This window comes from Mastigoproctus giganteus, chromosome 10, assembly GCF_048544385.1.
Source record: "Mastigoproctus giganteus isolate SK-2022 chromosome 10, ASM4854438v1, whole genome shotgun sequence".
Classification (NCBI taxonomy): domain Eukaryota; kingdom Metazoa; phylum Arthropoda; class Arachnida; order Uropygi; family Thelyphonidae; genus Mastigoproctus; species Mastigoproctus giganteus.
In genome coordinates, this window is record NC_143584.1 from 213702876 (window position 1) to 213946668 (window position 243793).

General features: G+C 37.0%; 2 protein-coding genes and 1 long non-coding RNA gene across 3 annotated transcripts; 2 read left to right on the forward strand and 1 right to left on the reverse strand.

The window, feature by feature from the left end:
* The first annotated feature begins 4909 nt into the window (after positions 1 to 4909).
* On the forward strand, positions 4910 to 13934 carry LOC150079878 (uncharacterized). The gene is made up of 4 exons (XR_016547583.1): positions 4910 to 4975; positions 8625 to 8703; positions 11068 to 11193; positions 13829 to 13934. It is a non-coding gene; the product is annotated as an uncharacterized LOC150079878 (long non-coding RNA).
* Positions 13935 to 19863: 5929 nt separating this feature from the next.
* On the reverse strand, positions 19864 to 102170 carry Fkbp59 (FK506-binding protein 59kD). Its single transcript, XM_090382365.1, has 7 exons — positions 101576 to 102170; positions 68912 to 69175; positions 59132 to 59379; positions 46949 to 47032; positions 43155 to 43391; positions 40426 to 40614; positions 19864 to 20184 (listed from the first exon to the last, which is right to left on the reverse strand). Exons 1-7 carry the CDS (start codon positions 101865 to 101867, stop codon positions 20035 to 20037), a joined length of 1464 nt encoding a protein of 487 aa, XP_090238491.1. The 5' UTR covers positions 101868 to 102170; the 3' UTR covers positions 19864 to 20034.
* Positions 102171 to 129252: 27082 nt separating this feature from the next.
* On the forward strand, positions 129253 to 243464 carry LOC150079880 (SCY1-like protein 2). The gene is made up of 18 exons (XM_090383269.1): positions 129253 to 129311; positions 136622 to 136787; positions 145337 to 145491; positions 148297 to 148454; positions 158584 to 158728; positions 161369 to 161518; positions 166772 to 166987; positions 175104 to 175220; positions 175754 to 175879; positions 180416 to 180592; positions 184095 to 184217; positions 189899 to 190012; positions 213321 to 213453; positions 218211 to 218329; positions 229516 to 229616; positions 233704 to 233794; positions 240502 to 240627; positions 242835 to 243464. The coding sequence occupies exons 3-18, from the start codon at positions 145339 to 145341 to the stop codon at positions 243462 to 243464; spliced, it is 2679 nt and encodes an 892-aa protein (XP_090239395.1). The 5' UTR covers positions 129253 to 129311; positions 136622 to 136787; positions 145337 to 145338.
* Positions 243465 to 243793: the final 329 nt, after the last annotated feature.

Sequence of the window (243793 nt, forward strand, 5' to 3'; positions counted from 1 at the left end):
GAAATTACTTGTACTGCATTAGTAGACACAGTTCGACACACTCGGGTCACACCCAGAAGAGCAAACCTTTGTGCTGCTAATAATTGTCTCTTCACTGCAGAATTCACAGCTCTACTGCACCAAGCTCCGGCTGCATATGTAAGTATTGGGGTAAATACACATTCATAAAGCATATTCAATGCCCGTCCTTTAATCCCCCATTTAACTCTAACGACTCGACGGAGCTTCGCATACAGGAGCTTTATTTTCTGCTTCAGATACCTAGCATGTTCCGTGAAGAACAATCGCTCCTCCAAGCATAACCCAAGGTATCTCACATTAGGTACATATCTGATAGAGACATCACCACTTCTAACTAATGGAGGCCTTGTAGAACTCAGTCTGCCTTTCAAAAGCATAGATACAGTCTTTGTCGGAGATATACTAAGTTTATGGAGATAACTCCACTCCAGCAAGTCTTTAAGAAGACCACTTGCTTTTTCTTCTAATTCTTTCCTAGAATTTCCTTTCACGACAAAGACCAAATCATCCGCATACGCTATGGCGTCAGAATCTCCCATGTCACGCTCCAAAAACTCATCTAAAACCATGTTCCAAACGTAGGGCCCCAGAATGGATCCCTGCGGACATCCACGCTCAACCTTATATTCATATTCTTCAAAGCTTGTTCTTACCACAATACTACGATCCGAAAAGTAACTCCGAAAGATGTTATAGAGATTTCCAGGACAGAGTGCAATTCTAACCCTGCGGAGGATACTACCCCACCACAGGGCATGAATGCACCTCTAAAGTCCACAAACAAACCCAGCACATACCGTGTCCCCGCACACTCTACTAGTTCTATTAACGTTCTTATGGCATCCTCTGTAGAGGAGCCCTTCTTGAATCCGAACTGTTTCTTAGAGCTCAGACTTAGAGCCTCATACCTGGGTAACAGTCTATAAGTGAGTAAACGCTCATAAACCTTCCCCAGGATGGGTAGAAGTGCGATAGGTCGATACGATGCCGGCTCATTCATGGGCTTCTCCGTACTCTTCAGAATCACCTTCAGGACCACAGTTCTCCAAGACTTTGGAAATGTTCCTTCTGCCAGGCATGCATTATACATGTCCAGCAGAATATCTTTATGCTTGGAGAAGAACTGCTTTATTACATGGGTCTCCAGAAAATCCAACCCCGGAGCCCTTCCATCTTTCACCTGATTAATCGCCAGAACCAATTCATCATTTGTAAAAGGACCTTCAACAAATTCATTTTTATACAGTTCATTTTCAAGCAACACATTTTTAAAATCATTATCTAAAATGTTTTCATCCCTAGGATAAAGGTACTTTAAAATCTGGTCCAGAGTCTGACCCCATGTCAAGGTCTCTTGCTGATCCTCTCCAATGATGCTATGAGTTATATCAGCAAGATATACTTTTTCTGTGATTATTTTATATATAGGGTTCCACGGATCTGCGTTACCCTCTTTACTCACAAAATCTTGCCATGCTAACAACTTAAATTTTTTAATTTTATTAGAATATTCTCGCCGTACTTGAAGATAATAATCCTTAAGTTCTTCATTTTGGCCACCAAGGTTTCTGCGCACACGTTGAAAATGTTTCCTCGCAGTCCTCACAACTCTTCGTAAATAATCTAATTCTTGGTTCCACCACGGCACTTTCCTTAAACACTTTTCTTCTCTTCATACTAATTTTACAAGCACTTTGAAGAATCTCCTTAACAGTTTCAACTTTATGTTCTGCACTTTTTCCTTCCCAATCAATTGTATCAATCCTATTTCTAACAAAGCTATTAAAATCGTTCCACTTGGCAGTTTTAACAGAGTATCTATTAGTCTCCATCCAAAGGCGAGGCACATCATTAACTGCATACTCATATGATATGCATCTATGGTCACTAGTTGTTATTTCAGCATGTACTTTCCAATTCCTTACTCTTGCTAATGAAGTATTGGAGCAGATTGTGATATCTATACACGACTCCCCAGCTACCGAGGAAAATGTTGGCAACTGCATTGGGTCATTAACTACATCCCACTCCTTAGAGGCAAGGAATTCTTCAAGATCAATACCTCTATCATCAGACATTCCTGCACCCCAAAGAGTAGAACCCGCATTAGAGTCTGCAGCTATAATAATGGGCTTTGCCCTCAACCTACTCTCAACCCTATCCAGATAATCTAAATAGGGCTGCAATATATCATTATACTTACAGTAAAGGGAGACTAAATACAGAGCTCCGAACGGGCCAACGATTTCACAACATATGCCATACTCGTTGCATAGCGATGTAATCATTGTTACTCCCAAATTGGGATTGACAACCACTATAGCCGCATATGGTTTGTTTCCACATTCAAGAACTCTATACATTTGTGGATATCCCCGCACTTTACCCAAGTAAGAGTAGGGTTCCTGCAAAAGCACCACATCATATGCCTTATCTTCCACCTCCCTCACCAGCTGGGAAGGAACTACCTTAGACCTTTGAGCATTAAGTTGTACTATTTTTAATAAGGATAGATTATCACGGTCCATAATCAATTTTCTTTTTATTCTGCTCCATAGCTTTTTTATACTCCGGACACTCTCTGTCTATAGCTGAGTGGGAATTGGAAACATGTTGTCTCCAACAATTTATACATTTAGCGGCCTCTTGGACTGAGTGACAATTCTTATAAGAATGTCCTTTCTCGGAACAGTGACCACAGAACACATCATATTTACAGTATTTTGCTATATGTCCAAAAGTCAAACATTTGTAGCATTGAGTAACAGTGACGATATCACGCACTCTGCATGCAGACCAATTCACATATACTCTGCCAAGGTCTAACAATTTTCTATGAATATTACCTGGAACTTGAAGGATCCAGTTATTCACATCTTTATTCTTAGCTTCATTAATTGATACAATATTTACATTGTCTTGAAAAACCTTATATTCTATACCATGTTCTTTAAGATTTTTCAACCAGAGTTCTTCTAACATTAACTTCTTGTCTATATCTTTATCCACATCGAAGATCAGCAACTTTGGATTTTGCTTCTGTAGGCGGTTCATAACCATCCCCAGTTCTTGAAATTTCACACTTTTAATTATGTCTTCCATATCTTTATCTGAGTTGGCCTCTATTATTACCCTTTTATCACTTATTGCTCGAAGACTTTTCACTTTAACATTACTCAAAGTCGATCTAACTTTATTCAGAAGATCCATTTTCATTTCATCACTTGTCTTATAATTTGCACTCTTAGTTGATATCACAGCCACTCTTGGTTTAATCACGGTCGACGGCACAGCTGTCACTGTAGCATACTGCACCTTCTCCAACTTCGCTTCTTTCTCTTTCAGAATACGATTTTCAATTTGGAGATCTAGGACTGCCTTTTCAAGCTCATCCCAAATCTCCAAAATTTTTACACAAGCGCCGCCAGATATCTTATTTTCGTCAGCAAATAAGGTCTTTCTCAACCTTATTCTAGCCTTCTTTAAAATATTCAGTTCTGAAAAATTATCTTCTTCATCCGAACTTTGAGAGTCTTTGCTTTGAGAGACCAACATCACTTCTTCAACTTTCTTCAATTTCGCCTGGGAAGAAGTCCCCTCCCCAGGGTCAATTGGAGTAGTTTTTGCCTTCACCCTACTTGATACTTCAGACTTTTTATACTTTTTCTTTTTCTTGGATTTATCCTTCTTATCACTGATCTTCTTTTTCCCAATTCCTAACTTTGTGGAATTTTCATCTTGCACTACTTGTCCAGCTAATGTTAATAAACCCTGATACATCTCAGCAACTTCATTTTCTGAGAACTCACTAAAGGATTCTTTCCTATTATCTTTTGTTATGGATTCTTCACTTTTCTCTTCTTCACTCCGCACGTCAGGGAGAGAAACAGCAAAAGATTTTTTCAATTTTGGTGCCATAATTATGGACAATAAAACTTTTATATACAATTAAAAAACGCTCACAAAAGTTGAGCGTTCTATTTACAATGTTAGTAATTTCAAGATCAAACTCCAGACCAGAAAGCTTAATCACTAACACAAATATTAATTTGAATAACTAACTCAAATTAATTTAAAAACAAAATCCCCTGTCCAAATTAAACAGACAGGGGTCCCAGGAACTTAAGAACTTTCTGAAAGCGCACGGAAATACTTTAGCAAATTAACACAAAAAATGTTATTAACACGAACCCTCTGTACCTCACTACTCCAAAACCCGTTTAGCCAGCTAGGGGAATCTCCCCTAGCTGCCCGCCCCAGACGTCGAGAACGTAGGGTGACTAAACCGGGTTTCTGTAGCTCGTACAAAAAATAACACAAAAGCAACACACAAGAATCAAAGAAATTTAATTCAAATCTCACAAGTGATCACTAATGCGCACAATTGTTCCCCAAGATTACAGACAAGTATAGAAATGCAGTTTCTGATACATGGTCAGTGTAGTTCCCTGATAAAATTACCTGATCATGTATCAATGTTTTCTTCAGCTGACATCAGATTCTGCACATTTGCCTTACCTATATTCAACCATTATCCAAATGTGTTTCCCCTCCCCCACATCTGATGACAGCTATACCTATTTTTGTTTTATTTGTATATTTTACTGTACTAATTTTACTTTACAGTTCAACCACCTTCTATTGGCTATGTAATTCGGCCCATAATTTTCTTAATTCATCATAACTTTTAGGATATTAACATTCTTTCACATATCTACTACACTTCCTTTTCTGATATCCTCACCCTTCTAGTTTCTGGCATTGTGTAATTTTCACATCCATTTATGCATATTTTATTTAATATATTAATACAAACTTATTTTATTTTTTATTTATTTATTTTTTTGGCTTATTTTCTATTTCCACTGGTTTTTAAAGATGTTTCACAGGTAGATATAATTCAAAGAATTATTAAAGAGAGTATCTCAGAAGATGACATTGTATATTGTACAAGGTATGTATGGATGGATTTATGTTTAAGAAAAAAAATATTAATTTTTAAATATGTAGCTAAGATATTTTTAAACAAAAATGGATGCTGATATTCAAATAATTTGCAGAAGTTATATAAGCTGTGGTTGTTGGCTTGTATCTTAGTTTGTTGCATATTATTATTATTATCATCTGTTTATTTAAACACAAGGTTTTGTCTGCACAGCCTGAAAGCAATGAAGGCATAATAATAATTAACAAAAAAAAAAAAAAAAAAACTGTTTATGCTCTGTCACAACCACCAGGTCAGAGGAGTTTATGCTAAATCACGAATACAATCATTAATTTTATTTAGCAGTCACAGGCTTGAAGCACGGTCCACTCAAACAGTGTGTGCTACATCATTCTTGCCCCTGACCACTTGGCTGTCAGGCCTACAAGTTACAATGCATCCATCTATGTGTGTGTAAATTATATATTCAGGTAAATAGCAGTTATAGGTCTAATGAAACACATTTGAAAGTTTTGCAGTTTAATCTGACTAGCACCAGGATAACGTACTTATTTACAGTTACAAATTCAGGCTAGCTAGGATTACATACATTTTTACAGAATGTCTGTATGGCATTTTCACTGACACCTCTTTGAAAGTACAGTGAATGCTTCATCATGAAATTTTCACTAACACCTGAAAGTGCAGTGAATACTTCGTCAAGCCTTTACCACTGGTAGTCTAGTAGTATTCTAAGTTTTAATGAAAAGTTGGCCATCACAATTAAGTGGAACCTGTCCATGTTAGAGATAGGTACTATGCTGTATGTCAGTGAACTCGTAGATATTCCTGCAGCTGTTGTCATCACAAAATTTGTAGGGATCTATGGCAAAAGCATTATAGAGACCAGTTGCGTTAAATGGGAATGTGTTCTTGAGACACACTAAATTGTTAATGGTAGCATTCACTGAAAATCCCACATAACTTCGTTCATGCCCCCCCCCCCCAACCAAGTTTGGGAAGTTAATATCATTAACTGCCCAAATAGATTCACAAATATATCAGTTTACTTAAATTTATTTCTATTTTTTACCTTAAAAATACTTCCCATTTGCGAAGAGTTGCTTCTTTAAATAGGCTATTTTATTGATGTAAGCATTTTTTCATAATAAATTCCATAAACCTTTTGATGCATTTTAATATCAGCCATTGCCATATCCACTTATCACTGCACACAACAGTACTGTTCTAACTCTTGTGGTCAATGGTTTTTTGTAGTTGTGAGAGCCACACTGATAAATAAATTAGGAATCCTTTGTACATCCAAAAGCCTTTATCTTTTGTTCCAAGATGGGTTTATTGAGCTGGTCACCTGGCTTGTATACAGTAATTAGCAAGAGCAATTCGTGCTTAGTTACAAAGTTTAAATTACTGAAATACCATTACTGAAAGTGATGCCATTCCCTGTTTTATTTTTATGAATTACAAGTATTAAACATCAAGTAATACATGGATATACTCTCTATTCCCCCCATGTATGTTTAATTATGCATAATAAACAACATAATGCTTATTTTAATATAGTAACATACATCTTGTGTACATTGAACTGTGAGATGTTTCTGCCTCCATTAGTGTACTGATTGCAGCAAAAATGAAACGGCATTCTTATCACATGCAAGAAATTTGTCGAATTTCTCCAGCACAAGTGTTGGAAGTGTTGGAATGTCGAATTTCTCCAGCACATCTTTCTCGTAATAACTGAATTAATACGTTAGCCATCTCTTCATGAACGTCTACCACAACAAACTTAAAACATTATTAATACTACAGGATTTCTGAGGTATTTCAACATAGTTCAGTTTGATCATGGAGAGACTTTCTGCTCCCAATGAAGACAAACACCAAGTATTTGGCACTAAAGCGTGGTCTTGTGTTCGACAGAGACAAATACCATTATCCACAAATTTCTGCCTAAGTTGCTATTATCTTTTTAAATTATCATCACTTGGAATAGGCAAATTCACTATACACTTAAAAATCTGGGACATCACAGAACAGCTGCTTTGAAGCAATAGTAGTAGCAGTAGTAATCGAAGCATGTGATATAAGAAAGCAAGTTTATGTAGCATCAGCCAAAAAAAATTTCACACCATCCATTCCCTCTAAACATTTGTCCAGTTCCTTCTCGAATTATCTCGAAGCTATCAACTTCCACAATCGCAGATGGAAGTTTGCAATCAACTACCTGCTGGCTAAATGCAAATTTCCGCACATCTATTCTACAACTGTATTTCCGCAATTTGAATTTATGCCTCCTCAGGTTTGCAATCTGAGCAAGAGGAAGAATCCCATCAGCATTGAGACTGCTCAACCCATTCAAGGCACTGATGTGTTCTCATCCTCTATTGATACTCAGTTTAAATCCAAATGAATATATTTTGATTCCTTTAAAGCTTGAATTAACCAGGTTTTTTTACTGTAATTATTTCGGATTACATCATAAGAGAATATACCAAATACTCCAGTTAGGTTTTTAATTTTGTTTAGGCATTTCATCGCTCATGCAAACTGGCTCCTTTGCATAAATTTGCCTTCTGATACTTTTGATATTAATATTAATACTGCCATAAATACAGTGAGCTTCCAATTTACAAACTGGATCTTAAAACAAAAATTTTTGCCAACAGAACATTCAGTTTACAAATTCATATCCCGGTTGTACAAACTTTTTTACAACTTATAAAACCATTACCTCTTGAAACTAGCAAGAATGAAATATTTCAGCTTTGTTGTATTTAACATTGTGTACCGTACATGTAGTTACTGTACATAGCACGAAGTATATTTTTCATGAAATATACTATTAGGCACACTGATAAAAATGCAAATTGCCAGTAACATTTCCTATTGGATAAAAGTGTGATTTCTGTTTAGAATATTTTTAAATTATTGCCTGGGAAACTTATTCTTTCAAAATCATTTCATATTTCCAGTGAGTAAATAAATGCTACTTTTTGATCATTTTATTGGAGCTGTATGGGGTGCAAAGAGTTTCTATTACAGTAATCACACTGCAATATGACTTTAAGAAGGGGATTAGAGGGCCTAACCAATTGTAAACGTGATTTAGAAAAGTTTTTATTTCTGTTTAAATTATAGAGCTATAACCATTCTCTATATGTAACTCCAAAGTCGTGCTAAACTGCATCACTGTAGTTGTGGGTGTTTTTTTTTCGCTAAGCAAAATTGTATAGCGTCACCAGGATAAGCAACTCTGCTACACATTTAAAAATTATTTTGTATTATAAGCACCAAATTAACAAATATATTTTGATATATTCATTAATTCAGTATTCTGAGAGCCATATCTTTTGTTATGGCTCCTCAAATGCAATCTACCTCTACTGGAAATTGCACCAAAGATGTTTTAAAATCTTTTTGTTAAAAAAAAAAAAAGAAATTTTTGTTATTAGGACATGAAGCTTATGACTTATCCCAGTTGCTATGTGTTTTTTTGAGTGAATATTTTATTATTTGGAATGTCTTGTTATATTATATCTATGGAAAAATCATTTCCTATTTATGGACTGCTTGTACTTTTCTGGTATATGAAACACATCTAATGAAAGGTATGAATTTTCACTGTTTTTACTCAATTTTTTTCTCCCCTCTCCAGGAAAATATTATTTGCCTGCTCAGAATCTGATTCTGATAGCCATATCATTCCCCTTTTGGAAGTCCTGATTGAAAAAAAGGTAATTTTATCATGTTACATATATACTTATGACCAAGATTTAATTCTATGAATACAGGCAGTCCTCATTTTGCACGTAGTGTAGGACCATAAAAATTACCATGCAAAGCAATCTTAATAATCAATGGGAAGAATTACGATTGTTCCGTGACCTTTAAAAAAACTTTGTTAAAACATTAAAAGTTCTTACTGTCAGTTATAATTGTATGAAAAAAGGAGTAAAATTAATATTTATTTATTACGCTGTAGATTTAAAACATTAGAAAAATTCAGAATTAGTGTTTTATTTCTTTGTAAAAAATTTATCAAGAGTAGTTGGAGCAGTGCTTGCCTTCTCGTCGTATAACTTACAATACGGAGCGAGTATTGTAAGCCGAATTGTCATACTCTTTTCTAAGTTTGGATCAGCTTCCAACATTTTATCCTTTGCATTTTCAATATTGTGAAATATCTCCGAGAGTTCCTTTAATGTGAAGTTTTTTTTCTGGCCTCACTTCCTCTGGGATATCTTCATCCTTTTTTGTCACAACCACTTTCCTCATTTATGTCAATAAGTCTGCCTTCACCAAGTTCCTCTGACTGCATATCTACAGTCTCTCTTGAACGGCAGCAGTGTCAACATTCCCATGGTCAGCTATTTCTTCTATAATTTCATTTACGTTCGATTCGAATCCTGCAAAGTTATTTGCACAGTGTGGTAAAAGTTTCTGCCATACTGCACGCATATTACTTGTTGTTACTTCCTACCATGATGCTTAAATATTTTCAACTGCATGCTTTGTCATATTTCTTCCAAAACTCAGCTAAAGAAATTGCATGATCTCCAGTTGTAGCATCAATAGCCTGTCTGAAAGCATCTAAGATAATATACTTTAAAAGTTGAAATAACTCCTTGGTCCTTTGGCTGGATTAATGAAGTTGTTTGGTGGTAAAAAGCAAATTTTCACATTATCATTCAAGTCCCCAAGAGAACTAGGATGACCTGGAGCATTATCCAACAGTAGTAGTGCTTTAAAAGTTAAATTATTTTGCCTACAGTATCTCTCTACTGCTGGACAAAAATACAATTGAAACCAGTCTTGAAACAATGTTACTGTAACCCGTGACCTTTTATTTGCATGCAAAATGACTGGTAGAGATGCTTTGTTATGATTTTTTAATGCTCTGGGATTCTCAGACCGATAGATAAGCATAAGTTTTAATTTAAAGTCGCCCTCTGTTTGCCTCCTAATAAAAGAGTTGATCTATTTTTAATTCCTTTATGGCCACTTTGCAATTCTGTCTTTCATCGCATAAGTTCTTGATGGGGGGTTGCCTTTCAAAAAAGACTTGTCTCATCAACATTAAATATTTGATGATCATGATAACCACCTGCCTTAACTAATTCTTGGAATCTGGGTGCAAATTTCACAGCAGCATCCTTATCTGTGCTAGCAGCTTCACCAGATAGCTTAAAATTAATCAGTTCATGCCGACTTCTGAAACGATGAAACCAGCCTTTACTGGCAGTAAAAGGTTCTTTAGTCTCCATGTAATTACCGTTTTCTTTCAGTGCTTTGGCCTGAATGGGATTTTTTTTTTTTTTTTTTTTATTAGTCTTCAATCCAAAGTAGAAGTAAACGCTCCATTTCAACCTTAAGCGGCTTTCTGTTCCTAGTGCAATTTAAACTAAAAGATGTTGAAGATACTTTACATTGTTTTTTAATATTCGTCGGACTTTTTCAACGTGGTTTGTACCGTAGCTTTGTACCTATCTTCACTTTGCTGTAGCCACTTTCAAATCGTCTAATCGCATTCAATTTCACTTCCAACATTATCACTTTTCGGTTCTTTGCAGCATTTTCAATTTTGTTGGCCATTTCACTCTTCTGATTATTCATTTTTGTAAAATGTCATGTGGGTTTATCACTGAGAGACAAGGAGGCAATACACATGCTTTGATATATGTGCTTGAACTGAATAACAGATGCGCAGTGACCAATCACCGATGACGAACCAGACTTTGAAAGAAGTGACGTGATTGGTCACTGATCATAATGTGCATCTATTATTTAGTAATTTGTGGACTGAAGAGCTAGCAGCGAAGTTTTTACTTTATGCAATTACTCAGAGTTAATATACCGTGGTAACTGAAATTTGAACAGTGTTGTTGGACTAGTGCTATTTAACTAAACTGTGGTAACTGAAATTCGTACATATCAGAACTGTGCAAAGCGAGGACTGCCTGTACATTAAATAATAAAATAGAATAATTGTAAACCATAAACAGTTTATGAATTTATTTATTTTTATTATTATTTTTTTGTGACTGCACAATTTTGGCATTCATCTTTTAGTATTCATGTTATTAATTATGTTTGCATAGGTGGCACTTGGTGAAGACTGTTTAGAATTACTGACTAGGAAATTACAAAACTGGGCTGAGGAGCATAACAAGAATCTTAAATATTCCAAGTTACTTCTTAAAGTTATATCTACATATGGAAAAGAGGTAAGAACTTTGATTTTTTATATCATCTTGACTCTAGAGGCAAGCCAAATCATGTTAGGAACTAATTCATATAAAAAATTGCCTTTATGTGAATTAGTTCTTAGCTGCCTGCTTTTTTTTTTTTTTTTTGCTTGTTTTAATAAAATGTTATCACTTAATCCAGTAAAGGCATAAAAAGAATGCTAAAAGAAATTAGTGCTTAGCAACATGGAAATACACAGACATTAACTAAAATACCCTGGAATCCCAATTTAAGGTATTCCTATCTTAAAGGAATATTTTTTTTGTGGTATCATCTAAGTACCATATTTTCCAGACCATAAGAATGCACTTTTTCTGGAAAACATTGCTTAAAATTCCCCTGCATCTTTTGCTTTAAAGGTATACTACATGAAGTCTTTAGCCGTGGCTAGAGTCAAAGTGTCCAGATGGTCTTCTAAAAAAGCTTGCCCTTTTATTGTGTGACTACTTCAGGTCATACATACTTAACTGAGGCAGTAAAAAAAGTATGGTTGCTAAATTAAATATGGAGTTAGCTAAATAATTCCAGGAGGCCTTAGCCAAATGCAGCCATTAGACACCTCCACGGGTGCTTCAAAGTATTCATGTGAGAAGTGGACTAAATGGATGGAGGCACCAAATCAGGATTTGACATCAACAGGACAAATGAAATGATCAGCCATTTCCCAAGGTATGCAAATGGTTGCAAATTTAGTGGGAGTTGGTGAAACATGAGACATTTGCCACATATTTCAAGAAATATGGAATCAGCAATGCCCTGAAGATGACATGCTTTTAAGAAAAGTTGAAGTTCAGGCCATAACATCAGTAATTACAAGTGTGACAATAGCAACAATTTGCTATTGGCATTATACAATGAATACATGCTTTGTTTTATGCTAACATTTTGTTTAATAAGCACTTGTGAGTTTATCTTTCAAATATATGTAATAAAATGTCTTATCACCCAGAAAATATGATAATACATTATTTTTCTTGATTTAATGCAAGTTTTACTTGCATTTTTAGGTATTTTTTTTTAACCAAAACAATGCAGATGAGAATTATTATACACAGAAAAGAAAGGTTCTAGATTTCTTTTAAGAAAAGTATTGCTTTTATTTTATTTTTTTTTTTGTCAGTTGGTATTCTGAGCATCCACCAAAAAGAATTTCTAAGAGAAATAACAAGTTATTCTTTCTCCCTGTTTGCTGCATTTTGAAACCGAAGCTTCTAGACCTGGGCATCGTCCATGCCTGGAAGACCATAACTGTTTTGAAATCAAATTATGTGTGATGATTGTATCATGGAATACAGAGACTTGTGAAACTTTTTTTTTTTTTTTTTGATTTGGTAGTTTTTGGCGCATCGGCTTCTGTGGCCATATTGCACCTCCCAAGGTTTTTGCAGTACTTTGATCCAAGCCCGAGGCGGGAATCGAACCCGCGACCTTTGGGTTGCCGGGCAGGTACTTTACCCACTCGGCTAGCCCGGTCGGCACTTGTGAAACAATTATGAATTGTTAATCTGTGAAGTTCACACCATAGATGAAGAGGAAGGATTACAAGAATAAGAGGGATGGAATATGGAGGCAGATGTAGGAAAATACAGCTTCAGTGACTAAAATTTAGTCAACAGTGTCCTAATACATCTTTGCTAAGTGTTAAAGAAATATACGATACAGTACAGATGAAGCAATTGTCAGTGGTAGAGAAAGAAAGAGACAGTTGCTAGGTTGAAATTGTCCATAGATATTTGAAATTATTCGATTGCCAACGCCAACATGATAAATGAAACTTGCGCAGTGAGACTTGTTTGTGGTGTGAGACAATATTGTCTTCCCTTTCAATTATTTCAGAAAGTAACAGATGTGTGTGACCAACCCCCTCCCCATTTATTTGTTACTGCACTGGTGAGTTTATTATATAGTTGTCAAATGTGGAGCTTCACATTTATTATATAATGTTTTATCTTTCCACATTTTGCCTCATAAATTTATATTTTTTGCAAGACTAATATTACAAGATACAACATATGATGTATGTAACTTAAGGTGTAAAACAGACTGGTCTAGCCAAGTGGTCAGCGTGATTGTGTAGAAGCACATGCATTTTTAGCAGGTGCCTCCGTAGCCAGGTGGGAAGGAGCAACAGTGCATAACACACGCTTCTTGATTAGACCGGGGTTCGAGCCAGTCACCACCAAATACGGAGGATGCGGAAAGGTCAGGGAATGACCACTGTATATTCCCGGAGCAATATGGTTGCTAATGCTCCTAAAAACCAAATAACAACATTTTTAGCTGGTTATGGTTCAAGCCCATTTGGTTGCTAAATACAGTTGATTGCATTCATTGTCAAAATGACTAGTTGTAAATTACTCTGGCTATGTGGTTCATGACAGAGTATAAACAAGTGTGTATGCAGGGGGCATTGTCGATACCATGTTATGTCCAAAGTGAATACCAGAGTGGAGGGATATTAAAATTCACATCAATGTAATTAATTCTAATAAATATTTAAATGTTTTTCATTGTAAAAAAAAAAAGCCCAGCAGAGAATATTAATGTATTAGTCATTTCCAACTATTGGGTTAATATTCTGTGCAGTAATTATAACTTTTTTCTTCCCCATAGGTCAACAGCTCACAGCTTTCCAGCTTAATCATAGCTGTAGGAAAAAATAAAACTTTTCTGAAAAAGGCTGCGGAAAATCAGCTCAAAAACTTACAATGAAGCCAACAGGAACACTAGTGATTCTGTACAAGAAAACAGACTCCTATGTGACATCAAGGTTATTAGTTGTGTTATACAGAACTTGTAAATTTGTATTTTTTTAATTCTACAAACTGTAGTTTATCAGCAAGAATTATTATTTATACCATTAAAAGAATCTAATATGATACACGTATAGCCACTTTATTGGGACCATGAATTAATAGTATGTTGTACACTGTCGTTGACCCGAATTGTTGCTCTGTTGTGACATTGAACCAAGGTATCAAAAAGTGACAAGGACTATTATGCCATCCATGTAACCAAACTGTACTTAATTCCTAGAGTGACTTGGGCAGAGGATTTTGATGGTAAACACAGTCCTTTCCAGTTCATCTCACAGATACCCAGGGTATGGCTGACCAGGGTAGATGCTTAAGGTCTTCCTTGTGGGGGAAAAAACCACTAATTAAACTTGTAAATCAGAACAGCCTATCTAGAGAGGAGAGATCAGCAATCAAACACCTTAAGGAAGATTAAATCCACCACTATACTTAAAGCTGGTAAGGGCAATGCAACCATAATAATCAACACCTCTGAGCTTGTTGCCAAAATCAAGATTAGAAAACACTTCAGTTTATGCCTCAGTTCCCCAAGATCCAACTTCAGTAAACAGATGAACTGCACAAAAAAAACTCAGTCCTAACAATTCTGAACCACATCAAAATGCAAGGGATTTCCAGCCAGATCAATCATTGATGGTTGATTCTACCCAGATCAAAAGTTCAGCTATCTCAAAGGGCCATTTTTTCCATAAGTTAAAACCATAGAAGAAACAACTAAAACAAATATGAAACCTACATCACTGATGATATTTTAAGTTCTTATGTGCTGTGATGTAATGACTAGATCATGGATATAGCTTAGCTTAATTTTTCAGCACTCACCTCACAGTAATCCACTTAGTTGGTTGAAAGTTTTGCCATGTGCATAGTGGTTAAGTTATGGGCGTTAAAAATTTTCCTAAGAAAGGAAAGTGCACCTTCCATTCTATGGTTGTCTAATTAAAATAAATTAAATGAAGTGAGATAAAAGCTAATAGCCGCGCACGAGTGACTTTCGAAATCAACTTCAGTTAGCTATAGTGGGGAGGGGAGCGCGTGCGAGAGTGTTATATACAGGTTGGGTTCCCGAAATGCATTTCAGTGCATGCGGAAATTTAATACGTGCTAAATTCCAAATAGGGAAGAAGTTGGCGGGAATCTTTTTGTTTAATATGTTAAGTGATGTGTGGTGCTTAAACCACTCAATGACGAGGACTTCGTTTTGAAGGATTTTATAACTGGAATTTAGTTTAACTATTGCAATCGCTGAATGGGTTTTGATTATAAGATTGAACATGTGTTAGTTCTGTACTTGCTAAATTAGATTTGAAGCTATTAAAGTGGTAGTATGCACGAGTGTTAGAAATTTGATGTCCCAAATTTTGCTGTTGTACTGCCTATGTAACATGCTTGACAATCTGATTGGCATCTAATTAAATATATAATGTTATTATGATCTTGTGTCCCATACTCGTATGTTGCCTTGTATGAATTGAATTTAGAACTTAATTTGTTATGAGATGTAAATATTAATTTGATCTGTATTTTTAAAAATCTGTTGAAGTCGTCTAGCATATTGTTGATGGTATGGGAGGGCGATAAGGGGTTTGTGTATCTTATTCACGTGGTTATTAAATTTTTCTTGGGTTATTAGTATTATTATGGACTTTGGTGATGGTTTTTTATTAGTTGTAATGGGTATTTCCTGTCGATGAATTTTTTGGTGAGGTATTGCAATTCTACGGATAGGTCTGTTTGTGTGTGATTATATTTGATAGCGTTGTATATCTGATTGCATAGAACTGTTTTTTTGATGTATAGAGGATGGTGTGAGTGGTAATGTAAGAATTTACCTGTATGTGTGTTCTTTCTGTATATTTTTGTGCCTAAATATGTACTTATTTTGTATATAGTGAGGTTTAGAAAATTAATTTTATTATCAGTTTATTTTGAGGGTAAATTTGAGTCTCTCATGTGTTGTATTAAATGTGTTCAGTAAAGTATCGATAGTTGTTTTGTTGCCTATTAAAAGGACATGTCTGCGAATCTCATATATAGTTTAATCCCTAGGGGAAAGGGTTGGAATATTTTTTCTTCAATAGAAGCGAGGTAGATTTTGGATAAAGGGACAGAGATACCAAGGCCCATGGGGAGGCCAAAAATTTGTTCGTAGATGTTGTTTTGAAATTTAAATTGTTTGGCATCAAGTAACAGTGACGTGAGTTCTAAAATGTCAATGTTTAAGTCAGTATGTTTTGTCAAAGTGTCGGCTGTAATTAATAGTTCTTTAAGAGCCAGTAGCATGGTTTCGATGCGTTCGTTTGTATATAGGAAGACGACGTCGAAGGACGCGATAATATCGTTTTCAGATATGGTCATGGAAGTTATACGGTCATGTGCCTGTTTAGTATTGTAGACTCTGAACCGAGAAAATTTCATTAAAGGTGAAATAATTTTGACGAGGAATATAGGAAACAATGGGTCTTAAAAGGATAATCTTGTTTATGGAGTTTGACTATTCCAAAAATGTTTGGGAGAATATTACTGCATATGCCTATTTGCTGGAGGGTGTGTAAATTAATTTGTTTGTTGGCTCTGAGTCTTCTTAGGATTCCATCAAGTTTATTTTTAAGTTTGTTAATGTTAAACATGTTGCAAACTTTGTATGTCATTGAATCTGACAAGATGTGTAACATTTTCTTTATATGTATTTTTGTCCATGATTGCGATGGTGTTGCCTTTGTCTGCCTTTTGTATTACAATGTTCGGAATTTTCATGAAGTCTTGTATGTGGGTTAATTGTTGTTGGTGAATATTAGGTTTACTAGTTAATTGGGAGTTAAAAACAGCATTGGTTTCATGTATAATATAATATTTATCTGGGTGGTTGTCAAGTTTAGTTTGTATTTCAATCATGGCATCTTTTACTGGTTGCTGTTAATGGTGAAATTGAATCCATATTCTAGACTAGAAAGTTCATTAGGGGAAAATGTTTGTGTAGAGATGTTAACAACCAAGTTGTTGGGGATTTTTTTGTCTTCTGGTGAGTGTATCCCATTTCTTGGTGTGCTTTTGTGTAATCTGATTTAATTCCCTGAATTCGTGTGTTGTTCTGTTGTACGTAATTGTACCAAGTTGTGGGGGTTTAGTTCTCTTTTAAGCTTGAATTTGAGGGTATGTATTTGGTCTAAAAGGAGATATTTTTCTTTGTATCTTTTCCGTAATTCGGCTTTAATTATGGCAATAGTTATGCCATAATTAATAAATTATGGTGTATAATAAAAGGGTATTTTTTAACAGTATTTTTGGTGCAGATACAAGCGAAATTGAGGATTATCTCATATGCGAGACATTTCTTTAAGAATGTAATGTGGAGTTTGTCGGAAAAGTATTTGACTAATAGTTTTGCGAAATGAAGTTTCCTATCGTGCAGATCTGAATGCATTGGGGAAAACGTGGAAATGACAGACTGCAGAAGAGGTGTAATAAATAGTTAAAAGGATTTGTGTTAAATTGACTGATATTTTAAGGAGTACTTATGTGCTGTGATGTAATGACTAGATTGTGGATATATAGCTTAGCTTAATTTTTCAGCACTCACCTCATAGTAATCTGCTTAGTTGGTTGAAAGTTTTGCCACGTGCATAGTGGTTAAGAGATTCTAATAACTTACAGGGATTATAAATTTAAAAATTAAGTTATGGGTTTTAAAAATTTTTCTAAGAAAAGAAACTTTGTATTTTGTATTAATTTTCATCAAGTAGATCGGGGTCTACAGCCCTTTCTTCTTCCAATCACATAGTTCCTTGAGGAGCTGTTGTGGCCACAAACAAATTTCTCTAACTGCATCGATCATGTGATATACAAGCGGCACAGCAAAATGTCACGCCCAAAAGTTCATTGATCCCATCCTTCCACCTTAGTTGAAGGGCTTCCTTTAACAGCAGTTTTTGGAGTTGGTTTTGTTTTGGTCTCTGTGGCATCTGATAATGTGGTAGTATGCCATTGCCTACCACATGGCCAATTTTGAAAGGGACCGGTTTTAATCATAGGAAGAGTCATCGTGCATCCCACAAGATGTTCTTGAAGAGTAAAGGTGACTACAGCAGAGCCCCACTTACAACTTTTGCCTGGTTTCCAGAGGTAGTCTATGTATATAAATGGATATATATTATTCATTAGATTTGCACAAGTAGTCATATCTTCAGTCAATGAATTTATTCAAAAGGTGATGCTATTATCCCTCTTCTATCATGTTGAATATATTTTAAAATAATTTTCTCCCAAACCATTAACATGCAATGTTTCCTGCTGATTTGCAGTCTTACCCCTTTATGAAAACATTAAGTTTTAAAATAATTGTTCCTGTATTTCAAATTCACTCCTTTTATATGGCATTAACTGCTGCACAATCTTCTGTATTCTTCGAACATGCTAACCGTTAAAACTGTTATTTTAATCCTAGAGCATAAATATTTACCACAGATATAATATATGCATCTAATGAATCCTCTGTACAGTAATGTATTTTCAGTTTTTTATGCTTAAACCACCAAATTTTAATATAATTGAGAGCACATTAACACAGCCACTACTGAATGTAACAGCCCCTGTTACATTCAGTAAATTTATCTGGTATAATTAACAGTTAACATTCACATCAGGGGTTAGAGTATTTAATGATAAATCTTCTACCTGCACCCTTTGGTATTGCATTACCACTGCTTCCATCCATTAATTTCACTTATTTTTTTCTTAAAACATGATTATAATTTCCTTTATTTCTTACCCAACTCACAGCTTCAATGATTTAAGATAGGCTTGACTCTAGATCATCTTTGTAAACTACTATTGAAAGGGTGATATCAGCATGAAATGATTGTTTTTACATTCCCCACCTTAAACTTGTCAGTAATTTACATTCCTTTGCTAAACAGTCTCTTAAAAAAAAAAAATTATAAAGTAATTCTCACTGCAAATTTGAATGAAGTTTCCACATACTTGTCAAATAACAACATGTTTTTTCTTAAATGTTTCTATAACTTGACTCATAGAAACATCCTTGGGCACCCACCTCTTTCCCAAGGTTACATGCAATAGTACTTCCATAAATCTGCCACACTACAGTATTTCTGTAGTTAGTGTGGCAGAATACTGTTTTTCTTATAAAATGCTTTAAAATAATCTATGTACAAGTGTATTTACTTAGTATGTATATTTTCCATTTGTTTAATATTGGTTTAAGTGGAATTTGCTATTTCTATATATTAGAAAAGTGCAACAGAACCTATACAGTGAAATTTCAGTACATGGTGATTCTTGTACTCCTCAGAAGTTTAACAGATTTTACTGTGCATGTTACTGCAGAAATGCACACTTACACCACATTGCAAAAATTAGATCTCACCATTGCTATTGGACCTGTGCATCTTCAACTGGAACATCAAAATTAATGTAACAGCATGTCTGTGTGGTTCTAATTGCATATAAGCCATGCTGTGACAGTGTAGAAATCAAATGCTGATTGCAAAAACTAAAATAAACTGATTTTGTTATTGTGAGGTCTAAAAGATATAGCCATTTTTGATTAAATGTGTTAGGAGGGAACTGCCAAAGCAGCTGTCACAATTTCTTAAATTATTGCGCAGTAATTCCTTCAACATTGCTCTAGTTTTAACTCTTAGAACTTTATTAAACTTCCATAAACTACATTTAATCTTCTAGTTGACAAGCAAGAATGGATTAAGCAGTTGAACATGGTAAACAGAATTTTCTAAATCACAAATGAAATCACATTTTTGCATATATACATTTTATTGGTGAAACAATAACAGGCTATGAAAAAAAAAAAAATAAAATAACGGAATGATGTGAACTACTCTTCTCTTTAATACCAGTTCAACCAAAAGATCACAATTTTGCCAGCAAACATTTTGAATTAACAGATTAAAGTTTTAAATGCATGCACATCCAAATAGAGAATTTTGTTTTCTTCCTGAAAGTGGTTATTCAGATATTACCACATCATACTGAAGTAGCATCTGAAATATTCTTGGTATCACTGAGTTCAGAACTGATTTCCATAGGTTCTTCAGCATTGATATTTTCTTTTCCACCTTTTTCGGGACATTCATAAATTCCACTTTCAAAGTTGCTCTCTTTATTTTCTTTGCGCTATATAAAGAAAATAAGTCCCTTAACTGTTATTTATCAAACAATACAATTTATGGAATATTATATTTGTACAAGAACACTAACAATTTTCATATTTGGTTATGCCAATATACACAGGAAGTAATAAATCTCTCTGCATAATGACATTGATATCCAAAAATTAAGTTACTACCATAAAGCAAAAATAATGTGTATTTAATGGAATATTCTATCAAATCATTCATAAATGACTATTATTAAAACTTAATACAGTTTGAAAAGAAATTTGCCTCTTTCTTGAATTAGAATTACCACAACTAAGGCAGTCCTGCAAAAAATTAAAACTGAAAAATTTTAAAGGAGCTACAATCATCCCCAACAACTCAAAATTAGTTTACAATGTAGTAGTGGCATGTGATGCAAGAAAGCTTATGCAGCATCAGCCAAAAAAAAAAAAAAAAATGCCATTCCCTCCAAATGCCTGTCCAGATCCTCAAATTTATTTAACCTATCAACTTCCACAACAGATGGAAGTTTGTTCCAGCAATTAACCACCTGCTGGCACATTAATTCTATATCTGTCTTTTCTTAATTTGAATTTATGCCCCCTTAGGTTTGTAATCTGAACAAGTGGAAGGATCCCATCAGAATTCAGTGTGCTCAACCCATTCAAGGTCTTATACACCTCAATCAGATCCCTTCATTACCCTCACCAATCTTGTTGTCCTTCTCTCTACACGTTCAAGCAAATCTACATCCTAAAATGAGGCCTCCAGATACAGAGGGACAATCACCACCTTCTCCCTGGTAGAAAAATTCCTATATATCATTGACAAAACCCCATGACCTGCCCTGGCAGCCTGTCTGCATTGCTCAGAAAACTTCATATCTGACTGCACAATCACCCAGGTCTTTCATTTTCTACCACCTTAAGTGTAGTACCACACAGTTGGTACGTTTCTCTGGGGTTACTTCTATCCATATGCAGTACTTTGCATTTGTCAAGGTTAAACTTCAGTTGCCACTTCTTAGCCAATCTGTCCAAATTATCTAGATCCGGCTGCAGTAGCACACTGCCATTACTGTCATTAACAACCCTGCCAACCTTTGTATCATCTGCAAACTTTAACACTAAGCCTGATATACTTTCATCAATATCATTGATAAATATACAAAACAACAGTGGACCCAAAACCGAACCCTGTGGGACTCCACGAAGAGCAGCACCCATTAATTACCACCCTCTATCTTCTCCCACTCAACCATCCTTTTATCCATTGTAGCAACTTACCCTTAATACCATTCTGCTCCAAATTGTACAATAGTCTTCCATGCGCAACAGTGTCAAGTTTTCCTGAAATCCAAATATATATCATCAAAATTATTTTTTTGCATCCAGTTCCTTTGTAACATCATAATATCCTATCAAATTTGTCAGACAAGACTTTCCCTTAACAAACCCATGTTGTGTCCAAGCTATAACTGAAGTCTTGTCTAGATGATTCTGCAATGCATCTTTAACCAGTCACTCCATTATTTTACCCGGAACAGAAGTTAAACTGGTCTGTAATTACTCTTGTCACCCTTCGATCTCCCTTTGTGAATTGTAGATACATTTGCACATCTCCAGTCTGTGGGGACCTCCCCTGAGTCCAAAGATGCTCTCATAATTATGGCTAGGGGTTTGCTTAGTTGCTTTGCCACCTCCATTAATATAACTGGATAGATCCCATCCACCCCAGGTGCCTTTCTTATGTTTAACTTCAACAATTTCTCCTCCACTTTGCTCTCAGTTATTACAAAATCATTAAGCACCCTGCTACAATTTGATAACCTTCTGCCATTTTAAAACCTCAATAACTCCTCATGTGTGAATGTAGATGCAAAATACTCATTCAGTTTGTTTGCTATCTGAGCAGGATCATCAACAGTCGAACCATCGATAGCTAGTGGACCAATCAGATTCATCCCCTTCCTTTTAGAGTTTATATAAGTAAAGAAATCCTTGCTGTGTTTCTTAGCATCTTTTGCCAAAGATTTCTTGTAATCTGCCTTTGCATGCCTAACCTCCTTTGTGACCTGATTACAGACTAGCTTATATCTGCCATAGGCTTCTGAGTCACTTGATAATTTATATGCATCCCATGCATTTTTCTTCTCTGTCACGAGTCTCATTAGTTCATTTGATAACCATTTAGGCCTAAACCTTGAACAATATTTCTTAATAGGTATGAAACTTTTAGTAGCATCCACGATTAATTCTTTGAATGCTTTCCACTTAGAATTTACTGTTGGTAACATCGTCAGTTGATCCCACTCTACAGAATTTAAAAACTGTCTGAGACCACTGTACTCACCTTTACGGAAACAAAAACCCTTTCCTTTACCCCTGATGGTAATTATATCTTTAAGTAAATCCCACATCAGTACACGAATGATCACTGCCACCCAGTGGTTCCTTTATCTGCAAATTCTTAATACACGAATGATTACTGCTGATAACCAGATTAAGAGTATTACCCACTCTGGTTGCCTCTCGAACATGCTGCTGCAGAAAACAATCATCCAATAAATCCGCAAAAGTCTTACTAGTGTGTGAGTGACCAACTCATAAGTTCCAGTCAATATCTGGGAGTTAAAATCCCCCATTATAAGACATTCTGATTTATTAGCCCGCTCTATTTCTCTGTACAATTGTTCATTGTACTCATTTGAGTCATTAGGCCTATAACACACTCCTACTCTTATTTTTGCTGTTGCAGTGCTTATGTCACACCAAACTGACTCAACAGTGCACTGTTCATCTATATCAACTGGATGCACATCTTTTGATTTTATGTTTTTCTTAATTAACAGCATAACACCTCCTCCCTTCCTGTCTGTACACATTGTACTCCCCAAATTCCAGTTCTGCATTCCTTATATCTGTGTGACACCACATCTCTGCTATCCCAACGATATCCTTCAAATTCATTTACTATACATGTTCTTATTATTAGTTACCCTAACACATCCCATATACCCCCCCTGTTTCACGATGATTGCCATCAGTCTGGGAAAAACCCCTCGCTCCAGGTCACTCCTTATTCTAATAGAAGTTGTGCAAGAATCACCTTCACCTCTGCCTGCGGCTACTTTTAACCTTTTAGTCCGTGAATCCCCCGAAGTTGGCAGTTTTCCGACCCAACACTGCCTCGATACATCGGCAAATATTCTTGCACCCTTTATATTTAAGTGTATCCCATCGCTGTAGAAGCAGTCTCTCCTGTTAACAAGCACAGACCAGTCTGAAAAAAATTTTACCCCTTGAGCCTTGCACATTTCCTCCAGGGCCAAATAGATTGACAAAGCGCTCATCATGTAATCCCTCCTATCGTGTCTGGGCAGAATTGCAGACACTTTCAACTTTAACCCTAATTCTCAACTTTTTTTGCAACACTGACCTGTACTTGTACTCTTAATGTCATTTGTGCCAACGTGTACAACAATATCACCTTTTGTGCCCTTAAAAGATGACATGCTTTACGACATCAACTTTTACCCCTGGTCTATGCCCTAATTCAATTTCCAAAACAATTTTAACAAGCTCCAACTCTAGAAATTTGGCTTGCTACTCCACCTAAAACTTATCATTGGTTTGAAATTGACTTACCAATTGGAAAAGCAATTTTATTCAAGGGTTTTCTGAGAAGCTTCACATGGGACTTACAAGAAGTGAAGGTTCCTTCAAAGATATGGAAATGAGTGTAGCCATTCGAGCCTTCCCAAACCAATGCCAACAGATCAGTGCATGTTTCCTCCTTACGTAGATCAATTTCTAGACTGAACCTCAACTAAACTAGAGATTAGCCTGGGATCAGAAACCACATTACCTGTACCAAGTCAAACTCCTGTGGAAGGGACAAACCCATCTTGAATCCTTTCCTAAGACTTCTTTATATTTTACCTATAAACTGTCATTGTTGGACCACTAAGAACACAATGCTCCGTGTGGCATCCTGGGATGTAACTGTTGACTGATTTTGAACCTGCCTCAAGTCACCTTTTGTCTCACAATATTATCACCTTCAGCATTCTACCATCAGTAACTCCGTTGTATTTCCACACATGCACCTCATCAGAGTTTCTATAGAAAACTAAATCAGATTTGGTTTGGTTTGGTTTGGTTTTGGTTTTATTGGCGCAAAAACAACTAAGGTTATATTGCACCAGGAAACAATTAAAATATCAACAAAGAAATTCTGGTAACCTTTAAAAACATTACCTTGTCAAATTGTTATTTATATATATATAACGCAGTATACGTTTAAAAGTAAATTATCCACTTTATATATGTGTGTATATATTGATAGCTTGTAAAAATTTAAAAACTGCCGACACGTGGTTGTTGTCTGATAAAATCTGACTGAGTGTATAAGGCTCAGTTGGATGAGTAAAAGCGGTAAAATATATATTGCGAACATGGGTAAAATTAACACAATCTATTAAAATATGCTTTAAAGTTAAAACGGTGTCGCAAGACTCGCACATAGGACGGTCATCCGCCCTCAGCAGAAAAGAATGTGTCAAATGACCGTGTCCTATGCGGAGTCGAGCAAGAACAACTTCCTCGCTCCGATTCCTGCGCAGACTAGACTGCCATGTTTCTATTACAGGCTTTATTTGTTCTCTGTCTGTGCCATAGTTCTTGCCATTGGGAATATATCTTGTTGCGTATTATTTGCCTGTAGTCTGTATAGGGGACTGACAGGCAACGATTATCAGTGGGTGTTGCTGATTTGGCTGCAGCATCAGCCAAATCATTTCCCTTTATCCCAATGTGGCTAGGAATCCAGCAGAAGCGGATATCAAACTTGCATTCATGAAGAGAATGTATCTTCTGCTGAACCCAACAAAGAACTGGATGAGAATTGTGTCTCATAGATAATAAAGCCTGTAATACACTCAAAGAGTCGGAATATATTATTGACCTTTGGAATTGACAAGTTCGAATGTGATCCAAGGCTAGCTCTATAGCATACAGCTCTGCAGTGTATATGCTGGATTTGGGAGGAATCTGCTGAGATATTATAGTTATTATAGTGTCCGGAAAGACAGCAGCAGATCCTACGCACGATTCAGACTTCAAGCCGTCTGTGTAAACGGGCAGGAAGTCTGAGTGCTCAGCTTGGTGTGCAGAGTAGAGCTGCTGGTAGACAGATGATGAGGTCTCAGACTTTACCCATTTCTTAAGGGAAAAGTCGCACGGTGGGGGAATTTCTTTTCCTGTTTGTGCAACCTTGTCTACCATGATGTTAAACTCTGAGTAGCTTTTGGACACAAATGCCAAAAGGTCGGTTGGCAGTCTTATGGGTATTGTACAAGTTTTCCCAACGTGGCTCAAAAACGGATGTCCACGTAGGATGGTCTGGCAGGGATTTCAACTTTAAAGCATAGTTTAAAGACAACTGCTTACGTCGAAGGGATAATGATGGTTCGTTTGCTTCGACGTATAAGCTCTGGACAGGAGATGTGCGATATGCTCCAGTAGCGATACGGATGGCCTGATGATGGACAGGGTGAAGCCATCGAAGGGCACTGTCTCTGGCTGAGGAGTATACCTGGGCCCCGTAGTCTAATTTGGGTCGTACAAGTGCACGGTAAAGCCGTAGTAGGGTGCATCGATCTGCTCCCCAACGCGTGGAGGAGAGAGAGCGGAGAATATTTAGTCTCCTTGTGCATTTTGTACGAAGTTGACGAATATGTTCGAGAAAGGTCAACTTTTTATCAAACAAGTCCCAAGAATTTTGTGTCTGACACTACTGGAATAACATTTTGTCCGAGCCTCAATTCAGGTTCAGGATGAAGATTACGCTTGCGACAAAAGTGTATGCAAACGGTCTTCTCCGGCGAGAACCTGAAGCCATTAGCAAGTGCCCAGGAATTAAGGCAATCAATGGCTTTCTGCAGTTGTCTTTCAATAACCCTCATGTTGCATGACTGACAAAATATGCTAAAGTCATCAACATAGAGGGCACAATTTACAGTTGGAGGAAGTTGTTCTGTGATGGAATTGACTTTGATGGCAAAAAGCGTGACACTTAATACTGATCCTTGTGGTACTCCCCCTCCTCTTGGCTGAAGGAACGAGAGAGTGAGGATCCCACACGAACTTGGAAAGATCGATTGGCTAAAAATTTGGACGATAATTGGTGGTGACTTTTGGATCCTTTCCTGGCTTAGGAAAGGCAAGAACGATTGCCTTTCGCCAGGAGTCCGGAAACTGCCCTTCAGTAAAGATTCTGTTATACAGAAGGAGCAGACAATCCATAGATTTTGGTGAAAGATGTTTAATCATTTCATAATGGATGCCATCTGGTCCAACAGCACTTGCTTTCGAAAGAGCGAGGGCTCTTTTCAGTTCCTCTATAGTGAATGCCCCGTTATAGGGATAGAGGCCCTGGGACTTAAAATTAAGTGCCCGTTTTTCGATTTTATATTTCAGGACCAGGAACTCTGGGGAATACGAAGATGTTGCAGAGATGTTAGAGAATGTTTCCCCCAAGAGAATTGGCTATTGCAATAGCGCATCCATTATAATCTAGGATTGAAGAAGGGTGGGGTGTATATTTTCCCTTCATTTTCCGGATTTTATCCCAGACTACCTTAGAGTTGTTGGTAGACTGGTTAATAGATGTAAAACGGATCCACGATTCCTTTTGACTTTGATGACGGATGTAGCGTGCTTTGGCTCGTGCACGTTTGAAGGCTATAAGGTTGTTCGTGGTAGGATATCGGCGAAATATCCCCCACGCTTTGTTTTGAGCCTTTTTTGCTGCTGTGCATTGTGAATTCCACCAAGGTTTGGGAAATGGTGGAAACCGGGCAGATGTTTTTGGAACAGCGTTCGCAGCTGCTTGGACGATGATTTCTGTGATGTACTTTACTGCATCATTGATCGGCTCCCGACTGACTGTACTGAGGTCAAAATTTGCCTGATGTTGGAAGGCATTCCAGTCACCCTGATAACCTAAGAGGAAGACATGGTCTCCCACTGTGTAACAAGATTATCATGGGGAAGTGATCACTTCTGTATGGATTCTCCTCCACTTCCCAAGTGAGTGAAGGGAGTAGAGAAGGGGAGCAGATAGAGAGATCATTGGCAGAAAAAGTACGGGTAGGCATGCGGAAGAAGGTGTTTGTTCCAGTATTTAGAAGGGAAAGGTCATTGAGCATACGCTCTATGACTCGTCCCCTTCCATTGATGTTAGCACTACCCCACAGGGTGTTATGTCCATTCATATCCCCGAGAAGTAAGTAAGGGGGGGACAACTGCGTTACAAGATCATCAAGGTCTTCCTGGGGGATGTCATTCCCAGGTGGCAAATAAAGAGAGCAAACTGTTAATATAAATCCCACCGAAAGGCGAATTGCAACAGCTTCCATGCTAGTTGTAATTAGCAAGGGCTGAACTGGGGTCTGGTTACCCACAAGGATAGCCACTCCCCATGTACAGGGCCATCCACAATTCTATCCTTTCGAAAAAATGTGATGTGCATGGTGGGATCATCATTTGCCTTTAGATATGTCTCCTGCAAGCAAAAGCAAACTGGCTCGTGCTTTTGCAGGAGGGCCTTGATGTCATCAATATTTCGGCTTGGTGGGTCCATCAGGCGGCTTCCGAGGTGCTGAGGGCTTACTTTTATCAGTCTCGGATTTATCTTTTTTGGGGAAGAATGGACGCTGTCCCGTGTCCATTTCTTCCTCCGCAAAGAGTTCCAAGACTGAATCTTCGGGTACCTCCTTCTGCTCGACATCCATCTTTTCTTGGGTACTAGGGGAGACTTCCCCTTTCTTATTCTTTTCTTTCATAATTACCTTTGTTACTTGTGGAGGATTAGGAGGTACCGATATAGGAGTGGCAGCTGATTGGTCCTTCTATGCAGGTTTTTGAGAACTTAAGAGATAACGCGTGATGGGAGTGAAAGACTCCTTTAGAGGAATGGTCATAGCAGGGAGATGTCCGTACTTCTGGCATTTAAAACACCGTAAAGGGTTCGGAACGTATGGACGCACTGAACAGTTGATGTATCCAGCTTTAATCTCATCAGGAGGTTTAGGAGAGTTAAAAGTCAGGATAACGCTCCTGGTTTTAAGAATTTTTTCATCCCTTCGCGCAGTGATTCTCTTGACGGCACTGACTCCCTGTGGTTTTAATTCGGAGCAGATTTCCTTGTCGGTTACGTCGAGAAGGTCCCACTCCGAAATGACACCTCTCGATGAATTGAGTGTTCTGTGTGGTGTCACTGTTACGGGTATTGCTCCGATTGATGTTACTCGGAGTAGATGTTCTGATTGCCTGTCATTTTTTGTTTCAATTAAAAGGTCTCCAGAACGAAGCCTCTTAACTGATTTGGGTGAACCTGCTAACCCATCTAACCCTTTCTGAATAAAAAAGGGCGACATTTTACCAATCGGTGTTTCATTGGTAGAATGCATGATTAAGAACCTTGGGACTGACCCTGATGGTAATTTGGTTCGCTGCCTCTTTGTAGCAATAATGCTATCTGTCTCTCTGTCTCTGTTTTCAGATAGGGACCGGGTTGGGGCCCCTGAAGGAATATATTTATCAGGATTCATGAAGTTTTGAAGTGGTTCAGTGCCCGGGCTCCCCACCCACCACGGAGCCCAAAGGGACGCCCACTACCTGGCATACAATAAATGCGCTCGCGAGTGGGACGCCAGGGCTACCCAGACACTATACCCGCACCGCCACCAGCCTGAATCCTGTCCCTCGGACCATGAGGGTAGGGGCGTGGCATTGACACGGCGGTTGACCCTCGCAGGCGAGCCTACTAGCCGATTGATCCTAGCCGGGCCTTCCAGGACCACCCATCTTGTCGAAGCAGGGGCCAAAGTGGTGTATCGAAGCTGGGCCCCTCAACCACCAGGTTCCCCCTTTCCGAATTTCCACGGGTCGCAGCGCACGGCAAACACGCCGGATTCCATTGATGTAAGCCTGGAACCTGGGCTGTGGATCCCAGTGATGCTAAGTCCAGCAGCGTCGCTGGGAGGTCCCCTCACCACGTACAGGTGCCCACGTCGAGGGGACTAAATCAGATGTATTTTGTATGCCCTTAGAATCAAAATGAGCATGCATTCTTACTGACCACCTGTTTTGATGCCTAAAATCTTATAACATCCTATTAAATTACTGAGCCGACCGGGCTAGCCGAGTGGGTAAAGTACCTACCCGGCAACCCAAAGGTCGCGGGTTCGATTCCCGCCTCGGGCTTGGATCAAAGTACTGCAAAAACCTTGGGAGGTGCAATATGGCCACAGAAGCCGATGCGCCAACAACTACCAAATCAAAAAAAAAAAAAAAAAATTAAATTACTCTAGTGCGAGGATCAGCAACCTGTGGCTCGCAAGATGCATGCGGCTCTTTGAACACGTAACTGCAGCATCTTTTAGCCTGCACGTACAACCAACATATATTTGCAAGCAAATATTTTCGAACATGAACTTTAATTAAAAATACACTGGTGTGCAAAACTCAAGGACCAACACTATTTCTAAAGGTTACAACTACACAATCTTTACTTAAGGTACTCTTTACTGATGCGAGTAGATTCAGTCTCAGCAGTGATTCTGGACGTCAGCTAATCTGGCAAGAGATTGGTATACAGTATCACCCCCACAAACATCACCACTGAAAGGGCTCGATATGTTCTCGTCTGGGGAGGCATTACCTTGGATGGACGTACACAACTTCAGATACTGGAAGGCAGTACCTATAACCGGTGCACACTACAGTACTGAGGTAATCCTTCCCCATGTGTGTCTGTTCCGGGGTGCCATTGGCCCAGAGTTCGTGTTTAGCAATGATAATGACACACCCCATCGCACTGCAGCTGTTGATATACTTTTGGAAAGTGAGGACATTGTTCATATGGATTGGCTTGCCCATTCTGCCAATCTAAATCCCATCGAACACATATGGGACGCTCTTGGAAGATGCCTAGCGGCACATCCACACTCACCAGCTGAAGATAGCGCTGACAGAGGAATGGACGATGTTACTGCAAGAACTTATCAACAACATTGTTCTAAGTATAGACAGGTGGCGCAAAACCTGCATCGACATTAGGGGTGGCCATATCTCCTACCTAGGACCACCTCTTCCCTTTGTTCCATCTTTGGCAGTGATGCATCTGTATCATCATTTCTGTACCTCACGAGGTTCCTTTGGTATGCTTTTCCCATATCCTGGCCACTCCTATGAGAAGCCACAGGTGAAACCTGACCGGTCCTTAAATTTTGCACAATACAGTAAATCAAGAAACTGTCTGAACAATGCAAATCTCAGCATGTTTAAAGATGAAAATTACAGCATACTTGCCTGATGTTGAGCAACTTGCTCAAGAAGTCCAGCAGCAAAAGTCACTAATTCAATGTACATTTTTTCAGTATTAATAAAAAAAACTCCCCCTCCCCATCCCAGCTTAAGCTAACATACAGCTCTTGGGATATATATATATATATATATATATTTTTTTTAATTAGATTTAAAAAAAATAGCTCTTCACTTGAAAAAGGCTGCCGACCCCTGCTCTAGTGTATCAGTATTTTACAGCTAAACTTCTCCAGTTACAAAATGGAGTCAAAATTAACATAACGGTGAAGAATCCATGGTGCCATAATTTTATAGATATTAAAAAGTAATTAAAACATAACTCCACATTTTGAAAGCAACAAATCTGTTTATTGACTGTAATGTTAAGAAAACTTGTATCTGGAACATGCAATACACTAAACTAATTGCTTATTTACAGATATTTCTAAATTCACTTTAGAATTCTGTTAAAAGTTGAGGCAAAATGGATGGGACTGTCCATTTTTGATTTGGCTTGATAAAAGAAACTCAGATTGAATTCAGAAACCTCTATAGGGTTAAAAGTAATTCAGAAAAGAGAAAGCCTGGTTTTTTCACCCTACACAGATAAAGCAACATTTTAATAAATTGCAACAATGCCAAGGAAATTAAGAATTTCCGTGTAATTGCTGATAACTAGCTCTTGTGGGCTGGTTGCACAGGAGATGTTATTGCTGGTAACTCTATTGGCAAGAAGACAGGGAATACATTAGGCAAAAAAGGATAGGTGGAGCAGGACCAGGGTATGTCTGACAGGGGCAAAAGTTGATGATGTAGAGCAGATATCTTTTGGTCCTTGAGGTTGTCACAGACATTCTCTCAGATATGCCAGACAAGCTGTACTTGCTACCTGGGAGTCTAAAACGCTGATGGAACTGATATTCGGGTGACACTCAAGTCAAGTGGACCCAATTTCGGCGAAGTCCGGACTGTCTGTAACAGCCAAATCCTCTGCTTGCACCTTCACGATTGTGGGACTGTTAGTAATCCTGGGTATAACCTCCATGCACAAGCAGATGGTGGGTGACCACCCAGGTGTGAACCAACGTAAGCAGGGGTCGAGGTGTGGCGCCCACACCACATGGAGGAACGCCGCCCCTCTATGTTACCAGGCAGTACTAGGTGGTAGATGACTCTCATCAACTGGTGAAATACCACCCCTTTGCTTATTGGAGGCTTGAAGTGGTGGAACCCATGTTTAGTCTCTAGAGCTAAGTTCCAGTCAACCCTTCCCTATCTCTTCCATCATGCAGTATGATTGATGACTTTTGAGGTTATGATGAACGTCGTGGCGAGATCCAATATTCCTTACATTTCGAGGGTACAGCTCTAAAACGGTTTTCGCAGGCCGGCCGCTAGTTAGTACACTGGACCGAACCTATTGGTAACTCTCTAGGAGGCTTCCGGATCAGCTAGTGTATAATCTTGCTACCTCTACTCTGCCAGATAGTGACTGGAGGGAGTCCGAGGTAGTGTGTATGCGGGGAGAATTGTCGAGGCCACGTTATGTCAAGGATCTGGGTATATTCTTACCACATGTACGCCATATCCAAAAATTTCATTACTTCATACAGCATGTCCCACCCACTTTTTCTTACTATTGAATACACCATGAATTGTCAAACTAATAGAACAAGCTTATCTGCGAAAAGATCTAAACCTCCCAAGGACTTCCTAATTCATTTCACAAATATACGTGGTCTCAATTCTAATCTCAACGACGTCCATTTCCACTTGCAGTCTGCCAAACCACATGTACTTTTTCTGACAGAATCTCAGTTATCGGTTGATTCAACTACTGCTCATCTCAGATGCCCAAATTATTCGCTGTATGATTCCTTTCGCCTCAAAGGTGGTACTTGTGCATATGTCCGTTCTGATATTCCCTGTCAGAGACTTGGCAATTTGGAATCTCCTCTCTTCGATCTTCTCTGGCTTAAAATCTCTCTACCTCTTTGTGTCAAATTCATCTGTCTCTACCGTTCTCCCAACTCCACTAATCACTTGGAACTCTTTGACTTCCTCTCGTTGCAACTTGACTTTCTCCAGTCCAACTTTCCTAACAGTGAGGTAATTTTCCTTGGTGATTTTAATGTTCACAACTCCAGCTGGCTTCCGTTTTCTAGTCACACTGACCCAGCAGGTCGAGATGCTGAGGCTTTTGCAATTACTAATGACCTAGCACAGATTGTTCATTTACCTACAAGAATACCGGACAATCCGAATCATACAGCCAATACGCTTGATGTTTTTCTCACAAACAACCCTTCTAAGTACACGGTCGAAGTGAGAGGTCCTTTAGGCACTTCAGATCACAACTTGGTGATTGTCTCTTCTCCAATGGAACCTTTATCTCATGGCTATTCCCAACCTCGTGTTGTTTGGCATTACAAGAATGCAAAATGAGATGATCTGCGTGACTTCTTTTCTTCTTTTCCTTGGTCTGATTACTGTTTCAAAACTTCTGATGTCAACGTTTGCTCAGATCGTGTCAGTGAAATTATTCTTGCAGGAATGGAATCCTTTATCCCACACTCCACTTTAAAATCTCATCCTTTATCTAAACCTTGGTTTTCCAATAAATGTGCTAAGGCTGTTCAAGAGAAGAATGTTGCATATCGTAATTGGCTTGTTTCTAATTCTTCAGTTTCATTTTCTGCCTACACCAAAGCTCGCAACAATTGTAAAGCAGTTATTAATCAGTCCAAACTAGAGTTTGAACAGGCTAAGAGTAGAAAACTTGCTTCTTGCCCTAATGGTAGCCGAGCATTCTGGTCTCTTGCCAAAGCTATTGGCCGCAACTTTTGCCCATCTCTGCTTCCACCTCTGTCCAAACCAGATGGTTCTGTTGTCACTTCAGCCAAGGATAAAGCTGACCTGCTAGCATCCCATTTTTCTTTGAGCTCATGTATTAATGATCTTGGTAAAACACCTCCCACCATTCCTAACACGCTCCATTCAATGCCTCCTGTGGTCTTCCGTCAAAAGGATATCAGAAGGATTTTGATGAATCTTGATGCTAAGAAAGCTCCAGGTCCTGATGGTATTTCTCCACTTGTTCTCAAAACCTGTGCTCCTGAACTTACTCCTATTCTTTGCCGCCTTTTTTCACTTTCTTATTCCAAAGGTGTTTTTCCTTCTGCTTGGAAATTTGCTCATATCCAGCCAGTTCCTAAAAAGGGTGACAAATCACTCCCATCCAATTATCGTCCCATTGCAATTACTTCTACTCTTTCTAAAGTAATGGAGAAATCAATTAACCGCCAACTCTTAAACTACCTAGAAACCTTCCGTCTGATCAACGATCACCAGTATGGATTCCGCCAGTGTCGATCCACTGGTGATATCCTGGCTTATGTTACCCATTTATGGACTACTTCAATGGAAAGGTTCGGTGAAACACAAGTAGTTGCTCTTGACATCTCAAAGGCTTTTGATCGTGTTTGGCATAAAGGTCTTCTAAACAAGCTTCCATCTTATGGTTTGCCAACTGTTTTTAGTAATTGGTTATCCAGTTTTCTCTCTGATCGCTCACTGAGGGTGATGGTAGATGGCTCTCTGTCTTCTAACTTCTCCACTAATGCCGGTGTCCCCCAAGGTTCAGTTCTTTCCCCCACTCTTTTCTTCTTGTATATCAATGACCTTCTTCCATTGACTGGAAATCCTATCCATAGTTTTGCCGATGATAGCACATTGCATTCAACTTTCCGTTTTGAGAAATCCTGTCCTGCTCAATCAGCTTCAACTTCTCGAAAATCTGCTACCAATTCCTTAAATGCCGATCTTCAGGTAATTCTCCAGTGGGGCAAAGACAACTTCGTTGATTTCAACCCTTCTAAAACTCAGTCTTGTCTTATATCTCGCAAAAAGGATTCGTCTGCTCCTATGCTTATCTTTAGTGACACTCCAATTTCTAGGCAAAAGGATATACCTCTTTTGGGGATTACCCTGACTTCTAATCTCTCTTGGCACAAGCACATTACAAATATTGTTTCCTCTGCATCTAAAAAACTTGGTTTTCTCTTTCGCTCTCGGCCTTACTTTTCTTCCAAACAGCTGCTCACTCTGTATAAATCGCAAATCTGCCCTGCCATGGAATATTGTTCCCACATTTGGGGTGGTGTGCCCCCAAAACCTCTCTCAGGCTTCTTGATTCCATTCAGAAGAGGGCAGTTAGGTTAATTAATGACTCATCTCTAACAGAGTCTCTCCACTCGCTTTCTCATAGATGCACTGTTTCTGCTGCTTGCCTCTTTTACAGATACTTCCGTGGGCACTGTTCTTCTGGATTGGCTTCTATAATTCCCGCTCTCTCTTTCAAAACAGTCCGAACACGTGCCACCACCAGCCAACATCTATTTACTGTCCAACTTCAAACCCACAGAACCAACTTTTCATCTTCCTCATTTATTCATTCAACTGCCGTTTTCTGGAACAACCGTCCTTCATACGTATTTCCTGAAAATTACAATCTACAGAAGTTCAAGTCCAATGTCAACAAATATCTTCTTTCGTCTTCTCAACCTCCAACCCAAGCACGGTACTAAGTACTATAGGTTCTAATACCTCTCGTGTTTGGGGTTCACATTAAAAAAAAAAAAAAAAAAAAAAATAGATATCTTTTAAGGGTACAAAAGGTGATATTGTACCTAATGACCCAAGGGAAAGAGATCTGCATATTTACTTAACAAGCAGGTCAATGTTGAAAAAAAAGTTGAGTTAGGGTTAAATTTGAAAGGGTCTGCAATTCTACCCACACACAATAGTAAAGAGTATATGATGAGAGCCCTGTCAATCACTTTGGCCCTGGGGAGATTGTGCAAAGGTCATGGGGTAGAATTTTTTTTTTGGCATGGTCTGTGCTTGCTAACAAGAGAGGCTGCTTCTACAGAGATGGGATACACTTAAATAGAAAGGGTGCAAGAATATTTGCTAATGCTATCGAGGCAGTGTTAGGTGGATTGGAAAACTGCTACCTTGGGGCAGTAAATCAGAATGTCATGTAATGGGGGATTTTAATTTTCCAGATATTGACTGGAACTTGTGGGTTGGTCACTTGCCCGCTAGCAAGACTTTTGTGGATTTATTAGAGAATTGTTTTCTACAGAAACATGTTTGAGAGGCAACCAGAGGGAGTAATACTCTAGATCTGATTATCATCAGTGATTATTCATGAATTAAGAATTTGCATATAAAGGAACCACAAGGTGACAATGATCACATTGTACTTATTGCCTATTTACTTACTTAAAGGGTTTTTGCTCTAGTAAAGGTGGCCACTGTGGTCTCTGACGGTTTTTAAATTCTGTACAGTGGGATCAACGGATGAGGATAAAAACAGCAAATTCTATCCTTCAAGGAAATACTCTTGGAAGCTACTAGGCTTTTCACACCAACTAAGCAATACTGTTCAAGATTTAGACCTATATGGATGTCACATGAACTAATGAGGCTCGTAGCAGAGAAGAAGAATGCATGGGATGCGTATAAATTATCAGGTGACACAGAAGCCTACGGCAAATATAACCTAGTCTGTAATCAGCGAAAGTAATCTGTAATTTCGTGTGATTACAGCTAGTCTGTAATCACGCGAAAGCTGATTACGAGAAATCCTTCGCAAAGGATGCAAAGAAAAACAACAAAAACTTCTTTGCTTATGTAAACTCTAGAAGGAAGAGTATAAATCAGATTGGTCCACTTGATATTGGTGGTTGAACTGTTGATGATCCTGCTCAGATAGCTGACAAACTAAATCAGTATTTTGCATCTACATTCACACATGAGGAATTCTGTAAGGAAGAGGAAGACAGAAGTTTACTAAACTCTAATAAGGAGCTAAATGATTTTGTAATAATGGAGAATAAAGTAGAGCAGAAATTGAAGTTAAATATAAAAAGGCAACTGGGGTGGATGGAATATATCCAGTTATATTGGAGGCCAAAAAAAAAAAAAAAAAAAAAAATTTTTCCTCACCTGTACACTCCTAATAATTTACAACCTTCATCTTTTACAATTTTTCTGTGAGGGAACCCTTAAAGATAATTAATAAAAGCATCCTTTGATTCAGGAGAGGTCCCCATGGACTAGAGATGTGCAAATGTATCTCCACTACAAACAAAGGGGATCCTTTGATTCAGGAGAGGTCCCCATGGACTAGAGATGTGCAAATGTATCTCCACTACAAACAAAGGGGGGTTCAAAGGGTAACAAAATAATTATAGACCTGTTAGTTTAACTTCTCTTCTGGGGAAAATAATGGAGTCACTGGTTAAAGAAGTGTTCCAGGATTTCCTAGACAAGACTGCAGTAATAGTTCAGACAAAGCATGGGTCTGTTAATGGGAGGTCTTGTCTGACCACTTTGAATGGATACTACGATGTAGTCACAAAGGAACTAGATGCAAAAAATAATTTTGTATCATATATTTGAATTTTGAAAAAGCTTTGGCTACTGTTGCACATAGAAGACTGCTGTACGAATTGCAGTGGTATGGCATTAAGGGCAAGTTGCTACAATGGATAAAGGGATCATTGAATGGAAGACGTCAGAGAGTGGTAATAAATGCACACTGCGCTCCGTGGACTAAATGTTATTAGTGGAGTCTCCCAGGGTTCAGTGCTGGGCATATTTTTTGTATTTATCGATGAAAGTATATCAGGCTTTATGTCCAAGTTTTCAGATGTTACAAAGGTTGGCAGAGTTTTTAATGACAGTAAAGACTGTATGCTACTACAACAGGATCTAGAAAAGTTAGGTAGATGTGTGGAGAAGTGGCAACTGAAGTTTAACATTGACAAATGCAAAGTACTACAATTAGGGAAGTTGAGAATGAAAAAGACCCGGGTTAATTGTGCAGTCAGTTATGAAGTTCTCTGAGCAATGCAGATGGGCTGCTAGAGCAGGTTATGGAGTTTTGTCAATGATATATAGGAATTTTGCTAGCAGAGACAAGGTGATTTTTGGCACCTCCATAGCCAGGTGGAAAGGAGCAGCAGTGCATAGCACACGCTTCTTGATTAAACCGGGGTTCAAGCCAGTCACCACCAAATACGGAGGATGCGGAAAGGTCAGGGAATGACCACCGCATATCTCGGAGCAATATGGCCTTAGTTGCTAATGCTCCTTAAAAAAAAAAAAAAAAAACCAAACAAGGTGATTTTACCTTTGTATGAGGCAATGGTCAGGCCACACGTTGAATACTATGTACAGGTTTGAGGGCCTCATTTTAGGAAGGACATAGTTGATAAAACAAGCACAGAGAAAGGCAATAAGATTGGTGAGAGGAACAAAGGGGGTGCTCTTACCAAGAGTGGCTTAAATTCTGCAAGTTGCAGTAGCTGGAGACTAGGCACCTGCGGGGTGATCTAATTGAGGTGTATAAGGCTTTGAGCAGGCTCAATGCTGATGGGATTCTTCCACTTGCTCAGATTCCCCGACTTATGCGAATTCGGAGTTATGCGGTTCTTGATTTTTTTGTTTGGCAACTCTGCCGCCCACTGTGTTCAAGGTCGTTTTTCCTATGCTATCCATATACGGTGCGACGGTGGAGAGTGAGAGCGAAAGATGAACAAAATTCAACTTTGCTGCCCCATGAGCTGCACACATATACAAGAATTTGCATTCCAACTGTCATATTTATATGTGTGCGTTCAAATTTGCTCAACTTTTGTCGGAAATTACATCGTTTTCATGAATAAAAAAAAAAAAAAAAAAACTTTCCAGGCTTTAAGGTTTCCAAAGACCATGATGGTCGGCGGGAATGCAGCTGGTGACTGCACGTTAAAACCTCTATTAATTTATTGCTCCAAAAACCCCAAGAGTTTTAAAAAATATATCTAAAATTAGCTTACCAGTGATTTGGAAGTCAAAGCATAAAGCTTGGGTGACAGCTTCCGTTTTTGAGGGCTGGTTTGGTCACCACTTCATACCCGAAGTTGAACGTTATTGCAAGTCTAAACAGATTCCATTTAAATTGTTCCTTCTTACTAACAGTGCACCCAGTCACCCTCCTGCCACCGTAATTAATTTCGACCGACGTGTGAAAGTTGTGTTTTTGCCTCCAAACACAACCAGCTTGCTTCAACCGATGGACCAGGAATCATCAAAACATTCAAGGCCTACTACACGAGGCGTTCGTTTGCACGTCTGAATGAAGCTATGAGACAAAATAGTGATATCTGTTAAAGACTCTTGGAAACAATTCAATGTTTTAGATGCCATAAAAATCATTTAAGAATATTGGGATGAAATTCACCAAAAAACATTGGTGTCTGGAAGAAACTTTGTCCATTTTTTTTTTTTTTTCAAAAACGAGATGAAAAAAAAAAACAACAACGCCAGAAACTGATCATGTCACTCATATGATAGAAGTTGTTAATCTTGCCAGGCAATTAGATTTGGAAGTCAATGGTGATGATGTCAACGAGCTGTTGGATTCACATAGTGAGGAGCTGACAATGAATGAGCTCATAGAGATGCGTGAGCAAAACGTCACTGAAGTATCCGACACTTCAGACCCAGTTCCACCAGAAAAGCACATGACAATTGCAAGCTTGACAGGTCTCAGCTCAATTGAAAAGGCCTTAAAATTTTTAGAAAACAGACTCCAACGAAGAATGCGTTATAGCTACAGAGCAAGGAATAAAAAAATTATTAGCTTGCTATGAAGAAATTTTGCGTGAAAAAAAGAAGGCGCTGTGTCGTCAGACGAATTTGTTAGATTTTATGAAGCCATCGACGTCGAAATAACTTTTTTACGTAACTCATTTATTTTTTTAATACATAATTTGTATTAATATGTATAAATAACTGCAATTTTATTAAATATTTTTCTTTTAAACTAGTGTTTTTGTTAGTCCTTGGTCCCAATTAAACAAAATTTATATGTATTTATATGCACAGTTGTACCCAGACTTCAGCGATTTTCGTCGGACCCACCTATCGCGTAACTTCGGGGTATTACTGTATATATTTTTGAATTAATGGAAATTTAGAAAATACTCTGCACATTGCTTGACAAATATCAACTCTCTGATAAAAATAAAATATTACTATTTTTGTTACTGGAATTTATTTGTATTTTCTTAATTTTATCTTGAATTTATGTTTTAACTATTTAAAACATAAATCCACTGTATTTATGACATGTTTTTCGATATACACCATTTTAAATAATCCTAAAAATCATGAATAGCTTTAAAAAATTGGCCAGTGTGTACCTCACAGACATTTGGCCTGCCATTTACAATGGTTGCAGATGTGCCACCCATACAGATAATACCACTTTGCAGGGGTGCTAATGCACAATAGTGTCTAGAGGGCACCATGAATGATTGAACAACCATAAAACATCCAGCCCATGCCAGTCCTATGGCTGGAGACAGACTGCCAGTATGAAAAGCCTAGAATCATGTGGTCTAAGAGATGGAGCAAGGTCAATCAAATGACAACACAGTAAAAAGTATTGTGCAACGGGATGTATCAGGCATCTGTTTCTGTAACCACTGGTCACAGAGGCATAAGCCTCACTTGGTTTCACTCCTCTTGTCAGCTAAAAAGAAGCAACTTATGGGTACAGTGGGCACAGGAATGCCAACAACACACATTTCAGGTTAAAAACTTCTAGTTTTTAATTCCTATATCTATATGAAAAAAAAAAAAAAATAAAAAAATACTATAACACATTAACTATTTATCTTTTCTAAAATATGGTCTGCTTTAATATTCAATTGGGCACACTAATTAAATGATACTATATTTAAATTATCAACCTGCAAGCATTTAAGCCATGTAATCTTGTTTTATTAGTAAAAACAAAGCACCAGTAAAGGATTAAAAACACTAATTACCTCTGCATCCTGTTTTGCAAATTTCTCAAACATATTTCTATATGTTTTGCGCTCCTTTTCCAACTGCTGCTTCAGTTTATTTCTGCACATTACAATTTGGTTTTGGGCTGCTTTATTTGAGGGGTCAACTTTCAATACAGCTTGGAAATCTTGCATAGCCAAATCATATTCATTTATAGAAAGGTGTGCCTAGGATTATAGAAGATAGAAGTATACACTCTGTAGTTACTAGATTTAAGTTATTCTGTTATTAGTCTTAATAAATAGGTATTCTACCATTAAATAACTTCTGGTTTATGTATCACATAGAAATTTCAAAAGCTTGCACTGGACATGTAACTGATTTCATGACAGTTATTCTCTGCTACTCTTGACAATAGTGAAATACAAATAAAAATACTACCTGATGAAATAGATTAGGTAATACAATCCTATCAGAAACTGCACTGCACAAAACAATTAGGACATATCACAATACTGATTATTCCTTATTTTTATACAAGATTACCATAATGATAAAATACATTTAAAAAAATCTATATTTTATATTAAAAAAAAAATACATATAAGAGATTACACACTGGCTCCAGGTTACAAGTTAGTTATTTGGTTTTTAGGAGCATTAGCATCTGGGATATGTGGTGGTCATTCCCTGACCTTTCCACTTCCTCCGTATTTGGTGGTCACCACCAAAAAACTTCTATTGCTGTTTAAAATCTGGATCGAGCCCGTGACGGGCTCGATCCAGGTTACAAACAGCAATAGAAGTTTACCAAACTAACTGGTAAATTTCTAGTACTATCTGCAATCCGGAACTTGTATTTCCAGATTGCAGACTGTGAAATGAATAATGGCGCATCCAGCAGAACAATGCTGTGTTTCATGTATACCTTACAACCTTTAGTAATCAAAAATCAGACTTTCTGAAAAGAATTTACAGACTTTTCTTCCAAATTAATGTATGCATATCATACACTGTATCAGATAAATTATGCACATTGCCACAAATAAGAACATGATCTTGTTTTGTCATCAGCAGATGCTTATAAGATTAAATTCTTACCCAAACTCTCCTTTCTGATTTGGAAAAAAATCTGAATACTGCTTTGTTTCATTCTACTAAACATAAGGTGACAAACTTCAATGAATGTAAGAAAAATAATTGAAGTCACTTGCTACTGATGTATTTGGGTGAAATATTTAATTTATTATTACAATTACAATTATTAAAATTACAATTACTGTATTGTTTGAAAGAATTAATCAGTATTAACTTCCTACTATATTGAAATATTAATCCCAAAAAATAAAATAAGTCAACGTAATATCAAGTCTGCATCTTGGAAGCCCAAAACTTGTATAGGACTAATGAAGATTAGTAAGGATTTATCAACCTTGCAATAGTTTTTCTTTTGCTTCTGGGAAGTGAACTTCCCTCAAATTCTATTAATCATTCATTTCGTATCCATTTCCATTTTCTTCAGAAATTATTACTTATGTCAAGGAGGTTTTTATTTTTTTTTTTTTTGTATATATATTTCAATTGTATTTTTTTTAGAATCTTATCATATAGGATCTTTCATTATTAATTTTTTAAATTCAGGTTACAGTGTTTTGAGTACCTATTAAAGTTTATTTATGTTATTTAACAATATTTCGTTCCTTTGCATGAAGTACAAGCTTATTTAGATTTTTTTTTCGATCCAAATATGACATTAAAATGATCTTAATGTCTCCGGTTAAGGGTCACTTTTTAGCTTTAACTAGTTACATGTAGTCTAAAAGACTGCTAAACCCTTTCTTCTCTTACCCGCCCTCCTACATTCAAATTCATTGGTCTTCTGTTTGCTTCCAAGTTGGGATATAGAGAGCTTGAGGATTTGTTCGGGTATGTTTCATTTGCTGGAATTCTTTCCAACAGTGAGAATTCCACCTTAATTCATTTTACTAATCCCTCAGAGACTTATAAACCTCAATCAGGTCACCTCTGAGATGCCTGACTGTCAAGCTCTGTAATCCATATAACTGGAGTCTTTCTTCATACAACATCCTTCTGCCAATCTCACCATTCAAGTTGGACCCTTTGGACTTTGGACCTTTGGACCCTTTCAAGAAACTCAGTGTCTTTTTTTAGAAGTCTCCATACTTGAACACAGTATTCCAAATATGGCCTTACAATTGCTTTATACAGTGGAATGACTTCCCTATCTCTACAGGATAACATTTGATAAATCATCGACAGGACACCATGGGCTTTCCTGGCTGCCTGTTTACACTGCTCAGAAAACTTCATATTTGCCTGTATTGTAACTCCCAGATCCCTTTCCTCCTTCATTGTTTTTAATTCAACCCCACCAAGTGTATAATTTATTTGTGGGTTGCTATTCCCAAGTGTAAGGCCTTGCAATGAGCAGCATTAAAACATTGCCAATTTCTCTGACCATCTTTGAAGTCTGTTCATGTCATCCTGAAGGAGCACTGATCATTAATGACAATTAACCTCAACGGTTCAATACACCCCCTCAAAACTACAAGGTATATGCCATCAACTTGTCTTTATGTTCAAAAGTGTCCACAGTTCAAGTTACCTTCTTGACAAAGAATCCTTGTTCCCCACATTTCAATATATTAAGGAGAGAAAACTCAACCCAGCTTACAATATATTTATAATCAACAATGGTGTTAACATTTTGTTTTTATTACATATGATCCTGAAAATGTTTTCTTACCTGTCCTCTCCTGAACAACCCCTTTGCATTTCCAGCATCAAGTTTGAGGGCCTTGTCACAAGTCTCAAGTGCTTCAACAAATTCTTGTAATTTCAAATAGCACATAGCCAGATTTAACTGACCAGCTAGAAGTAGAGCGTCTTTCCTCTTCTTCTCTTCCTCACCATCATACATTTCATATTCCAGGTAGCTAATTATTTTCTTGTATTGTTTTATTGCCAACTGATACTTCCCAGCCTAGAAGAAAAAATAGAAATACCTTACAAAGTTCTAATTATTATTAGAGAATATATTATCTTAAAAAATAAGGCCTAAAATGTTCACCCTTCGTTTGCTAGCTTACTGTTTTTCATTGTTCCTGAGTAACTTTTCAGCTGATAAATTAAATTTACAAAAGTAATAATTCTTTCTCCCCTCCAGACCAGTGTGGTCTGTTAAATCTATCTTTAGAACCATGATGAGCTATGACTGAGGGACAGAGAGAGAGAGAGAGAGAGAGAGAGAGAGAGAGAGAGAGAGATCTTATAAAACCCTTGCATAACAATTAAAAATGTACCTTACTTAAAACTTTAACTCCAAATGGTAAATAGAACACTAACTCTTAAGTTTTCTCAAAATTAATTCTTTTGATTGTTAAAAAAAATCCAGCATACAACAGAAGTTCAGAAAAATTAAGTTTGTTTTGTTTGTTATTTGTTTTTTAGGAGCATTAGCAACTAAGGCCATATTGCTCCGGGGATATGCGGTTGCTATTTCCTGACCTTTCCGCGTCCTCCGTATTTGGTGGTCACGGGCTCGAACCCCAGTCTAATCAAGAAGCGTGTGCTACGCACTGCTGCTCCTGCCCACCTGACTACGGAGGTGCCGAAAAATTAAATAATGCAGAATTCAGCATTACCTAATTTGTTTTAGTGTTAAAGATACCTTCCATAAGATCAATGAAGATAGTTGTTTCACTGTGACAGACTACTTAATGGAAGAAATTTTAAACAAAAATTCAATTGCATCATAGCTAATCAAGGCTTGCACTAATTTAAGGCATGTTGTCACTTGATCTAAAAATAAAAATACACACACCCCCGCAGTAATAATCATTGTTTTGTTTAAACTGTCATTACAACTTGAACGGCAGATATTCAATCATTGGCATCCAACACTTCTGTTACTAATCTCACAATGATTGCAAGAAACAAGTTTCAGCCTGAATGCTATTTGCCTTCAGAGATCAGCTTTATTTTTGTGATCATTTAAAATTACTTGAACTTTACAACTATTACCATGGCCTCCAAAAGAAGTGTATTATTATTGATGCTAGTGATTTAGCAAAAGGACCTAGGAAAATAATTACTTTGGAGGTAAAATAAGTGATTAAATAGGTTGAAGGTTGCAAACATCTACTGATACTGGAAGACAGTTTTGTGAATTCCACCAACAATGGTGGAGACAATCTGTCATAAAGATCAAAAATATATAAGTTTAGAAAATAAAATTCTGAGAATAATAAAATTTTGTTGATGATTTAGTTGGGGTGGGGGGGTCATTCAATGCTGAATGACCCCCCCAACTAAATCCCAATTATTAATTCAGGGAGCTAATAATAGAGATGAACCACAACCAAAACAAATTAGAACAGTATTAAATGAGAAACCAAAACAGATAATTTCCTTAGATTGAGTGCATTGTGTGTATAGCAGGTAGCTTTTATTAATAAAACTATTTTTATTATTAAAAATTTTAATAAAAATAGATTGAAGGAAGAACTTTACAAATTTTCTGAAGTGAATGGATAGGTGAAATGGGAAGTTTTTTGGATGATGCTGTATAAGCTTGCTTTCTTCCATCATATGCCACTACAAAGGGTACTAGGAAAGTTTTGCAATACAGCTTTGTTTATTTAATTTTTTCAAAGTAATTTCCTCTACATTCAATACACCTCTCCATCCTCCGAAACCAATCTTTAAACCAGTTCTGCCAAGTTTCACTAGGGAGTAAAGCACACTCGTTGTCCCAAGCCAGTAGAAGGTCCTCATCACTGGAAAACCGCCTCCCTTTTAGCTTCATTTTCACATGCGGGAACAGTGCAAAGTCGCAGGGAGCAAGGTTTGTACTGTAGGGAGGGTGCTCGAGAAGTTTCAGTCCTGTCGTGGTCAAATATTCGGTGCAGGCTTTGGCGCGGTAAGCTGGAGCATTATCATGATGGAGGTACCAGGTGTCCATTCTTGATTTTGGCCGCAGGTTCTTCATAGATCCAATGACTTTACGCAGGCATTGTTCAGTATACCACTTAGCTGTGACTGTCTTCTGCTTGTCCAAAACGACACGTTCCACAATTCCACTCGATTTGAAAAATACAGCTATCATTTTCTTCTTTACAGATCGGGATTTTCTGACAATTACGGGTGTGTCGTCATAATCAAAGACCCAAACTTTGTTTTGAGCCTTGGTCGGCAGATCGTAATAGTACAGCCAAGTCTCGTCACCTGTCACGATGTTGTTCACATACCGAGATTGTCCCTTATCAAACTTTTTTAACATCTCCCGGCACCAAGTCACACGTCGTGTCATCTGCTCTTCAGTCAGTTGATGCGGCACCCAGAGAGAACAAAGTTTCTTCACGTGCAAATGATCTTGCAGAATCGAACGAATTGCTGGTGCATTTAGGCCCAAAGTATCCTCTATCTGTTGGTAGGTCGCTCGCCTGTTTTCGTCAAGCACTTTCCTCACAGCAGTAACGTTTTCCTCCGTAACTGACGTTCGTGGCCTTCCCAGCCTCTCAGAATCCTCCAGAGTGAAATTTCCCCTTTGGAATTCTCTATACCACCTGAATATCGTTGTACGATGTGGACAATCATCATCTAGTGCAAGAGTCATTTCTTCTAAGCACTGGTCTATGGTTAAACCACGCACGAAATTATAGCGCAAAACTGTCCTTATCTCATTTCGTGACCACGATGCCATCACAAGCACTTTACACTCTCACTACTAATGAATAACTGAGCCCATCGACTTGGCGCGGCGGCTACTATGCACGTATGAACATGTCTCAACATGCAGCAACAAGCAGCTTCCTGTGATTCATTGTTGCGTCATATTGCAAAACTTTCCTAGTACCCTTTGTACTAATGCTAATGCTTAAAAAAAAGAAAAGAAAAAAAGAGCCTCATAAAATATTACCCAGAATATGCCAACTGGTCACTGTGTAATGGGCAAGAGCAATAAAATCGGACGGAGGCCAAAGTGAACTCAACTAGGAGAAGAAAACTTTTAAAAAATATATTTATAGTTATTTTTTTTAAAAACAGTTGATTTACATCCTACTCATTTAAGTGTATATGTGCTCTCAAAAGGAAATCTAGGTAAGCTTAACCCATGTTTAAATGTTAGAATGAGTAGAAAGTATGAGCAGAATGTGTATGATACAAATTCAAACCACCAACTTTATTAATTCCAAGGCAACTTTGCTTCCAATGAAAATTTTAGTTGTAAGCAGAATAACTCAGAGAAACTGGGGTAGAGTATGGTTCCTATCTTACCCAACCGAACCACACACACATATCCCCAGACAAGACTAGTCAAATGTTAAGTAACTGAAGCCTAAGATTGGTCTGCATGGGATCAAGCTATATGTCTTTATTACAAAACCATGCCTTGTTATGCCAAAACGATGCCTTATGTGTGTTTATTCATCTGAATGGACAGAGTAGAGTTTGGAGAAGTCTAATAACTTCCTATTTCACTCCATAATGGAGATGTAAATATGCACAACAATCTTTTTCTCAAATTATTAAACTTACCTTGAAATAATCTGTTCCCTTATTTTTTACAATATCGGCTTGATCTAACTTTTCCTCTTTATCCATTTCCCAACCTTCCTTTGCCTAAAAAGAGAGAAATACATCAAATGCTTAAAACTAATGTAAGTTCCTATTGTTTTGAGTTTTGCTCAAACTAATTAGCAAATCCAATTAAATCACTTTTAATTAGTAAAAAGTCAAATAAAATTTATTTTCTGATATCCTTGCTCTCAGATGATAGCATGGATATCAGAAAATTAATTTTTATTTGACTTTTTTACTTTTCGATTTCAAGTGGCAGGAAATGCAATATACTCAGACATCTGCAAAAAAAAAAAAAAAAAAAAAAAAAAGGATGTGTTGTTCAGAAACATGCTTTTTTTTTTTTTTGTTCAGAAATAAGTTTCCCAGCAGTCAAATAGCAAAGATATATATGGTTCTGAAAGAACAAAACAGCATGCAATGTTTGGAGGGGATGGACAGGGTGGTGGTGGTCAAATTTTTTTTTTTTTTTTTTTTTTTTGGCTGATGCTATATAAGATTGCTTTCTTGCATCATATGCCTCTACTCCAGTTTCGGCTTGCAGCCTGCCATATCAGTTTTCTTGGATCGCAGGCAAATGTGTTTTGAACAGCCGCAGCATTTTCTTCTGTCCACAGTACTGAAAGCCTACCATTTTCTTCCAATATTTCAATGAACCCATCATCACTTTGCTGGTTTTTTTTTTTTTTTTTTTTTTTTTTAACTGTTTCTGGGTTTTCCACATCAAACTTGTCACCATTTTTGGTTTTCACTGATAATTTGCCATACAACAGTAGACTTTCAGAATAACAGCACCTTGGGGGATTCAAGGTGCCATTATTTCGATTTTTCCTTTATCTAGAAAGTTTTATTTTTAATATATTTAATGCAAAAATAATGAGGCTAAATAAGAAATAGAGAGATTAAGAATGCAATTTTACTAACTGCACAAAAAAAAAAAACAAAAACCAAACACGTTGACAATCCAATGTTATATTCTGCCAGTAGTACACACCTGCTTATACCCTGTTCTATTTTCTTTATTATATCAAGTTTAGTCTGCACGGTAGCACAGTGGTATCATCACTGTCCTCCCAACACCAGGTAGCAAAGGCCCGACTTCCAATCCCACCAATGATGCAAAGAACGTTTATGGCCTTTTTTTCACTCCGTAGCTGAGTTAGTCGGTCTCGGGTCGTGTCAGGGTGGTGAGTTACGTGCAGTTGACGTCACGAAGAAAGAGTGCTATTTGTTGCTTTACACGAGGAAGGATGTTTTCCCGTCATATTGCTTATAGTGTCTTGTAATCAGTCGACAGTGAGTAGATTTCTTTCCGAACTATGCCAAAACAGGACTGAAAAGAGAATGGGAAGAACATACAGGAGTGGTAGCAAGTGCAGTAACAGTTTGTTTGTTTGTTTTGTTTTTAGGAGCATTAGCAACTAAGGCCATATTGCTCCGGGATATGCGGTGGTCATTCCCTGACCTTTCCGCATCCTCCGTATTATTAGTGGTGACGGGCTCGAACCCCGGTCTAATCAAGAAGCGTGTGCTACGCACTGCTGCTCCTTCCCACCTGGCTACTGAGGCGCCGCAGTAACAGTCAGAAGGCACCTCTTCAAAAATGGACTTGTAGCCCGTTGTCCTAAGAAGCCATTCCTCACACAAAAATTGAAAAAAGGTCCGATTAATTTGGCGCAAGGATCAAGTCAAATGAACCCCTGAGCAGTGGAAGTCAGTTATTTTCTCAGATGAGAAGAAATTCAACCTGCATGGCTGTGATGGGAGACAAACGATTCACTGTAGATGTGGTAAAGAATACCATCCAGACTATGGTGTCTACAGTGAAATTACCTACCAGTCAAATGATATGGGGGTGCATTTCGTATCACAGAGTCTGTCACCTGCAGTTTATAAAAAGGTTCTGTAAATGCCAATGGATATATTCGCTATATTGGAAGGCAAATTGCTGCCAACCATTAGAGACCATTTCAACCTGTTAAGTAACTGGATCTTTCAGGACGACTCTGCTCCTTGTCATCAGGGGCAAAAAGTGTAAGTAGGCCCTTCTGTAGTTATTTTAGCTTCATTTGTGCGTTAGAGGTTCCGCAGTAATGTGTTTACGTTTATTACAGGTGAAAAAAAAATGGTCAGAAGAATGGTCCATTACAACTGTAGCTGGCCAGGAAACAGCCCAGACCTGAATCCTCCTATAGAGAATTGTTGGCATCGTGTGGAATCTGCAGTTTCCAGAAAGAAACCAAAGACCCTTCATGAACTTCAAGAAGCCATAATTCGTGTTTGGAACTACGAACTATCAGTTGATTATCTTCAGAAATTGATCTTGTCAACGCCTCAACAGTGTGCTGTTGCCATCAGGGCCAGAGGCGGTTCAACTAAATATTAGTTTGCACCTGGTGAACTTTTCATTTTGTTTTCCATTTAAAATGATAAAACTGAAGCAAATTGAGGGCTTCTGATAACATTTCAGCCATAATTGTTGTGTTTACCAAAACTTGTATAAAGGTTGCAAATGCTCATTTTGGTATATTTTGAGAGCACCTGTCAAATATTACTCAGCTTTGCCTTAACTATTAATAAATATCTTTTGTTTATATTTCTATTTGTAATGCTGGTCATTAATGTAACATACCATCGCAAAAAAGGTTAGAAATGTGAAATTTCTAGGTAATACACTTTCTTTGAACACCAGTGTATATAAGAAATTACCGGGTGACCCTACTAATAGTTTGGATTATATCAAGTTTGTCACTAAGCTTTAATGTTGGTCTTCTTTTCTTCTCTGTATGAGGTTTATTAACTTTAGGAGCCATAGTGAAAGGTTTTTAATTTGAAATAAAAATAAAACAGCAGCATAATCCATGATATTAGTACAGAATTCACTTTGAAAATGGTGAATGTAAACAAATACAGTAATCACATGACTTGCCATTTTCTTTTTCCGGAACTGCAAGACATCTGCATTGTATGTAAACATCCGATCTCAATATACTGTTAGCTCGAATGTTCTGTTATTTGGAGTGCCATTATTTTGACAGTCTACTGTATATCTTACAGTTATCAATGTATATACCGCTGAAAAATCTTATTTACCAGAAAAACACAATGATTGCAAAGTAGAAAATAATGCTAAATAAATGACATGAATTGTTATAAAGCGAATTTCAGTAGCTAGTATAAGTGACTACAGTTTCCATCAGGCCCGATCAAGAAAGAATGAATGATGGAATGCAATGGGGATAAAATGCAATTAGTAAGCTTCACAGCAAAACTCTTGTTTTGGAAGTTTTATCAGAACAGAAATAATAATGCCTGAACATCCAAGCATTACATATTTGTGAATGTTTATATATTTAGGTACTATAAGGCCATAAAAAAAAAGACATTTAGGAAAAATTTCTGGTTTTAATAATATTAAAACCATAAACATCAATCTTAAAACTGGAAAGCTTTTGTCATAATAATTTTTCTTATATCAAATTTTCGAAAAAAAAAAAAAAAACCCCACCTGAAAATCTGCCTTTTATCAGAGAAAAGGAATTTCATAAGAAATTATTCTACTTCAACCGGCACATAAAACACGATACTTTGTAACGTTTATGGGACTCACTTCAATTTCAAGAAAAACATTAGCAATGTTCTTCATTTTCTTCAAGTTTTGGTTAGCAGAAAAGTTTTTTTTTTGGATAGAGAAAAACTCTAATGGCTGGGACACATCTAATTTCAATCATACCACTTACTTTAGCAGCAACAGTAATTTCATGATCTCTATTATATATCCAACTGGTAAGAATAATTTACAACTTTAATTTTTTGGCATAATAAAGTTTGGCAGAAATCCACAACTGCCACCTAGTCAATGCAAGTCTAGATGCAATTCCTTTGAATACCTGATAAGCCTTCACAAAAATTTTCTTGCTACTAGACACCTATTGGTGTCCAATTAGAAAATATTACAATTTTTTTTTTAAACTCTGTAAAGTTGCATATGCGAAAAAAGATGTGAAACAACAGAGGGAAGAGCTCTGCCATTTTCTTTGTATAAGGAAGGAATCAAGCTTCACAACATCCTGCAAGCAGCAGGACATTGTCAAGCTTATTTCTATCCAGCCAAAGCAGAGAGAGAGAGAGCATTTGTAAGAAGTTGAATGACAGTTGAACAATTTGCTTTTTCATGTACTTCTGATATAAATGATTGAATAGATTGAAATCATTGACTGCTTATGGTTTCCCTGGCTCTAATGATTCCATAAGCAATACGGCAATCCTGCAAGGGATATGTTCCTGAGAAGTATTGTAAGTGGCAAGAGTGAGGTCCCACAGAAAATGGCAGAGGGAGTTCAGAGGAAAAGCAATAAATATGCCATTAAAATATATGAAAAAAGCACAGTAAACTTCAATTTCAATTTATGCAACATAAAACCAATAGTCTATCATGTACTTATATATTATGTTCCAGTCTTATTTCTCCAACACATTCATTTTCAGCACTTATTGAACATTGAGGCCGCAATAAAGTGTAAAATAAATGATATTTTACAACAAACATTGTAATCATCAAAGTATTGATGAAAATTAGTCCAGAATACATTGGGAAAAAAAAAAAAAAACACACAAAAATCTACAGAGGGATGGTGATATGTTCACGCAACACTATAGAGCATTAACAATGCTCTTGCACTTGCCTTAAGTGTGTAATCACTGTCTCAGATTATGTACTTGAGGGAACAAATTCAAATTGAGGAAAGACAATAGAATTGACGTGTGGAAATTTGCCTTTAGCTGGTGGGTGTTCATTGCTGGAACAAACTTCCACCTGTCATTGTGCAAATAAATTCAAGGAAGAGCTGCACAAATTTTTGGTGCAAGTGGATGAGTGAAATGGGAAGTTTTTTTTGGCTGATGCTATGTAAGCTTGCCTTCTCGGATCATATGCCTCTACTAATGCTAATGCTAACAAATTCCATCCCACTGCAATACCACAATCTCCCACCCCTACGATCCACAGTAATAATTGTCATTTTCTCTTGTTTAAAGAGATGGAACCAAATCACATACATAAAACAAAGCACAGATTGTAAAATTTTAGTACGTCGAGATAACTGATACTACGAGAAAATATACAAGAATCCCTCACATTTGGTGAGGAATTTCTGTATATCTTCTCATAACATCAGCTGTCCCATCAATTGAAATCCAAATATTTTGTTCACAATTTCATTCCTAGTTATCTGCAAAACAGGGGTGTAGAAAGTATCTAGATAATTTTTTCTTAATGTACATTCATTCAGAACATGCTCTTTTCCTTTGTGTATTCTTCTAGACATTTTCAAAAAATGTTTACCAATTTTGACAATGGAATACTCGCATAAATAAATGCTTCACATAAATTTAAAAAAAAAAAAGTAACTTGCTGAAAGTCATATAATACACAGCAAGTAAACATGTCTTCTTTGTAACCAGCCTTCAAGTTGAACTGCTTTTCTGTTGGTAAATTATAAATGGGAAAATAAAATGCTTCTTACTAAAAATTCACTGCTTTGTGTGCATACTTCAAAAAAGTATACTGTACTATCAGTAAATAACACATCGCTACCAAACTGACCAAATTATTTAACTCTAGCCCACTTTTGGAATTGTTATTAATTAGAAAACATAAAATGAATGAATAAGTAAAGACTAACAAATAGCCAAGTCAGCCTGACACTGCTCACATGGTTCACTATGTGCTATGAAATACCTAAATAATGAATAACTGTAAGAAATGCAAAGTTTATATGGTATTTTTCACACTTTTCAATATTAGCTACAATAAATGTGCGGGAAATAAAAAAGCCCCACATAGCTACCATTCAACAACAGACTATATTTTATCCACCACAGAAGTCAAAGTCACTGGTCTATAGTTGGCCAACACTCATTTTGTACCTCATTATAGACTGGGGAGGCATTAGAGCTTGTACAGTGCAAAAGGATCATCCCAGAGATAAATAATGACTATGGGAAGTAGAGAAGTTAACGGTATTAAACACTTTTCTTTTCAAGAAGTTGAAGGAACTGAGAAATACACTACAAATTTGTCAATAGAGCAAAGCACATGATATCTTAAAATATCAATTTAATCAGATAACAAAACAATGGCCTGTGTGTTTGCGTATTTATACATAAAATTTAAAAAAATTTATTCATTTTATGTGTAAATTTTCTATTTCAATTACTGCTTTAAGATTTCAATGGAAAATTCATGCTATACTTCAGGTATATGAGGGGGAGAAAAATAAACAAAATTTTAAGGCTTTGTAAAATTCACTCTATCCCTCCATTTTACAAAATTTTAGACATTATCTTGTAAAATATAACAGAATTATGTACCAAAAGTTGTGTATAGTTTAATATTCCTTTAACCCAGCATGTCACTATTTGTTACTAACACAGTTACAGAACATAAGCTTAACCATTTTTTTTTTTAAATGAACTATAGTACTTATTGTATGTAATTCATTTAATTTTTAATAAAAAAATTTAAATATCTAAAAATGCTTTGTTTTTTTACATTATATTTAAAAAAGACAAAAAATGAGTACTGCCTGAAAATGAATACAAAATTACTATCTAAAACATGAAGCTAACAGTCATTTCCATTTTCAAGACCAGAGAACCATTAAGAGCACAATTTAAAACTTACATTTGTGCACACATTATTATTATTACAATCGAAACACACACACACACACACACACACACACACACACACACACACACACACACACACACACACACACACACACACACACACACACACACCAATTAAACATAAAACAAACTACTTTCTGTAGCAGACCTCAGCATACCTGTACCACACATCAGCCACTGCACCAATTTCAAACTACATGTGTACAGTACCATGTAAAATATACATGTACAAGCAAAACTAGCAATGAGGGTAAATAATTGTGCAGACCCTAATAAGGTACTTTCCATTTTTATTTCAAATTAACTTTTTTACTTCCAAAATACCTTGAATAAAAGTAGGACTACATGTAGGAAGGTAGAAAAAAACATTTAGATTTTTAACCATTAATTAATGTTTAATATGCAGAAGATATTTTTTGGATGGCACCTGTCAGGTCCTGCATAACTGGTGAAAACTAAATGTAATATCAACTGGAGAGAGAGAGAGAGAGACCACAGACAAAATTGTACAAGTACGGCATAGCCTCTACATACAGCACTGAACAAACTAACTGCACTAATCTTGTATTGTCAAGGAACTTCATGAATTGCCTTGATATTGCATTACACACTTTAAATAAAAAGCACCTGGCCCCGGGTGCCAAGCGTTATAGTGATCAAGCGAATTTCAGAGTGATTCCTAGAGCGTTTTCTCAGAGCCAAAGTTCTTATTTAGTTTAAAAAGTTTTTTGAATTGTCTTTAATTAATAACTTAGTCTTACAAATTGTAAGCAAGTTTTAAGAAAGGAAATCCACCTTTCTTTTTTCTTTTTAAACTAATGTATTAACCCTTATACCGCTTGGTATAAGGGTTAATACGTTCAAACACAAGTAAACTTGTCTCCATTGCAGCGATCCAGGTGGAAATTCTATAGGGCAAACTGGCATAAATTTTCCTCCCTAATCCAGTTTGATGATGAGTTAGTCCAGTCTTAGCCCATAGATAGTGTCAATGAACATATAACAAATCAAATATTACAAGCTGCAAATTCTGCAATACCAAAATCTTTACCTGGGAAATGCAGACAGAGTCATTACTGGTGGAATCAGGAATGCACGCATGCTAAACAGACAAAAAAAAATCGAGCTTGGAATCTGTTTAGAAAATTTCCTACAACTGCTAATTTTATTAACTTTAAAAAACTCAAGGCCAATTTCCACCAAAAAAGAAGAAAAGCAAAGAAAGATGCCTGGATAGGTTTTGCTTCCACCATAAACAAGGATACGAACAGCAGACTCATCTGGAAGAAAATTCAAGCACTTAACAGTAAATTTGTGCAGTCTCCAGCCTCAATCCTGAACTGGAAAGGGCAAGAATTGTCTGATCCAAAAGAAATAGCAAATGCATTAGCTGAGTCTTTCGCCAGTATATCAGCAGTATCCACATACAGTCAAACCTTCCAAAAAATTAAGGCATCTGCAGAACAACATAAAATAAATTTTTATACTAAGGCATCTCAACCGTACAATCAGCCATTCACGTAAAGGAACTTTTTGAGTCTCTAAACAAAACATCAAGTACTGCTGCCGGCCCAGACGGAGTATGCTATATAATGTTAAAAAAGTTAAATAATAAAGCAAAAAGTTCCCTATTGAGATTCTACAATCGAATTTATTTAGAAAATAAATATCCACACTCATGGCGTCACTCAATTGTACTGGCCTTTCCGAAGCCAGGTAAGGTTCATACCATACCGAATAATTACAGGCCAATATCGCTGACTAGCTGTTTAGGCAAAGTCTTAGAAAAAATGGTGCACAGGCGGTTAATTAACGTGGCTTCTGGAAACAAACAATCTGCTAAACTGAAATCAGTATGGTTTTCGGAAAAACCACTCAACCTTAGATGCGATGATTAAAGCAGAAACAAATATCCGCAATGCTTTCATCAAGAGACAACATCTGGTTATGGTCAATCTCGATATTGAGAAAGCATTTGATACCACTTGGCGATATGGTATCCTTCAGGATCTTCGTTCATTCGGTCTGAGGGGGCGGTTACCCAAATTTATACAAAATTTCCTACACTACAGAACTTTTCAGGTCAGATATAGGAATGCTATATATATCCAAATCATTTGAACAAGAGGAGGGTGTACTGCAGGGTTCCATCCTGAGTGCAACACTATTCACAATAATAATTACAAATATAACACAAGACATACCAAAAACAGTTGAATCATACATGTTTGCCGATGACCTGATTATCTCTTGCCAGTCACAAACCATGATTTCCATTGAAAGGCAACTTCAAATGTCCATAGCCAGAATAGAATTGTGGGCCCAACGGAATGGCTATTCATTAGCAGAAAATAAATTGACTGCAATTCATTTCTGTAAAATACGAAAATTACATCCAGATCCTGAAATATATTTAAAGAACAATCTGATTCCTCTTACCAACAATTTTCGTTTATTGGGTTTATATCTAGACAGTAAACTTAATTTTTCCAATCACGTAGCCTATCTTAGAACGGCCTGTCAAAAGAAATTAAACATCTTAAGAGCTGTGTCATCTAACTCCTGGGGTGCTGATAGACACTCCCTCACACATCTTTATAAAAGTTTTATCCGGTCCCGCTTAGATTACGGGTCACCTGTCTATGACTCTGCAAGAAACAATTCCTTGTTACGTCTAAATACTGTTCAACATAGTGCCCTAAGGATAGCCACAGGTGCCTTTAGGACGTCTCCAGTCCATAGCCTGTATATTGACGCAAATGAACTGCCATTACACCTTAGACGAAAATACTTACTATGTAGCTATGCTGCAAAAATAAAAAGTATTCCATCTCATCCTTGCTGGGAATACCTGTTTAACCCTCAGTATGAAATGCTATATTGTAATAAACCTAATGAAAACCGCCCTGCGGGTATTAGATTGCAAGAACTGATGCTCAGTTGGAATATTAACTTTCGGCATATCCTTGAAGACGTAGCTCCTCCTGAACATCCCTGGTCTCATTACTCACATCTCTGTGATAATTTCTTTCTGAGATGGAGAAAAGGCTCCCTGCCAAACAACAACTTCCAGCAGCTGCATAAAGCCCACGCCTTAGAAAACGCAGAGGAATTTCACTTATATATACAGACGGCTCCAAAACAGATGAAGCTGTAGGTGCTGCAGCAATTTCTTCTGCTTTTTCAATAGCTGTGTCTCTTCCTATAGAATGCAGAGCTGTATGCAATAAAACTAGTTCTAGATAATATAACCAAACAGCAAATCAAAAACGCTCTTATATACACCGACTCCTTAAGTGCCGTCACTGCCATTCAATCTACTACTTCTTCCCAACATCCCATTCTGAAACAGATATGGTCTCAATTATACCAATATCAAACATCCAAACAGTTGGTTACCTTCTGCTGGATCCCTGGGCATGTCGGCATCCCAGGTAATGAAAGTGCAGATCGTGCTGCTAAACATCCTACGAATAGATCGCTCTGTCATCTGAAAGTCCCACACATTGATTATAAATCCACTATTAAAACAGCATGTAGGCTTCAATGGACTAATCTGTGGCAAACACAAGTGAATAATAAACTGTTTCAGATTAAAAAAGAACCTCAGTTGTGGACCTCTAGTTTCAGGAAAAGCAGACGTGAAGAAGTGATTTTGGAAAGACTCTGTATTGGACACACATATACAACTCATTTGTTCTTGCTTAATGGAGAAAACCCACCTCAATGTTCATTCTGTCAGACTCAGCTAACAATCAAACATTTTAATAGAATGCCCTAATTATTCAAGTAACCGAAAATCCACTTTTTATTCAGCATCCAATCTGCTGGAACCTTTAAATTTACTACACATACTTGGAAATAATGCAAATTTTGAAGCACTGTTTAGATACTTGAAGAGCATAAATGTATATAATGGCCTCTGACAACAATTATATTAATAACTCAGTCATAAGTTAATAATGAAAAGGCACAATATGGCCCAGGAGGCCCTTGTACCAAAAAACCCAAAACAACAACAACAACAACATAAAAAGCACCGTGCCAGCTATTTAATTAGCCTTTGCCCTAAATTTGTTATCTTGGGGGGGGAAAATTAAATATTTACACTATACTGATTTTCTATGCTATAATTAAAATAGGATGATAACAGTGTGACTGATTACAGAAACCTGGAATTGGGGGAGGGGGAAATACATCCTCTGCTCAAAATCAACTAACCAGGGCACCAATTAATGACCACTTTGAAAATAATTCCTGGCAGGATTAAAACCTGGACCTCTCCAAATAAGTGAAACCACTATGCTGTCACAAAGGGCAACAAAATGAGACAACAGTTTCTAGTACGATCCTGAAACCAGCAATTTTCGGAAGGTGAATCACTGACATTGAGGAAAATTGTAGTATAAATTATTCCATCATGATAATGGGAACTTTTTAAAATTAATGGAAACTATGGGGAAAATTTGACAGTGTGATGTCAGAACATTTACTGAAAATAAAAAGACAATACCACACATACTCATTATCTTAGTAAAGACATACAAAATGAACTATTTAATTTATTGGCTAAAATCAATACAGACTAAAATCTTAAAAATGGTATTAGAAGACAAATATTACTCAATTATTTTAAATTGTACACCCAATAAAAGTCATACTGAACTGATTATTATTATTATTATTATTAGATTTATTATTTTAAATAAAGAAAGCAATAAATTTGAAATTAGGGAGCATTTTTTGATTTTTATACCAGTATCTGATACCACTGGTTTGGGACCAGTGGGAGCAATGTTAAAACAATTAGAACATTTTGTTTTACCTTTGAGTGATCTATGCAGGCAAGGATATGATAATGGGGCAAACATTAAACATGAAAAGGTAAAAATTTAGGGTACAGTGGCAAATATTAAATTTAAATCCACGTGGCTTTGGTCTTAATATTCAGAGCAATTTCCAGATACACAACCCCATGAATACAGTGGGTTCACTTTACGTTTTTATTAAAACGTTATTTCTATCCTACTGCAATAAGAAGTAGGACACAACCAACATCCTGTACCATATGATTTCTCACTGTTAACCCATCTGAAAGAAAGGCATCCAAGGCAGGAAAAATGAGCTACATAAAGAATCCAAGAAACGGAAGAATGTCAGAATACGGTGGAAAACTGAGGACACACTGAATATAAATTTCTATTACTGAAGAAGTACATTCTTCATAGTAAATTTGCCCTCAGTTCCCCTAAAACAGCCATATTTGTATATAAATAATAATTCCCAAGATATAGTTTTGTCAAAACGACCTGATTCTAATTTTTAATTTATCAATACAGAGTAAACACTATTTCAGTATGATACAAATTTTTTTTTATTTCATTTTATTCCCTCTGATCTTATCTAAATCCAAACAAAATGATCTAAAAAAATAGATAGGAAGCTTACCTTTTCAAAACCTTTTAAAGTGACTTCATATTCAAGAACTGCATTTGGAGGAATATTGAACTCTGAATTTCCTTCAGTGCCATAAGCATATTTTGGCTGTATTATCAGAAGAGATTTTTCATTCTTTTTAAAACGGCTGAGTGCAATTTCAACTCCTTCCACAATACCATATTCACTGCCTTCTCCAAGTGGAAAGGTAACACTTCTGTCTTCAAAAACAGAGTTTTGGAAGTGTCCAGTGATGTGAACTGTAAAAATGCATAATTTTACAGTTAAATAATATAGTAAAGCATTTAATTCAACAGAGTTTTAATTGTAACGCAATTTACTAGCAATCCCTAAAAGTCACTGTAAATAGAATCACAATATGCATGATGTAAATAGCATAAATGAGAAAATATTTAAAAGCCCATTTTTATCATCTACAAATTGAAATAGTGCCAGCCAATTCTAAAGTTTTCTTTTTTTTTTTGGTAGTTGTTGGCGAATCAGCTTCTGTGGCCATAATGCACCTCACAAGGTTTTTGCAGTACTTTGATCCAAGCCCGAGGCGGGATTCGAACCTGTGACCTTTGGGTTGCCAGGCAGGCGCTTTACCCACCTGGCTAGCCCGGTCGGCCCAATTCTAAAGTGAAATAATGTTCTATATAACATAGTATAAGGTAACACTGAAATGTAAGACAACATGCAATAAGGAAACCTGTGTACTATATGACAATATTAATAAACTATTGATAATTACTGCTTTATACACTGATAGGCACTTTGTCTGGGCAAACACCTACCAATACATAAAGTAATTAGAATATTACTATTAATAGTAGCGGCATGTGATGCAAGAAAGCAAGTGTATGAGCTTATGCAGCATCAGCCAAAAAAAAAAAAAAAACACACACACACACACACACACCATTCCCTCCAAATACCTGTCCAGTTCCTCCTTAAATTTATTCAACCTATCAACTTCCACAACGACAGATGGAAGTTTGTTCCACCAATTAACCACCCACTGGCTAAAGGCAAATTTCCGCACATCTATTCTACATCTGTCCTTTATGCCCCCTTAGGTTTGTAATCTGAACATGTGCAAGAGGTTGGTGAACATTATGGAGGCAGTTGTCTTTCAATGGAAAACAACAATGTAATTATTTACCTATGAATTTGTAGTGACGTAATTGCCCTGGCCTCTTCTCCCATTGATTCAAATAAATATCACTGGGAGGAAAACTTTTTTAATGTATAGAGAGATAATTCTGAAAGTTGCTTAACTGGACATACCTCCCCCAAAGATGAAGTGACATCTGAGACTGTTCAGGCAAAAACTTAAAAATGACATAAAAAAAAGTCCTGTACAGATAATCAAAATGCATGGGTTGAACAAAGTGCAGCTAATCAAGGTCCCACTGTACTAGGTATATAAAATAATCTCTAGAAACTAGCAAAAGTATCTCTCTCTCTCTCTTGTCCTTCTGCAAAGGAAACAAGTATTGTATTTGTTTATATGTTGTGATAAATTCAGTAAATTTTTATATGCAGGGCTTATCCAAGAATAATTACCAGCAAATACAAAATTTTTCCCCTTATCTAGACTCAACTAGAGATACAATAAAAAATTATATCAGTGAAATGCTAATTCTGCATGATGCCATTTGCAAAAGCAAACATCTATCTATGAGAAGGGAATCAACTATTAGCATTAGTAGGAGGCATATGATGTAAGAAAGCAAGCTTTAACATTAGTAGAGGCATTTGATGCAAGAAAGCAAGCTTATGCAGCATCAGCCAAAAAAAAAAAAAAAAAAAAAAAAACCCACTTCTACTTCACCCCTCTGTTCGTTCGAAATACCTGTCCAGCTGAACCTTAAACTTATTTAGGCTATCAACTTCCAAGACAAGGGATGGAAGTCTGTTCCACCAACTAACCACCCGCCGGCTAAAGGCAAATTTCCGAACGTCTGTCCTACATGTCTTTCCTCAATTTGAATTTATGCCCTCTCGGGTGATTATTCTGAGCAAGAGGAAGAATCCCATCAGCATTGAGCATGCTCAAACCATTCAAGGCTTTATACACCTCTATCAGATCACCTCGCTGGTGCCTAGTCTCCAGACACTGTAATTTGCAAAAACTTAAGCCCTTCTTCGTAAGAGCACCCCCTTTGTTCCATTCACTAATCTTGTTGACCCTTCTCTGTATTCGTTCCAGCAGCTCTACATCCTTCTTGAAATGAGGCTTCCAGACCTGTATACAGTACTCTAGGTGTGGCCTGACCATTGCTTTATACAAGGGAATAATCACCTCCTTATCCCTGCTAGAAAAATTCCTATATATCATTGACAATACACCATGAGCTACTCTTACAGCTCTTCTGCACTGCTCAGAGAACTTCATATCTGCCTGCACAACCACCCCCAAGTCCTTTTCATTCTCAACCACTGTCAGTATAGTACCACAGAGTTGATACGTTGCTCTGGGGTTGCTGTTTCCCATGTGTAGTACTTTACATTTGTCAATGTTAAACTTCATTTGCCACCTCTCAGCCCATCTGCTCAACCTTTCCAGATCCTGTTGCAGCAGCATAGTGTCAGTAGTGTCCTTGACAACCCTGCCAACCTTTGTATCGTCTGCAAACTTGGACATTAAGCCCGATATACCATCATCAATATCATTTATAAATACAGAAAACAATAATGGACCCAACACTGAACCCTGAAGGACTCCACTAATAACATTAGTCCACGATAAGCAGTGTCCATTGATTACCACTCTCTGTCTTCTCCCCCTCAACCACCCCTTTATCCATAGCAGCAATTTGCCTCCAATGCCACACTGCCCCAATTTGTGCAGCAGTCTTCCATGTGCAACAGTATCAAAAGCCTTTCTAAGATCCAAGTAAGTTAAGGGGAAGTCTTGCATCTTTCTAAGATGCAAGACTTCCCCTTAACAAAACCATGCTGTGTCCGAGCTATAACTGAAGTCTTGTCTAGATGATCCTGCAGTGCTTCTTTAACCAGTGCCTCCATTAATTTTCCTGGAACAGAAGTTAAACTTGCATGTCTATAATTACTTGTGTCAGCCTTTGATCCTCCTTTGTGAATTGGGGTTACATTTGCACATCTCCAGTCTGTGGGTACCTCCCCTGAGTCCAAGGAAGCTCTCATAATTATGGCTAAGGGTTTGCTTACTTCCTTTGCTGCCTCCTTTAATATAACTGGATAGATCCCATCCACCCCGGGTGCCTTTCTTGTGTTTATCTTCAACAATTTCTCCTCCACTTTACTCTCAGTTATTACAAGATTCTCTAGCTTACTGCCAGAGTTGAATACACCTCTGGCATTCCCCTGGCTGAATAACTCCTCATGTGTGAATGTAGATACAAAATATTCATTTTGTTTGTTAGCTACCTGAGCAGGATTATCAACAGTTGACCCATCGATATCAAGTGGACCAATCTGATTCATCCCCTTCCTTCTAGAGTTTACATAAGTAAAGAACTCTTTGCTGTTTTTCTTTGCATCCCTTGCTAAGGATTTCTCGTAATCTGCCTTCGCCTGCCTAACCTCCTTTGTAACTCGGTTACAGATCAACTTGTATCTATCATAGGCTTCTGTGTCACGTGTTAATTTGTATGTATCCCATGCATTTTTCTTCTCTGCCATATGTCTCATCAGTTCATCTGACATCCATTTAGGCCTAAACCTTGAACAATATTTCTTAGCTTGTATGTAAAGACTAGTAGCTTCCAAGATAAGTTCTTTGAATGCTTCCCATTTTGAATTTGCTGTTGGTAACATCATCAGTTCGTCCCACTGTATAGAATTTAAATACTGTCTCAGTCCATCGTAGTTGCCTTTACGAAAGCAATAACCCTTCCCTTTACCCCTAATGGTAGTTGCCTCTTTGAGTAAATCCCACTTCAGAACACTGTAATCACTGCCACCTAGTGGTTCCTTTATCTGCAGATTCTTAATGCATGAAGAATCACTACTGATAATCAAATCAAGAGTATTACTCCCTCTAGTCGCCTCCCGAACATGCTGATGTAGAAAAGAATCATACAATAAATCCTCAAAAGCCTTGCTAGTGTGTGAGTGACCAGCCCCCGAATTCCAGTCAATATCTGGAAAATTAAAATCCCCCATTATAAGACTCTCTGATTTACTGGCTCACTATTTCCCTGTACAGTTCCTTATTATACTCAGAGTCATTAAGCCTATAACACACTCCTACTCTCAATTTTGATCTCCCAATGCTTATGTCACACCAAACTGACTCGACACTGCATTGTCCAGCGATGTCGACTGGCTTCACTTCCTTGGATTTTATGTGTTTCTTAACTAATAACATAACCCCTCCTCCCTTCCTATCCTGTCTTCTGTAATAATTTCTGTAGATGTTGTACTCCCCAAATACGAGTTCTGCATTCCTTTATCTGTGTGACACCACGTCTCTGATATCCCAACAATATCCGCCTTTGATGCTTTGGGCAATACCCCAAATTCATCAAATTTATTTACCAAACTCCTAGCATTGGTGTACATGCAAGTATACATGCACCTGTTCTTTTTCTTAGCAACCCTAACACAATCCATGTGTTTACTTGTACCGCAATGACTCCCAGCAGTCTCTGAAATATCCTGCATCTTGTTTTTCAGGCTTCTGCTCATTCCAATAGAATAGTGCAGTGCAAGAATCACTTTCACCTCTGCCAGTGGCTACTGTTAATCTATTAGTCTTTGTATCACCCCCCCCCTAAGCTAGCAGTTTTCTGACCCACCTAACACTGCCTCGATAGCATCAGCAAATATTCTTGCACCCTTTCTATTTAAGTGTATCCCCTCCCTGTAGAAGCAGTCTCTCCTGTTAACAAGTACAGTCCAGGCTGAAAAAAATTCTACCCATTGAGCCTTGCACAATCTTTCCAGGGCCGAATTGATCAACAAGGCTCTCATCATATACTCCCTCCTATCGTGTCTGGGCATAATTGCAGACACTTTCAAATTCAACCCTAATTCAGGGCTTTTTTTCAAAAGTGACCTGTACTTGTTAAGCAATTCTGCCAGTCTCCTACTCTTGATATCATTAGTGCCAATGTGTACAACTATATCATATCAGAAACACAGATACACTATATTGTATCTGTGTTTCTTATACTATATTACTTAGGCCCAATGATGAAAGCTTCAATTAACAGCTATTAATAATTCAATAGAAGGTATGGAAAAATAACACTAATATGAAATAATTCTGCAATCAAGTCATATCGTTAAGGTTGTAATAATTTTGACATAGATTAGTATAAAGGGACTGTTGATCCCTTGGACAGAAAAATAATTTAAACAAAGAATATCATAAATATGTGCCCACCAACTTACATTGTACCAAGTGGCATGCAAGTTTCAGGCTGCCAACTACGTGCATCCATCCACATACTCTATATATTTTGACAACAGTAACTATCTGAAATATTATTTTAATTTAACTTCAAATTTTATTTTAAAATAAAAAAATTAACATTAATATAAACTAGATCCATATTAATAATTTTTATGTGAATTATTTACCACTAATTAGTAATTAGCATAGTGGCTGTAATACAGGATGGGTTGTATGTAAGAGATACAATTTACTGAGAAGTAAATTACCAAATACAATCCAAACAATTCATTTAAATGACATTGTGTAAATATAACATTAATAAAGTAATATGGTAATGAAATTGACATATGGTCCACATCAGATTTATAATTAAGGAATAATAAGAATCAGAGGATAAGTAAAAAATAATAATAGGCTAAAAATGGATAGGCATGATCACGACAATATGGGTAATGTTTCTATAGCTGTAAGACATAACAACCAGTGGCTATGTACTTTTATGTATATACAACATTGTACTGTATATGGATTATACAGGGTGTTTCAGTTAAACGTTTCAGAACTTCTAAGAGGGGTAGGGTACATCTTGACAACTCGAAATCATATAGCAATGTGGGGTCGGAAATGCTTTCCTGAAGCGGTGTTGTACACAGAAGCACCATAAAGAAAAGAGACCGTAAGTGAAAAATCGTTTTAATAATACATGAAAAGAAGCAAAAGGTACATGGATTAAAGTAAGTGTTCGAAGTTTCTTCCACGGGCTACAGTGCACGCCTCACATCTCCGACGCATGGACATCCGAACATTCTGGAATACTCCAGGCGAATTTCGAATTTCTTCGGCAGCTACTGCGATTCTTGCAACCAGCTCCTCAGCATTGTCAACAGGGGTGTCATAAACTAGCGATTTCATATGACCCCAGAAATAAAAATCAAGACATGATAGGTCGGGTGACCGAGCAGGCCAACGCACGGGACCACCACGTCCGATCCACTGTTGACCAAATGTGACATCCAGATAGTTACGAACATCTCCGCTATAATGGGCAGGGGCTCCATCGTGTTGGAACCACATTGTCTGTTGCGTCGATGCAGAAATCTGTTCATCTCTCAAAAGTTGTGGCAATACTTGCTGCAGAAAGATCAAGTAGATAGGTCCGGTTAGACGACACGGTAACAGGTAAGGTCCGATGAGGTTATCTCCCATAATACCGGCCCATACATTGACCGAATCTGTGCTGCACGACGTCGTATTGCATGCGGGTTCTCGACCGCCCAGATATGGTCGTTATGCGTGTTGAAAATTCCTTCCCTTGTGAAGAATGCCTCATCGGAAAACAACACTTCAGCAGGAAAAAGGGGATTTGTAGCACATTTTCCAAGGTACCACTGTGCGAAAGCAATACGAGGTTGAAGAAACTTCGAACACTTACTTTAATCCATGTACCTTTTGCTTCTTTTCATGTATTATTAAAACGATTTCTCACTTACGGTCTCTTTTCTTTATGGTGCTTCTGTGTACAACACCGCTTCAGGAAAGCATTTCCGACCCCACATTGCTATATGATTTCGAGTTGTCAGGATGTACCCTACCCCTCTTAGAAGTTCTGAAACGTTTAACTGAAACACCCTGTATATCAATGTCTAAATTACTAGATATGTTTTATACACATCCAGTATAAGAGAGTACAGTGCCCAACATGCACAGTGTGCAGCAAAGATTGATCATGATGTATGCATATTAAATATTTTATAAAAATTATCTAAAAATTTTGGTTATGAGGTCAAAGATAAATGTCTAGTATTCATGCTGAATGAAGGTGAAACTGGTAATGATTTAGGATAGAAATAGACAACTTCTGCTCTTGAATAACCTAATATCCCAGAGTGTTGAAATACACAGTTGCAGAAAGTTAAAAGTATGTGAATGAAAACTATAAAGCTTATGCTCCAGTTTTCTGAGGGTGTAACTTTCCATCAGTGTTAGTGGCATCCTTGGAGATTATAATTATGTTGCTAAAGAAAATGGCAAGCATGCATTTCAAAAAATATTATAAACAACAAATTTTAATAATTTGTGAATCTTTAAGGCTAACTACTAAGCAAGAAATAGTGATGCAAGCTGATGCAAAGTAAGGTGAAAATGACAGTGGTAGAACCATTCCTGTTTAAGAATATCCCAAAATGTTAGAAAAACTGAAAATAAGGTGGTAGCAAGTAAACATAACTATGATTTTCAGGGCTGTCACTGGTGCAGACGGGACGTTATGCCACCAAAAACCAGACTACAAGCTTCATGGTCTTCACTTGCATACATCTGACTTTCTGTGATTATTTATTTCAACACTCTGGGCTACTAGGTAAAGATTTGGAATCGAAACAGACAACTCCAACCTGAGAGTTGTCTGTTTTTATCTTAAATCTCTACTTAATTTTGCTTTCATTCTGAATAAATACTAGACATTTAACAATGACCTCAAGGCCAAAATTTCCAGGAAGTGCAGGGTACAGACACATTGAAATGCCTTTATTGGTAAAGGCATTTGGTTGTTTCCAAATATTGAAATATAAAATATTTATATTAATTTATTTTAATTATGTTGGCATTTTTATAGCCACATTAGACTTTGCTATTTTACTAAATATTTATCCTTCAGTTTTTTCTATTTGCTTTTGCCATATCTGTTCCTGCTACTGTGAATTCCCACACTACATATAGTTTTACCATTGGATGCTGTGATAGTTCACACCCAGATTTATAGCCAGTCTCTTCAGTAACTTCTAAAATTTTTCCTTTTAGGTTTTCTTATTTTAGCAGTTTGCGGTAAAATATTAAAAATTTGTTTCACAGTTACCACACTTCTATTTTTTATTATCTCCACTATTGCAGTTATTGGTAATATTCTTTCCTAATATATGTTAAGAATGCACTGTGAAATTTACTTACGGGTACACCCTCCAAGACTGCCCAGTCTTAGGGTGTTTATTCCCACTTCCCGCTGTTTTAACCCGATAGGAAAAACGACTTCTACTGCAACTACCGATAACACACAATCCATAGAAGTCATTTTCATATCAGGTTAAAACAGTGGGAAGGGGGATAAAACCAAAAGACTGAGGCAGTCTGGAGGGTGTACCCATATGTAAATTTCAGCCCACTCATGAACTCCAATAATCTGCTTTTAATAATAAGAAAAAACTAATCAATACATCGTTATCAACTTCTACTGCCACTACCAATAACATGCACCACCTGTTTACTGAGAATGCAGGGAGAAGCTGCAGTACCAGGAAACATGTTTGACTGCTAAAGTTTCCTGTGGTTCTCGTGTTGGCTTTCTTTACCTTCACCTATTTTGTTTTCAAGCAGCTCTCACAGCAGTCATGTCACAGACTTTAATATGGAAATTACACGATAATCTTGGTGATGAAAATTTGCACTGCTTCTGTCAGGTGACACTGAATCCATTTTCCCCCCTTGTTTATTCTACCATCACATAATTATATCTTTGGATATCTTAATTTCAAAGGTTTGCATCTTCTTTCACTATTAAGACCCACCAGCCAGGTCTTTGAATGGTAGCTATGACAGGCTTTGATCATTGTCTACAATTTAATTTTTGTATTTCTAGATATCGGTTTGAATTTGAGAAGTGTTCAATGAGTATACAGATCTACTGTCCTGTGGTAATTTGATTCAAATCTGTTTGAATCCTATTGCTGTTATTTATGTTGCTGCCAAGGTATCTGAAACCTTCCACAGTTTAAGTTCCCATTATGGACATAAAGGGAAAGAGAATTACCTTATTAGTAGTCCCCCCCCCCCAGATGTTTGTGAATGTTCTCCACTGGTTCCTTCTTTGCTATTAAAAACTCTTATCAGAGCTATTTGTTAATGAAAAACTTACTCCATTTCACTCCATTTTAAAAATAGACTTCTTGTATTATCTGTCAGAATGCTTTATAATTGTGCAGTATAAAAACGAAAAAGATGAATCCATTGCAAACAAGCTGACAGTTTTTTAAAATAATTTTACTCCGACAAAAAAAAAAAAAAAAAAAAATGGTAGGACAAAGCTTTCGGTAATATTTATACGTTGACTCCAGGAGAGGCCTGTTTTAATTTAAGTCAACATATTTTCCCCACTCCTCCAACTGTAAAGATTGTGACTTTCTTATTTTTTCCATCTCTCATAATAAATACTTTATGGTTCAAACTTTATTAACTTTATCAAACTTTATGGTTCAAATATTTTCTTACATGGCAAAAGAAAATAAAAGAAGTTAGTAACAGGAAAAAAAAAAATAATAATAAATTTTTTTTGCCACATTAATGCCCAATTGTTAAGCTACAAAATATAAGAATAACCTGCAAAATGTGTGATTTTAGAATTATGTTCTTACCATTAACTGATGCTCCATCATTAGGGGTACCATAACTCTCTCCAGCTGCAATAACATTTCTTAAAATGCTTTCGTCGGAATTTGGGCTTAAATCCTCCATACTCCAGTCAAACAGTTCAACTTCAAATAAAAGTGTTGCATCGGGTGGGATTTTTGGTGGGCTGCCATTTTTGCCATATGCATAATCTGGATGACATGCAAGTAAAGACAACTCACCCTTTTTCATTGTTGCCACACCAAGGTCCCATCCTTTAATAACCTCACCTATATAAAATAAAATTCAGATTAATTACTATTACAATTAATTAAATTGCAAGTTTAGGTCTAGACATTTAGGCTGCCACATTTCAATCAATCACATTATTAATTTATAAAATACAGTAGAACCCTGAGAAGTTTTCCAGAGGACTGGAGGCTTAGAACTTCTTATGTGGGAAAACTTCTTAGAAGGGAAAGTGATCAAGGGGTATGAAATATTAACTACACAAATAAAAATGAAAAGATACACATATATAAGTTAAAGATGATTTTTAAGTACTATTTTAGAATTTATAAATATTTTACTCTGCTTATGGGAAACATTTTTAAACTGAAGATTTCTAATTGCTTAACATTCTGCTTTTGGTAACCTCATTACCAAGTTGGAAGAATGAGCTCCTTTTGAGTTTCCACACACCTTAAAAGGTTTCAATTACAGTAAGACAGCAACAATCCACTAAGTAATTCAAAGTATTTCCTAGGAAAAGAACATAACTGAGTAACCAATGAACCAACAACCACTGATAAAGCCAATTGTTTTCTAAATCGGTGCCTTAAATCCAATTAACTGCCTGGCTACTACTGGGGAAAAAAAAAAAAAAAAAAAAAAAAAAAATCCAGTATGGCAACTGGTATTTTACATGTCTCTCTAGCAACTGTGAGGCTGAACTGCAAGTTCTTTTCTTTTTCAATTTCTGTGGGCTGTATCTTACCAAAGATTGTTAGGACTTTTGACAAACATATGGTAAGATGGACATTAAACTAATGACGGCATTTATCCATTTATATTTTATCAAGAAAAAATATAAATGGATATAAATGCAAACTTCCACCTGTCGTTGTAGAAGTTGATAGCTTAAATAGATTCAAAAAAAAAAGGCAGAACTTGACAAACATTTGGAGCGAGTGGATGGGTGAAATAAGGGATTTTTTTTTTTTTTTTTTGGCTGATGCTATATAAGCTTGCTTTCTTCCATCATGTGCCTTTTGCTAATGCTAATATAACCGATACTGCAGAAGCTAAGAGCCACAATAAAAACTTTAGGGCACAATGTGGCCTGGCCCTGGGAACTTGCTCTATCCTGGAGCTAGCATTTTGCATTTAATGATGATCCAAACAAAGATAGACCTGTTATAGTTACTGTCATTTAATAATCTTATTAAATGACAGTTTCTACAGTTATATTAATTTATTAGCAAATATCAGATATAGTTTCCCCTCTTAACAGAATTATGTGATTTCTCTATTGGGTCAGATAGAGTGCCCTAATGGTAGCCGAGCATTCTGGTCTCTTGCCAAAGCTATTGGCTGCAATTTTTGCTCATCTCTGCTCCCACCTCTGTCCAAACCAGATGGTTCTGTTGTCACTTCAGCCAAGGATAAGGCTGACCTGCTAGCATCCCATTTTTCTTCCAACTCATGTATTAATGATCTTGGTAAAACACCTCCCACCATTCCCAACATGCTCCATTTAATGCTGTTGTTGTTATTTAAAAGCTATTGGCGCAAGAGCAGCCATTTAATGCCTCCTGTGGTCTTCTGTCAAAAGGATATCAGAAGGATTTTGACGAATCTTGATGCTAAGAAAGCTCCAGGTCTCTATGGTATTTCTTCACTTGTTCTCAAAACCTGTGCTCCTGAACTTACTCCTATTCTTTGTCGCCTTTTTTCACTTTCTTATTCCAAAGGTGTTTTTCCTTCTGCTTGGAAATTTGCTGATATACAGCCAGTTCCTAAAAAAGGGTGACAAATCCCTCCCATCCAATTACTTCTACTCTTTCTAAAGTAATGGAGAAATCAATTAACCACCAGCTCTTAAACTACCTAGAAACCTTCCATCTGATCAATGATCGCCAGTATGGATTCCGTCAGTGTCACTCCACTGGTGATATTCTGGCGTATGTTACCCATTTATGGACTAATTCAATGGAAAAGTTCGGTAAAACACAAGCAGTTGCTCTTGACATCTCTCAAAGGCTTTCGATTGTGTTTGGCATAAAGGTCTTCTAAACAAGCTTCCATCTTATGGCTGCCAACTGTTTTTTGTAATTGGTTATCCAGTTTTCTCTCTGATCGCTCACTGAGGGTGATGGTAGATGGCTCTCTGTCTTCTAACTTCTCCACTAATGCCTGTGTCCCCCAAGGTTCAGTTCTTTCCCCCACTCTTTTCCTCTTGTATATTAATGACCTTCTTCCATTGAATGAAAATCCTATCCATAGTTTTGCCGATGATAGCACATTGCATTCAACTTTCCGTTTTGAGAAACCTTGCCCTGCTCAATCAGCTTCAACTTCTCGAAATTCTCTACCAATTCCTTAAATGTCGATGCAAAATATTCATTTAGTTTGTTAGCTACCTTAGCAGGATCATCAACAGTTGAACCATTAATATCAAGTGGACCAATCTGATTCATCCCCTTCCTTCTAGAGTTTACATAAGTAAAGAACTCTTTGCTGTTTTTCTTTGTATCCTTTGCCAAAGATTTTTCATAATCTGCCTTTGCCTGCCTAACCTCCTTTGTAACTTGGTTACAGACCAGCTTATATCTATCACAAGCTTCTGTGTCACATGTTAATTTATATGTATCCCATGCATTTTTCTTCTCTGTCACATGTCTAATTAGTTCGTCTGACATCCATTTAGGCCTAAATCTTGAACAATATTTCTTTGTTGGTATGAAAAGCCTAGTGGCTTTCAAGATTCTTTGAATGCTTTCCATTTTGAATTTGCTGTTGGTAACATCATCAGTTGGTTCCACCATATAGAATTTAAATACTGTCTCAGACCACCATAGTCACCTTTACGAAAGCAAAAACCCTTCCCTTTACCCTTGATGGTAGTTACCTCTGAGTAAATCACACTTTAGCACACTGTGATCACTGCCACATAGTAGTTTTTTTATCTGCAGGTTCTTGATGCATGAAGAATCACTGCTGATAATCAGATCAAGAGTATTACTCCCTCTAGTTGCCTTCCGAACATGCTGCTGTTGAAAACAATCCAATAAATCCACAAAAGTCTTGCTAGTGTGAGTGACCAACCCACAAATTCCAGTCAATATCCGGGAAATTAAAATCCCCCATTATAAGACACTCTAATTTACTGGCCCACTATTTCTCTGCCAAATTGCTCATTATACTCATCAGATTCAGACACACACCTACTCTCATTTTTCCTTTCCCAGTGCTTATGTCACTCCAAACAGACTCAACATTGCATGTCCACCAACATCAATTTGATGCACTTCCTTAGATTTTATGTGTTTCTTAATTAACAGCATAACCCCTCCTCCTTTCCTGTTCTGTGTATCCTTTCTGTACACATTGTACTCCCCAAATTCCAGTTCTGCACTGCTTATGTTTGTGTGACACCATTTCCTCTGATATCCCAACAATATCTGCCTTTGATGTCTTGACTAGCACTTCAAGCTCATCGAATTTATTAACTATACTCCTAGCATTGGTGTACATGCAAGTATACATGCACCTGTTTCTACTCTTAGTTACCCTAACACAGCCCATGTATTTACTTGTTCCACTACGACTCCCAGCAACCCTGGAAATTCCTACTGCCTTGCTTTCCAGGCTGCTGCTCAATTACATTTCAATAGAAGTAGTGCAAGAATCACTTTTACCTCTGCCAGCGGCTACTGTTAATCTATTAGTCAGTGTATCCCTCCAAGCTAGCAGTTTTCCAACCGACCTAACTCTGCCTTGATAGCATCAGCAAATATTCTTGCACCCTTTCTATTTAAGTGTATCCCATCCCCGTAGAAGCAGTCTCTCATGTTAACAAGCACAGACCAGGCTGAGAAAAATTCTACCCCTTGAGCCTTGCACAATCTCTCCAGGGCCAAATTGATCGACAAGGCTCTCATCATATACTCCCTCCTATAGTGTCTGGGCAGAATTGCAGACACTTTCTAATTCAATCCTAACTCATGGCTTTTTTTTCAGCATTGTCTTGTACTTGTTAAGTAATTCTGCCGGTCTCCTACTCTTAATATCATTAGTGCCAACATGTACAGCAATATCACCCTTTGTGCCCTTAAAGGATAACATCTGCCCTACAATGTCATCAATCTTTGCCCCTGGCAGACATACCCTGGTCCTGTTCCATCTATCCTTTTTGCACAATATGTTCCCCGTTTCCTGACAATAGAGTCACCTTCAACAACTAGTTACTTTGGGACCAGTGCATTCTGCCTTGGGGGTTGCCGCTGTGTTGTGTGGTGTTCAAGTGCAAGCTCTGGCATTGGTGTGGGCAGCTGAGAGCTTGATGGGCCCTCAATTTAAATCCTTCGAGGACATCTACCCTGTCCTTCAAGCTCTCATATAAGCCCATAACAATGCCGAGTTGGCGGCATATATGAAACATTTTGAAAATTTTACTTTGTAGTTCTGATTACAAATGTCTAACAACAGTTAACATCAGACCAATATTCTGTAGATCATTACAGTTTATCTGCAGTACAGTACTACATAATCTATACTTCAAAAATCAGTTATGAAATCAAAGCCTCTCACGCGCACACAGCACCAACATGAGCAATTTCACAGCAACACGTATGCTATATGTTTTTGTGACCTTCTACATCACATATGGGCAACCTTAGGCCCGTGGGCCAGATGTGGCTCACAATCAATACAGATAATATATTTAATATACTGTAAAGTGTAAATTCTGCAATGAAAGATAATTTTATAAGAGTATAAGTGTTTGGTTAAATGAAATAAATAATATAATAATGTTAATTCATATATATGCCTAAAATGAAATAAAATTAAGCTAGCTATTTAAGCAAAATTGACTCTTGTCTACTTGATGCAATTTTAACATGTACAAGTCCAAATCGTTGTTTTAGATAAGTTTACCCTCATATTCTTTCCCTCAGCCATTTTCTCTCATTTCCATTAAACAGCTGACTTGTTTTCTACTTTTCTCCCGATAATTCATTCAGTTGGACCGGAAAAATCTTATTTTGTTCATATTTTTGCCTTTTTTTTTTAACCTAAAATTTTTGAGGTACACAAAGGTCTTTGATCTGAACTATTTTTAAGTAATTAACTTAATTAACTAGCACTACAGGAATATATTTTACTTTTGCAGATGGTAGTTTGTGGCATTTTGTGTTTTCTTGCCACAAATGTATCACAAATGAAAATAATATTTTCATTTGTGGTACATAGTTCTTACTTTGTTTGTGCGTTTACTTCATAAGTTTGATCAATGATTTTTGATGAACCCTTACAATGTCTTTGTCAAACAAAAGAAAGCTTTTGTTTTACGAGAGAGTGTTTCAAGAACGGTGGACAAATAATTATTTTTTTATTGAATTAAAAACAAACCCGTGTGCTTAACTGTCCTGAAACTGTTTCTGTCTTCAAGGAATACAATATTAAGCATCATTACAATACAAAACACAGTGAATATCAAACTTCAAGGAGAAATTAGAAAGATGAAACTAGAAAAACTGATGAAACAGACTAAGAGCCTGACTACATTCTTTTTGAAAAAGCTGAAATTTTCTGACATTTTGCTTGCAAGTTATATTGTATCAGAGAAAATTGCCAAGCACTCAAAAAGTTACTCTGATGGTGAATTTGTCAAGGAGTGCTTAACCTCTGTTGTTAATATTTTGTAATCAGAGAAGAATGAAGAGTTCGATGTCATTAGCTTGTACCAAAGAACGGTTACGAAACGCATTGAGGAAATTTCTGCAGATATAGAAAAAAGCTTAGCAATGCTGGCTTCTAAATTTGAGTCTTTTTCGTGGGGCTCTCGATGAAAGCACCAATATATCGGATATGGCCCAGCTGGCAATTTTTATTCGTGGGATTGATAGTGCTTTTTCTATTACTGAAGAAATGCTTTGCCTTTGGAGTATGGATGATGGTACCACAGGTGATGATATTTTCAACAAACTAAAAGCATCCATGAAGAAATTTAACCTTTCTTTTGATAGGCTCGAAAGTGTGACAACAGATGGGACTCCAGCAATGGTCGGAAATAAGGTGGGTCTAATTTCCAAAATAAAATCAGAAATACATTTCCTCAAACTTGGAAGAAAAAGATTTTACTTCTCTTCAGATTTAGCGCAGAATTTCTCCTGGTTTGATACACCAGGAGAACTTGTATGCTAAATCTTTTAAATTGGCAAATGAGATGAAAGTTGTGGTATGAACCATTAATTTTAGAAAATCAAAGGAGCTCAACCATTGCCAGGTTCAAGCTATTCCTTGAAGAACTTGAGAATGAATACAGAACATTGGTCTATTACTGTGAAGTTTGTTGGCTAAGCAAAGGAAAAATGCTTCAGCACATTTATAATCTTAAGAGGAAAAAGTCTGCATCTTTATGGAGATGAAAGGCAAATCTGTTCCAGAACTAGAAAGTACTATATGGACACGTAATCTTGCATTTCTTATTGATATCACGTCTCATTTAAACGAGCTAAATCAGAAAATACAAGTACAAAATGAGTTAGTTCATGAACTTTATGCATATAAAAGCTTTCCAAATCAAACTTCAACTTTGGGAAAAACAACTTAGGGATGGTTACACTTACTTACCACTTTCACACTTTAGCCAATCGCAATAGTTCTGAGTATATTTCATATGCTGAAGAGTTAATAGCCATTAACATAGAATTCTGTGTTAGGTTTCAAATCAAAAGACGCATATTTCACACTATTTTCAAATCCTTTTAATGCAGATATTTATCAAGCGAGAAAATAGCTACAACTGGAACTAAGTGAACATCAACAGAAATTTCAAGATGTTTCTCTATTGGAATTCTATCCCTCTCTTCCGTTAGCTTGCTTTCCACTAATAAAACATTCCTCAATTTTTGGCAGTACTTATAAATGTGAACAGCTTTCAAGAGTGAAATTCACCAGGTCTAAAACAAGATCAAGATTGACAAACAGTGTTGAGATGGAAAAAAACGATTTGGCATTTAGCATTCATTGAGGCATATGATACAAAAAAGCAAGCTTACACAGCATTAGCAAAAAAAAAACAAAAAAACAAACACTTCCCATTTCACCCATTCATTCTCTCCAAAAGTTTATCCAGTTCTTCCTTGAATTTATTTAAGCTATCAACTTCCACAATGACAGATGGAACTTTGTTCCAGCAATCAACTGCACACTGGCTAAAGGCAAATTTCACATATCCATTTTACAAATGTCTTTCCTCAATTTCGCTTTATGGCTCCTTAGTTTGTAATCCGAGAAAGAGGAAGAATACCATCAGCATTGAGCCTGCTCAAACCATTCAAGGCCTTATACACCTCAACACACCACAACACAGGCACCTAGTCTCCAGATACAATTTGCAGAATTCAAGCCTTTCTTGGTAAGAGCAGCCCTTTGTTCCCCTAACCAATCCTGTTGCCCTTCTCTGTACTTATTCTAGGAACTCTACCTCCTTCCTAAAATGAGGCCACAGACCTATATGCAGTACTCAAGGTATGGCCTGACCACTGCCTTATACAACGGGATATTCAGCTAGAAAAATTTCTGTATATCATTGACAAGAAAGTTGCAGTAGCATACTGTCTTTAACAACCGTGCCAAAATTTTTTGTATCATCTGCAAACTTCAACATTAAGCCTGATACACTTTCACCAATATCACTGATAAATATACAAAACAACAATGGGCCCAACACCAACCTGAGGGACTCCACTAATAACATTAATTCATGAAGAGCAGTGTGATTACACTCGGTCTTCTCCCACTAAACCACCCTTTTATCCATTGTAGCAACTTGCCCTTAATGCCATACTGCTCCAATTTGTACAGTGGTTTCCCATGTATAACAGTATCAAAAGCTTTCCTGAAATCAAAGTACATGTATATGACATCAAAATTACTTTTTGCATCCAGTTCCTTCGTGACCACACCATAGTATCCAATTAAACTGGTCAGACAACACTTCTCCTAATGTACTGATCCTGTGTTTAAAATATAACTGGAGTCTTGTCTAGATGATCCTGCAACACTTCTTTAACCAGTGACTCCAGTATTTTCCCCAAAACAGAAGTTAAACTAACAGCTCTGTAATTATTTGTGTCACCTTTGTGAATTGGGGATACATTTGCACATCTCCAGTCTGTGGGGGAACTCCAAGTCAAAAGATGCTCATAATTATGGCTAAGGGTTTGCTTACTTCTTTTGCCGCCACCTTTAATAATATAACTGAATAGATCCCATCCACCTCTGGTGCCTTTCTTGTGTTTAACTTCAACAATTTCTCCTGATTTTGAACCATCGAACCTTCTAGAGTTTATATAAGTAAAGAAGTCTTTGCTGTTTTTCTTTGCATCCTTTGCCAAATATTTCGTTTTTTTTTTTTTTTTTTTTTTTTGATTTGGTAGTTGTTGGCGCATCGGCTTCTGTGGCCATATTGCACCTCCCAAGGTTTTTGCAGTACTTTGATCCAAGCCCGAGGCGGGAATCGAACCCGCGACCTTTGGGTTGCCGGGCAGGTACTTTACCCACGCGGCTAGCCCGGTCGGCAATATTTCTTGTAATCTGCTTTTGCCTGCCTAACCTCCTTTGTACCTTGATTACAGACTAGCTTATATCTACCATAAGCTTGTGTCACCTGATAATTTATATGCATCCCATGCATTTTATTTCTCTGCCATGAGTCTCATTAGTTCATCTGACATCCATTTAGGCCTAAACCTTGAACAGCATTTCTTAGTTGGTATGAAAAGCTTACTAGCTTCTAAGATTAATTCCTTGAATTTCCCATTTAGAATTTGATTGGTAACATCAGTTGGTCCCAGTGTATAGAATTTAAAAACTGTCTGAGACCACTGTAGTCACCTCTACGAAATGGTGGTACATCTTTAAGTAAATCCCACATCAGTACACTTTGATCACTGCCACTTACTTAGTGGTTCCTTTATATGCAAATTCCTAATGCACGAATAATCCAGTGATAATTCATGCATTAAGAATTTGTAGATAAAGAAACCACTAGGTGACAGTGTACTGATGTGGGATTTACTTAAAAGATGTAACTACCACCAAGGGTAAAGAGAAGGGTTTTTGCTTTTGTAAAAGTGACTACAGTGGTCTCAACTGATTAGTATTAGTAGAGGCATTTGATGCAAGAAAGCAAGCTTATGCAGCATCAGCCAAAAAAAAAAAAAAAAAAAAAAACCCACTTCCACTTCACCCCCCCCAAAAAAAAAAGGGCTTCAGCAATGGGTTTTCATCCTTGCACTCGCTCGACTTTACCCAGTATCGAGTGTGCAATAAGAAATCGCTTTGCATCATGAGCACGCATCTTCTCCACTACACCACAAAATGGGCTTAAAAAACTCATCCTTGGTGATGATGTTACCCAGAGGCTCACATTATGGGCTTGGCACACCCAGGGTCCTGAGCTGGATATGATCATTCTTCTTTTCCTTGGCGATTCCCTTCTCTTCTACTTCTGACCCTTCCTCTCTCACAGGGTAATTCAGAAAATTTTTTCGGTTAGTGCAGCATAAGTCTCAGGTTTCCGTGCAGCATAAGTCTCAGGTTTCCTTGCACCATATGGCTAATAATAATATCAATAATAATCACTGCTGATAATCAGATCAAGAGTATTACTCCCCGTGATTCCTCTCGAATATGCTGCTGTAGAAAACAATCATCCAACAAATCCACAAAAAGTCTTGCTAGTGTACGAGTGAACAACCCACAAGTACCAGTCAATATCTCAGAAGTTAAAATCCCTATTATAAGATATTCTGATTTACTGGCCCAATTTATTTCTCTGTATAGTTTTTCATTGTATTCATCAGTCATTAGGCCTATAACATAATCTTACTCATTTTTGCTTTCTCAGTGCTTATGTCACACCAAACTGACTGAACATTACACTGTCCACCAATGTCAACTGGATGCACTGCATTAGATTGTGTGTTTCTTAACTAACATAATCCCTCCTCCCTTTCCATCTTGTCTGTCCTTTCTGTACACATTGTACTCCCCCCAAATTCCAATTCTGGATTCCTTATATCTGTATGACAGCATGTCTCTGATATCTCAACAATATCAGCCTTTGATGTCTTGACCAGCACTTTAAATTCATCAAATTTATTTACTATACTTCTAGCAGTGGTATACATGCATCTGTTTTTACTATTAGTTACCCTAATACAGCCCATGTGTTAGCCCATTTTAGTTATATATATATGTAAAACTCTAAAGCACTTCATGCTACAAAGGAGAAAGGTTGTCTCAGCAAGTTATGTACACCATTATGAGTCCAAAAAATCATTTTTTTCTATATCAGTGCAGAGTGTTATACATGCAAACCATAAACTGGAAGACAAAAAAAGAAAACATTTGGACAATGACAAGGAAATGATTTTATTATTGAAAACAACAAAACTCCAGTGTCTAGTGTGTTTACAAGGCCAGTCTGTCTGCAAGGAATTCACAATTTAAAGACATTACTTGCATTTCTGTGACAATGAGTTGAAAAAATACAAAGGCTCATCAAGAACTGCATTGCAGGATAAGAAGAAAGTTAAACTTAGATATTTACCTAAATAACAAAGATTCTGAATTTGACCGATTCTTATTCAATGGCATTAGAACTTGCCAAGTCTAAAAAATAAGATCATAAATCAACACTTATGAAGTTGTGCAAAAAAGTGTGACAAAATTTGGAGGTTTGACAAGTGCTTGTGTACTGTTAAAAATAGAGCCAAGGCTCAATGCTGAATGGAATCAGTGAGCAAATGGATTGACATGACTTTTAAAACAAGATTAGGTGAATTTTGGATTCACTTGATCATTCATCAAGAAGAACTAATGAATGATACAATCATAGGTAAAATCACTGAAACAAAGTAATGTAATAAAAACTACAGTAAAGGAGGAGATTTAATTTGAGGTGGGAACAAAGTCACTTTTACATCACAAGTTCCATACATTTTGAGAAGAAATTAACATTATGTATGGAAGCCTTAATTCACCATTACAAAGGTGGCTGAGTGCAGGGAAATACCTTGAACATTTTTCTTCCTAAGTGAAATACACATTATTTTTGAGAGAATGTTAAATTAGACAACAAAACTGGAAGAGCAGCTACAATGAGCTGGCTTCTTGACTTGAGCTGGAGAGCTGGCTTCTTCATCAGAGGAAATTTAAACAACCTTAATTCACAACTTCAAGTTCCAGTTTGTTTGCACACAGATTATCCTTGGTTAAAAAAAAAAAAAAAAAAGTGCTGATCCACATCCATGCATGTAATGAACTGGGAAGTTGTGATGGCTCATATTTTTCAGTGTTTGCATACATAATAAAAATTTCACAACAAAATTCAATACAATTATATAGTTTATAGCTAAAACTGAGGGTACTGTCTGTATACTCATTTCGGTTCGGTGTTGGGCCCATTGTTGTTTTGTATATTTGTCAATGATATTGATGAAGGTATATCAGGTTTAACGTTGGCAAGGTTGTTTAAAGGTTGGCAGGGTTGTTAATGACAATAAAGACAGTCATCATCAGCCATTTTTAATCCACTGCATGATGAAGGCCTCTCCAGCAACTTTCCAGTTCCTTCTGTTTTGAGCACTGGCCATCCATTTACTACCCAAAAACTCATGAATTTCATCTATCCATCTCCGCCACTGTCTTCCAGGTTTTCTTCTAGCTCCTCTTGGGTACCATTCTGTTATTTTCTTAGTCCATCTGTCATCATGTCTTTGAGCTATGTGTCCTGCCCAAGACCATTTTAGTTTTGATAAGAATATCCTTTACTCGAGTTTGCTGCCTAATCCATGTGTTTCTCTTCTTATCTAACAGTCTGATTCCCAATATAATTCATTCCATTCTTCGCTGTGTAGTTTTCATCTTCTCTTCCATTCTTTTGGTGAGTGCCCAAGTTTCACTTCCATAAGTCATGGTGGGGAGTTCATTATTTTACATTTCAGACAAACTGGGATATTGCTCTTCAGTATGTGACTATATTTCCTGAATGCTATCCATCCAAAATTTATTTTTCTCTTGACTTCCAGCCATTTATCATTATTACGGCTAATAACTTGTCCCAGATAATTATATGACTCCACCTTTTCAATTACTGCTCATTCAATCATAATGTCCCTTTCTGTGGCATACTTGTTCATCATTACTTTTGTTTTAGCCATATTCATCTTTAGTCCAAAATCTTTACTAACTGGGCATAACTGATTAAGATTTCCCTCTAATTCTTTGGGATCGTGGCTTATGACCACAATGTCATCTGCAAATCGTAAATGGTTTAGGTACTCTCCATTCACATTGGTCGCAGCAAGGAGCCAGTCTATTCTTCTGAAAGCTTCCTCAAGGGCAGCAGTAAACAGCTTTGGAGATATTGTGTCTCCTTGTCGAACTCCTTTCTCAATTTTAAATTTCCCACTGCCTTTGTCTAGTCTAATAAAGGAGGTAGCACTCTCATATATTTTCTTCAAAATTATAATATATGGGGTATCTATGCCTTGTCTTTCCAGTGCCCGAAACATTGCCTTATGCTGTATGGAGTCAAATGCCTTTTCATAATCCACAAATGCCAGGCATAATGGTGTTTTATATTCATTTGCTTTCTCCATTAGCTGTGATATTACATGAAGATGATCCATAGTTGAGAATCCTGTCCTAAAGCCAGCTTGCTCTTTCAGTTGATTCTCATCAAGCATTCTTTCTAATTTGTTAGTAATGATCCTTGTGAACAACTTGTAGATGTGGGATAACAAGCTAATTGGTTTATAATTTCCAATTTATCTCCTTTTTTATGCAGCAAAACTATGATTGCATTATTCCACTGCTTAGGCGTCACACCTTTTGTAATGCACTTTGTGAAGAGCCTTGCCAGTTTTTGTGTTATGTTTCTTCCTCACAATTTTAACAACTCTACAGTAACATCATCTTCCCCCAGGGCTTTCTGATTCTTCATTTTCTTCAATGCATGTTCTACCTCATCAGGAAAAATATCGGGTATGTCGTATGTGTTGCTAATTTGCGATCCATCTTCCCCACTGCTGGCATCATTCCCTCGCTCCTTGTATGACTCTTTATAGTAGTCTTCTGCTATTTGAATTATGCCTTCTCTGCTACAAGTACACCATCTCTATTCTTCAGTTTCAGTATCATTTGTCTTTCTGTATTACTGCTGATTTAAATCCTTTGTTTTCCCTTAATGCCTGTTCTACTTTTCTTGTCTTAAATCTTCTTATGTCCTCTCTGAGTCTCTTTCTAATGGCTTTGCATAACTCAGTATACTCAATTTTCTCCTTGTCAGTGTTTATCTTGCTCTTCATTTGTCGCCTTCGGTTCATCATAACAAGTGTTTCTTGACTAATTTTTTTCTTCTTTGGATTTCTTTTTCCCTATAGGCTTCTTGGGTTTTATCACTTTCAGAAAGTTGTAATATTCCTCTTCGATATCTTGGTCCTGAGCAGTCTGCAGAAGCTCAAACTTGTTCTTAAGTTCCAGTTCACACTGCTTTTTCTCCTCTTCTGTTATCTCAAAGACCTTTGCATTATTTACTCAAGTCAGTTTTTTCCTTTCCTTTATCTATATCAAGTGTACACCTTACCATTCTGTGATCACTTCCAACATTTACCTTATTCAGGACGGTAACATCATTCGCAATGTATCTTCTGTTAGTGAGGATGAAGTTGATTTCATTAGTTGTTAATCCATTTGGACTCTTCCATGTCCACTTTCGGTTCACCCTTTTCTTGAAAAAAAGGGTTCATTACTGACAATCCTTGAGAATCTGCAAATTCCACAAGTCTTTCACCTCTTTCACCAACCTTAGCATTGAAGTCCCCCATAATAATAGTGTAGTGGGTTTTCTGCTCATCTAGAAGACTCAATTTCGGTGTACATTTCTTCAATGTCTTCATCATCATGGCTCGATGTTAGTGCATAAATCATTATAACCTTTAGCTTGTACCTCTTAGAAATCTTGAGTATTATTCTTGACACCCTTGGTGATGTACTTTTGAATTCCAAAATGTTTTTTAAATCTTTATGGACCAGAAACCCAACTCCACCTTCACTCCTTTCACTGTTTCCATTGGTGTACAGCAGATTTCCACTTGATAAACTTATAAGTAATCCATTTCTTCTTCTTGTTTCAGCCAAACTGATGATATTCCAATTCACATTTTCTAATTCCTTTTCCATCTCTAATATCCTGTCTTCACCGATGAGCAATCTTATGTTGTAAAGACAGTATGTTACTCCAAATGGATCTAGATAAGTTGGCTGAGAAGTGGCAACTGAAGTTCAACATTGACATATGCAAAGTACTGCATATGGGTAGCAATAACTGAAGAGAAATGTACCAACTGAGTGGTACTACACTCAGGGAAGTGGAAAGTGAAAAAGACCTGGGGGTAATTGGCAGTCAAATATGAAGTTCGCTGAGCAGGGCAGGAGTCTTGTCAATGATATATAGGAATTTTGCTAGCGGGGACAGGGGGGTGATTATCCCGTTATACAAGGCAATGGTCAGGCCACACCTAGGGTACTGTGTACTGGTCTGGAGGCCCCACTTTAGGAAGGATGTAAGTTGCTAGAATGAGTACAAAGAAGGGCAACAAGATTGGTGAGGAGTACAAAGAGGTGCTCTTACCAAGAAAGGCTTAAGTTCGCAAATTGCAGCACCTGCGAGGTGATCTGATCGAGGTGTATAAGGCCTTGAATGGGTTGAGCAAGCTGAATGCAGATGGGATTCTTCCTCTTGCTCAGACTAAGAACCTGAGGGGCACAGTTTCAAATTGAGGAAAGACAGTTGTAGAATAGATGTATAAAAATTTGCCTTTAGCCAGTGGGTAGGTGATTGGTGGAACAGGCTTCCATTTTTCGTTGTGGAAGCTAATAGCCTAAATAAATTTAACTCTGAGCTGGACAGGCATTTGGAAAGAATGGAGGGATTTATGGGGTTTTTTTTTTTTTTTTTTTTTTTTTTTTGTTTTTTTTGGCTGATGCTGCATAAACTCGCTTTCTTGCATCGTATGCCTCTACTAATGCTAATAGTTATTTTTTTTATTTTTACTTTTCATTTTTATTTCCTATGGAATAATTTTTTTCCATAGGAAATGATAATTTTTTAAAATGGATTTTAAGAAGAGAGCACTGAGAAATAAGCTTTTGTTAAAATTTAATGATAAAATTCAATAACATCTTTCACTGATTTTGATACCAAAATTGAAGTCCCCCTTCAATTTGATGTCCCAAGTAACAGAACTGTTGATAAGAAGGGGGTGAAAACTGTAACTGTGAAGACAAGTGGACATGAAAAGAGCCATTATACAGTTGTTCTAGCTTGTTGTGCTGATGGAACCAAGCTGCCTCCTATGCTGATTTTCAAATGCAAAACAATGTCAAAAGAAGACATTCTTCAAGGAGTGTTTGTCCACATTCATGACAAGAGTTGGATGGAGCAGGATGGGATGAAGATCTGGTTTGAGAAAGTTTGGAGCAGGAGACCAGGTGGGCTCTTATGCAAACCTGCCATATTGCTGCTTGATCAGTTCAGGGCACACATAACAAAAAACACAAAGAAGATTGCTGCAGAGCAAAAAACAAAACTTGCCGTCATACCTGGAGGCTTGACATCCCAGCTCCAAACACTTGATGTCAGCATTAACAAACCATTCAAAGCTGCCATGAGAGACGAATGGAACCAATGGATGAAGTCTTCTGGGGACAATTTGACCCCAGCAGGAAGAGTGAAGAAACCAACTATAGGAGAAGTTTGTACCTGGGTGAAAAGATCCTGGGATGATATCAAGATTGAGATCGTTGTCAAGTCATTTAAGAAGTGTGGCATTTCAAATGCCATCGATGGAACTGAGGACGAGGCAATATATGAAGACAGTGATTCGTCGTCAGACACAGATGAGGACAAGCTAATGGATGGGAGTTTTGACAATAATGAAGAGTTGTATGAATTTTATGATGAATAAAACTTGAGTTCAATAACTTCATGTAATACATTTTTTTTCAAATTTCAGGCCCCAAAATTAAGGTGCGTCTTATACATGGGGAAATACGGTAGTTCATTATATTTATCAGATAATACAATAGCTCTGATCCTATAATTTCCACAAAATGACAGTCATCAGCATTAAGACAAAATGTTAACCATATTGTTAGGTTAGTACACTGGGTAACATACAAAGGGTACTAGGAAAGTTTTGCAATACAGCTTTGTTTATTTAATTTTTTCAAAGTAATTTCCTGTACATTCAATACACCTCTCCATCCTCCGAAACCAATCTTTAAACCAGTTCTGCCAAGTTTCACTAGGGAGTAAAGCACACTCGTTGTCCCAAGCCCGTAGAAGGTCCTCATCACTGGAAAACCGCCTCCCTTTTAGCTTCATTTTCACATGCGGGAACAGTGCAAAGTCGCAGGGAGCAAGGTCTGTACTGTAGGGAGGGTGCTCGAGAAGTTTCAGTCCTGTCGTGGTCAAATATTCGGTGCAGGCTTTGGCGCGGTGAGCTAGAGCATTTTCGCGATGGAGGTACCAGGTGTCCATTCTTGACTTTGGCCGCAGGTTCTTCATAGATCCAATGACTTTAGGCAGGCATTGTTCAGTATACCACTTAGCTGTGACTGTCTTCTGCGTGTCCAAAACGACACGTTCCACAATTCCACTCGATTTGAAAAATACAGCTATCATTTTCTTCTTTACAGATCGGGATTTTCTGACAATTACGGATGTGTCGTCATTATCAAAGACCCAAACTTTGTTTTGAGCCTTGTTCGGCAGATCGTAATAGTACAGCCAAGTCTCGTCACCTGTCACGATGTTGTTCACGTACCGAGATTGTCCCTTATCAAACTTTTTTAACATCTCCCGGCACCAAGTCACACGTCGTGTCATCTGCTCTTCAGTCAGTTGATGCGGCACCCAGAGAGAACAAAGTTTCTTCACGTGCAAATGACCTTGCAGAATCGAACGAATTGCTGGTGCATTTAGGCCCAAAGTATCCTCTATCTGTTGGTAGATCACTCGCCTGTTTTCGTCAAGCATTTTCCTCACAGCAGTAACGTTTTCCTCCGTAACTGACGTTCGTGGCCCTCCCGGCCTCTCAGAATCCTCCAGAGTGAAATTTCCCCTTTGGAATTCTCTATACCACCTGAATATCGTTGTATGATGTGGACAATCATCATCTAGTGCGAGAGTCATTTCTTCTAAGCACTGGTCTATGGTTAAATCACGCACGAAATTATACCGCAAAACTGTCCTTATCTCATTTCGTGATCACGATGCCATCACAAGCACTTTACACTCTCACTACTAATGAATAACTGAGCCCATCGACTTGGCGCGGCGGCTACTATGCACGTATGAACATGTCTCAACATGCAGCAACAAGCAGCTTCCTGTGATTTATTGTTGCGTCATATTGCAAAACTTTCCTATGCTACCCTTTGTATTTGCAGAAAAAAAAAATAAATGTTGCAGGTTTGAATGCTGTCTTCAGTAAGAGTATTGCAACTGTCCAATATTTTTTAATTGGAGGCATAAATCATGGCAAAATGATTTCAGCAATCAAATTGTCTAACACTGGATGCTTAATACTGTACTATATTGTAAACTAGCAGCTAATAAATATGCAAAACAGAAAGAAACTGGTATTTAGAAATTATTAATGGAACACATAATGCAGTACATCTGCTTTTTTTCTTTTCTTTTATGTACAACCAGCCTATTTTACCGTCTGTCCTTGTACAGCTGATTACCCTCAGAAATATTCAAAAAGCTCCAGATTTTTGAAAATTTTAGATTTGAGGTTCTACTGAACATCAAGTATTGCTATCGAAGCCCCACGTTATGCAAGATGAACTGCTACTCTTTAAATCAGCTATAATATGCATTCATGAGGATATCAAGGTGCTACTGCTGACTTGCACTTTGTTTCCTCCATCATCACTGGTCACACATCATAGGTGTAGCATTATTACTCAGAAACAATGGCACAGTCCTCTCAATGGAGGGCTTAGTCTACCCATGAAGAAAAGCTATTCAAACCCTTTATGCACCACAATAATTTCAATAAATGAGCATCACATTACAAACCCTTTATCAGTTCATTGTCCATACACATAATGAGACAGAACAAGGATTACAAATTAGCCATTTTCTAACTGTTGACATTGCGTATGAAGTATCTCCAATTCAATGCTAAATATTCTCACAGTCCCTCATTCCCCAACCATGCTAGATGGCAATGCACAAAAAAGAAATACCACTGTTCTACATTGAAAGTTTAATATTTTGTCAGTTTGTCCACAGCATTTATTTTATGAAAACCAGTGAGATGGAAGGTGATTTTTTTTTTTTTTTTTTTTTTTGGCTGATGTTGTTATAAGATTTACTTTCTTGCATCATTTCCACTACTAATGCTAAAATAAGACTTTTGAATATTGCACTGCATAAAAAGTTAGATTCTCTTCTCAGAAACGAACACACTTTCTTTCCTTGCAATGTGCATAATTCATTCAAATATCAGGATCTTGTGATTTTTGATGGAACTGAAACAGATAGCATGCTGATATTGATCACTGCTCAGTGGAAAATGAAGCATGTTCATTTGTCACCAAGAAAAATTATTCTAGTCTACATATTAGCTTGAGATTATTTTTAAGGTTGATACCATTTACTAGTGAATGTGATCTGCAAGATATTCTGTATATGTTCTACTAAGAATGAGTAATAAAAGCATGTGGCTATGATTGGTCATGATTAGTAGTGGCAAATGATGCAAGACAAGCTTATAAAGCATCAGTCAAAAAAAAAAAAAAAAAAACACAAAAATTTGAACACCACCTGTCTATCGCCTCCAATAACTTATTTAGCTTAGCTTTTCTTTGAATTATTCAAACTATAGATGAAATGGGAGATTATTATTATTATTTTTTTATTTTTTGCTGATGCTGTATAAGCTTGCTTTTTTACATCATTTGCCACTACTGATGCTAAGCAAACTTAATACTAACTGGTAAATTAAGCATACCCATTTTCCACACTCAATTTTAAGAGGTTTACACTGCATAAATGAGAGTTGTTCAATAAAGAATGGTCACAGTTGTTCATGAAAAACTGCTTGCTATTTCTAGCTGAACTGCAGAATTTAAGACCAAAACAAAGCTGCATTGCATAGCATGTGCACAGTGTACAGCCCTGGCAGTGGGTCCAAGTTTATGTCTAGTTTTGCCAACGTAACAATGGATGTGGCAGTGAGCAAAAAAGCAAGCTTATATAGCATCATCCAAAAAAAAAAAAAAAAAAAAAAAAAGAAAGAAAGAAAGAAAGAAAGAAAAGAAACCACTTCACCCATCCATAACATTCAAGAATTTGTCTAAAGGCAAATTTCTGCACATCTATCCTGCAACCATACTTCTTAATTTATGTCCCCTCATGTGCGTAGTCTCAGCAAGAGGAAGTATGCCGCTCACATTCCTAGAATGTGAGCGGCATTCTTCACTGCAGAACTGAAGTGTTTCCAGGTAAGGGGACACCCTTTTGTTTTTTGTTCCTTTCTCTGCACCCATTCCAGCAGATCTATATCCTTGCTAAATTAAAGTGAGGCCTCCAGACCTATATACATTACTCAAGATGCACCCTAACCATGGCCTTATACAAAGCAATAATCAGCTTATTTCCACTAGCAAAGTTTCTGGATATCATTGGCAAAATCCCATGAGCTGTCCTGGCAGCACATCTGCACTGCTCAGAGAATTTCATATCTAACACTGCACACAATTACACCAAGGTATTTTTCACTTTCTACTTCTGTAAGTGTAGTTCCACACAGTTGATAAGTTACTCTGAGATTACTGCTACCTATATGCAATACCTTCTATTTGGCAATGTTAGTAATGACAGTAGCAGCAGCATGCCATCATTGCTGTCATTAACCAACCTGCAATATATCTTCATCAATATTATTAATAAATATTGAACACAACAATGGGGACAGCACTGAACCCTGGGAGAATCCACTAATAACATTAGGCCACAAATAGCAGTGCCCATTGATAATCATTCTGTTTTTTTTTTTTTTTTTCACTTAACCATCTCTTTATTCATAGCAGCAACTTGACTTTAATTCTACATTACTCCAGTATGTACAGCAGTCAAAAAAAAAAAAAAAAAAAACTTCCCCCATTTCACCCATCCATTCACTCCAAAAGTTTGTCTAGTTCAACCTTGAATTCATTTAAGCTGTCAACTTCCACGACAGATAGAAACTTGTTCCAGCAATCAACCACCCGCTGGCTAAAGGCAAATTTCCGCACACCTATTCTACAACTGTCTTTCTCAATTTGAATTTATGCCCCTCAGGTGCAGAATCTGAGCAAGAGGAAGAATTCCATCAGCATAGAGCTTGCTCAAACCATTCAAGGCCTTATAAATCTCAATCAGATCACACAGGTGCCTAGTCTGCAGACCACACAATTTGCAGAACTTAAGCCTTTCTTGATAACAGCAACCTTTGTTCCCCTCACTAATCTCGCTGCCTTTCTCTGTACTCGTTCCAGCAGATCTACATCTTTTCTAAAATGAGGCCTGACCACTGCCTCATGCAAAGGGATAATCATCTCCTTATCCCTGCTAGCAAAATTCCTATATATCATTGACAAGACCCCACTCTTGCAGCCTTTTTGCAGTGCTCAGAAAACTTCATATCTGACTGCACAATTACCCCCAAGTCTTTTTTATTCTCCACTACACTGAGTGTAGTACCACAGTTCTTAAGTTACTCTGGGATTACTGCTACCCATATGCAGCAATGTGCATTTGTTAATGTTAAACTTCAGTTGCCACCTCTCAGCCCATCTACTCAACTTTTCCAGATCCTATTGCAGTAGCATACTGTCCTTACTGCAAATTAGGTGGCAGGGCCTGCCAGAGTAATTACTTCTAATGCGATCCCTCTATACCTGACCTACCTCCTCGGGGTTAAGTGTGGGCAACGGGGGGTCCCACTAGGGGCCCAACGGCTAAAAGGTCAGAGGAACAACACAACATGACACTACACAACATAAACATGTACCTTACACTTTTTAAAATCTCTGGCCTTCACAGTGGTCTGTGTTTCACAAACAGCGTACACAACACTGAGATGGGGGAAACCCCTTGGGCCGTTAGACAATGAACACTTTACACTTTGTCCTTACTGCCATTAACAACCCTACAAATCTTCATATCATCTGCAAACTTGTACATTAAGCCTGATATACCTTTATCAATATTACTGATAAATACAGAAAATAGCAATGGCCCAACACACACCCCTGGGGGACACCACTAATAACATTAGTCCATGAAGAGCAGTGGCCATCAATTATCACTCTCTGTCTTCTCCCACTTAACCATCCCTTTATCCATAGCAGCAACTTGCCCTTAATGCCATACTGCTCCAACTTGTACAATAGTCTTCCATGTGCAGCAGTATTAAAAGCTTTCCTAAAATCCAAGTACAGTATATGATATCAAAATTTTTTGCATCCAGTTCCTTTGTTACCGCATCATAGTACCCAATCAAATTGGTCAGACAAGACTTCCCCTTAACAAACTCATGCTGCATCTGAACTATAACTGCAGTCTTGTCTACATGATCCTGCAATGCTTCTTTAACCAGTGACTCCATTATTTTCCCAGGAACACAAGTTAACCTAACAGGCCTGTAATTACTTGTGTTACCTTTTGATCCCCCTTTGTGAATTGGGGATACATTTGCACATCTCCAGTCCATGGGGACCTCTCCTGAATCCAAGGATGCCCTCATAATCATGACTAAGGGCCTGCTTACTTCCTTTGCTGCCTCCCTTATGTTTAACTTCAACAATTTCTCCTCCATTTTGCTCAGTTATTACAAAATTCTTTAGCTCCCCATTACAGTTTGATAAACGTCTGGCATTCTCCTCCCTTAATAACTCCTCATGTGTTCATGTAGATGCAAAATACTCATTCAGTTTGTCTGCTACCTCAGCAGAATCATCAAAAATTGAACCATTGATATAAAGTGGACCAATCTGATTCATCTCCGTCCTTCTAGAGCTACATAAGTAAAGAAGTCGTTACTGTTTTTCTTTGTATCCTTTGCCAAAGATTTCTCATAATCTGGCTTTACTTGCCTAACCTCCTTTGTGACTTGATTAGATACTATCTTATATCTACCATAGGCATCTGTGTCTCCTGATATGCATCCCATGCATTTTCTTCTCTGCCACGTGTCTCAGTGACGTCATGCATGTTTTCAGCTCCTGATAAACATGAAGTTTGCATGTTTATCAGGAGTTGCAACTGATGGCTATTGAAGAAAGTGAGGTTCTGCACAATATGATAATGGTGGTGAATGAGACATGGCTTCATCATTTCAACCCAGAGAGTAAGCAAAAGTCTGTCATTGCCAACACCAAAAAAAAGCAAAAGTTGTGGCTTCTGCACAAAAGATTATGGTCATCTCATTTTTTTGACATTCAAGGAATGGTTTACGAGTATGTTATGCCACATCATACAACTGTTACAGGACCATACTACAGAACTGTACTGCACGCTTTGTGGGATCACAAATGATCACAACTGCATGCAGGTGGGAGGATGCTACATCACAACAATATGAGACCTCACATTGCTTATACTGTCATTGAGTACTCAGCATTAACGTCAAATGTGTTCCTCATCCACCCTAAAGCCCTGACCTTGCAACTCTGCATTTTTTTTTATTTACAAAGTTAAAGAAGGAGCTGCAAAGAACGTTGTTCCAGTGCATTCCGGCCCGAATAGACCACTGCTGGTAACATTTAGAGTCGCTGGTTAAAGATGCATTGCAGGATCATCTAGACAGGACTGCAGCAATAATTCAGACACAGCATGGGTTTGTTAAGGGAAAGTCTTGTCTGACAAATTTGATAGGATATTATGATTGTGGTTACAAAGGAACTGGATGCAAAAAATAATTTTGATATCATATATTTGGATTTCAGGAAAGCTTTTGACACTGTTGTGCATGGAAGACTATTGTACAAATTGGAGCAGAATGGTATTAAGGGTAAGTTGCTACAATGGATAAAAGGATGGTTAAGTGCGAGAAGACAGAGGGTGGTAATCAATGGGTGCTGCTCTTCTTGGACTAATGTTATTAGTGGAGTCCTACTAATAGTCCTACCAACAGTGGACCTAGTCCTACTAGTCCACTGTTGTTTTGTATATTTATCAATGATATTGATGAAGGTATATCAGGCTTAATGTCGAAGTTTGCAGATGATACAAAGGTTGGCAGGGTTGTTAATGACAGTAATGGCAGTGTGCTACTGCAACAGGATCTAGATAATTTCGGCAGATGGGCTAAGAAGTGGCAACTGAAGTTTAACCTTGACAAATGCAAAGTACTGCATATGGGTAGAAGTAACCCCAGAGAAACGTTAAGTGTAGTACCAACTGTGTGGTACTACACTTAAGGTGGTAGAAAATGAAAAAGACCTGGGAGTAATTGTGCAGGCAGATATGAAGTTTTCTGAGCAATGCAGACAGGCTGCCAGGGCAGTTCATGGGGTTTTGTCAATGATATATAGGAATTTTGCTAGCAGGGAAAAGGAGGTGATTGTCCCTCTGTATAAGGCAATGGTCAGGCCACGCCTTGAGTACTGCATACAGGTCTGGAGGCCTCATTTTAGGAAGGATGTAGATTTACTTGAGCGTGTACAGAGAAGGGCAACAAGATTAGTGAGGGGAATGAAGGGATCCTCTTATCAAGAGAGGCTTAAGTTCTGCAAATTGCAGTGGCTGGAGACTAGGCACCTGCGCAGTGATTTGATTGAGGTGTATAAGGCCTTGAATGGGTTCAACACGCTGAATTCTGATAGGATCCTTCCACTTGTTCATATTACGAACCTAAGGGGGCATAAATTCAAATTACGAAAGGACAGATGTAGAACAGATGTGCGGAAATTTGCCTTTAGCCAGCGGGTGGTTAATTGCTGGAACAAACTTCCATCTGTCGTTGTGGAAGTTGATAGGTTGAATAAATTTAAGGAGGAACTGGACAGGCATTTGGAGGGAATGGTGTGATTTTTTTTTTTTTTTTTTTTTTTTGGCTGATGCTGCATAAGCTCATACATTTGCTTTCTTGCATCACATGCCACTACTACTACTACATTCCAAAAGACGGGTTAGGGCAAAAACTCCATTCAAGTACAACAAATATGGACAGAACTAGTCTCTCTCTCAGTAAGAATACCCTTTTGCACCCTCAGCTAATCTCTGTATTCCTTATCCAACAGCTTTATGTTCTTTCAGCCTGAAATACCTACATCATTATCATTAATAAATATTAAAAACTCTAAGGGAACCAACACTATATCCTGTGGTACCCCACACATATCAGTCCATGAAGAGCAGTGATCAATTATAACCATCTCCTCCCATTTAACCATCCCTTCATCCATAGTAATAATTTATTCCCAAAGTGTCAACAGTCAAAGTGACTGAAGAGATTTTTTTTCACTGAGTAATGAATCATCACATTTTCGAGAAAAGTGTACTCTAAGCTACATCAAAATGAACAGTATGGTTTCTGGGTTTTTCAGCTTGCAAAATATGCAAATGTTTTGCTTTTTTTAAGGAGTTGTGTGCTGGCCATTTTTTAAAATTGTTTTAGGAAAACAGTAAGAAGGGCAAACAAATTAATGTATACAATGCTTTAAATACATGATTTATTTAAAAAAAAAAAAAACACAACTTTTAAGCTAAAATGCAGTTAATATGGGTGATGGAGGACTAAATGTGAAACTATGTGGTTTGCAGTTTGTGTTGTCAAGGAGAGGGAGCTTAGTTTTGATTGGTAGGTCATTAACATCACTGTACATATAATTTCTTGTGTTTCTTTATGTGTTTGAATAAGTGAAGGCAATGCAAAATTATCGTACTGTTGTTCAGTTGTCGTGTTTCTCTCGGTTATTGTTATTTCTTGTTCATGGTTTGCAAAATGTAAGACTAATTGAATAGTGTATCAGTGTGAATTTGATAGCTTCGGAATAAGTGTTTTTAGAGTGGATGTTTGACGAAGTGTACCAGCTGGCATGCGAGGACTGATGAGGCAAGTTTTTTTTTTGTTTCCAAGTTGTTTCTTGATGATTTCATTTTTTTGTGGTAATTTTAAGTTATCAGCTTCTCTTTGTAGTAGTAGGGATTTGAGGTTGGCAGCCCCCCAAAAAAGCATTTCTGTTGACATGCATGAGCAGTTCTCATTGTTAATGATCATGAAATCATCTGGTACAGCCACAGAAGCGGGGGTTTTGGGGGCAGCAGCCCCCCCAAGCATTTCTATGACTTGCATGAGCAATTCTCTTTGTTAATGCATGTGAAATCGTCTAGTAATGTACAGGTGAGAAGAATCAGTGGTTGTATGTGGCATTAATTTTTCTTGTTTAAAAAAAAAAAAAATTGCCGTTTTACCATTTCTTCTTGTGTTCATTACTGTTCATCGATCTTAGTGGGGTATTTTCCATCTTTATGGATTGCTTCTAGCTGTAGAAGTGGCGTGTGGGTTGTGGCTTGTTTCTGCCAATCACTCTTGGCATCTCCCTATGCCAAAGGTAGGTCATACAGTTTCACATTTAGTCATTCCATCATAGGCTTAACTACATTTTTTACCCAACTTTTATGCATGAACAGAAGACAATTTGTCCCTGGGCTTCCACCATATCGTGCATTCATTTCTCCAATCAAAACACAGCAACAAACTTAATATCATAGTCCATCCATAATACGGTTTAGGGATAACCTACATACAAAAAACAAAAGAGAAAAGAATATATTGCCAGATTTCCATTGGTCCAATTTTAATGAAATTGGGGAGACAAACAGATCTTTCTAAAAGAGAAACAAAATTTCATAAAAATCCATCCACTGCAACAGTGTAGCTACAGTCTTTTGCACCAAGGGCAGATCCTTCTGGTGTCACCCCCCTAAATAATGTTATCAACTTGGAAAAAAAAAAAAAGTCTTAAAACTTAATTGATTTTAAGGAATCACAGAAAACCAAGTAACATTTTGTAAGGAACATTAAAAATTCACTGAATAAAGTATAGGACATTTACATAGTATTTAATATAATAACAAAAAGAGAAAAAGATACAAAATGTGAAAATCAATAACAGAAGAGATTTATAGTTTCCATTTTTGTGTCTTCATTTTGGCAAATTTATCAATAATCTCATCAAAATTTTTACTGGCATATTCATTTTCTACAGATAATATAGCTACATTTGATAATCTAGTCTGACCCATTGATGAGCATTAGTAATTTTTTATTTAATTTTAATTTGGAAAAGCTTCTTTCGCAAGAAGCTAAAGAGAAAAATACTGTTTAAAAGAAAACCTTAAACATAATAATAAATTTGGTAGAGATTCTGAAAAATCGCACTTTTTAATAATCTACAAACTGAAAAAGCTGTTCACTGCTTTGCTTCCTCAAAGGTTATTTTTTTGCAGCTTGCAAGTGAAGAATTTCACTTTTGTCACGAAGAAATTCTTCATGATGAAATTCGTCGAAAATTTTGGTCAGCTTTGAAATATGCATTTCATATTCTTCACAACCAAAATATATAGTTGAATAATAGCAAACATTGAAAGAATTTCACCATCGCTGCTGAATACACCAATTCTCTAATCCTACATTGCTCTTTTTAATTCTTCTTGGAGTGACAGTCCAGCATCCTACGTCGCTTCTCCTGGCATTTGTTTTTTTATCCTTATTCTTCCTCTTCTTCCTATTGAAATGCCCATTTCCTCACAAGATGTATTTGCAAATTGAAGAACCCTTTCTATAATTTTATTTCTTCCTTCATTAATAAATAATTTTAAGGTGTGTAACTTTACAACACAATTTTCCTGGCTTATTCCGACTAAATATTTTTGTGTGAGGTTAACTTCCTGTAGAATTTCATGCCAGAAACAAAGATAACTTAGAAAAGAAAAATCAAAATCACATTTGGATTATAAAAAAATTTCAGTGGTCCCTCTGGTGTCGACATTCTCCTGAGGTTTGCACAATGCTTGTAGAGCAGAAGTTATTTTTTCAAAATTCATTTTAACCATATTTATAGGTTCGTAACATGCACTCCACCTGGTCTGGGAAAGTCTCTTGACTGTCATTCCTATATATTTTTTCATTATCTCCCAACGGTGTGGAGAGACTGAAAAGAAAGAATAAAGGTTTTCCAAAGTGCCAAAGAAGGTTATGAATGACGAAATGCTTGCAAATGAATGCATTCCGCATAAATTTAACAAGTGGTTTTCACAGGGCATAAACAATGCTTTGTGATTAATTTCCTAGAATTTAGCCTGGACCCCACCATGAATTCCTGCCATGGTTGCCGCATTGTCATAGCCTTGACCACAGCACAGGTGCCGACCGGGCTAGCCGAGTGGGTAAAGTACCTGCCCGGCAACCCAACGGTCGCGGGTTCAATTCCCGCCTCGGGCTTGGATCAAAGTACTGCGAAAACCTTGGGAGGTGCAATATAGCCACAGAAGCCGATGCGCCAACAACTACCAAATCAAAAAAAAAAAAAAAAAAACAGCACAGGTTTATATCCAGTCCCTCCTTTTCTAAGTTATTCAAAATTTCTTTTGTGAGTTTGGCAGCAGTCTTTCCAACAATGGGGAAGAAGCCAAAAAATGACTCTTTCACTTCAACCTTATCACCTACAATGTGAACATATCTACTTCACACATTTAGTCAGTGTAGGATACATCTGGTATACTGTCAAATAGAATTCCAAAATATTTAGCTTGTTTTATATTATCAGCTACTATTTTTTCTCTCACATAATTTCCTAAAATGTTAATAAACTCATTTTTAACCTCTGGCAATAAATATGAAGGTCTTTCCTATCAGATGAAAGTTCAATTGCTAAAATATGTTCTTTCAAAACAGGGTCATAATTTGATAGCAACTCTAGCATTTCTCTAAAATTTCCTTTATTTTTAGTAGAAAATATGGATTCATCATGTCCATGGAAAGGAAGATTCTGATGAGCCAGAAATAAGATTACATCTGAAAGCCAATGTAAAACATCTCTCCATTTCTTTCTTTCTTTCTTTATCCAGTACTGTCTGATGAATGTGGTCAATTTGGTGAAACTTCAACCCTTCACTTAAGGTTTTCCACTTCTCCAAGCACGAGAGATGCTATTCACTATTTTCATGGTCTTAATTTCCTTTGGATTTAATTTCCACCAAGTTTTAAATCCATGATAAAGTTGGATGTTTCAATTTCTTTATTCTCCAAGGAAAATAGTTTTCAGCAAAAACAAAATCAATTTCCTGACGGTGAATAAACTATCCATGTTCTTCAAATTTTTTCTCCGTTTGGCAGAGTCATTTCACTTTAATTTTTTCTTCTGCTCTTTTAACAGTGTCAAAAGGTCAGTCTTTATTTTGAAAATATTCGCTGCCTTTCTTAATAAAATAAATTCTCACGTTATCTGGTACCAGGATTGGCCAAAAAGCGACGTCAGAATACTTTAAAAATATGTTTATTTTGGATGAATAAGCATCATCTAAATACTTCTCCACTAAAAAAAAAAAAAAAAAAAGGTAAGCAGCAGCCATTATCAATCCACTGCAGGATGGAAACCTCATCAACGATTTATGTTGAGGTAAAAGGACCATAATCTGTCATACTAGTCCAGTGCAGATTAGCTGTATTTAGCAGTCAGGGACTTGAACCCCAGTCTACTCAAAGAGCGTGTGCTGCTACACTCCTACTACTGACTACTCGGCTACGGAGTAGATGAATAAGCATATTTTAGATTCTTCTCCACTAGTGAATGAATAACTTTCTCTGTTAGATCCTCTTGAGAAGATGACTCCTGTATCTGCTCTTCTGATTTATCATGCTGAATATCTATTGCACTAGATGTTGAAGATATAACATACTTCAACAATGATCCAAACAATGCTTGAATAACTTCTCTTGCTTTCTTTGCATTTTTCTTGTCAAACTCCGCTGGGTTGATTTTACTTAATTTTTACTTATACGTACCTATATAAAGAGGGTCATTAAAAAAAATCAGAAAATGTGTAAAATGTAAGTAGAAATCAAAATGAAAAATGAGTTTTCAGGAAATATACTCGCCGTATACTTTGTATAAATCTGCACACCACAAATGTGGGGCTAACTTAATAATTTGTAAGACGAACTTTGCAAAAAAAAAAAAAAAAAAAGTGTGGTTAAACTAAATGCATTTGCAAAGGCTGAATATTGTTCTGATCCCCAGTTTTAGGTAGGCACATAAGCCTTAAAAATATACCAAAAATTTAAACTCAAGTATTACGGTTGCAGTCAGCTAATATAAAAATCAAAGTATCTTGTTGTTAAATAGAGTCAAATAGAAATTTCAACTAAAAGGTAAAGTGCAGCCATTATCAACCCACTGCAGGATGGAAGCCTCCTCTACAATTCATGCTGAGGGAAATGGACCATAATCTGCCATGCTGGTCCAGTGCGTGTTGGCAGATCGACCGTATTCAGCAGTTTTTCTTTTTCATGTATCACTGCTTAGGTTACATTAAAAAAAAAAGAAGAAGAAAAAGAAGGGCTTGAACCCCAGTCTACTCAAAGACCATGTGCTACTGCACTCCCAACCACTCGGCTACGGAGGCTGACTCAACTAAAAACTATAAATTTAAGTGGAGAAAAATAAATTAAAAAAAAAAAAAAATTAAAATTATTTTGTTAAAGTTAATACTTTCCTTCTCATATTTTCAAGTGATGGCACCCCTTTCTGGTTGGAACCGGAGTGAACCGTACCACTGCCCTCCCCCTTTGCTATGCCACTGATCCACTAAGAGTCAAGTTTTTACATAAGGACAGATGGACCCACAAAGAAATAATTGCCCAATTTATGCAATCCGATTTTAATTAAAGTTGGGATGGCTTGACAAATTTTTCTAGGAGCTAAATATAAGATTTTATGAAAACACAAGTAATAGCATTTTTTTAAATTGCATTATAATTACAAATATGGCAATTCATTTTTAAAGTATTCATAACATCAGTGATCAAGAAAATATATATATTCACGTGAGCTGCCATTATAAACTTGTACCCTAAAAATTGGCATGTATCACTGCTTAGGCTACATTAAAAAAAAAAAAAGAAAAAAAAAAGAAGAAACCTCTATTATGATTACAATATCATAATTTTCAGGAAATTATTTTATGCATCTAGGTTCTCCTAATAGTTTCTAGTTAGTACACACCCAGTAACATTTCAGTATGGTCATCACTTTTTTTGAGTTACACTGTTTTTGATGGATGCATCTCAAATATAAGTTAAGTCTTAGACTGCTCAAAATGCTAGACCTATGTTGTTGTTATTTGGTTTTTAGGAGCATTAGCAGCTAAGGCCATATTGCTCCGGGGATATGCGGTGGTCATTCTATGACCTTTCCGCATCCTCTGTATTCGGTGGTGACGGGCTCGAACCCCGGTCTAATCAAGAAGCATGTGCTACGCACTGCTGCTCCTTCCCACCTGGCTGCGGAGGCGCCTCTAGACCTATTAAAACCTGGATTCATCACAATGAGCTCAAACAGAAGTACAATGAATTTTGCATTAAAAAATATCCACGTAAAAAAATTTAAAGACCAAACAATGGCCAGGAAGCTGTTGTTAAATTGTTTTAGAAATACATGTTATACACAGTGAATTTTTGTAAAAAAGGGAAAAATCAATTCAGCCTAACAGAATGTTACTTCAATACTTATGTAACCAAAGTTAAATTTGCAGTGGGTTCAACAAGTAATGCCTGCTTTTTATTATAAAATAACCAGGACCATGCAATGCTATCGGGGGGAGGGGCACACTTTTGTTGCTATAGCTATGCTATGACCATTTACGAAACATTTTCCTGTGTCATAGAGACTCGGGTGCATCACATCTGGCAAATCCTGAAATAGAAGTGATACAACATTATTACTGTTGTTCATCATCCTTTGAAATGAATAGGCACATTTGTTGAAGATTATAAAGGTTGGCAAGACATTTGTTATTCACCAAAACAAAAACATTTGGATTCTTTGTGCCTGGACAAAATTTATGCACATCTCATCTGGTCATCCCAACTCAATCTCAAAGGAAACCCTAAAATTCGCTCACGTTTCTGCTGCCCATCACTAGAGACATGAAAGTTCAACTTCACCTTGTCTTAGAAAATGAAAGAAAAAAAAATATTTTTTAAATTTTACATTTGCATTTCAATAACCCAGGCGCCCCCGTAGCCAGGTGGGCAGGAGCAGCAGTGCATAGCACACACTTCTTGATTAGACCGGGGTTTGAGCCCATGATCACCAAATATGGAGGATGCAGAAAGGTTAGGGAATGACCACTGCATATCCCCAGAGCAATATGGCCTTAGTTGCTAATGCTCCTAAAAAAAAAAAAATAATAACAAATCAATAACCCAACAATCTGTGCCAATATTGACAGCGATACAAATTCGAGAAGTCATTTTCATGTCTGGAACATGGAGACAGTTTTTGTTCTGATCATTGAATAGCATTTTTCTTTTCATAACTGTTGTTTACTGTGCAAGACAAACAAAACCATCTCCATATTTCAGACTAAGTTTGTTTGTTTGCTTGCTTAAGAGTTTTATGGTACATCGGCAGCATTGGCTATAATGTGCCATTCAGACTAAACCATCCTCTGAATAGAATCTGAAGTGTCCACATAATTGTCACATTTTGAATTATTGGAATGTAAAATCAAAAACCTTTTCTTTCCTCACTCATCTGCCGAACTACAGTTTTATAACAAAACCACCATCAGCAATATATATAAATATATATATATATTTTTTTTTTCATATTTGCAATAGGTACTAGGAGGCTAAAATTTCGCATATAGTAGGCATGACAATTTTAATGGTTCCCTTAGTTCTTTTGTCTTACAAGTCTAAATTTTACTCTAATGGCCACGAACTCATTTTCATTCACTTTTCCACTAGCCATTTTCAAGTGCTCGAGAAAAACAAGTTACCTTAGAATCAAAACAAAAACAAACAACTCAAAACAAAACATTTAAAAGAGATCGAATAAGCCGAAAACAAGGATTATTATTATAATTAGCCATATGGTGCAAGGAAGCCTGAGGCTTTTGCTGCACCGGGCAAAAAAAAAAAAAAAATTCTGAGTTACCCTGAAAGAGAGAGAAAACAAGTCAGAAGTAGAAGGGAATCACAAAGAAAGAGAAGAATAGTAATGGCGATACCAACTTTTGATATACTGCTTAAAATTGATGGCTTTAATTTACCGAATAAGTGATATCCTAAAAAGGTATTGAAGAGTAAAAGACTTACCTTTCCCTAAATTGAATGAAAATCTTTCTCCTCTTTCTCGACTGGAATCAAAAACGGTACCGTCCAGTAACTTTCCCACATAATGCACTTCCACTTTGTTACCACTACCTGGGGTAACATAGCCAGTGCCCTCCTTAATTATTTCTTTGAAAATTCCTCCGTTTTTCTCTGGAGTAATATCAACGGCGTTTGGACCCGGTGTATACACATTGGCTTCTTTTTGCTCTTTGATTCCACTATTCTCCAACTGCTCTTCTGCAGCAACATCACCATCAGCCATCTTAGACTTCATTTGTCTTGTCTTTTGGAATCAAAATTTTCAAAAACAAATACCTACTTAATTAACGCTTATATAAAATTTACAAAAATTCCTTTTATTATTCCTACTTTTTGAAAAATTCAGACGATACGAGAACCAAACTAAAAACGATAATACAGAAAAATGCGCAGTAATGCGACAAATTCGCGATTTGGAATTGTAATAATAAATGTTTTTATTTCAGAATAATCGATCTATAAGCAAAATAATAATAACACGTTTAACAATAGTTAGCGTGCAGAGAACAAAAAAACAATTCCCAGATAAAACGAACTCCTTGCGTTACCGGCTAACAAACAGAGATCTAGAAAATTCTAAGAGACTGAGCTTGAATTGTATCAAAGAGCGCCACCTTTCGATTTTCCTCAAAGTTGAAACAATTTTATTTAAAAAAAGTACAGTATTTCTCATTTTTAGGTTAAATTACCAGACTATGTATAAGTATAGTGCGAAAGCATCAATAATACATAGCCAAATCTGAATGAACAGAATATTAGCAAAGAGGCATCATTTTAAGTTATATCTCACATTGTGAACCTTCAGAACGAGTTGCCATGATATTGCACTACTTAGAATAAATAACGCTTCACCTGAGGAGAAGACTAATGTTACTTATTCTCAGATGGATACCACCACCCAGACGGCACAGTTTTGAAATATGGTATGGGATAAAGTTCTCGGTTATCCTCATACTATCTCTATTAGACTTAGAAAAGAGATAAAGATGTAGGAAGGTGATAGTAGGAGAGGTAGAGGAAGGAAATGCCGTAGAAGGAAGAAAGGGACAGTTGCTCCTTCGACTCACACTCAAAGCTCATATATTCCTCGAATAGGCAACGCTTCCCAAGTAGAGCAGACTGTTGTTACCTATTCGAGGAAACTCCGGACATCATCAGACTCTCCCTGATGCCGTTTTAAAATATGGTATGAGATAAAGATATCAGCTATCCTCAATATCCCTATAAGACTGAGCAAATAAAAAAAGAGGTAGAAAAGTGATAGTAAGAGAGGGAGAGGAAAAGATGCCGTAGAAGAATGAAAGGGATAATTAGTTATTATTCGTACGAACTCAGAGCTCCATGCCCCGGCTGGGCAATGCGTTTCCCTGACGGGGACTGTTGTTACCCAGTCAAAGTCCTGCAAAGATGATTAAGATCCTCCTCTGATGCCGTTTCTGGCTCTTTAGCCTTCATCAGTGGGTAGATAGGTGTACTGGTTAGACCAGACGTGCTTTCCGGTTTCCGGATATTTCTATGGAATTAACCCTTCAGGGACCCTTTATTGGTCCTGCTTTGGGACTATCTAGTGGACTGTATCTCTATATGACTCAACCCAATTGGGCTTCTCACTCGTCCACTGACACAACTCCGAGGAAGGCCCAGTCCATGTGACCGCCTGGAGTTGGCTTGCCCTACACGGGTTCTAGGGTCATCCCCCTCTTACACACTCCTTTTACCACCTGCAGCTTTCAAAGCTTAGCCACCGTACATACAGGAGAGAGACCAAATGCCTGCAGCTGACTTGGTCCCTATCCACTAATAACTAAGCTAATCTGGTTGGTATGTAACACCCCTAGCCTAGACTGATCATTACCATCTAAGCTGCACATATATGTTATTATCTATTAGTCGACATAGAGGTGTGGGGAAGCACCATAACTGTAAAAATCTTTTCCTTCCGAGTTGCAGTAACTCTAGTACCAAGAATCTTCTTATTGCAGCATGCATCATTCGAAGGGCGCATTTTGACACCTCCGCTGCAGACCCTTCTTCTTTTCTTTTCCTGATTTTCCAAGCTACATATTTACCTTCATTTAGGAGGTATATCAGGATGCTCGTTGCTCTGGAAATCGGGGCTGGAAACTGTAGAAATAGTACTTGTTCCCTAGTCAAGCGCGGTATTCTCATGTTTTATGCACACTAATCCAGATGCGCTGAGTAACCGGACAAGAGAAAAATGCGTGTTTCACACGCCTTACAATATAGACACTCAACATTCATATGACACCGGAATTTGGCTTTATTTTTCTCCACTGGCAGGTGTCCGTGTATTATTCTACATGCCAAGTCTCTTCGTGACTCGTAACCTATGTGGTGATGTAGGTTACTCAACATCTGAGTGGTGTCCAGTCTCAGCCAGCTTCGTGGCACCGGTACTGCCGGTAAATTCATATCGGATAACTTCCAATAAATTTCTGGAATCTTGAGCTTGTTTCCCATGTATAAGTCCCCTACAGATAATTCTTGTAAATGCTTGAATACTAATTTCTAAAAAGGTGTTATTATCTCTGTTGGACCAGTATGTTCCTTTCCTAGAAATTTAGTGAACCTCCCCATATTATACTTTACTAAGGCAGCCGCTACATGGGCTCCCCATAGGGCACTCTGAGTGTGTTTTAGCACATATGCCCACCTCAACCACTTTAACCGTGGTACTGCGTAGCCCCCCCCCCACACACACTTCCTGCTGTGCAGCCGCTGGCAATTAGCATTAGCAATTGTACTGGAGCCTCAATTACCCGCTGTTGGCATTTGGTCTTGCTCTTGTATAGACACAGACCACTTGATAGGCTAAAATGACTGAAAGTATCCAGCGCTCTTTGTAAGTAACTGTTATCCGCTAGGGTTAGGTCACGTCATCCGCATGTGCTACGTATTTGCAATCAGAGTGCGGGCCAGGAAGATGAACCACCCCCCCCCCCCTGATGTTTTTAGAAATGGTTAATTACTCAATATGGGTTCCAGTGCCAATGGAAATAGTGCAGGGCTTAGTGGGCACTCTTGTCTAACCCCCCGTTCCTGTTTTATTTTCTCTGAGCTATAGCCGTTAATCAAGAGATTAGTTTGTGCCCCTTTGTACAGACTTATGATAGATGTTCTAAGCAAAGATCCCATTTGGGCTGTATACATCAAATTCCTTAGGTACTCATGGGAGAGTTTATCGAAGGCCTTTGCCAAATCAAGTACCGCCACCACTATGCTGTATTGTTTCTGCTTGCAAATCTTTTAGAAATGATAGATTTGCCATCATAGATCTTGTTGGGATTGCATATGTTTGATTGGGACCTATAATGTGCCCCAAGTGCTTTTTGAGTCGGGCGTTTAGTACTTTGGCATACAGCTTATAATCTGTATTAAGCAGTGATACTGGTCTCCACTCTCACTTCTTTCCCCGTTCTACCCTGTTTTTTAAGAAATATGGTTTGGGCTTCTATAAATTCTTCCGGTACTACCCCTTCCGAGAAAAATCTGGAGAAGATGGCGGCCAAAACTGGCCCAATTTCCTTCCAGTACTTTTCATAAAACTCCACTGTTAGCCCATCTGGACCTGGCATTTTACCTCCTTTCATTTCTAAGGATAGTTCGCTTAACAGGATAGGTTGATCCTATCTTTGTTTATGAATTGCCAAAAACCCCGGTATTTTCCAGCTTTCTAGTAAAGCTGGTCCTCTAAATGCTGTGAACTTTTGCTTATACACATTTGCAAAACACTTAACAATGTCACTGGTGTTCTGATTATTGGTGTGGGCCTTTCTGTATTTGATGGATTAAACTGCTGTCTCTGTGTGATCTGTTAAATTGCTTGTAGAAGAAGGCAGATGACTTATCTGCTTTTCTATAACATATGCGCATCTGGATGGCTTCGTTTTCTGCCTGCCTCTCTAATAGCGACAGGATTTCTTTTTGTATTTCTCTTTCTCCCACATCATCCTGCTCTCCAGGTACTCTTCCCTTGTTAATTTTTGAAAAGCTGTTTTTATTGCATTTTTGTAGTGCGCCCAGCTCCCTTCTATCCAGTGATTGGTATTTCTCAAAGGCTGTGTTAGACTTAATATCCTGCAGGTCACCTTGTAAGAGCACCGGTTTTAACCTCCAGGTGCCCTTCCCCAGCTCTACAGTTAGGCTTAATGGAAAGTCCATTATAACTAATTTGTGATCTGTTATTGCGCGAGGTCCCGAAATGTTAATATGCCTTACCCCTCTTGTTGGATCCCCCGTACCTGGGTTGTTTCTTACTGGGTCTAACACGCAATTCCAGTCTCCTCCTAGTATGATCAATCGGGCCCCCAACATAAAAAGATGTAGGCTACTGAATATCCACTTCCTTTCTGGAGCGGTGTTTGGTGCATATACATTCACTAGTCTTATTGTGTGCAACCCTAGTTTCCAGTCAATGCAAATTATTCTACCTTTATGTCCCTTTGGAGATAGCAGAATTTTCCTATAATTGGTGGTAGCGCTATGATGCCTAGCCCCTTGGCATTCCTTGAGCCAAAAACTCCAGAAACTTAAACAGTTGTATCTGTTCTGTAAATTTCGCACTTGCACGCTATTAAAAAAGTGGCTTTCTTGAATGAATAAAATCTTTACACCTAGTAATAGCATGCTTCTCCATGTATGATGTTGAGCCTGCCCTTGAGCAAAGCCCCGTATATTCCAAGTACCGATGATTACCATGTATATACAATTCGCTTTACGTTAGAAGTTTTATCTATTGTGTCAGAGATATGCTTAAAGCCTTGTATGCCTTGTATACAAGGTCCTGCCTAACTCTTGTTCATGTCCTAGTAACCATGAAATTCGGGAATTGTTTAGCTGCTGAACTATTCCCAGTAGCGTCTGTCCCACCAAATTTCCAAAAAATATGTCTCTCCACACGAACTGAATGTTACCTACTTTGCCTTCCTGATCGTGCTCTAACACTATTCTAGGCTTCCCTAGCTGCTGCTCCCATTCTGCTAATTTTAGCATTAGCATTAGTAGAGGCATATGATGCAAGAAAGCAAGCTTATTCAGCATCAGCCAAAAAAAAAAAAACCACACACCACTCCCATTTCACCCCTCTGTTCGTTCGAAATACCTGTCCAGTTGAGCTTTAAATTTGTTTAGGCTATCAACTTCAACAACAAGTGATGGAAGTCGGTTCCACCAACCAACCACCTGGCCAAAGGCAAATTTCCGCACATCTATCCGACATCCGTCCTTCCTCAATTTGAATTTATGCCCTCTGAGGTGATTATTCTGAGCAAGATGAAGAATCCCATTGGCATTGAGCATGCTCAAACCATTCAAAGCCTTATACACCTCTATCAGATCACCTCGCTGGTGCCTAGTCTCCAGACTCTGTAATTTGCAAAACTTAAGCCTTTCTTCATAAGAGTAACTCTTTGTTCCATACACTAATCTTGTTGCCCTTCTCTGTACCCGTTCCAGCAGCTCTACATCCTTCTTGAAATGAGGCCTCCAGACCTGTATACAGTACTCAAGATGTGGCCTAACCATTGCCTTATACAAGGGAATAATCACCTCCTTATCCCTGCTAGAAAAATTCCTGTATATCATTGACAAGACACCATGAGCTACTCTTGCAGCTCGTCTGCACTGCTCAGAGAACTTCATATCTGCCTGCAAAATTACCCCCAGGTCCTTTTCATTCTCCACCACTGTCAGTGTAGTACCACAGAGTTGATACGTTGCTCTGGAGTTACTGTTTCCCATATGTAGTACTTTACATTTGTCAATGTTAAACTTCATTTTCCACCTCTCAGCCCATCTGTTCAACCTTTCCAGATCCTGTTGCAGCAGAATAGCATCAGTAGTGTCCTTAACAACCCTACCAACCTTTGTATCATCTGCAAACTTGGACATTAAACTTGATATCCCATCATCAATATCATTCATAAACACCGAAAACAACAACGGACCCAACACTGAACCCTGAGGAACTCCACTAATAACATTAGTCCACGTTGAGCAGTGTCCATTGATTACCACTCTCTGTCTTCTGCCACTCAACCATCTCCTTATCCATAGCAGCAATTTGCCTCCAATGCCACACTGCTCCAATTTGTGCAGCAGTCTTCCATGTGCAACAGTATCAAAAGCCTTTCTAAGATCCAAATATATAATATCAAAGTTATTCCCTGCATCCAGTTCTTTTGTGACTACAACATAGTATCCAATCAAATTTGTCAGGCAAGACCTGCCCTTAACAAAACCATGCTGCGTCTGAGCTATAACTGAATTCTTGTCTAGATGATCCTGCAGTGCTTCTTTAACCAGTGCCTCCATTAATTTACCTGGAACAGAAGTTAAACTAACAGGTCTATAATTACTTGTGTCAGCCTTTGATCCACCTTTGTGAATTGGGGTTACATTTGCACATCTCCAGTCTATGGGTACCTCCCCTGAGTCCAAAGAAGCTCTCATAATTATGGCTAGGGGTTTGCTTACTTCCTTTGCTGCCTCCTTTAATATAACTGAATAGATCCCATCCACCCCAGGTGCCTTTTTTATGTTTATCCTCAACAATCTCTCCTCCACTTTCCCCTCAGTTATTAAAAAATCATCCAGCTCACTGCCAATGTTTACTTTACCTACATCATTCTCCTTCCTGAATAACTCCTCATGCGTGAATGTAGATGCAAAATACTCGTTTAGATTGTTAGCCACCTGAGCAGGATCCTCAACTGTTGAACCATCAATATCCAGTGGAACAATTTGATTCATCCCTTTCCTTCTCGAGTTCAAATATGTAAAGAACTCTTTTCTGTTTTTCTTTGCATCCTTTGCCAAGGATTTTTCGTAGTCTGCCTTTGCCTGCCTAATCTCCTTTGTGACTTGGTTACAGACCAACTTATATCTATCATAGGCTTCCATGTCACCCATTAATTTGCATGTATCCCATGCATTTTTCTTCTCTGCCACATGTCTCATTAGTTCATCTGACAACCATTTAGGCCTAAGCCTTGAACAATATTTCTTAGTTGGTATGTAAAGCCTGGTAGCCTCCAAGATTAGTTCTTTGAATGCTTCCCATTTTGAGTTTGCCGTTGGTAACATCATCAGTTGGTCCCACTATATAGAATTTAAATACTGTCTCAGACCATCATAGTCGCCTTTACGAAAACAAAAACCCTTCCCTTTATCTCTGATGGTAGTTACCTCCTTGAGTAAATCCCACTTCAACACACTGTGATCACTGCCACCTAGTGGTTCATTTATCTGCAGATTCTTAATGCATGAAGAATCACTACTGATAATCAGATCAAGAGTATTGCTCCCTCTTGTTGCCTCACGAACATGCTGATGTAGAAAACAATCATCCAATAAATCCACAAAAGCCTTGCTAGTGTGCGAGTGACCACCCCACAAATTCCAGTCAATATCTGGGAAATTAAAACCCCCCATTATAAGACTCTCTGATTTACTGGCCCACTCAATTTCCCTGTACAATATCTTATTATACTCATCAGAGTCATTAGGCCTATAGCACACTCCTACTCTCAATTTTGATTTCCCTATGCTTATGTCACACCAAACTGACTCGACACTGCCCTGTCCATCGATATCGACTGGCTTCACTTCCTTGGACTTTATGTGTTTCTTAACTAATAGCATAACCCCTCCTCCCCTCCTGTCCTGTCTATCCTTTCTATACACATTGTATTCCCCAAATTCCAGTTCCCCATTACTTATATCTGTGTGACACCACGTCTCTGATATCCCAACAATATCTGCCTTTGATGTTTTGAGCAATACCTCAAATTCATCAAATTTATTTACCAAACTCCTAGCATTGGTGTACACGCAGGTATACATGCACCTGTTTCTATTCTTAGCTACCCTAACACAACCCATGTGTTTACTTGAACCGCAATGACTCCCAGCAGTCTCTGAAATATCCTGCATCTTGTTTTTCAGGCTTCTGCTCATTTCAATAGAAGCAGTGCAAGAATCACTTCCACCTCTGCCAGTGGCTACTGTTAATCTATTAGTCCTTGTATCCCCCCCCAACTAGCAGTTTTCCAACCCACCTAACACTGCCTCGACAGCATCAGCAAAAATTCTTGCACCCTTTCTATTTAAGTGTATCCCATCCCTGTAGAAGCAATCTCTCCTGTTAACAAGTACAGTCCAGGCTGAAAAAAATTCTACCCCCTTGAGCCTTGCACAATTCCTCCAGGGCCGAATTGATCGACAAGGCTCTCATCATATACTCCCTCCTATCGTGTCTGGGCAGAATTGCAGACACTTTCAAATTCAACCCTAATTCATGGCTTTTTTTCAACAGTGACCTGTACTTGCTAAGTAATTCCGCCGGTCTCCTACTCTTAATATCATTAGTGCCAACGTGTACAACTATATCACCTTTTGTGCCCTTAAAAGATGATATCCGCTCTACAACGTCATCAACCTTTGCCCCTGGCAGACATACCCTGGTCCTATTCCACCTATCCTTTTTACAAAGCATGTTCCCCGTTTCCCTGACAATAGAGTCACCAACAACTACTAGTTCCTGTGGGACCAGCGCATTCTGCCTAGGGGGCTGCCTCTGTGTTGCCTGATGACCAAGTGCAAGCTCTGGCGTTGATGTGGGCAGCTGAGAGCTTGATGGGCCCCTCAATTTATTTCCTTCGAGGGCATCCACCCTGTCCTTCAAGCTCTCATAAAGGCCCATAACAACGCTGAGTTGTCGCCTGATTTCCTTGCACTCCTTACATCGTGCACACACAAAGACATCCCCCTTGGCAGTATCATGTCCCGTACCATACTGTCCGCAAACATCAAGCAAACAGTGCATTTTAAAAGACTGTGATTCAGAGGGCAACTGCTCCCCTCAGTTCTCCCCTGAACCACAGCACTCCCATTAGCGTAAGCCCACTATTTACCGGTGGAAGGTGAAAGATGTTGTTACCAATTCTGGCTCATTTGAACTTGTTCCTCATCATCCTTTTCTTTTACTTATCAAACCAATTCTCTTTCCAGATGTCACTAGAATTGTCACCCATGTTTTCTCGTTCCATTTCTTTGTTCAATTTTCTATTATGCTGTTGCTCGATAGGTTACACAGTAGGTATATAAGTTACAACAACTGAACTCTCGGACATTGGCTGATGAAGCAAAATACCAAGCAGCCTCTTGACTAGTAATTTTGACAGAGCTGAGCATGTCGATGCTTAATTTTCTTGTAATTTCAGTGATGCTAAATTCAGGATACTGGTTCATAATTTTAATTGTAAATTGCTAATCCTGCAATTGGTCTTATTTATGTACTCGATGACATAAGCAGCACAAGAATATTCTTTCGTGATGAAGTGAATGTCCATGTTAGACTTTAAAATGCTGAACACAAAAGGATTGAAGAGGATATGCCATTTTTGATGAGTTTCTTGTTTCAGAAAAAAACTTTTGGCCGAGTAATACCAGCTTGAAGTAAATCGATATAATATGATTCCGAATGAATGCGATGTTCTTTAAAGAAGTGATTGATGCTAGTATATTCGTTGTCCTCTAGATTCTTCCACGATTTCTTGTATTCAGCATTATATTTGACCTCTCGAGTTTCTGCTTTTGGCATGGGAATTAAAATCATTAGCATTAGCATTAGCAGAGGCATATGATGCAAGAAAGCAAGCTTATTCAGCATCAGCCAAAAAAAACAAAAAAAAAAAAAAAAAAAACCCACTCCCATTTCACCCCTCCGTTCGTTCGAAATACCTGTCCAGTTGAGCTTTAAATTTGTTTAGGCTATCAACTTCAACAACCAGTGATGGAAGCCGGTTCCACCAACCAACCACCCGCTGGCCAAAGGCAAATTTCCGCACATCTATCCGACATCCGTCCTTCCTCAATTTGAATTTATGCCCTCTGAGGTGATTATTCTGAGAAAGATGAAGAATCCCATTGGCACTGAGCATGCTCAAACCATTCAAAGCCTTATACACCTCTATCAGATCACCTCGCCGGTGCCTAGTCTCCAGACTCTGTAATTTGCAAAACCTAAGCCTTTCTTCGTAAGAGCAACCCTTTGTTCCATTTACTAATCTTGTTGCCCTTCTCTGTACCCGTTCCAGCAGCTCTACATCCTTCTTGAAATGAGGCCTCCAGACCTGTATACAGTACTCAAGATGTGGCCTTACCATTGCCTTATACAAGGGAATAATCACCTCCTTATCCCTGCTAGAAAAATTCCTGTATATCATTGACAAGACACCATGAGCTACTCTTGCAGCTCGTCTGCACTGCTCAGAGAACTTCATATCTGCCTGCACAATTACCCCCAGGTCCTTTTCATTCTCCACCACTGTCAGTATAGTACCGCAGAGTTGATACGTTGCTCTGGGGTTACTGTTTCCCATATGCAGCACTTTACATTTGTCGATGTTAAACCTCATTTGCCACCTCTCAGCCCATCTGTTCAACCTGTCCAGATCCTGTTGCAGCAGCATAGCGTCAGTATTGTCCTTAACGACCCTGCCAACCTTTGTATCATCTGCAAACTTGGACATTAAACTTGATATCCCATCATCAATATCATTCATAAACACCGAAAACAACAACGGACCCAACACTGAACCTTGAGGAACTCCACTAATAACATTAGTCCACGTTGAGCAGTGTCCATTGATTACCACTCTCTGTCTTCTGCCACTCAACCATCCCCTTATCGATAGCAGCAATTTGCCTCCAATGCCACACTGCTCCAATTTGTGCAGCAGTCTTCCATGTGCAACAGTATCAAAAGCCTTTCTAAGATCCAAATATATAATATCAAAGTTATTCCCTGCATCCAGTTCTTTTGTGACTACATCATAGTATCCAATCAAATTGGTCAGGCAAGACCTGCCCTTAACAAAACCATGCTGCGTCTGAGCTATAACTGAATTCTTGTCTAGATGATCCTGCAGTGCTTCTTTAACCAGTGCCTCCATTAATTTACCTGGAACATAAGTTAAACTAACAGGTCTATAATTACTTGTGTCAGCCTTTGATCCTCCTTTGTGAATTGGGGTCACATTTGCACATCTCCAGTCCATAGGTACCTCGCCTGAGTCCAAGGAAGCTCTCATAATTATGGCTAAGGGTTTGCTTACTTCCTTTGCTGCCTCCTTTAATATAACTGGATAGATCCCATCCACCCCAGGTGCCTTTTTTATGTTTATCCTCAACAATCTCTCCTCCACTTTCCTCTCAGTTATTACAAAATCATCCAGCTCACTGCCAATGTTTACTTTACCTACATCATTCTCCTTCCTGAATAACTCCTCATGCGTGAATGTAGATGCAAAATACTCGTTTAGATTGTTAGCCACCTGAGCAGGATCCTCAACTGTTGAACCATCAATATCCAGTGGACCAATCTGATTCATCCCTTTCCTTTTCGAGTTCAAGTATGTAAAGAACTCTTTTCTGTTTTTCTTTGCATCCTTTGCCAAGGATTTTTCATAGTCTGCCTTTGCCTGCCTAATCTCCTTTGTGACTTGGTTACAGACCAACTTATATCTATCATAGGCTTCCATGTCACCCATTTGACAGTTAATGTTTCCGCTCCTGCTGGCACATGTTTCTTTAAATGCTCCACCCGCAGTAGTTTGTCACTTCCCACGCCTAATGCCTCTTCTGTTTCAGAATCGTCTGAACTTAACTCATTCAAGTCTTGTATTATGTCCTTTCCCTTTTCTACAATGTCTCTTTCTTTTTCCTTCCTCCCCCTAGACTTTCTTCGTTTTTGTTTTTCCCCCTTCTGACCTCTTGTCATTTCCTCTGGTTCCATTAATATGGGGGTATCATGTCTTATATGTGTAATCCCCTTCCCCTCCTCTGTTCCTGTGATTAAATTCGCAGGTTCTGCTGATGATAATTTTTTTTGGCTCCCTGTGGCCTTAAAATGACCACATTTCCTTTATTCAAATTCTCTTCACCGCCTTTTTCTTCCCCTCCCCTGTTGGCCTCTGCATATGATCTAACGGGGCAGCTGCCCGCTTTGTGGCTCGTCGCCCGACATTTATTGCATGCTTTGGGGCAGTCACTGATAATGTGCCCCATTTCTATGCAATTATAGCAACGCCCTTTGGTGCAATTCGCGCCTAAATGATCCAAGCTACCGCATTTCAAGCATTTCTTTTCTACCCCTTTATAGTTCAGAAGCAGTCGATTCCCCATAACATAGATAATGTTTGGAACCGGCTTTCTCATTTCCATTTGCACCGTAACTTTCCCCGTATACAACTCTGGAAAGCCTTCCCACGCATGCATTTTTATTTTCGAGACTTTGCAATTGGCTTATAATGAGGTTTTTAAATATATGTTCGGCATTTCGACTGGATACCGCTCTATTGTGATATATTTCCTAATGCTACCCACCAAGTGAAGGTGTATCACTTGGTTTTCAAATGGGAAGCCCCTCAGCAATGTATCTCTTGTCGCACAGTCTTTACAGACTACTGTGAAAAATATTTTCACTTTTCAGCCCTTTCGCTTACTTTCAAGAAGTAATTTTGCCTAATAGTGCCTGATATTTTTTTTTTACGGTCTGTACAACGAACATAGCGTCACTTGACAGAGCTAAGCTTTTACTTTCGATTTCAAACACCCCAGGGGTGCGCTCGCCGTAATGCTACACTCAGTGATGTCACCTGTTCTCCGGTGTAACTCAGTGCATGGTACAGTATCCATTTAATTCTTCCCCCCCACATAGTTGACTCGTGAGAATAAGACAATTCTTAGGGAGCGCAGTTGAGGGGAAGCAGAGAGGTATATATTTGAAAGGGGAAAAATAGGACGGACACACAGTTATCTTTGAGCAAGACATGACTGAAGAAGGAGTAGTGATAGTTTTGGCCGATTTTTGTCATTGTGTAAAGAAGAGGTAAATTAATAATTACGAGGGAAAAGATGAGAAAAGAACTATATTGATGTCTGGAACAGATTCCCCCCCCCCCACCGAGGCGGTGCAGAATATTTTCGGGTAAGCCAATCCTTATTGTTTAATAACAAACTGTATTAAATTAACCAAAAGCCGAACCTATTACCTGCATACGTTTTAATGCATTTATAAGACATCTTTCCTCATATATACTTGTATATATAAATATACCCTGACAATTGTATCATTTTTCTTAGAACTCAGTTTAATTGATAATGCAACTTACTAATTTAATTGTCAAATATTAATTACATTATTAAGTTAATATAATTCCCTGTTCTAGTATTTGAACAAGGTTATGTTATGACAAACACAAAGAATTTTGTACTTGATAGAGAATTAGTGTAAAATTCACATGAAGAACATTACAAAATTATAATATTGCTAAAGCAAGATACTGCTTGTATCCAGTTAGTTTACTTAACAATTACATACCAATTAATCTAACTTATGTATCAATTATATTGTACTCATTTGTATACATATATGTTAAATAAACCTTTTTTGTTTGTAATATTTATGTCGTGATCATTCTTTTTAAATACATGCAAATCACTAACAACCATTTTTTTTAAAGAATCATTAATTGCGGTCATTTTGGGGGCCCTTTATCTAAGAGGGACCTCTGGATGAAAATCACAGCGCGTCTAGATGTTGCAATTGCTCTTTACTTCTCAGAGTAAATTCAGAACACTAGATTAACTTGTCCTAACTAAATCGCTAGTCGATCAGATCGAAGCTCAGGCCTCCTGGAATGCTAATGTTAGTGATGAGTTCGTCAGGAAAACCATTTTATATACACTTGAATGTTGAGTAATTGTAATAGTTGATTGTCTTAATCGCTAGGTGATAAAGGTTTTCCGGCGAACGCACTATAACAGGAGAGCTTGTTAACACTACCTGGTATTTCCTCAAGGGCAGGAGGGTAAACCCCTGCAATCTGGATAAGTTTACGCATTTCGCGAAACCCTCAATCACTTGTCTTGGTTCGTACTCTGCATCTAGAGTGAATTCCAAGATCCCCTCACGTATGTAAAAACTCATTTAAAAAAAAAAAAAAAAAAACAGTTGTGCCCGCTGGCACTAATCTCACCCTGGAAACTTTCCCAGGGTCAGCAAAGAAAACTTAATATTAGAACTTACGATATCTAGAAAGACCTTGAAACGGTGCCACCTTGTCGGACAACTTTCTGGAAGGGGAACGTTTAATCTGGCCTTTCTTCGGTGGGTGGGTAGGTTCCCTAGTGATGCAATGATGGCAAAACAGTTATGAAGTATAACTCCACAATATGAGCGATGCCTGAGGGTGTATGATGTATTTAGACTATAAAGCGTTTAGAGCGTAAGCCTCAAGCTATGGAAAAGTCTAGACTATGTATAAGTATAGTGCGAAAGCATCAATAATACATAGCCAAATCTGAATGAACAGAATATTAGCAAAGCGGCTCGTTTTAAGTTATATCTCATATTGTGAATACCTTCACAACGAGTTGCCATGATATTGCACTATTTCGAATAAGTAACGCTTCACCTGAGGAGAAGACTGATGTTACTTATTCTCAATATCATGGCAACTCGTTGTGAAGGTATTCACAACATGAGATATAACTTAAAACGATGCCGCTTTGCTAATATTCTGTTCATTCAGATTTGGCTATGTATTATTGATGCTTTTGCACTATACTTATACATAGTCTAGACCAACGGTGGGCAAATGCGGCTCTCAGAGCCGCATGCGGCTCTTCGTTGAGTTAAGTGCGGCTCCCATTGAAAATTTAAATCTGTTTTTTTTTTTATTATTATTTCAGAACTTTTTTCAATGAATCTTGTTAAATTAACTAAGTAACTAATATTTTGTTATACGGATTTTATGTTATGTTTATTTTTTTTTATGTCTAGATATTTTGCTATTTTTATTTTGATTATAAATAAATCTGCGCTCATTTACACTGCTGGCACCATCAGCGGACTTGCGCAACACTACACCGGGAGTGGGTAGAAAATGTGACCAAACCTCCCATAAGAGTTTCAATTTCAAACTTTGGAATTAAATTTATTTAAATTTTTTGATAACATGACCTCAGAAAATATCAAAAAACGAAAATACGAACAAGAAAATAGAAACTTTCAAGAAGAATGGGTAGAAAATTTTGCTTTTATTGACAATAATGGAAAGTCATTGTGTCTTATTTGTAAAGTTACAATTGCAAACTACAAAGTAAGTAATTTACTTCGACATTACGAAGGAAGTCATCCCCACTTTTCAACTCAATATCCACTCAATTCAAAATTGCGAACAGAGAAACTTAAGTCCTTGCAATCTGGTCTTCATAAGCAACAAGGACTCTTGTCTTATTTTAGTCACGAAGATGACAGAGCAAACGAAGCTAGTTTTTTGATAGCTTGGAATATTGCTCGCGCCAAACGTCCATATGGAGAAGGAGAATTTATTGAAAGAAACTTGGAAGAAGTGGTTAAAGTTTTGGATCCAGATAATACAAAACTGCATAAATTGATCGCACAGGTTCCTATGTAACGCCGTACAACTGAGTGCAATTAGTAAAAATGTTGAAAATAGTTTGATGTGTGATTTGAAAAATTGTACAGCATTTAGTTTAGCTCTCGACGAGTCTACAGACATTCAGGACGTTCCACAATTGGCCGTTTTTGTCCGCTATGTATCTGCAGACGTAAATGTTAGACCTAGTAGCTCTTATCGAAACAACTCGTGGTATAGATGTTAGAAATGCGCTTGATGAAGTGATGAACAGGTTTGAATTGCCTCGTGATAAACTTGTAAGTGTTGCGACTGATGGAGCGCCTGCAATGATAGGGTAAAACCAAGGTCTCATTGGTCTTTTAAACAACGATCCTAAAATTCCATGTTTCTTACCTCTTCACTGCATAATTCACCGCGAGCATCTCATAGCGAAGTACTTCAAATACGGAATTGTGTGGAATATTGTTTTGCAAATTGTGAATTTAGTTTGAAAAAATGCCAAAACACATTGTCAATTTAAGAACTTTTTAGAAGAGTTGCGAGTGAATGACGAAACAGATGAATTGCCCAATGATTTATCCCTATGGTGTGTTGTAAGGCTGTCAACTTACAATGTTTTGGGCGGTTTTGTGGAACTCCTAAATCCCATCATAACATTTACAAAAAAAAAAAAAAAAAAATACCCAGAATTAGAAAATGAAACTTGGCTTTCTGACTTAATGTTCCTTACAGACATTATAGAACATTTGCAAACACTTAATTTGGCTTTACAAGGAAAGGAAAAAATTATTATTGATTTGTCACAAACTGTATTTAGTTTTGAAGCTAAACTTCGGCTTTTTGTGTACGATCTTAAGAACAAAATATTTAATCATTTTCCACGAGTAAAAGCAAATATAATTAATATCAAAGAAGAAAAGTTAGACGAATACAAAGAAAAATTGGAAGAATTGCAAGCAGATTTCAAACATAGGTTTGAAGATTTGAAATCACATTTGCATATTTTGTGAACCCATTTATTTGTGATATTATTGAAGATGGATTTCCAATTTCTGAAATAATACTTGTTGAAAAAGTGGCTGGGGAATTGGAGTTATTAGAGATGAAAGAGGATCAGGCATTGCAAATGCAGCACAAATCTACTTCTATAATTGAATTTTGGAAACTCTTGCCAGAATCAAAATATCCACATTTAAAGAAAACTGCAGCGGTCTAATTTCAATTTTTGGTACAACATATTGCTGTGAATCTGTATTCCACAATGAAGTTCGTGAAGTCGAAATATCGTTCACAGTTGACCAATCATCATCTCACTGAATTGTTGCGAACAGCTTTAACAAATTTTAGGCCAAATGTCGGCGCCTCCATAGCCAGGTGGGCAGGAGCAGCAGTGCGTAGTACACGCTTCTTGATTAGACCGGGGTTCGAGCCCGTCACCACCAAATACTGAGGATGCGGAAAGTTCAGTGAATAACCACAGCCTATCTCCGGAGCAATATGGCCTTAGTTGCTAGTTCTCCTAAATAATAACAACAACGCCAAATTGCAAAAATTTGACCAAAGGTCTTCGTTAAATGTTATATACTTTTAATTAATGCATTTTTATTATTAAAATTTTGAAATAATTATTTTGTATTTTCTTTCTCTTAATTATATTTTCTTATATATGTATACACTTAAGACGTGTAGAATATGTAATCATATTAATTAAATTAAATTTGAATTTGTGTTTTAATACTATGTAACTATGGTGTGGCTCTTTATAATATATGAAAAACCGGAATGCGGCTCTCATTGACCTCATGCGTGCCCACCCCTGGTCTAGACTTTTCCATAGTTTGAGGCTTACGCCCTAAACGCTTTATAGTTAAATTACTAGATAACATCAAGAATTTGGTTGGTTAAGCTAATAAGATCGCTGTACATACATTAACTAAGAAGCAACCGTCAGAACAAGATTTGGAGATAACAGAGTGATTTGAAATCGGAAAATGTGTGCGGCAGGGTTGAATTTTATCCCCGTTTTTTCTGTTTAATGCCTTGCAATCATGTTTCGTTCGCAGTGAACTGTCAAAGTTGATAATTGGCATCGTGTTAATAGTTTCTACTATATTCAATAGTTTATACATCGTTTTAATAGTTTCTACTATATTCAATAGTTTATACATCGTTTTAATAGTTTATACTATTACACACCATCAGGAATCTCTCGTATTGTGACCTTATACTTCATAACTGGGTTTTCACTATTGTACCTGCCGACCCACCGATGAGAAGACAATCAGCTTCGAGCCGGGGCCGTCTGGGTGGTGATATCTGCTGAGAATAAATAACATTAGTCTTACACTGGTGAGGTATTACTTATTTGAAGCAATGCAATACCCTGACCACTCATTGTGAAGGTATTCACAATGTAATGTGGAGGTAATGCCCACACGTCATTTATACTACGAAGGTTGTTTTAATGAATCATTTTAATTATATCTCATATTGTGAATACCTTCACAATGAGTTACCATGGTATTGCACTACCTCGAATAAGTAACACTTCACCCATGGAGAAGACTAATGTTACTTATTTTCGGCGGATACCATCCCAGACTGCACCGTTCGAACCTTATTGGCTTCTAATCGGTGGGTGGGTGGGCAGGTGTCCAATAGTGACAACCCCGTTATGAAGTATAACTCCACAATATGAGAGATGCCTAATATTAAAACTACCTTAGTAGTAGAAATGAGGTGTGCGTATTACCCATGCATAATTAAACTCCTTCCTACTTTTAGGCATTTAGCCAAGAAATATCTTTTAGAATACGATATACAATTAAAACGATACCAATTGTCGATTTTGACAGTTAACTACAAACAAATCATGGTGCAAAGGCACTAAGCCGTTCAATAGGGAATCTTAAGTGTAGTCCCATGCTTCATTCAAAATAATCACCTTAGTTTATACTATCACATACTATCAGTCATCTCTCATATTGTGGACTTATACTTCATAACTGGGTTGTCATTATCACAACACCAGTGCATCTGCCAACCAACCAGTGAGAAGCCAATCAGCTTTAAAATGGGACGGGCTGGATGGGGGGTTTGCTGAGAATAAGTACGATTTTAAGGGGAGCTGGAAGTAATCATGGAACAAGTAAATACATGGGTTGTGTTAGTGTAACTAAGAATAAGAATAGGCGTATGTATACTTGCATGAACACCAATGCTAGGAGTATAGTAAATAAATTTGATGTGCTGGTCAAGACATCAAAAGCGAATATTGTTGGGATATCAGAGATGTGGTGCCACAAAGATACAAGCAGTGCAGATTTGGAATATGGGAGTACAATGTGTACAGAAAGGATAGACAGAGCAAAAGGGGTAATTCTGTTAATTAAGAAACATAAAATCTGAGTAAGTGCAACCAATTGACATTGGTGGACAATGCGATATTGAATAATTATAGACCTGTTAGTCTAACTTCTGTTCCAGGGAAAATAATGGAGTCACTGGTTAAGGATGCAGGATCATCTAGACACGACAGCAGTTACAGTTCAGACACAGCATGGGTTTGTTAAGGGAAAATTTGTCTAACAAATTTGATTAGATACTATTATGTGGTCACAAAGGAATTGGATGAAAAGAATAATTTTGATATCATATACTGGGATTTTAGGAAAGCTTTTGATACAGTGGTCATATATATGCAGTACTGTACTCACGAGACTCGTGAGTACAGTACTGCATATATATGACCATAACCAAGACATAAAACGCAGCGTGTAACTATTGTAAAAGGTCTAAAATTGTGAAAACTCCAGGTCATATATAATCGTTCAAGAGATGAAATACGTTTATAAATTTTTGGGGTGAAACCTAATGAACATTAACTGATACTCTAGCTATAGTAGAAAACCGAAAAGAGGTCCCTTCCTTTATTTCCTCTAAAGTAATTCTACAATCAACCAAATTCTTCATATATAAATTCTCGATTATTTCATCTTTCCCGGGATCCTTCGGAATGTCATACACTAAAATTGAAGGGTTACCCTTACGTGGAACTCCAGATGATAACCCTGCAGAACTTAGACTTTGAATCTGAAAGAGACTGAGCATCAAATAAAAAAACTGGCTCAATCAACACCCCACGATTATTGACTAATCTAAGTGATTTAACTTTTACACTTATAAAATCTGATTGCAGGGTTTTGGTCACTATTTTTTTTACTTCAACACTAGACTTACAATCACAAACTAAGTATTATTATATTATTTCCTGTTTACTTAAAATTGTTTTTTTTAACCACATCGGCGAAAGATCTCTGCTGAGTTGTTAACAATTTATCTATCTTTAGGTAACTCATCTGATATGCAATCTTGCCCACTAAATTTCAAATTATATTCGATTTGTCCCTGTGCTGATAAAAAGGGAGAAATCGATGAAATTTTTTCCAACAATTGGGCACGCTTATTTACCTCCTCATTAATTCATCTAAGCCTCTCTCTTCTCTCTATTAGTAACGCAGTAGCCACCGTTTCCTAATTTGTCCATAATAATATCTCCGGCCCTTTTGTAACTTTATTCGTTTCTCCTAATAAGAAATTCATTATATCTTTCCGCATTTTAGATATTTCTCCGTAATTGAACGATGCATCCTGAACATCCCCCACTACTTCTGTCATGGTACCAACCTCGTTAGTAAAAACTGTTCCGCAGGCTTTCCCATTATAGTGTGCTTGCCGGATAACCTTTATCACCTAACGATTAAAACAGTCAACTCATACTCAACATTCAATTTTTAGGACTTAGGTTTATTTGGGTTTAATTTTTAGGACTACAATCTCGTGTCCTCAAATCTTATCCTGAAACATGGAGGATAGATCCGCAACAACAAGAAGGCGCTGTGATTTCCACTCTGGCCCCCTTTCAGATGATTAAACTCCAAAGCAGCCGCAAATGGTGGTTCTTTTCCATTAAAAACTTATTCTGTAAACTATGCGTAACTAGAGAATGGTCAAGAGGCAGGAGTAAACAAACAAAACATTATTTATTAGATATAAACATATATGGTACAAATGAATCAAAGCAGTGGCTGGTTGCATTTCAGTATTAAAGAGTATGACTCTGTACCTTATTCGCGATATATTGAAAATTGCACAATATACTAAAAGTTGAGACATAATTGGCACATGTATATTAGTTGGTTTGTGTTCTTCGTGAAGCCTTTATTAGATATTCATTGCTCGTTCTCAAATGCGTCAATAGGCATCTCGCTGTCCGAATATTTAGTAACTGTGTAGAGTTGACTTGTATGTTTACCAATAATTGATAGTATTCCATTCAATAGTATTAACAATAGGTAAAATGTTGACATGTAAATCTGACTGATAATACTACATTTAATAGTGAGTAGTATTAATAACACAAGCTAGGACTAATGTTGACATGTAAATCTAAGAGGAGGAATGTAAGTAATCGTCGACAGTGTAAACGGAGGGGTAGGTTTATTGTTTGGTCGTTCCGTTTAATTTGCTATTAAAGTACAAGAAAACTTACCAGAAAACTTCTGTGTTCCTCCAGAGTTTGAAGGCTCTAGACAGCATTCCATGATGTATAACTCTTTTCTCAAAACACTACTTCAACGACAATTCTTCTACTGAATCTCTCTGCTTCTCTTCGCCACTCCACAACAGTCAGTCACGACTTCAACAACCAAAACGACGAACAAACTACTCCCTAACCAACGAACCTTTCTTTCTGCCCTCTCCAAATATATACGTCCCTCCCCCCTCTAGGTTTGAATCATCGTATTGGTCAAGAGACTAATTTTGTGGGGGAAAGGAAAACGATTGTCCTGGAAACCTGACCCAATTAAAAATAGAATCTTATGAGCAGAAAAAGGAACTTAGCATCTGCATGAGGTGGCATATCCAGATTGTTCAGCATTAGTCGCTAATTCTATAGTCTCTTTTTCGTACCAATCTCCAGATAACAATCACTTCGTAGTTAGGAAGTTCAGGTTTCACCTCAAAGGTATGGTCCTTACTTAGCAATTCTCTAATTTCTTCGCCGAGAATTAGACTTTCTCATTGTTTTAATGAAATTTAAATCCGCGACATTTGTCCGAGCCAATCTAGTAACGATCTCTTGCTGTGATTTAGCCGGACTCACAATAGCATCTCGATTGCTGCCTCCCAAGTTCGAAGTCTAGGTGTGTATATTAGAACAGACAAAAATAGCTTACTGCATGAAATGGTTATTATTCTCTGAGTATAGTAGTGGCAAAAAAATATTGGGTGACTTGCTGATAATGGCAAACAGAAGTAAAAATGAGGACATTTTTACAAAACATTTCCATCTCCACACGAAAATTCTACTTGTTGCTCCCATTCCAATTCTTTAACAGGTGCTTTGTGTGCCAAAATACTGCTGGGAGGACGAATCAGCTCATATTTATGTCCCTTTGAATACACAAATCCTCTAGTTTACTAAATTCCGTCATAGATGGGATATCTTGGGAGGAAGTAATGGGGAACTGTCTTCCCCCCCCCCCCCCCGAGATCCTGCTGAAGATTTATCATCCCTTGTATTATTTCCTTCCATTAGATCAAACTAAGCAATCCTCGTACCTCACTGTTAATTCCAATAATAGTATTCTTATTAGTAACCTCAACAAATACAACTTATATACAACTTTGTAATTTGCAATTTCAATACCAATGACCGTCAACTCAAAAACAGCTAATACGTTAGTATGAACCAATTAATTCTTCTGTATGAACAGGTTAGAATTACCAATTTAGGATCGAACCAACCAATCGTAAATTCACAGTCCACAGGTTTATCTTCAACCCTTATATTTCTCTTAAAATTCTGGGAAAAGCGTACCAGTCTTAGAAAAATCAGTTCTTCAAAATAACGTATTTACAAACCTTTTAAAGGCTACAACGCTATAATGGCCGCCATATTAGCGCTAACGCTACGTTCTAAATAAATATTCATATGAAATACATTACAAATTAATATTTCTTCTTGAAAACTTTCCATGATAAATCATAGGATAATCAGTATCCTGCACCTAAAAATACGACTCACACAAAACCACAAAAATCAATAATCCATAACTAAATTCAAGAGCACTGTAACGCACACATTATGCTGGCAGCCATCTTGTCAACGTCATTCGCCCACCATATGTCCTTTTAATAGACTGTACTATTATGAAGAGTCGAATCTGTACGGGACTTCATTTTTATTGGATCGAAGATCGACCGAGGCAGAGAACCTGGCCCTGAAATTAAAAGAAGAATATCACTTGGTCGCAGCGCAATGATGTTGCTGTAATGTTTATTATTATTATTATTAATGGTGCAAGGAAGCCTGAGACTTATGCTGCACCAGCCAAAAAAAATTTCCAAGTTACCCTGAGAGAGAGAGATAGAAGGGAATCACCAAGAAAGAGAAGAATGATGATATCCAGCTCAGGACCCTGGGTGTGCCAAGCCCATACCCACCAGATGTGAGCCCCTGGGGTTATTTTGCATTAGAACTTATACAAGTATGAATCACCATCCATGAAAAAAGTGCGTGAGTACCAGTATGCACGAAAGGTGTTTTTGTGAAAACATATTTGACGAAAATCAGAACCGTTATAAAATCGGACAGAAGTTATGAACGATGTAATATTTTATGCTCACGACCGCTACTTACTCTATCGAATCAACGTTAGTGACAAGATAGGTCACTAACGTTGATTTGATCCATTTAAGAAGTGACGTAATATTTGCGTCATTTCCGCTTCACATTTTCGCCAACGGGTCAAACACTGAGTGTCTGATCGAAATTTAATAGGTACTGCCGAAGATGTTTTCACATCAAGAATCAATGTTAGTGACTTCATTAACGTCATTTTCTAAGCCACGTAATTTGGGACCTTTCGGCGTCGCATTTTCGTGTTTTACTTCAGTCCAAACTTTATTAAGTGCCGCCAAAGATGTTTTCACAAAAAAATTGGTTGGACCATAAGCCTGAAAAAATTTCTGAAAAAAAACCAGTGTTCATCATTTTATAAGACTGGTGAGAAAATAATAGAACACAAAAAATAAAAATCGTAAAAATAAAGAGAAAAATCGCAAAAGTCGCTTCATCAGACCTAGCTACCCAGGATCAACGTGATAGCTGAGATAGATAGTCGCGCCATCTGGTGTCGATCCGAAGACCTAAGGTCCATCACTGGATGCAAGCCAAAGCTGAACACGTTCTCCTTCATAGACAGATGTAATAAACATACTGCGGTGAGTGTGGTGCAGAATAAAGTCACATGCTTTTGGTCCTTAGATAGAGGAGTCAGTTCCGGTCTCTTGGAGAAAAGAGTGGAGAAAGTAGCACTGTCTCTGATATGGCTACCACAAGGAAAAGATAAAACCATGTAGCCATGCCAACTGGAAGTGCTTCGAGCGCAACGGCGATAGTGATCATCCAGGACAGGAACAAACGCTTAACCCCAGGGGCTCACATCTGGCGAGTATGGGCTTGGCACACCCAGGGTCCTGAGCTGGATATCATCATTCTTCTTTTTCTTGGTGATTCCATTCTCTCTCTCTCTCTCTCTCTCTCTCTCAGGGTAATTCAGAATTTTTTTTTTTTTTTGGCTGGTGCAGCATAAGCCTTAGGCTTCCTTGTACCATATGGCTAATAATAATAATAATAACATGAAATGCAGCATCATCGAAGAATTGAAGAAAGCAGTCAAGAATTCAAGAACACGTTCACTGCGACGAATCGCGAAATGTTCATCACGCAAATATACTATGAAATAGCCAAGCTATAGACCAATATGACAATGTACAGGACGAGACGAGACCAATATGACAATGTGGTTGGAACGATTCCTGACTGTAATGGTCACCGAACACTAACTATTATTTTTAGGCCACCCGAATAATTAAATTCATCTGCCGTGCTGTGTGTCTTGTGTCTGTTAATTGCGTGTGTTCTATGGTCGATTTGTCTGTTTTGCTGGACGAAAAAACCCAGGTTTTTGGGGGAAAACCTTGCTATCTACGCCTGAGACCGACTAACTCCGACACGGAGCGAAAAAAAGCCCATTGAAGTTCCTCACGGCGCCTCCGTAGCCAGGTGGGAAGAAGCTGCAGTGCATAGCACACGCTTCTTGATTAGACCGGGGTTCGAGCCCGTCACCACCAAATACGGAGGATGCGGAAAGGTCAGGGAATGACCACCATATATCCTGGAGCAATATGGCCTTAGTTGCTAATGCTACTAAAAACCAAACAAAAAAGTTCCTCGCGTCATGGACGGGATTCGAACCCGGGCCTTTTCCACCCAGTGTGGGGAGGACGGTGACGATACCACTGTGCTACCACGCAGACTGGTCACCGAACAGGGAATAGTCGACCAGAAACGTGCCATCGTCATAAAACGAACCTGATATCTGCTGCAATCTTGGAAAAAATCACGCAAAATATGCACGACCAACTACAAAGAATATAGTCAACAAAGAACCAGAGGAGAAAGAGCAAGAAGCAACACACTCAGAGCGCAGCCGAAGTGCAAACAGTCGAGTTCATGATATCTAGAGTGGAAGAAGGCCCAAACAGAATTCGAAGGAATGAACCAAAGCCACTTCATACCGAAATAGAGACTCAATTGATTCCTTTATCAAGTCACTGACCACTTCAGTTAGCAAACAATACGAAATTAATCTAAACAACAACCAAGCAACGTTGAAAGCCATCAACACAGCCGTGTACTGTGCTGAAGTAGTAGCCACCAGGATCAATGGAAGAAAAACAAGAGACCAGCAGCAGAAGAAACGAAAAAGCAAGGAATAGGCAACATAGGAAAGAAGGCTTCAAAAGAAGAAAAAAGACCTTAGAGTCAATTTAGACCAATTCTTACAGTACTAATGGGGTTATAGGAGTAAGAAAATGATTGCAAAAGTGAAGAGAATCTTCAAGAAAGACAATAATCACAGCAAACACGACACAAAAAATCAGAAAATAGGAGAATACTTAGACATTCTCAGAACTTTCTCTCACTCAGCAAGATACTTCACGGCTACAAAGAGATGATCGAGAGGAAAATAAACAACCGGATCTTCGGGAAAACCATGTAAAATTCTATAGAAGTATCAGACAAGAGGAGAAAGTAGCACCATTAACGGACCACCAGTGCCAAACACAACAGAGTAGTTCTGAAGCACTCTCAGAAGCAGTGAAGTTAGACATAAAGCCCCGAACCTCTGGATAGAACTTGAACAGAAGAAAGCCAACTACATATAAGAGATGACAGCATCAGGAGTTCATGAGGAAGGACAACGGGAGATCAAGAAATCCCACAACGGGCGAATAGGGGGAAAAGAAAACATCTACAAGAATTTCACCTGCAGACACAGGCAATTAGCAAAGGAGCTCACCTGGATAATAAGTAACCCAGAGACAATTCCATCCGTAAGAAGTTCTGGGATCAGGACCAAGATACAAGAAACTTGGAAAAATACAGCCGGTTATCTATTTTCTAACAATGTACAAGATCAGCTGCATAACGAAGAAGATTTCTGACTGCTTGGAGTGCCAAAACATCATGATCAAGCAGCAGAATGCTGCTCGATCATAATGTTTAAGCAGCAGGATGTAAACAGACGATCAAAGGATACAAAGAGCAATTGATCAGTGATTAGCATTAGCATTAGCAGTGGCATTTGATGCACTCCTCCTGATGTACATGAATGCATCCAGTACATCAGGAGGCATTACATCCTGCAAACTGTAATTATTTATTTATTTATTTATTATTATTATTATTATTTTTTTGTATTGTCCCTTGCAACGTAAATTATCTTTCCATTATGCACAGAAAAAATAAAGCATCCCTTCTGATGTATATGGATGACATTCATCAAGCTCTACATAGCAACCGAGAAGCATCTTCAACAGCCATTCTGGATCACCGAATTGTTCGGTACTGACATCAGGATGGAATTCGGACTAGACAAATGCAAGACCCACAGAACGTATTAGGTAAAACCAGTCGGCCATGGAGATACTAGCCATGGCCCAGAAAGAAAGAGGAATGGGCTTGGCAATCTCATTGAACAACAGAAGAAAGAGTTTTCTTCGGAACAGCTACGCCGATCCGAAGGTTGGTTTTATCAAGAACTACACACAGTGGCGCGTTATCCTATAGGCAAAAAAAAGGCATTTACCTAGGGCACCAATCATTGTCACTGTCTCAAAAACTCAAAACTAATTGCTGTTTTTTATTAATATTTTTAACTGATTTTTATTGGAAACTGAACTTTCTACCTGCCCAGGTCAATGAAGCTTAATTTCAAAATTTCAAAGGTACTTGAAGCTTAATTTTAAAATTACGTTTCTTTTAAAAAAATGTTTTACCGATTTTGATGGTTTTATATTTAGTTCTTCCTTAAATAGTTGAATTAATTTAAAAAATAAAGATGGCTTGGAATTTGGAATTGAAATGGAACTTGGGGTCTCCATCTAAAGATGGGAACCCCAAATTCCATTTTGCTTTGGACCCCATGAAAGTATAACGCGCCACTGCATACCTGCGAGGTGATCTGATTAAGGCGTTTAACGCCTTGAATTGAGTAAGCTCAATGCTGATTCCATTCTTTCTCTTGTGCAGGCTACACATATGAGAGAACATAAATTGAAATCGAGGAAGGATCGTTGCAGAATAGTTGTGCAGAACTTTTCCTTCAGCCAGTGGGTGGTCGATTGTTTGGAACATCTATTGCATCTATTGTTGTGGAAGTGGGTAGTTTGAATAAATTCAAGGAAGAGCCAAACAAAGTGATGTGGGAAGGTTTTTTTTTTTTTTTTTTTTTTGCTGATGCTTTTTAAGCTTGCTCTCTTGCATCATTTGCTACTACTAATATTAATATTAAAAGTCTGGGTTTTTTCTCTGAAATACGGGGGGAGGGATTGTCAGTAGAACAGACCATGAAATACTGGCAATTTATTGTCATGGTAAACTTTCGCCTGATAACCTTAGTTACCTTGGTGCAAATTTGAAAACAACCTAAACCAAACAATAATAAATTAATGTCCATAATTGCATCGCCCTTCTTTCAGCGTGTGGCACTGTAGTCAGTTAAAAGGTAGCCGATGAAGTAATGAAGTGGTTTGTTGGTTGTTATTTGTGATTTTTGCAGATGATGTATCTTTGGGTATGTTTTTGTTGTAGAGTATGACTTAGTACAATGCCTTTTTTTTTCTTTTTAATTTTATATGTGTGATATAAAGCAAAATTTACATAAACTACGACCTTTTTAACTTCATTCATATGACGTTTCTGAGTAAATAGGTTGATTAATACGTGGTTCTGTAGTTCGAAAAATGCATTTGCCCAAACAACTTAAAGGAATCTTAGTGCACGATTTTTATGTTATATTAATACATCTCTTTATGGTTTGAGAGATGATCCTGCATTGTTTTTTTTAAAATGCAGGATCATTTCTTAATTGAATGAATCAATAATAAAAATAATAAGATGGATTAAACTGTTTTTTTGTTTTTTTTTTCGCTTTGTGTTGCAATCATGAATGATGTCAGTAATCCGATTTGAACTTGAAGAAAATGAAATTATGATTAATTATACGACTAAGTAGGAACTGAAGCCCTACTTGTTTAGCATGATTAAGGAGAAAGATGATAATAGATAAGATCTGTGCAAGAGGAAGGAGTAGAATGGTGTAGGTGTTTAGCAATTAAAAAGAAGAAACATTAATACAGAATAATAAACTATGGTGAATCAGTTGACTAGTAATTAGACCATGTCAACATTAGGGATTCTGTTTGCAGTTAAAGTTCCACCAGCCCATTTCTGAAATTCACTTAAATTAACTTCAAGCCTGGACAGATTGCTGAAATTTGATCAGTGCTCACCAGACTATGAAATAAGGAAATTGATAACCTCGATCTTGATGTAGGTAAATGGTCCTAAAAAAAAAGTACTTAGCATTAGCATTAGTAGAGGCATTTAATGCAAGAAAGCAAGCTTATGCAGCATCAGCCAAAAAAAAAAAAAAAACCACTTCCACTTCACCCCTCTGTTCATTCAAAATAGCTGTCCAGCTGAGCCTTAAACTTATTTAGGCTATCAACTTCCACGACAAGGGATGGAAGTCTGTTCCACCAACCAACCACTCGCTGGCTAAAGGCAAATTTCCGCACGTCTATCCTATATCTGTCTTTCCTCAATTTGAATTTATGCCCTCTCAGGTGATTATTCTGAGCGAGAGGAAGAATCCCATCAGCATTGAGCATGCTCAAACCATTCAATGCTTTATACACCTCTATCAGATCACCTCGCTGGTGCCTAGTCTCCAGACACTGTAATTTCAAAACTTAAGCCTTTCTTCGTAAGAGCACCCCTTTGTTCCATTCACTAATCTTGTTGCCCTTCTCTGTACTCGTTCCAGCAGCTCTACATCCTTCTTGAAATGAGGCCTCCAGGCCTGTATACAGTACTCTAGGTGTGGCCTGACCATTGCCTTATACAAGGGAATAATCACCTCCTTATCCCTGCTAGAAAAATTCCTATTTATCATTGACAATACACCATGAGCTACTCTTGCAGCCTGTCTGCACTGCTCAGAGAACTTCATATCTGCCTGCACAACCACCCCCAGGTCCCTTTCATTCTCTACCACTGTCAGTGTAGTACCACAGAGTTGATACATTGCTCTGGGGTTGCTGTTTCCCATGTGTAGTACTTTACATTTGTCAATGTTAAACTTCATTTGCCACCTCTCAGCCCATCTGCTCAACCTTTCCAGATCCTGTTGCAGCAGCATAGTGTCAGTAGTGTCCTTGACAACCCTGCCTACCTTTGTATCGTCTGCAAACTTCGACATTAAGCTTGATATACCATCATCAATATCATTTATGAATAAATGTTACTTGTCTGTTATCCTCCCACCACTTTGCAGTAGCTAGTTATCTTCCCACCATGTATATTTATTGATATTTAGGTGTATTTACCTATTGTAGTTTGGATATAAGTTTAATGCAAATGAAGGTTGCACCACTGGAGTGGTTACATTGTAAATATTGACAGGATCATCATAAAAAAGAATTAAAAAAAGTACAGTGTAAAATTGTAAATTTTGCTTTTTTTTCTGTTAGTTTCAACTTAATTTTATTATGTTTCTGCATGGTAAAGGCTCCAGTTGTCTGCTTTGAGGTAGTAGTGGCATGTGATACAAGAAAGCAGTGTATGAGTTTATGAAAAGAAGCCAAAAAAAAAAAAAAAAATCATACAACCATTCCATCTAAATATTTGTCCAGTTCCTCCTTAAATTTATTTAACCTATCAGCTTCCACAACGACAGATGGAAGTTTGTTCCAGCAATTAACCACCCACTGGCCACTTCTCAGCCCATCCGCCCAAATTTCTGCACATCTATTTTACATCTGTCTTTCCTTAATTTGAATTTATGCCCCCTTAGCTTTGTAATCTGAACAAGTGGAAGAATCCCATCAGAATTCAGCGTGCTCAACCCATTCAAGGCATTATACACCTCAGTCAGATCACCGTGCAGGTGCCTAGTCTGTAGCCATTGCCATTTGCAGAACTTAAGCCTCTCTTGGTAAGAGGATCCCTTCATTCCCCTCATCAATCTTGTTGCTCTTCTCTGTACATGCTCGAACAAATTTACATCCTTCTTAAAATGAGGCCTCTAGACCTGTACGCAGTACTCAAGGCGTGGCCTGACCATTGCCTTATACAGAGGGACAATCACCTCCTTTACCCTGCTAGCAAAATTCCTATATATCATTGACAAAACCCCATGACCTGCCCTGGCAGCCTGTCTGCATTGCTCAGAAAACTTCATATCTGACTGCACAATTACTCCCAACTCTTTTTCATTTTCTACCACCTTATGTGTAGTACTACGCAGTTGGTATATTTCTCTGGGATTACTTCTACCCAAATGCAGTACTTTGCATTTGTCAAGGTTAAACTTCAGTTGCCACTTCTCAGCCCATCTGCCCAAATTTTTTAGATCCTGTTGCAGTAGCTCACTGCCATTACTGTCATTAACAACCCTGCCAACCTTTGTATCATCTGCAAACTTCGACACTAAGCCTGATATACGTTCATCAATATCATTGATAAATATACAAAACAACAGTGGAACCCTGTGGGACTCCACTAATAACATTAGTCCACGAAGAGCAGCACCCATTGATTACCCATTGGATCAACCAGGTTCTCTTGTTGATCCAATATAATCAGCTTTAGCATTAGTAGAGGCATATGATGCAAGAAAGCAAGCTTATATAGCATCAGCCAAAAAAAAAAAAAAAATTCCCCCATCCATTTACTCCAAATGTTTGTTTATTTCTGCCTTGAATTTATTTAAGCTGTCAGCTTCTACAGTGACAGATGGAAGTTTGTTACAGCAATCAACTACCCACTGGCTAAAGGCAAATATCTGTAAATCTATTCTACACTTGGCTTTCCTCAACTTGTATTTATGTTCCCTCAGCTTCTTAATCTGAGCAAGAAGAAGAATCCCATCAGCATTGAGCCTGCTCCAACCATTCAAGATCTTATACACCCTAATCAGATCACCACTGGTGTCCAGTCTCCAGCTGCTGCAGTTTGCAGAACCTAGCCTTTCTTGGTAAGAGGACCCCCTTTGTTGCCTTCACCAATCTTGTTGCCCTTCCCTGTACTCATTCTAGCAACTCTACATCCTTCCTAAAATGAGGCCTCCATACCTATGCAGTACTCAAGGTGTGGCCTGACCATTTCCTTATACAAAGGGATAATCACCTCATTTTCCCTACTAGCAAAATTCCTGTATATCATTGACAAGACCCCATGATCTGCTCTGGGAGCCTGTCTGCACTGTTCAGAAAACTTCATATTTGACTGCACAATTACCCCAGGTCTTTTTCATTCTCTACCACCCTGAGTATAGTTCACACAGTTGGTATGCTTCTCTTGGGTTACTGCTACCCATATGCAGTACTTTGCATTTGTCAATGTTAAACTTCAGGTGCCACTTCTAAGCCCATCTGCACAAATTTTCTAGATCCTGTTGCAGTAGCATACTCTATAACTTGGGATTATTAAGGATCATTGTTAATAGTAATGGTATATAATAATCTCTTGCCATATTACACAACTATGGTGAGAGATATATTTTTTTAATATCATAAATGTCTTGCTAAATTTAGACTAAAATTAGAACAAATTATTGTTTCACAGTTGAAATTTTTATTCAGAATAATTTATTTATATTTAGTGAATGTAAATGAATAGCTTTTGTTTATTGGTTAAGTTATAACCCCCTGTTTGTATTTGCATTCCCCTTGTTTTTTTATTGTTTGTATTTTGGAGAAGTTAATTTTGTAATTTTTATGTAATGTTGTTAATGTATAAAAAATAACTTATTAATAAGGATAAGTTACCTTAGATTTATTTGATGTAAATATATCAGAAAGAAAAAGTGTTTGCCTCTAAGTGTACTGTATTGTATTTATTATATTGTGATGTATTGAATGTAGTACTGTGCACAGTGTAATGTGTGCTGATATAAGAAAAAAATCATGATAGACGAGTACTGTATAAATGGAAGGTTCTAGCTTGATTAGGTTGCAGAATATTTGCATGTCAGTAGTTGAGTGAATGCTTTGTTACACATATTGCATCTTGAAGATTATGAATATAACATAGCTATAAATTTAAAGGGATTACCTATAATAATGATTTTTTGAAACTTTCTAGTTTAAAAAATCATTATTATAGGTAATCCCTTTAAATTTATACTTACTGGATTCCCACTCAGTAAGCAGTGCTTCTTTGAACAGAATAACATTGTTTATTTGTGTATTGTCATCCTCAAAATAGCCATTATTATGGTTGCTGTTTCACAGTGTAAGCGATCAGGAGCTTTGTGGAAGTAGTGGTATCTTTTTTTTTTTAAGAAAAAAACTTTTATTTGCTGCTCCAACAATGTATAGACAAATTCTGTGAATTTATCAGTGAATTCATGTAAGCTCTTTCTCTCCCTCTCCTGTTATAGAGAACACTTCAGTTATTGTAAAGTTCAGAATGTATATGCTCACTGTAAACTTAACATAAACATCATCCTGTAAATCTCTCATAGGTCAGTTGCTATAAAATACAATGGTGGTAGTTTGGTAACTGATCACTGAGAGCTTTAGTATTAATAAGAGAAGGCTATACAAGCCTGCAAGAAGTAGGCTTATATAGCATCAACCAAAACTAAATGAAATAAATGAATTCAGCCTAAATTAAAAAAAAAAAAAAAAAAAAAATCAAGTACCTTCTCTCTTTTCACTTACTTATTTTTTTCAAGTATCTATCCAGTCCCTCGCTAGAACACCAGTTTAAAGTTATCTCCTCTCAATATGAATTCATGTCCCCTTGTGCATGTCATGACTAAGCACAAAAATCCCTTGACATTTAGTTTACTCAAATCTTCCAGGCCTTAAAACAGCTCATTCAAATTACCCTGAAGATACTTGGTTTCCAAACACTGTAGCTTACAAAACCCAAGTCTGCCTTGATAAGAATATCCCTCTTTGTGCCCCTAACCAATCTCATCACACTTTTCTGTATTCTTTCCAACAGGTCAACGTGTTTTCTAGAATGGAGTGGTGGTGGGGGGGAATCAAGTCTATGCAATATTCACAGTAAGGCCTAACTGTTATTTTATACATTGGGATAATTACCTCTTTATATCTGCTGGAAAAAAGATTACTATATATCATTGACAAAACCCTATGTATTTTCTTTACATCCTGTTTACACTGTTCAGAAAATTTCATATCAGATTGTATAGTTACTCCGAATTTCTTTTCATTATCTGCATTCTTGAGCTTTGTGTTACCCAGCTGCCATTAGTCTAGAATTACTGCTATCCATATGCAGGACTTTACATTTACCAGTATTAAACCTCAATTGCTATTTTTCAGCTCATCTTCCTATTTTATTTAGATCGTGAAGTTACCTACCCTGATTAATGTTGTTAACTAATCTGCCCATTGTATCATCAGTAAATTTAGACAGTAAACTTGAAATACCTACACCAATGTCATTAATAAATATTAAAAACAGAAAGGGGGGCCTAAACCAAACCCTATGGTACCCCACTTATAACATTTTCCATGAAGAGGAGAAGTGACCTTTTTATAACTGATATCGCTTTACAGTTAACTATCATTATTTCCACAATAGTAACTTGCCCCAATATAACAATTGTTCATGTGAGAATATAACAGTTGTTCATGTGAGACTGTATCAAAAGCTTTGCTGAAATCTAAGTAGATGATGTTAGAGTTATTCCTTCTACCCAGTTCTTTATCAACTATTCTTTACTCAGTGATATACATTTGTTTATGTTAGAATTCAAGTTTTAGTTAATAGGCTACAATAAGCTACTTGCAGAGTTTTAAAAGATTGTTTTCTAAATTGGAGTAATGTGACACTGGGGGACTCTTCTACTTTGGAAAAAAGTTATAGTTAACTGTTAAGAGACATAAATGGCCACTGCTCTCCATGCACTAATTTTATGAGTGGGGTACCATGGGTTCAGCTTTGATGCTCCTTGTTTTTAATATTTATTAATGACATTGTAGCTATTTCAAGTTTGCAGGGCGGTTAATGACATTAATCAATTTTAAACCTCAAATTCCATTTTTCAGCTCGTCTGCCAAGTTGAGCTAAAAAATGGAATTTGAGGTTTAAAATTGATATTTTTGCTGTTGGTAGAAGTAGTCCCAGAACAACATATCATTTACATAGCACCAAACTCAAGGTAATTGATCATGAAAAAGACCTGGGCATAATTGTACAGTATGTCATTATGTTCTGAGCAGTGCAGACAGGCTACTAGAATAGCTCAATGAGATATGGGAACTTTGTTAGCAGATGCAATTATCCTATTATGTAAAGTAATGGTTAGGCTACATTTTGAATAGTGCATACAAGTTTAAAAACCTCATTTTTGGAAAAATGTAGATCTTTTGGAAAGGATGCAGAGATGAGCACTGAGTTTAGTTAGAGCACAAAAGGCTATTATTACCAAGAACAGTTGGAATTCTGTGGATTGCAAAATCTGGAAACCAGGGATTTTTGTGGTGGCTCAATAAAGTTTTTTTTTTTTTACATAGCACATTTAGAATCTAAATCATTATGTGGTGTGTATGTCTATATACAAGTGCTTGTTTGTAGCCAAATTTGCATGTTGTGTATGCTAAAAAAAAAACAAATTACTAAAAAGGGAAAAATTCTGCCCATGCACCAGAAATGGCTAACTACAGCCCTAATTGAAGGGGCCTAGGCCTTTTAAAATTTTCTCTAGTGGAAAGTTGACTCTCCAAATGAGTAACAAATGGTGAAATCATTATACTGTCACATGAAACCCTATTTGGAGTGTTTAAGATTTTAAAAGGATTGTGTAAACTAAATGTTGATGGAATTTTTACTCTTTCTCAGATAACACAAGAAAACATCGGTTTAAATTGAAAAAGGATGGTTGCAGAATAGATGTGCAGAAATTACCTTCAGTCAGAGAGAGTAATTTGTTACTGGAATAAACTTCCATCTAGAATTGCTGATGTGGATAATCTGTATAAATTTAAAGAGGGAATGGATAAATGAGGTGGGTATAGTTTTTTATTATAATTTTATTTTGGTTAATATTATATAAGTTTGCTGCCTTGTATCATTTTGCAAATACTAATACTGAAGCAATATTATGATCTATGCAGAATGCAAATAACAGATAAGTGTTAGTCAAGCATTAACAGGAACTTACAGATGACATAGGCCCTGAAATTAATATCAGTTAAGTTTTTATATTTGGAATGTGTGTGTTAGATAATTACAGTGAATTAACTACTTTTGGTTGAGACAACTACTTATAGTGAATTAATTACAGATGGTTGAGACAAGAATTTGGCAATATTCAAGATGGAAACGGGGCAAACGCTTGGTGATATTGGAAATTGGGAATAATATAAGTGATCAGAGAATTTTTTAAAATTTTTAATTAATTTCTTTTATTGCTGATGCAGAATGAGCTAATTCCTTGCATTTTTTGGCCATTATAATACTGTTTTTGCAATTTATTACGAAAAATACTAAAAAGAAGTCAGAAGTTCATTTCAATTTTACATTTATAGTGACATTCATCCAACATTAATGATATACTGAATGAGCTAAACAGAGTGAGCTAAATTATATAAAAATCACTAAGAAGTTGTGGGGGGGGGGGATGTTGTTAACCTTACACTAACTCATTTTGCAATGGAACCGCTTATCAAATTGGACTTCATAATTTTACTATTTTGAGCATGGGGGATTGTATTGAGGTTGTTCTAAAAACATTACAAAAGAAGTTCTGTAAATAAAAAAAAAAAAAAAAAGAGTGATTATTGCTATAAGGACTAGCTGTGGTCATAGGGTAATATATGCAGACACTTGCACACATTGCAAGATTGGGTCTATATGCCCTGTCTGGAAACTAGGCATCTATTTGGAGACTTAATTGAAGTGTTTAAAGCTTTAAAAGGGTTGAGTAACTAACTAAATATGATGGTATCTTTACTCTTTCTCAAGTAACATACACACACAGATTTACATTTAAATTGGAAAAAAAAAACCCATTTCAAAATAGATTGAAAATTTTCCTTCATCCCAAGAGTGACCGATTGTTGTCTTGAATACATTTAAAGAGGGATTAAGGAATTATTAGAAGGGATTTTTTTTTGTTGCCGTGCTATTCCATGTCTCTATGCCATGTACCTCAAAGAACTGTTGTATTTATGTTGAAAGTTTTTGTGCATATAACTTATACCTTAAAATAATATATGTTATATGCACTGAGTGGCCAGTTTATTAGATACCCCTTATTATCCAAAGAACTGTACCAGGCTGAACAAAGTTGGTGGTCAAATAATGAGGGATGTTGTGTTTGTGTGTGCATGCATATAAAATTCAGTGAGATAAATGGACTAACAGCATTATCTAAGTGATTTTCAGCACAATATTATTAGTGAACAAATGATGTAAGGAAGCAATCACATATAGCATTCAACCAAAAAAAACCCTTTCCTTAATTTATTCAGACAATCCACTTCTGTAACACCAAAAGACAGTTTGTTCTGGCAATCAGTTACTCTGGATGAAAGCAAATTTTTACTTGTAAAAATTTGCTTTCATCCAGAGTTTTATGGGGTTTATGTGAGAAGACCCGACTGAAGTATTTAAGTCTTTAAAAAGTCTATATCTATCCTGCAGCCATCCTTTTTTTCAAGATATAAGAGAAAGAGTAAGGATGTAATCAGTATTTAGTTTACTCAATCCATTTAAAGCCTTAAATGCTTCAGTCAGGTCTTCACAGGTGCCTAGTTTCAAAGTGATGTGATTTGCAGGACTGAAGTCTTTCATGGTGAGAGTATCCTTTTGTGTCCTTGACTAATCTTGTTTTTCTCTGTCCCCATTGCAATGGATTCATATCCTTAAAATGAGAATTCCAGACTTTTGTAGCAGTGAAGATCAAGATTATTGATGTGAGAGGCTAATGGAGGGTGCAGATCCTGTAGCCTGATTGTTCACAATCTGTCAAGTGATTTAAATGGCATGCTAAAGGATATATTAGAATGCACAATACTTAGCCTGTCATTGGTGCAGGTATCGTAGCAGATAACAACACTGGTTCCACTGTTTTCACCTAAAAAGTACAGCTACACTGGGCACAGGAACACTAATATTAGACATTTGAGGAGTAGAAAAAGGTTGCTTTGTCCAGCAAATCCAGGTTCTAGTTATTCCATGCCGATGGCAGGACTAAGGTATGGCGATAGCATAATGATAAAATGGATTCATTGTTCTAGGTGTCAACACTGAAGGTTTATGGTATGGTATGTATGTGATGGCATGGGAAGTTTTTTTACGTTAGATCTGGATCAGTGTCTGAATAGTACAGCCTACTTGAACATTGTTGCCAACCAAGTGCATAACCTCATGTTCACAGTTTATCCATCTGGTAACAGTTACTTCCAGCAGGTTAATGTACCATATCACATGGTATGAATCATTTCAGATTGGTTGAAAGAGCATAGGTTGCCTTTACCATACTTCATGAGCCTTCTCAGTCATTAGATCTCAACCTGATTTTGACTATCTATGGGATTAAGTGGAATGAGTTACAGTGGTGGGATTATTGTTGCTGTCCAGTGTGAACCAACTGCAGTATGTGATTGTGTGCATGGGCCAGTAGTATCATGTAATGCTTTCAGTGCCTCACAAATCCATGCCTCATTACTAAGGCATAGATTCCATAAGACTTCTTGAGGGCCAGAGGAGGTACTACTTAGCCAGTATACCTAATAAACTAGCCACGAAGTGTGCACAGATTATAATTAAAATGTCACTTTGGTTGCTTGTAACTGGCAAACTATGAACTTCCAAGAGATGAAATTTGGAATAGATAATATTTAGACCATGTGGAAATGAATTGTCCAAAAAAAGGTTTCAGAAAGCAACACCAGGGTGCACTTGGAACTTCATGCATAATATGTAAAATAAATCTCATGACATGGCTACACACACACACCTTACATGCAACAACAGTGCAAGTAAAAGTCAAAATGGTATGGCAGATGAAAGATCATGCCCTTTTTTTGTAAAGCTCATTTACCAAAACAACAGAAATACCTTGGCTTTGCTTTGGGAGTACTGTTGTTTCAAAACTTAAGGGAAGGGGCCTTTCCAAAAATTGCTTGTGTGATAACTTTGAAGAAACAGCTGTTTTGTTTAAAACTTTTAACAGAGGATATTGCCAAATTGTAACAGCTGTTGTCATATCCACTATTACCACAGGAAATGGAATTTCATCCACTAGTGTCAGACCAGTGATTGTGCCACCTACACTCCATTCACTCTAATTCTGACATAATTAAATGTTCATAATTTTGCTCTGTGGTTTCTGGCTAGGATGAAGGTAGATGACGTGTGGCCTTGGAACATCTTATAGGCAGCTGAGGCTCATTTCCAGCTAAGTGGCAGTATGAATACCTATAATTTTATGTATGGGGAATATTGCTTCATTGTGCTATTAGTGAAGCTCCTCTCTAATTTTGCTTATTGCAGGCTTGAAGTGGTGGAAACCATGTTTAGTCTCCAGAGCTAAGTTCCAGTCAACCCTTCCCCATCTCTTCCATAATGCAATATGATTGATGTCTTTTAAGGTTATGATACACATCATGGCGAGATCCAAACTTCCTTACATTTCGAGGGTACAGCTCTAAAATGGTGTTTGCAGGCTGGCCGCTAGTCAGTACACCGGACTGAACCTATTGGTAACTCTCTAGGAGGCTTCTGGATCAGCTAGTGTATAATTTTGCTACCTCTAATTTGCCAGATAGTGACTGGAGGGAATCCGAGTGGTGTGTATGCTGGGGCATTGTCGAGGCCACATTATGTAAAGGATTTGTGTATATTCTTACCATGTGTACGCCATATCTAAAAATTTCATGACTTCATACAGCATGTCCCCCCACTTTTTCTTCCTATTGAATACACCATGAATTGTCAGACTAACAAAGCTTATCTGTGAAAAGATCTAAACCTCCCAAACACTTCCTAGTTCATTTCACAAATATATGTGGTCTCAGTTCTAATTGCAATGATGTCCATTTCCACTAACAGTCTGCCAAATCCCTTGTACTTTTTCTGACAGAATCTCTGTTATAGGTTGATTCAACTACTGCTCAGCTCAGTTGCCCAAATTATTTGCTGTATGATTCCTTTCACCTCAAAGGTGGTACTTATGCATATGTCTGTTCTGATATTCCCTTGGTAATCTGGAATCTCCTCTTTTCTGTCTTCTTTGGCTTAAAATCTCTCTACTGAGTGGGAGAAGACAGAGAGTGGTAATCAATGAACACTGCTCTTTGTGGACTAATACTATTAGTGGATTCCCCCATGGTTCAGTGTTGGGTCCATTTCATTTTCTTTGTATTTATTAATGATATTGATGATGGTATATCAGGCTTAATGTCCAAGTTTACAGATGATACAAAGGTCGGCAGGGTTGTTAATGACACTAATAACAGTACGCTGCTACAACAGGATCTAGAAAAGTTGAGCAGATGGGCTGAGAGGTGGCAACTGAAGTTTAACATTGACAAATGTAAAGTACTGCATATGGGAAGCAGTAACCCCAGAGTAATGTATCAACTGTGGTACTACACTGACAGTGGTAGAGAGCGAAAAGGACCTGGAAGTAATTGTGCAGACAGATATGAAGTTTTCTTAGCAGTGCAGACAGTCTGCAAGAGCAGCTCATGGTGTCTTGCCGACTGGGCTGGCCAGGTGGGTAAAGTACCTGCCTGGCAACCCAAAGGTCGCGGGTTCGAATCCCGCCTCGGGCTTGGATCAAAGTACTACAAAAACCTTGGGAGGTGCATTATGGCCACAGAAGCTGATGCGCCAACAACTAACTTAAAAAAAAAAAAAAAAACATGGTGTCTTGTCAGTGATATACAGGAATTTTTTTAGCAGGATTATCATATACAAGGTGATAGAAAAATTCTGCTAGATTTTTCTAGCAGAATTTTTCTATACAAGGTGATTATCCCCTTGTATAAGGCAATGGTCAGGCCACACCTTGAATACTGTGTACAGGTCTGGAGGCCTCATTTTAAGAAAGATGTAGAGCTGTTGGAATGAGTACAGAGAAGGGCAACAAGATTAGTGAAGAGAACAAAGGGTTGCTCTTACAAAGAAAGGCTTAAGTTTTGCAAATTATAGTGTCTGGAGACTAGGCACCTGCAAGGTGATTTGATTGAGGTGTATAAAGCCTTGAATGGTTTGAGCATGCTCAATGCTGATGGGATTCTTCCTCTTGTTCAGAATAATCACCTGAGAGGACATAAATTCAAATTGAGGAAAGACGGTTGTAGGATAGATCTGCGGAAGTTTGCCTTTAGCCAGCCGGTGGTTGATTGCTGGAACAAACGTCCATCTGTCGTTGTAGAAATTGATAGCTTAAATAGATTCAAGGTAGAACTAGACAAACGTTTGGAACAAGTGGATGGGTGAAATAAGAAGGGTGTGTGTGTGTGTTTTTTTTTTTTTTTGGTTGATGCTATATAAGCTTGCTTTCTTGCATCATGTGCCCTTGCTAATGCTAACTCATTCTGTTAAATTCATCTGTTGTCTCTACTGTTCTCCCAACTCCACTAATCACTTGGAACTCTTTGCAACTTGACTTTCTCCTTTCCTAACAGTAAGGTAATTTTCCTTGGTGATTTTAATGTGGCAACTTCACCTGGCTTCAATTTTGTAGTCACACAGACCCAGCTGGTTGAGATGCTGAGATTTTTGCAATTACTAATGATCTCGCACAGATTGTTTATTTACCTACCGAAATACTGGACAATCTTAACCATACAGCCAACACACGATCTTTTTCTCACAAACAATCCTTCTAAGTACATGGTTGAAGTTTTTGTTGTTTTAGGCACCTGAGATCACAACTTGGTGATTGTATCTTCTCCAATGGAGCCTTTATCTAATGGCTATTCCCACCCCCATGTTGTTTGGCCTTACAAGAATGCAAAATGGGATGACCTGCGAGATTTCTTTTCTTCTTTTTCCTGGTCGGATTACTGTTTCAAAACTTCTGATGTCGTTTGCTTGGATTGTGTCAGTGAAATTATTCTTGTAGGAATGGAATCCTTTATTCCACACTCCACTTTAAAATCTCGTCCTTTATCTAAACCTTTGTTTTCCAATAAATGTGCTAAGGCTGTTCAAGAGAAGAATGTGACATATTGTATTGGCTTGTTTCCAATTCTTCAGGTTCATTTTCTCCTATACCAAAGCTTGCAACTATTGTAAAGCAGTTATTAATCAGTCCAAACAAGAGTTTGAACAGGCAAAGAGTAGAAAACTTGCTTCTTCCCCTAATGGTAGCAAGCATTCTGGTCATTTGTCAAAGCTATTAGCTGCAACTTTTGCCCATCCCTGCTCCCACCTCTGTCAAAACCAGATGGTTCTGTTGTCACTTCAGCCAAGGATAAAGCTGACCTGCTAGCATCCCATTTTTCTTCCAACTCATGTATTAATGATCTTGGTAAAACACCTCCCATCATTCCCAACATGCTCCATTCAATGCCTCCTGTGATCTTCCGTCAAAAGGAAGTCAGAAGGATTTTGACGAATCTTGATGCTAAGAAAGCTCCAGGTCCTGATGGTATTTCTCCGCTTGTTCTCAAAACCTGTGCTCCTGAACTTACTCCTGTTCTTTGCTGCTTTTTTCACTTTCTTATTCCAATGGTGTTTTTCCTTCTGCTTGGAAATTTGCTCATATCCAGCCAGTTTCTAAAAAGGGTGACAAATCACTCGCATCCAGTTATCATCCCAGTGCAATTACTTCTACTCTTTCTCAAGTAATGGAGAAATCAATTAGCTGCCAACTCTTAAAACTATCTAGAAACCTTCCATCTGATCAATGATCACCAGTATGGATTCCATCAGCGTTGATCCACTGGTGATACTCTGGCTTATGTTACCTTTATGGACAAATTCCATGGAAAAGTCTGGTGAAACACAAGCAGTTGCTCTTAACATCTCAAAGGCTTTTGATCATGTTCGGCATAAAGGTCTTCTAAACAAGCTTCTATCTTATGGTTTGCTAACTGTTTTTTGTAATTGGTTATCCAGTTTTCTCTCTGATCACTCCCTGAGGGTGATGGTAGATGGCTCTCTATCTTCTAACTTCTCCACTAATGCTGGTGTTTCCCAAGGTTCAGTTCTTTCCCCCACTCTTTTCCTCTTGTATATTAATGACCTTCTTTGATTGACCAGAAATCCTGTCCATAACACATTGCATTCCACTTTTCAGTTTGAGAAACCTTGACCTGTTCAATCAGCTTCAACTTCTCGAATATCTACTACCAATTCCTTAAATGCTGATCTCCAGGTAATTCTCCAGTGGGGCAAAGGCACTTAGATGATTTCAATCCTTCTAAAACTCAGTCCTGGCTTATATCTCACAAAAAGGATTCTTCTGCTCCTATGTTTATCTTTGGTGACACTCTGATTTCTAGGCAAGATGATATATCTCTTTTAGGGATTACCCTGAGTTCTAATCTCTCTTGGCCAAAAACTACTGCAAGAAGTTATTGTTTGCTGAAGTGACTGTTTTATTGTTGCAATTTTGAATCAGAGCCATTTCAATTTTAAGCAATGAAATGGTCTTGTGTGTAAGAATATTCTTTAATGAAATCTGCAGATTTTATTAAAGTCCGCATTTCTTTAATTCTCCATGTTTTTGAACTTGTTACTTTCCGACACGAGAGGCTTCTTTGGTGGCTTTGAAGCATTTTTGTTGCATAATATTACTACCCACTGCTTACTCTACCTAATCAACGTTAGTGACTGAGTTAGCGGCCTTTAGGAAGTGACGTCATTTACGTATCTCACCATGAACTTACTCTACTGAATCAAATATACTAACCCTACCGAATCAGTGTTAGTGGCTGAATTAGCACCATTTAGGAATTAGTGCCATTTAGGAAGTGATGTCATTTGCATCATTTAAAATCTAAATGGTCAGCTTTCTTTGTTACCAATCAATTATGTTATTTCCGTCACAAGAAAATTTCGTTACCAATCGATTTTGCTCTAGTGCTGCCATAGATGTTTTCACATCAAAAATCTTATGATTGTAATATTTTTTTTATTTTCACTTTTTTTAAAAATTTTATACAGAGCTTTAGGATACAAACCATATAGAGTATGTTTCTAAGAAATTTTTTTAAAACTAATATTCCTATTTAAGTTCTAATTATTAAAATAATGAAAATCCACAAAGATGAGTTAGTTTGTTTTATCCATTCAGTACAAAGTTTTCTGTTATCTCTTTTGGCAAAATCAGTACGAAGTTCTCTATTATCTGTACAAATTCAGTACAGAGTTCTCTATCTCTTTTTGGCAAATTAAAATCTTATAATTTTTTTATTGATAAATTTTCAATTTACAAAATGTGCTATCAGCATACACATGCAGTTATCCTATTTATGTTAATATATTGGGCAGTCACCATTTTGACCTCAAAAATTTGCCACTATATATTTAAAAACTGTTTATACAATTTTTCTCTTAAAATTTTGATTTGAACATTTTTATTTGTTATAGAAATGGATGTACTAAACAGAATTCGAAATAACCTGAGTACGGTGCTGCCAGGAAATCCAGTCACACGAGAGTATGAAGTTAGTAGACACATTGGTAGTGCAGGACCTGGATTGTTATGGAAAATATATCAAGGAACAAAAAAATCAACAAAGCAGGTTTGTTCTTAGTTGATCTACATATTTCATGTCAGTTCTGGGGAGTGTATACAGAGATATTTCTGAAGGTCATTTCAAATAATGCATTCATTTACTTTTTTTGAATTGGCTTATTTTTCCAAAACGTGATACCATCTCTTATTTATATTTCCAGCTAATAGTGGTGGTTTTAATAGATGGTGTCATGAAAATAACTTTTAAAAAATCGGAGGACACTATACCTGTCAGTCATTTTTGTGTGACTTTGGCTTATAGAACATTCACAGGAATTCAGATCTAGAAGTTGATGAAATCAAATTAAGTGATGTATAAACCTGAGCTTTTTAAAAGGGTCTTTGGACTCTTTTAAGAAGCTCAGTTCCTTAAATATGCCTTACAAACATGAACACTATATTTCAAATACTTTTGCACCACTGACTTGTATGCACAAGTATGGTGAATCATTGATAAGATTTGCCATACCTTTTTTTTTTTTTTTTTCATTGCTCTACTCCACTGTACATTTTTCCTGGGTTATTCTTTCACCTCCAGCTCGACTACACTGTACATTTTTCTTGGGTTATTCTTTCCCAAATGTAGTACATTACATTTGGTAGTATTAAAAAAAAAAAAAAAAAATAGATTCTTCCTCTTGCCTCAGACTATGCACATGAGGAAAAAAAAAAAAATCAAATTGAGGATGAAGGGCGGTTGCAGAAGTTTGCCTTTGGCCAACAGGTGGTTGATTGCTAGAACAGACTTCTATCACATGTTGTGGAGGTGGGTAGTTTGAATTAATTCAAGGAAGAACTAGACAAACTATTGGAGGGGATGGATAGGTGAAATGGATTTTTTTTTTTGGCTGATGCTGTATAAGTTTGCTTTCTTGCATCATTTGCCACTGCTAATACTAAATGTAACTTCAATTTTCTGACCATCCTTGAAGCCTCTAAATCATTCCGAAGAAGCTCAGCCTGACTTGCTTGCATATTTCTTGCATGCAGGATTTATATTTTTCAAATTCCAACATCCTGCTCTTTATTCCTTCATCAGTATCATTCAAGAAGATCAGAAACAAGGATGGCTCTGCTTACAATCCTGGCCCATTCTGAAGAATGACTATTTATAAGAGCTCACTCATCCTATCCTTCAATCCTTTACAATCCCATTACAGTAGCAATCTTCCTGGTCTGCCTCCACGGGGCAAAAGTGGGGCAACGTTGGGCCTCAGTCTGGACCTCAGTAGGGGTCCAGCAGCTAAACGACCAGATGAACAACGGTACATGACACTACACATATACAATATCCATACACTTTTAAATCTCCAGCATTTCCCAGCGAACTGGTTTACCCACAATGAAAGCAACGCAGAGATGGGGGGGGAACCCCTGGTGCCGTTTGACCCTAAACACACTTTACAGTGGCAATCTCCCAAGTATGGCAATCTCCAATATGAATTGTATCAAATTGTTTGTGGAAGCCTGAGCATGTAATATTTTCTTTTGTTGTCTTTTGACTAAGTGATGCCTAGGAATTTCATCATATCTGCATTATTTCACTGTGTAAAAGCCTAATTGGTAAAGCCAGACATATATGTTGGGTACCATGTATAATGTTGTGTTGTCTGACCAGCCAATTAGCAACCAGGGAAAGGCATCACAAGGATGTCTCTCCCTGATTCTTGCCTTAGGGTTGCCATAATTAGGCAGACTGCTACTATATTACCTTTGATGGGATTGCCCACAGTCTTGACCATGGTGCCTCCGTAGCCATATGGGCAGGAGCAGCAGTGTGTAGCACACTCTTCTTGATTAGACCGGGGTTCGAGCTCGTGACCACCAAATACGGAGGATGCGAAAAGGTCAGGGAATGACTACTGCATATTCCCGGAGCAATATGGCCTTAGTTGCTAATGCTCCTAAAAACCAAATAACAACAACAACAACAGTCTTGACTGTGATGGAGGGGGGATAATATGAATTGGAGTAGGAAGATGAAGTTAGGGGTGGGGTAACAAAGGTATAGTACAGAGGTAGCCCCAAGGAAGGTGTGCAGAAGAGTGGAGGAGAGAAAGTGTGTTGAGTGGTTACTTGCCCATATGCATGCACAATAGGCAAGACAATGTTGGCAAAGTCGCACATGTTGGTTAGAAATCCATTATCAGCATTATTGCTCCTGAGAAGTCAGGAGTCAAGAGGTTGTCCCCCCCTGATGGAGAAGGGTGATCTTCATAGAACACAAGGCTATATCTAAGTATGTAACATCAATTTTCAACCAGAGCCATTAAGTTGCTGATGAAAATCATATGCAAATCATTGAATTATAATTTTTATGAATTCAACATGATAATGGATTTGCTGTTATGTCTATGCCGAAATTCCTTTAAGCTTACATACAGAACAGTAATTTTGCTTTAATTTTTAGTAGTCTTTATTTATGTAATTAAAGTAATGTAATTACTTTAATAATTTTGCATCAATTAAAAAACTATTTTAAGTAAGGTGCATCTTTTTTTTTAAAGGCCCTTTATTATATAATACATATTTATAGTGTGTTTGTGTGTAATACCTTGCATAATTAATAATTATGTAAAGAGTTTTATATACTATTAATTTGTTGTGCATAGTGAAATATTTCAACAATGGCATTGATCTCTTGATTGCAATGCTTCCAGTGCAAATCACAATTTACAGTGGGCTTCCTTTCCTTTGAAAGTCGTGTAAATACTGCTAATTTTAATGAGATTCTATCCAATTTTTTGGAATAAAACTATTTGAAGATATTAAGTTAATTGTTAATTTCTTTTGTTTAATTATTTTTAACTAGGAAGCAGCAGTGTTTGTTTTAGAAAAAAAACAGCTGGAAAGATATTCCAAAAGAGATCGTGAAATCATCCTGGACATTCTGAAAAAGGGAGTTGCACAGCTAACCAGGTTGCGGCATCCAAGTATTCTAACTGTGCAGCATCCTTTAGAAGAATCTAGGTAAAATTTTTTTTCTGTTTCTAGTTGATCTTTGTTAATAAATGTTTTAATAGGAGTTTAACCCTGATAATTCACACTTTACCTTATATCACAATGTTTGATTTTGAATAAAGGTTAAAGAGCCCAACATGTTTTGCATTGGTCTTAATATTTGTGCTGTGTTTTAATCAAATTGCCTTTGGATCAGCTTATCACAGTTACTTAATCCTTTGAGCACAGTTTTATTCCCTATCTGATAGGATTATAGTAGTGGCAAATGATGCAAGAAAGCAAGCATATATAGCATCAGCAAAAAAAAAAAAAAAAAAAAATCTACTCACCTTCCAAGAATTTATTCAAACCATCCACTTCCACAACAACAGATGGAAGCCTGTTTCAAAAATCAACAATCAACCACCCGCTGGCTGAAAGCAACTTCCACACATTTATCCTGCAACCATCCTTCCTGAACTTAAATTTATGTCCCTCATGTGTATAATCCAGCAAGAGAAAGAATGCCATTAACATTCAGCTTGCTCAGTCCATTCAAGACCTTAAACATCTCAGTCAAATCACCTTGCAGGTGTCATTGTGGGTACCTGTGAGGTGATCTGACGTTCCTAAAACTATCCTACAGCAACCCCTCAGGAGTGCTTATCCTCCAGATACTGCAATTTTTAGAAGTGAAGCCTTTCTAGATCTGCTGATAACCAGATCAAGAGTATTGCTTTCTCTTGTTACCTCTCTAACATGCTGCTGTAGAAAACAGATATCCAAGAAATCTACAAAACTCCTAGTGTGCGAGTGACAAACATACAAATTCCAGTCAACACCTGTAAAGTTAAAATCCCCCATTATTAGACATTCATATTTACTGGTTCACTCTTTCTTTGTATAGCTGTTTGGTATACTCATCACAGTTATTAGACCTGTAACTCACTCCTACTCTAAATCTTGTTTTCCCAGTGCTTATATCACACCAAATTGACTTAACGTTGTACTGATCATCCACGTTGACTGAACACACTGCCTTAGATTTAACATGCTTCTTAACTAAGAGTGTAACTTCTCCTGTCCTGTCTGTCCTTCCTGTATATGTTGTACTCCCCATATTCAAATTCAGCATTCTTATGCCTGAGTGACACTGTCTCCACTATCCCCACAATGTCTGCACTTGATGAATTAATCAGTACTTCAAATTGATCAAATTTATTTATAATGTTTCTAGCATTAGAATATATGCACATGTTCTTACTCTTAGTTACCCTAACATGGCCCATGTATTTACTTGTTCCATGATGATCCACAGCAGGGCCTGAAATTCCCGACAACTTGCTTTCCAGGCTGCTGCATTTTCCAATGGCAGCAGTGCAAGAATCACTTTCACCACTGCATGTAGCACTAGTTAAACTATTAGTCTATGTATCCTCCCAAGCTAGCAGTTTTCTGACCTGCCTATCACTTCCTCAGTTGTATCAACAAATATTCTTGCACCACTTCTATTTAAGTGTATCCCATTCCTGTAAAAACAGTCTCTCGTGTTAGCAAGCACAGACCACACCAAGAAAAATTCTACCCCATGAGTCTTGCACCACCTCTTCAGGGCTGAATTGATTGACAAGGCTCTCAACATGTACTTTCCTCCTATCTTATCTAGGCAGAATTGCAGACACTTTCAAATTCAATCCTAACTTGCAACTTTATTCAAACATTGCCCTGTACTGGTTAAGTTAGTCCTCAGATCTCATACTCTTAATATCATTAGTGCCAACGTGTACAACAATACCACCTTTTGTGCCCCTAAAAGATATCTGTTCTACACAGTCATCTGCTTTTCCCCCTGGCAGACATACCCTGGTCCTATTCCACCTATCCTTGCACAACATATTTCCTCTTTTTCTGACAATAGAGTCGTCACTAGCAATAACCACATCCTGTGGGACCAGTGCATTCTGCCTTGGAGAATGTGCTGATGGCCCCCATATTAAATCCTTCAAGGGCATCTAACCTACTCTTCAAACTCTCATAAATGCCCATCAGAATGTTGAGTTGGCACCTAATATCTTTACTTTCTCTCTGCACCTAGCATACACAAAGGCATTCTCCTTGGCTGGATCATGTCCTGTTCCAGAAAGTCGGCAAACATTTCACAAGTTGCACATTTTGTTAGGTTGTGATTCATAGGAGATTGTCCTCTTCGGTTCTTCCCCAAGCCAAAGCACTCCTGCTACTGTCCATTGCCTTGCTCCTCTAGTCTGGGGCATGATTTCCATTTAATTGATTAACAATGAAATTAATAATATTAATTAATTCAATTGTTTAATGATGAAAATTAATAAGATTAATTAATTTAATTGATTAGCTAACAATACTACACAAAGCTAATAGATTTCTAAATGCAGTGATAAGTATTACACTATCAAGTTCAAGGTATACGTTACATTATACATTACAATCACAGTTTTAAATTAGTTATATCCTTTCTAAGAAGTAAAAAATCTTAGTTAAAAACAAAAAAAATATGCTTTAACAAGTGATTAGACCCTTCAGGTACTTATTTATCACAATTAAATTTAACCTTACTATTCCACTGCACTACTAGTTACATGCTATGATATTATGAAAAGATGTCAACAAAACAACATCCTTACTAGTTTAAAAAAAAAAACTAGGTTGTGGGCTACAAAATGGTTCATTTTCAGCATAGCTACCTGAATACTTTCTACAAAGCCTTGCTGCAGTGAACAAACAGCAGGATGAAAGGTTTCACTAATATATTAAGACTGGAAAAATACCAGACAAAATGAAGTGAGGCAATGATGGCTGAGTGTTGGTGTTTGAAAAGGGATTCATTAATTGTAATGCTTTTTAATGTGAAACATCCTTGGGGCATCTACAAAAATTTCAACAGAGTAAATCTGATTGGTCACTAAAAATATGTCACAGAAGTGATTACATCATCTGCGGCTTCTGCCAAAGGTGCTTCCCATGCTTCCACCACTAGTCTGTGCCTAGCACTCACTAGTAGTGTGATTAGTGTGTGGTGCATTTTTCATGGCCCCTACAATATCTCTAGTTCTAGTAAACCAATTTAAAAAATTCAAATGCCATTCATTTGAATTTCTTTGAACTGTATTAGGAAAACACAATAAAAAAAAAAAAAAACGCGTGTGTACCTTGTATGTATGAAAGATGTTTTAATTTATGTGAAAACATCCTTGGCTTGTAAGTGGTTAGTAAAATCCAAGCTGATAGCCTAATTACCCATTTCATTGTAGCCATTTGTTGAATAGTATTACGTCACAATCATACTTCCTGCGGTTACTACTACAGGAAGTATGTTTGCTACAATACAAGTATTTGTCATATGACTGCAACAATACAAATATTTGTCAACAATTTCTTTTTTCATCTCGCATTTTTGTTACATTACATAGTTAGGTGCCACTGTAGATGTTTTCACATCAATAATTTTCGAAAATAAAATTTGCGTGTCAAACAATGCCAAAGTCAAGTGCAGAGTGTTCTCGAGAGTATTGAGCAAGAATGAAAGCAACAAATCCTAAGAAAATAAAGATGGAGGTCGCAAGTATCGGGTACCTCAGTCGATGCTGTTTTCCAGAGATATTTAGATATGTTGCAATTGCAGGTAAGGTATACATCTGTTACTTTAGTTATCACAAACTGCCCCAAGGATGTTTCACATAAAACCATCTACTGTGCATGCTTGGCACACATGCTTTTTTTTTTTTATATTCACATTTTTTAACACATCAAATTTGAAAATTTTTGACACACGCCCAAGAATTTCTCATTAAAAATATATTTTGTGGTCCACAGTACTATAAAAAATATAAAAATAAAATGCAGTGATAATGATAAGAATTATTTTAACTTAAAAAAAACTTTAAAAAACTTTTGAAATTTATAATATTGTGCATGATTGTTTCTGATTAAATTTTTTTCCTGGTCAGTGGTTCCATAATCATTCCAAAAGTAAAATATATTCATAACAACAATACAGCAGTGTAAACTGTTCTTCTGAATATTAGCTCTAATTCCACCACATGTGTATTTCTTGACATTATGATCTATAGAAATTGAAGTCCAGTATCAACAAGTATCTTCTGTCTTCTCATTCTTCTGCCAATACACTGTACCAGAGTACTATAAGTTCTAATACCTTTTGTGCTTGAGGTCATAACAAAAAAAAAAAAAAAAATGAATTGAGAAGCTTATAAAGTAGTTGCAAATAGATTTTGGAATCATAATCACATGCCTTCAGAACGTGAATTCAACAAAATAAAAGGCAGTTTAAGTGTTAGCATAAACGGTTATTTTTATGACTTGTTAATGATATGAATGAATGCATTATGAAGGCTGGTGGCATTAGAAGCTTGTGACATATTAGTTACACCTCTGTGGTATTGATAGTTATGCTCAATTAGACATAATTAGCCCAACTTCTAACAAGTTATTTAACATATGCTTGTTTGTTTGTTATGTTGTTATTTGGTTTTTAGGAGCATTAGCAACTAAGGCCATATTGCTCCGGGGATATGCGGTGGTCATTCCCTCACCTTTCCGCATCCTCCTTATTTGGTGGTCACGGGCTCGAACCCCGGTCTAATCAAGAAACGTGTGCTACGCTACGCACTGCTGCTCCTGCCCACCTGGCTATGAAGGCGCCTTTAATGTATGCAGTGTGTTACATTTCAGGCACATTAGCAAATATAATAATTGATGATTTATAATAATAAAAAAAAAAAATGAACAAAAAGTAATGACTTTTCTGCATGAACTGAAAAAATTTTATTTCTATGCATTTGCCACATTGCCCATTCATTCCTCCAACTAGCTTCAGCTACAATATAGTATATGGGTTGCCTATGTGATATGAAGAAAAAAATAATTACTGGATTTCTATTGGTCAGATTTTAATGAAATTTTGGGAAGCTTGACAAATCTTTTTGAAAGATCTAAGTATAAAATTTGATAAAAATCCTTCCACTTAGACTCAAGTTATTATATGTGGATGGACAGAAAAAGAATAATAATAATTGTCAGATTTTCATTGGTGCAATTTTAATGAAATTTTGAATTGCTTGACAAATCTTTTTTAAAAGGCCCAAAAAATCTGTACATGATTTTTTGTACAGATTTCATGAAAATCTGTACACTACTGGTAGTTGAGTTATTACATGTGGATGGACAGGAAGAAAGCAATAGGTGTGTTATGCATATATGCTAATGAACCTTAATACCAATACCTTAATATAGTTCATATATTATGCCTAAAATACAAAAAAAAAAAAAACAACCTACTGTCTATTGACAGTCAATACAGGCAACTACTTATACACGTACATTACTACCAATGGCAAGGTAAGTTCTTCAATAAGTATGAAGAACTGCTGTTAATACTACAGGATACACCATATTTTACCCAAACATCCTCTTTATGGACATCATGATTTGCTTGGCTTGGGACTTTATAATATTATAAATTAAAAATTGAATATCATCTTAAAAATTTAAGACTTCTAATGAGTTCTTCAAATTTTAAACTTATTTTTTTTGCTGAAGTAAAAAATTTTTAATTTACAAATAATTTTTACTTTTATGATCATATTTAAAAAAAACAAAAAAACAAAGGCACTTTCCAGTTAACCAGATGTTATTTTGAAATACAGTGTACTCTTAGCACTCACTTTCTGAGGAAGAAAGCCGTTTGCACTACTTCTAACTGGGTAGTCAAAAGAGTTTTATGAAATGTAAACAACTGAGAATGGCAATGTTCTTTGATACTTATAAAAAATAACATCCAATTTTTATAGGTATCAAAGAGCATTACTTTCACAGAAGAACATATTACTTTTATACAGATCCTTATATTAAAGGATTGTGCAGCCAGTAAAATGAATATATCTCGAGGAATGTATATCAAATGAAATAACATTACAATATACACTTTGCTGCCACTTTATTAGGTGCATCCCTGCTGTGCACACAAATGGTTTGTCCCACAACTTATCAGAAGCAGCTGTCCCACAACTTATCAGAAGTAGCTAAGAAGTAATGCTTCTTATCAGAAGCAGCCTGAGTGCAACAATAGCTTTCCCGGATTCAGACATTTCACATGCTAGTATAGAGTCTGTATGGTGTGAGATAGTTGGAAACAAAGGTATAATGCGAGTAGGAGTAATCTACAGACCAGGTGATTGTGAAGATTATGACAAAAGCCTCTACATGCAAATGGAATGGGCAAGTAAGCGTCAATGCCTTATTATGGGTGATTTCAATTTGCCTCTAATTGATTGGAGTAAATGGGAAGGAAACTCGACATGGGGAACAAAATTTTTAAATCAACTAAATGACTGTTATTTGTATCAGCATGTCAGGGAAAGTACTAGAGAAAAGAATATCCTAGACCTCATCATCACACATGAATCAGATGACATAACAGGGCTGACAGTAGAGGAACCAGTAGCAGGAAGTGATCACGGAGTTCTACGGTGGATGATGACGAGAGAGGTAGCAGAAGTAAAAGGCAAAAGAATGGGTTTTAATTTCAGAAAAGGAAATTACGATGCCTTAAGGTACTACATGGCCTCTATTAACTGGGTAGATATCGCGCAGAGAATGAATACAATTGAACTGTGGTACGCTTTTAAAACATTAATCACAGATGCCTTGAATGCGTATATACCATTAAAAAAAATACTCCACGAGAAGGGTTCCAAGTTGGATGAATAGTGAAGTTGCCACATTACTTGAGCAGAAAAAGGTGGCATGGAAAGGTTACAGAGCAATGAAAAGTACTGAAGCCTATAACAGCTACAAGGTGATGTGTAATAGAGCCACAGAAAAGGTTCAACAGGCAAAGGCAGTTTATGAGAAATCACTAGCAAACAGAGCAAAGAGGGGGGATAAAGAATTCTTCACATATCTAAATGCCAAGAAGAGCAGGACAAACCAGATCGGACCTTTACGTAAGGGAAAGGGGATAGTAATAAATACACCAGCTACCGTTGCAGATGAACTCAACAGTTATTTTGCATCGATATTTACAAATGAAAAGCCTTTTGTGGCAATGGGAAATTGTGGGAGCGAAGTTAAAAAATATGTAATTAATGATATTGAAATTTCGCAAGATTATTTAATGAAAAAACTTTCGAGCCTACAGACCAGTAAGGCTCCTGGAGTTGATGGAATATACCCTATAATCTTAAGAGAGGCGGCAAGCGAGTGCATTGAACCATTGAGGCTAATTATGCGAGCATCACTAGACTCTGGGGAGATTCCCTTGGATTGGAAAAGTGCAAATGTATCTCCCATACATAAGGGTGGCTCTAAAAGTGAAGTTGGAAATTATCGACCTGTCAGTCTAACTTCAGTAGTAGGGAAAATCATGGAGGCAATGATCAAGGGTGGAATTCAGGATCATTTGGATCGAATTGAAATTCTCAAGGATACTCAGCATAGTTTTGTAAAGGGAAAATCATGTTTAACAAATCTGGTTCGCTATTTCGAAAGGGTCACTCACGAGCTGGATTTAGGGAATAATTTCGACATTGTTTATTTAGATTTCAGCAAAGCTTTTGACTCAGTCCCACATGAGCGGTTGCTTTATAAGCTGGAACAGGTTGGAATCACTGGGAAAATCCTTAGATGGATAGAAGGATGGCTTCAGGGCAGGAGGCAGAGGGTTGTGATAAATGGCTATTCCTCAGATTGGGTTGATGTAAGAAGTGGGGTTCCCCAAGGATCAGTATTAGGACCACTGTTGTTTTTAATTTTCATAAACGACATTGATGAAGGGATAGAGGGCGTGATGTCTAAATTTGCAGATGATGTTAAAATTGGTAGAGTAGTTAATGATCACTGTCAAGCTGAGCATCTTCAGAGAGACCTAGATAGACTTCAGGAATGGTCAAAAAAATGACAGCTGTGCTTTAATCCAACAAAGTGTAAGGTATTACACCTGGGAAACAGTAATCTCAATAAAACTTATTCACTTGGTGGAGTTCAGCTAAACCCAGTACTGGAGGAAAGGGACTTGGGTGTTACGATACGGTCAGACATGAAATTCTCTGAGCATTGTAAACAGGTTGCAAGGAAGGCCCATGGTGTCCTATCGATGATCTATCGAACTTTTGCAAGTAGAGATAGGGACGTGATAATCCCATTATATAAGGCTTATGTTAGACCACACTTGGAATACTGTGTTCAAGTATGGAGACCGCACCTAAAGAAAGACAACGAGCTTCTTGAAAGGGTGCAAAGAAGGGTAACTTGCCTGGTGAGATCGGCAAAAGGGCGTCCTTATGAAGAAAGACTTCGAATATGTGGGTTGCAGAGTTTGGAAACTAGACACCTTAGAGGAGATTTGATTGAGGTGTTTAAGGCTCTGAGAGGCATCAGTAAAATGAATGAGGACAAAATTTTCAAGATTATAAATGATGCTAGAACTAGGGGACATAAATTCAAGTTACGGGGGGAAATGTTTAGATTGGACTGCAGGAATTTTTATTTTAGCCACCGAGTTATAAATTACTGGAATAAGTTTCCTTCATGGGTGGTAGAGGCTGACAGTCTGGGGAAATTCAAAGGTCATCTGGATAGTACTTTCGGGTAAGGGAAGCGTATAGGATGATAGGTTTAATTTCCTTTTTTTTTTTTTTTTTATTAATTATTATTATTCAGTTATTTATTTTATTTTATTTATTTATTTTTTTGTTGTTTTTATCATTGTTTTGTTCGGATTTTTTTTTTTTTTTTGGCTGGTGCAGCATAAGCCATAGGCTTTCTTGCACCATGCGGCCGTTACTAATACTAATACTACGTTGCAAATCACATGACCACAGTTGTGGATATAAATGCAGCAGAACAACCTTTCTAGTATCAGTTAAGCATACAAACCATAGCAAGAATGGGGAAAAGGAGTGATCTAATGGACTTCAAATATGGCATGGTAGTAGGTGCAAGATGTGCTGGACAAAGCATCTCTGAAACGGCAGTTCAACCTTGGTCCGCAGAACAAAATATCGCAATGGACCACTAGTCGCAAATGGCCTACAACAGCCGACGGCCACATTGCATACTTTTGTTATCAATGAAGAACAAGAGCCTTCTGTGGGCAGCAACACCAGCATTAGACTATCAAGGATTGGAAAACAGTTGCTTGGTCTGACGAGTCGAAGTTCCTGGTCCATCATGTTGGTGGAAGGCTCAGAATTTGGCGAAAACAACATGAATCCATGGACCCATCATGTCTGACCACTACTATGCAAGGTGGGGGCAGTGTTATGGTGTGGGGAATGTTTTCTTGGCACACGTTGTGTCCATTGATGCCCATAGATTCATGTCTGAATGCCACATCACTGCTGGCCAAGTACATCTGTTTATGTTGACAGTTTATCCTCAGTCAGATGGTTACTTCCAGCATGATAATGCGCCAGTGCGCAAAGCCTGAATCGCTATGGAATGGTTCCAGGAACATGACAATGACTTTTCTTTGCTGCAGTGGCCCACTCAGTCCACGGATCTCAATCCTATTGAACATCTTTGTGATGAGCTGGAAATGTCTGTTCGCTGCAGGCCTACACCTCAGTAAAATATGAAGGAACTGCGTGATACACTCATGTCTGCATGGTACTCCATTCCTGCACAACGTTTTCAGCATCTTGTTCAATCCATGCCTAGACGAATTCAGACTGTTTTGAAGGCTAAAGGAGGCTCAACACCTACTAGGTAGGTGTGACAACAGCATTACATGTCACAAAATTGGTTTGACAACAGCATTACTGTCACAAAACATAAAACAACTGAAAGCACAACTGTAAAACAAATGTCACAGGAAACTGCAGTGGTGATGCCACCATGATTATTCTGAGCTTACCACATATAGAAAAATTCTTGTGAGTGTTTGTTACAGGTATCTGTAATAAATATTTTTCCTGTAATATTTCTTAGCCAATTTTAAATCGAGTGATGGGTTGCATAGCAAAGAAAACACTCTGTGTTAAAGCATGTAATATGAAGTACATACAAACATTCCATATTAATGGAACTATTTGTTATAATAGAGTAATTATCATAATGGTTTTTTTGATATTGTTTGGTTAATATTATCTTTCTTTACTCTCAGAGAAAGTTTAGCTTTTGCTACAGAGCCTGTATTTGCAAGTCTGGCTAATATACTTGGTCATACCGAGAATATGCCTGTACCACCTCCACCAGAGCTCAAGAATTTCCAACTTTATGATGTAGAGATTAAATATGGACTAATGCAGGTACTAGATTTTGAAAAAAATATTTTTGTGTTAAATAGGCTTAAGTTTTTCAAAATTAAATAAGTATTTTTCTGTACTAAAATATATGTATATTTTATTTATAATATTAATATCCAATTTTTTATTGCAAATATTTATTTTATTTGAATTTTTTTCTGTCTGATTCTCTATTAAGTTTTCAGAGATGCTTTTATGTGGTGCATATAATTATAGATTAAGTTATCTTGAGCCTTCTCTAGAAATAACTAATGTGCAGAAAATATTCAGCATATACAATTTATGATTGTATGTGTGGAATTCCTAATTGTTTGGCTATCCTCTTCGCTATTTGTGAATAGGGGATGACTTCTATGATGTATTGTATTATACAGAGTTATTACAAAAGAACTAAACACTTTAAAAAAATTGTTGAGAAAACTAAATGAGATAGAAACAAAGTCATATTCTTGAAAGAGTAATTAAAAAAGTTTTTTTTCTTAATTGATAAGTGGTTATTGTGGGCTCCAAATGAACCCTGACCACACCTAAATAATATGTGAACTCATCCCATACTTTGTGTGAGATTTCTGCATTAATGGAATTTACAGCTTGATGAATCTTGCTTTTGAGTTCTTGTAAATTGTTTGGCAGAGTAGAAACATAAATTTCATCTTTGATGCAGCTCTATAAGAAATCCAGTGTGCCACATCAGGTAATCTGAGAGGCTAATCCTTTTGACTTTTGTGATCATCAAGTGGGCAGCTTCTCAATCAGAAATCCTGTTATTGCATTGTAACAATGAGATGGTGCCCCATATTATTGAAAAATCAAAATTCTTCAAAGTCTTCATTAAGCTAAGGCATGTTTTTGAACACATCCAAGTAAGAATTTCTGGTTAATAGTTTTTTAAACTAAGAAAATCTTGTTCAAAGCACTCCTTGTAGCAGCTTCAGGAATTTAATGTGTTTGTAAGTTAGGAAAAAACTTTTAGTTATCCCTTCAAGAAATATAACTTTGTTTTTGTATCCCATTTAGTTTACTCATAAATTTTTAAGTGTTCAATTCTTTTGTAATGACCCTGTACATTAAGAAATATGACAATTCTAACTCCGTGTGTTTCAAAAACAGTGTCAAAACTACTTATTTCAAAACATCTTGGCCTATGTCTCAAAAAGACATGTAGTAGTGGGAAAAAAACCTTGTGTGTCAGGGATAAGCATATTATCAACAAACCTTGTTGCCAGTGACAAACTAGAAATAAAATTGACAAATGAATTATATAATTGAAATACAAAATTAAAAGTTATAGTACAAAGAATAGGCTAAGTGTGATAAAACATGAATGTAGAATATAAAGTAAAAGCAATAAAATAATATAATACACATTAGAAGCTTTTGAGGTGATGTGTCTCTTCTTTAGCTATAGAAATGTCTGCACAACAAACAAACAATTTCATACCAAGAAAGTATGGTTGGACAGCACATAAAAAAAAAAAAAAAAAAAAAAAATGGATGCATATATACTTATGCAGTGCATATTAAAGACACATTACTCCTTTGTGGAAACAGGATGGCATGTATTAGTTATTAAATAAGCAGATTGCCAATACTCATGCTGAAGAATAACTTCTCCTATAATAGGGTGTATGCTTGTCCTGCAATTCACATTTAGATTTGCTTCCCACAAATGGAGTGCTTCCAACAATTAGCAAAGGCAATAATGTGTGCACAGTTTAGATCTTAATATTATATTGAGATCCTAGACTGCTTATGTTTTATCACTCTTAGTCTGTTCTTTGTTTTATACTTTTAATTTTGTATTTTAATTATATAATTTATTTGTACAGCTTTATTTTATTAAAGTTTTATTTCTACAGCAACAAGATTTGTCCATAATACACACGTAATTCTATCATATTGGTCTTGAATATAAGCAGATCTCCCCCCCTCTCAAATATCACCTGAGAAAGCAAGCTCTCTGATTAAATTTATCCAAAAAGTTATATTTAATGGATTTTACTTGAGACTGCAATGCATGTTAGTACTGTTTATGTTTAAAGACCACACTACAAATGAAGTTGTAAAAGAAAAGTTAAAAAATAAACTGAATATTGATGTTTCATTCCGGGAGGCATGAGCAGTCAAATTCTGGATATCATGGTCACAAAGGATAATAGACTATAACAATATTGTGATGTCTTTTTAATGATGGAATAACTTTCTAGGGATTATACTCTGATTCTTATATAATATATAATTCTTTTTTGTCTATAATTCTATAATTATTTTTGTCTCTGTTTATAATGATATTTGAGAGCAGTGATGCAGAAATGCTGCCTTTTTTGCAACAATCTTCTGGATTGCACTCAACTGCTCACCTTTGGAATGAATTAATCACATCCTGAATGCTTTTATCCATTATAAGTTAAGTTGTAAAGGAGGAGTGATAGAATATTCTGAAGGCTATATATATAAGAAGTTGGGAGGGCAGCACAGTCTAAAGGGATTAGACAGCCAATAAAATCTTTACCCATTAATAAAGTTTGCAATAAACATGTGTATTTTTCTATTGAATCATCTGAATGTGTTTGATAGGATAGAATAGCTCAGAAGTAGTTTCTTCAACATCATTGTCAAATATTGTATTTTCAATTTCTCTAGGTAACAGAAGGACTGGCTTTCCTACACAATGATGTAAAAATGCTTCATAGGAATATTTGCCCAGAATCTGTAATTGTTAATAAAAATGGGGCTTGGAAAATTTCAGGTTTTGACTTTGCCATTACAGCTGTCAATCCGCAAGAAGCTCAGGTTTGTATTTTTAAGAAATGTCAAATCAAATATACAGTAAGCTCTTTAAACTCTGTGCCCTCAGAGATTGGGAGGTTGCAGACTTTGAAGAGGGTACATTTAGTGATTGAGCAGTTTTAGAGAAGTATATTTCAATGAATATTATGGACAATAGCTGAACTTATTTACATCTGTAAACGTATATATTGACATAAAAGATAGTATTAGTGGTTGAAATGTAAATAACAAGGTAATTTATTAAATATAAATAAATGACAATAAACAGAGTCACAGCAAATGTCAGAATATCAATGCATGCTCTTCAGGAAAATTATAAGGTGTTTGAAGGACTGTCTTCTCCTTTCATCTGTTTCTGTGACCAGCAGGATTTAAACCGCATTGATAATGCAGTGATCTTAATTTTTACAGTAGAACAAATTTTGTAACAAGTTGGCCTGGTATTGCACTACTTTCAAACAGATGGCTTTGCCAAAATTTTAATTGGCCATTTGTTTAAAAGATAAGGCTATTATGAGAGCCTGTTTCAAGATTAACTAGACTCTTTTCAGATAGCAAGTGGTCTCTAGCGAAAACATTCAGATGAAACAGATAGCTTTAGCTATATTATAATTTTGAAATATTCGCATTTCTGTCATGATTTGTTAGCAAGAATGCCCCAATGCGAGCAAACAACAGATACAACAACAGAAAAAAAGCTTTAAATATAGTTTTACAACAATAAGAAAACTCAAACAAAATGCAAATTAGCTGTCTATAACTAAATCTACAAGCTAGAACAAAGTGCAGATCTGCAACACATCTTCTAACAACGAAACTTTTAAATTTATATAAAAAAACTGAAAATTAATCACAAAATTGGATTAATTTATTAACCAAATGCATAAACTTAAGAGACTGAAAATAAATTAACTTACAAACAAGAATAGGGGCAATTATAATGAAGAGTACAATCAAAGAGGAAGGGAATGGGGGAAGAACAAAAGAAAGAAAATGCAACAGACCCTGCACTGTCCATATTTACTGATAATTAATGAAAATAAATTAATATAAATTAATTATTTTCAACATTTAATTACTTCCTCTTACTTTATTTATAGTAAATTCCTATGTTGTCTTTCACACAATATAATTTATATAATTATTAGGCATATTTATAAAAGGGGCTTCCACGCAGAGTTCAATCTATGCGAAGGATGGCTTAAAGGTGCAGACTGCAAAGTGTTTAACTCTTTTGGGGTCCCCAAAAGAGTTAAACACTTTGCCACCTCTGAATGAGGTGGTTAAGGCTGCTGAAGAGGATCAGAAAAGTGAACAAAGGAGGAATATTCTCATTGGTAGGTGGGATAAGAAACACATATATAGAATCTTAGCAAGTAATGGAAAGCAGAATCTTATGACAGTTTGCCTTTAAACTGTAGATATGGAATAAATTACTGGCAAGGTGGTTGAGGCAGAGAATTTGGTTAAGTTAAAAGTGGAGTTTAATGGACACATTTTGTTAATGAAAAGCATGGTGATTTTTCTTAGCAGATATAGGAAAATTCCACTCTCTTGCATCATTTAGCATTCTGATACTATTAATAAGCATAACATAACTGGAATCACTGCAGAAGTGTGGTAACATGTTTGGGTTGAAAGTTGAGAAGACAATGTTTGTTAACATTGGACTTGAATTCTGTAGATTGTAATTTTCAGAAATTCATGTGTGAAGGAGAGGTGTTCAAAAGAACAAAGTAGAGGGGTTAAGTGAGGAAAATATCTGTGTTTTTGGAATTGACCAGTGAATAGATATTGGCTAGTTGAGGAGGCATGTGTTCAGACTAGTTTCTGATAGAGGTGAAATTACAGATTCCATTTTGGAAGAACAATGCTGTGGAAGTATATGTAGAAAAGGCATGCAGCAGAAACTGAATGATACAGGGAGAGAGCTTTTAAGAGATAGATCATTGATTAAACTGGCTACTCTCTTTTGGATATTGTCTAGGAGACTAAATTTTGTGGGAATAATATTCTATGTTAGGGGCAGATTTGAGATTTGTATGGTCAGTAGCTGTTCAGAAGAAAAGTAACACCAAGTATGAACAAGAACTCCCAATTTTTTTGATGCATAGGAAGCAATATTTGTGATATGCTTATATCAAAATGGTTAGAAGTTGGGATTATTCCAAAATAAAGATGTGCAATCCTCTCTAAAAATCTGAGTGTTATTGAAGATGAGCATGGGAGCAGCAAACTTTTTTTGTTTTTCAGAAGTGTAAGATTGTCATAAGATCTGTTAGAAGCACCAAATTAGATCATTTTGAGCATAGATCTTTGTTTGAATTTTTGGGCATAAAACTTTCAACTATCCCTTTATCCATAGCAACAACTTACCCCTAATGCCACACTTCTCCAATTTGTACAGCAGCTTTTCATGTGGAACAGTCTCAAAAGCTTTATTGAACTCCAAGTATGTGATGTTAAAATTATTTTTTTGCATCCAATTGCTTTGTGACTGCATCGTAGTAGCTAATTAGAGCTAATTAAAGTTGGATGAAATCATCCGTTAACAAATCCATTCTACAATTGCCATATAACTGCATTCCTGTCAAGATAATGCTGCATTGCTTCTTTACCACTGATTCCATCATTTTCCCTGGGACAGAAATCAGGATTGTAAGGCTAATTATGCCCTTTGATTCAGCTTAGTATTAGTATTAATAGTGACAAATGATGCAAGAAAGCTTACGCTTATACAGCATCAGCCAAAAAAAAAAAAAAAAAAAAAAAACATTTCACACATCCATTCCCTCTAAATGTTTGTCAAGCAGAAACTAATTCCTCCTTGAATTTATATAAGCTATCAGCTTCCACAACAAAAACAGATGAAAGTGTTCCAGCAATCAACTACTCTCTGGATAAAGGCAAATTTCTGCACATCTATTCTACAACCATCCTTCCTCAATTTTATCTTAATTTATGCCCCCTTATGAGCATAGTCTGAGTAAGAGGAAGAATCCCATCAGTATTGAGTTTGCTCAAGCCATTCAAAGCCTTAAACACCTCAAACAGATCTCCTTGCATGTGCCTAGTGTCCAGGCACTGCAATTTGCATAAATGAATGAAACCTTTCTTGGTAAGAGCACCAATTAGTTCCCCTCACCAATCTTATTACCCTTCTCTGTACTCATTCCAGCAGCTCCACATCCTTCCTAAAATGAGGCCTCCAGACCTGTATGCAGTACTCAGGATGTTGCCTGGCCATTGCCTTATATAATGGGATAATCACCTCCTTATCCCTGCTATAAAACTTCCTATATATCATTTATATCATTGATAAAACCCCATTAGCTGTCTTGGCATCCTGTCTGCACTGCTCAGAGAGAACTTCATATCTGACTGCACAATTACTCCTAAGTCCTTTTCATTTTCCACTGTCCTGAGTGCAGTATCACACAGTTGATATGTTATTGGATTACTGCTACCCATACCATAGGCAATTGAAGCAAATGACATTTGTCAATGTCATTTACTTCAATTGCCATTTCCCAACCCATCTGCCTAATTTTTCTAGATCTTGTTGCAGTAGCATACCTTCATTACTGTCATTAATCACTCTGCCAATCTTTGTATCATCTGCAAACTTAGCCATTAAGCCTGATATATTCTCATCAATATCATTAATAAATACAGAAAACAACAATGGATCCAGCACCAAACCCTGTGGGACTCTCGTAACAACATTAGTCCACAGACAGCAGTGTCTATTGATAATCACTGTATTTTCCCACCCAACCATCCCTTTATCCACAGCAGGAACTTTCCTTTAATGCCACACTTCTTAAATTTGTACAGCAGTCTCTTATGTGCAACAGTATAAAAAGTTCTCCTGAAATCTAAGTATATAATATCAAAATTATTTTTTGCATCCAGTTCCTTTTTCACTGTATCCTAGTACCCAATCAGATTTGTCAGACAAGATCTCCAGTCACAACCAAGATCTTCAGTCACAACCCACGTTGTGACTGAAGTATAACTACACTCCTGTGTAGATGTGAACCAGTGACTCCATTATTTTTTCCTGGACATTAGGCTAACAGATCTGTAATTACTCATGTCACCCTTCAATCCCTCTTTGTGAATAGGAGCGACATTTATGATATCCAATTTTTAGAGACCTTCCCGTAAATTCAGGGATACCCACAGAGTCTGTTTACCTCTTTTACTGCTTATTTTAATATAATTGGGTGCAATCCATCATCTCTAGGTGCCTTAATTTACTTTTAACTTTAACAGTTCATATTCTTGTAGTTATTCATATTGTTGTATTCTTACTGTTACTGTGTAGTCTACTAACTTGTATGTGTAAGGAATTAACATTAGAAAATTAAATTAAAATAATGGAAGGGTTAAAAAAAAACAGGATTAGATACTAAAATAAATTAGTTTTAGCCAATCAACTCTTACCTGTCCCTTTTTTTTGTGAGTTTTATTTAGCTTTATTTCTCCTTCTCACACAAGCATCTGCTACTTACTGTTCCTTTCTGTAGTGCGTAGCACACACTTCTCGATTAGACCGGCCGACCGGGCTAGCCGAGTGGGTAAAGTACCTGCCCGGCAACCCAAAGGTCGCGGGTTCGATTCCCGCCTCGGGCTTGGATCAAAGTACTGCAAAAACCTTGGGAGGTGCAATATGGCCACAGAAGCCGATGCGCCAACAACTACCAAATCAAAAAAAAAAAAAAAAAAAAAAATCGATTAGACCGGGGTTCGAGTCCGTCACCACCAAATACGGAGGATGCAGAAAGGTCAGGGAATGACCACCGCATATCCCGGAGCAATATGGCCTTAGTTGCTAATGCTCCTAAAAAAAAAAAAAAACAAACCAAACCAAACCAAAACTGTTCCTTTCTCATTTTCAAATATCACCTCAAATTCAAATAAGAACAATTTTCATCCTATGTCATGCATTGATAGGTTTCACTACACACCTTTGAGTCTCTCGAAAGATATGGATGTATATACTATATTTTCACTAATAATTTTATGTTGTATAATTTAATCATGAATACTTTTGTAATCTATTAATATAATTTGTTTCTGTCAACCAGTTTAAGAGTCAACAGTCCATCAACAGGTTTAAATGCCAATGTGTAAGCAGAATGTTTACAGCATTTAACTTTCCAGTGTAATTCAGTCAAAAGAAATAAAACTTATTTTAAAATGTAGTATGTAAAACTAAATGCTTTTATGTATTTTTTTTTTTTTTTACAGCCAAAGTTCCCCTTTCATGAAATTGAAGCAGATTATCCTCCAGTTTCTCAGCCACATCTGGACTACATAGCTCCAGAATATGTGCTGACTATGACCTGTGATACAGCCAGTGATATGTTTTCAATAGGAGCTCTTATATATACTATTTATAATAAAAATAAGCCGTTACTCAATAACTGTGCTGGTGTGACATCATTAAAACAAAATTTCCAAAAGGTAGGGATACCATACTTTTTATTATTGATGATGTACAAATTTTTAGCCTGATTGTCTAAAATAAGATAGAATAATAACTTACTTAAAATGACTCAGAATGGATTGAAATAGTAGTAGTAGTAATAGTAGTGGCATGTGATGCAAGAAAGCAAATGTATGAGCTTATGCAGCATCAGCCAAAAAAAAAAAAAAAAAATCAGTAATTCACAATTACTCCCAGGTCTTTTTCATTTTCTACCACCTTAAGTGTAGTACCACACAGTTGGTACGTTTCTCTGGGGTTACTTCTACCCATATGCAGTACTTTGGGGTTACTTCTACCCATATGCAGTACCAAATGCCTGTCCAGTTCCTCCTTAAATTTATTCAACCTATCAACTTCCACAACGACAGATGGAAGTTTGTTCCAGCAATTAACCACCCGCTGGCTAAAGGCAAATTTCCGCACATCTCATCTACATCTGTCTTTTCTTAATTTGAATTTATGCCCCCTTAGGTTTGTAATCTGAACAAGTGGAAGGAACCCATCAGAATTCAGCGTGCTCAACCCATTCAAGGCCTTATATACATCAATCAGATCACCGCGCAGGTGCCTAGTCTCCAGCCACTGCAATTTGCAGAACTTAAGCCTCTCTTGGTAAGAGGATCCCTTCATTCCCCTCACCAATCTTGTTGCCCTTCTCTGTACATGCTCAAGTAAATCTACATCCTTCCTAAAATGAGGCCTCCAGACCTGTACGCAGTACCCAAGGCGTGGCCTGACCATTGCCTTATACAGAGGGATAATCACCTTCTTTTCCCTGCTAGCAAAATTCCTATATATCATTGACAAAACCCCATGACCTGCCCTGGCAGCCTGTCTGCATTGCTCAGAAAACTTCATATCTGCCTGCACAATTACTCCCAGGTCTTTTCATTTTCTACCACCTTAAGTGTAGTACCACACAGTTGGTACGTTTCTCTGGGGTTACTTCTACCCATATGCAGTACTTTGCATTTGTCAAGGTTAAACTTCAGTTGCCACTTCTTAGCCCATCTGCCCAAATTATCCAGATCCTGTTGCAGTAGCACACTGCCATTACTGTCATTAACAACCCTGCCAACCTTTGTATCATCTGTAAACTTCGACATTAAGCCTGATATACCTTTATATCAGGCTTAATATAAATTTTATCTTAAGATTTGAAATTTTTTGTGAGGATTTTGATTTCAAAATTTTACTAAATGCTCTTACTGGAATTTGTTTTGTGATAACTGTTCTCAATATTATTGAGAATGAATCTTAAGAGAATAATCTCCCTGCATAGTTATGTGTATGAATTATATGTATGCAGTTCAATATTGTTGTTTGGGAAGATATAATGAAAGTACTCTCAAGGGTGTGACCCTATATAGTCTATACTAGAATATATAAAGTTGGTAAGTTGAAAAAAGCACCAACTAAAGGGTTAGTGCTTTTGAACATGAGAATGGGTCAGTAGCTTGACCTATACTGACCTGTACTGGTGCTGATTGTCATACTGACTTTGAGTTCAAATAGCCCAGACATGCAAAAGGAGAGATCTGTTAGACACATCTTCCACTGTCTTGAATAGCACTTTACAAGCAACTTCTAAACTGATGAATCTGGGAAATGCAAGAGCATCCTCCATACTCTGTGAGTTCTTGTCACTTAAGCGTGTTCCCAAAATCGGGATAGTAATCCTGGGTATAACCTCCATGCACAAGTACATGGTGGGTGACCACCCAGGTGTGAACCGACGTAAGCAGGGGTCGAGGTGTGGTGCCCACACCATATGGAGGAACGTCGCCCCTCTATGTTACCAGGCAGTACTAGGTGGTAGATGACTCTCATCAACCGGTGAAATACCACCACTTTGCTTATTGGAGGCTTGAAGTGGTGGAACCCATGTTTAGTCTCTAGAGCTAAGTTCCGGTCAACCCTTCCCTATCTCTTCCATCATGCAGTATGATTGATGACTTTTGAGGTTATGATGAACGTTGTGGCGAGATCCAATATTCCTTACATTTTGAGGGTACAGCTCTAAAACAGTGTTTGCAGGCTGGCCGCTACTTATTGGTAGACCGAACTTATTGGTAACTCTCTAGGAGGCTTCCGGATCAGCTAGTGTATAATCTTGCTACCTCTACTCTGCCAGATAGTGACTGGAGGGAGTCCGAGTAGTGTGTATGCGGGGAGCATTGTCGAGGCCACGTTATGTCAAGGATCTGGGTATATTCTTACCACATGTACGCCATATCCAAAAATTTCATTACTTCATACAGCATGTCCCACCCACTTTTTCTTACTATTGAATACACCATGAATTGTCAAACTAATAGAGCAAGCTTATCTGCGAAAAGATCTAAATCTCCCAAGGACTTCCTAATCCATTTCACAAATATACGTGGTCTCAATTCTAATCTCAACGATGTCCATTTCCACTTGCAGTCTGCCAAACCCCATGTACTTTTTCTGACAGAATCTCAGTTATCGGTTGATTCAACTACTGCTCATCTCAGATGCCCAAATTATTAGTTGTATGATTCCTTTCGCCTCAAAGGTGTTACTTGTGCATATGTCCGTTCTGATATTCCCTGTCAGAGACTTGGCAATTTGGAATCTCCTCTCTTCGATCTTCTCTGGCTTAAAATCTCTCTACCTCATTGTGTCAAATTCGTCTGTTGTCTCTACCGTTCTCCCAACTCCACTAATCACTTGGAGCTCTTTGACTTCCTCTCTTTGCAACTTGACTTTCTCAGTCCAACTTTCCTAACAGTGAGGTAATTTTCCTTGGTGATTTTAATGTTCACAACTCCAACTGGCTTCCGTTTTCTAGTCACACCGACCCAGCAGGTCGAGATGCTGAGGCTTTTGCAATTAGTAATGACCTAGCACAGATTGTTCATTTACCTACAAGAATACCAGACAATCCTAATCATACAGTCAATACGCTTGATCTTTTTCTCACAAACAACCCTTCTAAGTACACGGTCGAAGTGAGAGGTCCTTTAGGCACTTCAGATCACAACTCTCTTCTCCAATTGTCTGTCTCTTCTCCAATGGAACCTTTATCTCATGGCTATTCCCAACCTCGTGTTGTTTGGCATTACAAGAATGCAAAATGGGATGACCTGCGAGACTTCTTTTCTTCTTTTCCTTGGTCGGATTACTGCTTCAAAACTTCTGATGTCAATGTTTGCTCAGATCGTGTGAGTGAAATTATTCTTGCAGGAATGGAATCCTTTATCCCACACTCCACTTTAAAATCTCGTCCTTTATCTAAACCTTGGTTTTCCAATAAATGTGCTAAGGCTGTTCAAGAGAAGAATGTTGCATATCGTAATTGGCTTGTTTCTAATTCTTCAGTTTCATTTTCTGCCTACACCAGAGCTCGCAACAATTGTAAAGCAGTTATTAATCAGTCCAAACTAGAGTTTGAACAGGCTAAGAGTAGAAAACTTGCTTCTTGCCCTAATGGTAGCCGAGCATTCTGGTCTCTTGCCTAAGCTATTGGCTGCAACTTTTGCCCTTCTCTGCTCCCACCTCTGTCCAAACCAGATGGTTCTGTTGTCACTTCAGCCAAGGATAAAGCTGACCTGCTAGCATCCCATTTTTCTTCCAGCTCATGTATTAATGATCTTGGTAAAACACCTCCCACCATTCCCAACACGCTCTATTCAATGCCTCCTGTGGTCTTCCGTCAAAAGGATATCAGAAGGATTTTGATGAATCTTGATGCTAAGAAAGCTCCAGATCCTGATGGTATTTCTCCACTTGTTCTCAAAACCTGTGCTCCTGAACTTACTCCTATTCTTTGCCACCTTTTTTCACTTTCTTATTCCAAAGGTGTTTTTCCTTCTGCTTGGAAATTTGCTCATATCCAGCCAGTTCCTAAAAAGGGTGACAAATCCCTCCCATCCAATTATCGTCCCATTGCAATTACTTCTACTCTTTCTAAAGTAATGGAGAAATCAATTAACTGCCAACTCTTAAACTACCTAGAAACCTTCCGTCTGATCAACGATCGCCAGTATGGATTCCGTCATTGTCGATCCTCTGGTGATATTCTGGCTTATGATACCCATTTATGGACTAATTCAATGGAAAGGTTCGGTGAAACACAAGTAGTTGCTCTTGACATCTCAAAGGCTTTTGATCGTGTTTGGCATAAAGGTCTTCTAAACAAGCTTCCATCTTATGGTTTGCCAACTGCTTTTAGTAATTGGTTATCCAGTTTTCTCTCTGATCGCTCACTGAGGGTGATGGTAGATAGCTCTGTGTCTTCTAACTTCTCCACTAATGCCGGTGTCCCCCAAGGTTCAGTTCTTTCCCCCACTCTTTTCCTCTTGTATATTAATGACCTTCTTCCATTGACTGGAAATCCTATCCATAGTTTTGCCGATGATAGCACATTGCATTCCACTTTCCATTTTGAGAAACCTTGTCCTGCTCAATTAGTTTCAACTTCTCGAAAATCTGCTACCAATTCCTTAAATGCCGATCTTCAGGTAATTCTCCAGTGGGGCAAAGACAACTTAGTTGATTTCAACCCTTCTAAAACTCAGTCTTGTCTTATATCTCGCAAAAAGGATTCTTCTACTCCTATACTTATCTTTAGTGACACTCCGATTTCTAGGCAAAATGATATATCTCTTTTGGGGATTACCCTGACTTCTAATCTCTCTTGGCACAAGCACATTACAAATATTGCTTCCTCTGCATCTAAAAAAAACTTGGTTTCTCTTTTGCTCTCGGCGTTACTTTTCTTCCAAACAGCTGCTCACTCTGTATAAATTGCAAATCCACCCTGCCATAGAATATTGTTCCCACATCTGGGGTGGTGCCCCCAAAACCTCTCTCAGGCTTGTTGATTCCATTCAGAAGAGGGCAGTTAGGTTAATTAATGATTCATCTCTAACAGAGTCTCTCCACTCGCTTTCTCATAGATGTACTGTTTCTGCTGCATGCCTCTTCTACAGATACTTCCATGGGCACTGTTCTTCTGAATTGGCTTCTGTAATTCCCACTCTCTCTTTCAAAACAGTCCGAACACGTGCCGCCACCAGCCAACATCCATTTACTGTCCAACTTCAAACCCACAGAACCAACTTTTCATCTTCCTCATTTATTCATTCAACTGCTGTTTTCTGGAACAACCTTCCTTCATACGTATTTCCTGAAAATTACAATCTACAGAAGTTCAAGTCCAATGTCAACAAATATCTTCTTTCGTCTTCTCAACGTCCAACCCAAGCACGGTACTAAGTACTATAGGTTCTAATACCTCTCGTGTTTGGGGTTCACATAAAAAAAAAAAAAATGAATTAATCTTTCTGTAGTTGGCATTTTATGTGCCAAATTGATTGTTTGCAGATATTGATAAAAAAACTACAGTAAAAGTCTGAAAATCCGGATGCCAGAAATCCGGACCATCTGAGAATCCGGACTTTTCGAAAACTCAAACTTTTTAAATTTAGTGGACTTTTGTGTGTGCGTGAGTGCCACAGATGCATAGCAACAACAAGCGCAATCACAGTTTGCCATTTTGAAATGAGCAATCAAACTGTGGCAACACTATAATTTTTGTCCTACTCTTTCCATTTACCATATATAGCATATATGTATTTACAAGCCCATAAATAATGGCTCCTAAAACAGATAAACTTCATGGTGTGAAGAGAAAGAACATGTTGAAACTGAGTGACAAACTTGAAATAATTAAGAAACTAGAAATTGTAGACTTTCTGACATATGTTTCCATTAAAACTATGTTTTAATGGAAACATATGTCAGAAAGTCTACAATTTACGATATAAAAAAGGCAAAGAATAAAATTCTAGAATTCACAGCCTCGTCTCAGCCTTACAATAAAATTGCTGAGAGGAAAAGTTTACATTGGCCAAAATTAGAGAATCTCGATAAAATGTTGTACAAATGGTTTTTGCTAAAACGATCGGAAGGTATGGCAATTTCTGGGCCGATGCTTATTGCCAAAGCAAGGTCTTTTAAGGAGCAAATGAACATTGTATCAGAGTGCACATTTAGTGATGGATGGCTTAGGAATTTCAAGACTCATCATGGTATTAGACAGTTAGATATTGCTGGAGAAAGACAGTCGGCCAATACACAAGCAGTAACAGAATATAGCACAACATTCGAAAAAATTGTATCTGACTATGACCTTACAGCCAATCAAATTTATAATGCTGATGAAACAGTGGTTTACTGGAAGTGCTTGCCCACAAAAACTTTGGCTGGAAAGAGTAACCATTCTTATGTGTACTAATCTTCAAGTCAGCATAAAATTAAGCTTTTGGTGATTGGTAAATTTCAGTGCCCACGGGCCTTTAAAGGAATTGTGCACTTACTTGTGACCTATAAAGCCCAAAAGAATGCTTGAATGGACAAAGATATATTTCGTGATTGGTTTGTTCATGATTTTGTTCCATCATTCATCAGAACTTGAGAAAATTGGGGAAGCCTGCTACTTCTCGACAACTGTAGGGCCCACCCGCATGAATCAAAATTAGTGTCTGAATCCGGAAATATTTTTGCATGTTACTTTCCACCAAACATAACACCATTAATTCAACCCATGGATCAAGGAGTCATTAGGAACTTTAAATGTCACTATAAAAATTATTTTATAACGAAAATGATGCATAAGAATGTCGACCCTTCAGAATTTCAACGCAGTTTTATAATCAAAAATGCAACATTTTCATTCATGACTGCATGGAATGCAGTCAAGCCTGTAACTCTTTTAAGAGCGTGGTGAAAGTCATGGCCAAATGTGATGTTTGCAGATCTACAATCTGATGGAAACTAAGATTTTGAAGGATTTCACATAAAGCTGAAGGCATCTGAAGTGAAAGAACTGATGGAAACTATTAAATTATGTACGGAAGACAATCCTCTACTCAAACTTAATGCTGATGACATAGAAGAGTGGATACACATTGAAGATGATGTTCAAGTTGCAGCAACTTTCACTGATCAAGAAATTATTTAAAGCATTATAACTCCTAAGATAAAAGAGAATTATTCAGAAGATTCTGGTGAAGAAAACGACAAAGTTGAAGAAGAAAAGATATCTTGGGCTACTGCAGAAAAGTCCATTGAAACAGTTATTAAATTTTTGGAACAGAACCATAGCTTCAGTCTTCAGGACATCATACATGCGCACATGGTGCATAATAATTTAATTACAAAGTCGTAAACAAGATGATATACAAAAGTATTTAAAGAAAGCAATAGAAGCATCAAGCGGTGCAGCAGATAGAATAGAAGCTGCAAGTGTTCCATCCACAAGCAGTGCAACAGATGCAACAGAAATCGTGGAAAAGAACAAATAAACATTTATTTGTTTTTCGAACTTTGTATTTTATATGAAAATGTTTCGTTAATAAACTAAAACAAATAATTAATTTATATAAAATATCTATCTTCTGCTTTCATTTATATACTGCTGTATTTTTCTTTTACATTGTTCATTTTTAAACACGATTTCAAGCATTATGTGCTCTTTTTTTTTTTTGGTGAAAATTTTTATGTTTACATCTTTGTCAGGTGTTGACTTTATTTTTCTTTAAAACTGCTCATTTCGATAAATGAAGCATGCTTTATTTGCTAATGAATAAACTGTCAAAATTTACCTGGTCATCTCTTCTTTATTCCATCTTAAATTTGAATTTTAAAAGTACTACCTGGAAATCAAGAAAATCCTAAAATCTGGATTGACCCAGTCCCTGAGCAGTCCGGATTTTCGGACTTTTACTTTACCATGCAGATGCAATTTCTGGTTATCACAGGTATGGAAAAGGTTATACAGATGGGCCATGATTATAATAAAGGAATGTACTCAATAACTGTAACAATAAATTATATGTTTTATGGGAAGAAAAATCATAAATAAATAGAGAAAATAATTGCTTTTTATGGAAACAAATAAGTTTGTTGACAGACAGAAATTATAAATGCATTTCATACATTTTAATAACCAGGTAGTTATTTCAGAATGCATAAAGAGTTAAGCTGTTTCTTGTGAGTTCTTGTATGTTATGGAAATTGATGAGGTTATTGCAGTAATGGTTTTTCCTTTTTTATAAACAGCTTCATCAATTGCCTACATCTACTCTTGAGTGTCTCCCTTCAGAGGCTCGTGATCATGTGAAAATGCTTCTTAACCCAACACCAGAAGTTAGACCTGATGCATTTCAAGTTTCGAAGGTAAATGCATTTATAATTAATTTTTAATTAGTTTGTCATGATGAAAATAACTCCATGCTCAAACAAACAAGTAATTAAAATTTTAGAGTTTTATAGAATATTTTTCATATTTATGGTTAGATATGTTTACTGCTGCTTACTGGATACTTGAATCCCTGGCATAAATTTTGCTTCTTTTGGTGAGAGGAAGCAAATTTATTCTTGTGGGGGGGGGGGAGAGCTACCTTCTTAACACCACAATCATCTCTTTAAAATTCTGAAAAATCATGTTTTCCTATGCTTGGAAAAATTACTAATTCACAAATGCTATACACATTTGTATATTTTAATGTGACTGTTGTGTATTATAGTGGTCATATTTTAATGTGACTATTGAGTGTATATGAGGATGTAGTATTGTTACTGCTTGCAAATTCTATCATATAATAGAAAAATAGTCTACTATATAGTATAAAGTAAAAATCTGACAAACTGACTACACTTTCACAAATACATACGTACATTTTGCTAATGCTCGTGTTGTCTTTAAACAGCTTCAGTTTTTTGAAGATGTAGGAGTGAAGACCCTCCAGTACTTAGATTCACTCTATCAGTGGGACAACTTGCAGAAGTCGCATTTCTACAAAGGTCTGCCACAAATTTTAGCTCAAATGCCAAAAGTAAGTTTAATGAACTGTCACTTAATTTGCTTTGGTTTATTTTAAAAGCTCATAGTTCTAAAACTATGATATGCAGCTGTTTGTTTCAAATATATTTTTTAAATTTTAAAACTTGGTCACTAATTAATTAATAACAGTAGAGTTAACTTCATTTTCCTCAGCATACTTGTATACATCAAATGCTAATATGGGCACTTCACTTAGTTGAATTGGAAGAAAACCAAATGTCAAATGGTGTCAGTTAGTGTCAAATGGTATTTATCAGTTTGCAAATATGTACCAAGTATTCATTTTATTTGAACTTTTTTTAAGATTTCAGAGGTAAACATTTCAGTATATCTCAGATATGACTTTTTGTTAAATAACTTAATCCTTCATCTAGCAGACTTCTGACCCCTTGCCAAGAAGAAAGAAAGGGCACAATATGCATATAAAATGTTGTGTTAGGAATGTGCTAGGAAAAGCAAGAGGAGATTTTTCAAGGCTAGTCACCATGGATGAAACTTGGATCCATCACTATTATACCAAAACTAAACAAATGTCAAAGCAATGGAAGCATGTAGAATCACTACCCCCAAAAAGGTAAAGGTGCAACCAAGTGCTAGCAAAGTGATACTGTCAGTTTTTTGGGATCAGCATGGTAATGCTAACAGATTACCTTCAAAAGAGGGCTGTACTGTGATGGTGAAGTATTATTCTAACCTCCTCATAAAGCTACTTGCTGTTATAAAAGAAAAAAAGATGTTAAAAGGTGTGCACATTCTCCATGATAATGTCCTTGAGCATTCCTTGCATGCAACAGTGAGGTGTGCCCAAAATATTGCATCCTGCTTATTCTATCAACCTCACTCTCTCAGATTTCTTCCTCTTTCCTAGCCTGAAATCCTTTCTTCATGGGAAACACTTTGCTGCTGACAATGAGGCAATTTCTGCTGCCGAGTTGTGGTTTGGACAGAGGACGTCTACAAAACTGACCTGCAAAAGTGTATAGGCAGGTGGCAAAAATGTGTCATTTTGTCTGGTGATTTATGTTAAAAAAGTGTAATACATGGTAATTCAATCTTCTATCACAACTACTTCTGGGTGAATACAAATCTTTTTTGAACCTCCCTCATATCTTACCACTAGGTCTAACTGTGAAATTATTCTTTGGTTGATAAGCAAAAATCAGTCATCTCTGCCACCACTTCTCACTTCATGGAAATGGCAAAAGACAAGAAACTTTTTCTTACCTTGACTCCATTTTCTCAACTGTTCAACACAAGTGCAGCAAACTTTGTATAGAGTTCATATTTTTTCATTATTAAGGTTCATCTCAAAACATGCACATCTTTTTAACCAAATTCTGTAATGTTTTTTTTTTTTTTCACTTTTCTGAATATAGTTGTACACGACAACAATGACTTCCCATCATGAAAATGTATATAAAACACAAAATAGGCCAAATGATTTGGGGTTTACAAAATCCTCTGCTAATTCTAGATCAAGCCTCCAAACAAAATTTATTCCTCCAATGACAATTTCCTTGGCATGGGCACAGTGAGAAATTCAATCCATGCTTTTCTCAGGAAGAGTCACATGTGTATTGCAGCAGTATTTCCAGATTGACTGCCTTAGGAACTCCAGTATATGAAATAAGTTGGTGGTGAATATTCATGGATTTCTCCAAATCTATCGTAAACATTAATACTTCTGTTCCAGATGCACATTCGGTTCACTTAAAGAACATGGAAATCTTAAACTACTTAATACGTTAAATGTAAGGGGCATAATTGGCTAGTTTGTGTAGGCGTTAACGTTCTTTGTATGAGGGTGGTTCAATAAAGAATCGCCCTCTCCTACTTCCACATATCGCAGGATCATGATATTATGTGTGTAGCATCATACATATCTCTGTACTAAAGGTGTAAAATTTCAGCCATGTATCTTAATTTGTTTTTCTCTTACAGAGCTGAACGTGTGACGAAGTAGCATCATGGACAAAGTTGAAGCCAGAGCTGTAATTTGGTATCTGTTCTTGAAGGGGAAATCTCCTAAAGAAATCCACTAGGAGATGACTGCTGCCCCATCCTATGGCATTGTGAACCACTAGCATAGACAGTTTAGGTGTGGTCAGACATCAGTAGAATCTGAGCCCATTCTAGGTCGTCCCCATTCAGCCATTGATGACAGCATGATCAGAAAAGTGGAGTCATTAATCATGGAAGATCGCCTGATATCTGTGTGTGAATTGTCCCAAGAAGTGAAGATTAGTGTGGGTTCTGTTGAAACAGTCCTTCATGACCAACTCCATTTACGGAAATTGAGTGCAAGATGGATTCCCCAATTATTGACTGGTTTCCAGAAGGCTGATCGACAACAGAAATCACAAGAGTTGTTATCCCTGTGCCAAAAAAATGAAGACTTTTTTTTTTTCTCTCATCTAATCACTCAGGATGAAAGTTGGATACAGCATTTCGACCCTGAAAGTAAAAAACAGTCCATGGAATGGTGACATCATGGTTCCACATCCCCCAAGAAGACAAGGGTTCAAGCGTCAGCAGGAAAGGTCTTGCCGACAGTCTTTTAGGATGAGAAAGGCATAATAATGACTGATTACCTGCCGAAAGGTAGAACAATTACAGGTGCCTATTATGCCAACTTACTCACAAAATTATGGGAGAAAATCAAAACAATTAGGCATGGCATGCTGTCCAAAGGTGTGAGAATGCTTCAAGACGATGCCCCAGTTCACACTTCTGAAATTGCAAAAACACAAGTGGCCACTTGTGGATATGAAATACTGCTCCATCCAGCCTACTCACCCGATCTTGCAACATCGGACTTCTTGTTTCCTTGCCTCAAATTATTTCTTTGGGGGACTCCACTTCCCTGACTATGAGACATTCATTTCTGCAACAGAGTCATGGTTCAAAGACCAACCTCACCACTTCTACAAAAACGGTATCCATAGCCTCATCCATCGATGGGAAAAACGTGTAAATCTGCATGGTGGCTATGTAGAGAAGGACTAAAACCTGTGCCAAGAATCAACAGGATAGCACCTCTGCAGGCTAGGTCAGGGTAATTCTTTATTTGAACCACCCTTGCATGTTGTTGGATCAGCAATGCAGTTACATTAAAATGTCATGTTTCTTATGAGAATGGAACACCAGAGCACAAAGTTTGCATTGGACAAGGATGTAGTGGCCATGCAAATACAGCTTTATTCTGCTTTCAAAAAAGTATTGAGTATAGAACTCTGGACACAATGAAAGTTCTTTACCTCCAATTTATATAAATCAAACTATAATTGCTCTAAACATCTTTACAATCAATCTGAAAGAAAACATTTTAATTATGCCACATAAAAAGGTTTACTTGAGATGAATGATTTGAAGGAACAGTGAATGCAGCTGAAAAAGAAGCATGAATTGGCTTTAAAAATATTATTCATAACTTATTTATTATTCAAAAATGGCAATGTATGTTGAGCTTGAAGGTTCATTTCTTGCACTCCTACAGACTTTTTTTTTCTGGAAAATCTGACTTCATCAGCAAGGAACAGTGTGAATGATTCTGTCAAGGTATAAAAATGGAAAGGAAGATATTTTTGTAATATATAAAATAAAATACACAAAATGTTTAATTTTCAAAATAACAACTGTTCTCCTTTTTCCCAATTTGTGGAAATTTTCCTTATTACAGAAAAATGGATGTGAATTTTGAAATTAGTATAGAAAACTTAGTATTAGTATAGAAAGGAAATAACATTAGAATAAGAAGCTCATTCTACAAGCTTAAAGTAATACTCAAAGACCTGTAAAGTTAAAATATTTTAATACTTGAATGCAAGGTCAGTGTTATTTTAAGATAGCAAAGCTATATGGCCTATGAAATCAATTGTTTAAAACAGCAAAATAGCCATTTTCAGATGTTATTTGTTTAAAAATAACATCTATCAAAATCCACAATTAAAAACAACTTTGTGATTAGGAAGTTTGTTCTGTCTTCAGCATTAAGACCATATTTATAGTATTTCAATCCTGCTAGTTGCATATACACATTAATTTTTTTGATAGGTATATAGTTTTTGTGATATGAAATCGATCAAAGTTTTAATTTTGGAATTGCCATTTTAACTCAATTCACGATGCTACGGTATGCAGTAGAAAGGTATCATTGTGAAAAATTACTGATGCAAAAATAGAAATATTGTCATTAAAGTAACAGATATTCTATAAAGAGTTTGGTTTATGTAATGCTCCTACAACTGTTTGCCATTTAGTTGGACAATATGAAGAAATGGGTTGCCTTTTCAGCCAGTTGATGAAAGTGCCTGATGTGAAGCCAAACATTATTGAAGTAACCTAAGAAAAGTTCACTGCATATCTTAGATGATGAATATAAGATATGCTATAGGTCATATTCAAAGAACAAAAGATTATGTATATGGTGTTTATTTAAAGTAATGTACTACTGTTTATAATATTTGAATGAATAACATGAAAAATAAAAATATTCACATGTCTTTATAATTTTAATAACATTCTTTAGAGAGTAGCGCTTCAGAGAGTTTTACCCTGTCTGGTGAAAGAATATGCAAATCCAGAAATGGTTCCATTTGTGCTGCCAAATGTTTTGCTTATTGCTGAGGAAACCACTAAAGAAGAATTTAACTGTTACATTTTGCACAATATGATTCCTCTGTTCAGCCTTCAGGAACCTATTCAGGTAAGGTTTTTTTTTTTTAAATAAACTTCCTTGAGATGAATGATGTAATGCATGCAATGCATTAAGCAGTACTTTAGGAATGAAGAATATAAACTTATATTATTATAGGATGTTAATATTGACGATAAAAAATATTATTTAAAAATTTTATAAGTTAAAGTATCATAAAGTAACTTCACAGTTACTTGCAGTGAAATGTTACTTATCATAACTTCACAGCAGGAATCCATTAAAGGATATTACAAAAGCAGCATTGGAAAGAGTACTGCTAGAATGATTATGATAAGTAACTGCTTGTGCCCTTCTTACTACATACAAATGGTAATGCAGTCAAGAAGCACATGAAGTGGAGCTTTCTCACAGTAACAGCATCATGTTTTGTACCAAAACATGATGCTGTTACTCTGGAATAGTAAACATTAGGCAGATATGTAATGTGTTGGAATATTAAACATTGGGCATATATGTAAGAATGCCGTATGTGTGTAATTCAGTGAGAGGGAACAAGAAAAAAAAAAGATTTACGTGGCTTTGAATGTGATATAGTAGTTTGTGTCAAGCATGCCAGTATGGATATCTCAGAAACTGCAACCCTACTAGAGTTTTCACGTACTAGAGTCTTGGGTGTGTCAAGGTTGGCCACCCAGTAACCAGATAACATCCAGCTAATGATAGTCCTGTGGTTTGTTGATGAAAAGGGTCAATGAAGGCTGACAAGGCTTGTGTAGAACAAAAGAAAAGCTAGAGTCAGTCAAATAACAACCCACTTGAACAGTGGTAACTGTAGAGGCATTCAGAATGCATAACTGATAGTACCTTTTCATAAATGGGGTATTGCAACCAGCACCACACTTCTGTCAGCAAAAAACAAGAAGGCGCAGTTACAGTGGGCTCGTGAACACCAACACTGGATAGTGGAGAATTAGAAAATTATTGCCATGTCTGGTGAATCAGGGTTATTGCTGTTTCACACCAATGGGAGGACCAAAACGTGGTAACAGCAGCATGAGTCCATGGGCCCATCCTGTCAGGTGTCAATACTGCAAGGCTGATGGTGGCAGTGTTAATGGTGTGGGGAGTGTTTTCATGATGCATGTTAGGCCCGTGACACTGGTGGAGCAACGTTTTAATGTCACAGGTTTTCTGGAAATTGTTTCTGAGCAGGTGCACCCTTTTCTGGCTGCAGTTATATCCATCCGTGAACCGATCCTTCCAACAGGATAATGTGCTATGTAATGAAGCCAGAATACCGAACTGGTTCCAGAAACTTGAGTGAATTCAGTCTACTGTGATTGTTTTCCCACTCACAGACCTAAATTAAATTGAACATTTTCTTTTGTTGAGGCCATGCCATGATCAATTCAAGTGATTCTGAGGGCTGAGGGGGAGTTTCTACTAACTATTAGGTTAATGTACCGATAAAGTGGCCATTAAGTGTATATCTATTACAATAAACTGTTAAAGAGAAACCTACTGAATATGTATATTGTGCATAATTAACTGTATTCCAGATGTTTCTTGGTAGCTTAACTTCTCTTCTGCCATTCTAAAACACTGATAATGTGTTAGCAAAACTGGGTAATGTGCCAACATGCACCTTCTTTTAAAAATCATTAAGGTATACATAGTACAAACATTGATACTCCCAGTTTTTAATTATCCAGGAAACATTACACAGTGATTTTTTTTTTTTTTTTTTTTTTCCCTGCAACCAGCTAATGACGTGCTTTTACAAATCTTGGCAGTCTGCCATGAAAACATAGAGAGTATTTCACTTTTTTCTGTTTTTATATTTTATTCTTTATTTAAAATTTTTTTTTTCCTGCCACATTGGACATGATTAAATTTTCTAAATTATATTCTTCTTGCTTTTGTGTCATTTCTGTTCCTGCTGCTTTGTCTTCCCATGCTTTTAGCTTGTAGTTTTACTATTGAGATTTGTGATATTTCACTCTCCCTCCAATCTTCAGCTAGTATCCTCAGTATCTTCTAAATTTATCCCTTCAGTTTTCTAAAATATTTTTTGCTTTTTCCCTTTGTTTTATTATTTTATGGTTTCTATACTTCTGTTTTGTAACATTTCAACTGTTATAGTTATTGGCTATACCATTCATTCCTTTCATATTTTTACACTGAGTAAACAGAAATTGTGGGATACCTAGCTAGTAACGGATAGGCCCACCTTTTGCCTGCGTAAGGGCAGTCACATAGCAAGGCATTGAGTCCACTAGTTCATGAAAGCGTTCCACAGGTATTTCCATCCATGCTTGGCTGCACCACTGTCCATAATTCCATCGCATTCCTGGGTGGAGGATCCAAAGCTCGAACAGACCTTTCTACACCATCCCAAAGATTCTTCCAGTGAACAGGGAGGCCATTCCATTATGGTAGAATCTGTGGATTCCCCTCCGAACCATGTTCTAGTCACCACGGCTCTGTGGGGAGGCACATTGTTCTGCCAGAAGAGTCCATTGCCCTGTGGGTGCACAATGACCATGAAGGGATGCAGATGGTCTGCAAGGATGGACACTTAACCCGGACCATTCAGAGATGCATCTAGACATACCAGAGGTCTCAACGTGTGCCAGTTTAACCCACCACAGGCCATTACCGACTGTCCACCTGCTGAACAGTTCCTTGTTGAAGTGACGGGTGCATAGCTTCATCCAGATATTCTCTCTCCCATCCACTCAAAATAACTGGAAATGGGACTCATCAGACCAGGAGACCCATCTCCAATCATCCAAAGTCTAGTCATATTCTTTTGTCCAGTCGAGGTGTTAGCAATGGGACTCTGGTGGGTGAACGGCTCCCATAGCCTATTGGGAAAAATGCGTCACCATCACCTGATGGTCTTGGTGGTGATGTTTCTGGCACCTCCCTCGTTGAAGTCGGTGGTGATTTGTGCCACTGTCACTCTCCAGTTGGCTGAAACAATGCAAGACAGACGTTGGCGGCCACATTCATCCACCACCTTTCTCCACCCACAGGACTGAACAGGGATAGTGCAATTTCTGTACCACCTCTGTGATAGAGTGACCCATGCGTCGAGCACCCACCATCATCCCTCTTTCAAAGTCAGTTAACTCATGATGTTTATCCATACTGACTAGTTACCGTAGCATCTACTGACGAGATTTATCCATACTGACTAGTTACTGTAGCATCTACTGACGAGTTACCGTACCATCTACATGAATGCGGTGATGCTGTGTACCTATATACCTGCCAAGCAGTGGGTTCATCTACTAGCAAGAGGGGTGTGCATATCCAGGAATCAGATATCCCATGAATTCTGTCCTTTCAGTGTATATTCTAGCAATATTGGTCTCTGCTGCCTTTGCATGTCTCCATATCTGCTAATTATTTAATATTTTTCCCTATGATTACCTTCACATATTATTCATTCATCTATTCATTTTTTTTGTAAGTTATGTATATATATTTATATGTATTTATATGTATTTATTCCTTTATCTTTTTGTTCCCTTTCTCTTTGTAGATTATGTTAATATTTATGCAGAAAATGGAATTGCTTTTAACAAAATGTCCCCCAGAATCTATTAGGAATCATGTGTTACCCATGATATATCATGCATTAGAAGCTGATGCTCAACAAATTCAAGTAAGTAAAAGTTTTTTTGAGATTTTCTTGTATGTGAATTGATTAATTAGGTTTTTGAAGTGTTCTAAATGTCAAGTACTGTGTATATGATTTAGCATTAGCATTAGTAGAGGTATACGATGCAAGAAAGCAAGCTTATGCTGCATCAGTCAAAAAAAAACTCCTCTCGTTTCGTCCCTCCATTCATTCCAAAAGCCTGCCCAGCTCAGCTTTAAATTTATTTAGGCTATCAACTTCCACAATAAAAGATGGAAGTCTGTTCCACCAATCAACTACCTGCTGGCTAAAGGCAAATTTCTGCACATCTATTCTACAACTGTCTTTCCTCAATTTGAATCTATGCTCCCTCAGGTTCTTAATCTGAGCAAGAGGAAGAATGCCATCACCTTTCAGCTCGCTCAACCCATTCAAGGCTTTATACACCTCACTCAGATCACTTCGCAGGTGTCTACTCTTCAGGTGCTGCAATTTTCAGAACTTAAGCCTTTCTTCGTAAGCGCACCCCTTTGTTCCCCCTCACCAATCTTGTTGCCCTTCTTTGTACTTGTTCTATATGTATTCATATCATTTAAAGTATTTGTAATTTTTTTATATGCATGACTCATTATTATTTATTAATCAACTAAACAGAGCCATATAAGTTCCAGTACAGTGTGATTTGCAAGTATACTTCATTGCTTTGTTGTTTAAATGCTATTGTATATTTATTTATTAGCATTTTTTAAAGATATCTTATACTTAAATTTCCAGTAAGAAACAAATGGACCTCCAAATTAAAAGATAGGAAATGCAGAATTGACTGCTGTTTCTTAATATGATTGGGGGGGGGGGTTGTGTGGGGCAGGAATTAGTATTTTATTTTTCTGTGCATAAGCAAGAGCAGTATTAAGATCAAAAAATTTAATGATGATAAGATAATGAAAGTGAAATTCCAAATATGCTCTGTTTTATTTCTTGCATGGAAGGGTATATTGCTATTTGGCAAATATGTTGCAATACTGAAGGGTTAATTTTTTGTTTTTTGATAATTTATATATGTTAAGTTCTAATCTGTATCTGAACTAATAAGCATTTCTCAATGCCATTTCATGCTGTGTTATTAAAATTGCAAAAGAAATACTCATCATGCCATTCCATACAAATTATATTTTTGTGACTTCAAAACTAAGTTTCAGCAAATAAAGAATTTCCACTCAGAATAAAAGTCCATCCTTTACTTTTTTTAAGTGTTAATATTTCTGAGTTTCTATCTACAAAAAAAAAGCATATGCAACGCACATGCACATATGCATTTTTCAAAGATAACTTATACATACAAGGGAGGTATCAAAAAGTTCATACCCTGATCTAGATAAAACATCAGTAGGAAGATGACGTTTTTAATATAAGTTGTCTACGTATTCAATAACTAACATGTGAAATTTCATTCCCGTAGATGATCGTACACCGGAGGTGGAGTCCGGAATCTGAGGAAGGATGCTATGGTTGACAAAGTGGAGTATCAAGTAGTGATCAAGTTCCTGCATTTGCAGAACAAGAAAGCTCAGGAAATTGATGAAGAAATGAAAGCTGTGTATGGGCAGAATTGTCTATCCTATGACACTGTAAAAAAGTGGAAACGGGAGTTCCAGTGCAGTTGTACAAGTGTCTTTGTTGAGTCAAGAGAAGGCAGGCCATCAACATCCACAGACAGTGAGACAGTTGCAAAAGTTGAGCAGCTGGTGCCGAGTGACAGATGTATGACAATTCCTTTCATTGCAAATGCAGTGGGAATTAGTTATGGGTCTGTCCGCAGCATTTTACATGACCATCTACACATGTCTGTCTCCACATGATGGGTTCCAAGATTGCCGATGCTTTGCAGAAGCAATGTTCTTTGCCAACTGTTGGATTTGTGTAATGCGGATGTTGAGAACTTTTTTGATCGGCTGGTGACAAATGATGAATGCTGGGTGTACCAGTATGATCTGGAGACTAAAAACATGTCAAAGCAGTGGTTTTGATTCGTCTCAGGAAGTCATCAATGAAGTGGAATTGTTGTTTCAGGCAAAAAGTGCACACTTCTGTAATCAAGGCATTAAACAACTGATCCATAGATGGGAGAAACTGTTACTATAGATGTAGAGATTAAAGTTCCTGTGAAGTTTCGCCTTTCTAGGACTATTATTTCTAGGTAAAGGTACGAACTTTTTGATACCCCATCGTACATAAAAATTTGTTACACAGGCCATTTAAAAATTTTATTCTTTGGTCAGTATTCTGTGTGAACAGCAAGCATTTATTCAGAAGCCAGAATATTATATAAAATGTGACTTTCCTAATTGCTCATTTTATTTCCTATTTATACAGAATTCAGATGATATATGTGCTTAGTTTAGATTTGAAATCCCATAGTTATTAATTAAATGTGTTTCGTGAATAAAATTACTGTGAAATTAGAACAGTTCCTTCACCCTTCAAAATGTTATGCATTTTGTAAAGACAAGATTATGTTTTTTTTTTTTTTATTAGTATGGTAAATACGGACTATCTACAGCTCTTTCATGGAATCATTTCTGTTGTTCAGATTAGAAATAGAGGGAGCATTTTTTCACAATGCTGTAGGACAGTTCCCAGAAAGTTGAGGTTGAATTTATTTTGCAGTTGTCATGGTGATAATATCAAATCAACTTACATAATATCAAATCAACATCATGATTGATTCATAGGTACAGATGGTCCTGACTACCTCATTCAACTAATCTTAATCCTTACAATTATTTTTTCTGTGGGGGATTTATAGAGAATTGTCTTCCAAACTAACCTGAATACAGTGGAGCCTGGGAGCAGAAATCCAAGCTACCCTTTAGAGTACTGATGAATGGACGTTGACTGTAGTTATTGGAGAGATTTGCAGTTTGTCTAAGGAGGATAGTGGACCCTGGAGGTTCCATATTAAAAATATTTACAGTTTTGCATTTTATAAAGTCATAATTCAACATTTTGCCATGAAAAGTTATTTTTCTAAAGAATGATTTGGCCTTAATCACCTTCTTTCTCTATTCTTTTAGACATGCTGCTACAATAGATTTCATTAATGTATAAAGAAAAATCAGGTATCATACATTCTGTTCTTTTATGTAACATAGGATTGCTTTGCATTTTAATACTGAAAATCTAATACAGTGAAACTTCTCCTGACGGACACCTCTTTTTAATGGACATCTCTCTACAACGGACATTTTCAAATTCCCCAACTCACCTCTATTGGTTTTAACGTGTTTTCAGCTTTTGTCTAGCGGACATTCTCTGTAACGGACGCGGACAGGCAATCTGCACTGTTTCGTTTAGATTAGCACTTAATTTGATCTCCCCATAACGGACTGCGGGAGAGCTCACGGCCCTTTTTCTAGGATAATCAACATTAATTGAAATTATAATTTAAAAATATTAATTCGTATTATAATTTATGTAAACAAAGGCGCATTTAAATAATAAATAATTTTTCTGTTTATACTCCAGGACGACCTTTTCTTCCACGTATTGCCTCAATCTTGTGTTTATTTTCTATTTCAGATTCTCTGAATTTTATCAAGGTTTACGTCGCGGTTCTAAACCCTTTTTCAAGAATTTTAAGGCACGTGTAAAACTTCTGATGAATTCGGTGTGTGCAGGGGGGGGGAATTTGGTCGGCCTTTCGTCTTTTCAGTTTTCAGTTTTGTGTGAAGTGCACCATGTCTTCTCATAAACATTTAACTTTAAAAGATAAAGTCGAACTCATTAATGCGTATGATTGGCAAAAAAATAGTGTTCGCAATCTCGCTGCAAAATTCAAAATCAGGAAGATGCAGGTAAGTGACATCCTAAAGAAAAAAAATTAACTGCTCAAACAATTTTGGCAACACGGAAATGATCAGGTTCAAAAATCATTCCCGAAAACTGTTGGACTTCAAATTGACAATGTTACGCATGAGTAGTTTTGTCGGCGCACATGCTAAAAAAATTCCCATTAATGGGCCTATTATTAGGGAAAAGGCTTTGGAGGTTGCGAAATCTATGGGAGTAAATGAGTTCAAAGCTTCTGTGGGATGGCTAGATAAGTTCAAAACTCGGCATAAAATTTCTTGGAAAACCGTAAATGGTGAAGGTGGATCTGTTGATACTGGAGTTTGTAACAGAGTGGACCATCAAATTGGAAGATTTATGTCGTGATTTTGAAGCTAAGGATATTTACAACTGTGACGAAACAGGGTTGTTTTTTTAAAGCTCTTCCTGAAAAAACAATGAATCTAAAAAACGAAAAGTGCCAGGGCGGAAAAATTTCTAAGGAATGCTTGACTGTACTATTGTGTACAAATATGCTGGGAGACTTTGAACAACCTCTTGTTATAGGAAAACCACAAAATCCTCGTTGTTTCAAGGGCATAAAGTTGAATCTTTTGAATGTTGACTGGAAGTCTAATAAAAAAGCGTGGATGACACGAGATATCATGAGCGAATGGATAAGTCACTTTAACCAAAACATGATTCGTCAAAACAGAAAAATTATTCTTTTCATGGATAATGCTGCATCTCACCCGCACATTGAATTGTCCAACATTCAAATCGTTTTTCTGCCACCAAACACATCTGCAGAGTGTCAGCCCTTGGATCAAGGGATAATAAAAAATTTTAAACTTTACTACAGAAAACGTGTTTTAAGACATCTCATTGCAAACATGAACGATGTAACATGTGCGAGTGACCTTGCAAAGAAACTCAGCATCCTAGATGCGATTCAATGGATTTCCTCTTCAGTAAATGCAATTAGAAAACAAACTGTCGTGAACTTTTTGTAAAGTCTGGCTTCTCAAACGCAAAAATTGAAGTTGTGAACAGCAATGTGGAGCACCAAGAAGAACAAGAACTTCAACATCTATTGATAATGTACGATACTTCAGCTACAAGTGACCCTGGCTACAAAGATATAGACTCGAACCTCACTACAGAAGATGGTGCTCTAGATATCAACGACATTATCATCGATATTTTTCAAGAAGTTCCTCATGAGGATGAAGAAATGGAAGGAGGTCATTCTGTCGAAGAACATTAACGACGAACCACCGATGAAAATAGAAAAAGCGCTCATACAAATCAATCGTTTAAAAATGTTTTTCGCCGCTGAAGAAGATACTGAAGGACTTTCGATGGTTTCTTCACTCCAAACAAATGTTGAAAACAAATTTATCAGCTGGAAGAAGGTGCAGAAGAAAATAAGTGATTACTGTATATATTTTTCTTAAGATAAAGTCATAATACGCATAGCACAATTGTATGTATATTATTTACAAAAATATTGTGCAAAATCTGTATATAATTTAATTTAATTTTACGTTTAACGATTTTTCGTTAAACGTTTAACGATTTTTCTTTCTTTCTTTTTTTTTTCTCCCTCAGACTTCTTGTTAGCGGACACTTCTCTCTAACGGACAGATTTTCGTTCCCCATGGCTGTCCGTTAAAGGGAAGTTTCACTGTAGTTATAAAAAGACTTCTAAATATTCTGACAAACTGTGTTTTAAAGACTTAAAAATGCTTTAAGTAGTTCTCATTTATTTTAAATGAGATGGAATCTGTTTACTTAGCATTCACATAATTTGATTTAGCATAACTTATTTATAAATTAGTATAACTTTTGTTTATTTGAATTATTTTTCATTACAGGAGTTGTGCCTAAGCATTATTCCAAACTTTGCAGCCTTAATAGAATATTCAGCTATGAAAAATGCTCTTTTACCTCGAGTTAAGAAGTTATGTCTGAATACAAATTACCTCTCAGTAAGTAGCATTGCAATTCTCAACAATTAAAAAAAAAAAAACCTTTACAAGTACATAACCTTTTTGAATTGGAAATTCAGGGTTTCAGTTAATTCTCCTCCCCAATCTGTGAATGATATCTGTACAAATTCATATTGATGAAATGCATTATTTTATTCTAGTTTTACTGACCTACAGTACTCAATCCCAAATGGATTAGTTCTATACATATGTGTATACATGCTCCTGTATATTAACTATACCTAAGCTAAGTGTACTAATTGTAATTTCATTATGAAATTATATAGTATTGGTATTGCAGAATTAAAACAATCAAAAGAATTCTAATTTAATTTCTTATTTAATTCAACTCATTTAATTTAATCTAAAGAAAGTTAAGAAATTAAGAATTCTTAAATTACTTTCTTCTGTATTTAATTACACACTTTTTCTACTCTCATGACATGACTGTAAACTGAATCTTTCCTGCATGAATTTTGTACTATAATGGAGAATTATTGGTCACTTTTGTTCAAGTGAATGGTTTACATTTTTGAAAATACATGGAATCTTTGAAAAGTACTGATACTTTCTTGGTGGTTCCTGGGTGATTTCTGACACTAAAAGTACAATTTCAAAGTATGGTATCATATATCAAAAATATTTTAAGTGTTTTGTTATCCTTACCCTCCAAATGTTTTCCTTACCCCCCAAGAATTTGCCTAGTTCTTCCTTGAATTTATTCAAACTATCCACTTTCTGCAACAACAGATGGAAGCCTATTCCAACAATCAACCACTCATCGGCTGAAGCAAACTTCTGCACGTCTATCCTAATAACCATCCTTCCTCAACTTAAATTTATGGTCCCTTGTGTGTAGTCTCAGCAAGAGAAAGAATGCCATTCACATTCAGCTTACTCAATCCATTCAAGGTCTAAAACACCTCAGTGAGGTCACCTCACAGGTGCCTAGTCTCCAGACACTGCAATTTGCAAAGCTGATGCCTTTCTAGATAATTTTTCATTCCTTCAACCATCTGGTTACCCTTCTCTGCACCTGTTCTAGCAGATCTACATCCTTCCTAAAGTGAGGCCTCCAGACTTGTATACAATAATCTAGATGCAGCCAAAGGGATAATCACCTCCTTGTCCCTACTAGCAAAGCTTTTGTATATCATTGACAAAACCCCATGAGCTGTCCTGGGAGCACATCCGCACTGCTCAGAGGATTTCATATCTGACTGCACAGTTACCCCCGGACAGTCATATAACAATTTAACTTGAATTAGTAGTTCCCTTTAGACTAAGGCAAGCAATCTTTATATCAACTAAATTTGCCTGTTTCATTAAACATTGTTCCATTTCCAAAAAAATTATTTCTTTAAAAAGAAAGAGAGCAACATGTTTAGCTTTGTTGTTATGAATGCATCAGTCTTTTAAAAAAAAATCATTTGTTTGTTGCAAAGCATGTTTAACAGTTATGTTTAGATAGTTAACAGTTATGCTAATTAAATTGTACTATTGGATTCAATTACCATCCATAGGAAATCAAATTATCCAAGAATGTTTGTACCCAAAATTTAGTTTTGTTGTCATATTAAATCATAATGAACATTCCAACTAAGCAAATATATTTAGACTTAGATTTAATCCTCTTGCCTCTCCTTGTTGATAATAATCCAAATTAAAGTCATTAATTTGACTAATATTTTTTTTCTTTTTATTTTTTCATTTGATAACTTTTATCAATTTTCTGCCTGTTAGATCCAATTTTCTCTCTCTCTCTCTCTCTCTCTCTCTCTCTCTCTCTCTCTCTCTCCTGCCTCCACGTGGCGGGGCCGGTAACCTGGGAGAAGGAAGCTCCTCTCCCGGGGCGAAAAGGAGCAACAATGGATTGTGACGAATACCCACCACTAGAGCCAACAGGCTCTCAACCTATTGACACCCGTAGAAGGGAACATGATCCTAGTCTCTCGAAAAGAATGAGAACAGATTCTAACAAACCAGAATCACCAGCTTTTCTGATAATGCATTCATTATCGAATCAACCAGTAAGCAATTTGTCTCCCTTTGTCATTCAAAGATGTCTCGAGAATTCAGCGGGAACACCAAAAATGGTAAAACGACTCCAGTCAGGAGATCTATTAATTGAAACCACTCAAGCAAGACACTCTGAACTGTTATTGAAACTTTCAACTATAAGCGGAATCCCAATTAAAGTCACCCCGCATAATACACTGAACTCCTCCAAAGGAGTTATAAGTGAGTGAGATTTACTAAACGTCACCGAAGAGGAAATAGTTACAGAATTACAAGAACAAAAAGTAACACAAGCAAGGCGAATCATGATCAGGAAGGACGATAAACTAGTTCCAACACGAAATATCATATTGACCTTCAGTACACCAAATTTACCAAACTCAGTGAAAGCAGGCTACCTCCACTGCCAAGTCCGGGCATACATTCCAAATCCCTTAAGGTGTTTCAAATGCCAAAAATTTGGTCATTCTCAAACAACATGCAGAGGAGAAATTACATGTCCTAATTGTGGTTCGAAAAATCATTCTCAAACAGACTGTGCTGCAAAAACTCCAGAGTGCCCAAATTGTAAGAATGATCACCCAGCTTATTCAAAATCATGTGATCTGTGGAAAATGGAAAAAAAGATACAGAAGTTTAAGATTGAAAACAAAGTATCATATCAAGAAGCAAGAAGACAAGTCAAGGTAACTATGCCAAACCGCAGTTATGCAACTGCCACCCAAAACTGTCAAGCTGTTGCTACACAAACAGAAGTGTCAATCCCACCTAACACATCCATTGCAGAATGGGCGCGATCTGTACTTTTGATAAATCAGCCCGCTAACAAACCTGTTTCAATGGACGAAATAAACAATACTCCAATCTCAGTTCCATCTAAAATTACGTCAATCGATAAATTACAAAGGAAGCCACCAAGGCAACGTACCACTGAATTACAACAACCAAATTCAAGCAGCATGGACAGCGAAGCTGTAAATGCACAAGAAGAAACAGTCCTTGATCTTCATGCAGAAGATGACATGGAGACTGGATGTTCATCTACTGGTACCGATGATATAGAAGGGAGTACAGAATATGGACGCCCTTATTTTCCAAGAAAGGAAAAGATAAAGCATGATCGCCAAAAGCAAACTGCTCCCTCCTACAAGAAACAGACAGAATCATCTTCTCTCTCTAAAACCAAATAATGATGCACATTGTACAATGGAATTGCAGAGGTTTACGCAGTACTACTGATGATATATACGATTTGATTTCGCAATATAAACCGGTAGCCATTTGCTTGCAAGAGACTTACTTAAATCCACAGGTAACATATACTATAAAACATTTTACAGCCTATAGAAAAGATAGAATTAGTTCAACCCATGCACATGGTGGAGTTGCAATTCTAGTGAATTGTAAATTTCCAGCAAGAAACATCCCTCTTCAGACTCACTTAGAAGCCGTTGCAGTTCGTGTAGCAATGGGAAAAACAATAACTCTCGTCTCATTGTATCTTCCACCTAACAATATTTACACGTTGAAAGAATTAGAAGATCTTATAAAACAAATACCGTCTCCTTTTTGTCTTCTTGGTGATCTAAATGCACATCATCCGCTATGGGGATCTGCTCACATGGATAATAGAGGGCACTTGCTTGAAAAGCTCATAGACCAACTGAACCTTACTTTGCTGAACACTGGTCATAACACCTACACTCATCTCTCCACGGGATGTATGTCGGCAATTGACTTATCTATATGTTCCCCCGAGTTACTTCCTATTATAGATTGGACGGTTTTAGATGATCTGCACAACAGTGATCATTTCCCAATAATATGCAGAATTCAAACAATACAGACACCTTGCCCTGACCATCGGGTGTTATGGAAATTTTCTAAAGCAGATTGGGAAAAGTTTTCTGTCTCCATCTCCTTTGATAGCCAACTGATACAACTAGGGTCCATTGATGATGTTGCTGAGCACATTACCAAACAAATACTAGCAGCAGCTTCCAAAGCAATACCAAAATTTTCTACTTTCAAACAGAGACATCTTAAACACTGGTGGAATGACACTTGTACCATAGCGAAAAAAGAAAAAAATAAAGCCTGGAATCAGTTCCGTAAGTTTCCAACCACCGACAACCTAATCCATTTTAAGAGGCTTAAGGCAAAAGCACGACAAATTAGAAGACAAGCCAAAAAAGAATCATGGATACAGTTTGCCTCTTCTATCACAAAAGACACTAGCAGTAAAACTATTTGGAAAAAAATTCGACAACTAAATGGCAAATTTTTCCCGGTTTCTGCTCCAATTTTAATCAAGAACGGACAAGAAATATCCTCACCACAAGATATAGCTAACGCGCTTGCAGAGACTTTCTCCGAAACTTCCGCCACTACAGCTTATGATACTTCCTTTCTACAAACTAAAGCCATAGCTGAAAAACATAAGATAAATTTTCAAACTACTCAGTCTCTAGCCTACAATCAACCTTTTTGTCTTTTTGAACTCCAAAGAGCAATAAATAGATCACCAAATAGCGCTGCTGGAGCTGATGGAATCTATTATGTAATGCTAAAACATCTAAACAATTTAGATTTGAATTCGCTAATAACTTTCTTTAATCGGATCTTCCTTGAAGGTACATATCCCTCTATCTGGCAACACTCCGTTACTCTAGCCTTTCCCAAACCAGGAAAGGATCAATCACTCACACAAAATTATCGACCAATCTCCCTCACCAGTTGTCTTGGCAAAATTCTAGAAAAGATGGTACACAGGCGACTTACCTGGATTCTTGAAACTCAAAAGTTGCTAAACAACAATCAATTTGGATTCCGACAAAACAGATCCACTTTAGATCTCATGGTGAAAGCAGAAACTAACATCCGTAATGCTTATGTAAAAAACGAACACCTTGTAATGGTAAGTTTGGACATTGAAAAGGCTTTTGACACAACCTGGAGGTATGGCATATTGCGAGAACTTTATTCCCTAGGACTGCGGGGACATTTACCGAAATTTATTCAAAACTTTCTCCAAAACAGAACATTTCAGGTTCGTTATCAAACAGTACTTTCTCGTATTTATACCCAGGAAGAAGGTGTCCCACAAGGGTCAATACTTAGCGCTACTCTTTTTTCACTCAAGCTGAACTCTATAACCCACAACATTCCTAATACTGTCGAATTATACATGTACGCTGATGATCTCACTCTATCTTGCAGTTCAAAAAATATTCCTACTATTGAAAGACAGCTGCAACTCTCCATAAATAAGCTGGAAATATGGACACAGCAGAATGGATATCGTATGTCAGAACAAAAAACAGTTGCAATTCACTTCTGCAAAAAACGCAAGCTGCATCCGGAACCGGAACTTCGGCTAAAGAACCACCCGATACCACTCACCAGTAATCTTCTTTTCCTAGGTTTAATGTTGGACACCAAACTTAACTTTGTTTCTCACATAACATATCTCCGAACTATTTGTTTAAAGAAACTAAATATTCTTCGATCCATTTCTGCCATGAAATGGGGTGCCGATAGATACTCTCTCCTACATCTGTATCGTGCACTTATCAGGTCTCGATTAGATTATGGAGCTGTTGTCTACGACTCTGCTAGGAAAAGTGCACTAACCAGACTGAACACCATCCAACATAGTGCCCTTCGCACTTCTCTAGGAGCCTTTAGAACATCCCCTGTCCAGAGTCTGTATGTAGAGGCGCATGAACCTCCACTTCACCTTAGAAGGAAAATGCTGCTCCTTAATTATGCAGCCAAAATTCAAAGCCTTCCAGCCCATCCTGTTCGACCATTGCTTCTCAACCCTGATTGGATCACGTTTTACAACAGCAAAGTTACAGAAAATAGACCCACTGGTATTCGATTAAAAGAATTGATACATGTCTGGGACATAAACTTTGACAATATGCTTCAAGAGAATGATGTACCTGATCCACCCTGGTCTGTAACTCTCCCTCACTGTGATACCTATTTTCAGCAATGGAGAAAGAAATCTCTGCCAGATGAAGTTATTAAACAGCTACATAAAGACCATTCCCTCAACAATGCTCAACGCTGTGTAATATATACAGATGGTTCAAAAACAGACTCTTCTGTTGGTGCTGCAGCCGTCTTTCCCTCTTTTACACTTTCCATATCACTACCAATTGAGTGTAGCAGTTACTCTGCAGAATTGTACGCAATAAAATTAGCCCTAGAAAATATAAACACTTCCCACAACACCAGCAGTATAATATACACAGATTCCATGAGTGCAGTGTCTGCATTAGACAATAAACTTTCAATATCGCATCCCATCATAAAACAAATTTTTTCCTGCTTAAACCACCTACGTAGTAAGAAACATGCAGTGTTATTTTGCTGGATACCAGGGCACTCTGGTATCACAGGTAATGAGAGAGCAGATCAGGCAGCCAAACAACCAATCAGTACAATACCATCACATTACCAAGTACCATACATAGATTACTTGAAGCGCATTAAAAAAATCTGTACAATTCAGTGGTCTGAAATCTGGAAGTCACAAACGAACAATAAATTGCTCGAAATCAAAGAGGAACCAGCACTATGGAAATCTAGCTACAGGCAAATCAGGCAAGAAGAGGTTGTGCTAGCAAGAGTACGCATAGGGCATACACATCCAACCCATATATATCTACTCAAGCAGGAGGTTCCACCTCAATGCGCGAATTGCACTTTACCACTTACCGTCAAGCATATACTATTAGATTGTAAGCAATATTCCTATTTCCGAAAAAATAGTTTCCTTTCACTGTCACGACTGAAAGAGCCCCTATCACTTGCCCACATTATTGGAAACAATGCAAATTTAAATGAACTATTTACCTTTCTTAAGCAGATACAAATATACGATTTTCTATGATGACAAACTGACCGAAATCTTATATTAAAACATATCATAGGAACAGGCACATTTTGGCCTTAGTTGCCCTTGTGCCCAAAAATACCAATACCTACCTACCTACCTACCTCTCTCTCTCTCTCTGTTGTAAATAAATATGACAAATAAAAATCAAGATGGCAGTGCAAGTCACACAGAAAGCCAAAGGCCAAAAAGAAAGAAGATAGCTGAAATATGAGAAAAATGTAGGTTAAATTAAAGAAATAAAAGGTGGTAAGCTGTAAAATAAAAATTAAATTAAAATAAAACTAATTTTACTTCATTTGACATTCTGATGTAATTTAATTTAATTTTAATTTTTATTTTACAGGTTACCGCCTTTTATTTCTTTAATTTAACCTACATTTTTCTTATATTTTGGCTGTCTTTATTTTTGGCCTTTGGCTTTCTGTGTGACTTGCATGGAAAGTCACACTCGCTTTGGTGCATTTACCATATCCACTTTATTTTTATCATTTTGCTATTTCATTTGGTTTTAACTCTTTGGTATTATATTTATATATATATATATATATGGGTATTCAATGTAACTCTATAAAGGTAATGTTTAAAAAGTTACATAAGAAAAAGGTATACAGTTGATGAAATGGTTTCAGTGATTGCAAAATTAATAAATAGGTATGACAGATGCACCTAAAAGTGCAAAGTAGCATTAAAGGATGCAAGAGTAAATATAAGTTGTATTAATATATTGAATTAAATATGCATAAATGGATGTGATAGTTATACAAAGTGCCAGCAACTAGCAGGGTGAGGCAAGTAGTAGATTTATGAAAGGTGAAAGAATATCCTAAAATTAAAATCCTAAAGACTTTGATAAATTAAGAAAAATTATGGGCTGAATTACCAAGCCAATATAAAGTGGGGGGGGGTCATAAAGGAAAATTAGTACATAAAAATGAAAATGTTATAACTGTCATCAGATATGGGGGGAACATATTTTAAATGGTCGAATATGGGTAATGCAAATATACGTGATCTGATGTCAGCAGAAATAATTATTGATACATGATGAGGTATTTCATCAGGGGACTACACCTGACCATGTATCAGGAACTGCATTTCTATACTTGTCCATAGTTGTAGAAGAAACGTGAATGGCCAAAACCTTATCATGACTTGGCCAAAAGTGAATGGCCAAGTCATGATAAAGAAATTAGCACCTTCTAATACAGTATGGACAAGGTAGTCCCAACGTAGTGTAATTTATTGAGGTATAAATAATTTAGTTAAAATAGAAAAATGCTAAAATGAATATGTAGAATTTATTGTAGGATTTAATTTTGTGCAGATAGGAAATCAATTTAAAACAAGCAAATGGTATAAGGGTGAGGTATTAAATTGAGGAAGGGGAAGGGAAAAATAATATTTTAAATAAATAAAGAAGAAAAATAGCAATAGAAGTAGGAAAGTAGGTGAAATGAACGTTCTTACTATCCTACTTCTATTGCTATTTTTCTTTATTTATTTAAAATACTCCTAATTTCCACAAAATTCCAACACTAAAATATTTTTACAAATTTACTCAAAAATCTACATATTTCAAAACCTTTTTCCCACTCTGAAAACACTTAATAATATTTTTTAGCCTTATCCTTATTTTTACCTTAATAATTTTCATATCATTGACACTGTGTTGGGACTACTTTGTCCATATTGTAAAAGAATGTGCCAATTTTATTCTTTTTGCTTTTTTTTCTTTTTTTTTTTTTTTTTTTAATTTAAATTTTGAATTCTGACATACACACGCACACGTATGTCAGAATTCAAAGGCAAAACCATGCTGATCTTTTTTGATATTTTAAAGGAATTATTTATTATGAAATTTGTTCTTCAGAATAGTCAAATTTTTGGAATTTTTTTTTTTTTTTTTACGAAAACCCCAAACAAGAGAGGTATTAGAACCTATAGTACTTAGTACCGTGCTTGGGTTGGAGGTTGAGAAGATGAAAGAAGATATTTGTTGACATTGGACTTGAACTTCTGTAGATTGTAATTTTCAGGAAATACATATGAAGGAAGGTTGTTCCAGAAAACGGCAGTTGAATGAATAAATGAGGAAGATGAAAAGTTGGTTCTGTGGGTTTGAAGTTGGACAGTAAATGGATGTTGGCTGGTGGCAGCACGTGTTCGGACTGTTTTGAAAGAGAGAGTGGGAATTATAGAAGCCAATTCAGAAGAACAGTGCCCATGGAAGTATCTGTAGAAGAGGCACGCAGCAGAAACAGTACGTCTATGAGAAAGCGAGTGGAGAGACTCTGTTAGAGATGAATCATTAATTAACCTAACTGCCCTCTTCTGAATGGAATCAAGAAGCCTGAGAGAGGTTTTGGGGGCACCACCCCAGATGTCGGAACAATATTCCATGGCAGGGCGGATTTGCGATTTATACAGAGTGAGCAGCTGTTTGGAAGAAAAGTAACGATGAGAGCGAAAGAGAAAACCAAGTTTTTTTTTTTAGATGCAGAGGAAGCAATATTTGTAATGTGCTTGTGCCAAGAGAGATTAGAAGTCAGGGTAATCCCCAAAAGAGATATATCATTTTGCCTAGAAATCGGAGTGTCACTAAAGATAAGCATAGGAGCAGAAGAATCCTTTTTGCGAGATATAAGACAAGACTGAGTTTTAGAAGGGGTGAAATCAACTAAGTTGTCTTTGCCCCACTGGAGAATTACCTGAAGATCGACATTTAAGGAATTGGTAGTAGATTTTCGAGAAGTGGAAGCTGATTGAGCAGGACAAGATTTCTCAAAATGGAAAGTGGAATGCAATGTGCTATCATCGGCAAAACTATGGATAGGATTTCCAGTCAATGGAAGAAGGTCATTAATATACAAGAGGAAGAGAGTGGGGGAAAGAACTGAAACTTGGGGGACACCGGCATTAGTGGAGAAGTTAGAAGACAGAGAGCCGTCGACCATCACCCTCAGTGAGCGATCAGAGAGAAAACTGGATAACCAATTACTAAAAACAGTTGGCAAACCATAAGATGGAAGCTTGTTTAGAAAACCTTTATGCCAAACACGATCAAAGCCTTTGAGATGTCAAAAGCAACTTCTTGTGTTTCACCGAACCTTTCCATTGAATTAGTCCATAAATGGGTAACATAAGCCAGAATATCACCAGAGGATCGACAATGACGGAATCCATACTGGCGATCGTTGATCAGACGGAAGGTTTCTAGGTAGTTTAAGAGTTGGCGGTTAATTGATTTCTCCATTACTTTAGAAAGAGTAGAAGTAATTGCAATGGGACGATAATTGGATGGGAGGGATTTGTCACCATTTTTAGGAACTGGCTGGATATGAGCAAATTTCCAATCAGAAGGAAAAACACCTTTGGAATAAGAAAGTGAAAAAAGGCGGCAAAGAATAGGAGTAAGTTCAGGAGCACAGGTTTTGAGAGCAAGTGGAGAAATACCATCAGGACCTGGAGCTTTCTTAGCATCAAGATTCATCAAAATCCTTCTGATATCCTTTTGACGGAAGACCACAGGAGGAATTGAATGGAGCCTGTTGGGAATGGTGGGAAGTGTTTTACCAAGATCATTAATACATGAGCTGGAAGAAAAATGGGATGCTAGCAGGTCAGCTTTATCCTTAGCTGAAGTGACAACAGAACCATCTGGTTTGGACAGAGGTGGGAGCAGAGATGGGCAAAAGTTGTGGCCAATAGCTTTGGTAAGAGACCAGAATGCTCGGCTACCATTAGGGCAAGAAGCAAGTTTTCTACCCTTAGCCTGTTCAAACTCTTGTTTGGACTGATTAATAACTGCATTACAATAGTTGCGAGCTCTGGTGTAGGCAGTAAATGAAACTGAAGAATTAGAAACAAGCCAATTACGATATGCAACATTCTTCTCTTGAACAGCCATAGCACATTTATTGGAAAACCAAGGTTTAGATAAAGGAGGAGATTTTAAAGTGGAGTGTGGGATAAAGGATTCCATTCCTGCAAGAATAATTTCACTGACACGATATGAGCAAACATTGACATCAGAAGTTTTGAAACAGTAATCCGACCAAGGAAAAGAAGTCTCGCAGGTCATCCCATTTTGCATTCTTGTAATGCCAAACAACACGAGATTGGGAATAGCCATGAGATAAAGGTTCCACTGGAGAAGAGACAATCACCAAGTTGTGATCTGAAGTGCCTAAAGGACCTCTCACTTCGACCGTGTACTTAGAAGGGTTGTTTGTGAGAAAAAGATCAAGCGTATTGGATGTATGATTAGGATTGCCCGGTATTCTTGTAGGTAAATAAACAATCTGTGCTAGGTCTTTAGTAATTGCAAAAGCCTCAGCATCTCGACCTGCTGGGTCGGTGTGACTAGAAAACGGAAGCCAGCTGGAGTTGTGAACATTAAAATCACCAAGGAAAATTACCTCACTGTTAGGAAAGTTGGACTGGAGAAAGTCAAGTTGCAAATAGAGGAAGTCAAAGAGCTCGAAGTGATTAGTGGAGTTGGGAGAACGGTAGAGACAACAGATGAATTTGACACAATGAGGTATTAGTATTAGTAATGGCCGCATGGTGCAAGAAAGCCTATGGCTTATGCTGCACCAGCCAAAAAAAAAAATATAAAAAAAAAATATAAAAAAAAATAAAAAAATAATAATTAATAAATAAAAAAAAAAAAGGAAATTAAACCTATCATCCTATGCGCTTCCCTTACCCGAAAGTATTATCCAGATGCCCTTTGAATTTCCCCAAACTGTCGGCCTCTACCACCCATGAAGGCAACTTATTCCAGTAATTTATAACTCGCTGGCTAAAATAAAACTTCCTGCAGTCCAATCTAAACATTTCTCCCCGTAACTTGAATTTATGTCCCCTAGTTCTAGCATCATTTATAATCTTGAAAATTTCGTCCTCATTCATTTTACTGATGCCTCTCAGAGCCTTAAACACCTCAATCAAATCTCCTCTAAGGTGTCTAGTTTCCAAACTCTGCAACCCACATATTCGAAGTCTTTCTTCATAAGGACGCCCTTTTGCCGATCTCACCAGGCGAGTTACCCTTCTTTGCACCCTTTCAAGAAGCTCGATGTCTTTCTTTAGGTGCGGTCTCCATACTTGAACACAGTATTCCAAGTGTGGTCTAACATAAGCCTTATATAATGGGATTATCACGTCCCTATCTCTACTTGCAAAAGTTCGATAGATCATCGATAGGACACCTCTGGCTTAAAATCTCTCTACCTCAAAGTAGAGAAATTTTAAGCCAGAGAAGATCAAAGAGAGGAGATTCCAAATTGCCAAGTATCTGACAGGGAATATCAGAACGGACATATGCACAAGTACCACCTTTGAGGCGAAAGGAATCATACAGCGAATAATTTGGGCATCTGAGATGAGCAGTAGTTGAATCAACCGATAACTGAGATTCTGTCATAAAAAGTACATGGGGTTTGGCAGACTGAAAGTGGAAATGGACATCGTTGAGATTAGAATCGAGACCACGTATATTTGTGAAATGAATTAGGAAGGGCTTGGGAGGTTTAGATATTTTCGCAGATAAGCTTGCTCTATTAGTTTGACAATTCATGGTGTATTCAATAGTAAGAAAAAGTGGATGGGACATGCTGTATGAAGTAATGAAATTTTTGGATATGGCGTACACGTGGTAAGAATATACCCAGATCCTTGACGTAATGTGGCCTTGACAATGCTCCCCGCATACACACTACTCGGACTCCCTCCAGTTACTATCTGGCAGAGTAGAGGTAGCAAGATTATACACTAGCTGATCCGGTGTACTAACTAGCGGCCAGCCTGCGAACACCATTTTAGAGCTGTACCCTCAAAATGGAAGGAATATTGGATCTCGCCACGACGTTCATCATAACCTCAAAAGTCATCAATCATACTGCATGATGGAAGAGATGGGGAAGGGGTGACCGGAACTTAGCTCTAGAGACTAAACATGGGCTCCACCGCTTCAAGCCTCCAATAAGCAAAGTGGTGGTATTTCACCGGTTGATAAGAGTCATCTACCACCTAGTACTGCCTGGTAACATAGAGGGGTGGCGTTTCTCCATGTGGTGTGGGCGCCACACCTCGACCCCTGCTTCCGTTGGTTCACACCTGGGTGGTCACCCACAATGTACTTGTGCATGGAAGTTATACCCAGGATTACTAACAATCCCGCCATTGTGAAGGTGCAAGCAGAGGATTTGGCTGTCACAGACCGTCCGGACTTCGCTGAAATTGGGTCCACTTGACTTGAGTGTCACCCGAATATCAGTTCCATCAGTGTTTTAGACTCCCATGTAGCAAGTACAGCTTGTCTGGCATATCTGAGAGAATGTCTGTGACAACCTCAAGGACCAATGTGGATTTATTTCACATTTCTTCTACTGTTATGGCAAGTATAGAAACACAGTTCCTGATATATGGTCAGGTATAGTACCCTGATGAAAAACTTCCCCCCCCCCTTTTTTTTATGAATACCCCACACACGAGAGGTATTAGAACCTATAGTACTTAGTACCGTGCTTGCATTAGAGGTTGAGAAGATGAAAGAAGATATTTGTTGACATTAGACTTGAACTTCTGTAGGCTGTAATTTTCAGGAAATATGTATGAAGGAAAATTGTTCCAGAAAACAGCAGTTAAATGAATAAACAAGGAAGATGAAAAGTTGGTTCTGTGGTTTGAAGTTGGACAGTAAATGGATGTTAGCTGCTGGTGGCACGTGTTCGGACAGTTTTGAAAGAGAGAGCGGGAATTATAGAAGAACAATGCCCATGGAAAATATCTGTAGAAAAGGCATGCAGCAGAAACAGTACGTCTATGAGACAGCAAGTGGAGAGACTCTGTTAGAGATGAATCATTAATTAACCTAACTGCCCCTCTTCTGAATGGAATCAAGAAGCCTGAGAGAGGTTTTGGGGGCACCACCCCAGATGTGGGAACAATATTCCACGGTAGGACAGATTTGCGATTTGTACAGAGTGAACAACTGTTTGGAAGAAAAGTAATGCTGAGAGTGAAAGAGAAAACCAAGTTATTTAGATGCAGAGGAAAGCAATATTTGCAATGTGCTTGTGCCAAGAGAGATTAGAAGTCAGGGTAATCCCCTAAAGGGATATATCATCTTGCCTAGAAATCGGAGTGTCACCAAAGATAAGCATAGGAGCAGAAGAATCCTTTTTGCGAGATATAAGACAGGACTGAGTTTTAGAAGGATTGAAATCAACTAAATTGAGATGTCAAGAGCAACTGCTTGTGTTTCACCGAACTTTTCCATTGAATTTGTCTATAAATGGGTAATATCATAATGGGAGTACGAGGTTACTACCACGTTGGTCAAGATTTTTGCAGCTCTGGCGAATGCTAAGTTTTCATTTATATTTAGTCATTTTATTGACTTAATTGTTATACTAAATTATTTTCTATAAGTAGCTTTATAGTTCTAGCCAAGCTCCTTGGTTTATTTTGAATTTAGATAGCGATTTTGAAAGTTAATACTTAGTGTCCGTAGATTTTACATTCGTAACTTGCCGCCATTGTTATACGATACAGAATACCATAAGGTTCAACGTGAAACTAGATAGCGAATTACTTAGCACTATATTAGAAATCTGTTAGATTAGTAGTATAAAATTTATTAATCTTATTAAATTTCATTGTTAATGAAATTATACTTAAATGGAATCATGGCCCAGACTAGAGCAGCAAAGCAGCATTCACAGAATAGCCAGAGTGCTGTGGCTCGCGGCAGAACTGAAGGGGGTGATTCTCCCACACATCAGTCTAAAACAATGCACAAAATGTGAAATGTTTGCAGACCTGTCTAGAACAGGACATGATGTAGCCAAGGAGGATGTCTTTGTGTGTGTGTGTGCGCTAGGTGCAGAGACTGTGAAGAAATTAGGCGCCAACTCAGCATTCTGATGGATGTCTACGAGAGTTTTAGGTATAGGATCCTCGAAGAAATTATTATGAGGGGCCCATCAAGCTGTCAGCTGCCCAATTCAATGCCAGAGCTCACCACTGTACATCAGGCAAAAATGCGGCAATCTCCAAGGCAGAATGCGCTGGTCCCACAGGAACTAGTTATTGTCGGTGACACTATTGTCAGGGAGATGGGGAATATATTATGCATAAAGGATAGGTGGAACAGGACCAAGGTATGTCTGCCCAGGGGCAAAGTTGATGACGTTGTAGAGCAGATATCATCTTTTAAGGACATAAAAGGTGATACAGTAAACCCTCGATTTAATGGACTAATAGTGGAGAAGGGATGTCCGTTAAGTCGAATGTAACCTGGGGGGGGCATTTTTTATTGTTGTTAATGTAAAAAAAAAGCTTTAATACATTATACAGTACTGTACAACATAAATTTATGTTGCAATTTGGCCTTTGATTTACGGATATCAGAAACAGTTTGTTTTTTTTACGCCGTAAATTTCAAAAACACGTGCTACTGAGATGCCTTGTTCTAATTTCTCAGTTAGCTCTAATTTCTGTGCCACATTTAGGTTCACACGCTTTCTTTTAACTCCTCTATCACTTGATGCCATTTTAAATTGTAAGGATTGCAAAATTATTTAATAAATAAAGTCGATTCAGAAATCACAGAAACACTCTGTATGAGTATACAACCTGACTGCACAATAGCTTGAGGCAGACTGAGACCGAAACAAAGCGAGTCGGTAGACCTGCAGTTTAGTGTCCCGAGTCACACCTTAGCTCGCAAGTCTCTGCCCTGCTCTTATCTGTAATCTGGGAAAACAGCTATTTGAACATGTTTTCAGAAAAAATAAAGAACAATTTCCTGACTACAATTTCCTGAATTTGATTATAAAAATAAAAGTAGGTAATTATCAAAACAATAATGGAAATAGGTAATTATTATTAATTTTTAATTAATAACACTGAAGTTTTGTATAAACCTAAAAAAAATAATATGGTCGAGTATTAATATGTACATTACTTGTATTATTATTTGTCCGGTCCATTAAATCTGAAAATCCGTTATATCGGGGACCTTTTAATCGAGGGTTTACTGTATTGTACAACGTTGGCACTAATGACCTTAAGAGTAAAATCTGCAGATTTACAGATCAATGCTGAAAAAAAGTCGTGAGTTAGGGTTAAATTTGAAAGTGTCTGCAATTCTGCCGAGACACAATAGAAGAGAATATATGATGAGAGCCTTGTCAATTAATTCGACCCTGGAGAGATTGTGCAAGGCTCATGGGTAGAAGTTTTTTTCAGTGTGGTCTGCGCTTGCTAACAGGGATGGGATACACTTAAATAGAAAAGGGTGCAAGAATATTTGTTGATGCTATCGAGGCAGTGTTAGATGGGGTCAGAAAAACTGCTAGTTTGGGAGGATTCACAGACTAAAAGATTAACGGTAGCTGCAGGAAGAAGCATAAGTGATTCTTGCACGGCTTCTATTGTAATGAGTAGCAGCCTAGAGAGAAAGTTGCTGGAAATTTCAAGAGCTGCTTGGAGTTATCATGGAACAAGTAAATACTTGGGCTGTCTTAGGGTAACTAAGAGTAAGAACAAGTGCATGTATACTTGCATGTACAAATGCTAGAAGTAAAGTCAATTAAAATTTATGAATTTGAAGTGCTGATCAAGACATCAAAGGCAGATATTGTTGGGATATCAGAGACATGGTGTTACACAGATATAAGCAGTGCAGAATTGGAAGTATTGGGGAGTACAATTTGTACAGAAAGGACACAGGATAGTAAGGGCAGAGGGGTTAGGCTGTTAGTTAAGAAACACATAAAATCTAAGGGAAGTGCATCCAGTTGACACGGCTGGACAGTGCAATGTTGAGTCTGTTTGGTATGACATAAACACTAGGAAAGGGAAAATGAGAGTAAGAGTATGTTATAGGCCTAATGATGCTGATGAGTACAATGAACAGTTGTGCAGACAAATAGAATTGGCCAGTAAATCAGAATGACTTGTAATGGGGGATTTTAACTTTCCAGATATTGACTGGAACTTGTCTGTTGGTCACTCGCACGCTAGCAAGACTTTTGTGGATTTATTGGAGGATTGTTTTGTACAGCAATATGTTCGAGGGCATCCATAGGGAATAATACCTTTGATCTGATTATCAGCAGTAATGACACATGCATTAGGAAATTGCAGATAAAGGAACCACTAGGTGACAGTGATCCCAGTGTACTGATGTGGGATTTACTTAAAGATGTAACTACCATCAAGGGTAAAGGGAAGGGTTTTTGTAAAGGTGACTACAGAGGTCTCAGACAGTTTTTAAATTCTATAGAGTGGGATCAACTAATGATGTTACCAACAGTGAATTCTAAATGGGAAGACTTCAGGGACCTAATCTTGGAGGCTACGAGGCTTTTCATACCAACTGAGAAATACTGTTCAAGGTTCAGGCCTAAATGGATGTCGGATGAATTAATGAAGTTGGTGGCAGAGAAGAAAAATGCATGGGAGGCATATAAATTATCAGGCGACAAAGAAGCCTATGGCAGACATAAGCTAGTCTTTAATCAAGTCACAAAGGAGGTTAGACAGGCGAAGGCAGATTACGAGAAATCTTTGGCAAAGGATGCAAAGAAAAACAGCAAAGTGTTCTTTACTTATGTGAACTCTAGAAGGAAGGGGATGAATCAGATTGGTCCACTTAACATAGATGGTTCGACTATTGATGATCCTGCTCAAGTAGCTGATAAACTGAATGAGTATTTTGCAGCTACATTCACACATGAGGAGTTATTCAAGGAGGGGAATCCCAGAAGTTTATCAAACTCTAACAGGGAGCTAAGTGATTTTGTGGTAACTGAGAGCAAAGTGGAGGAGAAATTGTTGAAGTTAAACATAAAAAAGGCACCTGGGGTAGATGGAATCTATCCAGTTATAATGAAGGCAGAAAGGGAAGTAAGCAAATCCTTACCCATAATTATAAAGAGCATCCTTAGAATCAGGGGAGGTTTCCCATGGACTGGAGATGTGCAAATGTATTGCCAATTCACAAAGGGGGTTCAAAGGGTGACACAAATAATTATAGACCTGTTAGTTTAACTTCTGTTCTGGAAAAAAATAATGGAGTCACTGGTTACAGAGGTGATACAGGATCACATAGACAAGACAGCAGAAATAGTTCAGACACAGCATGGGTTTGTTAAGGCTAAGGCTTATCTGACCAATTTAATTGAATATTACGATGTGGTCACAAAGGAAACTGGATGCAAAAAATAATTTTGATATCATATACTTGGATTTCAGAAAAGCTTTTGATACTGTTGCACATGGAAGATTGGCATACAAATTGGAGCAGTATGGCATTAAGGGCAAGATACTGCATGGATAAAGGGACAGTTGAGTGGGAGAACGGCAGAGAATGGTAATAAATGGACATTGCTCTACGTGACTAATGTTATTAGCAGAATCCCCCAGGGTTCGGTGCTAGCCCCACTGTTGTTTTGTTTATTTATCAGTGATATCGATGAAAGTATATCGGGCCTAATGTCCAATTTTGCAGATGATACAAAGGTTGGCAGGGTTGTTAATGACACTAAAGACAGTATGCTACTGCAACAGGATCTAAGAAAAGTTAGGCAGATGAGTTGAGAAGTGACACACTGAAGTTTAACATTAACAAATGCAAAGTATTGTATATGGATAGCAGTAACCCAAGAGAAATGTACCAACTCTGTGTACTACACTTGGAGAGGTGGAGAATGAAAAAGACCTGGTGGTAATTGTGCAGTCATGATATGAAGTTCTCTGAGCAGTGCAGACATGCTGCCAGAGCAGTGCATGAGTTTTTGTCAATAATATATAGGAATTTTGCTAGCAGAGACAAGGAGGTTGCCGACCGGGCTAGCCGGGTGGGTGAAATGCCTGCCTGGCAACCCAAAGGTCGCGGGTTCGAATCCCGCCTTGGGCTTGGATCAAAGTTACTGCAAAAAACCTTGGGAGGTGAATTATGGCCACAGAAGCTGATGCACCAACAACTACCAAAAAAAAAAAAAAAAAAACAAGGAGGTTATTATACAAAGGCAATGGTCCAGGCCCACCACCTTGAGTACGGTATACAGGTCTGGAGGCCTCATTTTAGGAAGGATGTAGAGTTGCTAGAACGAGTACAGAGAAGGGCAACAAGATTGGCAAGAGGAACAAAGGGGTGCACTTATGAAAAAAGGTTTAAGTTCTGCAAATTGCAACATCTGGAGACTAGGCACCTGGGAGGTGATCTGATTGAGGTGTATAAGGCCTTGGATTCTTTAAGCTGGCTCAATGCTGACGAAATTACTTCTGCTTGCTCAGATTAAGAACCTGAGGGGGGCAAATTGAGGAAAGACAGTTGTAGAATAGATGTGCAGAAGTATGCCTTTAGCGACCGAGTAGTTGATTGCTGGAACACACTTCCATCTGTTGTTGTGGAAGTTTGATAGCTTAAATAAATTTTAAGGCTGAACTAGACAAACATTTGGAGTCACCGGATGGGTGAAATGGGAATTTTTTTTTTTTTTTTTTTTTTTTTTGGCTGATGCTGTATAAGCTTGCTTTCTTGCATCATGTGCCTCAACTAATGCTGATGCTAACATAAGCCAGAATATCAGCAGTGGATCGAGACTGGCTGAATCCATATTGGCAATCGTTTATGAGATGGAAGGTTTTCTAGGTAGTTTAAGAGTTGGAGGTTAATTGATTTCTCTATTACTTTAGAAAGAATAGAAGTAATTGCAATGGGACGATAATTGTATGGGAAGGATTTGTCACCCTTTTTAGGAACTGGCTGGATATGAGCTAATTTACAAGCAGGAGAAAACATACCTTTGGAATAAGAAAATGAAAAAAAAGCGGCAAAGAACAGGAGTAAGTTCAGGAGCACAAGTTTGGATAACAAGTGGAGAGACAGTTTTGAGAACACCGGAGCTTTCTTATCATCAAGATTCATCAAAATCTTTCTGACATCCTTTTGATGGAAGACCACATGAAGCATTAAATGGAGCATGTTGGGAATGGTGGGAGGAGTTTTACCAAGATCATTAATACACGAGTTGGAAGAAAAATAGGATGCTACAGGTCAGCCTTTATCCTTGGCTGAAGTGACAATAGAACTACCTGTTTCGACAGAGGTGGGAGCAGAGATGGCCACAAAAGTTGCAGCCAATAGCTTTGGCAAGAGACCAGAATGCTCCGCTACCATTAGGGCAAGAAGCAAGTTTTCTACTCTTAGCTTGTTCAAAATCTACTTTTAACTGATCAATAACTGCTTTACAATTGTTGCGAGCTTTGGTGTAGGTAGAAAATGAAACTGAAGAATTGGAAACAAGCCAATTACAATATGCAACATTCTTCCCTTGATGAACAGCCTTAGCACATTAATTGGAAAACAAAAGTTTATACAAAGGACAAGATTTTAAAGTGGAGTGTGGAATAAAGGATTCCATTCCTACAAGAATAATTTCACTGACAAGATCTGAGCAAACATTGACATCGGAAGTTTTGAATCAGTAATCTGACTAAGGAAAAGAAGAAAAGCAATCTCGCAGGTCATTCCATTTTGCATTCTTGTAATGCCAAACAACACGCAGTTGGGAATAGCCATGAAATAAAGGCTCCATTGGAGAAGAGACAATCACCAAGTTGTGATCTGAGGTTCCAAAAGGACCACTCATTTATTTTGACCGTATACTTAGAAGGGTTGTTTGTGAGAAAAAGATCAAGCGTGCTGGCTGTATGGTTAGGATTATCCGATATTATTATTATTAGTCATATGGTGCAGGAAGCATGAGACTTATGCTGCACTGGGCAAAAAAAAAAAAAATATTTTGAATTACCCTGAGAGAGAGAGAGAGAGAGAGAGAGAGAGAGAGAGAGAGAGAGAGAGAGAGAGAGAGAGAGAGAGAGAGAGAGAGAGAGAGAGAGAGAGAGAGAAGTAGAAGGGAATCACCAAGAAAGAGAAGAATGAAGATATCCAGCTCAGGATCCTGGGTGTGCCAAGCCCATACTCACCAGCTGTGAGCCCCTAGGGGTATTCTGGTAGGTAAATAAACAATCTGTGCGAGGTTAGTAATTGTAAATGTCTCAGCATCTTGACCAGCTGGGTCTGTGTAACTAGAGAACGGAAGCCAGCTGGAGTTGTGAACATTAAAATCACCAAGGAAAATTACCTCACCGTTAGGAAAGTTGGACTGGAGAAAGTCAAGTTGCAAAGTGCGGAAGTCAAAGATCTCCAAGTGATTAGTGGAGTTAGGAGAATGGTAGAGACAACAGACGAATTTGACAGAATGAGGTAGAGAGATTTTAATCTAGAGACGATCGAAAAGAGGAGATTCCAAATTACCAAGTCTCTGACAGGGAATATCGGAACGGACATATGCACAAGTATACCACGTTTGAGGCAAAAGGAATCATAGGAATAATTTGGACAACTGAGATGAGCAGCGGTTGAATCAACTGATAACTGAGATTCTGTCAGAAAAAGTACATGGGGTTTGGCAGATTGCAAGTGGAAATGAACATCATTGAGATTAGAACTGAGAACACGTATATTTGTGAAATGAACTAGGAAGTGTTTGGGAGGTTTAGATCTTTTTGCAGATAAGCTTGCTGTATTAGTTTGACTATTCATGGTGTATTTAGTAATAAGAAAAAATGAGGGTGGGGACATGCTGTATGAAGTAATGAAATTTTTGGATATGGCATACCAAGGATCTAGGGCGCCTCCGTAGCCAGGTGGGAAGGAGCAGCAGTGTATAGCACACGCTTCTTGATTAGACAGGGGTTCGAGCCCAACACCACCAAATACGGAGGATGTGGAAAGGTCAGGGAATGACCACCGCATATTCCCGGAGCAATATGGCCTTAGTTGCTAATGCTCCTAAAAACCAAACAACAAACAAACAACCAAGGATCTGGGTAAGAATATACCCATATCCCCGACATAATGTGGCCTTGACAATGCCCCCCCCCCCCATACACACTACTCATATTCCCTCCAGTCACTATCTTGGAAGAGTAGAGGTAGCAAGATTATACACTAGTTGATCTGATAGCTTCCTAGAGAGTTACCAATAGGTTCGGTCCGGTGTACTAACTAGCGGCCAGCCTGCGAGCACTGTTTTAGAGCTGTATCCTCGAAATGTAAGGAAGTTTAGATTTTGCCATGATGTCCATCATAACCTCAAAAGACATCAGTCATACTGCATGATGGAAGAGATTGGGAAGGGTTGACCAGAACTTAGCTCTGGAGACTAAACATGGGTTCCACCACTTCAAGCCTCCAATAAGCAAAGTGGTGGTATAGCACCACTTGATGAGAGTTATCTACCACCACATGGAGGAATGCCACAGTGGGGTGGCATTCCTCCATGTGGTGTGGGTGGTCACCCACAGTGTGCTTGCACATGGGGATTATACCCAGGATTACTAACAGTCCCACCATCGTGAAGGTGCAAGGAGAGGATTTGGCTGACACAGACCATCCGGACTTTGCCGACATTGGGTCCACTTGAGCTGAATGTCACCCGAATATCAGTTCCATCAGCGTTTTAGACTCCCCAGTAGCAGGTACAGTTTGTCTGGCATATCTGAGAGAATGTCTGCGACACCTCAAGGACCTGACCACGTATCAATATTTACTTCTGCTGGCATCAGACTTTGCATTTTTGCCATCCCTCTATTCAACTTATAACTAAATTTGCCCACCGATATCTGATGGCAGCTGTACCACCTTTTATTTTATTTTACTTTATTTTGTTTAATTATTTGGTATTAATAATTTTTACTTTACAGTTTCTTCAAATCCAAATTGGCTTTTCAATTCAGCCCATAATTTTCTTAATTCATCATAACTTTTAGGATATTAACATTCTTTCACCTTTTTCAAATCTGCATTACTTCTTTTTTCTACTATCCTTACCCTTCTAGTCCTTGTCACTCTGTGTAATTTTCACCTCCATCTATGCAAACTTTATCAGACTTATCTATTCTTACATACTTTTGTGTCCTTTACTGCCACTTTTTGTGTTTTGGTGCATTTGTCATACCTTGCTTATTTATTTTTTTATTTTTCCATCAACTGTAAATTTTACTTTAAATTGCATTTAATATATATATATAAGTAACTTAAACCCAAATTGTGTGGCACCCCTGTTGAAAACCACTGCCTTATATCTAATAACTTGCTAGATAAAAGATCATTGCAACTATGATAACTACTCATTTTCAAATAAGAAGGCAAAATTTTCTCTAAGCATTAATAGTACTTTTTCAAGTATACTGTTATTACAGATATGCTATAATTCACTGGTTTTTACATTCTTTTTAAAAAATTATTTATTTGAAAGTCTACATTAAGGGTTTTTCTATGTTTTCTTGGTCTAGGTGAGAGTAAACTGTCTTGTATGCTTAGGCAAATTATTAGAGCATTTAGACAAATGGCTTGTTTTAGATGAGGTATTGCCACTTCTGCCACAAATCCCTTCAAAGGAACCGGCAGTATTAATGGGAATTTTAGGTAAGTGCCTCAATAACTAATCAGTATTAATATGTAAATATATACATAGGAAATTTTTCATATAGAGAAAAATGTTAAAAAAAAAGGCCATATTTATAATCTTTAGTGTTGTTTCACTTTTAAGACTTGAAATTCTTTTGACCATCCCAGTGTCTTTGCCATGCCTAGAAACATTGCTAAAAATCATTCTCTCGAGTCCTCACTATTGCAAGGACTCCAGGATTATCTATGGTATTGGTTTGATTACATCCAAATCATATTGATTCAAAGTAAGGTCCTTTATACGTAGTAGTAGAGAATGTGATGCAAGAAAGCACACTTGTGTACCATCAGCCAAAAAAAAAAAAAAAAAACCCACTTCACACATCCATTCCCTCTAAAAATTTGTCCAGTTCCTCCTTGAATTTATTTAAGCTATCAACTTCCACGACAGATGAAAGTTTGTTCCAGCAATCAACTACCCACTGGCTAAAGGCAAATGTCTGCACATCTATTCTACAACAGTCTTTCCTCAATTTGAATTTATGATCCCTCAGATTTGTAATCCGAGCAAGTGGAAAAATCCCATTAGAATTGAACCTGCTCAATCCATTCACAGCCTTATACACTTCAATCAGATACTTTGTAGGTGCCTAGTCTCCAGAAGCTGCAATTTGCAGAACTAAAGACTTTCTTGGTAAGACCGCCTCTTTATTCCCCTCACCAATCTTGTTGCCTTCCCTGCACTTGTTCAAGCAACTCTGCATCCTTCCTAAAATGAGACCTCCAGACCTGTAGCAGTACTCAAGGCATGGCCTGACCATTGCCTTGTACAAAGGAATAATCACCTCCTTTTCCCTGCTTGTAAAATTCCTGTATATCATTGACAATACCCCATGACTTGTTCTGGCAGGCTGTTTGCACTGCTCAGAAATCTTCATATCTGACTGCACAATTACTCCCAGGTCTTTTTCATTTTCTACCACCCTAACTGTAGTACCACACAATAATTGGTATGTTTCTCTGGAGTTACTTCTCCCCATATGCAGTACTTTGACAAATGCAATGTTCAACTTCAGTTGTCACTCTCAGTCCATCTGCCCAACTTTTCTAGATCCTGTTGCAGTAGCACACTGCCATTACATTAGCATTAGTAAAGGCACATGCTGCAAGAAAGCAAGCTCATATAGCTTATATAGTTGTTAATGACATTACTGTCATTAACAACCCTGTCAACCTTTGTATGATCTGCAAACTTGGACATTAAACCTGATGTACTTTCATCAATATCATTGATAAATATACAAAACAACAGTGGACCCAACACAAAATCCTGGAGGACTCCACTTATAACATTAGTCCATGAAGAGCAGCATCCATTGATTACCACTCTCTGTCTTCTCCCACTCAACCAACCTTTTATCCATTGTAGCAACTTGCCCTTAATGCCATACCGCTCCAATTTGTACAGTAGTCTTCCATGCACAACAGTATCAAAAGCTTTCCTGAAATCCAAGTATAAGTTTCTTTTTATTTTAGGAAATGACAAAGTTGCATGGAACAATATCAGGTGAGTAAGGTGGAAGCTCCAACACTTTTTTTTTTTTTTAAACCACCATAAACTACCTTGCTGAAAGAGCTTCTGGAAGATCAAATTGAAATGTGCAAAATCCACTTGAAATACTAGCCAAAAGATCCAGCCTTTTTGAAAGATTGTACAGCTGTGCACATAATGGACAAATTCAATGGAAAAGTTTGGTGAAACACAAGCAGTTGCTCTTGACACCTCAAAGACTTTCGATCGTGTTTGGCATAAAGGTCTTCTAAACAAGCTTCCATCTTATGGTTTGCCAACTGTTTTTTGTAATTGGTTATCCGGTTTTCTCTCTGATCACTCACTGAGGGTGATGGTAGATGGCTCTCTGTCTTCTAACTTCCCCACTAATGCTGGTGTCCCCAAGGTTCAATTCTTTCCCCCACTGTTTTCCTCTTGTATATTAATGACCTTCTTCCATTGACTGGAAAACCTATCCGTAGTTTGCCGATGATAGCACATTGCATTCCACTTTCCATTTTGAGAAACCTTGCCCTGCTCAATCAGCTTCAACTTCTCGAATCATCATCATCATCAGCCATTTTCAATCCACTGCAGGATGAAGACCTCTCCAGCAACTTTCCAGTTCCTTCTGTTTTGTGCAATGGCCATCCATTTACTACCCATAAACTCATGAATTTCATCTGTCCATCTCCGTCATTGTCTTCCAGGTTTTCTTTTAGCTCCTCTTGGGTACCATTCTGTTGTTTTTTTTAGTCCATCTGTCATCATGTCTTCGAGCTATGTGTCCTGCCAAAGACCATTTTAGTTCTTTAGTTTTGATAAGAATGTCCTTTACTTGAGTTTGCTGCCTAATCTGTGTGTTTCTCTTCTTATCTAACAGTCTGATTTCCAATATAATTTGTTCCATTCTTTGCTGTGTAGTTCTCAGCTTCTCTTCCATTCTTTTGTTTCACTTCCATAAGTCATGGTGGGGAGTATACATTAGTTCATTATTTTACGTTTCAGACAAATTAGGATATTGCTCCTCAGTATGTTACTATATTTCCTGAATGCTATCCATCCAAAATTTATTCTTCTCTTGACTTCCAGCCATTTAACATTATTACAGCTAATAACTTGACCCAGATAAGTATATGACTCCACCTTTTCAATTACTGCTCCTTCAATCATTATATCCCTTTCTGTGGCATACTTGTTCTTCATTACTTTCATTTTAGTCATAGTCATCTTTAGTCCAAAATCCTTATTAACTCTGCATAACTGATTAAGGTTTTCCTCTAATTCTTTGGGATCGTCGCTTATGACCACAATGTCATCTGAAAATCGTAAATGGTTTAGGTACTCTCCATTCACATTGACTCCTTTCTGCGACCAGTCTAATCTTCTGAAAGCTTCCTCACGGGCAGCAGTAAACAACTTCGGAGATATTGTGTCTCCTTGTCGAACTCCTTTCTCAATTTTAAATTTACTACTGTCTTTGTCTAGAACTTAAGCCTTTCAGCTAGGTAAGGATATTAATAAAGGAGGTAGCATTCTCATATATTTTCTTCAAAATCATAATATATGGGATATCTATGCCTTGTCTTTCCAGTGCCCGAAACATTGCGTTATGCTTGTATGGAGTCAAATGCCTTTTCATAATCCACAAATGCGAGGCATAATGATGTTTTATATTCATTTGCTTTCTCCATTAACTGTGACATTACGTGAAGGTGATCCATAGTTGAGAATCTTGTCCTAAAGCCAGCTTGCTCTTTCGGTTGATTCTCATCAAGTATTCTTTCTAATCTGTTAGTAATGACCCTTCTGAACAGCTTGTAACTTCTCGAATATTCACTACCAATTCCTTAAATGCTGATCTCCAGGTATTTCCAGTGGGGCAAAGACAACTTAGTTGATTTCAATCCTTCTAAAACTCAGTCTTGTCTTATATCTCGCAAAAAGGATTCTGCTCCTATGCTTATCTTTGGTGACACTCCGATTTTGAGGCAAAATGATATATCTCTTTTGGGGATTACCCTGACTTCTAATCTCTCTTGGCATAAGCACATTACAAATATTGCTTCATCTGCATCCAATAAACTTGGTTTTCTCTTTCATTCTCGGCGTTACTTTTCTTCCAAACAGCTGTTCACTCCGCACAAATCGCAAATCTGCCCTACGAGGGAATATTGTTCCCACATCTGGGGCGGTGCCCCCAAAACCTCTCTGAGGCTTCTAGATTCCATTCAGAAGAGGGCAGTTAGGTTAATTAATGACTCCTCTCTAACAGAGTCTCTGCACTCGATGTCTCATAGATGTACTGTTTCTGCTGCATGCCTTTTCTACATACAGCTACTTCCATGGGCACTGTTCTTCTGAATTGGCTTCTATAATTCCCGCTCTCTCTTTCAAAACAGTCCGAACACATGCCGCCACCAGCCAACATCCATTTACTGTCCAACTTCTCACTCACAGAACCAACTTTTCATCTTCCTTGTTTATTCATTCAACTGCTGTTTTCTGGAACAACCTTCTTTCATACTTCTCAACCTCCAACCCAAGCACAGTACTAAGTATTATAGGTTCTAATACCTCTCTTGTTTGGGGTTTTCGTAAAAAAAATTCCAAAAATTTGACTATTCTGAAGAACAAATTCATAATAAATAATTCCTTTAAAATATCAAAAAAGATCAGCATGGTTTTGCCTTTGAATTCTGACATACGCGTGTGTGCGTTTTCCTGCTGAGAAAGACCATTGGTAGTTTACATTTTTTTGCGAATCATAAGAGAAGCTTTATCTTTTAATTGTTGCTTGATACTTGTTCCCCTCTTGATATTTTTGCCTTCTAAAGATCTGGCAGTGACTGATAGAACTCTTATGAAGAAAAGAAGAATCTCTTATTTTGAGAAGTAGGTAGTTGATCTTCATAATTCAATATCTGAAACTTCAGATTTGTTAATGTATGCTAAAGTTTACACTTAACAAATCAGAAGTTTTTAATTTGGAAATAAAACAGAATTTTTATTTGTAAATTCTTGCGTAATTATTGCATTCAAAAATGATAAAAAATATTTGTAAAATTTATCTTGTTGATAAATTTGATAAATATTTGATGTAAAATTTATCTTGTTGATTATCCTTTGTACATACTAATAATATTGAATGAAACTAGGAATGGTATGAATGGCATTATTTTCTTGAATTATTATAATTATCAAACCATCTTGAATTTTATAGGTATCTATAAACTGACCATGTCTCATAAGAAACTTGGTATTACCAAGGATATTATGGCCACCAAAGTCATACCGTTTCTTATGCCTCTAACTATTGAAAATGGACTTACTCTAAATCAAGTAAGGACTCCAAGTTTTCATATATTATAGTATTGAAATTTTAAAATAAATTTCTTTTGAAACTGTCATTTACAGTTGAAATGTAATTATTGCTGTTGGTTCGTGTACACTGTATATGTAGCATACATAACTTGCAAGATTTTAATATAAATTGACGTTAGTTATCTTAATAATCAAATTGTTATTATTATTATTTTATATTTTTTTATATATAACATAATAAAACTAAAATGAATGGAAGAATTTTATTCAAATCTTTAAAAGGATAAAGGACAACTGGATACAACACCAGATGCAGAAGTTTTACCAAATATTTTGGTAGAAGTAGAAAATGTTATAAAATCAGTGAAAATGGCAAAGCATCAGGACCCAATAAAGTCACTGTTGAAATGTTAAAAACTAGAGACCAGGGTATGTAAAGCTCTAGCCAGACTATTTTTAAAATACCTTCTACTTAATGAAGTACCTATAGCATGGAAAAATGCAAAAGCCATCCTACTGAACAAAAACAGGTGATAAGGCAAATTTAAAAAAACTATCGACCAATAAGCCAGTTGTCTACAAGGCTTTCACAAAGATACTTTCAAGAATAATTGCCACAATACTTGATGCTGCACAACCCAAAGAACAAACAGGCTTCAGTACAATGGATTCAGTATACAGTGGTGGACAAAAAAACTGCATTGCTTGTGAATTTTGCAAATAATGTGTTTTGTGCTGCATTGTGAGTTGCAGAAATGTTCGAAATGCATTTGTTAGATAGGATGTATATCTCTGTGAATGAAATCCAATAAAAAGACTCCATCTGATATACCTAATTGCCATAAATATCTTCCCAAAGGGTAAAATGCGTAATTAATGGAAATATGAGAAATCATGCAAATGGCAATCATGACAACCAAACACATTTTATTGCATTTACGTGTACAAAGTGAAATGACAATTTAACATAATAGTATTATGTACTGTAAATCAGCAAAATAAGTCCTCAATATTTTGTTGTTCCTCCTTGAGCTGCAGTTACAGCTTTGCAACGATCTGGCATAGAGTTAATTAACTTCTGGATATGCAGTTGCCCAATTTCGTAGTACCACACCCTTACAATGCTCTCCTGCAGCTGAATCTTACTTGTTGGCTTCTTATGAGCAATTTTAGATGACATTCTGTACTAGCAATTTTCAATAGGGTTCAAATCTGCACTCTTGCTGGGCCAGTCTAACACTGTAATGCTAGCATTTCTGAGGTATGACTGCACCTTAAGGGCAAAAAATGAGGGAAAACATTGATGTATGTTTTAAGCCTTGTGAGACAAGAAGACAAACTTATCATTAAATCTAAATAGCATAAAATTACTTACCAATTTTGCCGTGCCAAGGTGCTGAGTCCTGTTGAAAAATGCAATTTTGGATGTCTGTGGTGATCCTAATAACGGGTTTCAGGCACTCCTCCAAGATAGCAGTGTAGGTTTCTGCATTCACTGTTCCATTAATAAACTTAATTCGCCCCACCCCTTTGCTTGTTATGCATCCGATTTTCGTCTTCTAACATATCTCTTCCCATCCCAGCCATGCAGGTTGAATTTCAATTCATCAGAAAAGATGATGGTGTTCTATTGCTCTTTTGTCCATGAAACATGCGTTTTAGCCCAAGCTAATGGCTTCTTCCTCATTTGTTGGGTCAACAAAGGCTTCTTCTTGGGCCGCGGTAGGCATGCAGACCACATTCTCAAAGCCATCTTTGGATAGTTCGTGCAATTGTTTCAACACCAGAGGCCATCTCAAAGTCCAGTTTTAGATCAGGAGCACTAGAATGGCTCCTGATGGCATGGCCATTTCAGATATCGATCTTGGGAAGGCGTAGTCACTCTCTTACTCTCTCTTCAGAGAAGGCCTAATCCAGGTCTTCTCTTCACATCACTGGTTTCATGTGATGAAACCCAGGATACCATTGACTGGTGGCAGCCTATTTTATCAGCAATAACATGCATAGAAAGCCCTTCCTAGGACAGAGCAACAGCTACACTTTTTTTTCTTGGTGTCAACTGAACATATGGAGCTATGCTTACACCTCCGCAAAACAGAATACTAATGAGTGTGTATATCCTTCCAATGCTGTACTTATAGAAACGGCTAATGCAATACATTGCAATTACTGTCTGATGCAATAGAAGCGCTCTCTGACGCAACACCTTTGCTTTGCAACGAACAAAATGACTGTAATCAAACAATATCGTATACATTTCACTACAAGAGTTATTTTTTTTAAGGTGATGCAGTTTTTGTCCGCCACTGTATGAAAAGGCAACTTCATCAATATGGGTCAACGATGATAAAGTTTAGATGAACATAGGAAAAGGTGTCTGACAAGGAAACAGATTTTCCAAAAACAATTTTCTGCCTGTTTAGGAGAAATTTTTTGCAAGCTAAATTGGTATAATAAAGGACTCAAGATAAATGGAGATTGACTGAATCACTTATGATTTGAAGGTGATATCATTCTCTTTGCCAGTGATCCAGAAGAATTGCAGCAAAACATTTGAACTGCAGCATGAAAGTAAGAAGTTTGGTTTGAAGATGAATATCAAGAAAACACAGATTATATTCAACAAATTTACCAAACTACAGAAAATCATGGCTGATTTTCATGAAGTAGAAGAAGTGGAAAGACGCGTTTACCTTGGATAAGAAATTTCAACAGATGGAAATTGAACGGTGCATAAAATTTGGATGGCAAGCATTTAGAAAACTTAATATGGTCATCAAGATAAACTTACCACTCTGTCTCAAACGATATTATTATTTATTATTTTGATCAATGTATGCGTCCTGTCCTAACATATGGTTGTGAAATGTGGACATTGAATGCCAAAACTTTACACAGACTGAGGGTTACACAGAGAAGTATACAGCATTGAATTTTGAACAAAACCAAAAGAGGTGAAAAACATGCATAGATTCACCAACAAACCAAGATCTGTGACATCATTGAAAGAACAAAGTGCTTAAAATGGAAATGGTCAGGTCACATATTTATCAAGAACTGAATAGATGGACCAAAAAATTTTGGAATGGAAACTAAATTGACTCTAAACACCCAGTAAATAGACTAAAGATGAGGTGGATCGATGATATTGTTTAATTTTCTGGCATACAATGGCAACAGAAAGCACAAGACTGCAGTTACTGGAAAGACATTGAGGAGGCCTTTGTCTTGCAGTGAATGAACAATGGCCATGGTAATATATAACATATATATTTAAAATATATTGCAGTGCTTATTTGTTTTCTTTGTTATGAAATATATAACTAAATATGTTTCATATGCTTTCCAATATGGTCAGCTGTTTAAAACTTTCTAGGTTAGAAAAGTGGGAATGAAAAATGTTATCAATAATTTAAAAGCAGATATTATTGCTAGTTTCAAGAATGAGATAAGTATAGTTTCAGACAACTAGAATATTAATGTGTTACTCAATACATCATATTAAAATTATTTGTATAGTTTTAATGTGTCTGATATAGCACATGCTTAGATTAGACCAGGTTCGAGCCCGTGACCACCAAATACGGAGGATGCGGAAAGGTCAGGGAATGACCACCGCATATCACCGGAGCAATATGGCCTTAGTTGCTAATGCTCCTAAAAACCAAATAACAAATAATGTGTCTGATGGACTGCTTTTATTTAAATTTCTTTATTAATTTAGTTTGTAAGATATAATCATAAGTCTTCCCAAAAGCAATTATTTTAGTTTTTTTTTCTGAGAAATATTTATTTGTGATAGGAAAACAATATCACAGTAATAATTATTTAAAACATAAGCAAAAAATATGTGCATACTTATTTTTCCACAGTCTTTGTATGTTCCAGATATGCTGTTATAAAATAGTGTATCACATTCATGAGCCAGTGATGAATCTTGTCCTCATGTCTTCATCAGATTAGAAACATTGTCCCAAATAAGTTATTAAAGCAAGGCCTGGGTCTGTTTGTGTAGGATATAGAACTGTCCATTGCATCTTTGCAATGTCTTCTGAAGTTTGGTTTTGTTGTAGTCTGTGGCGTTGTTTTGTAGTAACATGTCTTGCAGTGTATATATAGCTGATAAGCTTCTTTAAAGTGATCGTGTCATTCTGATTTTGTTATTAATTATTTTTCTGAGTAGATTTCATTGCAGCTGTCTAATTTAGCTGTAACATATCTTATTTTTAATTGCTAGATGCAAATACCTCTGATAGTAGAGGGAGGGAAATGATATCAGAGTGACAGGAAGTGCAGATTTTTCCTTATCCTGAAGATATGTAGCAGCTGCAAAAATGGAACTATTACTTTTTTGGGTCGATTTTTGTGGAATATATGTACATTTAATTTGTTTTACAAAAAAAAAAAAAAAAAGTATATATATATATATATATATATATATATATATACTTATACATATATTTGAATAAAGTTTAAAATAGTTGGAAACTGAATCTTTTATAATAAAAATAAAATAAAAAGGTACAGCAAACATCAGAGGCAGCAAAAAGCATATTCCTCTACATGATGCTTGAAATATAACCATACAAATAAATTAGAATGAGAGTTAAAAATAAAATAATGCCAGCAGTATGGCAAGACAAGAGTGAAAATAGTTGAAATTAAACTTAAGAATCAAACCAAACAGGGAGGGAAGAGAGGGAATAACAAGAGTAAAAATATTGCAGCAGAAAATCTCTAAGATAATTTAGAACATCTAATTATAAGAATAATAAATAATAATTCATTAAATTTTGAAAGCCAATTAAAATAGAAATTTAACGGCGCCCCCTCTGACGGGCACCAGGTCCAAATTTATGTGAAATATCACCAACAGATCTAGACCACTACAGTAAAATAAACCAAAAATAGACTGACCATTGCGCCCCATCTCAACAGAGAACCATAATGCCAATAATGGTCAGGGAATCGCTGCATTTCAATCGCTAGACAAATCGCCGCAAAGGCAAGTAAATCGAAAGATCAGTCCGAAACCCGATCCCCTCTGCATTGGCAGTTCGACCTGGGGATCGGGTGGCGGACTGATCTTTCGATCAACTCGTCTTTGCGGTGATTTGTCTAGCAATCGAAATGCAGCGATTCCCTGACCATTATTGGCATTATGTTTCTCTGTTGAGATGGGGCGCAATGGTCAGTCTATTTTTGGTTTATTTTTGTTTTGTTTTACTGTAGTGGTCTAGATCTGTTGGTGATATTACACATAAATTTGGACCTGGTGCCCGTCAGAGGGGGGGTGCCTTTAATTTCTATTTTAATTGTTTTAATTGGCTTTCAAAATTTAATGAATTATTATTTATTATTCTTATAATTAGATGTTCTAAATTATCTTAGATTTTCTGCTGCCATATTTTTACTCTAGTTACCTCTGTTTGGTTTGATTCTCAAGTTTAATTTCAACTATTTTAGCTCTTGTCTTGCCATACTGCTGGCATTATTTTATTTTTTATTTTTAACTCTCATTCTAATTTATTTGTGTGTGTGTGTGTGACTATTAATAAAGCTATAAGAGAATTATGGTTTTGAAATTTTCTAATTACTCATGTTGCAGCCTGCTAATGTTCTGCCCATACTACACTGTCTAAATGAACGTATAACTCCAGTGAAATTTGCCTATGATTTATCATTCATCATATTTGCTGTAGTTTTTATTGTCAATCATAACCTAAACAATTATAATGAAAATATGTTCCAGCAGTGTGTGTTAATTGCATACTCTAAAACATGAATCTTAACATTAGTGACCTAATAAAATCAGTGGCCTTATATTATATACCGTATTTCCCCATGTATAAGACGCACCTTTTTTCGAAAAATTTGGGGTCTAAAAACTGGGTGCGTCTTATACAGTGGTTGTAGATTTTTTTTACTTGCATTTCCTGCTTTTTCACGCTTGTTGTCTTTGTGCTCATTGTTTTGCACTTGTTACCGGTATATTAGGTTACGTTTTGCCACGTTCTGCCCAGAAATGGCTCAGAAAAGATTTTCGTACAGTGCTGAATCCAAGTTAAAAGTGATCCAGTTTGCAAAAGTGAATGGAAACCGTGCTGCTGAACGTAAGTTTGGTCCTCCTCCAACTGAGAAAACAATCCAAGACTGGCTACGGGAAGAAGAAACCCTACTGAAAACGCCACGGCAGAAGAAAGCCATTAGAGGCAAGTCAGCAAAATGGCCTGATTTAGAGAGGGAATTGAAGATATGGATTGAGGAGTAAAGGGCAATTGGAATTCCTGTGTCCACAAAGATGGTTCAGCATGAGGCAAGAAGAATTGCTGATGAAAAAGAAGTTACTGATTTCAAAGGAGGACACAATTGGGGCTTCAGGTTCATGAAACGGACTGGACTAAGCATGCGTACACGCACCAGACTTGCCCAAAAGATACCTGAAGGCTATGAGCAGAAGGTCCTTGAATTTCATCGTTTTGTCATTCAATGTCGGAAGACACATCAGTTTGAGTTGGGACAGATTGCAAATATGGACAAAGTCCCCCTTCAATTTGATGCCCCAAGTAACAGAACTGTTGATAAGAAGGGGGTGAAAACTGTAACTGTGAAGACAAGTGGACATGAAAAGAGCCATTATACAGTTGTTCTAGCTTGTTGTGTTGATGGAACCAAGCTGCCTCCTATGCTGATTTTCAAATGCAAAACAATGTCAAAAGAAGACATTCTTCAAGGAGTGTTTGTCCACATTCATGACAAGGGTTGGATGGATCAGGATGGGATGAAGATCTGGTTTGAGAAAGTTTGGAGCAGGAGACCAGGTGGGCTCTTATGGAAACCTGCCCTATTGGTGCTTGATCAGTTCAGGGCACACATAACAAAAAATACAAAGAAGATTGCTGCAGAGCAAAAAACAAAACTTGCCGTCATACCTGGAGGCTTGACATCCCAGCTCTAACCACTTGATGTCAGCATTAACAAACCCTTCAAAGCTGCCATGAGACACAAATGGAACCAATGGATGAAGTCTTCTGGGGACAATTTGACACCAGCAGGAAGAGTGAAGAAACCAACTATAGGAGAAGTTTGTATCTGGGTGAAAAGATCCTGGGATAATATCAAGATTGAGATCGTTGTCAAGTTATTTAAGAAGTGTAGCATTTCAAATGTCATAGATGGAACTGAGGACGAGGCAATATATGAAGACAGTGATTCGTCATCAGACACAGATGAGGATAAGCTAATGGATGGGAGTTTTGACAGTGATGAGTTGTATGAATTTTATGATGAATAAAACTTGAGTTCAATAACTTTTATGTAATACATTTTTTTTTCAAATTTCGGGCCCCAAAATTAAGGTGCGTCTTATACATGGGGAAATACAGTATTTCAAAATGTGTTCCAATGCTATTATGTTTTATATTTTCCTATCATTGAAATATGAACACTTGCTTAATGACTTTGTGAGCCTTTGATGATGAACTTTATGATGTTGATTTCACAAGAAGACAAAATAGTATCTAATGTATGACCTGCAGTATCACCTAGAGTATGTTCCATAACTGTGGTATGGATCTTTTCTGAACCATACCATGGACAGCCCTGTTAATTTTATCCCATAAGCAGGCAGTTTATTTCATCTCTTAAATGGTTGAATGTTCCTTGAACCATGTCTACACATTTTTGGGCCAGTGCATTTAACACCGAGAAATAAGAAGAAAATTAATAGGCATACTTGACCTACAGCAATGATCAGGTAGTCCAAAGCTGTTAAGTTTCTCCTAGGGCAGAAATCCACCCCCCCCCTTCCACCATAACACTGTTGTTTGCCATAATATCTTTTTAAATTGGAAAGGGCCTCTGTCTCCGGGATTCATTCTTCAGTAGAAATATATTTATAGTAGAAATATATTTCGGTAGAAATATATTTATCTTGTAATGTCTTTTTTTTTTACTATGCTATTATTTACTTATATATGAGCATTTTTATTAAACTTAAAAAAGAATATGGCAAGTAACAATATGAAAACTTTATAGAAATATCTCATTTAATATCCATAAGACAATTCTTATAACTTCAGTTATTTCAGTTTCTCTTTAAAAAATATTTGGCCCTTGAATATACAATGGCAACACATCTGGCTGAGTCCGGCCAATAACAAATTACTCGGCATTAAAAAAGATCTCAAACCATGGAAGTCTAGTATTCGTGAGAACCGACATGAAGATGTTGTATTAGCCCAATTACAGATAGGTCACACACACTTGACACATCTCTATCTACTTACAGCCGCTGATCAACCATGTTGCACAAACTGCAATGCCCAACTTACAGTCCAGCATATACTCATTGACTGTCCGATTTACAACAGTTAGTGTCAAACTCTTTTTGCCTCTTTTCCAACAACAAATACTCTGCATCTTTTAGCAGATATGCCACATGTAGACAAAATTTTCACTTTCCTTAAAGAGATAAAACTGTATAACACACTGTAAACTTTAACTGCAATTCAAATTTAAAAAAAAAACAAAAAAAAACACTAAACTTTACCAAAGTTAGGTGTATTATGGTCATGTTGCTCTTGCGCCATAAGCCCACACTCAAACAAACATAACAATATCAAATTTGTAACTGGTATAATAATTCTGGTAAAATAATTGAAAAACCTAAAATTGGTTCTGAAATATCCAAGTGTTAACAACGTAGGGTCTCATATACTTCTGACTGGGGCATCAAACTTAATTAAAGATAAGTTAATTACTGATTATATCATTAATCCATTTATTTAAGAATGCTAGATCTACTTTGGTCTTTTGCTCGGAAATATTTCTTGTCCAAACTCTTCACACAATTTCAGATAAGATTTAATATTATAATCCATATTCTTAACACAGAATAAATGTTTTATAGGACTTTTTCTATCCCTAGACTAGCTGATAATCTCAAATGGATCATCCCATTTGGGTTGTAAAATGAGATATATACATGTAAGAGCACATTGGCACACTCTTTAAAAAAAAATCATGCAGAGATCTTTTTAGGAAGATGAGCTTCCCAAAAGCAGAGCCAGTGATTTTGGATATAATTCTCTGAAAAGGGATTATATCCAAAATAACTTTTAATTGCTCCATATCTGCTTGATAATCCCCTGAAAATGAGATACAAAGTCAGCATACATGTCACTATTAGCATTAGCAAGGGCACATGATGCAAGAAAGCAAGCTTATATAGCATCAGCCAAAAAAAAAACTCTTATTTCACCCATCCCCTCACTCCAAATGTTTGTCAAGTTCTGCCTTGAATCTATTTAAGCTATCAACTTCTACAACGACGGATGGAAGTTTGTTCCACCAATCAACCACCTGCTGGCTAAAGGCAAACTTCCACACACCTATCCTACAACCGTCTTTCCTCAATTTGAATTTATGCCCTCTCAGGTGATTAATCAGAGCAAGAGGAAGAATCCCATCGGCATTGAGCATGCTCAAACCATTCAAGGCTTTATACATCTCAATCAGATCACCGCGCAGGTGCCTAGTCTCCAGACACTGTAATTTGCAAAACTTAAGCCTTTCTTCATAAGAGCAACCCTTTGTTCTGTTCACTAATCTTGTTGCCCTTCTCGTACTCGTTCCAACAGCTCTACATCTTTCTTAAAATGAGGCTTCCAGACCTGTATACAGTACTCAAGGTGTGGCCTGACCATTGCCTTATACAAGGGGATAATCACCTCCTTATCCCTGCTAGAAAAATTCCTGTATATCTTTGACAAGACACCATGAGCTACTCTTGCAGACCGTCTGCACTGCTCAGAAAACTTATTTATGGTAACAGAGAAATGTTTATTATGGGAGATTTAGTTTAAAATAAAGATTAATTGAAGTAAAATAAGTAAGATAGCTTGGTTAAAGGGAGAGGGAAGCTGATGTTTTGAAGGTCACTTTGCCTTCTTCTGTAATTAATGTCAATAGGCTTACAAAGCACAACTGGACAGACTTACATTAGGTGCACAACCAAAGTAAACCTGTTACAAGACATCTCAGCCTAGTTGAAGAAAGTGAAGTGGCTTTCAAAATGTCTGCTTCACTGCTCCCTCTGCTTCACTGCTCCCTCCCTCTTAACTGAACTCTCTTATTTATTTTTACTTTGACTCCGCTTTATTTTACTTTAAACTGCAACTATCCCATAATAAACATTCCTGCATTATCATAAGCAGTAGTGTGTGGTATTCATTATCTGAATACTTGCATAACTCTAACTGTGCTTTTAAATATTTAGCTAAACAAATACCACTTCCAAGTGGTATTTGACTGAAGTTACTCTGAATTTTATCATTATCTATTGTATAGTTAAAATTGATCTTGTTTTATTTATGTATTTGAAAAACTGATTACCTTATACCTCTTAATGTTAATTCACATGATGCATTAGTCTGCTGGAACTTACAACAGTGTTTTATTTTATAGTGGTGAATAATTTTTTCAACGACAGAGGCACATTCCACTCCTGTCCACCATGATCTCATGTCCTCAAAGTTAATTAAATCACGTTAGAGATAAGAAAAGCATGATGTGCTAATGTTTTCCTCACTTACCCCATGTTTGGCACATTTCCCACCATATAGCATGACTAAGTGTGTCTACTGCAGAATGGCACCAGCATTTAATATGCTGGTCTTTTATAGTGTACATGTAGGAGCATTATATTAGGGAGTTTATGCATGCATTATATTGTTTTTCGTTATATAAAAATTGATACTACTTAATCTAGTCAGGATTTCTTTGTGCCCATTATAGCTCATTTGTGGAAGTCATCTTTTGCTCCAGCCTCTTAAAATTGATGTTAATTTATAATTTAAAAGGTAAACTGCAGCCATTATCCACCCACTTCAGGATGGAAGCCTCCTCAACAAATCATGTTGAGAGAAATGGACCATAATCTGCCACAATGGTCCAGTGCGGGTTGGCAGATCGACCGTATTTAGCAATCAGGGGCTTGAATCCCAGTCTACTCAAGGAGCGTGTGCTACTGCACTCTTTCTCCTGACGACTCAGCTACGGAGACCTTTAATTAAAATATACCTATAATTTAAAGAGTGTGATTTAGTTTATCTTTTATAAATTAGTTGTCATTAAAAAATAAACCCGTTCAGGTTTGAATTGTGTTAGATATATATATATATATATTTTTTAAATTGGTCTAGTTCACCGCTATGATTTCTGTAGTAAAGGAGATGGTGAGCAAAGTAGAAGCAGAACACCATACAAAATTGGAACAACTGAATTCTATACGCCAAGAACAAAGGTAAAAGGCAACATTTATTGATTAAAATTTTATTTAACCAGATTTCTAATATATATTCTATAATTGTCATAACATAGTTGCTAAATAAATATAATTTCTTATAAAATCTGACACTTCTTGTAGTAAATAAATGGAACATAGTATTAGCAACCAGTAGTAAAGAGATATAAACATCAAACTTGATAGGGATGTAAACACAACTGCCAGTTGGCAGTAGTATTTATATTCATGTCAGTTTTGTGTGTTTATTTATATTACATAGATAGATGCAGGATTGGATCTGTTCCTGATATCTTTGATCTGCTGACAGGATCCCAAAGTAAGTCCAGTAGCATAACCGATCATATAAAAGTTTAGCAACTTGAATACCAAATAACTGGGTGTATGCGACCTCTACTAAATGGTTAGTAGAGGTAGCATACACCCAGTTAAAAAAATAATTCAAATTTTAAAGTCTTATATAGTCAAATAATAAAAGAAAACAAGCTTTCACATGATATTATTTTATTTTTCAAATAAAATTCTGTATCACTATAAAAGCATGTCTAAAATGCAGTGTATAAAATTAACAGATATGACATTGCCTACAGATACTTTTTCAGCTTATATTTTTGAACAAGTACAATACTGCATCTTGAGTTATTTACATGATCAAAGATAAGTTCATTAAATTACTATAGTGATGTGACTATAGTCACTTTTGTCATTTTGTTTTCTAACTACCTTGCTATTTTATCATTATTTTTATTTTATTTTTTTTGATTATTACTTCTCATAAGCTTCTCATAATCTTAGTTAATAATGTAATACATAATCTAAGTTAATTATGCTATATAAACTGAAAAGTGAAACATTTTCATATATTTACAAATTAATTAAATATAAGATAATTCACCAAAATAATTTCTGAAAGAATTCCGATTATCTGCTTTAAAAAAAAAAAAAAAACAGTTTTTCTCTCCTTTAGATATTGAAAAAGCATTCCTTCACATTAGAAGTTTTTATTAAACTGTAGTATAAAGCCATGGCACATTAAAAATTTCTTTTGAAGATAAATCATGACTGTTTATTTTTAGATTAAAAACTTATTGTGGAAGCATTATTGTAAATTATTAAACATGTTCAACAAAAATATGATATATAAAATCCATTTAACCATATGGGTAAGAATTTTTCATTATAATTATAACAATTTCTTTATATACCTCTCCTTTTTTTTTTTTTTTTTTTTACTTTAAAAAATGAAACTACACGTGGTCGTCGACTTACGACCAGCCGCACTTACAACCACAAAAAAAATAAATAATAAATCAGGAAGTCACTACTGAGGACACCACCAGGCACATACACTCAGTCGCTCTCTCTCTCTCTCACATACACTCAGTCGCTTTCAAGCATCTGTTGTGTGTGGGGTATTAATTAAAATTCTACTGAAATACCCATAAAATGTTTATTAAAAGGAAAATGCCTTCATCTACATATATGCCAGCTAAGAAGTCAAGGAAAACCATTGATTTAGAATGTAAAATGAAAGTTATCCAGCAGTATGAAGGTGGAAAGAAAGTGAATACGATAGCCTGTGACTTGAAGTTATCACATTCCATGGTATTGATGATACTTAAGGACAAAGAAAGAATTCGGGAAGCTGTGAAAGGTTCTGCACCTATTAAGTCTACAATTTTAACCAAACAACGACAGGGACCCATCTATGAAATGAAGATATTGTTTATGTGGATGGAAGATTTAATACAAAAAAAATACACCCATGAGCCTTCACACAGTGCAAGCGAAGACTAGAAGTTTGTTTTAGAGTTTAAAATCATGCGCCGGAGACAATTGCGCAGAAGATTTTCAGGCTACTGGGTGGTTTAAGTGTTTTAAAAAAAGATTTGCTTTGCATAATGTACATGTCACAGGAGAAGCAGGAAGTGCAGATGAAGATGGAGCCAAAAAATTCGTTGATAGTTTCGACTCTTTAATCAAAGAAGAAGGTTATCTACTGGAACAAATATTCAACGTAGATGAAACTGGCTTGCAATGGAAATGCATGCCTAATCGTACGTACATACACCAAGGAGCAAAAAGGATGCCAGGATGCAAAGCTTTTAAGGATCAGTTAACTTTGTTGCTTGGTGGGAATGCCGCAGGTTTTAAGCTGAAGCCTTTTATCATTCAGAAAACCCTCATGCATTTATAAGATCTTTATTGTAAAGTTTACCGGTACATGCAGGTACCACGACCCTACAATACCCACATTTAAGCACATCAACAAGCAGACACTGCCCATTTACTACCGTTCAAACCCTAAAGCTTGGATGAATCAAGCACCGTTCGAAGACTGGTTCATGAACTGCTTCATTCCCCAGGCTCGTGAATATTGTGCGGAGAGAGGTATCCCTTTCAAGGTTTTATTGGTTATGGACAATGCACCTGGCCGCCCCCCTCATCTGGACGACCTTCATCATGATGTTAGCATGGTTTTTATGCCACCTAACACAACTGCTCTTATTCAACCCATGGATCAGGGAGCTATTTGAGCATTCAAGGCTCACCATCTCAGAATGAAATTCGCACAAGCCATCGAAGCGATAGATTCTGATGCTGACTTATCTTTGTGAGACTTTTGGAAGCAGTACAACATTCTTCAGTGTATCAAGAATATTTCGACCGCATGGGAATGTGTAACAAAGAATTGTATGTCGGGAATTTGGAAAAAGTGTCTAAAATGTTATGCGAATACTACATTTGAAGGATCTGAAAAAGGAGAGGAGCTGGAAGTGATTACAGAAAAAATAGTTAAACTTGCAAAAAATCTTAAATTAGAATGTGAAATAGAAGATGTAGAGGAGTTGCTAGATTGTGAGACAAGAACTTTCGGATGAAGAGTTGATTGAATTGGAAGCACAGAGAGTGGCACAAGAAAAAGCGAGAGGAAGAAGAGAAAAAAGAAGAGCCAGAAAAAAAATTCACTGCAAAGGGTTTATCAGATTCTTTTTTGCAACTGAATAAAGCTCTCGCCAGTTTCAAAGCAATGGACCCTAATGTCGAATGATTTACAAAGTTTGAACGTATCATTCAAGATGCTGTGCGTTGCTATCATGAGATATATGAAGAAAAAAAGAAACAAACTGTTCAAACAAAGCTCAGCATGTTCCTCATCAAGAAAACATCTCCTACATCAACCCAAGAACATGACCCTGATGATCCACAACCCAGCACAAGCAAAGATTAAAAATTGATTTTGTAAATTTAATTTGTATTAATTTTTACATTAATTTTAGATTGTATTTTTGTGTTTACAGTACATTATGTACAGTATTATTTTTCACATTATGTACAATATAATTATAGATTGTAGTTTTTTATTTTTATAAACAGTATGAATAATAAACCAACTAAAATGTAGAGAATGTTTGAATTTAACCTCATAGAGAGAGATAGCCTAGGCGTAGAAATGAAGATATGTACAGTATCACTAAGTAAAAGATAAAAACATTACTGTATTTAAAATGAAAAATAAAAGATGATAAAAATTTAAAAGATTATAAAAATAAATTATAAAGATGATAAAAAGATTAGAAAGGTTAAAAATACTGTTAATAAATATATGGCCAACATACGACCTGTCAGTCAGAACAGAAGTTGGTCGTAAGTCGACGACCAACTGTATATAAAAAATGATATATACCAGTATAATTGACTTTTTTTTTTTTTTGAGAGCTTATTTAAATGACTTTCTTTACTGCAATATTTTCATCTAAACACAACATGTACAACTGAGAGTTAACACTTTTAAAATAAATCAGTTCAACACTTATAGAAGATTTTTTCAACCTGAAGCCACAAAGAAACTACAAATATATCAGGAAGATTGTTTGTTTTTAAGTGTGAATACAACTTGATAACAAGGCCAATCAAGTCTGTTTTTACCTTCAAATGAGTAACTGTTTTTTAAAACAAGTAAAGAATTTTGAGAAATTATTTTGTTGAATTATGATTACTGCTTCACAATAAATATAATATCTCTAATTAGCAATTTGAATTTAAAAAAATAATAGAAGTATTTTTATTTTACCTGTACTTAAAGCTCCACAGTAGAGATGACTAAAGTTCAAGTGATGGGCCAAGGAGAGCTACTACCAGAATTTTCAGGAAATAAACAAAAAGACCAAACTGCAGTAAGTTTAATACTATTTTTAAATGAATGATAGTTATAAGAGATTATACACTATAATAAAGTGAATTTAGTTTTAAATCCTTTTTTTATATATATCAGTTGTTTTTTTGTGAATCACTATTTATTGTCTTAATGTGATAGAATCATTATTATAACACATTAAACATTTGGATATATTTCTAATGGTCATCTTTTAAAAACATTCTCTTGTTTTCAAAAAATGTTGCTTTCAAATCCTGTTTACATGTATTTGTTTGTTGCCTTCGAAAGTGTTCTCCTTCAACTAGGAATTAAGTCAAATTCGATAATTGTTTAACACTTTAACCAAACAATTTAACACACTACATATATTAATTTAGTAAAAACCTAAAATCAATGATACCATCTAGACATCCAAATCCTTAAAATGGAAGTGGGCAGGACATCTCTCCAGAAAACAAGAGGACTCGTCAGATAAGCTTATAACTATTTGGTGCATTATGGCCTTAGTCACCCTTGCACCAATAAATCAAACCAACAACAGCAATAACAACTGTTTGGTTACCAAGTGAAGGAAAAAGAAATAGAAGACAGAAAACCAGGTGGAGAGATGAATTAACATCTCTTATGGGACCCACATGGAAAAGACTGGTATTGAACTGAGAGAAGAGTGGAGAAAGTCAGGGGCCTTTGCCCAGCAGTGGGATTCCACAGGCTAACACAACAACAACATATATTAATGATGATTGTTGAACTCTTCTCCTGAAACAAAACATAAATAAGAGGGGGTGTTTGAAAATGTTTGTGACCTGAGTATGAAGAGTTTATTTGAGGAGTTGGGTAACGTGTTACATCTGAACAAATATCCCCTTTGGAGTCAATACACTTTTTACACCAATGCTGCAACACATTTGAGTCCAGCTGCAAAGAAAGTTTCTCTTCAGTCTCCAGGAATGTATTCACTGCAGAAGTAACATCACTGTTAGTGGGATAATGGATGCCAGCCAGGTATTTTTTCAAATTAAGAAATAAATGAAAGTCCAATGCTGCTAAATCTGCTGAAAATGGGGGACGGTCCAAGATTTCAAAGCTGCACTCATGCAGTGCAGCCAAGGCAATGAGAAACTTATGAGCAAGCACATGATCCTGGTGGAACAAAACTCCTTGCTGAGTTTCCTCAACATTTGTCTTTGTTTTCACACATATGCCTTACAAGGTTTGTGTAATATGCCCCTGTGACTATCTGGCTTTCTGAAGGTAATCCACTAGCAATACTCCATCAGAATTAAAAAAAAACACCAATGCCATCAACCTTGCCAGCAAACAGAATCAACTTAGCTTTCTTTGGAGGGGTAGAAGAGCTGTGTTTCCACTGTATGGATTACTCACTTTCTCTGGCTGAAAGAGATGAACCCACATCGCAACCTTGCTGGATCTGCTTGAAAACAATGCAAATGTTCACTTGACTTGAAAATGTGTGTATTTTTGATATGCTGTCAAGAACTTTAGGATCCATTGTGCTGACACTTTTTCAGAGTGAGGACCTCTGTTATTGTGTGGTATACGTGTTAATATGAGATGCCCAAGATGATGGCAATATACTAAACTGTCACTTGTCAATCACTCATCACTACCTCATGCACACTGTCAACAACTGCTTGATTGATGGATATTGCAGATCTTCATACTTCCACAGCATGAACCATCTTCCAGACTTTCCCTTCCTCATTTAAATTCTGCTGCTCACTTCTTAACCATGAAATAAGAAGGGGAATCCTCCCCAATTTTGTAACCATATTCTCATGAATTGTCTTTAGCATTAGTTCCTTTTTTCCCAAATATTGGATGACTGCATGGTGACTGACTTTGTCTATCTCTCCTCCTGCACACAACTTTGTTGACTTTAGGACCTGCAGGGCCGGATTTCCCATTAGGCACCATAGGCACAGTGCCTAGGGCCTACGAAGGAAGGCAAAAATTAAAAAAAAACAAAAAACAGTTCACTCTTTCCACAGTGACTAATGAAAAACAAGTTGAGAAAACCTTTGCACAATTGGCTCTAGGAGTTTCAATTCAATACGCCATCTAGCGACCGTTCTCGAAACTAGAAGAATCAAAGTGATGTGGACGCTCCATCAATTGAGGTGGTTTATCATTTTTTATAGTTGAAACTTGAGTTGCATTAATTGACATGATTCGCAGTCAAAGTGTTAAAATAGAAGAAACATTTTTCCCCCATTTTTATAGCACATTTTGGAATAAAAGTGCCTAGGAACACCAAAATCCAGCCTTGAGGACCTGTAATTAAAAAAAGACATAAAACCTGCATGAAACTTGCGGGATACCAACTGAAGTGTTATATATTAAGTACAGAAATTTTTAACATTGTATCATTACCCTTTCATAGTCAGGCCACAAACTTTTCAAATGCCCCCTCTTATATTAAGAAGAAGCAAATTGCTGCTCTCTTAATCTTTGCAGTGAAATTATAATAAAACAGGTTCTTGCAAGCGACTGCATCCTCAAGTCTAATGTATATTCAAGTGAGTGTTCCTTTAAATAAATAGGAAAAAACTGTTCTCTGACCATTTGAGTTCCCAGCCAACACAGGTATGAAATGCTCAGTTTCTTCACAATATCTGAGCAATGCAGACAGGCTGCCAGGACAGCTCATAGGGTTTTGTGAATGATATACAGGAATTTTGCTAGCAGGGATAAGAAGGTGGAAGCCTCATTTTAAGAAGGACATAGAGCTGTTGCAACAAGTACAGAGGAGGGCAACAAAATTGGTGAGGGGAATGAAGGGGTGCTCTTAACAAGAAAGGTTCAGTTTTTCAAATTGCAGTGTCTGGACTAGGCATCTGCAAGGTGATCTGATTGAGGTGTTTAAGGCTTTGAATGGATTGAGCAAGCTCAGTGTTGATGAGATTCTTCCTCTTGCTCAGGCTACACACATGAGGGAGGCACAAATTCAAATTGAGGAAGGATGGGTGTACAATAGATGTTTGGAAATTTGCCTTTAGCCAGTGGGTGGTTGATGGCTGGTACAAAACTCCATCTGTTGTTGTGGAAGTTCATAGCTTAAATAAATTCAAGGAAGAACTAGACAGAGTATTAGAGGGGATTGAATAGGTGAAATGGGAGGGGTCTTTATTTATTATTATTATTATTTATTTTTTTTTTTTTGGTTGATGCTGTATAAGCTTGCTTTCTTGCATCATTTGCCACTGCTAATGCTAAAATATTTTGGAGTAACTGACAAGTGCAGAAATAACAAAGTCAGATTCAGATATTTAGATTTAGAAAAGATCCTTTAGTTGACTTCAAATTAAATTCATCCAGTATTGGTTTCTCATATAAAATCCTAATTGCTGACTTCAGCTCTGCTAAAGCAATACTAAACATGAAATCTTACTAACTTTTAATAACTGAAATCTTAATGCTAAACATGAAATCTTACTAACTTTATGGTGGCCTCCAAATAACTCTATATTTTAGGTTAAATGTTACTGCAAATAACTCTTTTGCTTTAAAATTTTAATGCCATTATAAAAAAGATAACCATCATTGAATACTTTTAAAATGTTTGTTTCTATCTCATATTTATCTTTTAAATATCACTTCTTAGTCTGTAAGGTAATTCCAGTTGATGGGCTATTTTTGTTTTCTCCCCTGATGGTTTTAACTTTTTAAAGTTATTTGAAACTTTCTGAAACTCCGTTTATTGTAGAAAATAAAACCTTACCTGCAAGAAACCTCCAGATACTTTGCAGATTTATTAAAACATCTTTTTTTTTTCCACAGGAAGGTAATGCAGTATCTTTATCTGTAGAGGGAAAAAAAACATTCCTCTGCAATTGTATATTCAAAGTTCATTGTTTGGAATCCTAATTCAAATAATACATTGATTCTTGCCTGCTAATGTATCCTTAGTGACCATTAAGTAGTCCAATAATACTAAAGATAAAATGAATAACCTTGTTTAAACTTTCTTTAATAATGTTTATAAACCTTTAAATATTTATAATTCTATAAAATACTTCTCAACTTTTCCAGCTTAAAAAAAATCCTATTCATTGAAAATGTGAAAACTAGTAAGCTTATGAAAGGTACTACTGCTTATTATATTATTTCATTGACTCTTTAATTCTAATTCTCTTCATTTATATGTTGCCAAGCATGTTGTGTTTTAGCATCTGGCAACAGCACAGTGCAAAAATAGAAAACTTCTCTAATCACTAGAGAATAGTAAATATAATGTTGTATTATAATAGCTGTTCCGTAAAAGATTAATGCATGTGTTTATGCAAAATGACTGGATCAAACATAAGCATTAATTATATTTTATTGTAATTAAATATAATTATAAATAAAATACAAAATATGACTAAATTGAAAAGTACTGACTGTAGTGTACTGCCATCAAAAGGGATTTCCAAGAGTCCTATCATGTACAGAGCGATACCATTAATACATTCAACAGTAACAGGTAGAATTAACCATCATCTTCCATTATAACTTGCATACCTACAAGCACCTGGCTATCAATTCCAGTGCCCTCGTAGGTAACACAGTTCAGTATAATCATCATCCTTTCACACACCAGGTGGAAAACACCTGAGTTAGAATCCCATCAGTGATGCAAGGAATTGTTGTGGGTCACAATGTGGCTGAGTTAATCTGTCTCAGGTGAGGGTAACATGGTTTTTCATCCAGCAGACAGACCACAGAACACATGCAATTTACAGACATTATATACAGCACAATATGACCTTAAGTCGGTGATGTGCCTAAAATCCTATAACAGCCAAACAAACATCAAGTGTAGCACACAAGGAAGCAGCAATTAACATACAGCTGATAGCAGGCCTTGCAAACTGCCAGTCTAATTTCTTCACCAAACTTTCCGCCTTAAAATTTGCATAATACCTACTGTAAATACCCTGCAGCAATTTAAAATTGAAACTATTAATAAACATTCCCTTGCACTGATCTTCTAAAATAAATTAATATGTTTAAAGTTCTTTTCATTTGAAGCGAGTAGGTTTTTCTTGATTTCTGGTATACCTACTATCCTGATATCGTATTGATCTAGTTCTGCTAATTCCACTTCTTTGCTGTTTAAGCTTCTAATATTGATGGTATCTATCTTGATGGTTGTCCAGTAGTATATTTAACATCATAAGTCCTGATTCTCAAGCATAAATTCCATGAATGCAAATTACCTTCAGAAATGGGTTATGTAGAGTCCACTCTGCAGTAGTATCATGTTTCCAGGTGGAAGTGCACTGAACTAAATATATAATTTTAAGAATTTCTTCACTACAACTATTTATTTTTTCCAAAATCCTATAGCTGAGAGATATTAAGTATATGTGTATCTTATTTTTTTACTAAGCATGCTTCTGTGATGATTTGTAATCTATCACTTACCTTCATATATGAAGACTGAAGTATGATTCTGAGAAGCAGTATGGGTGTACATTGATTTCTTTTATCATATTTATTCCTTTTGCCAAGCAGTTAGAACACGTGACAGGAAATAGTTAGTCACCTGCTACTAGATGCTAATGCGCCATAAAACAAACACCTGCTACTGTAATTGTAAAGCAAGTTGATCATTTTATTTATTTTGAATGAAGAGTATTAAATATTTTCTTTATACAAAGTCTGACTGACTTGTTTATTTCACAGTATATTAAATGACATATATTATGTTTGAGAAATAGTATCAGTATTCTCTAAGGCTGCCTGTACTAGCAGCATTAAGTGATTTTAATCATTACATAGGAGTGGAAACACACTTAATTCCTGTCACTAATTGTGTTAAGCCATTCAAGAACTTACTTTACATTATATGACTATTTTTTTGCACAGAATAATTGCCCTACGTGTGAACAATCATTGATGGACCAAAAATGGATGGTCAAATGATAAATAGTAGCATTCTGCAGTATGCTTCATTCCACTTGGAATGAGTATAAATATCAAAATTTGCTTGCTGAAACTCCTTTTTTCCTACCACACTGCATTGTTAAAATTGCCTTTGGCAATTTGTGCTTTGCTATATTCTCGTGAATTTCAAATGACATTTTTAATCAGCTCATTACTGGAAAAAAAAAAAAAAAAACTAGATGCTTCATCACCATTGGTGGAGTGTTAGAATCTGCTATGCCACAGCCAAGAGGCGACTTCACTCGAGGAAGATTTGTTATGAATTTGATGGAATATTCAGAGCATGGTTTATTTTGAATTGTAATCCAGACTATCACAGTCAAGATCTGTTACTAGTGAAACTAAAGTACAAGCACTGTATCACAAGAAAAAGCATCTTCATTCATAATTTGCAATGGCATTGTTTCATCAGGATAATATGTCCTAGGTTAGGAAAAAAATTCTACAGCTATATTTTGCAGATTACCACTTTTTTTTTTTTTTTTTGAAATCTACAATGATGTCTTGATAGAATGGCCTTAAGAAGTTTCAAAATTGTTGAATCAGAATGTGCCATATCTGTATTCTTTGTTTCAAAGCCAAAGAAATTTTTAAAACATGGTAAGGAAGGAAGGTGGAAGAAAGCAGCAAAAAAAAAAAGATGAAAAGATGACATTACATTTGAGTTGACCTGACAGATAAGAGCAAATACTAAAGTATGTACTCTTAATTTTTGTTGTTAACATAAGTAAATTAATTTTTTATAAATTTCTAAAGCAGTTCATTTTCTTTTAGTTCGATGACATATTTCAAACCCTTGGCCTCGGAACTAGTTTAGGCCATGAGCAGCATATTCAGCCTGCATGCATGAAGTCTGAATCATCACCTGCCCTGGAATTATCTAATCCATATAAACTAATGGTATGTTTAAATTTTGTTTTTAATACTGTTTTCAGAAATGTTTAAAAATGGACCAATTAGTATTCCTTTTCAGCCCTAACTGAATGTTTCTCTTTTTTGTTTCCTTTTTGTAAGGTATAGGAGGTAATATTATTGAATTTGTTAATAATTACTAATGCCTATAAATTACTAATGTTTTTGGTCTTATTCTTTTAGTGTAAACAAATTTTAATCTCTGATTTTTGTATGTCTCATGTTTGAATTCTGTCAGTGCAGTTTATGTGGGATTTTTTCCTTTACTGAGATAAATGAGCTCATATTTCATTTATTTCAGGTAGAGGTAGTAAAATTTTCAATAGAAAAACAACTTGAGAATGTAATATGAGTATATAAGAAAGTGCTACAGCTCTCATAATGTCTTTACATTGTGACAGGCATACTAATCAGTGAGCCAACTGGGCTAGCCGGGTGGGTAAAGTGCGTGCCTGGCAACCCAAAGGTCGCAGGTTCAAATCCCGCCTCGGGCTTGGATCAGAGTAGAAAATGCAAAAACCTTGGGAGGTGCAATATGGCCACAGAAGCTGATGAACTAACAAAAAAAAAAAAAAAAAACTAATCAGTGAATTAGAACTAATTAATCTTTCCTTATTTGATATAGTAGTTGTGAGTTCCAAATATTGCTGTTACTGCAAAGTACTCTAAAGATATAAGGTCTATTTTAATCAACAAAAATTATAGATTATACAGGAACAAAATTTATATAATTTTATTCCTGTATAATCTATAATTTTGATGTATACAACTATACAAGTTTTATACTTCAAATAGAGTAAGTAAAATTAATAAACAATTTTTCACATAACTGTGAAGGATCCAGTGATGCATTGTTTAGGAATGTTTAGCCCAATTGGAATGTACTAGATACTGCTGATCAGCATTGGAAATGTTCCACCACAAGGGGAAGTCTTTCAGTGTTAGAAACAAGAAGTTACTTGGTGTGTAAATATGGAGGTGTGAAACGAGGTTTGCTTTCCTTAATTCTTTTGTTTAGTCAACACAGTGGAAAGAGGCATCATTCGTGGTGGAAGCAAAGATTATTCATGAGATTGGATATTTCAGCCAAAATTTCTCCTTCAAAACTGCATGATAGCTATTCCTTATAACTTTATTTTCCTTAGAAAAGCAGTTGTGTGTGAGGAATACCTTCAGCTTCCCAAAATATTGCAGTGATTTTCTCTGCACTTGCAGCAGTTTTTTGGCAGTGGTGATTAAATGCCCTTCCTTGGTCTCTTGAGTGATTAATGGAATTGACTTATCAACTATGGTGATAATTGTTGAATAGAAAGCACCATTCATTACAGTATTTCTCATAAGCATTGCTGCACAAGAAGCGGTCATATTTCTGTTCTTGGATAAGCATCCTGGATATCCACTGGCTGAAATTTTGAATAGAATATACGCTGAATATTACATAATGATTAACTATCCCAAAATGGGAAGTGCCCTCTGAATGACACAGTCTTGGTTAACAAATAGGACTTTCCTTGCTCAGATGCAGAAATTGTATATTCTACCTTTGCAACAAAAGTGATGCCATCTTTCACTGTATTATACTTCCAGTTGGAGCACTGTGAACAACTTTCTGTAGTGTTCAGTGCTACCATCCTATGGGTGGTACTAGATGACCAATGCATGTTATACAAGTGCTGCCATTTATTAGCACTTGTGAAATATAAATTAGGAAAGATTATAACTTGGATGCACCTTGTAAAACAATTACCTAGTAGTGTGATCTGTATGCATGCAACACATCACTAGTCGGAACTGGTAATGTTTAAAATGCTTGACTGCTTAGTTTTGATTTTATCAGTTTGTTAATAGGAGATATACGGAAAGGTGTTTTTAATATGGTTGGATTGACAGCTTTATGGGCTCCATATTCCCACATCAGCAACAGTTCTTTACAGTAGCTTTCACCTATCTATTCACAATAATTTTGTAGTACATGTGTCCTTTTGTAGTGTGTGTAATTACTTTTTTCCAGATGACTAAATGATTAAAGCTTATGAAATGGCTCAAGTGAAATTGGTCAGCATTAAGCTAATGTTTTATTAATTATGATCCTCTCTAAAGTTATAAGTATTTGGTATAACAGATTAACTGTTTTTAGTTTTGTTTCAGATGTTAATACTTAGAACAGAAGATTATAATTTGTTCCAATCTTTCAGAATGCTCCACTTACTCTAGAGGAGAAAGAGAGATTGGTTTGGCAACAAGAGCAGCAGCGGAAACTGAAAGCCCAAGTGCCCATCAATCTGATGCCAAGTGCCACTCTGAACAGCGGAACCACACCTGTAGTGTCCACCACTGCACCCAAAGACCTAACTTCAACCCTTATTAATTCAAATTTAGCAAATCTCAGCTTTGGAAAAGGACCCAGTACTTCAAGTGCCATTTCCATTATGTCTGCTCCTGTTTCAAATTTTGGAACAGGAATGATTGGTTTAACAAACATGCAGAGGGTAGGAATGTCACCAACTCAGTCAGTTACTAGTCCAGTACCTCCTCTAGGCTTAAAGTATCCAGCTGCCCAACCTCCAGTTCCACAGATGCAGCAAAATATCAACATGTCTTCCCTTGACAGTTTACTACCAAACTTAGGTGCCAGTAAACTAAAAGTTCCCATGAGCTATGTAAATCCTCAAGGAATATCTGCTCAGTCATCAGTGCAACTACAAAGGATGAACAGTGCTCCAGCCTCTTGGACTCAGAATACTGGGGCAGGGCAACACTTTCAGCAGGCACCTAGTGTTGGCAGTACTAGTGCTAAAAGTGAACTAGATGACTTATTTGGATAATGTTATTTTTACATCTTTAAGATTTATGTTTTTTAAAGACATTAAAATTGTAAATTAATTTGAAAACATGGAAACTGTAAATTATAATCCATCCTGGTGATGGCTGGTTGTGTCTAGAATGCAATTCTATCTTATAGATCCAAATGGGCATGTAAAAATACTTACAATTTGTATATGGTGGTTTACATGGCAATTCATTTTTATGGTGATAAGTTCTACATATTGTATATATACATTTGGCAAAATATTTGATCTAAAATCAAACTGCATTTCTTTATCTTAGTCATTCAGAAAGTGTACTTGTCATGTTATAATTTGTAGATATGTTT

Bases quoted from the DNA above. Each gene is read 5' to 3' on its own strand.
- Fkbp59 (XM_090382365.1), bottom strand. From the start codon at position 101,867: ATGAAGTCTAAGATGGCTGATGGTGATGTTGCTGCAGAAGAGCAGTTG. The intron at 59,380-68,911 runs GTAAGAACATAA...GCATTTTTACAG, and splicing joins TGATGGAGCATCAGTTAATG to TTCACATCACTGGACACTTC. The intron at 47,033-59,131 runs GTAAGCTTCCTA...CTCTCTTTTTAG, and splicing joins CTTTAAAAGGTTTTGAAAAG to GCAAAGGAAGGTTGGGAAAT.
- LOC150079880 (XM_090383269.1), top strand. From the start codon at position 145,339: ATGGATGTACTAAACAGAATTCGAAATAACCTGAGTACGGTGCTGCCA. The intron at 158,729-161,368 runs GTACTAGATTTT...CAATTTCTCTAG, and splicing joins TTAAATATGGACTAATGCAG to GTAACAGAAGGACTGGCTTT. The intron at 184,218-189,898 runs GTAAGTAAAAGT...TTTTCATTACAG, and splicing joins CTGATGCTCAACAAATTCAA to GAGTTGTGCCTAAGCATTAT.